Here is a 279,402-nt window from a genome sequence, read left to right on the forward strand (position 1 = left end):
ACTTTTATTCACACAAACACTTAGCGGTAGGTATTGAGAACATAACCATTGGCCTAGAGAGAACCGACTCCATTGGCAGTGGCCATAATATGTGAGGTCAGGCAATTCCACACAATGGCCACCCAACCAGTGTCTCCATGCTGATAGTGTGGGGTGCCATGTGCTGCCTGCCCAGGTATCCAGCTGCTTGCTGCCTCCCATGATTCCTCAGTCCAAGACTCACTAAAAACCTCTTCCCTGGTTTTGTAAATATTGTGGAGTATGCAGGCTGCCACTATGAAAGCCATTATGTTTTCTGGCTCCAAATTGAGCCTGTAGATCAGTGACCTCCACTGTGCTTGAGGCGGCCAAAGGCACATTCAACAGCCATCCTGCATTTGCTCAGATGATAGCTGAAAGCCATCTTTTGCAGGTCAGTATCATGTCCTCCATATGGCTTCATGAGCCAGGGCCAGAGGGGGTAAGCTGCATCCACTATGATAAGCAGAGGGTCAGTAACACCATGAATTGCTCTGTCAGGGACTCCGGGCACATATGTCCTTTCTCCATCAAACCAGACAGCAGCGAGTTTCTAAACTCACCACATCACGTACACTGCATGCCCAGTTTGTGTAAATGTTAGTGAAATGGCCCTGGTCATCCACTACAGCCTGCAGGATCACTGAAGCAAATCTCTTCCTGTTTGTGAATAACCAGCTTGCCTGCGATGGGATAACACAGGGATGTGGGTGCTGTCCAATGCACCCATGCAGTTAGGGAACCCCATGGCCCTGAAGCCTTCAATAACTTTCATTCCAAGGGGTTACTGAGGCATATAAAGTTGTTCACCACAATGTTCTGCAGCAGCTGGCACACCTTGTGAATCTCCAGCCCAGCTGTGCAGAAAGCCACGCTAAACTGGTTTCCCATGTAGTGGAGGCTGGTGGGGGTGCCCAGTTTCATGGATGACAATAGCCACCCTCTTGTCTGGTATGATAGGCTGACACATGACAGTCTCCTGCCTCACACTTTGCAGCCCCAACGTCAAGACTATGTGATCAAATATCTCCCCGGTCATTTGGAACATCTCCAGCCATTGTTGATCATCCCAAATTGACAGTATAATTTGCTCCCACCATGTCAGAGCTGCTTGCGTGGGCCCAGACCCTGCAATCATTGCTTCTTAGGTTGATCAATAGAGCCTTGTCATCTGCCAGTTCTGTGGCTGCCTTTCAGTTCGCCCAGTCCACCGCACAGGATATTACCTGGTATAGCGATCCGTGATTAGGTTCTGCCATGTCTTTGCAACTTCATAGAAGGTTCAACATACCCTGCGTTGCAGTCAGTAGCTGCATCTCTACAGTACTGATTGCATCCAAGGCCATCACCATGGCATCCAACAGCATTTGGTCTGCCTTGCTCACTCTGTCAGGGTTCACTGAAGCCATGTTGTTTTGCAGCACACAGCAGGGTAGCTGTTTAGCACACAGCACCACCGTGGTTCACTAGGGGGGTCGGCTGAATAGCTAGTCATATTGAATAGACTCTATTAGCATTATAACTGCCCTACTATTTACAATTCAATTCTTACACAGCTCAGGAGGTCGTCGGTTGGGCACAGGCTCAGCAGAGCTTTTGGCCTGCAGTGCGGGGGGGCGGGGACAGGCCATGTCCTGCCTATCTGTCAAGAACTTGTGGGGTTTAAGATGATGCCAGAAAACTGTCATATGCCCAGGGGTGCAGATACTGGTGTTTACTGGACTGTTTACTAGGTGATACTTCTAGGCATACCAAGAAGTATCATTCCATCAATGTACTCCCACCCCAGAATAAGCCAAGGTTGAAATGTGGGTGGGTGGGGCCAGCATTATGTTTCAATAGCTCCTATAGTACACCAACACTTATGCCAGGCATCGAGGCATCAGAACCATCAAGTCATTTTGCAGTCACTATGGTCCAAAATCGACCCACACCTGATTTTGGAATAGGGCATCATTAACACCCTTGCCTCATTTCTGTTGATGAACACACCAGGTTCCTGGAACCCAGATTCTTCCCAAAACTTGGGGTTTTGGGGTTTGGGCGATACCCACCCACCATACCTCTTGAAACTTGTCAGTTGCTCATGGGTAAAGAGTGGGCCACTTAGCCAAACACTGAATGGATGAACCCTGGTTTTTCCTTCCCTTCACACCAAATAGACCCCCAGAACAGTTGTGCAATTTATAGGTGGCACAGTGGGAGAAAGGAATGTGTGCCTGAAGGAAGAGCTGCCAGCCAAAGACTCTTGGATGTGATTGGTAGTGAGCCATTATGATCTATCCGTCTGGACAATGAGGGATGATTTGGGCCAGGCGATGCATATCACTGGTGTTTTATTCAGAAAGGTCACTTGAATAGATTCCCCTGACAGCTGGTACTAAGACACAGTTCACACCTTCATAAGTATGCATACGTGGAATTTCAGAAAAGGTTCTTTAAATACACGTCTACATGACTGCTCAAAACCTTTGCCTGAAAGCATCTCGCTGAAGAACAAGTCTGATGCCTAGGAAATGGTATTTAGAGGTTTACTTTTGGGAATAGGCTTATAGGCAATATATATATATATATATATATATATATATATATATGCATTAGAACAATAGTCCAGGGTGGCAGCAAGGGTTAATTGATTTCTGAAGACCTGATCACACAGTCACACAGTTCTCACAACCTTTAAGGCAGACAGGGTGCCTAACACAACAAGGCCAATGGATAGACACATGGCCTGGGAAATAAGGTGGCACCAGCTCACAAGGCCCAAGAAAGTGCGGGCCTACGGTTTTGGGTGAACAGACCAAATTACAAAAAGATTGGAAAAACCCAAACTGGGATGTGTGCATGTGATGGGCTTATGAAACAAAGGAATACGCTGATAGGACAGAACATGGACAGTATGATGACCACAGAGAGACCAATCAGTGATAGCCACAGATGAAAAGTCATCAGAAAGGGAAAAGAATACAAAAGCAGAGACTTTAGAGCAACAAAGGGTCTCCGTCCCCTAGAGGGGTCCCCCCAAGGCACATGGACAGCAGACATACTACCAACCCATCTCATCCACCCCGCTGTCAGGGGAGTGGGCCTCAACCTCCAGCCTTCAGCCTGCTGACATCTGACATTTGTGAGAGAACCTCAGAGTGAAGTTCGCATCCTGGCCAGATGTATCTTAACTCTGATGACAGCCCTTGGATTGATAGATATATAGAATTGCTTGTATTATTATTTTCTGTTATCACTGTGTATAAATAAATTTGCCTATTATTGAATGAAAAGGTTGTGGTTGGTCTAAGAGCTTTGGGTCCCTCTGGAACAAGGGATCTGAGTCCTGAATTCAGTGCCAACAAAGTCAAGTATGCAGGCTATGGAGCAGGAGCCAGATACATCTATAAATCAGGGTGCCAACTGGACCTGGGAAGAACCTAAAAACTTGATCAATATTTGGTCAGAGGAAAAAATTACTGAGCAGCTCAAAGTAGACAAAATAATCCAGTTTATACAATTGCCAAGGAAATGAAGGTGCACAAGCACAACTAAGACTGGACACAGTGCCACAGCAAGATCAAGGCCCTGAAATGTGCTTTTCATTGGGCCAAGGATGAGAACTCTTGTTCTTGGATAGCAGGCACAAGTCATTCTATGACCAGTTGTCTGTCATTCTCGCCAAAGATGCAGATGAGGCTTGTCTCTGTTCATCCAGGACAACAGGTGTTCAGGAGGGCACACCTAGCCAAGAGATCACAGACTGTCCTGACACTCCAACAGGAAACATGCCAGAGGTGTGGGACAACTGCTCACAGGAGCTAGTGGATGGGAACAGCCAAGAAGTTATCCTGACCAGGCAACCAGTCTCCCTGATACCTCGGCTGCTGAGCACAGAGGAGAAGGACAATGCATTGGCTGGAACTGTGCATTCCCCCACAGACTCACGTGACACGGCAGAAGTTCCTGAGACCCAAAGATCTGTTTCTGTTCCAGAGATGCAAAAGGATCTGTGGCTGGGGACTTGTAAGTATTGGGGAATGGGTATTATATCCATTTGTGGTATTATGGCAGCATGCAATGTTTCACTTCCATTGGGGTGGACATGCTGTGAGTTTTCTGCAAGTAGCTTAAGCAGGGATTAACCTTTTGTTTAGCGGTTGGGGACAAGAACTTTGATCGTGAACACTTTGTTTTCTAATTCCTATTACTAATTATTGCACCTGATGGAAGCTGGGGACGTGCACCCGAACCGCAGATGCCAGCTCACACTGGAGCAGAGTGAATGTGTGAATTCTGCTGCAGGCAGCGATACTCCAGAGAGAACATGATGGAGCCTTTAGTGGAGGCCATGTAATCATGAGTTACCACCATGAGTGACTGGCAGGACAGTCTGGGAGATGTTTAGAGAGGCTAAACAGAGGGAGACAGAAAGCATGGCCAGAACTAGGGAATTCTGAAAGGATATCATAGGTAGCACAAAACAATTCCTTGAGCTGGCCTCATAATGCCATGCAGGTCTCAAGGAGACCCGTGCAATGATTAGGGAAGAGATTCTTAAGCTCATGAGCAAGACCCTAATTCATAAGTAGGTCCCCCCTGAGAGCAAGCATGAGAGATTCATTAAACTTGCCTCTATCCGGGAGCTCACCAGCAGCGAGACTGCTGAGCCTGTTCTGCTACTCCATGCAGCAGCAACCTTAAAGACACCCACTTGTCTGTGAACAAGGGGTGCCCCAATTCCAGCAGGGTCAAAAGAGCACAACTATACTTCAGGGAACAAAGAGTCGGTTAGACAGAGGGTGCACAGCTGGGAAAGAAAAGCACATGACAGGAGAGGGGTTCTTAGTTGGTAATGCTGCTGTTTATAGAGGAAATTGGGGAATGGGCATTCAGCGTTATTTCATTGTCAAGAAATTAGCTGCTCTGGCATAGGCAATGCGTAGGGAGAACATGGGGGGGCACATGCCCCCCCTGAGATTGGCCGCCACCAGCTTCTGCTTACCACTTGCCACCCCACCCCCCCGCCACAGACACCACTGCCAATATCTGCTGGCAGTCCCCACTCGCCACTTCTCTCCCCCTTGCCACTGACACTGCTGTCGGTATCTGCAGGTGGTCCCTGCTTGCCACTGCCAGCATCTGCAGGCGGTCCCCACTTGCTGCTTGCCACCCTTCCTCCCTCCCCCCCCCCACCGCTACCAGCATCTGTGAGTGGTCCCTGCTCACTGCTTACTGCCAATGCTGCCACCTACAAATGGTGCTGCCCCAGTCTTGGGAGGCACCAGTTGTTCATGTGCTCTGGTCTAATAAAAATTACTTATCATGCATGTGGATGTGCTTTAATGGGAAGGGTTGATAATGTCTGTTTTTGGGTGTTGGGTGATGTAAGCAAACATTCCCTGGCTTGCTTCCGACACATAGTGGCAATGACAGAGAGTAGAGAGTACTTCTCCGCAAGTGGATGGAAGGGGGGGTTGCGCAGGAATGGGGGTACCTCAGTAAATTGGCGTGTGGTGGAATGGAGTTTGGGGGGGGCAGGGCTGATCTGACACTGGTTGCCTGAATCAGACAACCCCATGCTAGTATAAAAGGCAAATGAAACCACGCTTGGGAGCCGACTCAAACGGGAGCAGTTATTATCTCCATGCCAGTGTCAGATTAACACATGAGCACACAGGGGGCCGGGACTCAGGGTTTCTTTGCTAATCATGATCCACCTGGAGTTGACAAAGAAGCAGCATGGACCTGGTGGACATGCTGGCTGCTCTCATCCATGGCAGACTATGTACACTTCCTTCCCTCCCCTCCCCTCCAACTACACTCTGTGACAGGCAAGACTCTTCTCAGGAGATGTACAGGAGATTCCCCTGGTGCCACAGGGGAATGGTGTTTTGTGCATGGTGTTGTGTGGCCCAAAAAGGATTTGGAGATGTAATACAAGTCAAATAGCCAGTTCCTTACTTGAGCCACTATACAGAGAACATCTGCATTGTACAGAGCACAGCATCCTTTTTTCACTCAGCAGTTTTATGTAAAACATACAAGTGGCTTTCTCTGAGCCTGCTTGAGTGTTAAGTGGGCCTGCTTTATGAACAGTAGGTGATTTCTGTCAGCATTCATTCATCCATACATTCATTCCCTCACCAGGTATGTAAGAAACTGAGAGCAGGGACCAGTGTCTTGACACATGGGTGACTGGTGGGAAGACCTCTGTTGTGCCGTGGCCTGAAAAGGACCCGGTGGGCAACTCTTGTTGGCCTACCCACGGCTCATTGATTTGCTATACCTTCCAAACATTTTGGGTGCCAAAAATTGCAAAAAACCATCCTAAACAAGTATGCCCATAAGAAACAAAGTTGCCAGCATGGCTCCAGCATGTCTGTTGTTCAAACTTTGTGCACCAAAATGAAAGTTGGAGAGGGGTGAACTTTACTTAGCCAGGTCACATGAAGACCTATAAATTGAGGGCACGGGTGCCCACGTACAGGTACTGCTTATTGATCTAAGATGTCTGACGCTGAGGAGAAAAGAAAGGAGACCAAGGAGAGAAGAAAGCAAACCAGGGCATGTAGGACTAAGACAACTTGGTCCTATGCAGAAACTAAGAGCCTGGTGCAGGTCCTGGGGGACCCTGATCTGTTAAACCCAGTTTGGCAACAGCCCACATGCAAACTTGCATATATAGCTCAATGCGTCCAGAAGACATGAACAACTCGTGCTTTCTGAGGCTGGGGGGGCATGGCGACTGCCCGCAGGTGGTGGTGATGGTGTGATCAGTGGGGGCATGCTGGTGGCATGCTGGTGGCAAGTGTGGACCACCCACAGGTGGCCACGGTGATGACAGCAGCAGTGAGGGCAGGCTGAGTGAGGGTGGTGAGGGGGAGGGTGACAAGCAGTGACTGCCCGCAGATGCCGGCGGCAGCATCAACAGTGACCAATTTACAGGAGGGCATGTGACACCCCCCCTCCCCCACATCGCCTATGCCAGGAGACTTGCCGAGCATGGCACAAGACAGTGGCCCCGTGCAGGGGGAAGGCCAAGGCCAAGATTCTGAGGACTGCTTTGTGACATGAAGTTGCAAGAGCTCAGCAGCAGGGCATCCCTGTGCATAATGCGTGGCATTATTATCAGTACCCCCATCCACTAATGGAGGTACTTGAATGTCGTGAAATGAGATGTTCAGGGGTCTCTGGGCCGTCCCCTGCTCCTGAGACCTTGCCAGGTCCACCTTGTGCTGCCTCAAGTGAGGAAGACAGTGGCAGAAAACTAGTACTGGCACTTGAAGATTCCTCCAAAGAGGAGAGACCAGGAACATTGTCCTCCACAGCTGGTATGAGAAGCCCTGGGGAACTGTTAAGTCAACTGTCAACTGAACTGACACCTGCGATTAGGCTGAGCTGTGAAGTGAAGAGGGGGATTGGGTTGGTCTTGGATAGTGCTTTAAAGACTCAGCAAATTAGGCAGTGCAGGGAGGTGCAAGGCAATGCACAGCAGAGAGCGTCTGCTGAGCAATTGTCTGCAGTCACTCAGGGCCTGCAACATACCTGGCAAGCCCTTTTCAGTCATTTTTGCCTGACCACTTATCTGCTCACATGATTTGCTGAGCACTGAGCTCTCAAAAAATGCTCAATTCCCTGCATGTTTTGATTTTCAGCTCCACTTGTTATGCTGCCACTGAAAAAAATGCAGATCAGATAGGAAGCCTGTTAATGATGCCCGAACAGATTAGATCATCAGCACCATCAGTGCCTGTGTGGTGTGGTTGTGCAAAATTGTAAGACAGGTACGTCATGTCTGTGGCTGAGTGTCATCTGGGCAACGTGGCAGGAGGCATTCACGGGAGAGAAAGGCAGTCCATCTCAGAAACAGAAAATAGTATTGTTTATCTGTAGTGAAAGTTGTTGATTATTGATTATCACTTGTTTGTCATTTAAAATATTCAGGGCATGTCCACACATGCAGGCACATGTGCTTGCAGCAGCTCAAATAGCAGCAGCACAAATTTGTGCTGGAGATTTGTGCCTCAGCACATGTACCTGAACATGCATTTTGGTGCTGAGCAAGTTGTGGCACTTGGGGCAAAATGACCCTACTCAGCTCCTTCCGGATTTGCAGTCACCTGTGCTGGCCCCAGCAGTATAAAAAGCTGCCCTGGAGAGCAGCTCAGGGCTACTTGTCTTTGGGAGCTTCTGAGGTCTGGTCACTTGGTATCTGGGAGACAATAGCTAGCCCCTTGTGCCAGCTGGACTGCTGAAGCAGCCGTAACCTAGAGGGGCCCCTGCACCCTCTACCCACTGCAGCAGTCTGGCAGTGGGGACTGCTGCCTGTCTGTGACCTGTTGCTACCTGTGACAGCATTTGCCCCCTTGGACTTGTGTAACAGACCTAGACGGGGACCACATGACCACCTGGGCTCTGGTACAGACACTGCAGCAGAGCCACCTGCACCTCTGGGCCAGCTGCTAGTGAGCCATGTCTGCACAGCTGGCCTTTGTGCAGCATTGCTGTCATGTCTTCTGGTGACCCCGCTCTGCCACCTGGGCAGCTATTGCCCAGAAGATGAGCTTATTGTGGTGGCCCACTTTGAACTGTCAAAGCGTGTCCTCTTGGCTCCAAATGGCCAGGTCAGCCACCTCATCTGCCCTCTAACTGGGTCGCCGGTGCTGGCCCTGGGAAGGCTCCTCTGCCCAGGTCTCACCACTTGCCTCATGAGCAGGAATCCTGGTGTTCTCTGTTTAAAAATTGGAAATTCTCTCATTAAAATACCCCAGATCCTTGTTCTTCCATGATTAAAATGAAACACTACTATATATAGAGACATCAGTTGGGCAGTGTTTTATTGATATATTTACAATTTCAAAGCAATTCGGAAGCCTACCAGTGCCTCTATCATAATAAATGAATTCTAAATATCTATACGCCAGGGGGCAGGGCACCAGAACATCAGTGCTGCTCAGTGCCTGACACCCTGGTGAGCAAAGGGTGGCAGGGGCAGCTCTGATTTTTCTATGACAAAAAAAATACAAAAGCAAATGCCAAAGTATATAGGGCATGAGGTTCTTGTGTGCAGTGCCAGGGGCTGTGGGTAACAGCAAGAGGGGCCTGGTCCCGCCTGAAGGCACATGCCTCCGAGCCAGGATGGCCCAGGCCCACACCATGTGGCACAGGTAGCGCTGGGTCTCAGCAGCTGGGGCCGTGCCATGCTGCAGGAGGGATCTGCCAGTAGTGGGCCCTGAGCGTCCCACATGGCTGCTGTTGCTGCTGCTACGAGGGGAGGAGGGCTGTGCGCTGTGTGGCAGCCAGGCAGGGGGCCCACCTCTCCTGAGCAGTCCCCCCCACCATACAGTCCCCCCACGCCCACACGCATACACCTCCCCACTCCCACAGTCTCCCCACCCCCACATCCCTACTTACCGCGGACAAGAGCCTGGTCACTGCTGCAGCCTTGCCATGCTCCTATTTGCTCCAGCACACTGAGGCAGGTGCCAAGGGCCTAGCTACCAGTTGCTTCAGGGTACGCTCATGGAGTGTGCCCCGCACTGCTTTTTTTTTTTTTTTTGATACTAGGAATTCCCGATAGCAAAATTAAAATCTGCACTGCAAATATGCAGCACGGGGAACATTTTTTTGTTCCCGGTGTGCCTCTTGCGGTGTCTCATACTGCTAAGAGATGCCGCGATAGGGATGTGCTCATCTGGACACGCCCTCAATGCCTATTGTTACTGCTTGTTATTATAAAAGCTGTTTAATAAAAGTTGTTGTTATAAATGTTATTGATTATTGCTTAAATATTGAAGAGTATTGCTTGTTGATTACCGTTACTTTGTAAATACTGTGAGGTTTGGTAATTTATGTAAATGATGCTTAATATATCAGTTATGATTTATTCTGTAAATAATTTTTTCTATTTTCTTTTCTTTCAGTGTGGGCCATTAGCAGGTAATGAAACCAGGCTCCTTGGCTTTGTTCTCATCACTGCCAAATCAACAGCTGTTGACAGAGGCATCAGTAGAGAAGGTCGTAAGACTTGTAAAACTGGAAAACCTGGTAAATTCCTGTTGAGGACCACCCAGTGATGGCAGGTCACCAGTAAGGGGAACTGTTGGGGCTGTGGCAGCTGTGGGTGGGGCATGACAGAGATAATGTCAGTGAGAGGTAGGGGGTCTCTCACTTTGGACCTAGGGAGTCTTATGGACTGAGCCTGTTTAGACCTGGGGAATCCTGTGAGAGGGCAAATGTAAGCACTGCAGGGCGCTCCCTTTAGGTGGGTAAGTGGTTTTTCATTCCTGGATGGAACGAGGGGCAGATTATGGGGTGACGGTGCTGTTGTCAATAAGGGCTGCCTGCTGTCGTTGCAGGAACACCCATGGGTCTGACTGTGGGGTGAGCCCATGCTATTGTGACTGACATGGCAGCACAAGGGGAAAAAATATTATGAAGCATGGAGGCTATGGGTTGTAGTCCTGTAAGTGTGCCATTTGCTCTGAAAGCAAATGAAAGCGCTCCCCCCTTTAGGTGGCCAAGTAGTTCTTCATTCCTGGGTGGAACCAGGGGCAGATTATGGGGTGATGGTGCCCGCTGTCACCCCGGCCAGGGCATTGTGGGGAGGGGGAGCATGGGTGTCCACGCGGGTGAGTAAAACATTGATTCGTGTCGGGCTGGCTGGGCTGCTACACTTGGTGTCTGAAACTACACATTACACACAGCTACCTAAATATTGCAGGTATCCTCTTTTTCTCCTATCTGCAAATCAAAGCGATATCTGGTGGACAAAGGGGCTCATTACATGTCATTCAGTGAATTACCCTGTACACATGACAGATCCATGGATGCATCATATTAATTTGTGTTCATGCAAACAAAAATACATCCAGATGTGGTTTATTTTGAATCCCAAAAAGGTCATTTAAATCACAAAAAACCCATACGTGTAAACTGTGATGTGGTTAAACCACAAAAAAGGACAATTTTCATCATGTGTACAAGCACCAAGGGTGGGCAACTATTTAGGCCTGGGGGCCTCATATGAAGTTTTAATGAGTTGGTGCAGGTTGGGTCAGCATCTCCCTGTCGTGTGCAAAATCTCACCAAAAATCCCTATGTGGGCAGGGAGCGGTATTCAGAGTGGGATTGGTGGGCAGGGCCAGGATCACGGGGTGGGGTTGTAGGGCTGTGACAGAGCCAAGATCTGTTGCTCGTATTTCCCTGCAATGGATGTGGCTTCCACAGGCAGGGGAATGCAGGGAGTGGATCGCAGCTCTGCCCTGGGCTTTGACCCTATGCCGTCACCACCCCAAAATCCTGGCCCGACTCCAGAGGCAGCTCCCACTTGCCTAGCTGTGCGCCCTGCCTACGTGGCTCCCAGCCAGTTTCTATGGAAACCCAAGGATCACAGGGCTGGGGTTGCGGCCAGGGCAGGGCCCTGGTTCTGCAGGCAGACATGTAGGGCCGGGGCCTGGCCAAAGCCAGGATCCACTTCCTACATGCCCCTGCCCTGTGGGGGCGGGCATATGAGGGGCTGCCTGGGTGCTAGGTTCCAGGAGCCGGCCAGGGGTGAGGAGAGGCAGGATGGGGATGCAGGATGTGTGCAGGAGAGCTCACCCAGGCAGCGTGGTCCGTGGCTGCCCCTGCAGCACTGCACATGGGGCCGAGCCCCACCTGGGGCAGCCAGTGCTGCGCTCCTGCCTGTGCCCATTGGCCACAGTGTGCACAGCTTTCTGGCAGGGCTGCTCCCAGTGCAGCTGCAGTCATTGGTCTAATAAAAGATATCACTCCAAAAAATCCTTTCCTCTCACATAATTCCTGGACCAGCATAGCTACAACATCACTGTAGCACTACCTATTTCATTCTTTATTTTTTCTTTAGGAAGTCTGCTATTTTATTGCATCATCCAGTGGGTGGCAGTAATAGACCACCCTGAAAGACTAATACCTCTTGTAGATGAGAATTTGGGAAGGGATATACCCTATATTAGTGAAAAGCCGTTCTTCTCTTCAAAAGACATTTAAATGATAAAATTATACTTGCTTTGCAAATATACTTATTTGCCAATGTGGAACCTCCAGCACTGGCAAATTTTAAATGCACAATAGACTAGCTGGAGTGGTTTAGATGGGGATGATTCTACCATGAGTTGGGGATTCGATAACTAATATCTTGAGGTCAACTTTAGACCAGTTTTTTATGATTTTACACAGCACTTGCTCTGATAGTGTTGGTGTTACCATTTTAAGTATGCCATTGTAACCACTATACTAGTATATGCTTAATTACTCTCAATACAAAATGCCTATATTTCTTGCAAAAGAAATGTAATTTTTCAGGAGTCTCACAACAACACAACAAAATAGCCTCTGTAAGAGCCCTAAAGGAGCATCATACTCTTTGTATTTCATGTATGAGAATGTATATGAATTTTTAATGGTATATAGTTGTAAAAGATACATTGAATGGATAGGAAAAGTCTTTAGCTAGCAATGATTGCACCTTGGCTCCACCTCACATGCTATGATACTGCTATACAGAGCTTCAGATCAAATTACATCATTTGTTCTTATCATTTGATATTAGATTAATTTAACATATCAAAAATGGCTATTTTAAATTGCTGTATTTTAAACATGTGCCTGCATAAATCACTGTTTCTAAAGTGCTGTTTGCCTCTGTCAAGGATCAGAGATATTAGGTTGATTTCTTTATGTAAATCCCATAGGCAAATGGACACATTTCCATTCAACCTCCAAATGCTGCTGTTACATCAGCATATCAGTTCCTCAGGTACTTTTATTGAACCAACAAAGAATCTAAGGTTAATCAGATATGACAGGGAGCAGTATTTCATTTATAATCAAAACCAGATTAATCTATAAAATAGCTCAATTTAAATAGAGTACTCCCTATGTATATAATGAATAAGTAATAAAGATTAAATTGAAAATCTTGCCTGTTAGCACTAACAGAGCAGTCTGCTGCCAATTTAGTATGTGGTTCTGGGGGAGAAGGAGAATCCTGGCATATGGCAGCACAGAGTGAAATTGTTCTCAGTGCTGGAATGACGACACTTCAAACCAAGTGTCAGGCAGGCAGCTGAGCCTAGGGGATAAAAAACAGCTAGCATCACAAATGCTACTGCCTGCTTGTATCTTAACCTTAATTCACCATGGAGAAGTCTGCTCAATTAGACGTGGGTGAATGCATCACCTTTATGGTCTGACTGTGCGGGAAATAACTGTAAGAGTGATAGTGCTGACAGCAGCATGGATAAAAAACACATATGAAACACCACAAGTAAAAAGCCAACTCCCGTTCTCACTGGGCACGTCTACACAAGATGCTATGTCACCGTAGTGAGAACTGTGGCGATGTATCTTATCGCTATGGCAACGTAATGTCGGTGGGCACTAACTGTGACACCACCGCTACTGCACAGTGCTGTTGAAAATGACCTGCCGGGACTGTGCAGTCAGGGGCATGTGTAGATGCACCCACTGAAATCAAAAGGAACAGGATCACGGTCAAGGCAATGAAAACAGACCCACTGCTTCAATGCAGAAAATCCCTCACACACAAGAGAAATGAGCAATTTTTGTAGCACAGATACCAGTACATATGGAAGCTCCCTTTTGAAGACATAAAAGCACAAGAACCTGCAAACAAGTTTTCCTGTGAAGCTTCCAAAGCAAGGCATTTTTGAGACAAGATATGGTCAAAACATGACAACACATGTTGGGAAAAGTTTCCAAACAGGAAACTAAATTCCACATCTCAGAATCAGCTTAACCAAATCATCTCACATTTGGTAAAATAATAAAATGTTCAGTAGTAACACAGACACATTTTGTGTAGAAAAGGACTGTTTCTGAGACTGTGGTCTTCTGTGGTACACAGAATAGCATAAAAGGGAAAGCTAACTCCACTCTGGAGAGATCAAGATTATTTTTTTATTATTAACCCTTGAATAATAGACAGTTCTCAGAGGATCCATATTTATCATAGTCATTTTGAATTATTAATTGACCAGGTCCTAAGTAGTAGCAGTAGTAGAAGCAGCAGTTTGTTTACAATTTTTGCTAAAAAAAATACATGAATAATACAAATCACACACACACACATAATTTATAATTGTTGCTAAAGTTAACAATAAGCTAGCACATTCTACCAGTTTAAACAAAATTAAAACACTGCATTGTATATGATGATACAAAACTGAGATAAAGGGAAGCAGTGGACAATAAAATAAAACAGAGAATTCTGTATGATTTTTGGCCCTTATTTTTGTACGAGTAACACAGATACACCCAAGGAGTATACATCTAGGGACAGGCTGCGAGTCATTACAGAGAAGCCACATTGTTTTTGCTTCATTAGCATGGTATTAAAAAAATTCCACTATTGAAGAGATCCATTTGCCTTATACTCTTTCAAAGAACGAACAAGACCACAAATAATGATTTGAGTCATCTATCTCATTCTTCCTGCAAGAACATATTCTGCCTGAACATGGGTTCCGACACCACCTGCCCATGACAGATCTTACTAGAGTGAATCACAGTCTAGTAATGACCTCTTGTTGTTGGTAGTCATGTACCCACTGATAAGTAGGTTTCTAAGCCAAAAGAGTTCTTTATAAAAAAAGGGAAGTCTGAGAAAGTCAATGGCCTGTATATCTGATTGTACGCTGACTTCTGGAATTCTTAAATTTATATCTTGTTTTAAATATTGGGGAAATATTGGGTTAATGACTCTCAGTATATTTCCCTGGCTATTTGTCTGGAGAAGAATACAGATGTTATTTAACCATCCAAACAAGGATTGATTTTGAAAAAGAGAGGCTAGTAAAATGCACTTCTTAGGGTATCTGATAGGTGTAAATGATCTGATTTTCATACGATAATTTTGAATTCTTAATAGAGTTAAAGTGCTCACATAAATCAGTCCTGTTTCAGAGAGCATGAGCCCCCCACTTACAGAATTAGGTGCAGATAAAAGCTGCCCTAATTAGAGATTTTTTTCTATTTTTGATTGGTCGATGGGGTCAGCACCCCGTAGTTCTGCTCCATCAATAAAATAGATGCTATCTTAGATCTACAGACCTTTAGTGCTGCCACTACAATCCTTATTGTAAAAGAATAACATTCTACCCAAGACTTATTTTGCTCTACTGCTTACATTTTCAATGTGCTTATTTCAGCTCAGATTTTTATTAAAATAGATCCCAAGGTATTTAAGTGAAGACACCACCTCTAATTTCTTTTCCTTTATAAAACAAACTCATTCCCTCCTTTCATTACCAAAAACCAGTACCTTAGATTTAGCACTGTTGGTTTCCAAGCTATTTAAGGTGCGATATTGCTAAAAAGCATCTAATAACCTTTGGAGGCCTATTTGGAATTGTGACATTAATAGTATGTCATCTGCATGAAGGAAGTCAGGGATAGAATCATTCAATCTCATGAGTGCATGAACTTGATTCCACGCTAGTACATGTTTTAAACTATTCAAAAATAGATTAAAAAGTAGTGGAGCAAGCAACCATCCTTGTCATACCTCTGTCTTTGTTGGGAAACTACAGGAAGCCAATACCATAACACACCGAAGATGCTGAATTTTAATACAAGTGATTAACTGTAAGAGAGCTCTATCTACTGATGTTATTGTCAGTTTCTTCCATAATTTTAACCTGTCTACAGAGTCAAAAGCTTCCTTTAGTTCTATGAAGGCTACATATAAATTATTTTGTCTTTTTGCTTATTTAGATGCTAAATAATACAGCATTAAGCATCGGACTATGCAATGATAGCCTTCTCTTCTTCCAAAACATTATTTCAGAAATCCACAGCTGAAGATGAAAAAAATGCATGTTTCCCAAAGGTTTTGGCTGGAACTTACATAAGACTAATAAGACAATATGATGCAGGATTGCATATTACCATTTTTAAAAAATAGGACTATTATATGTTCTTTCCAATACTTTGGAAAAATGGCTTCTAAAATAATAGTGTGTATCTGTGTGTGTGTGTTTCTTTTTTCCAAAACGACACCACCAGTCAAAGAATTTCTTAAAGCTATCTGGGGGTAAGAAAATTAAGGCCAGGGGCCTTTCTGTTACTCAGTAAAGATATGTACTTGAGACTGAGAGGTGAGATAGTGATCTGCTTGTGGCTTAACAGATAAAATTTCCTTAGTGAGAAGCCATCATTTCCATCACCAGCTGCAAGTAACTTGTTAAACGTATTTTTAAAAAAACCCAACCAAACCAAACCAATGTATTGTAAAAAATATACACATTGGGAATTAAGCTAATATTTTGTCCCTATGGTCATAATTTGCCAAAAACTTTTATTATTATTTTTCCCTGCTGCTACTGGATCAGGTCTTTCTGAATTAGGTGCTTTGCCTGGACTATACATACAGTCAAAGAAATTTAAATGAAATACTAAACATAGTTGAGAATGGGGGTAGTTATATCATTTTCAAACAAAATCAGATACGGACTATATATAGTCACTCCAGGTATAATACATCCTGCAATACAACATATAAAGTATTTACTCTTTACCATAACTATAAAAAAAGTCTCAGCAGATATAAAATTAACCTGGCTGAGTTTAGGACTGATCCTCATTCAGGAAGAAGAATTGCTACAAATATTCTGGTAGATTATCACAAAATCAAAAAAGATCAGACACAATTTCATGATGGTTTCAAAGGACAAGACAATCATGCACAAACCAATGTTTTCCTCTTAACATAATTTTTACCAGTGAACAGATCTGAAAAGGGAAGTTCAAAGATACTATATAGTACTATGTAGTTTAATATTAGATGCTAAGGATACTTTGAAACTGAAAGCAAGGTGTGTGCAATATTACAATAAACTGACATCCTTTTATAATTCCAGATGATAATGTTAATAATAAACCACAAATGCAAGCTCTCAGAAAAGCTTTGAGAATGCAGCTGTATGGCTTACATTCCTCTCTCTCTGTTCAAGTTAAAACTACAAACATAGACAGATAAATGAAAATGTTGCTATGGTGATCTGACCAGTCTTGTTAAAGTTATCACATAATTTAAAATGTAAAAAGGATTCCCTTAAGGACCTTGTTAAGCATTTTGTTGCTGTGTGATTTTTCGAACATTCACAGAAAGCTATTTTTGCTTCACTTTCACTAAATATATCTGCCTTATCAGCCACAACCTACATTGCATCCCCAAAGTAAGGCTGAGTATTGAACACTCCATATTGTGATAGATCAGAGGTCAACAACATTTTTGGGCAGACTGGATGGTGGGGGAGCTGCCAAGCAAAATGTCTCCAAATGCCATGTTCTTGCTCTTGTGCTGGGGGTTGCCAGCTCCTGTGATAGATGCTCTCGTAGAAAAGATTTGGTATTAGAAACCTTTAACATAAACATTAAATAGGAGCTAGTTCATAGCCTAATGCAGAAGAAGTTAACCTGAATAAAAGTATGCAGTAGTCTAAAATACTACCCAAGACTACTACAGCAGTTCTTAGTTGAAACATAGCTTGTCTGACCACATAATGTTCTAGTAATAGTCTATTAAAGACCTCTAAAGCAGCTTCTGATACAAAGCAACTTTAAAATGCTACAGAGGTCTTCTGCCTGGGTTACAAAAACTACTGCTTATTTACACTGTCAATATAGGAGGCAAATGTCTGTGCATCTTTGGTCTGGGACTTAAACGTCATGTAATTTCTTTACTGAACAGACTGGCCTGTACAGCTTTCAGAATCTGGGAGCATGACAGATAAATAAGACCTTCATATCTGGACACAGCTTGGTGCTTTGGGAAGTCTGAATTCAAGCATGTAAAACAGGAAAGCTCTCTCTGCCAAACACAGAACATTACCCTACCAATGTCTCATCCATCTCACACTGTTTCCTTAAAGATAAACTGTTCAACACTGAAACATGAAAAAGCATGAAACATTGCTTCATTCAGGGTTACAGTAGGAGCAGTTTGGCTATATTTGTATTGTTCCTTCCTTGTCCACATGTAGTTGGTAGAACAAAAGAGCTGCTGCTTGCTCCCAATTAAGTGCCACAGTAGGCACTTAACTCCAACATGTAGACACCAGCACACTTTTCAAGTCTTCTCCAGCTATTGCTAACCATATTGCTGCATCCCCATGGCATCCAAATTTCTGCAGATGGACTTGCAGAACTAAACAGCTAGAAGCCCTGACTTATGTCTAAGCCCTGCCAGAATTCTCTAAGTAGATACTTCTCTACCCATCTACCCATGGGCCTGACTGCATGACTAGATCAAACTCCACACTGTCTTTCTGGTAGCAGCTGGTGTGTGTATACACAAATGCTCATTAGCCAAAGACCCTCTAGGTACATAGGACATCAAAATCTAACTCCCAACTCTGCCTAGTTTGGAATAAGGATTCAAATCCAGCGCTTTACAACCCAGCAGACAGGCCAGCAAGCTATTGGACATTCTGGGCCAAGTCATAGAATCATAGAAGTAGGGTTGAAAGGGACCTTGTAGATCTTCAAGTCTGACCCTCTGCCTGGGCTCTACCTTTCCCCTAAAGGTAAGCGTGTGTTCTCTTCTAGGTTGGCGGACCTCCTCCGGGGGGCTTTAAATTAGGCTCGTTGGGGGAAGGGGAAGATGAGGACGGAGGAAACATCAGACTGCCAGACCAAACAACACCGACGACTACAGCCCAGCCCAGACCAACAAGCGAAATGAGCTAACAGGTAAGCAATGGAGGCCACGGCAACACTGGGACTAGTGGGGCAGTACACACATCCACAGGAGGCCTCAAATGCCTCTACACAAATGCTCGTAGCATGGGAAACAAGCAGGAGGAACTCACCCTCCTGCTGGCTGACACCAGCCCAGACATAGTGGGGATCACGGAAACGTGGTGGGATTCTATGCATGACTGGGTGGTGAATGTCAAGGGCTATAGGTTGTACAGGAGGGACAGGATAGGAAGGAGAGGTGGGGGCGTGGCACTCTATATCAAGGAGGAATATACAACCTCGTCAATTAGCAAGAAATCAGGGGAGGGTCACTCTGAGGTGCTTTGGGTTAGAGTACAAGGCAGTCGAGGAGAGAGAGACTTAACGGTGGGGGTCTACTACAGACCTCCCAACCAGGGAAAAGAGCTTGACCAGGAATTCTTAGGTCAGCTCACAGAGGTAATGAAGGCTAAAGATGTGGTAGTCATGGGGGATCTGAACTTCCTGGATATCTGCTGGGAGGAGCAGTCAGCCAGGTCTGACCGCTCATGTAGGTTCTTAGACAGAGTGCAGGACCTCCATCTAACCCAGGAGGTGCACAACCCCACCAGGGGGGATGCCTTGTTGGACCTAGTGCTGGCCACGGGTGATGACCTGGTGAGGGAGCTGCGGGTGCTTGACCACCTGGGTGATAGCGATCATCGCGCAAAGTGGCAAAGGCATGCAGTAAGGCAGCAGCTTTACTTTAGAAGGGCAAACTTCAACGAGCTAAGGAGGATAGTTGGGGATGCGCTGAGGTCCCAGAGGGGAGGGGAGCCAGATATCCAAGAAGAGTGGTCACTCCTTAAGGAGGCGATCCTCCAAGCCCAAAGGAAGGTAATCCCAACAAGGATCAAAGGGAGCAGAAGAGCACACAAGCCTCCATGGCTCACCAAAAGCATCCGGGAATGTCTCCTTGCTAAAAAGGAGGTGTATACCCAATGGAAAGAAGGGGTCATCACCAGGGATGACTATTCTGCAGTCGCTCAGGGATGTAGGGGGGCAGTCAGGAAGGCCAAGGCAAAGATGGAATTAGGACTAGCTTCTCAGATTAAGGACAATAAGAAGTCCTTTTTTAAATACATAGGGGGCAGAAAGAAGGTCCCGGGTAACGTGGGGCCCCTGCAGGATGCATTGGGAAATTTGGTCATCACACCAGACCACAAAGCTAACATGTTTAACGATTTCTTTGCCTCTGTCTTCCTAAGTAGGACCAGAACAGCCACCGCCCTGCTGGGCCCCTCTCAGGCCCCGGGGGAGGCACACCTGGGCCAAAAGTTAGTGAGGAACTAGTTAGGGAGCTTTTGGAGGGGCTGGATGTATTCAAGTCAGCCAGTCCGGATGATCTCCACCCTAGAGTCCTAAAGGAATTGGCCAAGGTCATTGCAGGACCCCTGGCATGGCTTTATGAGCACTCGTGTTGCTCTGGTGTGGTCCCAGAGGACTGGAAGAGGGCCAACGTGGTTCCCATCTTCAAAAAGGGGAGGAAGGAGGACCCAGGAAACTATAGGTCAGTTAGTCTTACCTCGATCCTAGGCAAGCTGTTTGAGAAAATTATGCTGGTACACATCCATGAGGGGCCAGCAGGGGACTGCATGCTTAGGGGCAACCAACATGGGTTCATCAGTGCCAGGTCCTGTCAGACCAACCTGGTGGCCTTCTATGATCAGATTACCAGATCATTAGATGCAGGGGTAGCAGTGGACATAGTCTTCCTGGACTTCCGGAAGGCTTTTGACACGGTCTCTCACTCCGTTCTCATTAAGAAACTGGGGGACTGTGGTGTTGACACCCACACAGTCAATTGGGTTGCCAACTGGCTGGAGGGCCGCACCCAGAGAGTGGTAGTGGATGGGTCCTTCTCAACCTGGAAGGACGTGGGCAGTGGGGTTCCGCAGGGCTCGGTCCTCGGGCCCACACTGTTCAACATCTTCACCAGTGATTTGGACACGGGGGTAAAAAGCACCCTGTTCAAATTTGCTGATGACACTAAGATGTGGGGGGAAGTTGGCACACTAGAAGGAAGCATCAGGCTACAATCAGACCTAGACAGGCTACAAGGGTGGGCAGATGTGAATAGGATGGGATTCAACACAGACACGTGCAAGGTGATGCACCTGGGGAGGAACAACCGGCACCACACCTACAGGTTGGGGAACTCCCCTCTTGTCAGCACAGAGGTGGAAAAGGATCTTGGAGTCATCATTGATGCCAAGATGAACATGGGCCGGCAGTGTGGGAAGGCAGTCAGGAAGGCCAACTGTACCACAGATGCATCTCAAGCAGATCCAAAGAGGTGATCCTCCCCCTCTATGCAGCACTGGTCAAGCCGCAGCTGGAGTACTGCGTCCAGTTCTGGGCACCGCACTTCAAGAGGGATGTGGACAGCAGGGAGAGGGTCCAGAGGAGGGCCACTCACATGATCAGGGGGCAGCAGGGCAGGCCCTGTGAGGAGGGGCTACGGGACCTGAACCTGTTCAGCCTCCAAAAGAGAAGGCTGAGGGGGGATCTTGTGGCCTGTTATAAACTAGTCAGGGGGGATCAGCAGGCATTGGGGGAGTCACTGTTTCCCCAAGCACTGCCAGGAGTGACCAGGAATAACGGTCACAAGCTGGCAGAGGGCAGGTTTAGGCTAGATATCAGGAAGTGCTACTTCACAGTCAGGGCGGCTAGGATCTGGAACCAACTTCCAAGAGAAGTGGTCCTGGCTCCTACCCTGGGGGTTTTTAAGAGGAGGTTGAATGAACATCTTGCTGGGGTCGTTTGACCCCAGTATTATTTCCTGCCATGGCAGGGGGTCGGACTAGATGATGTACTCAGGTCCCTTCCAACCCTAGAAACTATGAAACTATGAAAACTGGGCTCAAATGATCCCAGCCAGGTAGGCATCAAGCCTCTTCTTAAAGATCCCCAAGGTAGGAGCCAGCACCACTTCTCTTGGAAGTTGGTTCCAGATCCTAACCGCCCTGACTGTCTCACTCTCCCATTAGAACAATTCCATTTTATACAAATAATGAAAAAAATACTGGGCCCAAGGAAAAAAGTATAGGTCAGACTTTCTAGCTGGGGGTTAGATCAGTCTCTTGGGTGTGACCTGTGCTTGAGTGTCAGACGGAGTTAAAATGTGAAACAAGTCTCCCACCTTGCAAGAGAATATCTCAACCACTTTGTAAAACAGAGTATTTTGAGAAAAGGCATGTATCCGAAAAATGTTAGCTTTCACCAAAAGGTATAGATCTAATTTCTGTTAGGATTTATACAGAGTTTGCAACTTCTTGTTGACAGGGCTCTGTAGTATAATGGAATCATACAGCTTAAGCTGATGACAGGGACCTAAAGAGTATACAAAGTAGAACTCTTACTGAAAGTTAGTTTGTTCAGGGTGGCTACCTCCTGAAGACACACAGGCTAGGGACAGACATTACACACAAACTGGTTTAAGTGATCAGAAACTGGTTTAAACCTGTAACAGAACAGGTGTTAGGTGCACATAAACCAGTTTGAAAATGGCTGAAACTGGTTTGAGATAAACTTGGTTGAATGTAGTATCAGACTTAACTGATTTGGGTCAAACCAGCTTATGCAATGTGTCCTAAACTCCTTCCTGGTTTAAGTTAAATCAGACTCCCCCAGCATCCTGCCATGCTCTCTGGGCTGGGTGGGGCTCTCTGCTCTACAGTAGAGCTGGCCTCTCCCCTCTGCTCCCTGGCTGCAGCTCTAGCAAAGACTGCAGGCATCTGCCTGGCTGCCTCCTGTTCCCCACCCTCCCCTCACCACTCTGTGCTAAGCAGGGACACCTCTCAGCATTAGGTAGCATACCACATGCTGGCTACAGTCTGTGCTGTGGGAGACTGGACAAAGGGAGACAGGACAAGCTTAGGGCTCTTTGGAGCTAATCAACAGGTAACTGGTAATGTCCCTCCTTCCTTGGAGCAAGTTGTTTAAGAAGACCTTGAACTGAGAGATCCTTGTGTTCTGCTGATGGGGTGATAAATATTGTGTAAACCTGTTGGCTCCCTCACTGACCAGCAGGGTGTGTGTGTGTGGGGGGGAACCTCTCCCTAATCAGAGTGTCCTGCTGGGGCCTGGCCACCCTCTCCCCCACTCAGCTTAGCACTGTAGAAGGGAAGGGAGGGCTACTTTAGCACTCCCCAGCTTCTAGCCTGAGCCACTGCAAGTATGTGCCTGTATTTTCTCAGTCCAGTACAAACTGATTCAGCCTAGGCAGATTAGACTAACCCTTCAAAGATTGAATCAATTCAGGCTCAGGCTTTTTGAATGTCTGTCCCTAGCCACATTGAAACTCACAACAGTTTCATAGTTTCATAGTTGGTCGGGTCGGAAGGGACCTGAGCAGATCATCTAGTCCGACCCCCTGCCATGGCAGGAAAGAGTACTGGGGTCAAATGATCCTGGCAAGGTATACATCCAGCCTCCTCTTAAAGACCCCCAGGGTTAGCACTACTTCGCTTGGAAGTTGGTTCCAGATCCTAGCCACCCTGACCATGAAATAGCGCCTCCTGATATCTAGTCTGAATCTACCCTCTGCCAGCTTGTGACCGTTATTTCTAGTCACTCCTGGTAGCACTTGGGGGAACAAGGACTCCCTCAATGCCTGCTGGTCCCCCTGACTAGTTTGTAACGGGCCACTAGATCCCCCCTCAGCCTTCTCTTGTGGAGGTTGAACAGGTTCAGGTCCCGTCGCCTCTTGTTGTAGGGCCTGCCCTGCTGCCCCCGATCATGTGAGTGGCCTCCTCTGGACCCTCTCCCTGCTGTCCACATCCCTCTTGAAGTGCAGTGTTCAGAACTGGACACAGTACTCCAACTACAGCCTGACCAGTGCCGCATACAGGGGGAGGATCACCTCCTTGGACCTGCTTGAGATGCATCTGTGGATGCATGACAAGGTATGGTTGGCCTTCCTGACTGCATCCCCACACTGCCGGCCCATGTTCATCTTGGCATCAATGACAACTCCAAGATCCTTTTCTGCCTCTGCACTGACAAGAAGGGAGTTCCCCGACCTGTAGGTATGGTGCTGGTTCTTCCTCCCCAAGTGCAGCACCTTGCACTTGTCAGTGTTGAATCCCATCCTATTCTTGTCCACCCACCCTTGTAACCTGTCTAGGTCCGACGGTAGCCTATTCCTCCCTTCTAGTGTGCCCACATCCCCCACATCTTAGTGTCATCAGCAAATTTGAACAGGGTGCTTTTTACCCCCTCGTCCAGGTCACTGATGAGGATGTTGAACAGTGCGGGCCTGAGGACTGAGCTCTGGGGACTCTGCTGCCCACATCCCTCCAGGTTGAAAATGACCCATCCACCACAGCTCTCTGGGTGCAGCCCTCCAGCCGGTTGGTGACACATCTGACTGTGTAGGTGTTAACATCACAGTCCCCCAGTTTCTTAATGAGAATAGGGTTAGAGACAGTGTCGAAGGCCTTCCGAAAGTCCAGGAAGACTATATCCACTGCTACCCCTGCATCTAAGGATTTGGTGACCTGGTCATAGGCCACCAGGTTGGTCTGACAGGACCTGCCACTGAGGAACCCGTGTTGGTTGCCCCTAAGCATAATCTCCTCCGCTGGCCCCTCGTGGACATGCACCAGGATAATTCTCTCAAAAAGCTTGCCTAGGATCGAGGTAAGACTGACTGGCCTATAGTTCCCTGGGTCCTCCTTCCTCCCTTTTTTGAAGATAGGAACCACAATGGCCCTCTTCCAGTCCTCTGGCACCACACCAGAGCATCATGAGTGCTCGTAAAGCTGTGCCAGGGGTCCCGCAATGACCTTGGCCAATTCTTTCAGCACTCAGGGGTAGACATCGTCTGGACCAGCTGATTTGAATATATCCAGTCCCTCCAGAAGTTCCCTGACTAGTCCCTCACTAACCCTCGGCCTGGGTGCACCTCCCCTGGGGTCTGCGGGGGGTTTGGAGGGGGTGGCTGTTTTGGTCCCTGCTCAGGAAAATGGAGGCAAAGAAATCATTAAATATGGTAGCTTTGTTGTCTGGTGTCACGACCAAATTTCGACACTAGCCAAAAGGGACATTAGGCTTCCACTGAGCTGAATGAGAGCAGGATTAAGCCTTCCACCTTTAAAAACATGGTAGTGCCTGACCATTTCAGAACTAAACCTGTATGTCTTCTGCCATATTCCTCAATGCACTCAGAGTAACATCTGCTTCTACCATTTTCAGCATACTTTGTGGAATGTGGAGTAGAGTGTGGGATAGAGGTTATGTAGACCGTGTGTTCAAAACCAAGGAACATGACAATATTTGTTTCTGTGTAGAAGCACTGTCTGTCGATGACAAAATATGTTATTTGCACTTGTGGGACTCTGGGGAGTCACCAGCATTGTCAGGGAAGACTTAATCAGTGTTGTTAGGGGGGGTTGGGTGTTACTCATCATGCCAGGCTCCCTCAGTTTAGATGATCTGTGTGCGTGCTGGCAGGATACGATTTGTGATGCTCACTTCTTAGTAAGAAAAGATCAGTCAGGTTTATTAGAAGTTAGATGCTTTCAAGTCTGCAGGGCCAGATGGGATACACGTTAGACTAGAGTACTGAAGGAATTGGCTGAGGTAATTTCAGAGGCACTGGCAATACTCTTTAAGAACTCCTGGAGGTCCAGGGATGTCCTGGGGACTAGAAAAGGACAAATATGCACATTTTAAAGAAAGAGATAAAGGAGGGTGCAGTTCCCTGGGCAGTTAGCAATACCTGGAAAGATCATGGAGCAGGAATCCACTGTGAAGCAGCTAGAGGCAAAGTGATCAGGAACAGCCAGCACAGACAACTTGATTTCCTTCTATGATAAGGTTCTGTGGATGTGGGGAGAGCTATGTGTGGGATACACCTTCACTTGAGAAAGGTGTATCCACACTTTTAGCTTCTTTTCTACCTTGGAGTACTCAGAACAACAGCAGAATCTGCCAATGCTTGAAGAAGGGTGTTTGTGCCTGACAGCTTGCAAAGAACCTTTTTCCCCAACTATTTATTTGGTCTAATGAAAGATATCACATCTACCTAAAGAATCTTGCCTTCACTTTAGGAAGGCTTTTGTCACTGTCTCCCATGACATCCTTGTTAACAAGCTAAGGAGATAGATTAGATAAAGGTACTGTAAATTGGATACAATACTGGTTAGATCATCATGCTCAACGAACAGTCATCAATAGCTCAGTGTCTACTTAGGAGGAGAGCTATCAAGGGAGGTTTCCTAAAGGATCTGTCCTGGATCTGGTATTTGGATGATGGGACTGAGTGTACACTCAGCAAATTTGCAAATGACACCAAGTTGGGTGGAGCTGTAGACATGCTGGAGTATATGGCTAGGATCACCTGGATAAACTTAAGAAATAATTTGAAATCAATCAGATAAAGTGTAATAAGGAAAAGTGCAAAGTTCTGCACTTGGAACAGAGTAATTCCATTCAGAAATATAGATGGGGAAAAGATCGGCTAGACTGCAGTACTTCAGAGAAGAATCTTGGGATTACTGTGGACCACAAGCTGAATATGAGCCAACAGTGTGCACCTGTTGCAAAACAGCAAACAGCATCCTGGGTTGTATTAACAGGAGTGTCACTTGCAAATCAAGGGAAGTGACTCTTGCTCTATTTAGCAATGGTGAGGCCACACCTAGAATAGTGTATCCAGTTTTGGGCCCCATACTTTAAGAAAAATGTGGACAGATTGAAGAGTCCAGCAGAGAGTGACAAAAATTATTAAAGGCCTGGAAAACATGACTTATGGAGAATGGCTAAAAGAACTAGGCCTGTTTAATCTGGGGAAGAGAAGATGAAGGGAGAGATCTGATAACAGTTTCCAATTACCTGAAGAGAGATTACAAAAAGGATGGAGATAATCTTTTCTTTGTGGCTACAGGGGGCAGGACTAAGCAATGGCATCAAACTCCAGCAAAGGAAATTAAGGTTGGCGATTAGGAAGACTTTTCTTTCTAAAATGGTGGTCAAGCACTGGAATAGGATACTGGGAAAAATTCTGGAATCTCCATCCCTGGAAATGTGAAGAGCAGGTTAAACAGACAGTTGGCCACAATGCTTTTGTCAGGGATGATCCTACCTTGAGCAGGAAGCTGGACTAGATGGCCTCTAGGTCCCTTCCAGCTGTACTTTTTTATGATCTGTGGCCAGCTGGTTCACAATGATAGCCAGATAATTTGCAAGCAGGGTATCGTCATCAACATAACCCCTAAGCCAGTGCTTCCCAAACTTTCCCTCAATATGACCCCATGTATATCTCCATTTCCTCAGCGTGACCCCTCACTCCCAGCCCACAGTCCTCCCACCCACTGATGTTGCAATCTCATTTGGGGTCACAGGCAGCAGTTCCCAAACTGTGGGTCTAAGTCAAGGGTATGAACAGACATTTTTAGATAGCACTTTAGAGTCTTTATTATTCACTACACTGATAACCAGGGATCCCGGTTTTCTGTGTTTAAAAATCCTAAATTCCCTGAAAAAAAATCCCAAATTATCTGATCAAAACCCCCCAAATCCATGTTTTTCCATGATTAAAATGAAATGCCACTATATGTATAGTATTAGTTGAACACAGTTTTATTGATATACTTACAGTTTTAAAGCAATTTGGAAGCCTACTTGTGCCTCAATCATTACAATAAAATAAATTCTAAATACCTATATATTTTGGTGTTTGATTTCAGGGTTTTTTATCATAGGAAATCGAAGCTTCCCCTTCCCCCCTTCGCTCACCAGGATGTGGGTCCAGCTGTGGCTGCCTCCTCCCCAACTGCTTTGTGGCTCTGAGCAGCCCCAATATGCCAGTGGCCCTCATCCCCAAGCCACAGACCCCCCAGCCTTGTTGGTGCCCCCCACTCCTGACCCATGGCTCCTGCCTACTCCCCACTCCCTCCCTCCTGCAGAACTGCTCCCCCACACCCCTGCACCAGGACATAGGTCCAACCATGACTGCCCCCCTCCCCCACCATTGCTTTGGGGTGCTAAGCAGCTCTGACATGCTGGTTAGGTCCTAACTCCCAAGCCACAGCCCCCCAAGCATTGCCAGTGCCCCTCACTCCCAACCTGCAGCCCCACTCACCCCCCACTTGCTTCCTCCCAGCACTAGGACATGGGTCCAGCTGCAGCTGTTATCCCTGCCCCCGCCCTGCTTTGTGGCTCTGACCAGTGCCACATCCTGTTGTTCTGCTCCTGCGCTTGTGCCCAGGCTCTCCTGGTGACCATGCCCTTCCTGAAAACCCCTGACTGGGGCTCAGGGACTGGGCTGGGCAAGCCCCTTTCCCTCCAGGGCAGCCTCCCCCTGCACAGGCTGCTCTGCAGGAAGCAGGGGGGCTCCAGGCCCAACTCTGGCTTCTACCTGGGGTGCTCCCCCCGCAATCTCTCTCTCTCTCTCTCTCTCTCTCTCTCTCTCTCTCTCTCTCTCTCTCTCTCACTCTCTCACACACACACACACACACACACACACACACACACACACACACACACACACACACACACACACACACACCCCCCTTCCTGTCACCTCCAGCCTGTTACATACACACACAGACCCTGCTGCCATTTCAATCCCCACTTCTTATCAACCCCCACCTGTTGCCACCTCTACTCTGTCACCTCCCACCCCCAAGTAGTTCCTGTCATGTTTTTTACCTGTCGGTTAGAGTGCCAATGCCAGCAAAGCAAAAGACCATAATAACTTAGTAAGGACGCAGGCCATAAAGACCCCTCAGCATTAGCACCTTTTATTTCTTTGCTAAAGGAAGCACTGCAGTTGGAGTTTGTTAAAAGTTTGTTCTCCACACTTAAGGAGCTTGTTGTCTGCAATGATAAGTATTGCAGGTGCCAATCATAAGGTTGACCTTTTGAACCCGCTGAGGGCAGCCAGATGAATAATGTATCTAGGTCAAATGAATAGGTATCTAGGTCACTGTGTAAGAACATAATTGGCAGTCAGTAAATATTCACAATTGGCATGAAGTGATTGGTCACTGCTGACTATAACTAAGAGCAGATTCCCACCATTAAGCAGAGAACTCTGAGCATATCAAGGAGACATAGTCAGCAGATTGGCCACCTGCAGATACTTTCTCCCCGCCAGACGTTCTTCATTTGGCGTATTTCGTTCACCGGTTCGTCTGATTGTTTCGTTAAAGAGCTCTCGGAAGTTTACTGATCGAAAGTGCATTATAGTTTTTCCCTGTGCATGAGCTGTTGACCAGTTCTAGGACTATTGAGTCAGGCAGCCGCACCTAGCCTCTGGGTTAGAAAGCAAGGGCTCGACTCAGGAACCCCATGAACCAACAGACCCCTTTAGACTGTTCTGTTTTATGCACTGTAACTGAACAAGTCAGCTATCCTGCCTATGCTGTGACCATCGGTAGCGTAAGTACAATAAACCTTTCATACAACCAATACGCTTCAAGCTGCCTGACTCCTACTCGCTGCTACTCCCCACCTGTCCGGTCATCTATCCCTTCTGTGCCAAGTCGGTCGTGCCGACCCAGGCTCGCAGGTCAAGGGTACACCGGTTATGAGGTGCAACAGTTCCCAGGATCAGGAGCCCCCCTCCCCCCCTCCAGGTTGGGATTGCATGTTCTGGCACCGGTGCAAAGCCCGGGTGTAGTACAGTAGCAACCCATGTGGCTGTGGTTCCCACCGGCAGGTCATGTCTTGTCTGGTGATGCAGGAGCTGTGCTCCCCCAGGGCCAGTGAGGCTGGCAGGGCCCCAGGCCAGGTGCAGTGGCGTGCGAGCCAGCCGCGCCACTCCCCACCTCCCTGCCCACCCCCCAGTGCTAACCCCAGCAGAGCCGCCAGCAGCTGCCACAGGCCAGTGGGATCTAGCACAGTGAACAGTTGGCAAAGGCTACCAATGCAGAGCATAGGTGATGTTCACCCTTGTGCCCTGGCTCCACCAGAGCAGCGCCCCCAGCCCTGTCCCAAGGGCACCCAGAGGCTAAGTAAGAGACCCTGCCTGCCCGTTCCTACACACAAGCAGGACTGTGTCCCAGCATGGGGATGCTGCTTGGGTTCCCCCGCACTGTCCTGAGAGTGCCACCACACATGCCTGTCCCGCTCCCTTTCTGTCCTTCTGGTTCTCGCTGCAGGCCCCTCTCCCTAGCCCTGCCAGTGGAGGCCTGCAGCTTTCCTCCACCCTCAAAAGATGTACTTACAGTAAAGGTCACAGGATGGAAAGTGAGTCTGAGCCAGCCCTGGCTGACTCTGATTCTCAGGCCCTACTCCCACCTCTCTGGGCAGGGCTTAGAGTTTCTCTCCCTTTTGCAAGCAGCTCTTGTAGGCTGTAACTCTGCCTGTGGTATCCTGCGTCAAAGGGGGGAATCTGTATTTTTCTCCTTTAAAAGGGAAAATCTGCATCTTTCCATGTTTTTCTGCAGGAAACGAAAAACCTGGATCCTTGCTGATAAGGGTATGGTCTTGCTCTTTACCGACAGAACCTACGGACTAAATGAGCAAGTGTAATATTACTCTCATTTCAAGAGTTTAAATCAAGTTAAAACAGAATACAAAAAAAAATTGTTTTTGTACAAGTTTTATTAGTATAGTTAAGCACTAGGTTTGTGCTTCTTTATTTTGTTCAGTAAAAGAATTCAGAGTTGCTTTATTCCACCAAGTTTGTTTTCTAATCATATTTACTACAGTATTCACTAAATACTCACATTTATCAACACTATTTACTTTATCACACTGATCATTCTAAGCCCTATATCAATAATTAGCACATTTTTAAAGAGTTTTATCATTTTAAAGGTTTTCTTTAGATACAAATGTGTAAAGGTAAATGAAAAAAGAATTAAGTTAAACTTTTAAGAAAATGAGAATTCAAAAACTGCTTTTAAAAAACAGTTCAAGAGTCTCTCTGACTCATTTTGGTCTTAGAAAAAGATGGCTGGCAGAAAGGGTATCTACAATTTGATGAGTGTATTTGGTTCTCATTGAAACCAAAAGAACTTTTGTTAAGATCTGAAATTGTTAAGCTTGTGCATTGGACACTATGATAAAGACTACTCTAAAATTTGCAAGTAATCAACTCATTTATCATAAAAACATACTCTACTTCTAAGAATACCACAACTGTCAGTTTGATTATTGGGAACTCAGGAGAAGCCTAATGCTAAAAGCATGCACCATCAGTACTATATTTTCACAAGGGGCATTTTTAATTCCAAACAGATTCAAAGGATGGTACAAAAGAGTTTCTTCTCCCTAAAGGGATTTTCAGATGCAGGCACTGGCATAATAAGGGGATCTTCTCCAATATGAGCATCACAGTATGCCAATAAATCAGCTGCAGCCTTGGATACCTGGTAGGAGAGAAGAAAGAATCATTGTAACACTTGTGATTCAGAAATGGTCAGCACTGTTTAAATATTTCCATACAGCATAAAATATCAGAAGCCCCCTTGAAGTGGCAGCAAATCTGTGTATCTATTTTAAGGTGCTGAAGACCAAAGAATCTGAATCTGCTCTCAAAGGCCACCTCATCTTTTTTTTTTTTTTAAAACATGTTTATTCCAATATAGGAGCTTAAGAATCAGTCTTGATTAATTGTCCTCAGGGGCAAGGTGGAATGCATGCATATTAACATAGGCAACTGTTTTGCCCTACTTAGAAGGAGATTCGGCATCAAAATACGTAGATCCTTAGAGCCCTTGTGCCTCAGCTCTCATCATCAGCCCCCACAGTTACACCGCTCCAGAATCATATTATCTTGAGCTTCCACAACGGCCATTATATGCTTGGATACAAAACATTTCTTCTAGGCACATGTCCAGCAAGAAAACTACAAGCTTCAAAACACTCGATGTCAGGGTTTTGGTTTTTTTAATTTTCTGTGAAGTCAATAATTATAATTAAAAGCTGTAAGCATTATTACATTAATCTGAATCTTAAGGCAAGTTGACTTAAGAGACCTACCTCTTTTTCAGGTACTTGAAGTAGGGAACAATTTTGTGCCAAACTACCTGGAATATTTGTTTACTTAGCCCTGCTGAATGTTTGTTATGCAGGTGGAGGTATTTTCTTTTAAACTGTTTTTAATAATAGGACAGTTTACAGAACATGGAAAAAGCATTTTTAATGAGAGGAACTAGTATCTTTTGCTTGGATACCACATGCCCTATTCCCCTCAATTATACCCTGAGCTCAGTGGGTTTCCACAACTATACTGAACAGGAGAAACTGAGTCTAATTTCTGATTTATTTTTTTTTTTAGATAAACTTGCATCTTCTTTAACTCACTACAAAGCTTTCATTAGCATAAGTTTATATATCCGTTGGGCTTTGGATTAGCCCCCATATGACTTTTCCAATCCATTTCAAAAAAGAAAAGTTACTCTCTACAATTCTGTACTAATTAAAGCAGGGTTGTCCAGCAGCCTGTGAAGAGTTAACATGTGGTCCCCAGACTCCACCTAGCTGCCACTACTCCCCATTGCTTCAGCTGGAGCAGTAGCAGCTGGAGTCTTGGGACCCCCCTTCACTCCCCCAGCTTCTGCTGAATGCCCCTACCCCAGGGGGCAGGGCAGTGTGGCATAGCCTGTGGTGCCAGGAGAGCCATCACCTTGAAGTGCTCATATGGTATGGTGCCACAGAAGAGCCTGCAGGGAGCAGAAAGTAAGGAGGGACACCACACCATGCAGGGGAACACCAGCTTGCGCAGTGCAGCAAGATGCACAAGCACTCATGCATGCACAGTGCTGTGGTGTGGAGTTGCCCACACATGCATGCAGGTCACCCAGCAGTCTACAGCACCCAGCTGTTTTGAAGATGAGCAGACTTGAATTAAAACATGGTCTGCTAAAAGACTTGTTCCCCCTCCAAAGACATTTGCAGTTGGTTGGAATCCAATTAGACTGCAGCCCCTGGCTGTGGGAGTTAGTATCACAGATAATTATTCTGTAGCAACTGTCCATGTGAGAGGTCACTGGGCACAAGTGTTACAACATTTGGAACAATAAAGAGGAAGCAAGGCCAACACTAAAGTTGAGCAAATTTGGAGGAAGAGAGAGACCTAAAGACAAGTATCAGTGCTTCAGAGGACAAAGTTCCCAAAACACCCAGTTTAAAAGAAAGAAAACCAGAGATGCTAAAAGCATATTTCCCAGTTATTTTTTCAGATTTCCTCCACTACTGGCTTTAGTGGGTTAACCTGCCTACTATAATCAAATTACACAATTAATGCAACTGAACAATATAAAAATGTACATTGGATGAAAGGAAGATGTTTTCTACCATAATGCCTTGAGAAAGATGAACAGAAGTTACAATAATGTAGTTCTACTGTCTTACCATTGTATACTTACATGAATCAACAAGACCACCCAGAACAATGGGAGAAGCTCCATCTTCTAGAGTGCTGGTTTAAGTTCTTTATATACAGGTGTGTCAGAGTACGGACACTCAGACTTTTGGAGGCATTTCAAAAGGTGTGCGCGCGCTTGGGGGTGGGGGGTGACTCTTGCTCTGAGCTGTACAACAGCTAACATCCTAACGTCCATGCATGGTCAAAGAGAAAAATATATATGTAGCAAAACAGTTCTAACTTTAACACCACTCCATCCAGGAATAAAGTTTTGCTCTGTTTGTGTCATTCCCAGCTTGTCCATATGCAACTGTCAGAAGTAACAGCTGCTGTGGGCTTTTTATCAGCAGCTCCCCTTTTGAAATGGCTCCAAACGTACACATGCCTATTCCCTCTAAGCAGGGCTATACAAAGGGTCACAACAGTCAAATGAAAAATTATTTTGAGTCCCTCAATAAGTCAAAGCATCATACAATTCCCCACACCTAACTTATTCCCCAGTGTACTGCTATGCAAATGAAACACTTCCAGAAGCAGAGCTGTCCCCACCCCCTTCAGCACCACAGTATATAATTTATTTAAAGCACTGGAACAACTATTAGTGAGTTATTAGTAAGTTAGTGATTTAATTCAAAGTAAAGGGGGAGGGACTTACTGACCCATGGATGACTGCTTTGCAGGTCCACTAAATCCCATAGTAAAGGGAAGCTAAACTTTAGTAATTGCCTTATTTTTTTCATTCAAAGTAAACTGCCATTTATTGTAGAATAGTACCTTTCCCCTTCCCACCTTTTAACTCAGTATAATGTGTTTGTCTGTCCATACTCTACCTTATAAATAGCAAAGAATAAGTCTGCTATTTCCTCTTACTAAGTGTTGTAAGTCAGGCACTCCATCTCTTATCCTATAGGATGGGGTAGGCAATCTCCAACATGCATGCCAGAGTGCGGTATGCAAAGGCATTTTGCTTGGCATGCATGCTTCAGAGAAGGGGCTGGGGCTGTGCTGTCACAACAAGGATTGAGCTATCATCTGACAACTCACTTCTTACAAGTCAAGATTGTGAGTGTTTTTGGCACATTTGCCCAAAAACGTTGCCTACCCCTGCTATAGGTGAGGGAAATCCTTTTACCCCAAGTTTACAGGGTCAGTAATACTGAATTATGGCTTTTCTGAAGCCTTGAGACTGGCTGATGCCAAGTAGCTGTTGCAAAGAACAGAAGTTGATTATTAAGAAAGAGAAATTAGCTAGTTATAATAGCATTAAAGCCATACCACAGACAGCTTATTTAGGTTAAGGATGCATTTCTGTCGAAACGCAGGAGGTGCGCTACAGCAAGGTATTAATACATATCCTGCTGTGGCTTATTTCTATATGAAGTCACATTTTGATTGTTATCACATTTGGAAAACAGGAGAAATTAGACAAAGGATGTGTTGATGGAACCATAGCATCAAGGCCACAGAGCCCCTGGTGTAAGTTATCATATATAAGCAAGTTCTTCTGTTGCTAGTGCCACACTCTAGAAATAAAGAAACTCTACTGGCAGAAGTGAATCCAGACTAGGAGTTTGGCTGGCAGATTTTCCTTGTCTACATGGTATACCTTTTCACATCCTAGCAACCATAGTTATGTCAAAACTTTGTAACAGACAGAGCTTAAGCTACTTTAAGAGTTGCTTGTTTACCTTTAAAGAATTTAGAACTGATCATTGCTGGGCAATTTCAAATTGTGCAAATCTCTTCATTTTTATTTATGCATAATTACATACCCAAATGCATCTACCAAATGCTCAGCCTTTCATCTTTCCAATAAAATCATGGCTGTAGATTCATGAGCTCATTTATATCAGCTGCAAAAGTGGCTAAAATAATTAGACCAGTTTGACTGGAGAATTCTAACAAAAAAAATGTGTGCTTACTTAATATACCACCTCTCTGTTGCTTAATTTTTAAATATTTGCCCAATCCCTCATTTAAAACATGTTGCTCTCCTACTCCTTAGGATGAGAAGAATATTTAGTTGTCAAAGTTATGAAATAGCTGCGAGGCTGAAAAGAATTAGCAGCTTCAGGAGAACTGTGGAATTTTACCATTACTTTTTAGAGTAACAGAGGTGATTAAAACAGCCAAAGTTAGAACATAATCCTGTTAGCTGCACTAATAATTACAAGCTTCAATGACAGGGAAAAATGCTGCAATTACTATGTCATCTGTCTTGTCATGACTAGACTAATTACTATCCTTGCTATGACACCCACTTTGCTTATCCTTTGCATCCAAAATGAAGAGATCCACATACATTTGTCAGCAACTCCACAGCTTCTCACAACATTATTCAAAGCCAGATAAGAATACTTTCTAGGGCCCTTTGGAAAAAAGGCAGCACAGTAGCCGATACAGTACTGTACTCACGTACTGAGCTTTTTAATTTTTTTTTTTGCTGAATTTTTCTACTAGTGAAGGTGAGATTATTAGAGCTCAGTAACCTCAACGGAGGTTTAAATCAGATATTAGGAAGAGCTTTTTCATTAGAAGGGTGGTGAAACACTGGAATGTTACCTAGAGAGGTAGTGAAATCTCCATCCTGGGAGGTTTTTAAGCCCTGGCATGACAAAGCCTTGGCTGGGATGATCTAGTTGGGAATAGCCCTGCTCTGAGCAGGGGTTTGGACTAGATGACTTCCTGAGGTCCCTTCCAATCTTCATTTTCTATGATTCCATTATTCTAACCACCATCCAGGGAACAATTATGATGCACCCAGCGGCAGCATCAACATTTTCTTATACACCCAACTCTTCCTAACCAGAAAGGTTATCAAAAAGCAGTTTATTTGAGGAAGTATCATAGTTGCTAGGGTTGGAAGGGACCTGAGCAGATCATCGAGTCCGACCCCCTGCCATGGCAGAAAAGAGTACTGGGGGTAAACGACCCCAGCAAGGTGTTTGTCTAGCCTTGTCTTAAAGAACCCCAGGGTAGGAGCCAGCACCACTTCGCTTGGAAGCTGGTTCCAGATCCTAGCCGCCCTGACTGTGAAGTAGCGCCTCCTGATGTCTAATCTGAATTTACCCTCTGCCAACTTGTGACCGTTATTTCTAGTCACTCCTAGTAGTGCTGCGGGGAACACAGACTCCCCCAATGCTGGTGGTCCCCTGACTAGTTTGTAATGGGCCTCTAGATCCCCCTTCAGCCTTCTCTTGTGGAGGCTGAACAGGGTCAGCTCCCTGACCCTCTCCTTGTAGGACCTGCCCTGCTGCCTCCTGATCATGAGAGTGGCCCTCCTCTGGACCCTCTCCATGTTGTCCACATCCCTCCTGCTGAAGTGCAGTGCCCAGAACTGGATGCAGTACTCCAGGTGCGGCCTGACCAGTGTCGCATAGAGGGGGAGGATCACCTCCTTGGACCTGCTTGAGATGCATCTGCTTGCATGACAAGGTGCAGTTGGCCTTCCTGACTGCATCCCCACATTGCCAGCCCATGTTCAATCAATGATGACTCCAAGATCTTTTTCTGCCTCTGTCTAGCAATGGTTCTTGTTTGATACCTATTCTAGGTTGGAACTGGCTTCTCATGTGCAGAAACCATTACTTATGTATATATCCCAATTTCCTGTTGTGGGATTTGCATTCTCTGTAATCAGACAGCACATCCAACTGAGTTTAAGATTTTTCCCTTTTATTTATTGACCCTGTTTGAGATTAACCATCAACAGGTATAGTCCTCCAGCCACTTGTCTACTATTGCTAAACAGTAGTATCTCTAACCTTTTTTTCTAGTGGTAGTGTTTCTCCCACATCTTAACAGTCACATGCTTTGCTACACCCAATGTAGACTCATATACTTGTATTTTTATTCCATTTTATTGAGCAATCCAGGATGGAAAGACAGCTGCTGGATTGGCAGCTCAAACATTACTTGTATACCATGAAGCTCTAAAACGAGCAGCCTAAACTTACCACTCATTATAACATACATCAGAGATAGCAGTAGTCAAGGTGACTTGCAATGGAAGCAGGTACCTATATATATTTATTTATTTTTGGGAGGGGGGAAGGGGGTTAGGATTTATGAAGGCAGTTTGAGTTCTCCCCCTCCACCTCTTCCATTATAAAAATTCAGGCTTTGTCTATAAATAACTAGTAACTATTTGACATCAGTTACCCAAACATTGTTTATTCAAATTATTTTTACAGACTTTTTCCTTATTAATGTGTATTATTAACAGTTCAGGAATACTTGGGAGAAAGGACACAACCTTTTCAGTTAAAGTCTGAACACTCTCAAATTCTGCATCTTCAGACTTCCAGAAGTCTTTCAGTAAAGGTAGGAGAGACTCAGTTTTCTGTATCTATTATTTTCAAGGCGAAAAAAAGAGCGACAAATCTGTGGAAGAAGGACAATAGGATGACCCACACTCATTCATCCTTTTTGAGGCCGTCTTTGAGCAAAGAGCAAAAGATGCCCAAATCTTACTTTCCCCTTTGAAGGTCATCTTTATTCTGTGACCTCAGAAAAGCTGTCATCAAATATTGGAATCACTAGACTTTTGGTACCTTATATGATAAAAATTCCCATTTTACTTGATGTTACATTGGGTACCAAACTATCTTGAGAGGAGCGTGCCCTTGTTGTGAAGAAGGCTAACAGCACACTGGGTTGCTTTAATAGCAGTTGCCAACAGATCAAGGGAAGTGATTCTGTTCCTCCGTTTGGCACGGATGAGGCCACATCTAGAGTACTGTGTCCAGTTTTGGGCCTCCCCACTATACAAAGGATGTGGACAAATTGGAGAGTCCAGTAGAGGGCAACAAAATAGAGGCCTGGGGAATATGACTGATGAAGAGAGGCTGATTTAGTCTGGAGAAGATAAGACTGAGGAAGGCTGCTATTAAATCCCCCAACTACCTGAAGGGTGGTTCCAGAGAGGGTGGAGCTAGACTGTTCATACTGGTGGAAGATAATAGAACAAGGAGCAACTGGCTCAAATTGCAGCAAGGGAAGTTTAACTTAGATATTTGGAGAAACTGTGTGTCACAAGGACAGGAGTATAGGATTGGAACAGGTTACCCAGAGAAGTTGTGGAATCTCCATCTTTAGAGGTTTTTAAGACCTGGGTAGACAAAGCTTTAGCTGGCATGCTATAGTTGGGGATGGTTCTGCTTTGAGCAGTGGTTGGGACTAGATGACCCCCCCTGAAGTCCCTTCCAACTCTAATTTTCTATAATTCTATGATCCTAAGAAATGTCTGGTTTCTAAGCTATTTGGTTCGTAGGCCTGCCTCAACTATAAATATTCAACTGTTTTTGATTCAATTAACTACAGAAAAGCTTATGTCCTTGCTATATATAACTATAGTGCATTGTTTTTACATCTAATATGTTAAATTGATCATATTGCTTTCCATTAAATTAATTGCACATCAAGAACGAGAGCCTCACATCCACTCCAGAGGGCTGCAGCATTGTTGTGAGGCCTAAAACTCCCAAATCTATCCAGGAAGAAAATTCCTCCAACACAGAAACACAAGAAACCAGCTGTAGTGTTCCCATTTAGGGAACTCCTTGTAAGGCCTAATGAAGTACAGTGGGTGTCATGAGAACATAAGAGATACCATACTGGGTCAGACCACAGGGCCTTAAGCCCAATACTCTGTACGTAACAGTGTACAGAGTGGATGGTAAGAGGAAGGAGTGGTATCCAAAATACCCTCATTCCCACTGAGTTACGGTATATGGGTCTCTATGACTAAAGCAAACATTGTGAAGTGATGTAGGGCGTGTTTCTTGCCAAGATTTTTACTGGTGATGTGCTAACTTTATATAGTAAAATATTTTATAAGTAGGACCCAGGCATCAAGTATTTATGTTAGTGTCTTAAAAAATATTTGTGTATGTTACATTGAAAATGCAGGGAAAATGAGCCTTCCATTTTGAGGAAATAATACACTGATCATCTTGCGTAGCATGATCAGAACATAAGTATAGCCTTTTCTCTTTACAACTATTTACTTAGTGGATTATTTTCAATAAAGATGCATTTAAGTTCACGTTACACAAAATAAAAATTAAATCTCATTATTATTGGATCTATTGTGTCTCATTTTCAATAGCATTGTGGACCACCACTACATTGATTTTAAGCTGTGCAAATTTCCTAAATCATAGAACCAGAGAATCATAAAAGGAGGGTTGGAAGAAAACTCAGGGGGTCACTGAGTCCACCCCCCTACTCAAAGCAGGACCAGTACCAACTATATCATCTCAGTCAAGGCTTTGTCTAGCTGTCTTAAAAACTTCCAAGGATGCAGATTCCACAATCCAGCTAGGTAACCTGCTCCAGTACACAAGTTAAACTACTTACACCTAAATGCAGGTGAAAATCTGACTAAATGTTTCAATTCACCTGGATTACATGTGCAAGTTAGGTAACCACAGATACTACAAGTATTTCTATTCTACCTGAAATGATTATTTTGCAGATGCTAGGCGTGCTCATGAAAGAGCAGCTAGTCAACCTGAAAATTCCCCAACTAGAAGTCTGAAGTAAGTAATTTTATAAATACTTGATTCTTTTCATGTGAATAGTCCTTGAACATTATTTTGTAATATGATATGAAATAATCTAGAAGACATTCAGGGTCTCCTCGAGAGTTGCTGGTCTCCCAAGAGATACCATGAGTTTACATATGTTCAGGATGTTTCTCCTAGAGTAAAAATAGCTGCTCCAAAAGAAAAACAACATGGAAGCAATCAAGGTTAAATCACTCCTAGGAGAGTTTCTCTTGGGAGAGAAAATGGTACATGCTACAGCCTCCCTCAGAAGAGAAGTCTCCATCAACACCACTTCGCCCTACACAGGAGATTGTGTGTTGCTTGCTGGACTCTGCTGCTCCAGCAAGGAGCAGAATATGCCCTCTTCACAATCTGCATGTTGTGTTGCAGGGAAACAGAGGCTGACCATAAGCAGACTGGGTCAGTCAATCAGGACTGCCCAATGCAATGCTGCCATCTGTCACCAGGCAGACTAAGGCAGTCTGCAGAGTATCAGAGATATGCGCACATGGCTCCCCCACCTCTAGCTCTTGAATGGTGAAGAGCTCTCCACTCTTTACCATTCAAATGTTTCTAGGAAAGTTTCTCTACCAGGAGAACAAGCCAGGGAGAATTCTTCCAGATTATTTGAATGTGTGTACACAACCTTGGCTTAAGTTGAATGAAGTTCTTTTTTCCCCTGCAGCAGTCACAAAGTAAAGAGCTATTTCAAACTAACAACAGTTAGTCAGCATTACCTTTATCCTGTCCATGTATGCTTCCATTTTTAATTGCTCCACAGCTTTTCTTGCTTGAGATATATTGGTTGTACTGTTAGATACTACCTCCTTCATTCTGTGTTTCCTAGAACAGAGTTAACACATTTGAAAAGTAATTTTCTAAACAGTCATATACAGTTACAGTTAATGATTCTCTCCCAGATTAATTGCATTAGATAAGTTTACTTTAATACAAAAAAAACAAAAAACACTCTTAAAGTTAACAACCATATGTGCTCGGATCCCACCTTGTGCTTAAGGTTTGCAGCGGTAGAATACGCTGTCAAAAAGTAACACAAAACCCTGTTTGATATAGGAGCTACCCATCAAAAAGACAAAACAAAACAAACCTGTGCATCACTTCCATGTATATGCAGTCAGCTGTAGCTACTGATGTATTGTTCCCCATGTGGTTTCTTAACCAACCTTACATCCGCCACAAGAGCTGCATTCCTCCCTCATATTACCTGCTATGCCAAATTTTTACCCATAATCTGAACCACCATAATTCTACTCCACAACATATGCCTCCATTGTGTACTTACTAGCAACTTGTATTTTCACTTATTTTATTCTAATCTTCAAAATATTTACTATTTTTCTTAAAGACCCAGCTTGCAAAGCCCCTTATTAACCTGATTTTATCAGCTTTCTGTAGTTGCAAAGAAAGCTGGGAACGTGCAAGTTGAGTGGACCTTGAGTATTCAAAAAGCAAGAATCAAATAGAACCTGTTTATTCTTACAGATTTTATGTTACAGAAACTTATTACTTCTGTGTAACTGAGCAATATACTTTTTTTAATAAGGCAAAACTACTACACGAAAAATGTGCACCATTTCTGAAGGGTAAACAAGAGAAAAGTCGATCTTGAAAAGGAATTTTATTAAGGGGGGAATATAATTTCCCCCAAATCTTCTTACTATCAACAGCCCCCCCAAATAAACTGGTTGGCACAGATTTAATACGCATTCCTACACAATCCTTTTGTCTATCCCTGCCTCCATAAGGAACTGCTACATGATTAACCAGAAGTATCATAAGTAACTGTTGGAGAAGCCAGGGGTTGAATATGATGTGGCAGAGTTCAAGGCTGTGAAGAATAAGAGAGAGTGTGTTCATGCTAAAAAAACTGCAGTTGAAGGGATCTCCTGAAGCTGCTGCTGCTCCTCCCAGGCTAAGAGAGCAGCACTCTGGGAAGGAGAAGCCCTTGGTTCACAAGGCTTCAGTACATATAGACATCTGGTGTTCTGGAGCGCTGCAACAGCAGTGGCAATGCATGGGCATAGGGACACCCAGTTAAAATATCACTGTATATGGAGCACCAGTATACATGTTCTGCAATGAAACAATCAATTACCAAATCACCCTCTTGATTGAAGGTCTTAAGCATAAGTGTATTGGATACCCTTATTCAAATCCCCCATTTAGACATGTTGACAAGCAATCCAGCATAATTAGTTATACTTTGGGGACCCTACCAAATTTCCACCAATGTTAATAGAAAGACTACAGAGATGCACTACAAGTTTTACGCGGCAAGATTCACCAATATGGTGATGATGGTCTCCATCAGAAAAAATGCCTGCATAAGACAAAAGCTGTACACTTCATAGGTGAAAGTCAAACTAGATCCCTGTCCCATGGAGCTTAGAAATAAAATATACAGCAAGACAGTCACTGGTAAGAAAAGGATGAGCTGGAGTATAACACACACATTTAAGCTTCTATTGTTGCAGCCAAAGGGTTTGGAATCCAAATCCTGAGCCAAGTACCTTGAAAGCACAATAAAACAGTTGAAAATTGCACTTAAGGCTCTGTTATGTGACTGAGAACTGAAATAACTAAAGACTGCACTTCTGAAATTCAAAACAGCAAATTAATTCATTGCCATGCTGAATAGAAGTTAGACATCAGAAATTAAGTATACAGCAGGAAATAACCATTCCGGTAAAAAAAATCCAAATTATGCAAGCCTTGATTGAGCTTTCCTACTTCAGCAACTGCCTATCAGAGTAACTAACATAATACGATGCTGGCTACCATCAACATAAAAAACTCCACAGCCAAAAGCAATTTCTACTGGCTCACTTTGTACCTCAAACTCCTAAGTCCAGCAAAATGAGATGTACATCTGTCACTTTATGCAATACCTGTGGAATTCAGCAAAAGCCAGTTGTAATTAGAGAGATAAAGTCAACTGAATGTGGAAATTCAGATTTCATAAAGTGCAGGTGACCTGGTTTTCAACTTCTTTATCTCATTTACTGCAATGGAACACAGAAATAGCACTGACCATACTACCTTTCCTCTGCAGGACTAACGGATCCGTGATGCAAAATATAATGATAGAATGCAAGTATAGAAGGTGCACTATGCTCACCTTTACGGACAAGAGTAACCTTGCATTTACAGTAAAGACCAGTATCCAAGCAGTATCTTAGACTGTATCATGAGAAGACAAAGATCTTAAACACACACACGCATGCATGTGCACACACATACTACAGTCTAGACAAGTCTTTAAAACATGGTGGCTAGTTGAGGCAAGCACTAGGCTTCCCCTACTGAGCGTATTCTGACCAGCTAAAGTTTTGTTAATGTGGTTCCTTAACATGACAGACACTTTCAGATTTAATTGTCCATTTATATGACAGTACAGCACTGAAGAAGCATGGTAGATCATAATTTAGAAGTCCCTCTTCTCTGGATGTGCTCCTTGGCTAATTCCCTTAATGTCTATGTCTCAAGTGCATCATCTACAAAAATGAAGAGAAGTATACCCTTATTTGTAAAGGTCTTTGAGAAATAAGAATGTAAAGTGTTATTATACAAGTACTGCAAATTGTCATTCCTGCCCTTGTTTTACCATGTTGCGAGTCAGTTCTTTTCTCCATTAGTAGCAAATCATCTGACACAGAGCCAAAGGATCAAAGCAAACTGAAGGGACCATATTACTTAAATCCAGAGGCAAATTAGAAAGCCAGCTTTATTGTATGAGATTCATTTAAACACAGTACAATTAAAAGGTAGGGACACACCAGAAGACAGTGGTTATGACTAGCTTTTCAGGAGTCTACTCACCTACTTTGGGGCAAAGCATCCACGCCAGAAGATAGGTGGGTGATCCAGGCTGACCTGGACAAGCTCAGCAAATGGGCAGATGAGAACCTCATGGTGTTTAACACCGAAAAATGCAAGGTTCTCCACCTTGGGAGGAAAAACCTGCAGCACCCTTATAGGCTTGGCAGTGCTAGGTTGGTTAGCACTACAGAAGAAAAAGACTTGGGGGTCATCATTGACCACAAGATGAACATGAGCCTCCAATGCGATGCTGCGGCTAGTAAAGCGACCAAAATGCTGGCGTGCATCCATAGATGCTGCTCGAGCAAATCCCAGGACATCATTCTCCCCTTGTACTCGGCCTTGGTGAGGCCGCAGCTGGAGTACTGCATCCAGTTTTGGGCTCCACAATTCAAAAAGGATGTGGAGAAGCTTGAGAGAGTCCAGAGGAGAACCACGCGCATGATCAGAGGTCAGGAAAACAGATCTTATGATGACAGGCTGAGAGCCATGGGACTCTTTAGCCTGGAAAAGCGCAGGCTCAGGGGTGATCTGATGGCCACCTATAAGTTTATCAGGAGCGCCCCAAGGGATGACGAGGTCGAACGGTCACAAACTCCTGCAAGACCGTTTCAGGCTGGACATAAGGAAGAATTTTTTTACTGTCCGAGCCCCCAAGGTCTGGAACAGTCTGCCAGCGGAGGTGGTTCAAGCACCTACATTGAACACCTTCAAGAGTAAATTGGATGCTTATCTTGCTGGGATCCTATGACCCCAGCTGACTTCCTGCCCTTTGGGCAGGGGGCTGGACTCGATCTCCCGAGGTCCCTTCCAGCCCTAATGTCTATGAAATAAATCTATGAAATCTACGTAGCACAGCAGTAGGACAGTTATAAGCACTGCATCATACCATCAAACCTCCCACTCATGACCATTAATTGAAAGCATGTCACCATTTCTAGCCCATAGGGTCAGAATTTTAAAAGTATTTATGAATCTAAGTTAGCAGACAGGCACTTTTAATAACTCCTCTGGGCACGTAAATACCATATTTTCTCCTATATAACAAGCCCTCAAATAAAATAGGCATCTTGTTTTTGAAAGGCAGCATGAAAAAACATCTTTCCCCAAGAGCCTTTGGTTGAAAAGGGAAGTGGGCGAACTGTCCACAGTCAGCAGCTTTGAAGCCCTGAGTGCAGCACATGCAGCTTTACTTATGCTCTCCTCTGGCAGATGCTTAAGCAGCAGAAACTCTTGTTACTGCACTTTCAATTATAATGTGCACCCCAGTTTCCAGCAGCTGAATTCTTGGTGGAAAAGTACATGAAGTATGTGAGAAAATACACTGCTTTAAAAATATCTGGCCCTAAGTTATAAGAACAAAAGAATTGCCATTTATTGGATCAGACCATAAGTTGATCTTACACAGTATCTGGTGTCACAGTAGCAAAGAGTGGATACTCTGAGAGTGAACTGGGTATGACCAGGGGGTTCCCCCCCAATATTTGCTCTCTCACTTGCAGCCTCCAGCGTTTAAGGTCTAGGAAGTTCTAATTGAAAGGCTGTATCCCTAACTCCCTTACTCAATAGCTACTGATACCCTTTTGTCCAAGAATTTGTCTAATCCCTATTTGAATCTGGCTAAACAATGAGTTTCCATCTAGTGGCAATGAGTTTTGCACTTAATTACAGGCTGTGTGAAGAATAACTTCCTTCTGTTACTTTTAAACTTATTACCTACTCATTTCATTTTGTGATCCCTAGTTCACGTATTGTGAGAGTAAGTAATAAATCCCTATTTACTTTCTCATCGCAATCTTCTAGTATTTTTTAAACTCTTATCCTGTCCCTGTTCAAATATCTCTTTTCTAAACTGAATAAGCCTAGCCTCTTTAGACTCTCTTCATAGGGATCCCCACCATACCATTAATCATCCTTATTGCCCCTTTTTTGTACTTTCTCTAGTTCTCTAGAAGAGACCCTTGCCATTCGTGGGGGATATGCTCCAAAGATCCCTGCAAATGGCAAAATCTGTGAATATTGATGGGGCTCTCCATCAGGCCCCACAGCTGCCCCCTGCTCCCCTGGGAACCAACCCCCCCCTCCAAGGGCCACCGCAGCTGCTCCCTCCCTGTCCCCTGCCATGGCTGCCTCTGGTGGCAGGGAAGATGCCACCGCTGCCACCTCCCTGTCCCCTGGGTTCCACCACAGCAGCTGGGGACCAACCCGCCCCCCCCCCCCAAGTGGCACCTTGGCTGCCTCTCGGGTAGAAGATGCTGCCACCACCTCCCTCCACGTCCCTGGCGCTTGCTCTCTGCCAGCCTCCCTGGTCTACCCTCCCCTGCAAATATTTGAATCCACGAATCCGGACTTTGTGAATAGCGAAGGTTTCCTGTTTATCCTTTTCTGATGTAGGGAACAGAACTGGACATAGTAATCCTAGTTGTGTGGTCGTACCATGGGTTTATAAAGGGGCATAATGATACTTTCTGTTTTGTTTACAGTTCCCTTCTTAACAATCCCTAACATCTTGTTTGCCTTTTTGACGGCTGCTGAGCATCAAGCCAATGTTTTTAGCAAACTGTCCAAAACGACTCCTAGATCTCTTTTTTGTGTGGTAACAGCCAATGTAGAGCCTAATGTAGCGTAGTTATAGTTTGGGCTATTTTTGCCTAGGTGCATCATTTTGCACTTATCTACACCAAATTTCATCTGCCATACAGTAGCCCATTCACTCAATCATGCCAGATCCTTCTGTAGCTCCTCACTATCTGCCATGGTCTATACCACTTTGTATAATTTTGTGTCATTGGCAAATCTGGCCACTTTGCTACTCACCCCCTTCTCCAGATCATTTATAAATGTTAACATCACTGGTCCCAACAAAGATCCCTAGGGGACCCCATTGTTTACTTCTTTGCATTATGAAAACTGACCAATTATACCCACTCTTTGCTTTCTATCCTGGAGCCAATTTCTAATCCGCAAATGGACAGTCCATGTAATCCTATGGGGTTGCCATGGAGACCAGACACAGCCATGCTGGCAGTGCATGTGATGGGGTAGGGCAAGGGATTGCTCCAGAGCTGCTGTGAACTTGCGATGGGAGCAGCTTGCTCCGGAGCCAGGGAAGAGCCACAATTTGTAGCCTGCACGCTCCAGGCAAGAGAGTACAAGCAGGGGATCGTGACTGCCCTGCTCCAGACCAGGCTGTCACTGCTGCAAGGAGCCAGGGCAGAGCCATAATCCCCTACTTGTGCGACCCTGCCCAGAGCATTCAGGCTACACATGGCGACTCTGCCCTGGCTCTGGAGCAAGCTGCCTCCATTGCAAGTTCCCAGCAGCTCTGAAGCAGCCCCCTGCCCTGCTCTGCTGCCCACCCTGCCAATGAGGCTGCAGCCGGTCTCTATGGCAACCCCAGCCTTGAGCTTTCCCACTCAGCTATGGCTGGGATCTCCATGGAGACTGGCCCCAGCCATGCAGGCAGGGGCTGCTGGGAAATGGAGTCCACCTGCTGGCCAGATCAGCAACTTTGCCCATCTATGTGCTGAACAATTCTTTTTTATTATGTTCCTGGAAAACTGGTAGAAACCATAAGTTAGTCTCACTAGCCTGTAGTTCCGTGTCCCCTCCAGAGCCCTTCTTTCAATATGGGAGCCACCTTGGCAACCCTCAAGTCCTCTGGTACCAAGGCTGTGTTTAGAGATAAATTGCATACTACCGTTAGGAGTTTGGCAATTTACAATCTGAGCTCCTTCCGGACCCTAAGGTGAATGTCATTAGATCCTGGTGATTTGCTACTATTTAGCTTATCAATTCTCTCTACCATCTCATCTACTGAAGCCTCAACTGGGTCAGCTCCACAGACTTGTCCCTGGAGAGGAGATGACCTGGTGATAGAATTTCCCTAACATCTTCCTCAGTGAAGACAGATGCAAAGAATGCATTTAGTCTCTCAGCAATGGTCCTGTCATCCTTTAGTGTCCCTTTTACATCCTGATCATCCAAAGGCCCAAATGACAACCTGGCAGGTCTTTAGCTTCTAACTTTCTTAAAAAAAATTTTTGTTACTTTTTGTATCTCTAGTAAGTTTGTCCTCAAATCCTCTCTTGGCTCGTCTTATTACTGCTCTACATTTGGTTTGTGAAAGTTTATGCTCTTGTTTTCCTCATTAGAATTTGAATTCCACCTTTTGAAAGAACGCTTTTTTCTGCTTATTGCCTCTGCAACTCTGCCATTAGACCACATGGGCTTTCTTTTGGTCCACTTTCCACTTCTTTTTTTTTTGATTTGCGGTAGGCATTTGCTCTATGCCTCCACTATGGTGTCCTTAATAAGTTCCCATGCTGATTTCAAGTTCCTCACCTCCTCAGGGGCCTCTTTAACTTCTAAGTAGCTACCTCATTTTCATATAGTCTCCCTTTTTAAAGTTAAAGGTTGCTGTGGTAGATTTTCTCCTCTTCCCTCCTACATGGATATCAAACCCAACTGCACTGTGGTCACTATGATTGAGAGGCTCGTAACACTTACCTTTTGCACCGAATCCCGTGCATTATTTAGGTCAAGAATGGGCTTTCCTCTTGTAGGTTCCAAGACTAACTGCTCCAGGAAGCAGTCTTCTATGACATCCAAAAATTTGGTCTCTGTATCCCAGCCTGATGTTAGATTGACTCAGTCAACCCAACCCACCCTTGCCCCAAGCACAGATCCGGAGGGGGAGGGGCACATGCCCCCCATGCCCTCCCAGCAGGCATGCAGAGGCCGGAGCTGCCCCTCTTCTCTGTGCCTCCCAAAGATGAGCCGTTGCTCTGTCCCACACCCTGCCCCATCTCAGCCCCAGCCCCACTCCTTCTCTCACTTCAGGGGCCTCAATCTACATATCCCTCCAGATTTTATTTTTTTCAGACTCTCCCTTTTAAAATATTTATTATTGCATTCCTGGATGTCCTTGTTATCCAATTAAGCATCTGATTGCTTTTTGAACTCCAAGAATAAATGCTGTTCTAACCAAGGATCTTTACTGGCAGGTTTTCTACAGTTCCAGATGTCACAGATACTGAGCTGAGCTAACTGCACTTCTTACTTGCTCTGGTCTCAAGTACATCCCTTCTCAACTCTTCAGGCCTGTAGCTATCATCTGTCATACTCTCAGATCAGGCCTTGGGTTTGTAATCACCTGCCACTGTGATTTATTTCAAACAGGTCTATCTTAGGCTCAGACCCTTAAGTTTTGTTCCCCCTGGGCATTAGGAGAGCAGCATGCGATAAACAAACTACACAGCTTTGTTTAGAAGCAAAGCCCAAGAGAGGAAAAAATATATCGGTCTATACTTCTGCCTGTATCTCTCTAAGATTCGCCATTCTCTGGAAGCTGGGGGAGATAACTGCTTTCACATATTTCTTTTATACCCATTGTTCTGTTCCATCTCAGTTCAGGACCTGACAAGTAATCCTTACCTTTCTTTTACTTTAAACAATATTCTTTTGATCACTGAGCTTCTAGCCTGGCAAAGTAAGGATTAAGACAAGATATAGTATTCCCAGAAGCTACACAATTCCTCACTTTCCTGTAATTGGTTTCCAAAACTTTGTTTGGCGTCTCCTTACCGAGATTCACTGTGCTGCTTCCTTGTTTGTTTATCCAACAGCCCACTATTAAGTTAGAGCAATACACCCATACTAAAAATTGTAACCATCCATCTTACGTTTACTGCCTCTCTAATCAGGTCAGTGGCATATCAGTGTTCTTACATTATGCAGCAGCCCCTTATCCAACAAACCACGTTTACGCTATCTCCTGTACGTGGATCCCATTAATCTCGGTCTCTATGGCTCTGTTAATGTGATCAACATGCATTTTTGATATAAGAAGCATTAAACACATGGCCTTTTACAGTCAAAATAATATTTTGTTGGCTTGTGTGCCATGCTGAGCAGCTGTTCCCCAATGCTTTCCTCTTGAAATGCTGGAGGGGGCTCCTGGGAGCTCCATCATAACATTCTGCCATCTAAATGAAGGGGAGTCATGGGATTATTTTTCTGCCTCACATGGAATTTATTCCCATTTTCCAAACTCTGCTAATTCATCCTTGTCAAAAATTACTAATCTCTGGGGCTCATAAAAAGGCTTCTGAAGAGCAAATGTATTCTTTTATTTTGGTTTTAGATGAGTCAGAGTGCATCAAAAGAGCTTCAAGATGTCAAATTCTGCCCTGATGTCAGGGGGAGTTCCTTAGATATCTCTGCAGTTTTGGGGATAAAAAATTATCTCCACAGTTTTTGGGACACCATGTATATTTACAGAACTCTATAAATACCTGTTCAATAAAACGGAGAGAGTACATGATAAGACCGAACAGATAAGGAAACATTCTTTAGCCCTTTACCCCTGCAGGGTCTTTGCCTTCTGAACTGCAGTTTCATTTGCTTTCAGTTAACCTTAAAAAAGGGAAGCAGAGTGCAATATTTTCTTCTACTTCCAAAAAACAATCTTAAGCTTGACAGCAAGAAAGCATCCTGTACAATTAGATCCAAGTCACCTGTTGTGGCAATTAAGATTGGTTACAACAGAGTTACTAACCATCCTTTGAGATAGACTGGAGAGCCTGGGAAGCAAGGACCTTCTTCCGACCCGCAACTTAACTACTCTCCTCTTCAGTATTTCCCAGCCACTGTCTATAGTGCCTTTACTGACAAAGTTCAATATGCTTTTTTGTCCTTCAGCAATTTAAAGAATGTATTTTCCCTTCTTGCCAGTTCATCGGGCCACGCAGCATGCGTAGGACTATGCCCCCATGCAGGGGAAGGCAGCCTCCCTATGTCATCATAGCAACATGCATTAGGATCAGGCTCTGAATTACAGAGGGGCTTGGGGTTGTTGAGCCTCCCCCCCCTTAAGATTTGAAAGCCATAACCTGGGGGAATCACTCAGGTGGGCTTGCTCATCAATGACCTATTTAATTTAGTGTTGAACACCACCCCCCCAAGAATCAACATGCAATTCAAACCCTGGTTAGGATTACTCCCAAGGACCAGGATCATTCCTTTCTTTCATTCCCAGCCCCTTCCCAGGGAGCAGAGCAGGCAGCCCAGCGTTCATTGAAAAGCAAGGGTGGAGGTTGTAGCCCTACTGGTCTAAGGACACAGGCAGGCAAGGTTCATTTCAAGCACTGAAATTGCAGGCGTCCAGGGGGGGGGGGGGGGGGGGGGGGGGGTCACAGAAGAGAGGCCGGCGGCCCGTCCTTCGCTGACCTATTATACCACAGGGTGACAAACGCACAGCCCTCGTCTCCCGCGGCGGGATCCGTCCTGCGAGCCCCCCCCGGGCGCACCGCGGCGCCCAGAAGGGTGGCGCAAAAACAGCAGCCCTTCTCTTGGCCTCAACCCGCAACTGCCCAGTTGGACGCTGCCAAACCCCAAGGTGCCCAGAAGGAGCCGCCGAGGGCTCTGCTGAGCCGGCAGCACAGGGACGGGCATCCTCTCCGGCACCAAGGGGCGGCCCCACCACCCCTGAGACCCCTCCATCCCCATCTCCTCTCAGCAAGGTGCCCGCCCCACCCTCTCAGAGCGATCATTAGCCTCAACGGCCGCCGCGTTCCACGCGCACCCCTCCCCCTCCGCGACCGTTCCTCACCTGGCGGGGCTGGGGGAGGGGCTGCGGGCAGGCGGCGGTAGCGCGGGCGCCCCGGGCTCAGGAGCCAGCGCGAGCAGCCGGGCTGAGGCGGCGGCGGCACATGGCTCGGCGCCGCACGGCCTCCCGCCCCCGGGGTGAGCGGAGCGGGGCGGGGCTCTCCCCCCTCCCCGCAACGGGCTGGGGACTCCGAGGCAACCGCCGCCCTTCAGCCACGGGCGGGGCGGCAGCGCGTGTGCGTAACGGCCCGGCGGAGCCCTTCAACTGGGGCGGGGGGGAGGAACGAGTACCGCCCACGCACCTTGCGCCCGTGGGCCCGGACCTTCCATGTCATGAGGGGGAGGAAGGCGAGGAAGGACAGTGGTGCCAGGCGCGTGATAACGATCGTCTTCGTCCGATCGTTTCAAGCTCCGTGTTGAAGAGGAAAAGTGTTCAAGCTGCATCATCGTTTTGGAAGCGGCTCGTTGACGCGGCACATGCACAAACAACAACAACCCCGCCTCTCGCAAGTGGCTCTCGGGGAGTCTTAACCGACTTTGGGGGCTGCTGTCACCTCTGGCCTCGAAAGGAAGAAATGCGTCCGCTTGGATGACCCAGTTCTCGCTCGCTGGAGTAATGCTGAGCAATAACTAGAGCTCTACTGAGCAATATCAAGTACATAAGAAAAAAGACGGATACGCATAGGTTTTCAGCGTGCCCTTGTTTTTTTAGCGCATACGATCATTTTGAGCTTCCAGTATGAGCATTTGGTAATTAAGCTGAAAGAGGAGGGTGGGGGGGAACTAACTAGACACTACAGCCCTGGTACAGCTGTTCCTTGGTTAAGGTCGTAGTTACATTCTTGAAAAATGTGACTTGAAGCGAAGCGACATTAAGCAAATCCAGTTAGGTCACAGTAGCTACCTACTAGCAGGTAGCGGCCAAACAATGTTACAACCGAATAAAGGAGTATGTTCTCTAATAGACCAGTGTGAGGGAGCAGGGCCTAGGGGCGGCTGTGAACTCCCTAGCGCCCCCTACCATCACGTTAGGGTGAACGTAGCACCCTCAGAATCTCGCCCAACATGACTTTGATGACCAATAAGTAATATGGGAGGCTGCCTGTTTCCCTAGTGGACGGTACTGGTGTTCCTGTCCCTACTCCAGAATGGGGTATCTATATGCGTCCCGCCTTAAGGGCTATGCGTGCCTCCAAACCTCCCCTTCAGCACGCCCCAAGCCTCGCAGCTGTTCTGGGGGACGTTTGTATAGTCCCTCGCCCCTTGGGTGCCCTCGTTCTCTCTCTCGGGCCCCGGGGCCCCTCGCCCACCTGGCGCCCCCTTGGGCCGGGCTCCTATCTCCCTGGCCCGCTCCCTGCGCCCTGGGCCTGTCTCGCTGGCGTTCAGCGAATCGCTGGCGCCCCCTGGGTCCGGCTCGCTAGTGCCGCCTAATACCGGCGCCCCCTGGGCCGGGTTCTCGCCGGCGTCCAGCTAATCGCCAGCTCCCCCTTGGGCCGGCTCGCTCTCGCCGCCCTCTCTGCCGGCGCCCTTGGGCCGGCTCGCTCTCGCCGCTTGTTCTGCCCCGCTCTGGGGCCTTGCCCTCTTAGGGGCCAACGCCTAGCACCTCGCGCTCTACTTCTGCCCCGCTCTGGGGCCTTGCCCTCTCTAGGGCTGACACCGCGCGCCTCGCGCTCTGTCCCTGCCCCGCTCTGGGGCCTTGCCCTCTCTAGGGCTGACACCGCGCGCCTCGCGCTCTGTCCCTGCCCCGCTCTGGGGCCTTGCCCTCTCTAGGGCTGACACCGCGCGCCCGCACTAGGGGCACAGGCGCTCGCCGCCGTGCCTATCCCCTTGACCCTTCTCTGGGTCCGGTTGCCCCGCTGGGCCAAACACCGCCCTTATGGGCTGGGGTTTGCAACCCCACACACCGCACCTCCCTGGCGCAATACGGTGCCTCTCCGGCACAGACAAGAGTGCTCCGCTGGCACTGTGCCCCTATTGGGCACCGGGAACCCCCAAGCTGTTGGGGAGCCCCCGTGAGGCCTCCTCGCTCCCCTACAGCTTCACCCGGTCCTCCGGTTCAAACTGTAACTTAAACTCAAGCCATCTGGCTGCAACAGAAACACAGAGGCTCCGTACGCCTAACCATAACTCCAAGCCCCACCAGGGCTCTCAGTCCTACCTCCCTTCAGGGCGATCTTGTTCCCCGCATCATCGCAGCCGGTTAGCGTGGTAAGGCTGCAACCACTTAACTCAGACCACTCAGCTCGAGCCGCAGAGCTCCTGCTCCTGCTCCTGCTCCTGCTCCTGCTCCTGCTCCTGCTCCTGCTCCTGCTCCTGCTCCTGCTCCTGCTCCTGCTCCTGCTCCTGCTCCTGCTCCTGCTCCTGCGGCAGCCAGAAAGGAACTGTGAGGCAGGCTCCGGCCTAAGCTGTTTATAAAGGCCTGGCCCTGCCCCCTTCTGGCCACGTGACCCACCTGGTCGCCCTGGTAACCAGCACCTGAGCTGCCCGGGTGATTGGCAGCTCTGCCAATCACCCTCACACTCATGGGGCACTTCCGTGACTCCGTGACAACCAGTAGCATAATAAGGGAACAATGTTAACCAGGATGAGGTTAAGTGAGGAGTACCTGTACCTCCCTTGCTTGACCTGTGACGGAGGAAACCACAGCAGCCAGTGTCCTGCCTCCATGAAAAGTTATCAGTATGCTCTCAAGAGGTCAGGCTAGAGGGCCATGCCCCCTTCCACAAAGGAAGATAATCCCCCTAGTTTGTACCCACCTGACCATGGGGTTACTTTCCTGCCTGACCCCAGGTACAGCCTGACCCTAAGGCAGAGGGACAAGACCTTCTATTCAAGAACCTCTGGGTTTCAGTCCAAGCAGAAGCATTGGCACCCCCCAATCACATCTGCAGCCAGCACCCAGCTTAAGAAAACCCTTGATGGGTAGTAGTAGTAACCCCTGACATACATAGCAGAAGGGTGGGGAGGAAGGTAGCTGCCCCTCCTAGCCCCAGGGGGCAGCCAGCAAAGCCCAGAAACATAGGAAATATCCATGGCAGAACAGTCATAACTATGCCCCTGTCATCCACAACCAGCAGCTGTCCAGCCTCTTGAACACCTCCAGTGATGGGGAGTCTACAGCTTCCCTAGGCAGTCTATTCCACTGCTTTGCTGCACTAATATTGAAGAGGGTTTTCCAGATATCCAATCTAAACCTACTTTGCGGCAACATCAACCCATCAGTCCACACCGTCCTCCCAGCTGCAAGAGAGAAAAGGTGTTTTCCCTCTTTCTGGTGGATCCTGGTTTCCTCCCTGCTGCTGAACTAAGGTGCGAACTGGCACCTAGGACATAATAGCATGTGTTCACTCTGGGTTGTATTAACATGAAACTTGAGTAGTCACCTAATAACATTTACTGAGATCGCAAGGCACAGCCCCAGTATACTACACTGGAATCTTGACCCAGCAGTGGTGAGGTGCTTGTCGGCCTCAGTCTCAGGACACTCTCAGGCTGCAGGCTCCCGGCTTTCAGCTTGATCCTGGAGGAACCTGACAAATGAAAGATCCAGGATCCTTCCTTCTCACCTGTGGGCTTGGTACAGCAGAGGGATCCCTGCCTGATGTCATAGCTGGGTAAGGAGTGCAAACTGTTCATATTGCCTGCATGGAACAGTCTCACAGTAGCCAAAGAGGGTAGATTAATACAGTGATTCTCAATGTTTTGGCTCCACAGGCCAGATGAGAGAGTCCTGGGTTGGGTCGGGCACTGCATGCCAAAAGTGGGCTCCAAGCCCCTATGTGCTAAAATAGGGCCCCGTGAGCAGGCAGAGCAAACAAATCTAGCATGCAGGGCCATGGCCTGTAGGGCTCCACACACTAGATGATGTCACTGGGGGCTGGACCTGGTGCATGGGCCAGTGGTTGAGCACTGGTTTATCCAATTTAGAGACATTGCTTGTGCATAAAGTTATTAACTGATAAGATACAAATGGATTTAGCATGTTTTTACTGCTTGAATGCATGAATGCTCATGGTTTATGTACATTTAACATAGTAAATGTAATATGCAACATGGCCCTGAGTTGCATTAGTCTGCTGCAAGACAGCAAGATGGAGTCCATGCCAGCAGCAAGGCAAGCAAGTATTTTCCAGCTGTAAGGCCAGATTTATTCCTGGATCATACTTGGAAAATACACTTAAGAAAATTAGGTGGCACAATCTCAATGGAGAATCAGCAGCCAGACTGGAGAAAGGCTATTTTTCTGCCATTTCAGTTCAGTTTAATAAGTAATGAAAGAAGAGAGTGAGGGAAAGTAAAACAGAGAACATTTCCTTTCCCCTGGCAGCTAGCCCATATGACCTCTATGTAATAATGTTCACCATTTTCCCAGCTATCTACAAACCATCTTCTCTTTAAAATGTTCTATAAGAGCAGAATCACTGCACCCATTAGCAGAAGTTTTTAACAATATATTGAAGGACAGACTCCTAATACCTGGAGAGAAGCATATATTATAGTAATCCCAAAATGAAGTAAAGATCTAGCTATTTGTACCTCATATAGACCTATATCTTTATTAAACCACGACACAAATTTCTGCATCGGTTTTAACAAACATTTAAAAATACTCCTTAAATATATTAATATAGACCAACAACATCCATAATGAATAGGCAGTTAAGTAATAATATCCACAGAGTATTAAATCTGATTTTTCATGCAGAATCGCCTAATGAACTCCACCTATTTTTATTATCAGATGCTGAAAAAGCTTTGACTGAGTTAATTGGCAGCTTTAAACAAAACAAAACAAAACAAAACAAAAAAATGAACAAAAAAACCTTTAGATGCTTTTGGACTAGAGCCAACATTTCCAAACTGGATATCTGCTATATATTCTATATATGCAGCTGTAAGAGTAACTGGACATGTCAAAGAAAAAATGATCTTTTTAAGAGTTGTCAAGGATGACCATTATCATCCCTCCTTTTTGCTCCGGTAATAAAACCATTCGGCTCAGTCAAGTCGGAAGTAATCCAAATATACAGGAACAAACATAGGACAAGAGGAACATAAATTAGCATTATACACTGACAATAGTAAGTTATTCATTACAAAAACCAATTAACACAGCCTGAGCTACAAAAAGAAATAATAGAATATGACAAAGTTTCAGGACTTTAACTTAACTATTAAAAGCCAGAACTCCTAGACATTGGTGTAGGACCAGATACACAGAAAAGAGAAAGGATAGCTATAAATATAAATGGGTAACTGGTTCATTAAAAGTGCGTGGGGATAAACATTTCTGAAAATGGCAGGACTTGTACAGTTCTAATTATGTTCATGTGACTGAAAGAATCAAGAGACTTAGAGAATTGGTTAAAATATGAAATGTCTTTGTTAGGTAAAATTGCAGTAATTAAATGAATATTTTATCTAGAATTAACTTTCTATTCCAAACTGCCTATTATAGTGCTAACAAATCTCTTAGATGCCTAGCAGATTATAATAAATCAATGCATTTGGGGAAATAAGAAACCTAGCTTAAGAAAATTCCATCCTTCAAAGGCTTCAGCTAAAAAAAAAAAAAAAAGGGCAGGGGGACAGGGACTGATGCTTCCAAACTTTAAATATTACTATCATGCCAGCCTTCTTAGAAAGTTGGTGTTTTGGATAACACCAATGCACAGTAAAGCACTGGGTAAAGAGAGAGAAAACATATTGTCCAACAAACTTAATATGTTACTGTGGCTAAAGTCGTCTTTCAGGCCAATAACTGTTTATGAGAACTACAATAAAAACCTGGGATAACACATAAGAATTAAGCTCATGCCCATCACCCTTAGCACTTTTATATTTTAATAATGAATTTAATTCTGATAATTTATTAGGAAGCTTTAGTATCTAGAAACGTATTGATATCATACTTTTTGGACAATTGTTCAAGAAAAATATATTTAGATCTTTTAGAGACATACAGTGTACCGCAGGCGACAGGAAAATCCTATTTTTCCAATATCTGCAATTCAGACTTTTCAGCATGTTCCCAAAGGAAGGTAAATCTCAGTAGAACTTTGGCAGAATTTGAGAAAGTGTTGGTCACAGTTATGAAACACACCTATTATCTGCGTTACATAAAGCCATATGAAAATGGCCATTTAAAACAATTTTAAATAGCCAAATAGAAACCCCCCCCACAAAAACATTGTTGTATGACAAAATGATCTAATAAAATTGGATCAGAAATTAGCGCTAAAGAATGCGACACCCATCTGGAACAACAGTCCTCACACACGCATTTGCACAGTAATATAAGAAAATTATTTCAAAATCCAATGGTACTTCACCATTACATTTATGGGACAGGAACAGGCAAAGGTTGGAGGGACTGCAGTCAGTTAGGAGGATTCTACCACATATAGTGGATGTGCCCCAGAGTTAAACTGTTCTGGGAGAGGGGTGGACACATAGTGAGGGGGGAAAAAAAAGGATGCCAGCTTATCAGATAGCCTGTTACTGTTCTGATTGAACCTTCCTGAGGAATTTGAAATATTTAAGAGTCATAAGGAATTGATCACTCATCATTTAGTACTTAGCCTGGAAAAGAAGTGATGTGCCTAAAATCATTGACTCGTTTAAAAAACTTTGGGAAGTTTTAGTAATGGAAAAATTTGGAGAAGTAAGGGACCTTGAGAAATCATCTAGTCCAACAGGGGCATCTAACCTACAACCTTAGTGTCATCAGCACCTTGCTCTAACCAACTGAACTAAACAAGCACTATTACCCTATCAACTCTGAATTCTACAGAGAAAGCTTACTTGGAAAGGTGGTGGAAATTTTTGGAATGTACTGTATATCATGGTGTATAGAAGTCGAGGTTTGGAGGCAAAATATTTACCTTTACACTTCTACCTTAACTTATACACCATGTCAATAATTTTGACCCCCCACCCCAGCACTGCCCTAGCCTGATCCAACTTTCTTCACCTACTGACTGGAGACCATGGGGCCAGGGGCCGGGCCCAGCCTGAGCACAGCCTGCAGGTTCTGCCCTTACCATGGAGACATGGTTTGGCCAGGCACTAAGCCCAGCCCTATCCCCTGTGAGCAGCACTGCCTGAGCCGTGCCAGCCAAGTGCCAAGCATGGGGCTTGGTGCTTGGCTGGTGCAGCCCAGGTAGTGCTGCTTGCAGGGGACGGGGCCATGCCAGCTGACCCCAGCCCAATCCCCTGTGAGCAGCACTGCAGCATATGCTCACCCCTGGGTGCCCAGCATGCAGTGAGGGTGCACAGGGGCTGGTATAAGTTGACCCCATATTTTTGATCCAAATAGTTGGGTGAACGTATACACTGGATCTACACAACGCCCAACTTTTTGGATCAGAAAAATGGAGTTGACTTGTACACTACATTGACCTGTACACCATGAAATATGGTGCTGAAAAAGTAATTTTCTCCTGCCCCTGGGCAGATTCAGGATTTATTCTAGGGAAATGTGGTAAACCACGCCTCAGATGGGGATAGATGCAAAGTGTGGATAGAACCCCTGTGCTGGACACCAACTGACACCGTTGCCACTGTCCCCAGCTGACCTGGTAGGTGGTCAGAGCCACTCTTGGCCTGCCCCAGCCAGTCACTGTGGGGAGCAGCTGTATGGGAAGCCAGGTTTGGCTGAGGACAGTGACAGCAGCAGTTCCTCCTTCCAGTCCCTGTTCCCTTTTTGTCCTTCCTCCCCTGCTAGGTTTCCCCACTGGCTGGAAGGTAGCACCGGAAGGAGGAACTAGTATGCCACCACTGCTATACCCAGCTGAACCTGGCTCTCTTCACAGTTGCTCCCTACAGTCATCGGCAGGAATGGCTCTGCCCCTCCGGGGACAGTGGTAATGGGGTTCACTGGTGTCCAACCCTGGCACTTCAGACATACCTCACTCCCATTCTCCCATGACATGAGGAATGGTGTGTTCAGAAATGCCTCTGGTTCTCCCAATGCATGCATCAGCTGGGGACAGCAGCAGCAGTTTACAGGTTCTTCCTTACAGTGCCTGCTCCCAGCAAGCATGGGACATGGAGGCTGGGCAGTGAACAGGTGCTGGAAGTAAGAATGTGTGCTGCTGCTACTGAGCTTGGAACCCCACACAGCTGTAGTCCACAGCCAGAAAAGGGCAGGGGCTGCTCTGGCACTCCCCATATGCCCAGATCAGCCAGGGACAGCAGTGACAGAAGGGGGTGGGGTGTAAAAAACATTCACATCACTGAACCTCCCTGGATCTGTCCCTATTCCTGCATCCAAACCAGAAAGTTTGAAAAGTGTTGAATACTGACAGAAAGTGCAAGCTCCACGAGCTAACACTTAAAAATAAAGTTGGAATAAGTTTAAAAGCAGAGAGGAGTTCCAGGGAAAAACAGGGAGTAAATTATATAGAGATAAAGAGACACAAAAGCAGAATACCCACAGAAAAGAAGGAACCATCAGAAACTGAAAGAGAAGAAAACAAGACCCAACAAGTCATTAGCTTGGATTAAGGGAACACTTTTGATAGATGATAGATGTGTCCTTACATATATTTTGGGGGATTGGATGCATCTTTACATGTTAAATTTGATATTTAATAAATTGGATTAATTAATAAAGACATGTTTTACAAATATATTCCTTTTGCAGGTTGCTTCATATATGTACATTCATGGATGGCTATTTAAAAAAAGCAGCCTTTCTGGGTGGAAAATATCAGCTGAATCAGAGGAAAATATCAGCTGCATGGGGGCCTAAGGGCCCCGGCCCACCTTGGGAAGAGGATTGTCACCTGAAATGCACAAACTTTCCACATGTCTATCATTTTAGACCCCTCCCCTGGCAAAAAAAAAAAGTTGGTGCCATGAGCCAAATGACAATGACCATAAGAGAAACATTTGGGCAGTTGTAATGACAAACTCGCAAGAAACTTATGGAACAATGTAAAAGGTGATGGAACAGACCAGAATAACAACCTTAAAATAAAACCTCTTTGAAAAGCTCTTTGCTCATGTAAATCATTGTTTTAAGTTTACTAATCTCCACAAGTGAAACAGGGCATAAGATGCTGGGAAGGCTACCTTTCATGGACTCGAGACATTTCAGTGTTGGTTTAGCCTCAACCAGCTCCTATACCCTTCATCTTTCTTCCCTTCCTGTAGTTTGGAAGTAGTAGTTCTAAAAAGCAGCACAAACCATGACATTTTGAAGTTCTTCTATTAAGCACTACTTAATAATATTTTGGCACTTTCACCATCTTCATAGGAGACTTTTGTAATGCAAATACTCAGGTCACTAACTCGGTTGAGGCCATTAGCTTGAATCAAACAGATTCCTTTAAAGGCACCCTTTGGTTCAAATTCTGCCCCAGGACAAATGATCCAAGCAGTTTAGTATCAATTTCCTCAGCCATTCAATCACCGTGGTAATATGTTTCTTTAACAACTGACCCCCGACCCGCTGAACACACACTTAACAAAGCTTCCTGCGAGCTCTATATTCTGCTAGTTTTTCATCTGTTTTTCCTTCTTTCCACTCTACTTTCTTCAGCTTGAAGCTCATCATTTCATTTCCTGCCCTACTGACAACCTCCCATATAAACCTCTTCATGGAAAAAAAAAAAAAATACACAGCTAATATTTTAACAGTTTTTGAGCAGAGTTGTTAGAGAAAACTTGATGATGAAATGGCCCAACAGTGAAAATCAGCTTTAGGGGGGAGGGGTGGTTTAACATTGACTTGGGACGTAATTTTATCGTTACAAATGAAGAGTAAACCACAAAATGTCAGTGGTGTTTCAGTGCCAATTCAAATTAAGTTGAAAAATGAGAGTACCCTGACAATCTGTATATAATTAGCAGTTCTGTAACAGTGGTCTATTTAATGTTGTCCCTGCAAGGGGCCTGTAATTCAACTTGATCATGGGTACTTGAGGGAAAGAGACAAGAGTAATTAGTTCCATTTTCAAGGATGTTTTTGTTAGAAATATTATTAAAAATGCATTATCAATAGCAGATTTAGAAAAAAAAACACAGCTGCTACCCCTCCTTGTCTCCTTAATGGGAGAGGGAAGGGGGGGGGTTGGAAATTGAAGGGAAAAACCACCAAAGGCCCTTTGTACTAAGGTATCACTCCCTCTCTGTCCTGCAAATTTACTATCTCTTTGTTACACTAAATCACACTTTCTTTCATGACCCCCACATTCCTAGGCTAAGATAAGAGCAAATGCCATTTTTGCCTTCAGGTTGAACCTTGAGTAACCTTGGGTCCCATCTACGCACGCGTGATAACCTAATGCATATTAAGCCTACCCGCCCCGCATACTTAAGTAGTTAATTATAATGCACATGGGACGTATGAAGCGACATGTTTACATATATGTTTGTATGAACCGGAAATGAGTTGTAAAAATTCCTCCTTCTGCACACGTGGTCAGGAGAGAGGGGATAAAAGCCTGCTAATGATTGTGCCCGGGGGCAGAGTGATTGATCTTTTGTCTCTCTCTCTGACCCTATTTGCAAATATATACCTTTTGTGTTGCTAATAAAGTGTGTCTGTAGCTGAAAGTTTTTTTCCACCTCCCGAGAAACGAACCATGATTTTTAATTCAACAATTGGCGCCCAACGTGGGGGTTCTCGAGGACTACCCCGGAATTCAGTGACGCAGCACCTCCGGTACCAGGGATTTGTGCACACCGAGCCGACTTTGGACTCACCCTGGTATTTGAGGTTTAAGTCCAAATATCCGGGAAGTTAAAGGAAGTATCCTATGTAAATTCTGAGTTTCTGGAGAGGCAGACACACTTTGGAATTTGGATCGAGATCTCTGGGGTATCTGAGTGAGTATACGAATTCCCTTTGCCCAATCTGGTGTACGGATCTAAAACAAAGGATGTGTAAGTTTGCTGAGAAATTCTAGGCTTAGCTCTCATTGTAAATCATCTGTTGTTGAGATCTTTTTGGTATTTGGTGTGCCTTGAGCGCATTTTTGTGGGCAAATGGGTACGAATAGCTCTCGTGTAGAAAACAATATTGATACCCCTCTAAAAGTCTTATTACGTCATTTTAATAAATTTGCAAGGCCGGCCGATTATGGAATAAAAATGAAAAAAGGTGATTTAACTAAGTTTTGTCAACTCGGGTGGCCAACATTTGGGGTCCACTGGACCCCGAAAGGATCCTTTGTGCTAAAAGAAGTGATAGCTATCCATGAAATTGTTATGCAAAATGGGTATTGGAATCAGTTTCCTTATATTGATTGTTGGTTGTGGGTGGTTCAAAATCAGCCACCTTGGATTAAGAATTACTTAGCAAAGTCTCATGTGATGCTTGTTAAGAAAAAGGCTCGGGGGGGGCCGCCTGTACTTCCTGAGTCTAATGAGGGGGGGGATTCTGAATTGGCTAAGTACCGGACCCGTGCTCCGGTTGCCCTGTCGGGTAGCGAAGATGAGTCAGACGCCTCCTCGGCATCCAGTCCTTCTGCACCACCGCCCCCTCCCTTAGAGAGACCACCACCGACGTACCAATGCATACCTAATGAGTTAGAGCGTGAGCCTCAGCCAAGTGCCTCATCTGAATCAGGAAATAAGGGTTATTATTTGCGCAAGCCTGTAGAATCACAGCCGGTGTTAAACTGTCCGATGCGAGAGGTTATTGGGGAAGGAGGCACTGCAACTTTTGTCTACACCCCATTTAGCACTTCAGATTTATTTAACTGGAAAAATCAGAGCCCCTCTTTTCGTGAAGACCCTGAAAAGATGAGGGATTTGTTTCGATCTATTGGGCAGACTCATCGACCCACTTGGGCTGATGTCCAGATGATGCTCCAGACCCTCCTAACCCCGGAGGAGAGGAGATTAGTGTTAGGTACAGCAGAGCGTATTGCGGCAGCCAGAGTTGAGTCAGAGGGTGCTGCTGGTCGTACTCTGCGTGATACCTACCCTGTAGAAGAGCCGAGATGGGACAATCATACTGCAGAGGGCAGAGAGCTGAGTGCACGGTATTTGGGAATTATAGTGGAAGCAATGGGAAAGGCAGTGCCTCGGATTACCAATCTGTCTAAATTGTATGAGGTGAGACAGGGAAGAGAAGGAGGATCCCTCAGCTTTCCTTGGGAGGCTGTATGAGGCGTTTCGCAGGTTTTCGGATCTGGATCCAGAAGCCCCAGATAACCAGCGCATGGTAAATCTTATGTTTATTGGTCAATCTGCTGCTGATATCCGTAAGAAGTTACAGAAAACTGAGGGAGGTGCTGGGAAACCGATTTCAGAGCTGGTGGAAATTGCATATAAGGTGTATGGGAATCGTGAGCAAGTGCAGGAGCGCAAGGAGGATAAAAAGGCTCAGCGACAGATGGCAGCACTAGCAGCTGCTATAACTGGAGGGAACCCTGGAAAGGCTGGGATACAGAAGAGGAGGGGAGAAAGAGTGGGAGCAGATGTTTGTGCTTATTGCAAGGAGAAAGGACACTGGAAGAGGGAATGCCCGAAGTTGAAGGAGAAGAGAGAGGGGGAACCGAGAGGTCACCTCATGCGGGCAGAAGACAAGGGTGAGGATTCAGAATGAAGGGGACAGGGATCTAAGACCACTACCCTTCGGGTTGGAGCCCGAGAAGATCCCATGGTAACCATTAGGGTTGGTGGCAAAAACTTTGAAGCCTTGGTGGATACTGGGGCTACATTTTCAATGATTCCAGAAAACCCCCCCTGTGCAGGAACTAGTGAACAGCATGTACTTGTAGAAGGGATTGAGGGAATGCAAACTCGACTCCCTGTTTGTAAACCACTCCTCACCAAGGTGGGAGACCATTTGCTCGAGCACTCCTTTGTGTATTCTCCAAGTTGCCCGGTTGCACTCCTTGGGCGGGACTTACTCACAAAATTGCAAGCTGAGATCTTTTTCAGAGACAATCAGATGGTGGTCCAGCTACCTGTCAAGCAGAGCTCGAACTATCAGATGGCTCTCCTGGAGGACCGACGCCCTGCAGTAAGTCCAGAAGATCACATGACTGGAGTAGACCCCTCAGTATGGGCTGATGGAACCCCTGCGCGAGCTAAGTTCGTCTCCCCGGTAAGGATCGTACTCAAGGATGGGGAGGGGCCCGTTCAGGTAAAGCAGTACCCACTCAGCCGAGCGGCCAGAGCTGGACTCAAGCCGTTAATAGAGAAATACAAGAGGTACGGATGGCTAGTGGAAGGGTCTTCACCCTATAACACCCCCATTCTTGGAGTGCCAAAGGCAGATGGGGTCTCATACAGACTGGTCCAAGACTTACGGGCAGTAAATAAGAAGGTCCTTTCAGACCATCCTGTAGTCCCGAACCCTCACACGATTTTGACACAAGTACCGGGGGAAGCTGAAATATTTTCAGTGCTAGATTTGAAAGATGCTTTCTTCTCTATTCCTCTTCACCGAGAGAGTCAAAAATTGTTTGCTTTTGAATGGGAGGATCCAGATACTTTCCATAAAGCCCAACTCATGTGGACAGTTCTTCCACAAGGATTTATAGCAGCCCCCCATATTTTCGGACTTGCCCTTCAGAAGGACTTGGGGGAATGGAAGGGATCACACCCCGCAGTGACTCTCCTCCAGTATGTGGATGACCTGCTAGTTGCAAGCCCAAACTTGCAGCTCTGCGAGGAAGCCACCAGGTCACTCCTAAACACTCTGGGAAAAAAAGGATATAAAGTCTCTAGAGAAAAAGCCCAAATATGTCAGCCTGAAGTCACATTTTTGGGATATAAGCTCTCAAAAGGAGTCAGAGCCCTGAGTGCAGATCGCATACAGGCGATTCAAGGTCTAACCCCACCTAAGTCACCCAAGGAGCTGCGAGCATTCCTAGGGCTAACTGGGTTCTGTCGACTATGGATACCAGATTACGGTGGGAAGGCTAGACCACTGTATGAATCCCTGACTAAGGAGAGTCTCACTAAATGGAAATGGAATAAAGAAATGCAGCATGCTTTTGATCTGCTGAAGGCAGCATTAACCCAGCCCCCAGCCTTAGCCATCCCAAACAGTAAAAAGCCATATCGACTGTATGTTCATGAGAATCGAGGGGTTGCATCAGGGGTGCTGACACAGCCATCGGGCCCAACCTGGAGACCCGTGGGATATTATTCAAAGGTTCTAGATCCAGTTGCACTCGGGTGGCCAGCCTGTCTTCGGGCTGTGGCAGCCACAGCAGTGGTTGTTGAAGAAGCCCAGAAGATAGTCATGGGTGCGGATATGGAAATACTCACTCCTCATGGAGTTCCCCAGATCCTAGGGACTGAGGGAGGGAAATTTCTTAACCCCTCCAGACAATCACGGTATGAGATATTTTTGCTCTCTAATCCAGGACTTACTTTCAAACATACTACAGCCTTAAACCCTGCAACCTTGCTGCCAGAGCCAGGGCAACCGACGCATGACTGCCTTGAGGTCCTGAATCAGACCACGCAGGTGCGACCTGATCTTGCTAAGGACCCAATTGAAGACCCAGATGTTGAATACTTTGTGGACGGCTCCAGCTCTGTCATCGATGGAAAAAGACGAACAGGATGTGCAGTGGTAACCTTGGATAAGGTAGTATGGAGGGAGTCATTGCCGAGCTCATGGTCGGCACAGGCCGCAGAACTCACTGCGCTCACCCGAGCATTACAGCTGGGGACAGACCAGCGAGTTAATATATACACTGACTCTCGCTATGCTTTTTCTACAGTCCATGCGCACGGACTATTGTGGAAAGAAAGGGATTTCATTACTGCCTCTGGGAATAAGATTGCTAATGGCCCCCAGATTATCAAACTACTAGAGGCACTCCACCAGCCTAAAAAGGTAGCAGTCATTCATGTGCGGGCCCATGGGAAGGCTGCTGAGAAAAAGCATAAGCTTGGAAATGCAAAGGCTGATGCAGCAGCAAAGGAAGCTGCATTTATTGGGGGAGAAGCGGAAGAGGTTTCCAAGCAGGCCATGTCCCATGCCATATGGCCATACGTTCAGGATTTAGTCCCACAGTATTCCCCTGAAGAAGATAAATTTGCACAGAAAGCTTGTGCAGAAAAGAACTCCCAGGGGTGGTGGATAGTACCAGGAGGGAAAGTCATGATACCCAGGCCATTGCTTCGGGAGGTGCTGCAACAGCTCCATGCAAGAACCCATATGGGAGGTTTGGCCATGGGTGATCTAATGATCCGCCAAGCAGTAGCCCCAGGGCTATATGTAGAAGCTCAGCGCATTGCTACCAGGTGCATTACATGCCAGAAAGTAAACCCTCGAAGGAAACCCCCTGTGCCAATGGGAGGTAGACCCTGGGCAGCGTACCCTGGACAGGCATGGCAGATTGATTTTGCCGAGCTCCCACGATCCGGACATCACGGGTTTTTACTTGTCATGGTAGACCAGCTCTCTGGTTGGGTCGAGGCTTGGCCCACCAGGACTGCCACTGCAGCTGCAGTAGTGAAGTATTTGTTACAGGAGATCATTCCCCGGTATTCCCTGCCTGAGTCCATCGAGTCGGATCAAGGACAACACTTTGTGGGAAGAGTGGTTCAAGAAGTCGCACAAGCTCTCAAGGTTACTTGGAAACTACACACACCATGGAGACCACAGAGTTCAGGACAAGTGGAACGCATGAATAGAACTTTAAAGACTTTGCTCACCAAAATCTGTATTGAAACACGCCTTAAGTGGCCTCAAGCATTGCCGCTAGCTCTTACTTGCATTCGAAACACTCCCCGACGGGGCCTCAAATTGACCCCATATGAAATTATGTTTGGCAAGCCGCCTCGAGTCTTACCTCCTGGGATGCGAGAGAATATAACTTTTGAATTAGGTAATAGTGAACTTCATACATATGTTATTGCCTTGCAGTCTGTCTTGTCTTCTCTTCACAGGTATGCAGCCTCCTTTCAGCGTCTGCCTTTAGATGTACCGGTACATGACTTCTCCCCGGGAGACTGGGTCTTGGTGCAGCGGTGGAAAAAGGAGCCTTTGACTGAGAGGTGGAGTGGCCCTTTCCAGGTACTTCTAACAACCCACACCGCTGTAAAGATTACTGGCCACGATCGTTGGATACACCATACCCATGTGAAACGACATCCACAAGCGTCAGAGGACAACATCTCCCAAGACGAACTCACTCCGGAAGCTGAGTCGTCTTCGGAACAAGAAGCCAGCAAGTGGAGCTGTGAACCTACTGGTGATCTCCAAGTGCGCCTGAGACGGCTTAATCAAAGCTCAGAAAATTAGACAAGAAAGTAAAAGGGAAAATATGGTGGGAATCTTAATGTGCCTTGTTGTTATCTGCATAATGAAAGAAGCAGAATTGAGCAGCCTTAACCGCTGGCTCACACCCTCGCTTTCCCAAATTGCTCCCCCAGGGACAAATTTGTATGTTGATATGATGGAAAGAATTGCAGGTACTTTTAATCTTACCAACTGCTGGGCCTGTGGGGGGCTTCGGGAGGCCAGAGGCCAGTGGCCTTGGAGGGCTTTTCCTTTGGCCCCGAAATGGCTAGTAAGTAGTAAGGCAGATGTTAAAAGTACTAGTCAAAAATGGGATGAGAACCACAGTTGGGAACTTTCCCAAGTGGCGTTAGGAGAGTATTGCATCAGTAATAATGGTACAGGAAAAAGGTTGGGACACAGCCGTTGCATATGGACTTTAAAAGTAAGGTGGATGAACCTTACAAGATTAGAACGGCTTTATTATCCTAATAGCCCAGGGTATAATCGGCTAGTGTGGCAGCATCCCAATGGAACAATTGTGTGGTTTAATAAGTATTGGAGTGCCACAAATCAAAGTGATGATCGGACAGATTGTACAGACAAGAACCAGGATGGGCTATGGGAATGTTCCATGAAAGGAGGCCACGCAGTTGCTGGTCCTTTGGGTCCAGAAGGAGGCTTGGGGTTTCCCGAGATGCCCTATGGTTGGGCCCCTCCAAATGCCACCAATAGAGAAAATAGGGCCTTAAGAGGATACTATTGGATTTGCGGACGACGGGCCTATATAATACTACCACAGGGGTGGACAGGAACTTGCTATATGGGAGTAATTGTACCAGCTTTCTTTTTGTTACCGTCTGAGGTTGGAAATAAGCTAGGAGTCTCTTTGTATGATGATTGGAAAAGGGCCAAGAGAAGTATTGATGTAAGTTTGACACAGGGTAGCTCCCAAAAGTGGAAGAAGGATGAGTGGCCTCCTCAGAGGATTATTGAGTATTATGGACCAGCTACATGGGCTAATGATGGGAGTTGGGGATACCGGACACCAATATATATGCTGAATAGAATCATCCGGTTGCAGGCAGTCTTGGAAGTAATTACTAACCAGACCGCCACTGCTCTCGAGTTATTGGCCCGACAAAGTTCTCAGATGAGAGCAGCCATATACCAAAATCGGATGGCCTTAGACTATTTACTTGCAGAGGAAGGCGGAGTCTGCGGAAAGCTCAACCTTTCTAATTGTTGCCTCCAAATAGATGACAACGGGAAAGCAGTCTTAGAGATTGCCAAAGAGATTAGAAAAATAGCCCATGTACCAATACAAACGTGGGAAACCATATGGAATAAGGACTGGTGGTTTCAATTATTTGGAGGACCCTGGTGGAAAAAGGTAGGGTTTGTGCTTTTGTGTGCTCTAACTGGTTTGATTTTTATCCCTTGCCTTATTCCTTGTCTCACTAGATTGATAACCACCACAGTAGAAGGAATGCAGGTCGCAGCAGTCCCTCTAAAAGCACAGACTGCTGCAAAGGTCATGGTCCTCAGAAAAATTCCTCGTAATTATCTTGATATGCCCGAATGAAGTAAAGATCAGAAAGCATCTCGAGGGGGGATATTGTTAGAAATATTATTAAAAATGCATTATCAATAGCAGATTTAGAAAAAAAAAAACACAGCTGCTACCCCTCCTTGTCTCCTTAATGGGAGAGGGAAGGGGGGGGGTTGGAAATTGAAGGGAAAAACCACCAAAGGCCCTTTGTACTAAGGTATCACTCCCTCTCTGTCCTGCAAATTTACTATCTCTTTGTTACACTAAATCACACTTTCTTTCATGACCCCCACATTCCTAGGCTAAGATAAGAGCAAATGCCATTTTTGCCTTCAGGTTGAACCTTGAGTAACCTTGGGTCCCATCTACGCACGCGTGATAACCTAATGCATATTAAGCCTACCCGCCCCGCATACTTAAGTAGTTAATTATAATGCACATGGGACGTATGAAGCGACATGTTTACATATATGTTTGTATGAACCGGAAATGAGTTGTAAAAATTCCTCCTTCTGCACACATGGTCAGGAGAGAGGGGATAAAAGCCTGCTAATGATTGTGCCCGGGGGCAGAGTGATTGATCTTTTGTCTCTCTCTCTGACCCTATTTGCAAATATATACCTTTTGTGTTGCTAATAAAGTGTGTCTGTAGCTGAAAGTTTTTTTCCACCTCCCGAGAAACGAACCATGATTTTTAATGCAACATTTTGACGCTCCAAAGTCTCTCAATTTTAGGATTGATAATTAAACTTTTTGGGATTCATGTTTGGGGAGAAAGGAGAAGGCAGGACACAATTATAAATATTAGGAGTTTTAGCTGTTTGTCAATATCTCCCAGACATACCTTAGCCTTTCTAGTGCTAATGTTTGACTGAAGCAGCAAAATGGAACAACTGGATTACACTTGAAGTTTATTGTAAGATTGTTGATTTAAGTCATGCTTTAAAAGTTCCATCTATAAAGACTAATTATTACAGACATAAGATGATAGAGAATAAGTATTGGTTCAATAGGTAGGGACATCTATATAATTCAAAGAACGTCATGTACTGGGTTTAAAAACTATTTATCTTTGAATACTATAACACTGAACTCCTTTAATAGAAAGTGATCATTCAAATGGCAAAACTTGCTTCTATAGATGTGTTGTGTATTAAGTACACCTTAATTTTTCAACTGGAGGAAAAAATTCCATCATGTGCAACCACAATTCCCTCTCATCAGTTAGCAGTAGGCTTTGAACCCATAGCTGTTTGTGCTGACATAAAAGTAACCTCTTGAGCTAGAAGAGGAAGCATTCTCCACATGAGTAATCATTAGATGATGTGCCAGACATCAAACAGTTAGGGAAATCAATTTTCTTCGATCTTTTCCTAACTCTAAAATGTCATTTTGATCAAGTGGCTTACGATTAAGCCCAATAATTGCAAAAAAGGTATCACACTTCCAACTTGCATCTGTCATAGTAGACCAACCAGGTGTGATTTAACCAGGGGAGGATGATACCTGTCTCCCTAGTGGAGTGCGAGCCCTTCCCCTATACCAGGGATCAGCAACCCCTGGCACACGTGCCGAGCGAGGCACACGAGGCCATTTTGCTTGGCATGCTGCAACCAGCCCTGGCTCTGGGAAGCTGCTGCCAGCAACGCAGCCTGGGCTGCTCCAAGCAGGGCTTGCAGCATCCCAGCTACCTGCTGGGAGCAGCCTGGGACCCCAGCTGGCAGCAGCTCCCCAGAGCCGGGGCAGCTGCAGCTGGGAGGCTCCAAACAGCTGCGCCAGGCTCCACTACCAGCTCTGCACCAGCACATGCAGGCATGCTGCAGAGTGAGCAGTGGGGGCAGGGCCTGAGGCAGTGCAGCCCCGGTCTCTCCCCTGCTCCTGGCACGGAGGTGATGAGCCTGGTGCAGCTGTTTGTAGCCTTCTGGCTGCAACTGGCCTCGGCTCTGGGGAGCTGCTGCCAGCCAGGGTCCCTGACTGCTCCCAGCAGGCAGCTGGGATGCTGCAAGCCCTGCTCACAGCAGCCCGGGCTGCTGATAGCCAGAGAGCCCTGGCTGGGGGGGCAGGGGCTTTGGGTGGGGAGCAATGTACCTCTTGCCCTCATTTTGTTTTTCTGCCATGCTGGCACTCCAGCACCTTCCGATTATGGTGTTTTTCAGCACTTTGGTCAAAAAACGTTGCCCACCCCTACAGGCTGTATACTGAAGAACTGTGGTCACAGAGCTCAAGTGGTCCCAGGTAGAGAGCTACAACCCCCACTACAGAGGATGGCAAAACCACCTTGCAGTCCATATCAATCTAATCATGGGGTAAAATTCCTTCCTGACCCCAAGAATGGCAATTTGCCAGGCCTTGAGGAGGGCAAGACTCTCTAGCCAGGAACCTCCGGATTTGCTCCTCACTGGCACACCCCAGTTGAAGTCCCCAGCTTTGGCTGTACCCAACACCCAATGCCCTGGGAAAGTTTAAAAACACTCTGACTCATAGCAGAAAAGGGCAGAGAAAGAGCAACCAGCGAAGCCCAGAAGCATGGGAAATACTCCTGTTAGAAAACAGGCATAGCTACGCTTAGGTCATCTTCAACCAGTGGCTGTCCAACCTCTTCTTGAACACCTCCAGTGATGAAGTCCACAGCTTCCCCAGGCAGTCTCTGCCATTACCTCACTGTTCTAACATTAAACAAGTTTTTTTCAGGTATCCAATCTAAATTTATTTGGCTGCAATTTCAAGTCATTGGTCTACATCCTCCTCTCTGCAGCAAGAGAGAAAAACGGTGCTTTCCCTCCTTATGGAAGCCCTTCAAGTATTTGAAGGCTGCTATCATGTCCCCTCTTGAGTACCTTTTGGCAAGTGGAACATACCTAGATCCTTCAGCTTCTCCTCATATGACTTGCAGTCCAAGCCCTTGATCATTTGTTGCCTGCTTCTGGGTTCTAACTTCTCCATATTCTTTTTAAAACGTGGAGTCCAGAACTGCACACAGTACTCCAGATGAGGCCTAATCAATGGTTTTTGGGTACCAAGAATCATAGTCAAATAATGATGCATCTCTGGACAGACATTACACATAAACGGGTTTAAGTGATCAGAAATTGGCTTAAACCTGTAACAGAACAGATGTTCAGTGCACATAAAGCAGTTTGAAAATGGCTGAAACCAGTTTGAGATAAACCTGGTTGGATGTAGTATCAGACTTAACTGATTTGGCTCAAACCAGTTTATGCTATCTGTCCAAGACCCCTTGCTGATTCAAGTTAAACCAGACACCCCCAGCATCCCGGCATCTCTCTGGGCTGGATGGGGCTCTCTGCTCTGCTCCACAGCAGGACTGTGACCTCCCCTCTGCTCCCTGGCTGCAGCTTAGCACAGACTGCAGGCGTCCCTGCTCCCCCCTCCCCTCCCCCTCTGCTTTACAGAGATGCCTCTCATCATTAGCTATCAGACCACATGCTGGCTACAGTCTCTGCTGTGGCAGATGGGACAAAAGGATTCCCTGCTGGGCTGGTCAGAAGTGGGGAGGAATCCCTCTCTAATCAAAGCATCCTGCCAGGGCCTGGCTTACGTCCCCCTCAGTTAAGTACTGTAGAAGGGAAGGAAAGGTTGCTTTGGTGCCCCTCAGCTTCTAGCCTGAGCCACTGCAGGCATGTGCCTGCACATCTGGGATGTCTGTGCAGTTACAAAATGATTTAGCCTAGCCAGGTTAGACTAATCTGCAAAGACTGAATCAATTCAGGCTCAGGCTTTTTGAATGTCCCTAGCCTAGAGGAGAACTTAGTTTCCTCTTCCTCTAAATTATCACAGTAGAAGGGAGGAAGGAAAATCTGGGCGCAAATTCTACCGTGGTTTCCATTCAAGTAACTCTAATAATGTTCTGGGTTGCATAGATGCAAAAAGCAAGACTTTAGCTTTGTGACTGCTTCTGCTGTGAACGCAATATAGTCCCTTTAAAAGATCCAAAGTGAACAATTTAAAGTGCAAGACACAGGTATGAATATCAGTGTTCTATTACCACCAACCACCCTTTTGCTCCAGGGAGAGTGCTGATTTCAAATTCAACCAAAAACATTGTTTCAGTTATTTCATAAACAGATATTTGTATCAAATTATTTATTACCCAACAACCTAAGTGGCAGTGTATACAAAGATAAGGTAGCATGTGATTATTTACAAGAATTTTCAATGACATACACATGTACTCTTGTGAGGTGTTTTAACATATTTCTAGAACATGTTGTTATCAAGCTGAATAACTATTCCCCGCTCCAAAAATTCATCTGTGTTTTTACATAAAAATATATTGCACTTTTTACATGACCAACTATTTTGCATATCAGATTTATAACAAATAGAATTCTGCCTTCTAAAAATAAGACTCCATGAGCAGCGCCCCAAAATCAGATTCAAATATGGGAGTACATGAAGTTCCCAAATAAGTTTGTTTTTTTTTTTAAATTAAACACATCACTTCAACATAAACCAAACTTCTTAGTTTGTATTTGTTAAATTAACATCTAGACTAAGAAAAACATGATTAAAGCCATCCCATTCAATGAATCTATATGCAGTTTAAATTCATACAGTATTCAGCCATTTGTTTAACTGGACCAATTATCTACTTTCATTATATGGACCTATGGAAAGACATTTAAATAGCATAGGTGGACAGTTTTTGAAAATCTAGAAAGTCACAAGAATTTCTGTAAATTCCTTTATGTTTGGAATTTTCAAAAGAAATTCACAGATTTGTGACAAAGAAAAATACATAAACACATACAAAGGTCTAGAATTCGTTAAGTTATGGTACAGTATTTGAAACAGACACTAAATCAAATGAAATAGAACAATTAAAAATCTGCATGTTAGAAGTGGACTGTGTAAACAATTTCAAGGCAAAATGATTTTGAGGAAAATGTTTTAAATTACTTCACAGGTTTATGTATGTGACAATCTTGGGTTTTAATATTTTTGTAGTGGAGGAAATAGTTACCCTCAGTCAATACTCAGTCTCAGAATAATTAAGTTATTCACTATGTCAGTTATATGTTTAGGCTACCGCCAAAGAGTTCTTTTCAAAATTAATTTTGCCAGCTTATAAAGAGTTGGCTTTTGATCTGGCCTAATTTGATATTTCTACTTTGTATCAGCAGTACTTTCTTCAAAAAATAGCACCTAGGAATAAATAGTGTATTTGCACTGTATATCTGTGTAAACTTTTCCAAATGATTTGTTGCCAGTTAACATTGATAAGTCAAGCAGTTAAATATGCTATAAGATGTTTAAATCTAACTTTCAATGACAATAAATGGGAGCACATCTGTGCCATTCTTTGTGGGTATTTTTAGCTCTGGGATGCAAATTAAACATTCTGCCACACAGATTCACAATAACTAATGTTACGAATCTTTGCAGTTTACAATTACATAAAAACCTGGTTTAAAGTATTGCTTCATGGTAGCACGAGATGTTTGCCTGTATTAAGGCACAAGCATATTTGTTTGTCTGGTTTTAGACCATCAGAGATGAAGAGAGAGCCAGCAAAAGTTACAGACTATCAAGATTCATAACACAAGTTCAATTTTTAGCATTACTGACACCATAAAATGGTTGGTGCAAAAAGCACCTACTGAGTCACTTGCTTCTTAAAAAAGCAATTTTGAATCTTGGATTTTAAAGTTACCGGGCACTTATCTCAAAGCCAGCTTATATTCAACTAACCAGATATACTCATTGACATTCTTATAGATATTTAAGAATTTAATGCTACTCTTATTTTACAACAGATGAAAGAAGAGTTACCACTCATGAGTCAACACTGGGAATACTTGTTTCCAAGAAGTGATTAAAAAAATACTATTACATTTCACACTGCAGCATTTCAGTTTGTTGGTTGGAGCATTTATGCATCACTTTGCTGGTATCAAAATATAAGACCAGAGCTTCCTTGTGAATTTGATATGCTTAAGTTTTAGGCATGCATATATACATTTTACAATAGCCTTTTTGTAAATCAATTTACTTGTTTGGCAGATAATCAATCTTTTTCAAAATCCAGTTAAACAACAAAGGTTCTAGCATCTAGTTTGATTTTTAAAGTGCTTTAGAGTCACGGTGGTTTAGCAGCATAAAGAGTCTCATCATCCAGCTGCGTAGTTGCTTAGGAATGAATAGAACATGGGCAGCTTCAAGCGTTGCTGGTCCTTGCGACACCAAGCTATAACATTTCCATCACTATTAGCTGTGTACAAGTGATGACCATCACAGGAAAATGTAAGGCTGAAAAACAAAAAAATTATATCACATTTAGCCAATGATACTATTTAGTTTAAAAACTAGGGGAACTAAGTTAGAAAAATAAAGTACATAATAGTTGCAGTCATCCCAACATTGCTTGCTCACTGTCAGAGGAAAAAGTTAAATGAAAAGCAATATTTTTGTTCTGTGGGGGCATACTTCCTTCTGCCCTCTAGCTTGGGTAGAAGGATTTCTCAGTGCAGGGGCCACATGGCTTATGGAAGACTAGAGACAGAAGTTGGCAAATGCCATGGTACAGTACAGACATTAGTCAGACATAGTTTAGTCAGATATTTCCCGATTTACTGCAACAGCTCAGGGATCCTACCAACTGTTTTATTTCAAGAAACTAAAAATCCAGAAAATTGTACAAAAACGTCCATTTTAACCACCAGAAAGATGAGTTAACACAATGTTAAGTTAAATCTGAGACCCCTTCTTAAATCTAAAAATAAATCTCTACACACAGGTAGAGAACAACTCACCATGGGTTGTACAGTTTCTTATAAGCATCTTAAAAAGGATAATGTCAAAACAGTATCACCACCCATTTTCCCTCCTTGTAAACTTTTTTTTAAATCAACTATTGATCTTTTATTCCAATAGAGTTTCTGTTGCTTCAGAGGCATGGTTACAGTATATCACTAATCACTACAGGTAAAGACAGACAAGGACAGCCTTTTACCCTGGGATCCTAAAGATTTACAAGCCCCACTAAGTGCTTGTGAAAGAAGTGTCCATAATAGTTCTTCCTCCATTCTCCCCCTCTCCCACAATCACAGCTAATTTTTGAGTTAGTTGTCAATCATTACAGGGACAAGCTGCGCATGTAAAAGACTACGATGCTCCCAGGTTTTGACTTGGTTGAATCAGAACAGATTGAAATGCAACATGTGTTTTTACCCATTTACCACACTGCAGGAAGTGTTGATTTAATGACAGCCAACAACACTGTTATGGTGTTTCAGCAGTGGCACCAGTATAATTTTTGTAGGTAATGTGTTGTTACTGGTTAACAGCAATGTAAGAATGTGGCTGGGTGTCCACAGTAGCTGCTGCACACAGGAGCAGCAGCAATTCCTGCTTACTGCTGTGAACAAAATTGCAATGTGGCAAATGCCCTTTTTTTGCCTCCCACCCCAAAGCACACAATATTTGTCTCTGTCATTCTGCTCTAGTTATACTACTGCTGGGTTACTACTAAATCTGAAAATTAGGCCTGAAATTCTGCAAGTCCTTCATATAGGGGTAATCATACCACAAGACATGCAGGATTGGGTCTGCATGCCTTGCTTTGGCAAGTGATTAACAGGGCTCTTCCCATGAGTGAAGTCATACAGATGCTTAAGTGATTGTAGTTTCCAGTATTTAATTTTGGTCTCCATGCCACCAGGACAAAATTGCAAGGGCCAAAACATATTGTTTAATTAGTTATTGTATAAATTATTTACTATTCAAACTCATAATTATTTAAAATCTGCCTAACCGAAAATTAGGAACATCTTTTGAATTTAAGAGCTCCTGGAAAAAAGAAGTTTAAGACTAAAAAGAGCAACCATCATTCACACAGGAATCCTGAAAGCTTCAGTCTGTATTTATCTCATCATGCTAGCAACTGAGTAGCTATTACTGTCATTATGCTACTATGTATTTGTGCTCATTTTACTTCTCTGATTAATTAGTAGGATTGTGTGCCTGTTTTCAGATAGTATTGTTACTCATTCCTTTCCCAAATGTCAATGTGTTCAATTGTGGGTGGGTTTTGTTTTGTTTTTATGAACAAACAGAAGTTACATTTACTGCACATTGCAAAAAAGGAGGAGACTTTACCTTACAATAGGTTTATTCGATTTGGAAAATGTTATTTCACGTACAGGTTTCAAGTCCCATGTGCTCCACAGCCTCACAAGAAAAAAAAAATAGTTTAGAGACATAAAAAAACCTTTCCAGAACTATTTTAGGGATAAACATATGCAATTTAGGGAATGCATCACATAGTAATTAGTCGAGTAACCTTGAACACTGCATACATTCTCAAGATAAGAACATTAGTTTGAAACATTTTATAAAAGGACTTCCAGAACAAAGGAAAGGGAGGGAAGTGCAAACTCTTACCTTACAACTCCATTTTCAAGCCCCCCTGCAATAACGTTGACAGAAACTCCTTCAGGCTGGTTGGAGAAAGCAACAGAGCAAATGCTTTCCCTGCAGTGTACATGTCCTACAAGATCACCATTGACTGTCCAAAGTCTCAGGTCACTACCACCCCCAACTGCAACAAAATGTCAAAACATCAAAAATAAAATCCTAGGCTAATTATGACTAGGCAGTTGTAGATATTCAGAGGCGTGTTTAGCTCTAAACAAATCAGAAAGTTTAGGAGTTCTCTATGCCACAGATATTGAAGTACAATTATCTTATACTCACTATAGTTAAAGCAAAGAAAATTCTTGTATACCCAAACCCTCAGTCTTCACAGCAATTTCTACTACCAAGCTCTATAGCTTTCCACTGACAAACACAATATGAACTCACCAAAAAGCTAGTTTTCATCTAACTGATCATTATAAATTAAATAGCTACTATTTTAAGCACACAGTTCTGATTAAGTTATCTCCACATTTTTATGTTCAATTTTAGGAAAAACAGTGGAATTTCATAGAATATTTTAAAAGTAAGAAGATCACGTTTGTCAATTATATACCAACACTTCACCCACATATAGGATTATCTCCGTATCAAGACAGATGTTTTTCTATATATAGAAAAAGTGAATGGTATGATTAGCTGGCTGCTCAAATGATTCCTATTACATGAGGTTCTATTATACTGATACAATGACCGATTCTAAAATTGGTTCATCTTTAAATATGGTGTATAAGTCTTAAATGTCTTTGATACTGTACTCACCTGAATCACAAACTGTTGCAATATCACCAGTTGTTTCACTAGCAGAGACTGCTGTCACTGGACTTTTGTGCCCAGCAAGGCTCTGGACATAGCAAAGTCTTAAGAGAGACAAAGAGCTTTGATAATTTTTAGTTTAGGGTAAAAAAATTAAGATCAATCAAGATGGACATTTCAATCAATATGTATATGATAAATTATATTCACACTTTTCTACTCATTCTTGACTTAAACTAAACTGCAAACAAAAAAAAGACAAATTGTTTCTTTCTTTAGATTAAAATACACAGTTATGAGGCAATTTTACATTTTAGGATTATTAAAAGAGGTGAAATTGCATGCATTTTTGAACTGAGGAAAACATATTTGTACCTGTTCAAGTCCCATATTATGCAGGTTCCATCCTTGCTGACGCTTATCATTATACTGTATGGTTTGCAGACAAATAAGCTGGTTATTTCTGCGGTGTGACCATACAGATGTACCTGAGACTCCACTTCTATTTCAGACGGCTGAAATGTAACATTAAAAACACCACATTTTTATTTATTGTTTTGGAAATGTTTGCCTTTGAGCTTGCCAAATTTTGCTTTTGAATTGGTACTTGAATTTGAATTCCACTGCTTCTATTGGATCAACATTTGCAGATGTAAGGAAGGACGGAACCTCCTTACTTATATACTCAATACATTCAGTGTGGGTATTTTTGTTGGATTTGAGAATAACTTTGAGACATTGACACAGGTATATGGAATACGACATTTCATTTGAAAGGTACTATACTATATCTTCCCTATTCATGCCAAAACCTATAAAACAGTAAGAAGGCTCTTGCGGGGCTGGTTTATTTTTTGACAATTCAACAACATAAATGGACTTGGCAGCTATATCTGCATATGTATCTAGAAAGGAAGTGTTGGGGATAGAGGAAATAAGGTCCCCCCTCGGCTCTCAAATGTTAATTAAATTAAAATCAATGAAAGCAGCCAGCATTTAAAAATCAAACCAATGGTAAAATATTTTAAACTTGCTCGGAATTCACTGAACCACTGCCAAGTCCTTCTGCAGAGTTAAAAAAAAAAAAAATGAAATTCAGTGAGAGTTAAAATACATGAAATTTGAAATTTTAGTTCAATAGAGAATTCACGAAATATATTACATGTAAGAGCTATCATTTATTTAGTGTAGCATTATTTAATTTGAGATTTTTTTAGACTTTCTGAATAAAAAGGGGGTATTAAATCAGAAAATTTATATGTTTCAATTAAGGAAAAGTCAGTGTACAAAAATTAATTCCAATATCTCTGCAAGAAAGGGAAGCCTCTCTGCCATAGTATTTTTCCTCATGCGTTTAGAAGCATGTTAATGAACAGTCTACATATTTGTCTGAGGAACCTGACGCATACATAGATCTAGAAGCTGGAGAGAGTAATCAGTGAAAGATCAGAGAAACTGGCACAGACTTACTTCATGCTTAGCATGCCAACTGAGGATTTCCTATACACTGTTTTCCAGGTTACTCTGATCAGTATTCAGGTGATTAGAGCAAGATTATGTTTTAATACTAATATGATTTAAAAGATGTTTCATTACAACAAAACAAAATTAAAAAACCCTCTATTATGTACTTGCTGGTAAGAACCTCCATTTTCCATACATTGTTGAAGTAACACAGTAGCTTACATTTATAGATGTATGCCTGCCCTTACACATGAAAACATAAAAAAACAGAATTAGAAACAAGTCTTCATGGAAAAGTAGCAAAAAGCAAAGGCTTACAATTTTCTGTTGAACTATTTTTTTTTTTTTTTGCATTTTTGCATCTTGCTGCTCTTCTATATACAGTTGTCTGTTTTGTTCATTGTCTGCATCCTGACACTATACAGTAAGCATTCAAAGCAAATTTTTGTTGTTATTTGATATTTGCTTGGGATTTTTCGTCACTATTAGGACACAGATGGATAAATTAAAAGATTTGGTCCCATTTCCCTTTGAAGACGCTTCTTCCCTCAACTCTCTCAAAACGCATTTCTTTTGAAAAAAATATTCCAGTACTCATGTCCACCATTAATTTTAATTAGTGTTGCAAGTATGAAAAAAGTTAGTCAGAAACTGGTAATATATTTAAAGATGCCAGTTTTTTTTTCTGTGGATTAGGCTGGATGACTGTGCTAGTGGCATCTGAATAGAGAATTCAGATCACAATCAGTGTCATATTCACTACAACAATGCACGTTATTAAAATTCCTCTCCATTAGCAAGGTTAACCTCTGACAGACAGCCAGTAACTAAAGGGCAGCACAAATGACTTCCCAATACCCAGAATCACTTGGTTGACAACTGACGAGGGTAGTAAATTTGAGTGCCGATTTAAGATGTTATGAGAACAATATTTATTAACACAGTGGTTGAGGCTGACAGACACTACAGGCAGTACCTGGAAAGCAGCCGAGTATTGGTCTGAGATTTTCAAAAAAGCGCCCTGGTTTACTGGAGCTGTGAAAGTGGGCCTCCTTGGCTTCACGACCGTCACCATACCCATCTCCTATACCTATCTCTCTGAGAATTAAGCTTTAATTGATACAGTGTACTCCATTTATAAGACTATCAGATAAGTGCATAAAAATTTGTTTGGTTGCCTAATATGATGCCAGTCCCAGTTTGTTGCCTATTGCTTACATCATAGCATGTCTTAGTTATCTGCGTACTGGTAAGTACCTACAACATGTAGGCAGTGAGGCCCAAGAGTTCCTACGCACTTACATTTTAAACTTTTTGCTATCGGAAACCTGGAAGGATGATGTGAACTAGTTGGTTTGAGTTATTTCCACTTGCTTTCAAGGTTTCTAACAATAGCCCCAACAGTAACTAGTAGAAACCTCAGAAGTTGCAGAGGAGTTACTTTGGAGAAGAACATGACCTTTTAAGTTCCAAGTCTATATGGAGCACAATTTACATGAAGATCTGCTCTGGCTGACACTTCACACATAACATTTATAAGAGTCTGCTTCACAATTATCTGAGGGGCTGCAAGTAGAACAGATGCTGGTAAACATGTGTGCATCCCCCATACTGAACAGAAGCTACATAATTGGCAGCAAGATCATATTGTTTGGGTACGCAGAATTGTCAGTGCTGAGGGGTTCGGTAAAGAGGGTCTTGCAGATGACACCTGAGCAGCAAAGCAAAGCACTTATGTTTATTGACCTAAAATTCCTTGCTTCAAATGCATGCATTGCTAGAGTCTCTTTTTAGCAACCTTGAAAAGCAAATGTTCCATACAAAAGTTTGCTTTTCTAATGACCAAAAATTAAACTGCAGTTGCTTGGGGCTTGAAAAATTCTTAATGAGTAATTTTCTCTGGTGACAATGGGGAATTAGCTAAGAATTTCTACAGATTAATTCTAATCTTAGTAAAATGGTGTCTTCTTCACCCAGCAGACAATACTAGTGGCTGCTCATGTTCTTGGCTTTATCAAGTAAAAGCAGCATGAAATTAGCAAGACAAATGAGTTTAATCAATGTTATTCAGAATCCTGTACATGGGGCTGTGTATGTGTACAGGCTGGACTGCCAAGAATGGTTGGCTTACTGCTGCTCAGAAGAGCAGAGGACAATGCTACAGGTACTCAGAGCAGAGGCTACTAATACAGAAGATGAAAATTTTTTTTCAGCACAGGTTATCATCCCACAGCTTTTAACTGGCATCTCTTAGTAATATGTTAGGTGACATGTCTAACTATCACGCTTTCCTTCTCCTTTTCTCAGCTGCACATTGGTTACTTTCCCTACATGGTTTGTTTAGTGTCTGTGTACCTGTGCTAGAGAAGGCAAGGTCAGTGCAGCATAGCTTGAACTTGGAGCATAAGGTGGTGAGGTTTGCAATGGTTCTTGAAGACAAAAAAAGTGCTCTTGAACTTGACTTAGTAGTCTAAGGGAAGTCAGTTTAGGGAGCAGAGGACAGTCTGATGTGTTTGTTGTAAATCTATACTGATGAGGAGATGCATTGCTAAGTTTTACACTAGGTGGAGTTTCCTAAACAACCAAGACTTAATGGCCAGGCATTTACTGTGCTGCCATAGCCTAGGTGTTCTACAACAGCTTAGTGGTCAGCAAGGAATCCAGAAAGTACAGTACTACTAAACTAGACTGAATCAGTCATGTAGAGTCCTTAAACATAAGCACACAAAAATTCAGCATTTCTTTTGACAATAAAATACTGAACACATTCTCAACTTTATGATGGGGCATGTTGATTAGAAGTTCAGTGAACAAGTTGTGCATTAGAAAAAAAGAATTTGCAACTAAATATGCAGTAAACATTTCAACAAATTTCAATTTTATAACTCGATCTTGTTATAAGCACAGATAAAAGTTTTTTTTTTTTTTAGAAAAAGTCAGTACAAGCAGCAAGGATAAGAGGGGGAAAAAAGTCCATTAAAAATGCAACAAGCTGATATCTGTAATACAAGTTTGCTGATATACTTACTGTACTACTGGTGAACTTGTTCACATATGCTGTGATGACCCCAGATTTGCTACCTGTAAAAAGCTGACAGCTGTCTGGCACCCAAGCACAACTTGTTACCTTAGAGTGGAAAAATAAGATGAACAGAAAAATCAGAGAAAATTTAAAGCATCATTTCCAATACTCACTCTATTTTGCATTATACTTCACTATTTTGCCAAATCTGGTTTTATTATCCCCCAAATGTAATAAAATACCTGAGCCAGATACCAGTTCAATATATCTGCACTGGATCATGCATTTGCCATAATTTGAGAGCTGAACCAAAAGTGAAGTTCCGTTATGTCACTAAGAAGCACAGGACAGACCTACCATCTCAGAGGCTTCAGTTGTCAGCTTGCTGGGACTACAATTCTGGTCACAGCACCAGCCAGAATCTCTGCAGTAAAACCCATCCACATCCATAGTATGTTCCCTTCATTACAAACCGCCAAGCATTACTAGAACCTTACAGCTGAATTTTCCAGTACCTTAACCAGGGGATGCCAGGCCCAGGTAGTTATGAGGCTTTAAGTGCTCTTTCACGTAGCTCATGTACTCGCGACTTTAACATATTGTTTTATTATTTCTGTTCAAACAAAAGTAACTTGGGTATAGTGGAAGGCAGAATAAAATTTAAACGGCCCATAAATTTTTCCTAGTCTTGAGCTGAACTTTGTTTGGAAAGCTCTAGAAATTCAGGGCAACCTCCCTGTTAAAAGTACAGAGCAGCAGAATGAGGTGTATTCTAGAGAGGTTTTAAGGGGGAGAGGCATACACTGAAGCAGAGGGATTCAGTAGAGCAATAGTGGAACACTTGGAAGGAGGATCTAAGCATACATCAAGATTTTCAGTGGGATCTTATTAAATAGTGCTTTTAGGTTCATATGTAAAATATAAATGTAGCGCTTTGAGTAGTTCTTCCATGGCAAAACATAACATACACTCATCAGTTCAGTCCCTAAGCACAGCCAGGGTTAGACCTGGATGCAACTTTGTGTTTCTGTTTTCCTCCCACTATATGTATATTTTGAATAACTGGATTTAAAATCATTATAATTTTTTTTTTAAAGTCTTTAAGGACCATCATGGCAACACTGAAATAGAACCTTACACATCAGTGACCTTGGTTTAGGTGAAGTGGTATATCCATTCTAGCTCCCATTGACTATACACATGCTCTGGGAGTGGGGTGGGGGGAAGGGGCTTTAATTAGCGTGGCTCTAGGAGCTTCTCTAATTAAAGCTCCTTGAGCATTATATGCATCAGCATCTCTGTGCTGAAAAATGATGGCAGGGGCACTTTAACTAAAGCTCATTCAATGAGCTTTAGTCATAGTACCCCTGCCACCATTTTTCAGCATGGGGACACTGATACAAGTGATGCTGGAGTCTGCTGGATTGTGGTAATTACCATACTCCAACAGACTTCATTAATTGAGTCTGAGTCAATGCGTTGTAAGTACAGTGCCTTGAAGCAGCCTTGCTACACGTGTATAGGTGCCAGGGGGATGTGGAACGGTAGGGAGTCGAGAGGGGCCAGACCTGAAGTGGGGAGGAAGGGAGGGGCTAGACAAGGGGCTCTATCCCTGCCCACCCCCTGTCATTCTTGACGGTCAATTTGCTAGTTCTGTATTAAACACTGCTAACTGAAACCTCTGCTCTTAATTGCCAGAGCACCTTTTGTAAGCCTGACATAAAAAGCATTTCTGATTTTTAAAAGGTAAAAGAAAGAAAGATTTTTACCTGGTGGAACTGCGAACTCTGTATAAAGTTTACTGGGGGTTCACTTTGCTTGCTTTTTAGTCTTAAAATGTTATCGGCATATCCCCAACTCAGAATGGCTGACCACTGGATATCTGTACTATGCATGCTTCTCACACCTGTGGAAAAGGCAGGGTATATTCTCTCTTAAACAGATGACACAGTTGAACACTATGATAGCTACTCTCACACATCTAGAATGAACAGACAACATGCTTGCTTTAACAGGCCAGGATACTGTCCAAGATTTAAAAATGGATGGCTCCAGTTAAGCTCCTACTTTCATCTTTTGGGCCAAAAAGCAGCCTAATTTTCAGAAGCACTAAGCACCAGAGTTTGTTGAAATAGTGCAGATTTTCAATTTTGACCAGACTCTTCAGTGAAATTCAGAATTTGGAAAGGTGCGGGTTTGGGGGGGGGGGGAAGCTGGCAATATTAGAAGCATTTGTCACCCCACTCTGTGACCAACTCTACCAAGCAGCATCAGTGGCGTCAGTAGGACTTCAGGTGTTCAAAATTTTAGAAATACCAGGCTATCACATTAAGGCACTGAAAGTAAGAGCCTAGTTTAGGGCACTTATTTTAAAAATCCTGACTTATAAAATTGCTTTGGAGGCAGAAGACTAAGAATTATGAAAACTCAATGATATGATCTCAAAAGACAAAGTTAGCCTGAAATCAGAACAAAACTTCCTGCTTCAAAGCTTTACGGCTGTTTCTACTGCTCATGCCCTCACTTCCATGCTCTAACAGCTAGCTGCTCCTCCACTTCTCTTTCCCATGGTGCTGCTGCTCTTTTCACCTACTCATCCACTCAGTACTGCAACACCAAATCTGCTGGCAAGCTGTGGACTTCAGGGGAATGGGAGGTGGCCTATTTGCCCCAGAGATTTAAAGACCCTGGCTACTGTTGCCATAGTGTGATGTCCCCTGACCTTGGCTTATCTTGCCAGAGCACAGCCTGCCCCCACAAGCTATCATTCTGGTTCCCTCTTTTAAGTTGGCACCCTGGGCTAGTGCCTTGTTTGTTCACCCCTAGTTGGGCTATTGATATTACATATACCTGGATTTACCCTTTTATTCTGCCAAGAACTATAAATAAGACTGAAAGTTCATAGAGTTTGCTGGAGGACAAGCGTGGCATGGTCATTGGACCTCATATGCAATTCTGATGCTGGGGCTTACTGACCTTGTTCTTTGCTATATATCATCAGAAGGCAGAATTTTCGGGAGAGACCACAGATAGCTCTAGTTGGCAGAGCTTGCAAAGAGCCAAACCTCTCCCCATGTGGCTGACTAAAACAAACAACAGGATCTGGAGAGCTTGGGGAACCAACATATTCACCCCACTTCAAACCTTTTATCCAAGGCAAAGGACTCTAGAAAAAAAGTAAATAAAATATAAATTAAAAACAGTTCAGCAGAGTGAAGCTATTTAAGGAGGAGAAAATCAAAGTCAAAACTCCTATGAATGATTCAAGTCTTACACTGGTTTGTACATTTAAAGCTATATTTGAAAAACAAATAGGAAAAAAGAAATTTTGACCAGACTCTTCAGTGAAATTCAGAATTTGGAAAGGTGCGGGTTTTGGGGGGGTGGGTGGGGGGGTGCTTTAACTAAAGCCCATTGAACAAGCTTTAGTTAAAGCATCCCTGCCACCATTCTAAAGAGCAAAATGCTAACACATGACCCAGTGGGCAGTTTAATTAAAGCAGCTCCAGAGAGTTGCTCTAATTAAAGCACCCCACCCTCATCCCAGAGCATGTGAAAGACATTCATCCTTTACTTAAAGTTAGGAGTAGCCAGTTAGCTGTGTTAGTCTGTAGTCAGGGAAGAGGCAGGGCAGGCTAGCACTTTAGAGACTAACTGGTTCAGAGCACCACAAGGTTTTGTAGGCAACAGCTGACTTCATATTATGGGAATGGACTCCTGACAAAACAGGGAGTTTTGAAAGCTCATGACTCTGAACCAACTAGACTCCATGGTACCACCCTCCTCTAACTGCTCCTTTACTTAAAGGCTGTTACTATGAAGTGAAAAAAGATCATTTTTCCATAGTTATTTTTGTAAGAGGCAAGGAGGAGACTCTCTCGATGCTTCTAATCTACGGTCACTTTTACTGTGGGTAACACTTCTTACAGAAAGACACGTGAGCATGCACTCTGGTACTCTGTGGTGCAGAACAATATTCTCTTTTTCTGTTGTGCACAGCGTGGGAGAAGAGGCTACACTCCCTTACCACACATACTCTGGCACTAGGATAGGGAAGAATAAAATCAATACAAGGCTCTTCCTCTATAAGCTTGGGGCCCTGCAAATCATCATGCTAGTCCTGTGCTGATGTACATAATCATGAAATGTCTTAATCATGGAGAGAATATTGTGCCAGTGCTTTGCCTTAATACAGTCCAAGTACAGCTGTTCCGCTTAATTATTCAGATGTGAGCATCAGGGTGCAGTAATTATAGTCTATGAATGCTAATTGAGCAATCCTGCGAATCAAAATGACATACTGGATATACTATTTCTTTAGCGTGCTCCCTGGTTTCTCTGAAAGCAAACTGCACTAATAACCCCATTGCAGCAGGAAGTTCTCCTTCCATTATGAGCCTGGACCCCGGTCTGCTGATGTGCGCTGTGTAGAACAACTGACGAGGTGTTTGTCCGTATGTTTTTATCATGGTTTCCAAAGCTCTTCTTTGAACAGGATCTTCAACAGCAGAAACATCCATCCCAAAGTATGTCTACAAAATAGTAAAAAATTTTTCATGATAAGTCATCCTGACTCCTTATACTGCAATAGGGCTCAATTTTTTTTTAATTCTTCAGCTTAACACAAGAAGAGAAGAGAGGCAAGTTTTCCATGTCCCTCTGGTCCCTAGCTGCCAAAACCCCAAATCCATGCATCCTTCCTCTCATTCTGTGTATATGCCTTGGTTTGTGCTTCAAGAAGTGGTCGCTATGGCAAGCTTAAGTTGCTGTGCAGAACTGCAATTTTTTTTATATGCATGTTTTTAAAAAACGAAGGCTATTTTAAATACCATATTTTACTATGAACTCCTCAACAATTATAGAGAATTCAGTTAAACTAGCAGGAGAGCACCTGGCTTGACAAGTGTTATATTACTCTTGCATGAAGCTATTCAAATGCAGTCTGAGCTGAAAAAGTAAGTTTTAGGAATTCTTCTGCAATTAATAAGTCCCTTTGTTCTCTTTTCACCACTGCCCTAAGTGCAGAAACTTTGGAGGGTAACACAAAGCCTTAATAGTGCAGTGAAGCTTAAATGGAGCACCAGGTAGCAGGAGAACATATCTAAGGAACAAAGAATGATTGTACAGGAGGGAATAGGACAAACGTTTTGTTCTATGACACTGAACTTTATTCATGTCTGCTGCAGCTTTTGATAGTCTGCCAAAATGAAAGGCTTCTTTTTGAAGAAACATAAAGCAGAGGCAGACACCATTTCTGGATAGTATTAAACAATGGTTGAGTGCCCAACAAGAATGAAAGACAAAATAAAAAAAACTCAAGCATTGTTGAACTTCATATCAAACACTATAATTTAGCCAATCCATCCTGAACACTGAATGCCCTTGCTGTTTTTTGCTAGTTAACTTTCAAGGGAGCCTGCATAATTCAGATGTTCTCCAAACAATCATGTTGGACACTTTTCCCATCATAAGATTGTATTATGAATAGCCAACTTGACTAAGAAGATACTTACAGCAGGATGGAAAACATTTATAGCCTGAACTGAAGCCTTGCCCTTCTGCTTATATCCAAACACCAAATCTATCCAATGACAGATTGTCTGGGAAACATGGTCAGACTCCAAAGTCTGACGATGAATCAGGATGAAGAGACGAGGATCATTACGTGCCCACGGTGGGAGATTGACATGATTAACTCTTTCACCATTCTGTCGCACTCCAAAATCAAAACCTATAAGCATAAAGTGGGTTTATATTTTCAGTTACTAAAATAGCAAAAGAAATACCCAACCAGCTTGCAAGCACACAGCGATCGGGTACTTCTCATGATGTAAATCATCTCCAGGAACCTTCTCCAGAACTCTGCATTAAATAGCTTTTGTGGCACACCAAAAACGTATATGAAAATTATGAGTTGATGATCCAGAGAAATCTGTACCCTTTTAGTATTATTTCTCTTACTGTAAAGCACTGTGAAACTATAAAGCTTTTCAGTACTTTTGTAAGGAACTTGTTTGAATAGACTTCTTGCTGGAAACACAGTAACCTGCTTCTCATCCTTGTCACAGAAAAGATCCAACCATACTATAGAATTTCATGTGTAATATGACAGCTGTAATATCAATGCAAGAAGCTGCAGAACCATGAGATATTTCTGACATATCCTAGATGCCTTGTGCTGCATACATATATTCAAATAATCTGGGAGGAATTCTCCCAGGTTTGTTCTCCTAGTACGAAAAAACATATCCAGAGTCACATGTAGACACTTGAATGCTGAGGTCCTTAGGACTGGAGAGCCTGCAGTGCTGACACTGTACACACTGTGCAGCCAGGGAGGGAGCCCCTGTGCACACATCTCAGCGAGCTCTGCAGGCTCTCTTAGTCTGCCTGGCAATAGATGGTAACAGTGCACTCAGAAGCCCCAGTTAGCTGATCCAGACTGTCCATGACAGGCCTGTGTTTCCCTGCAGCATAATGTGGGGATTGTGAAGAGAATGTGTTCTGCTACCTGCTGGAGCAGCAGAGTCCAGTAAATGAAAAACTGCCTCTGGGAAAGATGCTGGAAGACTGCTCTGTTTTGAGAACAGCCACAACGTATAGGGTGCAGACAATTTCTGCAAAGTGTTATGAGTCACAGTGTTACCCTAGACCAAACAGAAGTTCACTGTTGGTTCCAGGGGGCAGGGAAATCTAGCTGCAGCTGGGAGCCTGCAGCCAGGTTCCCATAACAATGGGCTCTCTGCCAGTGCTCACTGTTTTCAGAATGTGAGAGGAGAAAGGCAGCAGAAGGAGCTTGTTCGTGGGACTCCCCAGCCAGTGCTGAAAGGTGGGCTGGGTGAACTGGAGCCCCCACCACCTTGGGGTGGGTGTGTATAAAACACCTTTGCTCCCTTTCCCTCCCTCCCATTCTGAAAATAGCATCAGGCTGGGAATGCTGCAGCCCAAGTTACAGAAGCTGCTACATTTTGAAACGCCTTCATCGGACACCTCATGCAATGAGGAGTCAGATTTTCACCTGATCAGCCATTTTGAAAGCTGTCTGCAGCCATACACTTGTATTTGGTCACAGCTTTCTGTGCTTTTTTCTGTGTCACAGTTTAAACTGCTTTTTGTGGCCAGATCGGGTGAAAATTGTCACTTCTTTCTGTGCTCATACAGACATTTGCTCTCCCAGGAGAAAAACTCTCCAAGGATTGATTTAACCCTGGTTATTCCCAGGTTATTTTTCTCCTGGAGTGGCCATTTTTACTGTAGGAGAAAAAGACTGAACATCTGTACACTTGTGGTTTCTCCTGGGGGAGCAGCAACTCTCCCAAGAGAAAATGAATGACTGTACAAGGCTTTAAAATTTTCACTACATCTGATACGATCTCTGTCCAGAGTACTACCAAACTTCCACTATTCTATGCAGTTTCAGCCAGGTTTCAGATATGCATTGTTCACAGACACACACCTACTTGTTTTCTACCTAACACTGAAAGGCCAATTTTCTACAGAAAAAAAAACTCACTAAAAGCCCTTTCTGTATGGGATATTTTATGCTGATTCAACAACCTGCTTCCTCCATCTTCTTACAGCATTGATCCCTTTCACTGAGTTCTTCAGTGAATTTGGCAAGGAAATATGAACAGTAAAAGAGATTCAATCTTTTTAAGTGCTGAACACTACAGTGAGAACCTGAGTACCCTCAACTCCCAATGTTTAACAGAAGTTGCTTGTCTTTATACCTTCTTCCATATTCTAATAAAATAAGATATAAATTCACTCATGTTCAACATAACGAGAGAAAGCTGTATCTGACTGATACTGTCAGAGTACTCTGGGGACCCAAAACCATAAATAGCTGAAAAAAGGAACATAAGTATTTATAGTAGACATTACTTCTAAGAGTAATAGGTAGGGTGTTTTAATTACTATACTTACCACGCATCTTTTCAGTTCTTTCATATTCAAATGGGATTATGACAGTGCAGCTCATGGGCATGATATTTGGATTTGAAGAACTAAAATTGTGACTACAGTGGCCCAGCCAAACTAAGGCTCTGTGGGTTCATAATGTCAATACCTGAGACCAGTCAGGTTTTCCCCTCCAACACCCTGCTTAGTGGACAGTTAAAAATTCAATAGCTTGGGAAAGAACTGATCACACACAGTTCTCAGTTTCAACCTACAGGTAAGTCCTTGGATGTTCAAAAAAGGTAGTGCCCAGTTGATCTTTACTATACCTTCTCTGTTAACTAAAAACTCTGGGAGGTAGAAAAATTCTGGGATTAGCTCCTTTACGTCAGTCATAGATTCGTAGGATGAGAGACGCCAGGTTGTATTGGTGGAGTGAAAGGTTCTGTCTGGGATGTCAAAACTCTGATCTGCAAAGAAAACCCAAACTGAGTTTGTTACACTGACAGGAGGAAATCATAACACTACCTGCACATTTGACATTTCAAAGAGTCACCTTTGCCCCTTTCATTCCATTAATCAAATCTGAGCAGCTAGAGCCTTTGTATCCCAGTTAGAAAGCTGCAGAAGATTTAGACCATTGTGAGGGACATGCATTGTGGGCACAAATATTGTAGGCTTTCCTGAGGAAAGCCTCAAAATGGGTCTGCTCTCAAGGTAGGGCATATTTTAGAGATTACCACACACAACAATTTCACATTACTGTTGATCAAGAAAAAAGGCACACTCTGGAAGCAACTTCCTGGTTCAGAGGCTAGTCTCTTGCCAGAGGCAGAACTGGGTGGGGTAGGGTGATGGTATAGATGCACCTCATTCAATTCAATTCCTCCTCCACAGCCTGGGTCTGGCAGGACCGGGTTCTCAACTTGTCAGGTGCTAATGGCTGCCTACCTAGCCCAATCCTCCTGGAGTCAGGCTGGCTGCCCCCTCTTAAGCCCAGCTGTCAGTCAGATATACCTGCTGCATCCTGCCAGCACCAGAAGCCAAGGGCCTGATCCTGACTGCATTCCTTTCTCTAAAATCTCCACCATACATTTCCTTTCACAAGTTTATCAAGATGGAGTTTAATTACATTTAAACAGAAATGTCTTACCTTGATAGGCTAAAAACATTTTAGTAAAAGGAGGTAGTCTGACAAGGAAGTGAAGTACAGTTCCACTGTTGGAGTAATGAGAGCCATAGTGGTAAGGTTGAACAGGGGGCATTGGGTCATCCTCTCGAGCTCCTTTACGGTATTCCTCTTCCAAGTACTAGAGTAGGAAATACATGTGAAGAAGCCTAGGTGCATTTTCATCTTCTGCCTGCTACTTAATTTTGCCAGAGTTGCTACTAAGGGTTAGAGGGAGATAAAACTTTCACACTTCACTGGTGCTACCTCTTGCAAGAAACTGTTCTGCTTTCCTTCAATATAAAATTAACTTTTCTACAGAGAGAACAACCTACTCTATTTTAAGTGAATATTCCATCTATTAATTACATCTTAGCAAAATATAAGCTATGGTTTTCTGCAAAGGTACTGAAATGGTTTATCTTATTTTCCATTTGTAGTTAAGTCTTGTTTGACATGAGTTTAGCTAACCTGATGCTTGCTATCTTTTGGTCAGAAACAGATGACTTATGGCTTAGATCAGGCTGTCTTTGCAGCTTTAAAAAGAAAAAACCTTGGAAGCATTATGCAGGAACTCGCATCCAAGATGCTTTATCTAGACCTTTATATCCAAAAACCTAATCTTGGGTGTGGAAAGTTTGAAGGGACAGTGCAAGTTTTCAGAAGGAAAGCTACATTTACTCAATTTTCAGATATAACTTACAAGCCTAGGTCATAATTTCAAGAGAAACTGAGGCCCCTGCCAGATGTGCAGGTAAAGGTGCAATGGGATCTGATGTGCGAGCCACTCAATCACATCTTCTGCCATGCACCTCTTGCCATGCACATACGGATATTGTGGGACTGCTTATCAGATCCTACCATGTCTTATTGCTGGTGCAGGGGGAGCCCAGGATCATGATCACAGAAAGTAGCAAGTTTGTGGGTGAGTGCCCCCTCAGCTGATGAAGCTCACAGCCACTGGGAGCTGGCAGATGACAGGACTCCTAGCTGTAGGGGCTCATCATATGCTCCCATAGCTGGGAATCCCAAGAGCTGATCCAAGCTCCCCACTGAGGGGACACACCTGACAACATGTTCAATTAATGGTCCAAGTCCCCAGAAGCACCACAAGGTCAGGTTTTTCCACACATTTTAAAAACAAGCCTTTGCATATATATGCAGATGCAACTGTAAGGCCCACATTTTGATGAATCCAGCCTCAAGACATTCTCTATGGACTTTAAAAGGCACCAGGAACAAAGTTCTATTTATAGGGTCAACAAAACTATTTAACAGCGACAGCAGGCAGTGCTAGTGGGGTAATATAACAGCAGTAGCTTAAATGATTAGTTCTAGTTTTCCAATTGCATTGATCTTCAGTGAAGCAGCACTTACATTTACGGCACACTTAGTCTAAATGACTAAAGATATTTGAAGGCAAACATAGCTGTTGTATATTAGTAACGTAATTTTTACATTATGGAAAGCACCGAAATTTACATATACGTTTCTCTAGCTTTTTCAGTCAGTTTCGTATATTAGAAGTGATAAATAATGAATTCAATAACCATGATATATTAAAAGGGTGCTAAAAAGTGCATTATGATTTGTAAGATTACGCTGATTTTGTGTCGATATTTTTGGGTACACAGAGACAAAAATATATGAGCAGAATCCATCCACATTGTGGAGAACATTCACAGGACCTTAACATTGAAAATGAAAATCCTTCAAAACCCAGATTCTCATCTATGGACACATATTATACAAAGTCTCCCTCTTATTTTGGTTTTAAATATCAGATGCATACATGTAAAAATTTAATATTTTAAAAGTACCTTATAGGTATCCACATAACGATCTTCCTTTTCTTTAGACTGTACAGCGATAGGTTTGACTAAGTTTCTGAAACAGGAAAAAAAAAAAAAAAAAATGAAGAAATGGTAGGATGTCATTAGCAAATTCATTTAGATACAAATTAACCATCATGGAAACTAATACTTTTAGGTTAAAAGCCTAAAAGGACTAAGGCAAATCCTAAGAAAAAAATACAGTAAAAGCTCTGTTATCTGGCATCTCCCAGGCATGGGGGATGCTGGTTAATCAAATATTCCAGTTAATCAAATGTGCACTGTCTGGTGCACTCCCTGGTGTCAGTGTTCCAGGGGACAGGGAAGGGAGCCCTGTGCAGGCTGCTTTGCCCTGGGCCGTGGGCTGAAGAAGTGGCAAGAACTCTGCTCGCGGCAGCAGTAAAACCTGGAAGTGGTACTTTCGGTTTTGCTTTTGCTGTGTCCCTCAGATGCCGGTTAATAGAGTTTTCCAACTAATAAAGTGCTGAGTAACACAGCTTTTGCTGTATTACAAATAGATTAGGGAAATAAGTATTTATGTGAGGTTAGGGGTAATGACAAACTCATTTATACACAGACTATAGAAAATGGTTTTCTGGAATGAGAAGCATGAACTTCATCATGTGTCCATGCCAATGCACCTCACTCCCGACTTGATGCAGCACCTTTTTAGATTAAGGCCTTAGCTGCATGCAGGAAGAGAACCAGTTTTAATGAAAACACATTTTTAAATCAATTTAGTTTTAAGCAATACTCATATAGGCACTCTTAAATCCGCTGTCAAGACATTGCTTGTAGCTGGAGAAAATTGCTCATAGAATTAATTCTGGTTTTGGTTAATCTTCCCTGGAGAATTAACCATAGACATGCCAAAAAATGAAGTCTTTATGACTCTACAGATTGTAAGTTCAGGATAGTAAATATAGAAGCAGACCTAGAGACTACTGCAATATCAAGTAGGCTTTTAAAGTTAAAACAGGTGAGCCATTTACCTATTAAGAGCCACTAATTTACTAGACTGAATATATTTCACATCAACCTTCCTAATCAAGTTTGCACATAATTTATCACAGTGCCGAGAATAGCTTTTTCCAACACAACTAGGTAGCTGAATTACTTGAAAATAAGTAGTTTCACATATCATATTACCTATAAACAGATGGATCATTCAGGTCCAGAGTGTCACTGGTATAGTCAGAAAGGATAAATGGAAACACTGGATATTGCATGAGATCATTAAAGGAACGGCCAGCATGCTTATTTAAATGAGTCAGATATTCAAAATTAGTAATCTGTCCTGTGTACCACAAGTGGGTCAAAGCAGTAATATTTCCGTATTCCAAAAGGTTAGGCAGGTTATTCGTTAAGATGCTGTGGTACACATCATCACGGACCTAAAAAGATAGAAATAGTGTTAATAAAGTGCCATGTTTTATATTTAAAAACAACTAAGTTTCCTTTCTATACAGTAAGTTCCTCATTTAGTAAGGTTGTGAAGGCCTGCTGTGGGCAGCACATTAGAAAACTGACACATGTAAAAGAGACTTATTTGGCTTAGTCTCATTGTTTGAGAATGGGGGGTAACAGATTTGCAGGCTTGCCAAAAAAATTAGCTCCTCCCCCTGAGTGGTACTCCAATCCCCTTCCCCTGCATGATCTGGTGCTCTGCTTTCTGCCTTACCTGCTGCATGTCCCCTCCCCCGTCTGCTACATGCCACACAGAGGCAGCCTTGTGTCACTTTTGGCATGCATGCTTCAGGCTGGCTACTCCTGTTTTAGAATACATCTGTGATACAGTATCTAATTTAGAAGCTTGATGTGACAGACTACAGGGTTATGGTAATTTTTCTGTGTTAACTGTGCTCATCTTGTAATAAAATTGTATGTCTCAGTTTCCCCCTAGCTAACTTATTGGGGGGAGGATGTGGAGAGAGTAGGTTAGAGATGGTGAAGTCAGAGTGCCTAGGTGCCAACTGAGACAAGATGGACCTCTAACATCAGGATTTAAATTGCTTTGCTGTGTTAACAAAGTTGGGATGGCTGGTGACACCCAAAAGGCTCCAGGACAGCTGAATGAGATAGGTATGGCAATGACCAGAGCAGGCAGGAAAAGGAGGCTGAGGCAATCTAAGGAGAGAGATTAGGGAAGCAGCTTTGGGACTTGTGGATGGGCAGGTTGGAAAAGGAATAGCTGAGTAACTTGGGGGTACTCAGAGCTCTGAGGGCTGGATTAGGGACAGATGACTATTTAACCCTTTGGATAGGAAAGGGTCTTTTGGTTCTGTGACATTTGCTCCAATAAATGTCTTTATTGAAAAGGACCTGTCTGTTTTGCTTCTCCCCAGTAAGCAGCAGAACTGGAAGCTAGCTCCTTGAGTCAAGGCCAGGAAGGTTTGGAGTCCAAAAAGCCAGGATCTCAATGGGAAGAAGCCATGGCTCCCCTCCTCAGCTCTAGAAGCCACGCCTGAGCTGGTTTGAGGGTATACACTCAGAGCAAACAGGTTAGAGTGGTTCCAAATAAGCAACCCACCATGGGCGGGGTGGGGTGGGGGGCCTCTGTGCCACCCAGTTAAACCATTAACTCGGTCTGTGGTAGTTCATAAAAAAATTCTCGTAAGCCTACTCATAGCTCTCTTTAAATTGTGAACTCATGAATACGTATTGAAGATTGAACATACACATTGAAGATCTATCAAAACAACACTATATTACTCTGCATTAATAATGATTTACCTTTGTGTTATCAAAAGCTAAAAGCAAAGTTCTACCGTTTGTCAGAAATATTTCCACAGCATTGTCTCTTAACTGCCACCAACGCCTATGAACTTCCTTAATTTCTTCATATGTCCAAGAAAAGGATGCTGGTTCAGTTTCCCCATGAAAACTCTGAAGGGTATAACAGATACAAAGTGATTGCTAAGTAGACTTCAAGCAAACACACAAAACCAAAAAAAATTAACCCTTTAAGTTTTGTCAGGTGTATATTTATACTGTATACTGCAGGTGACCAAACCATGGCTTGTGAGCTGCATATGGATCCTGGGCAGTTTAAAGCAGTTACTGAAATACATAATTTAATGACAAATTGTCCTTTGACCTGGAGCACTGCGTACAGATCAACTCTGGGGCATGCACATTGCAAAAGCTGCAGGTCCTAGAGCTCTCAAGCCATGTCAAGATTTCAGTTTGTAGCAAGGAGGATTAGGAACTTTGGCCACCTTTCCTATGTACTGTAAATTAATTTTCTGAATAAAGTAGTTAAAGATTTTTTGTACTATAAGACAAAGCTTGAAGAATGCTTATGCAATAAATGTTAAAGAACTAATTGGTGTACAAAAGATTTAATTATAAATGAAATTATCTTATTGTTCATCTAGTAGAACTTTTGGTTTTAATTAGTTCCATTTCCATGCAAATAGAAGGTATTGGTAGGGATAAAAGTTAGCTCAAATTTCATTATAAAAAGGTAATGAAAGCTTTGTTTCATTACAAAGTTTCACATTTCAAAAATAGCATACATATATTATTACTAGAATGCCTACATTCTAAGATTCTGACCCATGACTAAGATTCCTAAGCACTATAGCATAAGTTAATAAACCACCACATATATTAGCCAAAAAGCTTTGTCAAAATATCCTCTAACATACTGTGTTTCTGAACTATTATTAACAACCCATGAATTGGAATCTTAATACAATTTGAATTAAATTAGTCTTATGATGATTATAAAGTTCACAAAGGTGTTCAGAGTCGCGTTTTAGAAAATTTAGAAAAAGGTAATCTTACTCACAGAATTTTCAATTGTATCAGAAGCATTGTCTTGAACAAAATACATTCCACATTTTCCTGCAGAGAGGAAATGTTATATAAAAACAGTAACACGGCTGATTTACTGTTAGTAATCTGTAGACAGCACAACCTTTTACTAGAAATGCATTTAAAAATCTTTTGACAAGTATTTAGTAAATCCAAGTAGTGCAGTGTGCAAGCTAGAAAAGGAAGGCCAAACTAAGTTATTTTAGTAAGGTGCAACTCCAGTGAAGTAAATATCAATACAGAGTTGATGACTACTTTATGCTTGGAATGCTTGTGCTAGTGATTTTAGAGACGTACTAGAAGTTTAACTTAAGTATGATAATGGAACAAAAACTAATTACTCAACTTAAACTGTGATATAAATTAGTGCCTATATAGTCACATGGCAAAGTAAAACCATGCAAAACAACAGTTTAAGTACTCTACTATTCATAAATCTTTACTAGGAGTGCTATATCTAAGTCAAACAACTGTGCTGATGTTATCAAATGCATACATATTACATGCCTGGCCAAAAACGGGTTGTATACGCTTTAGAAAATTCAGAAAGTAACAAATAGGAATTTATTTATTTAATATAAAACTTATAACAAATTATAAATAGAATGCATATACAAATTACATGTAACATTTTTTCTAAATACTCTAGAATGCATTAAATCTACTTCAAAAAATAAAACTTATTGCAAAAACACGTAGAGAAGTTTAGTCAACCATTGACACAATTTCACTTACCTAACAACAGTTCACCAGCTGTCTCTCGAGAGGGTGCCACACTAATGCATCTTCGATTAACTCTGAAACAGACATGAACAATAGCACCACTTCAGATTTTTATCATTTCTAATGTATATCCAATGTTAGCTGCTTCAAATACTACAAGTACATTAAGTGGAACAACTGCATAATTCAGACACTTGCTGATGTTTGCTAGAAACACTAACAAGATTCAATACAATAGTTATCGTGGTTATTTCCAAAAAAGGGAAATCACCAAGTCTGTACCACCAGTCACTGCATGTAGGGCCAAAACTGCAAAATGGTAACTACCATTTTCACAGAAAAGTCAGAATTAGAAGTGAAACACTCTGTATACATACTACAATCTTACATTATTCTACTAAATTTTCTGCTTTGAACAAGCAGACACACACAAAGTGATATATGTGCATAAATATTCCTTGTTAAAATATCAGATTGAAGTTTCTCTCATGGCTGCCTGCCATGAACAGACGGGCCAAAAATGTTTCTTTGGGAAAGTCTTTTTGCTTGTTCAAAGCTTACCTTATATTCTCACTTGCTGCTTTGTCTTTGACAGTGGAAGAGTGAGAGGAATGAGTTTTGTCTTCAAATAAGTAAGACAATGGGGGTTTGATTACCTCTATTAAAAAAAGAAAAAAGCAAGTTAAAAATAGTTGCTTGCTTTCATAAAATCAGTCAGACTTAACATTAAGGATAACCTTACCCTCCTGTTTCTGCCTGTCTGGGAGAAGGTATTTATTTGGTATGGTCAAATAGCACCTCTGCAAACGGCGTCTTTCTCTATTTGGGCCTTCTGTTGGATCCAGTTGCCAAGATGTTGGATAGTAGACAGGGTCATACCAAAGTGCTCTGAAAATTTAAATATTTTAGCTTTTAAGATGCCCAGTTAATGTATCTGTTGTACAACTTTTCAATTCAAAATAATTAAAATATAACTGCTAAAAACAAATATTTATTTCAAAGGGTGCTTACAAATGTTCAGGCCCCACTCCAACTCATGGCACTTTACACATAGCATCTTGAGTTAGAGCAAAAGACAAAAAGAGATTGTCCAGTGGAAAAAGCACAGTGGGTGTGTCTACATGTTTATTAATGCGCTTTAGGTAATGGGCATTAATCTAGTATATCCACTGTAAGATACTAAAAAAATGTGGATTAGCCTATTTTAATGGGCATTAGCTGAAGAGCATGGTTTTTTGTGACGCTTTCATGTGCATTAAGATAGGCTAATATGCATTTAAAGTCCACATGTAGGTGTGTCCAGTGAACCCTGTCTAATACAGAATCTGTAAAAGCCAAAACCTGCTCAAGTTGGAAAGTTTGTATAGTCCCAACCTGCTTTATAGGAATTGTGTATATGTGATCTGCATAAATTGAAACCATCTAGCATAGAACAGGAAAGAAAATTTGGGACCCATTTGTAGAATCATCCTGTATATTACAGAAAGTAACTACCTATTTTGTGCAAGGTGTGAGCACAGGGCCAAGAGAGCAGCTGAGCAGCAGAGAGCACTGAGCAGAGGGGCTGGGAAGTTTCCCCTAAGAGGCAAAAACCTGCCCAAGCCAGAACTTTTCACAGTCCCACACGATTTTGTCTTAGACTGGTTTCACTGTGCTATCAAGATGATGCTGTGAAGTTTCATACTACATAAATATTTAATATTGCTGGTTTTTAAATTGATGTTAAATATTTGGTTTGTAATAGCAGCATGCAGTACTTTAGTTGAAGTTCTATATTTCCTTATGTGGTTTAATTCATTTTGCACCACAAATAAAAAGATACAGTTTACGCCAGACATTAATTGTAGGCCTATAGTGTTCTTGTACTTTGCTACTCTGCCTTTCAGACAAAAATGACCATTTCTTCTTCTTCTCTTCCCTGCAGTATGTACATCAAAATACACCCGGCAAATTGTCTAATTATTTAAAAATCTAGAAGTGTCATTTGACTGTCCAATTAAAATATACAGGAAAACAGAATCATTTTACAAATCTTAAAAACAGTTGAAATATTTTGGAAGAACAAATCATATTAACCTACTCCTGCTTTCAGCAGCATCTAGAGGCAATTTTAATTAATTGACAACAACACTCTTGACTCAGCAATGAATATAGAATAGATACTTAAGGTCAGCAATACAAATTTACAAGGAAAGTCACTCACCTATCATGTGTAAGCTGCTGAACAAGTTCCTGCCAGTGTCTACTGGCACTTAAGTCTGCCTTATATATACCCCTAATATGCTGAATCACCTTCTTTCTTTCCATCCCCTGAGAGAGGGAGACTGTTTGGGTGATGTCTGCAGCTATTTTGGAAATATCTTTTGACTTTGCATCCAGCCGTTGAAAGAGACTAAAGGAAAAAAAAGGGTAATATGGACTAGATTATAAAATGCTTAACAAACGCTTTGAAAATTGAAGACAAACATATGAGAAATGGTTTGCGAAGTGAAGTTAGTTCTGCTCTCAGTACCTGGGGTTCCCATTATGGCAGGCTCGCTATATTCATGTCCTCGGGACTACGGACAGACATTCAAAAAGCCTGAGCCTGAACTGATTCACTGTTTGAAGGTCAGTCTAACCTGCAAAGTTTGAACTGATTTCGAGGTGGATAGACATTCCCTTTTTGTTCCAGAAATGCAGGCACATTCCTTCAGTGGCTCAGGCTAGAAACCAGGGAGCACTAGAGCAGCCCTCCCTTTCTTCCTAGGGTACTGAGCTGAGCGGGGTGGGGCACAGGAAGGCCCCAGCAGGACCCTCTGATTAGGGAGGGATTTCTCTCCTCCTGGTCAGCAAGGGAGCCAGCAGGGATTTACAAAGCACTGAGTTACACAGGGAGCACTAATCACCCCATTAACAAAACAAAGGGATCTCTCATTAGTTCCAGCTCTTCTTAAACCACTATTTCCAAGGAAGGAATGGAGGAACATTACCAGCTACCTGTTGATTAGCTCCAAAGAGCTCTAAGCAGACACTGTCCTGTCTGCCTTTGTCCTGTCTCCCACTGCATGTACTGTAGCCAGCATGTGGTATACTAGCTAATGCTGAGAGGCGTCTGTGTAAGGTAGAAGGGAGGGGGGAATCCCTGCTTCAGCAGGGAGTGGGGGTGGGAAGCAGGAGGAAGCCAGGTAGACCCTGCTGTACCTGCAGTCCCTCCCAGAGCTGCAAGCCAGGGAGTAGAGGGGAGGGGCCAGCCCAGCTCTCTGAAGCATATAGCCCTGCCCAGACCAGAGAACATGCAAGGATGCTGGGGGTGTCTGATTTAACTTAAACCAGGAAGGGGTCTGGGGCAGACATTACATAAATTGGTTTGACCCAAATTAGTTAAGTCTGATACTACCATCAACCAGGTTTCTCTCAAACCGGTTTCAGCCATTTTCAAACTAGTTTATGTGCACTGAACATCTGTTCTGTTACAGGTTTAAACCAGTTTCTGATCACTTCAACTGGCTTATGTATGTCTGTCCCTAGCCTAGGAGTACAGTCAGGATTTCTCCCGAGACAAAAGCTGGGACTCTACAGGATACAAACCCATTGTCCTACTTAGTACCTGAGAAGAAAGTATCCAAGATAACACTTCATCCTGGGACAATCAAAGCTAATTTGAGTTAACTACCAGTCATTCCAGGTACAAGCTGCATGTGTAAAGGGCTATGCCATTCCCAGGTTTTGACCTGGTTCAATCAGAACCAACTCAATGCAATGTTTGCTTTTACCTTCAATCATGGCTAACTGGTGCCACCTTAGTTGGGGGGGGGGGCTGTGCCCCCTTCAGCAACCAGTCAGCAACTGGGGGGCCAATCTTGCTGACCAGGAGGAGGGTGGGTAGTCCCCCCATGGCTGATTGCGCCAACCGGGAAGTGGCCACTCCTAGAAGTGGCCATGGCATTTCATCCAGTGCTCCTACTCCCCAGCCAGCACTCGCACAGGGGAGTGTGTGTGTGTGGGGGGGGGGGGCAGCACCAGCACTCTTGCCTGCCCCCCCCCACCCATTGCCTAAGCAGGGAGCATGGCCTATCAGGGGGTGCACCAGCACTCTCAGGGGGTGCATGTGCACCCCCCACGTTGCCACTGCCTTCCATGATTCCTTAGATAGGGTGTGGACAGATGTAACTTTCGAAACTTTTCAACATAATGGGCTTCAAAACATTTAAAAAAGATGCCAGGCACACGCGCAACCCATCAAGCAGCTATTTGCAGTGGCATACTACATGGGGCTGCAAAACCCTGTGGCTCACTCCTGTCTCTCCACCCCTCTCGTCCCCACCCCTGCTGTTACCACCCTCTTCTGCTCTCATCTTTAGACTGTCAATGCTGCTCTGAAGCTGCCATTTTCCCCAAGGCTCTGGTCCACCCCCAAATAAGGTGATAGGAGAAGAGCTGATGTCATTGGGTGCTCTCCTGCACCTCATCCTTCACAGTCCCTAGGCATCGTCCACTGCAAGAACTGGAGATCCTCTTGCCCTCTGCCAGAACTGGAGAGATACCAGGGACGGAGGGGTGGGGTAGAGGGGTGAGGGGGGCTAGAAAGCATTGCAATCCTGGGTATAGCACTGAGAACACCTCCATTAGGGGTGGGAAAGGAAACGGGAAATAGAGTGGCTCCTGCCTACAGCAGGGCTCTAAGCTCCTCAAGTGCTGGAAGCCCCAGTGTATTCTAGGCACCGCTGACACTGCTGTTTCTGGGACATGGGGGTGAGGAACAGGTGCAGCAGTGCCTAGGGTACGGGAACTTGATGCAGCAGTGGTAGCAGCTAGGTGCAGCGACCAGCAGTAGGAGAGAAGGAAGGCTGTTGCCAGCCTGTCAGACAGTCTACCCAGCTCTCCCCGCCTTCCCCTCCCAGGGAAAAGAACTGAGCACAGTGGGATTCTGGAGGACCCTGGGTCTTCTATTCCCATGCAGACGTAACAGGAAGTGAAGTGCTTCAAAGAAAGCAACCCATTTCAAGAGGAAATATTTTGGAGTGCTTCAAAGGGATGTATGTCTAGTCTTCCAAAGAGTATCAAAGGAGTTTAAAATGTTTTAATGTTACATCTGTCCAGATCTTCACTAAGTAAATTGCTCTCCTTATCCTATACAAAGAGTATTGAATATGGCCATTAAAAGGAAAAAAATAAAATCAAACCAGCTATAGGTAAAGAAAAATTCTGAAGAACATACATAAACCAGAACATAACGTGACTGAAGATATTGCTAAAAAATTAAAAACACTCTGAAGTGTGAATTGCAGTCTACTTGAGTGACAACCTAAGTTCTCAAAATCATCCTAAACTGTAATTTTGAAATATTTCTCTGGAATGAGTGTTCCTGACTGCTCTGGTCCTTTAAGCTTGATTAAGAGTCAGGGTGGTAAAATAAATCCCACTTCAGAACACTAGAACTCAGTGAAAGAAGCAGGATTTGTTGGATAGTACCTTATTGAACCAACTTTATTTGGCAGAGATGTTAAAACAAGCTTTCAGGCTTCCTGCATATTCCATAGTAATGGCTACAAATACTACTAACTCAGTGTTTCAGGTCTGCCATAGGTCTGGCTTCCAGGAGAGTGTGGTTAGGATGAACACAGAGCACAGTCTTGTGAGGATTATGGGTATCACTGCCAGTAGGCAACTTGGGCATTGCTATAAAACAAACAGGTGGGAGGATTGAGAGTTTAGAAATGTTTATTAAGCCCTTATCCTCCCCACCCTCTTTCCCCTGCCCCACAAATAACTTAAGAGTAAGTTTGAGTGTAGTGAGAGGAAGTACAGAGGTGTCTTCAAGCCTTTGTTTATTCCTGGATGGCAAGTTATGCACTACATCTAGGAGGAACAGCCCAGAATCGCATTCTGCATGCTTAAAGGTTACAATTTCATTTTTGCAGGCAGCATATATTTCAGCGCTTTCAATACCTATTTTCATGCATCTTATCTGACCAACTGCTCTGGGCTACATTTGGCAATCAGTGAATGAATTCATGAATGCTTGGGACAAGGTTGTACTCCCCTTCTACCAAGAGAGAGTTCCATTAAGATGTACTCGTGGCTCTCCACAAAAAGAAAGAACGCTCAAGCTATAACTGAAATATGGATCATTTGGCTGCAAGACTTTCACGCAGAGAATCTGAAATATTTAATTCTCAAGTTGGTGATCAGTTAAATCAAAAGATCGCAAGTCAACTCACTAAATTTAGGCATAGAATAGATTCATACACCAATATCTTATGATTTGATAGTTGAAGGAAACTTGAGCCCCAGTCACAGAACATGTAGGGCAAGCTCCAAGAATTCAGAAGAATGATCAAAAGCTCTCCTTTTGCATTAACTGGAAAAAAAAAAAAAAAATCACAAAAGAAAAACAAATCTCTCTCAGGTATTTACTTCTGGGCAAAGATCTACATGTAGTATTTTGGAAGTTACTAACTTTTAGCAGTACTACAAGTTCTTTGATATGTAAATTCTCTGAACTACACACTTTACTTACCTACATGCCATATGATTTTTGCATGAAAACATCCTTTTGCTGATTAAGTCTTTGAACACAATGAGTATGTAAAATCTTAAGATTATTTTTAAAAATGTATGCTACTGCATTTTAGCAAAATGCATGATGGGCTGATATTAAACATTCATCCATATAAAAGTTTCTACAGTTTTAATGAAGTTTATGACTTATCCATGCATGGTTTCTTATCTGGGACAGTGGAGGCCAAACGTCTTCGTATGTATGCCACAAATTCTCTCAATTTTTCTGGAGTGCTACTCCAATCTCTCTCTCATCTGCTCTGCTTTTTTCTCCTTGTCCAATTTGTTGCTTTTTTCTTGTCCAATGTGTTGCTTTGCTTTCTATTTCTGCCCTACCTGCTGCTGTCTTACTTGTCTGCTCCCTAATCTGCTGCATGTCACACACCGGGGCTGCCTGTACCACTGTGGCAACTGTGCTGCAGGTTGGCCACTCCTCATCTACAAATTCATTAAACAAATCTTGTCTGACAAGACTGACCTCAAGCTGACTTAAGATTTCACAACTGTATGTAGGAGCTGTCTTGATGATGTGTAACAGGATTTGCAAGGCAGTCTTTTGCCTGGCTAAAGTTTTTACACGAGATAAAAAGCTTTTTAGTTTGGCCAAACATATTTGGGCATGTAAGATATATTCCAGATATGAAAAGGGAAAAACAGCTAAATGATTTTATGACTACTGCAAAGATCCCATTAGTTTATAACAAGAGACTTAAAATTAAGTTATATCAAATCAGCAGGAATCTACAAAGCTTTTAAGAGTTTACAAAATGGTAAGACAAATATAGCAGAATAGTGGGTTAATCAAGTCTGATTACAATGACATGTGCCATACTCTTAATTACAAGGTTCACATGTAGAGAAAAACATTGTGACAAATACAATAGTTAGTTTTTAATTGAAAAGAACAAATTTACTTAGGGTTTTTTTGCTTTTAAAATTGTACTAAATAAACAATGTAATGCTCTGAAATTTAAATAATACTGTTCTAAAATTAGTGAAAGCTATCAGAATGTGTATACCTACAATCAAGCCATTTTAATTACAGTGCAATAAACTTTCCATTTTTGTTAATTTTAAACTCTTCTATAAAGTATATGTGGCATTTTGCAATGAGCTGTGTGGAACAAAGAACTCTTACAAAGATCTTACAGCCCTTTTAATAAAGGCACGTACTTTTGCCGATTGTTAGTCATAGTCTTCTCCCAAGCAGCTTTGTTCACACCTTCTTCTGCCTCGTACTTTTTTTGATCCTGAAAGAAAGAGGGTTATTTTAAAACTAGAAAGGTCTAGATTTTTGCTTGCCTAGTCAGCTTGAGTGTTCTATACCCGATTTATTAAAACATTGCATCTAAAACAAATTAAACAAGCCACTGCTCTCAAAGAAAGGTCTGCCCACTCATGTCTTCTCATCTCACCTATTGAAGTGATTTAAACCACACAGCATTAGTTTTCTGTTTTAGGAACACTCCCCTGCCAAGACAGAAAAGTTTAAGTGGTTCATGTTTTGAAAATCATCATAAACCACTATAAACTGGCTTGCTTTTTTTTTTTTTTAATTTTAATTGAAGGCTATCTAAAACAACATAATGAAGACTGATTTTTTTTTTTTTTTTTTAAGTAATACTTCTTTACCCATACCTCTTTCATAGCTTTAATGATGTCTGGTTTTAGCGGTGCAGTGGAAGGAATGCTTTTATACCCACAAGATTTCAATGCATCTACAAATGTTCTTGCTGATTCTTGTTCTTCTTCCGTCAATTCATCCTTGTGATCATGCATTAAGTCATACAAATAGAGGGCTAATTTAGGTCCATGCTAGAGGAGAATAAGAAAGTAGTTATTCTCAATATTGGACAACAGAACCCTAAGCACTCACTTAAAAAGCTATATGTTTTTACTGAATTATTTTTTCTAGTGCAGGTCTTCTCTGCTAATTTTGGTGATATTTCTGGATTTTCCCACTCTTAATTTGCTGAAATCCCAAGAAATATGGAGAAAACTCATTTTTTGTATTAACAGACAAAAATCATGGGCAGAAAAGCCTCCAGAGTTTAACCCTTAAATAAAGGCAAATTTCCTAAGCATGGTTGAGGCCCTTGGAAAGCTAAATGAGAATTTCTTGTTACATTTGCAGTGTTCAGTTTCGCTTCTTTAGGGCCTTGTGCTTATTTCAGGACATGGGTACCAGAGATCTCATGTTTTATGTACCCAAGATTTTGGCACTTGCACAACTGACCATAGTCAGAATTGAGAGGAAAAAAAAGTGTAAGCGAGTAAACTTTCTGTATTCAGCATGGGGCGCCCAACCTAAGCCATCATTGCTGAATTAGTCTTCTCCCTGCATCCCTAAACTTTACTGGGATCTTATATCCACAATGGAAACTTGCACATGATCAGAAATACATAAAAGTTTGTTGATCCTTGATGACCCTCCTTTACTTTAGAGACTCTCTGTTCTACTATGGCTCAGTACCTGGGATGTAGACATATTTCCTAAAAAACACCATTCTAAATGGATGTCATTTCAGATTCAACCTTCAGCCTGTTAATTATATTCAGTGAAACATCAAATATAGAAACTGTGACAACGCAGCCAAAGGACCTTTGCACTCTCGTCAAACCTGGCAATGTAACGGTATTTCCATCCATAGGGAGTATACCACTAATTCCAAATTCCACTTTAAGAAAATCTTCAGAAGAGAGTTTAGAACCATACTGGTTGAAAACTACTTTAAAAAAAAAAAAGTATAATTTAAATTACAGTTTTAGCATTCAGTTTAAGAATTCCAGTAAATTCAGCTCAAACACCAGCATAAGCTATCTTTATGCGTTTTCTTAGGCCATATTTATCTTGTCCCTTCTTTTTTCAGATTACCGTCAATAAATACCCTTATCCAAATTCTACAATACTGAAATTAATAAACTTGCCTGTCAGTAATATCCTCATTTTCTGCAGAGACATATTCGAATGCGAAACAGCAAAAAATAAAACAATTTTGTAATGTAAAACAGAAGTTTGTGTTCAAGAGTTACAAGGCTTTTTTATGCTCTGCTTACGTGTAAAGTTGGACTCAGACAGTCTCGCAAAATCTCCTGGTGGTTTGTTTCACACACTATGTCCAAAGCTAGTTTTCTTTCCTGCAAGGGTCTTGCTGGGGACAAAACATTCACGAGGAGTCTTCCAAGTTGCGTACGGAACGTATCTTTACATGACCAGAGGACCCTCTTCCACTGGTGCCTGGGAGTGCTCATTCTGCTCGTACTCTAAACCAAGAAGAGATTTTTTTCCTCCCAGTAACAGGATTTTTCCTGATCATTATATACAACAGCATAACATCAAAAGTTCAGTCAGAAGCTTCCAAAAGCAAAAAGAAACAGGAAAGAATACAGAAGATTTGGAAGAAAATCTGATCGAAGGAACAAGTTTCCAATTACTGACTATTCTACAAGTCAAGGGGACCCTTCAAAGGAGAAAGCTGGGATCTGTGCCAGTTATGGCAAAAACAACCTAAAATTGTCTTCCTTCTTTCCAAATATCAGAAATTCAGCTTGAGGATCAGGATGTTTCATCTAGTAAAGCATTAACCACCAAGGACACAAAAGGACTCAGTGAGGAGATTTTCATGCAGACAACTTAAAGTAGTCAACCTTAACCATCAAAAACAAACATTATGAATAATAATGCCTCTGTAAAAAAAAAAAAAAATTTGAAACGCAGATTTTTGTCATGGTGTTAGAAGAAACCAACTTTTCCGAGACCTCTGAAAATGTCCTCTAACAAAGCCTCCAAAGGCCAGATTTGACATTCCCAATGTTTCTAAAGTTAAAAAAAACAAACAACTTTGCTTCTATGCAAATCAAAGCAACAAAGAGAAACCAATGCTATTTTTATTTAATTTGTTGCAAGCCACTTCTGAATGACCTGGTCAGCATGAAAAGCTAGACTGCAGGTAGCTGGAAGGGATACATTAAAAAACAAACAAACAAACAAAAAAACTCAGAGACACATGCATGCCCTAAACACAGCTTTTTGTAGAAGGTGTCTGAAAAACCTACTCTTAAGGGTTGCTAATAGGGGCCAGACAAGGATTCCCTTTGCTCCCATGAATAGTAACTAACTTCTGGGGAATTTTTTCACCTTTTCCTGAAACATTAGGACTAGAATAGATGGATTTATTTTCTGATTGGGGTACACTGATTGGCTTGGCAGTACTTAGAAAACTCAGGGTTCCTGATTGGTGGGTATTGCTCTTCTGTTCAGGGCCATTCCAAATGCCTAGATTTGAGGTTAGGAGGGAATTTTTCTTTTAGGTCATATTGGCACAGACTGTAGGCATTTTTTCCTTCATCTGTAGCATAGAACATACAGTAAGAAGAGACATCTAGTGTCAGGATGCATTCTTTTAAATAACTACTTAGTGACATGGAAATTATATGCACCTTTTGTAATACCTAGGATGCATCTTGAAATGTAGCAACCTCAGTATTTATGAATAGAAACAAATGCATGTCAAAGAACTTTTCATAATGGATGTCCCTTAAGAAATGCAATATAATATAGACATGCTGTCCTGCTACTTACAATAGATACTTTGATCCCCTCAATTAATATTTTGATCATTTCTTTCAGAAAAGGATTTGTATCATTAGGCAGCTCTCGGTGCTCTTCCTCTTCAGATGCTTCCAACTGAGATGCTGAAAGTCTGCTTTGGATTGTGGTCTCTGGTGCACCCAGTACATAAAGGCAATCCTGAGTAGATTCTTAAATTTTAAAAAGCACAAATAGAGCAATTTCATCATAGACCATTCTAACCATGCTGTTCTTGTAATTAAACCTATTCAGCTGTACAATACAGTACATATATGAACATTCACTGGTTTGTGGATAAAGCTAAACAAGTCACTCATCTAGACTCAATATTTAGGGCTAATAAATAAATAAAGCTCAATTCTGTAGGTGTTCCACATGCACAACTCCCATATGTTTGAAGTTTCACCGAGTAGAAAAAGAACACGAGACCCTCATTAATGAATATTCACAAAATTCACAGAAACATAAAAAACAAATGACTAATAGCAGTAGGCCATATGCACTAGACTTCTAATTCTAAGGTTCCTTAATGCACGTTAATGCAATAATGCAGTTCTTCATCTTAAGCAATTCAATGCAACTTGGAAATCAGCACTGCTCAATTTTGCCAGCAGGCCAGACTCTTGCTGGTGGGAGCAGGGATGTCACTTCTGAAGACCCTGCTTTTCCACTGATTGGACCAGAGAACCTTCCAGTCAACCCTGAGGGACAGGGACTGAGAAAGTAGCTGGCCATACGAGGAAGCTGAAATGCAGGTACTCAACCTCTAGCCCCACAATTAAGTGGAGGCACTAGGACCTGAAAGGCCTGAGTAAACTGCTGACTGGGTACACGGAGTGCCTGGATATAGGGACGTGTAAAGAAGGGGTATCAAAATCACTTGCTCTGACAGGCTGGACCTGGATCCACTGCATAGCCTGATTTCAGAACCCAGGGGGATGAATACCACTGATGCTGATCCGTGCTTTTCCCCTGTTGCTTATTTTAGTTGCCAAGAGCAATGAGAGATCCCATATTTGGCTGTAGGCCAGGGGTGGGCAAAATATGGCCCGCGGGCCAGATTTGGCCTGCCAAGCACTTCCCTCCGGCCCACGGAGCCCGTTCAAAACCCAGGTAATGGTGATTGCCTCTCTAAAAGCTTCCAGTGGCACCTCAGGCTGTTTACTTGGGTTCTGGTTGCAAGACAACTAACCCTGACCTCAGCCTACCCCAGCTGACCTTGCCCCACCCTGGTTCAGACCATATTTACAGCTTGAGAGGGGGGGGGGGGGGCTGGCCCAGAACCTGTGACGCCAGTGAGAGGAAAGAGTGTCAGGGCAGCTTCTGCTTTGCTGCATGGGACTGGAAAGGGCCCTGCCCTGCAGGTAAGCCAAGGAAAGTGGCTGCTGGGCAGGCTTTCCCCATACTGTGCCGTGCCACTCAGGCTGTGTGGGGTCAGGTTGGGCTGGCACTGGGGAGGGAAAGCAGCAGCAGCTGGGCCACGACTCCAGGCCAGTCAGCACCAGGGAAAAGAAATAGTGGCGGAGCGGTGTGCCACTTGGGATGGGATGGGACGAGCTGGGCCAGAGCTCAGCTACACTTTCCCCCTACCTGTGCCAATCAGTCCCGAGTGGCACATGGCTTTGCTGCTGCTTCTGCTGGCCAGTGCCAACCGAGCTGGGCTCCTCCTGTCTCCAGCAGCACTTGGGAAGCTGGCTTCAGCTGCACGCTGCTCCAGATGGGATGGATCCATCCGGGTTGGCACCAGCCACGAAAAAACGGCATGCAGCTGAAGCCGGCTTCCTATGTGCTGCTGGGGACGGGAGGACCCCGGCCAGGTCTGCACTGGCTGGCAGAAGCAATGGCGGAGCCGTGTGCCACTCACGCTGGGACGAACACAGCCAGAGTGGTAGGGGCTCAGCTGCATTTTCCCCCTACTTGCACTGGTCAGTCCCAAATGGCACACGGCTCCAATGCTGCTTCTGCTCGCTGTGCCGACCCAGCCGGGCTCCTCCCATCCCCAGCAGGACACGGGAAGCTGACTTCAGCAGCATGCCGCTTTTCCTGGCCAGTGCCGACCCGTTGGGGTCCGTCTCATCTGGAGCAGCAAGTGGCTGAAGCCTGCTTCCCATGTGCTGCTGGGAACAGGGCCCGGCTGGGTTGGCACTGGCCAGCAGAAGTGGCAGTGCAGCGTCCTGCCTTTTGGGACCAGCTGGGCACAGGTAAAGGGAAAATGCAGCAGCATGTGGGGAAGCCACCGCTTGATAGGGGATGGGATGGGTTGGCCGGGCTGCACCGGGGAGGGAAAGCTGTGGCTGAACCCCCTGTGGCTACAGGAGAGGTTCTACAGCACTGGCGAGGGGACCTGGGCTGGGTCAGGACCAGGTCATGCCGGCACCAGTGATGGGTTGTGGGGGGTTGGCCAGCTTTTGATGCCTGGGACCTGATGGGGTGGGCTGGGTCCTTGCTTGTGGGAGGGGTCAGGTTCCAAGGCCACCTTTCCAAAAGGTGTACTTTCCAGGGGCAAGGGGAAGGATGTCCGGTGGCAAAGGTCAGGGGTTATGGGGCGGGACTTCCGGTCCCAAGATGGCGACCAGGGGATGGGGTAACTGAAGGGGTGGAGCTACTCATGCAGCCTTTGACAGCTCGCCAAAACTCATCAAGTGGCCCTCTGCCTGAAATAATTGCCCTCCCCTGCTGTAGGCAAATAGTTTGGGGGGGACAGGGTAGGGAAGGAAGCCATGGGAAAGTAGTAGTGGTGGGGTTCTGGGGCCATATCAATACAGCAGCTCCAGGACCATGCTTGACAAGCCCTGCAGGCCACAGTTTTACCATTCGCAGGTCATTTGCAGCCACAGGCCATCAGTTGAACCCCCAAATGTTGAGGATTGGGGAAGGACTTTATAGGCGATAAGCAGATGCTGCATTTCTCCTCCAAGAAAGCCTTTTGTCTCTGTGCCCTACAGGAGTTCAGATTCTTTGTCCTGCTTCAAGTACCTGTGAAGCATGCCAGATTAAGTGTGCTAACAGTTCCCCCACATCCCAAACCTGGTCCGACTCTGTAAAAGGTTACTCTGGGTCATTCCAGGGACAAGCTTGTCAGGCTGTCTGCTCTCCCTAGCTACCTACTGGAAGAAGGTACCTACTAGAGGAGCAGTAATGCAGCTTGGAAAGGCTACTGTGTATAAGTGACTGTGTTCCTCCTATTGTAACCCAGGACAAATAAACTGGTTTACACCCATATGGTAATATTCTCAGACTTGTTCTATTAAAAAGCCTCATATAGCTAGAGAGTCTTGGTAAATGAAATAGATGGGTACAGACAGAATGAAATTGAATCCAATCCAACTGTCGAGGATTTAATTCATGAAGCAAAAGCCAAACACTGATGATAGCAGGGAAGATTTGGAAAAAACCCCACAAAAAACAGCTAATTAATCCAAATGAATCATAAATCTGGAAAAACTCCTGCTCTCTGTTCCTTCAAACTTACAATGAACCAGTAAGAGAACATGAATCATTTTTTTAAATGCAACAAAATGCTGGCACTGTCAATGCAAATATGAATATAAAAGTAATTTTTTTGTTCCTACCTAGATAAATGAGCCTGTTAACAGCTAGAACAGTTAGTCTCTGTAACCTCTGTACAAACTCAGTTTCAGTAGCTCTGACTGGATTCTCTTGGCTCATTCTCCGCTGTATCATCATATTGAGTTCATCACTTGCTACTGAACGCATTTTCATCAGCAGCGTATCAGACTGAGCAATGTAAAGTTTTCTGGAACCTGAGGCAGAAATATTAATAATCAGTCTAAGGAAAAAGTCACATGTCATTTGTAAGTTAGATTCATCAACAGCTTACATTCAGAAAGCTGCTGTTAGAAAGAAAGATAACTGAAATACATTAGTTTAAAGGGAATTGGAATGCCAGAGTTGTCAGGGTTCTGGGTTTGTTTGTTTGGTTTTTTTAATGTAAATTTTTTCCCATTGAAAATAAGATGCATATGAAATCAAAGAAATAGTAATATGTAATCCAGTAAAGAGTTTGCAACAAAGCTGTACAGACATATTTAAAAAAAAAATCTGTAATTTTGCATTTTAGATTATATAAACTGATGTAATTTAAAAAAAAATGTTCACAGTACAAAATAGTTTCTGGATTATCACTGTTTTTTGCTACCTTGCTCTTACAGCATCAATATATTACTCATCCTATTATTTTTTCTTACTCTAGCATGCTGTTAGGAAAATAGTTTCTAGCCATATGAACTGAGAATTAGCAAGGCATATTAACAGCTCAAACACACTGGGTGCATACTGATCTATCAACACTATTTTGATAGATGCACTTTTACCAAGCTAATCCTGCAGAAACATTTTTTGTGAAATGTTTTTTTAGGATGCATTGGTAGGCATCACTATCACCATTACTGCACCTACTGCTGGAAGGAATGTATATGAAGTGGATCCGGTGGGAAACTGTAGGGGTAGTTCCAGATTTAACAAACTGAAGGAGGGGGATGCCAGAAACTGACCATATGAATAGACATGTTGTCCTGGTAGATGAGGAATAATGGAATCTTTCATTGCAATTGAACCTTGTTTTAAACAATTAACAAAAAAATAACTTGAGACAACTCATCAGCTAAGTCTTATACATATATAAATGACAGCCTTGATTTAGGAAAACATTTTCCAGACAGAAGAATCCCAAAACAACATATAAAATGATCACTGAAACTGATTATGTCCCTCATCCCATGAGAGAAACTTCTGCTAAAATGGTTTGACTATGTTTCTAGGAACAAGATTAATATGGGCAAAATATATATTTTTTATTTTTCTTCATTGATTTGAAGACTGGACCTACAACTTGACAACAGGGATATCACCCACTATCGGGTGTGTGCCTTTTTGTATTCTAATGAAATTTTTCTTCTAAATCAGTTTGCATGTGCTCAATAAAGACAGAATTTGGCAGATAAAATTATCAAGAGTCAGCCTTCAACGAGCATGTGCCACTACTGGCTGCAGGAGCAAAACAGTACTTTTACTGCAATTGTTTCTCTGATCAGCCAGGGGCTGCTGTAGTGTTAGCAGAGGAACTGAGCAATTCTCTCCAGCTCAGTGCTCTCTCTGTTGGTGGGTGAATGAAAGAGAAGGTTACTTAATAAGAAAGCAGAGAACAGAAAAGATGAGTGAGGGAATTGAGTATGATAGAAGCAGAGTAGGCCAGAAACTGAGGATCCAGGCCAGATAGGTTTATAAGCCCTAGGAGCAAACTCTATTAGGATCTGGAAAGTGAACCCTGGGGTCCTTGCTACAATCCTCTGTCAACAAGTAGCTACGAAACTCTGAAAAGGCATAAATCTCATACCCCAGGTGCCTGATCCAGAAGGTAACGCACCCTACCAAATGCTACTTCAAAAGTGAAAAGAGCACTTCCCGTGCAGTGGATTAAAAAAAGTCCAAACACTGTTGGTGAACTACACATTGCAGATAAGCCTAAACCAAAAAAACTTCTGGTGGAGGGGAAAGTGGCCACAGAATCTAGGAAGTTGCACATTCAAGTTCCTGTAGATTAAATACTTTTAAAAAGTATTTTAAAATGTTAGGGTTGCAGAAGTTTCACACACCAAAGGTTAAGAAATGTCAGCGTTATAGACCACCCTTGTGAAAAAGCAGTACAAAACAGTTTTTAAATATATAACCATATGGTCTTGCGAGGAAAAAGTTTTGATCATTTAATTAAGACTAATTGCAATACAATATTGACAGGGGTCTGAATTAATGTTATATTCCAAGCTATTTTGACTTTTCCTATTTTTTCCTGTGTGAGATCCCGAAAACAACATGGGTTCCTCCTGCCTCCCCACACATACTACACTTCATGTAGGGAACAACCTCATGACTTAAGATTCTGTTCAAAGCAGGGCTGAATACAGTTTCTGGAATGATATAATATAAAAGTTATTGGGGTGCAGAAAATGTTATTGCAATCTACTCCCTCTCCAACACACACAAAATGATACTTTTTCTATAAAAATAGTACAAGTTTCCCCACTACCCTGAAGCTTGTATTTGACTTTTAAAATGATTTTTTCATAGGTTTCCAAATAAGATGCACCTTATTTCCAATGCTATTTTTTGCTAAGCTATAAATATCTTCGTTATGAAAGTTTCCCAAGAAAGAGATACATAACCATATAAACAATTGATGTATTACAAAACAGTCACAGAAAGAAAGCTATTGCCTAAATATCAACTTAGATAAATGTCATTAACTCTGTTCCAAGGAAGAGCAGAGTAATTCCTAAAACAAAAATCACAACACACTATAGTACTGCCACTCACCAGCAATGCTTTTACGTTTCTGTAACATTGCATGATGGCAGGTAGCAGGTAAATGTAGAGAGCTGGCCTGTTCCTGAGAATCTTGGTTTGCTGTAGTTTTTATTAATTCAATAGCTGCATGAAGAACTCTGAACTGCAGTGTAATTGCCATATCTATAAAAAGAATAATGAACATGTGAAATTTTCCTGCAGGTAACTACATAAGTAACCCAAATGTTAGCATTTTCTCTATCCATATTTCTATGAAGTATTACAAAGTATCTGACATGCTAGTAACTTTTAATGAATCTTGATGCTGATATTTTAAGGAGTCTTCAAAAAGGAGACATTTTAAAAATATATAGTTATAACGTCCCCTTATATCTGTAATATGAGAGGCTATGCATTCTTGGATACTAAGAATGTGATCTACAAAAATTGGCCCAATATCACGTGTGCCATAGTATTCAAACCAAAGCATTCAAAACCAATTTCAAAACAAAGAGGAAATAAACCAAGATAGAACCCTCAAGACTAAAATCTGGTCGTTTATTTAATTTTTTTTTTGGAGAAAATAGAACCCCTGAGTACTTCATTTTAGTGCATCAAAAATAGTAAAAAGCTGCCCAGGGTGCAAGTAGAATTTCAGTTACTGCTCAGCTGAATTAGCAGTAAGTAACTGCAAACCACAATACAGATCCCTAACTATCCCCCATACAACTATAACTTAAGGTCCATACCAGAAAAACAAAATCAGTTTTGTGACTGGAGTATCCACTTTGAAATTTTACTGTTATCTTACTCCCCTCTCCCCCATCTCCCACAAGAACTGAGAAAAAAGGCAAAAGAGTTCCTGACTTACTTTGTGTCCTCTCATTTTTACTATTCTGAAGATGTCCCAATAATACAATAAGATCTTCAACAACACGAAAGTACTGAGATCCTGAGGAACTGCAGGCGTGGATTGTGACTGCGACTAGTAACTGTTGAATATCACATGCAAGTAGCTTGTAGTCATTCAAGGGAATGCTGTAAATAAAGTCAGTTTTAGTTATTACAACTAGAACCATTTAAGTGATATACAACATGACCACAGAAAGTTATATTTGTATAACTGACTTCCACATTTGTTACAAAATCAAGTACTTTTCATTCATTCCCAAATGCTATTAGACTAGAAAAACCCCTCATATTACAAACAAGTAATTGTACCTAGTTTTATAGTTCCTGAAAAAGTTGAATAGCCAAAGGAAAAAAATAGCCTGAATAACAAAAGCAAAATTTGGAAAATAGTCCAACATAACAACAGTACATGAAGTTGACAAATATCTTGAAGTTTCAGACTATACAATAAACTTCTGACATTTAAGGCTTTTGATCTGTTAAATTCACAGGAATCAGAAGTCTATACAATATGCTGAAGTTCATATTTAAAATTCTTAAAATTTTTTTTGGAACCAGTCTGAAGTTTTATAAACAAAACACTTACTTTTGTTCCAGTCCATTGAGTGCTGCTAATGTATTACACAGGACATACAACAAACCATTATCAAGCAGCATGTCTGCCACTTTAGAGCAGGAATTTATGATTTGCAGCAGAAGACAGAAGGAATTATGCAGCAGTACATTATCATACAGAGAGTTTTCTATAAGTCCCAAAACAGGAATGATGCACCATTTCTGAAAAAGTCCAGCATTTTTCACGTCTTCCAGATCAAATCTATTAGAACAGATGTAAAATAAGACATATACCACACCTTTAAGGATTATCACAAAATCAATATCAAGTAGAGTCTACACAAACAAACATTGACGTCTTGACAAAAGGATAGGAACAATTTCCATGGTCATTTCACATTAATGGCAGTACCACTGTTAAATGTAGTAACAACTACATAAAGTGAAAAAGATTTACAGAGAATGAGACCCCTTAAAAAGGAATTTCAAAACTTGATTTTTAAAATAATTTTTGTTCCATTAAGAAAGTACAGCGTAAATCTAAATTTCAACTTCTATTAAAAACCCACTGGCGCAGCAAGTTATTACTCAACCTGTTTCCAGTAATAAATATTGGAACTGGCAGGGACACTTATGAAATAAAATATGGCTTTGCTTTAATAAAATAATACACTGACCAAGAGGAGGCTTTGATGCACTGGATCCATTATGACTGAAAAAATAAATCTGGGAAAGAAATCTCTTGTTTGACTTGTGGCATTGAAGTGAACAACTTCACTACAGTCCTTGTCTATTGCATAATGGATAAGGAGATTGGATCATTCTTATAAACGTATTATTTGTGGCACATCACCACAAAGATTTGATTAAGCAACACAGCAGAACGCTAACGCGTCTTGCAGCCATGAGAGCTGTCTTTGGATCCTCCTTTCTTTAATTCCTTTTGGAGAGAAGTCCTCTTTCCTTGGGGGAGTTGGGGAGAGGGGAAAGAGATGAGGGGGAGGCTGCTGTATAAAAACTGGTATTTTTAAAAGCTTGTTGTAAGAAAGCAATGCTCTACTGGGTGAAAGGTATACACAGAAGCTAAGTATGGTTTCCATACTTCTATGGAAGGCAACTGAAGTAAGAGAACTTTTTGCCAATTGTGGGCACTTGACTATACCATATAGAGACCCTCTAATTCTGATAAGAGCTTCATAAACATTGTGGAGCCTTAACTGACTAAACAGAGAGAAAGGCTATCCACCCCTTCAGCAGAACAGCCTGCTTGAAAAGTGATTTCCTTTCCTGACTACCAACAGGGTCTCTTCTTCTTTCAGTAGAAAAAAGAATGTACTAAAGGTTGTGAGGCTGGCTCTAAAGAAAACCTGGGCATTTGGACTTAATTACAGGCCAGGGTAGCTGCTAGGACTGAAATCTTTACCAACTAGTTATCACAGCTTTGTAAGTGGGGGCTGGAGTGGTATTTGAGATATTAATTTAGCTCTATGCCTAATATAAGTCCACAAAGAAGTACTGGAGGGGCTAAATTGATTATGGTAAATGCCAAGGACGCTGAAATCTTTGCAAGTGAACATGTATATGGGATATCCAATCCTGAGAAGGAGATGCGAGTGAAACAGGGTTTCAGCTGTTAGGGCTACGTAAAGCTTTGGTTGCTGATTTGATTCAGCAGAGATTTGGTCTGATTCAGTGGCCGAATCTCTGAAACTGAATTGAATTAGGAGACCCTTTAATCTCTGCAAATCGAATCAGAGGCCTCTAAATCTATTTGGAGAGATTCAGAAAGATATGATAATTCAGACATAGACACAGCTTTAAATGTTTTTTCTACATACCTCAAGGTACCAGGTGACTTGTGAATGCTGAGATGCTGGGGCAGATAGAGCATTCCACAGGAGCACAGCGGGGTCCCCAGCATGCTCGGCAGCAGACCCGAAAGTGGACTGGAAGCACTTCCAGGTCCACCGGGAAGAACACTGCGGGGCCCCCCCTTACATTCCCCCAGATTGGCAACTGGTGCCTTCTGGGTCTGGGGGGGCGCCCAGGGTTCCCCCGCAGCCAATTGCTGAGCCAGGAGGGTGCAGGGGGGCCCCCTTAGAGTGCTTGGCGGTGGACACGGAAGTGGAATGGAAGTACTTTTGGTCCACTTCCGAGTTCATCGGCGAGCACACAGGGCCCCCCTCCCCACGCTCCTGTTGGACAGCTCCATCCGCCCCAGTATCAGAGTGTTCACGTGCCACACCTGGTACCTTGAGGTATGTAGAAAAAACATTTAAAGCTGTGTCTATGGCCGAATCACTGATTCTCTGAATCAGCATCAATTCTTTGGATTTGGATTTGGCTGAATTGAATTGGGAATGTGATCTGAATCAACAAATTGAATCACCGTCCCCGATTCGGTCCGAAGCCGAATTGCATATGGCCCATTTTGCACACCCATATCAGCTATACAGTAGCCTACAATTTAAGTAAATACAGTGCAACACTTATACATTTATTTTTTTTAATTAAAATGAAGTTATTGAAACCTTAAAGAAAATAATTCAACTCACAGGCAAATATTTTTATAACATTTTCATAATGTACTGTTTGCAGAGCTGTCTGTTACTGGGGGTTAAGGGGAAGTAGGGGAACTTCCCAAAAGCAATTATGTCCTTACCATACAGACAGCTTAATCTTTTCTTAAAGAAAAAACTGCATATTTATTGACTGTTTTAAGAAAACAGTACTTACTCTTCATCCAGGCCAAGAGAACGGCCAAAGAGCATTTCCAAAAAGCACTCAACAACTTCTTGAGTTCCTTGGTGAAGATACAATTGGTTGGCTAGCAAAGAGAAGCCACGATTCTTTAAGAACTTCTCCTTTTGTTCCCTAGTTGCTCTGTTGAAATATGCATCTAAAAACTAGAGAGAGAAATACATAGTTTTGATTCAAGATTAAATATTTGGGCGATTTATTTTCTTGGAAGTTAAAAAGTTCCTGTACTGCTTGGGAAAGAAAGTTAAACTTCAAAGTCTTTTCAGACTCCAAATTAATGGTCAAATTCTTCTGACTGGACTTGCAATTTCCACTGATTTCATTACATTCAAGAGCAAAAACTTTATTTTAGGAGTTTACACTATAGCATCACCTATTGTAAGGAACACAAAGTAAAAGATTTATCAGGTAAATGAAAAGTTAGCTTTAAAAAAAAAAAAGTCTATTTTAGATTAAAAATTTATATCTACACTGTTATGATTTGATTTTTTTGTAGTGTTGCTACTTTTTAAATCTCCTCTCAAATCTCCCTTCACAAATGTAAAGCAAATACTACCCTAGACTTGCCTTAAGCACAAAGTTCTCCTTCATAATTAGAATAAAACTACTGAAGTTAGCTTGAATCTTGAATTTCATGCTCAGGAAACAGCCTGGTTCACTTTAATGGGAAGTTCAGGTGAAAAAGCAGTTCGTGACTGACAGATTGGCAATGATACCCGAAGAAATATGAGAGTTTGCTAGCAATTTTTATAAATATTTTTATGCACTAAGCAGATTGAAGGATGATCATTTTCCTATAATGCTGATCACATTTTACAAGTTTCTTTTATTTCCATCATGATGGTCTTGTATTTGTTTTGTTATCCCTAACTTTAGTTAAAGTACATAATGTGGATCTAGACTGTCTATTAATGATTGATGTATATAGAAAACATTAATTTCTTCTCCAAAAAGTTTCTTAAAAGTTTAGATGCAAATCAACTCCATTTTATAGTGTATACATTTAAAGGATTAAAGCAAAAATAAGACTTATTTCTAAAAACGTGAATATTAAAGAACAACTTAGTTCAAGCCTATATTTGCACAAATGAGGTAGTTTATAATAGTCTTAGCTTTAGAACTTTAAAATTTTATGTATTCCTACTTTAATGACTCCTTGTTGTATGAGAGGTGATGGATGGTTCACAAGAACTATAAGAGTATCAGGCTGAATAAATTTGTCCATCACATCTTCCAGCATGATATCAGGCAGGATTAAAAGTACTCCACGCAAGAGGTCATATAAACCACAACATATAAGCACAAGAAAATCTTCTGTGGACCTGAAAACAGAGAAGTGTGTGTTACTGCTACAGTTATTGAATTTCCCACTGCTGTAAATACTAGCCTGTTCCTATGACAATACTGGCTGATAACTAACAAAAGGCATTTCCCCACAATCCCCTCACCACTGTTCTCTCATTCTATTTCTTGCAGCACTGCTTTGCCTATATTAATCAGTGGAGGGCAATATGAGCAGACTGCTATGATAATAGTGCCTTAAGGCATCAAATGAGTTCAGGGCCTCATTGTGTTGGGTACCTTGTAAACACAGACAATTCTAGACCTTAAGCCAGTTGTTCTCAACCTCGTAAGACTCAAGACACCCCTCAGAAAAATGCCAGCTCTTAGCTTTCAGCCTGGTTGAGAATTACTGCCTTAAGGATATGCAAGCAATATAAAGAACAATTTGTATTACAAGTACTCTGACAGAACTACTCATAGTTTAAAACATAATATATACGATATCTGCTAGACTCCTTTTCAGACAAACTTAAGACTATAAGAAGCGTCATACTGCATCAGACCAATGGTCCTTCTAGCTTAGTATTCACTCTCTGACAGTGGAAAAAATGTATGCTATAGAAGGAGAGCACTGAACCAGACATCTATAGTGATCTATCAGCTATTCAATATCCATCTGGCATCCACCAAATATTTGGAGAACATCCACTAAAAACATTTAATGCTATTATTGCAGAAGTTACAGTACAATGAATATTTTTTCAATGTTAAGTCTACTCATTTTCTAATATGATATGCTTACCTATCATCAAGGCTTTCAGATTTTTTAAGTGTCTGCTCACTGACTGAAGAAAAGTTAAGACCTTCCCAGTCTTCAGGAGGCACATTCTTGTCAGTCAGGCTTGGCCAGCGAGACATGGTTGATGGCCCACTATGAGCAGAAAATGCTAAACCCAAGCCTGGGAAATTATTTTGACTTTTCTGAAATGAAGGCAGCCCCTTCAGATGGTCAGGACGGCGCAATATTGATTCAGTATCACCACCATCCTCATTAGGTTTCAGATCTGCATTAGCTTCTTTGCTCTCAGGTGCATTGGCAGACAGTTCCTCTTCTTTTGGAATGTCAACAAGTATTTCAGCAGATGTTAACTCTGAATCACAAACTGTTTTCGCAGACTCACAGCTGCTGATAAAAAGTTCCTCCTGCACCCTTTTCAAGGTTTCAGAACTTTCCATTAACGTGATTTTTTCCTGTAGATTAGTCCTTCCTCCTCCAGCTTCCTGCAGGTGATCAATATTCTTGCCCAAACTCCCAGTTAGCCTTTTTGGATGCATTTGCGGTGAAGAAGGAGAAGATGCAGGTAGGCTTTTGCAACGTCGTTCCTGTACCTGAGAGCCCATTAACTGTGGCACACTAACTTTGGAAGCAATACCTCCTAAGAAAGTAAACAAAAAGAAAATTCTTAACATCTATTTTGCATTAGAGATAATGCCTTCCCTAGAAGTACTACAATTCTTTTTCACCATCTGACAGATACGCAAAATGGACTTTTTTTTTTTTTTAAAATCATAAGAGTCTCAATTTTCCTCTTAACCCACACATTAAAAGTCAGCTATAAGACAGAACATATTTCTTTGGCATAAAAATTCACATTTTAATAATAAATCAGAATATTCAGTTTAAATGTAGCTTAAAACAATTTAATTGCTGTATTCATGGTCTTCATTCTCACAGCACAGGATGATTTTTCTTTTGTTTCAAAGATGAGAATTCATCTTAAATAACCATGCAAGTCATGCAATAATCAGAAGCAAATGACAAATTCTCAAAGTTGTGCTCTGTTATGTCTCATCCCTTCAATTATGTCCAATGGAAATAAAACCCCTAATATAACTAGGTTTTAAAAAAACATTGTTAGAGCAAACGCCAGAAGATGGTAGAATGACCACATGAGGGAAAGCATGACATGTTTAGCATTTATATGATACTTAAGAGACTGTAGCATTTCATAATCCTGCAAGTGAAAGGCTTGTTACTGTTTTGACAGTCAACCCTCAGTCTAGCAAATAAATAAATATCTGAAGAGCCAATTTGTAATGCCATTCCTGAGCTAAGCACTAAACACTACATTTAAAAAAAAAGGATTATCCATGTCATGTATATCAATGCATGGCTGTGCAGGTGGTATTGCTAGCAGGGATTCGGCTTCTTTGACCATAGGATGTTGTTTCAAGAAGGCATGCTAGGAAGAGACAAGATCCACCTAATGAAGAGAAGAAAAAGCATCTCTGCAGACAGGCTTGCTAACCTGGTGAGGAGAGCTTTAAACCAGGGTTCGCAGGGGGAAGGAGATGAAAGCCCTGAAGTAAGGGGGGAAGCAGGAGACCTGGAGGAAGCACAAGGAGGAGGCAGCAGCAGCAGAGGAAGTCTTCTCATTCTTACTGAGCAAGTAGGGCAATCAGTAGTTACTTCTGGTGTTAGTACATGACCACATGGAGCCTGAGAAACAGGCAGGATGAAATGGTCCTTACACAGTCAAGGAACTGTCATGTAACTGGAATAACAGATACTTGGTGTGATAGCTCACATGACTGGAGTACTGTCATGGATGGGTGCAAACTGTTCAGGAAGGACAGAGAAGGGGAGAAGAGGAAGAGGAGTTGCACTGTATGTAAAAGTGCCATATGATTGCTCAGAGCTCCAGTATATAATTGGAGTTAGGCCTGCTGAACATCTCTGGGTTAAAGGTAATAGGAGACAGCAACAAGGGTGATGTCGTGGTAGGCATCTGCTATAGGCCACCAGACCAGGAGGATGGAGGTAGATGAGACTTCCTTCAGACAACTAGCAGAAATTCCCAGATCACAGGCCCTGGTTTTCATGGGGGACTTCAATCACCCTGACATGCCTGGAGGGCAATAAAACAGTGCAAAGACAATCTGGGAAGTTTTTGGAGAGCACTGGAGACAACTTGCTGATGCGAGTGTTGGAGACACCAACTAGGGGCTGTGCTCTTCTTGACCTGCTGTTCATAAACACAGAAGAACTAGTGTGGGATGAAGAAGAGGATGTCAACTTGGGCAGCAGTGACCACGAGATGATTGAGTTCAGGATCCTGACAAAAGAAAGAAAGGAGAGTAGCAGAGCATGGAGCCTAGATTCAGAAAAGTAATCTGATTCACTCAGGGAACCAATGGGCAGGATGCCCTGGAAGGCCAGTCTGAGGGGGAAATGGAGTCCAGGAAAGCTCGTTGTACTTTAAAAGAAACCTTACTGAGACAAATAATCCCAGTGTGCAGGAAGAATAGCAGGTATGGCAGGTGACCAACTTGCCTTGGCAGAGAACTCTTTGGTGATCTTAAACACAATAAGGAAGCTTACAAGAAGTGGAAGCTTGGATAGATGACTATGGAGAAATATAAAATACTGCCTGGGCATGAAAACAGGGAAGCCAAAGTACAATTGGAGTTGCATCTAGTGAGGGACCTAAAAGATAATAAAAAGGGTTTCTACAAGTATCTTAGCAACAAGAGAAAGGTCAGGGAAAGTGTAGATTCCTTACTGAATGGGGGAGGCAACCTAGTGACAGATGAGAAAGAAAATGCTGAAGTACTTAATGCCTTCTTTACCTTGTTCTTCGCTGGCCAGGTCAGATCTCAGACTACTGTATTGGGCAGCACCGTTTGGGGAGAAGGTGAAAGAAGGTGAAGCCCTCAGTGAAAGAACAGGTTAGGGACTATTTAGAAAAACTGGACATGTACAGTTGGACACATACCAGTCCATGGGACCAGATGCAATGCATCAGAGGGGCTAAGGGTGTTGGCTAACTGCAGATTGTAGAGCTGCTGGCCATTATTTTTGGAAACTTGTGGCAATCAGGGGAGATCCCAGACAATTGAAAAGGCACATATATAGTGCCTATCTTTAAAAGGGGAAGATGGTGAATGCAGGGAACTACAAACCACCTCACCTCAGTCCCTGGAAAAATCATGGAGCAGATCCTCAAGAAATCTTTTTCTAACCACCTGGAGGAGTAGAAAGCAATCAGGAACAGTCAGCATGGATTCACCAAGGGCAAATCATCACTGACCAACCTGATTGCCTTCTATGATGAGATGACTGCCACTGTGGATGGAGGGAAAGCAGTGAACATGATATACCTTAACTTTAGCAAGGCTTTTGATACAGTCTTCCACAGCATTCTTACAAGAAAGCTAAGGAAGCATGGGTTGGGTGAATGGACTGTAGGGTGGATAGAAAGCTGCCTGGAGCATGGGTTCAATGGGTCAAAGTCTAGTTGGCATCTGGTATTAAGTGGAGTATCCCAGGGTTGGTCCTGGGGCCAGTTATGTTTAATATATTCATTAATGATCTTGAAGATGAGATGAAGTACACCCTCAGCAAGCTCATAGATGACACCAAGCTGGGGGGAGTCGTAGATATGCTGGTGGGTAGGGCTAGTATTCAGAGTGACCTAGACAAATTAGAAGACTGGGCCAAAAGATAGCTCATGAGATTCAGCAAGGACAAGTGCAAAGTCCTGCACTTAGGATGGAAGAATCCAGTGCACTGCTACAGGCTTGGGACCAAGCAGCAGCTCTGTAGAAAAGGACCTGGGAGTTACAGTGGACCATAAGCTGAATACAAGTCAGTGTGCCCTTGTTGCCAAGAAAGCTAACAGCATACAGTTGCATTAGTAGCAGCATTGCCAACAGATTGAGGGAAGTACTTATTCTCCTCTATTCCGCACTGGTGAGACCACATGTAAAAGAGCCATATGATTACTCACAGTACCAGAGTATGGTGTCCAATTTTGGGCCCCCCACTACAGAAAGGATGTGGTCAAGTTGGAGAGAGTCCAGCAGAGGGGAACAAAAATGGTCTGGGAGCTGGGATACATGATGTAGGTGGAGAGGCTGAGGGAACTGGACTTATTTAATCTACAAAAAAAACTGAGGTGGGGATTCGATAGCAGCTTTCAAGTACCCGAAGGGTTGTTCCAAAGAGGAACCGACTGTTCTTAGTGGTGGCAGATGACAAAACAAGGAGCAATGGTCTCAAGTGGCAGCAAGGAAAGTTTAGGTTGGATAATCAGGAAAAAAAAAAAAAAAAACTCACACTAGGGGGGTGATGAAGAACTGGAATGGGTTACCTAGAGAGGTGGTGGAATCTCTATCCTTGGAGGTTTAAGGCCCAGCTTGACAGAACCCTGGCTGAGCAGGGGGTTGGACTAGATGACTTCCTGAGGTTCCTTCTAACCCTAACTTTTTATGATTTAGATTACATATAATTTGAAATTGTTATAAATGAGATGAGGAATGGAAGCAAAGAATGCTTATCTTGTATATACTGACTAAGTTGTTCATATCATACAGTTGTGTTTATTTCATACAGTTGTAGCCAAAGTTTATTCCTCACTACATGAACAGTGACTTCATAGTTAAGGTTGCACTGGTGCTTTTATTGCAAACCTTATTTTGACAAAAAATTACTATTGTGATCCAGGGATGAGACATTAAGAGTAGACATAAAAATGCCATAAGCCTACAGCAGTTTTAAAGTTTACATTTAATTTATTTTGAAGCAGTAATTCAGTATTTTATAAGCCTGGAAAAATTATTAGTTTGCACATCTAACAACATCAAATTGAAGTCATGTTGTTAATTCTAGCTATTTTTTTTTTGGAAGCAGGGAGGTTTGTTAACTGACTACCATCAAAACTCCTCTCCATAATGTTCATCTTTCATAGCAGAAGTATGAAACTGGTTGACATTTCAAAGTTCATACAGAACACTTACAAGTCTGTCTTAAGTAAGGAACTCGTCTTTCACACAATGGGACATAATGGGAATAAGCTGTTTCTATTAGGTTTTCCTAGCTACTTTACCTCAAATACATCAAGCCAACACTCTACCAAGAGTGTAAAAAGAAAAAAAAAAAAATCAGCATCTGGTTATTTCATATTCAAATACAATTGTCAATTTTTTTCTCATAATGTCTAGTTTAACAACGTATCAGTTTTATATTTTGCACTGACAGGACTGACAGTTTCAGCTTACTAATACAATTTAGCAAGCCCTTCCTTCCCTCCCCACATCATACATTGTGCAAGTAGCCCACCCCCACCCTTCCCATGCACATAGCTTGGCTCCCCCCTGTTGTATGCAGGCAGCCCAGCCCCTTTCACAATGCCTTGCCCCAGGGACACGGGTAGAAGGGAAAAACCACGGGAGGGAGGGGATGTCCACAGACCCTGACTACTGCAGCAGCAGGAGCAATGAGGGGAGTGACAGGTGGGTGGGAGCCCACAGCCTATATGTTAACCCCTTGTGGGTTAACTAACCAACTAGCCAGCCCTGATGTACATCAAAGACAAATAGTTGCAGAAAATAGTGGTATGCACCATTAATTTACCTCGTGGTAGTGCAGCTGTAAATTCAGCTGGACTTGTAACTTCAAATGCAGAACTCTCCACTGGTTTCCCACCACTACTGAAATTTCTAAGGTACATGATTGATTGGACCTTCTCCTGAAAAATCTTGCCATCTAGGAACAAAAGGCAAACAATGATCAACAGCTTGGAATTTTTTCCTCTTAGTGAACCTAAGGTAAAGAGTTAAAAGATACAAATGGAATTTTTAGTGAGCCATGCATATTCCTGCAACATTCAAGGAGAGTACTCGAGGCAGTTTAGGGGAAACAATAAATATTTTTTGTGTATATAGGGTAAATAGTGTAGCAACGTGTTCAAAATCCACATAGTGAGAAGTCTGAATGCTCCATAGTTAATTATATTACATTTTTTCTCTTAGCAATATGCATTTTTAAAATGGTATTTCAAATGTGAATGCTAGTGTCAGAGGGCTCCAATTTTAGGATTCTACTATTATACATGACATCACAATGAAACACAAATGCAACAGCTGCATGACCACTGGTAGACACCAGTTGTCTGAAGAAAATATGTACGTGCCAGGAAACAGAATGCCTGGCAAAATTTGGCTTAAAACATCTGAAAATAGTGACTGTAACATTATAGTTAAAGACTAGGTTTCTGTTATACTAGTATCAAATGATACTTTTTACAATATGATATCTTTTTATAAAAGTGACACTGGCAAAAGCCCAAGGAATGCCATCTTTATAGTGGCATGAAATAATTTCCACTTATGGATGTAGAGAAATGCTTTTTTCCATTAACAGTTAACCTCTAGAGAGAAGAGAGTTCTGTTCTGGATTACAGTCTTCCTAACTTCACTCATTCCCAAACACTTTTCCTACTGCATACAATCAGATTACTGTATTTCTTCCCTTGACACTACAAATGGCTGCATGACTATTATATGCAGCAACATGAACCCTGTAATGCCTTTCAAACTAAGGCCTAGTTGCAAAATCTTAGTTGTAACCTGCCTTATTGCATCAAAATGCAGTAAGATTAATTAAATTATTTTAAGAGAAATTTAGGAAGATTCTATTATACATCTTGTTGGAAACAAGTGACTAAATTAAGCAACATGTACATTACCAAGATGTGTGGAATACTGTATGCAGATGTATGCACTCACCACAACATCACTACAAGCACTTTGGGGAGCACATCTATAACATAGCAGGGGCATTCACCACTCAAGCATCAGACTGTATGTGAGCAGTAACTGTACATCCCAATTTGTTCTTTCCATTCATTTAGGAATTTTTTTTAAAGGAAAAAAGCTGGAGAATGAGCAACAACACAGGTGCTCTCAAACTGCCCCTGCCTGCTTCGCCCCACCACTTCAGCTGCCATCAACTGCCAGTGGCAGAGGGAAGCAGCAGCAGCAGCAGCAAGGGGCACAAGAGTGCCCAGCTTTACTATGGCGGAGCATAAACCCACAGGGTTTGAGAGTCACAGCTTTAAGGAAACACAGTATGGTTATCTGTTTATTCTAGTTTAAAAATTGGAATCCCTACAGCAATATTTCAGTCAAACTATACTAATCTTATTGAACCATGAGGTAAAACAGACTTGACAGAATGCTAAAAATATAGTGGTTGAAGAAGAGCAAATACCCAAATCAGAGAAACCATAGTGACAGTGAGGGAGGCCCGAAATCAATTAAGAGGATTTTGGGCAGTGACTGTTTCTGTACCCTCAAGCCTGCTACTGTGAAAAGGTGTACACATGCAACTCATAATTGCCAATACTACCTAGAAGATTACATGATTGCATACAACCCAACAGACTGGATCAGTAAAGGGAGTCTTTACAGGAGGAGTTACCGTTGACACGTTGCCAGTAACAAAGCATTTTATTTAACAGCCTCAGAATTCTATTGTATCGAAAAAATATAATGTACAGTGTTCAGCTGTTCCCTGCAAGGGATTTACTGAGATGGGATGTTACTTTCAGTTAAGTTATCCAAAACATGGCTGCTCAAGATTTTTTTTTCCTGAGGGGAGCATGGGGACAGGGAGGAAGGAGGGGGTTGGCACCCCCTTTTTGTCTGTTTTTGTAGTAACCATACTTTTTGATAAGATGGTATCACTGGCTCTTCACACATTAAGTGAATGATGAAATGCAGACAACAGTGCTCCAGTCATCCAACAACAAGAAGATCAAGAGAGAAGAGAGTCACGAATTAGTCATTTTTATTTTGATAACTGACTACTTTGTTTTTAACAAGCTGCCTGACCTTTGTCTTGGTTCCCCCTTTTGCTGAACTTGACACTGCCACAAGATTTAATTTTTGCAAATTATACAAAATAGTACCTGCATTAGACTATTCTTAGGAGATGTCAGGGACCAGTTTACTTAGTAATTCAATACAGAGAGTGCAAAATGAAGTCCAATAAGATTTTTTTTTTTAAATAAAGCCTGTTGTAGTATAAGAAATGTTGGCTTTATGTCACTACTTCAGAAACTTTTGTACAGATGGAAGTTATATAGCAACATTCAACACAGGCATTCACAGTACAGCTACTTAGTTTAGTTTTATTTTCTAATCAGGGTGAGTGGCATTTTATTTTCTATTTGATATTATTTTGGAAGTAAAAATATTATATCTACCTATGTGCAGGGAAAAGTAGAAGTTGGTGGGATTGTGACAAACATATGTATTAGTAGGAGGGTGAACTGCTAAGAGGAAACTGAAGATCAGTGTCAGTAACTCCAGGTCTGGGGGAGATCCAAGCACTTCTTCAATAATTTTCACAAATGACCTACAAACCTCCCGAGGTAGAGATGCAAGATGCCCTTCTTTGTGCTCCTAGAAGAGAAACAAAGGGGTCAAGCTATAGTATTGCTATGTTGTTAACAATTATACCACAGCCCTGAACAACATTAAACTAGTTCAGCAGAAGGCCTCTTTTGTCAGAGTTGCATCTAGACCAGGCGATTTACTAGAAAAGATCATAGCATTACCTATGCTTCAAGATTTTGTAGCCTTACCAGATATAAATTCCACAAAGCACCCAAGTACTTCTGTAAATCTGGCTCTTATTTTGTAATATGGATTAAGTGGTTACCATTATTTTATAATAGTTCCCTTTTTTTATAAAATGAACATAAGTGTTTCAATTTTCCCCGAAATGCCTTTAATTTTGAAATGAAACTATTTCAAAATTCGAGGCAATGTTAAAAAAAAAAAAAAAACACTCAGGAAATTTACTATTATTCTTCTACTGAAGAAAAATCAAGTAGCATTATAGATCTGCAAAAGCTGAGAATGCAAAGTCAGAGGTTTAAAAGGTATTTAAAAAAGGCTGGGTAGTCCATGGTCAGTGCTGTACAAATGAAACTGGTTCACTTACTAGGAAATTGCACTTTATGAATGTGCGATCCCAATTCACTGCAAGCAGATATGGGGGGGAGGGGAGACCAGGGGGGTGTAGAAGGGAGGGAGATCAAAGGTGTCACTTTACATGTTAAGAGTTCCGGTTCATTTTACTACAACAGACAGAGGCATTTATACAAGTTAAAGATACAGAAAATTATATGATGGACTGCTCAATCTGATGTTTTTGTTGTAAATGTGTATAAATTCTGTTTATTAACTTCTGTTTAGGTCACAACTGTGGCGAATATCGTAATGGATAAAAGTCATTATAAAAGTTCACTTGGAAAAAATAAAGCAACATAAACTAGATCAAGGAACAGTCAGCATTTCCAGGGCAATTTGATAAGGAGCAAGTAAGTTAAAAAGCACAACATGGAAAAAATAGATTAGGAGAAATGAGAAGAGACCCATAATAAGAAAAGGAATAATACTTATAATTAAGAACTCATATAACTATGGTTTACAGAAGTGCATACCTTGGAAGTACTTGCCTTCATATTATGAAATAAAACCAAACTTCATTTTAAAGAAAAGTCATATTTATTCACATGATTAAAAGGTCATACAAAAAGATAACACAATAGGAATACAGAACCTGCTTTTGAAGTGGCATGATTTAATTTGTGCCACTGAACATTTTTAGGAAATCACACAAACAAAAAGCTGAGTGTTGCTAGTATAGAATCATTAATCTCTGAAGACTAATAAAAAAAAAAAAAGTCAGAGGATACAAAAATACTACAAATCTACTTGTGCTTTATATTAATGGCAATATGAGCATAAAGATAAAACAAATGTCTACTGGAAAAGGATAAAAAAAAAAAAAATTACTCCTGCAAATATATACGTTCTAGAACCATCTAAAACAGCCTAAATATCTAGTGGCAATGATTTTGATTGTAGGTGTGAGAGTCTGTCTTTTGCTCTTTCTTGACAGTACTACAACTGAGCATATAGGGAGCTTCCAAACTCCTTTGATCCCTTCTACTACCATTCTCCTCCAATGTCTGAGGAGGCATAGGCAGAGGGTGGGGACACAATGGGAAGAAAACAAATCTAAGGTATCAAGACTACAAGCTGTGAACAACTGTCAAAAATTTCTAGTCTGAACTGAAAAGTTGCCAAGCGGAAGGTAAGCGTTGAAACTGAAAGTACCTGCAGAACTTGACACGTCAGCAGGAATCGGTGTACCACTTGAGCTTTCAATAGTTGTTTGATGTTAAACATCTGTTGGTGATGATCAGCTCTAATAAGGATTTCTAGAGTTACTAATAGGGTTTCCCAAACACCTTGCTGCAAGAAAATAGAAAAGTGTACAGCAAGCAAAACTTCTAAACAGATTTTGTATATTACATCAGGGGTTGGTAACCTAGTCAGCTCAGAGATGTAGCTTCAGCACTGAGCAGCAGGGAGAAGTGGCAGCAGCAAAGTCCTACCTGCCTGCCTCGTACAGGAGCCAGGTCATTCCAGCCCCTCTGCCAGAAGATATTGCTGACCCCTGTACTACACTGAATATTAACAGCATAGCATATGAAGGTACTGAGATGTAATAACCAAATCAGGATGCTTTTTAACTTCATTGATTACATGCAAGTAAGACTAAAGAAAATTAAATCCATTTAATTCTGACATTTAAGCTAACAAAAGTAGCTTGCATGCAATCAGCAGGCTGAATAAGTACCTTATAATTTTACACTTGTAAGACTCCTTTTACAACTATACTAGGTTTGCAAAGCTACTTTAAATTGTCAAATATAACTAAAGTGAAGGATGTACCATTTGTTTTTCCATTTCATCAACTTCCTTAATATCTAAACTATTTACACAAGACAGCAAATACCTGTGCTTTAGACCATATCTTCCAATCAAGCAACAGTTTTTCTAGCAATTTGACATCTTGGATTACTGCATTGGAATCTACATCGAGCATGAATTGTCCATTCTCATTTATATGGAGAATCTCATCACTGTAGCATCCTTCAAGGAGTGTCTTAAAAACAGGAAAAGCAAAGCCTAGTAGTTAAACTTCTTTGGGATAACAGAAGCAATGTAGCTACATATGACTGGACCACAGGTATAGAGGGCTATACCCTGCACAGGAGGGATCGTGTTGACAAAAGGGGCGGGGGTGTAGCTCTCTATGTGAAGGAAAGCTACATGTCCCTGCAAGCTGATGTTGGTGACCGGCATGGACAACTAGAGACCCTCTGGGTAAAAATTCATGGGGAATACAGCACAGGGGACACAATGGTGGGAGTCTACTACAGACCTTCCACCCAAAGTCCTGAGCTTGACCAGGAGTTTGCCCGGGAACTGACTGAGGCCGCTTGCTCCAGGACCTTGGTTGTCATGGGTGACTTCAATTATCCGGACATCTCCTGGGAAGATCACTCAGCAAAATCCGAGCGGTCGCAAAGCTTTCTCTCATGCGTGGATGACCTCTACCTGACTCAAGAAGTCTATGGGCCAACGAGAGGCAAAGCACTGCTCGACCTGGTACTGGCTATGGGGGATGACCTAATCAGCAACCTAGTGATCGATGGGAAGCTGGGTGACAGTGACCACGAGCCGATCACCTTCACCATCCGCCGTAAAGCTGGCAAGTCAGTCAGCAACACAGAAGGCCTTGACTTCAGAAAAGCCGACTCTGACAAGCTCAAGAGGCTTATCGGTCAGGCCCTCAGGGACCGTGACCCCAGGGAGATGGGAGTTCAAGAAGAGTGGTTGCTTCTCAAGGAAGCGATCCTCAATGCACAAGCTAAATCTATTCCAACATGGAGGAAAGGCAGCAAGAAGGCACAGCACCCCCCTGGCTCTCCAGGAACCTAGCGGACCTCCTGCGGCTAAAAAGGAAAGCCTACAAAGGATGGAGGACGGGATTCACCTCCAAGGAGAATTATTCTGCACTGGTCCGGTCCTGCAGGAAGCAAACCAGGAAAGCCAAGGCTGCAACTGAACTCCAACTAGCTTCAGGCATCAAGGACAACAAAAAGTCCTTTTTCAGATATGTGGGGAGCCGGAGGAAAAGCAAGGGCAACGTTGGATCCCTGCTAAACCAGATGGAGCAACTGGCAACTGACGCCCAGGAAAAAGCCAACCTATTAAATAGGTACTTTGCGTCAGTCTTTCATCAGTCCCATGGGACGCCCATGCCTGCTATGGGACGGGAGATCCGGGTGATGGGGATCCCCTACCCTCCATAAATGCTGACCTCGTGAAGGAACACCTTGAGAAGCTGGATACCTTCAAGTCAGCCAGCCCTGACAACCTGCACCCCAGGGTACTCAAGGAGCTGGCAAGCGTCATAGCCCAGCCCCTGGCATGGATCTTTGAAAACTTCTGGTGCTCTGGTGTAGTGCCCGAAGACTGGAAGAAGGCCAATGTGGTGCCGATCTTCAAGAAAGGGAGGAGAGTGGATCCGGCTAACTACAGGCCCATTAGCCTGACTTCTGTCCTGGGGAAGATCTTAGAAAAGTTTATTAAGGAGGCCATCCTTGATGAACTGGGCCAGGCTAACATCCAAAGGGATAGTTTCATAGTTTCTAGGGTCAGAAGGGACCTGAGCAGATCATCTAGTCCGACCCCCTGCCTTGGCAGGAAAGAGTACTGGGATGAAATGACCCCAGCAAGATGTGCATCTAACCTCCTCTTAAACACCCCCAGGGTAGAAGCCTGCACCACTTCTCTTGGAAGCTGGTTCCAGACCCTAGCCTCCCTGGCTGTGAAGTAGCACCTCCTGATATCTAACCTAAACCTACCCTCTGCCAGCTTGTGACCGTTATTCCTGGTCACTCCTGGCAGTGCTCGGGGAAACAGTGACTCCCCCAATGCCTGCTGATCCCCCCTGACTAGTTTATAACAGGCCACAAGATCCCCCCTCAGCCTTCTCTTTTGGAGGCTGAACAGGTTCAGGTCCCGTAGCCACTCCTCATAGGGCCTGCCAGCATGGGTTTGTTGCGGGTAGGTCTTGTTTGACCAATCTCATTTCCTTCTATGACCAGCTGACCTATCACCTGGACGAGGGAGAAGAGATTGATGTCATATATCTTGACTTCAAAAAAGCTTTTGATCTGGTATCCCATGATCACCTCTTGGCCAAACTGCCCAGTTGTGGCCTTGGCTCCACCACGATCCGCTGGCTGGGAAATTGGCTTCGTGGTTGGACCCAGAGGGTTGTTATTGATGGCAGTCACTCATCGTGGTGCCCTGTGACCAGTGGGGTCCCTCAAGGCTCTGTCCTGGGACCCATACTGTTCAACATCTTCATTAACGATGTGGACATTGGAGTCAGGAGTGGACAGGCCAAGTTCGCCGATGACACCAAACTTTGGGGCAAAGCATCCACACCAGAAGATAGGCGGGTGATCCAGGCTGACCTGGACAAGCTCAGCAAATGGGCAGACGAGAACCTGATGGTGTTTAACACTGAAAAATGCAAGGTTCTCCACCTTGGGAGGAAAAACCTGCAGCATCCTTATAGGCTCAGCAGTGCTACGTTGGATAGCACTACAGAAGAGACTTGGGGGTCATCATTGACCACAAGATGAACATGAGCCTGCAATGCGATGCTGCGGCTAGTAAAGCGACCAAAACGCTGGCTTGCATCCATAGATGCTTCTCGAGCAAATCCCGCGACGTCAATCTTCCCTCGTACTCAGCCTTGGTGAGGCTGCAGCTGCAGTACTGTGTCCAGTTTTGGGTTCCACAATTCAAAAAAGGATGTGGAGAAGCTTGAGAGAGTCCAGAGGAGAGCCACGCGCATGATCAGAGGTCAGGAAAACAGATCTTACGATGATAGGCTGAGAGACATGGGACTCTTTAGCCTGGAAAAGCGTAGGCTCAGGGGTGATCTGATGGCCACCTATAAGTTTATCAGGGGTGACCACCAGGATCTGGGGGAACGTTTGTTCACCAGAGCGCCCCAAGGGATGACGAGGTCGAACGGTCAAACTCCTGCAAGACCGTTTCAGGCTGGACATAAGGAAGAATTTCTTTACTGTCCGAGCCCCCAAGGTCCGGAACAGTCTGCCAGCGGAGGTGGTTCAAGCACCTACATTGAACACCTTCAAGAGTAAATTGGATGCTTATCTTGCTGGGATCCTGTAACTCCAGCTGACTTCCTGCCCTTTGGGCAGGGGGCTGGACTCGATCTCCCGAGGTCCCTTCCAGCCCTGATGTCTATGAAATCTATGATATATGCAACTTTCATAAGCAGTAAATGGAATACATGACAGGTAACAGCTTCTGTTTTTACCTTGACAATTTAGCCAATTCTTTCCTTATCAGTTCTCAATATGCCCTTTAGTATACGCTGCGTTGATGTTCAGAGAATGTTAGTCAGCCTACTCTGGAAGACTGTTTCCATTTATGACTTTAGGTTTAAGTTTCAATGATAACACTGTCCCTCAATTTAAACTTAGTGCTAAGCAAGACTAACTATCAAGAATGGTTTTGATAGAAAAAATAAAATTTGCAAATTTTTTCTGCCTTCCCCTTCAAATTGAGATCTGCTTGGAAATACCATATCCTTTTACCCACTCCCATAGCTTCTAGATTAAAACACAAAACTTCCTGCATTAAACTATAATTAGTGATCTTTATCTTCCTAATGTGTGCCAAATTAAAGAAGTCAGACAAAAGTTTTTAACATTTACCTTCAAAACACGAAATCCAACAATACACTTAGGTTTGGTCAGCACCTGATGAATCATGCAATATCCATTGCAGTTTTCCATCTCTTGTATTCTCTGTTGATTGTATTTTGTTAAAGACAGTATAAGTTGAAGTGCTAAAGCTTGTGTCTCTTCAGAATCACTGATCTCAACAACCTAAAAAAAAAGAGAGACAATTAACACAGGTTTAACAGACCTAGTGTAAAGAACAGAGTAATTTTTTTTTTGCAGCAAATCTTAGGTGTGCAACTGCAAGATGAAAACTGCATTCTATACAAACTGATATTCTGCCTAAATAGATGAGTCCCAATTGCACTTACAAAAATCTGCCCAGTTAAGTGGAGGCCCAAAGTAAGGATCTCTTTTAGAATAAAAAAAGAGGTACTCCACACATGCCTCTCCCGCCCCCCCGAACACCAACAAAAAACAACCCCAAAACAAAACCCCACAATCCACAAAAAATGGGCAAGTTGCTTTCAGTCATTTCAGGGACTGAGTAATGCAATACGGGTAGCAACAGCTTTGGCAGAGGCTAGGAGTTCTATCTAAGAGAGAATATTTATGGTTCTTGGAGACTAGGTTTGCCTATAACCATGACCATCTGTCCGAATATAAAGGAGTTCCTGGACACCAGACAGCCAGCCTCCATTAAGGTGTAAACAAGTTTCCCTACATGCCTAAATTGTACAATTACCATTTAGACATACTACTAATCTAACAAGCAATTTCTAGGATTACTTGAATAAGCCTGAAAAACCCCCCAATATTACAGACATAGTAAACTCCGCTCTAGCATACTATCTGCAGGGGACCCACATACAGGGAGACAGAAAAGGTACAAATGGTACCTGCCTTGAACAGATCAGATTTTTACATTTTGGATTTTATATTTTTCTTAGAGAGGGCCATATGAAGTATTTATTTAGCCTGACCACACCTTTTTAAAGCCTAATTTCTATGAAGCTCATCCAAAGAGCAAGGAGACCCTGCACACTGTGTAACATCTCATCTTTTGATAGCCTCCCATTTAGTTTAGCAAGCTGAAAATATTAGAGCCAACTTGCCCTGTTTGCCAGATCTATACTATGCACAGCAGGTGGTTTTGACCTCAATTCTGCACTTTCACTGTAAACAGTCTTTGGCTTAAGGAAGACAACTTTTATAAAAAAAAAAGCTACAAGGTATTTTAATTTCTTATCCATGCAGGACTTTATAAAATGACTGGGGTGGCTTTCAAAAATATATTACAAAAACAGAAATTAGAGACTCAACAAAAATATATGTACATGTAAAAAAAAAAAAAAAAAAAAAAAGTACAACAGATTCCAGAATACAAACACCTTCATAGATTGTGATAAACTGTGGTACTGCCCATCACGTACCTATAATTGTTTCTAATGTACAAATCTTACACAATGTAGTCAAACTGTGAAAACCACTTCCTCTAAGCAGCACAGCAACCACATTATTTTGGCAGTTATGTCACAAATTATTTTCCTTATGACAAAAGGTGCAAGATATCATGCACCAAGACACTAACATGAGAAAGGCAAGTTGTAGCTACAGAGGCTGATGTACTACTCCACACTCAGGGGAGAAGGCATGAGGTGTAGAAAAGTTTTAAAACGTTAAGTCTTACCCTGGCAAAAAGAAAGATAAATGCACCAGTTCCTCCAATCTCATGCAGTATACCCTGAAGAGTTTTGCATTCAATAGGTTGAAGCATTTTCAGGTGATGAGGGTCCAATTCATTGCTTTGAACTTCTTTTGAACTGAAAGGTCTTTGAGCAGGTACACTTTTTGCTTGACTTTTTAATCTAATAACAGGCTCATAGATTGTGTACTGAGCAGGACAACAAGTGGTATAAACAACAGCAAGACTTTCCTGAAAGCACAAAGTTTATAAACAAAATAAAACAAGATAAAAAAAATGAATTCTCACTTTGTCTTCAAACCAGTGTGTGCAACCTCTTGGCTCCACCTTTTGCCCTATGTGTTAGGATTGGGTCCTGGCACTGTCTTCTCTCAGCCCCACACCACCATGCTAGGATCAGGTGATGGATCCGAAGTGCAAGGCCTGGAGCTCCCCATGGGTCTGGGGAGTGGTGCCAGTGATCCCCTGCTGCCAAATTTCTAGATTTTCCCCGTAAATCAGAGGGTAAGCACAAGTAAGCTTGTGTACTAGGATACACTAACAGGAACTTCTTGTTTCTACTCCTCTTTCAATGCATTTGTCTAGGTAAATATTTGAGTGGCTCTGTAATGCAACAAGATTCCCAAACTTCTGGCAGATTTTTGTGAACTATCAAAAGCTCCCCTTTTTTTTTTTTTTTTTTTTTTTACAAAGAGTTGTATGCATTAGTTTGAGGAATTAGTTGTTTACTTTGTAAGAGTTGCATCAAATCACACAAGACCAGACGTGTGTTTCACAGACTATTTTTCTGTTTGTAAACTGGTTTTTCCTTACTGTGAAACAAAGTATGCTTATTCGTTATATCACTGTCTCACTAGGCTTCCCACCTACACTGTTCATAATTTCTCTTTCTCTGAATCCATTGATAGAAAACCTCTATGCCGCACATTTAGCCTGACTGCGGAATTGTTCACTCTTAAGAGTTTGTCATCAAATTCCTCCGCTGGAGACAGCTTATACTGGGATATGCTAATTTTAAGTCAGCTGGGGTGAAAAGAAAATAAAAGTCACCCTGACCAGCACAGCTATGTTGACAAACTGAAGAGCAGCCCAATTTCCAATTACAAATGAAAAATAGTAGTAGTAGCAGCAATTAAACAGACTCAATCGAAGACAATAGGGAAAAGAATTAATGAAGTTAAGAGTCTTCTACTACAAAGATGCTCAATTTCCAAGTCAACAATGGAGTATTTTGCACCGACTTGGATGAGAACTGAATCAGTCCACATCCCTCCACCCCACCTAAATAAAACCAAATAAAATAATTTAAGTGTGGCCACTTAGAAACAAAACATGGCAAATACTAAAGAATCAGACATGCACCGATTTGAAACCCAGAATTTTTTTTTTGACCAATATAGTCTAAGCCCCCACTTAACGCCACTCTGAGAGGAAGAGCAATGATATAACTGGGACTAGAGACTTACAATTAAAGGCCCAATATCCACTTCTTTCTTTGTCATGAAAAGTTCCTTAATTTGTTCACACTGTAGAATTTCTTTACTTATGTATTTGGAATAATCAAATGAGGTTTTGCCATATTTACAAGGCATTACAGAGGTAAAGTCTGGTCCACAGGCATATAGGTAGAATGCTTCCTCTGGACCAATTTTTGCACCTAAACATAAAAAAAAGAAATCAGAACAAAGCAAAAACATTAAGTTTCTTCAGCAGTTGACAAATTTACTATCCAAAGTACTGATAGTACAGTCAAAGATCTTGCTGGGTGAACTCTAATCTAAGGGATGGATAACTAGTGATCAGAAAGTCATAGAGGAAGTAAAAACATATAAACACAGAAGCTGCTGGAAGTGGTTGTTTCCTGCTACTCACTATGAAACACCTACCTCAGAGGTCACTCCAAATGTGGTCATAAAGAAAAGGGCAGCAGAGGAGGTAACAGACTGACTCACACAGCATATCTGGATTATCTGAACAGCAGCTCTCAAAATTACATTGCACGTTTTGCCCGACATCCTCCATTCCCACCCTACTGCTCAAGAAGTTTTCATAAACTAACTGAAAATTTATTCCAAATTGCGATGTGATACCAAAAACAAAGATAGAAAGTAACTCATAGAATGCCTAGAACATGAATGAAACAATAAAAAGACACAAAATAGCAAGGCAGATGCTTTCAAGGGTGCTCTCAAAAAACAGCATGGTCAAAAGGCTGGCCAACTATTTTTTGGAACATCTAATTTAAGAGTTTCAGGAAACAATTCTGAGGATAAGGATAGTTAGGCCATGTCACATGCTACACTTTGGAGTAGTTAACTGCATTTAAAATGTAAGCATCCATGCATTCAAGAAATAAAACATGCAAGTGCATTCATATCATAACAAAGTATGGACTTTTGTGGGAGGAGCATCACCAGATTGTATTAAGTTAAGCTATTGTTGGCCTGCTCCACAGAGATAACATGAGCAATTTGCAGTCCTATCGGCACCCGTGGGATTGAGTAGCAGAAGCGATACCCTGTCCTGAGCTCAGCTCTTCCCTCTGCCCAGAGCAGCAGGAACAGAGACCCAACTTGCCCCAGTGTGCTGGAGCAAGCTGGGCAGCCCCTGGAATGGGCAGCATTGGGCATGCAGTGGGGAGGGCATCGGCTCTGGGAGTTACAAAAGAGGATGCTGAGAAAGGGGAGCTGGTGAGGAGCGGTGCCAAGGCACAAGCAGCAAGTAATGCCTTTGGCATGGGACCAGCACATCTGTGGTCAGGGTGTTCTTCCTTATGCTGCTGCTGCCGCGTGACACCACTGGGTTCTTGAGGCAGGTAAAAAAAGGAGACATTGCTGAGCTCCCTGCAGGGAGCACCTGGGAAAGGAGGGAAAGAGGGGGCACAGACAGCTCCAGCTCTGTCCAGAGCAGGCATAAAACAGCACCGCTGGCTGGTATCACCACAGGGCAGCCAAGTTCTGGGTGTGCCAGGTCGGGCATGAGCTGGAGCAGTAGTTGACAGCAGAGTATAATCGCTGTCGTGTGTAGCAGACCTGGTCTGTGTCGTCTGCTTGCATCACTGTTGGAGCCGATTCCAACCTGACGCTAGCCTGAACCCTTGCCTTGCCAGGATGGCACTAAGCTGAAGTGTTGCCAGTAGCAGGAGCAGCTAGCCCAAAAGGGAGCAGGCAGTGCCTACAGCTGCCAAGGCAGCAGCGTGGACTCTGGCACCTCCCTCCTCAGCCCATTGCCAAAGTCCACTAAGCCTGCATGGAGAGGGGCTTGAGAGGCTAGAAGGGGGAGAAGGGAGCATAGCCAACACCAGCCCTGTCCAGAAAAAAAATACCCCAAAAACAAAAAACCCCAAAACATGCAGAGTTTGTGCTCTGCCGCAAGTAAGCATTACTGTGCAGCCGCTCAGAACACATTCTAAACTCTTAATACTGCATAAGATTCCACGGATAAAACATGTGCTAAGTGTCCTGTATGATGATCCCTTGGGCAGCACCAAACAAATGAAGTGAGAGTCATTTCCACAAACTCGTTATTTAGTCTGTAGAATTCTGCTGCAATGCCCTGCAGTTGTACTCTTTAAATCATTAACCAGAAAAGTCTTCAGACTTGCAAATGGAACTGCTGACTTGGATGGTGACATGACCCAAGGGCAAGGCTACCAGGTACTAAAACACAGAATGCAGCATCATATTATCACCTGGTCCTTTCCCCAACAGCTTCTCTCAGGAAACTGGAGTTAAAAGGAATAAAAAGCTGGAAATACTAATAACTATCTCTAGACCAGAGCTGTTCAAGTGACACCCTATAGGCAAAAACAAAAGAGGTTAAATTGGCAGCAAAAGAAAAGGCAGAGGTGGGGGTGCTAAGTGGTGTTCACCTCTTGGGTTCTGGAGCCATGCCTACATAGCAGTTTTACCAGCTATTCCAAACCACCACCACCACTACTACGGTTGTCTGACCCACAAGAAGCCCTGAGGCCTGGATCCTGTAGTGCCAAAAAGTGAATAGTTCTGCTCTATACTATGCCAAAGCGCTTTTTGGGAATTTGTGGAACAAGGCCTACCCCCAAGAGGATGTTAAAAGGATAGCTCATTAAAATGGCTACCAGCTTGGAAAGAAGTTTTAGATAAATATTTTACACCACGCTTTTGTGAAGACCAATTGCTTGAAGTTCATCCACCCAGAAGACACTGCCACTGTGACTTTCCATAGGATAAACCTGAGATCACAAATGTTGAGCACCTCAAAGAGTCACTCATTTCTAGCAGAGTCCTATTAATATAGAGTGATTTTTACTGGGGGAAAATTTCAACTCTTGTCAAGTGCTTCATGGATCTGATGATACAGTTCTGCAGAGAAGCTGGAATTGCTAACCCAGACATTAATCCAGGTGGAGACAAATATTACATTAAATTTTTGCTAGGAAGAGTGGCAATTGTGGAAGGATGAATTCAAGTAGTCTGTGGGTCAAAACATCATCATTAAATAGTTTTCACATGTGACCAAGTTCTTCTGATAGTTTCCTAAAAAAAGCAAATATATGAAAACAGCTACAGAAATACCAAGCCTCTTCAGCTTTCCTTTCAGAGGGCACCCTGTCAGAAAAGGGGATTCCAGGATTTTGGCATAATGCAACTTACTACCAGATGTGATCAGTCACAATGTTATAGGTATGGCATATAAAGAGTTTTAAGAATAAACTGTCATGCTTAAGTTTGATTGTGCCCAGCGGCTAGGCCTCAAGAAATCTCCTTCTCTAATGAAGAAAGATACTCCTTCCTATAAGAATATGGTCTTACTGTTAGGGTCAGCTCAAGAATCCTTTACTGAAGGAAGATCTTACACACCACTCCATGACACAGAGACCAAACAAGCTCTATTACCAACTGTGAGCTGAAAGCAACTGAAGGATGAAGACGAACTAGAATGGTCACCAGTGTAACAGACCACCTTGGCTGCAATGGAGGAGGGAAGAAAGAGGATTTGAGATCAACCTGTGCAGCAGGAAGGATTTCTACCATCCTCCATTAACTCAGGGTTTGCTTTTACTGCAAGGTTACTTACGTTACAGTTCATGTGCGGTCTTTAAAAGCTTCAGTCCAACCCACAAAACACAAAAACCAAATGTGGTATTATAACTTGTGCATTGGCTGTTAGGCTGACAATATACCCTCTGCAAGACAGATACAGATTTGTTCCACTCAAGTGCAACAAGTCATCTACTGCCTTTTGACCATTTGTATTCACCTGCCTAGTGCTCATTGAAATGACAGACAAATGTTCCCAGCTTATTATGGAATTATTCAGAAATGTGGGTCAGTTTTCTGCACCACTAAGAAGTCTGGATTATGCCCACAAAAGCCTGAGTACCTCAGCAGTAGTATTTTTTTCCCCTCATAGGAACGTTATTTGTAATGACTGACAGAGCAATGGGGAAGTTCTATCCTGAAACAAATCTGCTTGCTCCCTATATTCATGCCACATGCCCAAGAAAAAAATCATTCTTAAGTACATTTTTGTAATAAATCGGGCATGCTTAAAATATATTTTAAATTAAATGGAAATTTAAGAAGTAATGAAAAAGTGGTCTCTTTAAAACAAAACAAAAAAATAAAAACAGAATAAATAAATACCATTAAAAAGAAGCAGGTTTCCCAGATGCCACTTTCCAGCCAATCGGAACATTTCTTCTTGGGATGATGTACAGTGGCCAAGCATACAAAAGGTCTTATTACTGTCAGATGACAAACTTGTTTTCCTTGGTAGTGCATAATCTAAACCAATATCAGGTTTTCTAGTAATAAAAAGCAGAGTGAAAGTATCACAATGTTACTAGAAGTGGCAGCTAAAATAATGCGTATTTCATTTTGAGCATCTCTCACTAGGACTAAGAACAACTGAGTGGTTAATCTGAGACTGTTTTTAATTCAAACACAATATTACATCACTAAATAAATAAATTAATGAAGAAACATTTCCCATATTACTTTATACACTGAACAGACAGTAGAAGAATGTTTACTTTCAGAAAAAGCAAAGAATATTCTTTTTGGTACCTTTAAGCATTGCGCAAGGTTAGAGCTTGATCACTGTCCTAAGGCATATATCAATGTAGAAACTGTACTGCTATCAAGGTATATTGGCACCCATTACATCTGCATGAAGCTGAAGTGATACAAGTATAAGGAAACTGCTCTAACATTGCTTCATTCAGGATCAGTTAAGGAATTTTAGCTTTCTTGTACCAACCACTACACTACCACTGCATATGTAACAGATGTATTGTACTAGTTGCTGGAGTCCTAAGCAGTTTGCCGTTCCCTTTTAAAGTGGCTGAAAAGTACATTCATCCATACCCCTAGTTAATAATTAGAATAAAGATGACTCTATAAAGGTCTTCATGATCCAGATCAGTGGTTTTCAACCTTTTTTCATTTGCAGACCCCTAAACATTTCAAATGGAAGTACAGACCCCTTTGAATTATAAGTGTGTGCGTTCACATACTTTTGATTGATCAGAGTGATCTTTCGCAGACTCCTTAGACATAGTTTGTGGATCCCAGGGGTCTGCAGACCACAGGTTGAAAACCACTTATCTAAACTGTAGGAATAGACATATTCAGATTTTTCTTCCTCCTCTACCCACTGCCTCACAAAATGCCCACTCCCACAATAACCTGCCAGGAACGGTGACATGACAAAAACCCACAAACTATTCCTCTTTCTCCCCCACACATCACGTCTCCTTTATGCTGGTTACCAAGTTTGCCCTTGCGATAATGCTTACTTCTAATTCCATGCACGACCCCTTTCTATACCTAAATGAATTTATGCAAAGATCTGCTTCCTCACTTGGTTTCGGAACAAGGGATGAACTTGAAACAAGAGCCACAGTCTGTGTATGAAGCTGAAGACTGGAGAGACGGCTAAGAATTTAGCCTAGGCATAATTCCCCCCAAAATGGGCATAGGTCTCAACAAACAAAACTTAGGAAGATCAATTTCTACTAGCTAGCTTCTTAGGGATTCAGAGAGTTCTAGCAGTAACTGAATATACTTTACCTCTGACCAGAGACCCATAGTGACAGTTTTCCATGTATATTCTTCTTGCCTTCTGGCTGCTGCAAATATGTTAATGCCAAATGCTGCCACTTGCCTATATGGAAAACATTATCTGGAGATTCAGCCTGTGCCAGCAGGCCAGCTTTCATTTCATCATTTGGATCTATGCACATACTATAACAAAGGAGGAAAAATAGTACAAATCTAAGAATGCCTATTTTCATTTATGATTTCAAAATTACATTCTAGCTTGGCTTATGAGAAGCTTATTTGGGAACAAAAATATATTTGTTTGTTTTTTAAACTTGAATTGATATGAAAGCATTCCAAATGCAGAAAATTGAGTGAGCAGGCCGAGCAAGTACATATGAACCAGGAACTCTTGATGCTAAATAACTGACTACAGATCAAAGTACATTTTCTTCTGCCTCATTTTCCTTATCTAAAAAAATAAGAACAATATAGTTTTACCTAACAGGCATTGTGAGGATTACTTTAAAGAAGTTAACAGACCATTTTGAACACTCTGGTAGAAAAATATTCTCAGTATTGCACATTTTCCCGATATAACAGAAAATACACCATGTTGCGAAGTACTTAGAAAATTACAAACACTATTCACAACATGGTTTTCGCAGTAGCAGAGTAGAAACAATTTAAGCAAAATGAACTGAGACTAATACACCATTCCAACTGTGCATCCTTTTTAAAAGTTTTGCCAGAGGACAACCCTTCAGGCCAGCATTCAGCAACCTGTTCCAGCACCAAGCCAGAATGGCCTGTCTTGGGTCCAAGGTGGGCCAGAGCCAAGACCTGGCCACTGCCACTTTTCTCTGCCACTGTTTTTCCCTACTGCTCAGCTGTGGTGCAGCTCAGAAAAGCTCCCTGCCTCCCAGTCACAGAGTGGCATGATGCAGCATTGTATGAGCAAAGTCCCCCACTGCCAAACAGTGCTGAAGCCCTGGCTCCACAGGCCAAGCCCAATGGCTCAGCAAGCCATAGTTTGCAGACCCCTGCTTTAGGCCCTGCTCTAGGCACTAGACAGCTTACAATGAACTCTCTCAAAGTTGAAATCTTTATTGAATTAATTCTAAAGGATGCAGTGAAACAGAATTAACTGCAATATTTCTGTATTAGGTTACAAAGTTATGGGCTATTTTTTGTAAGTCCTTATTTATCACCAAAGCAACTTAAGTTATGTTGCCTTTGCCACAATACCAGCAGTGAAGCCAAGGCATATGTGAAACTAACAGTAGTGCTGGACCCTTAAACAATTTAAGCAGTAGTCAGGTCACATCTAGCAGCTCTGACATAGGAATTTTTTTATATTTTCAGAGGTGGGGATACATTTATAGTAAATCACTCCTATCTAGAAAAGTCAAGTTAAAATTACAGTCTTTAAAGCTTGAAAGCTTTTTTCCCCCTGTATAGCCACCTTCCGTGCAGGTGGTATAAAGCTCAACTAAGCTATTTCATATGTACTGGAAAAGCCCACAAACTTGAGGCTACATAAAAAAGTCACATATTTGTTTCCTATGAACTTGCCAAGATAGCAAGATTGATGACAGTAGAAATATTCAGAGGTACAAAAACCAAGCCTGCACTTATATTTCCATACTTGTAAACAGGCAGCAGTTTTCTACTCTATTTAAATAAGCCTCCTAACTTACTTCCTCCCTTCATCATACCGCCTGGGAAAGCTTCCCTACTTTTTATGCATCAGGTTGCCTCTTACCTCCTTCAAGCAACCTCTTCAAGTAGTACCTTCATCTCTCAGTTGCTTTTCTATATTTTCCCTTGTTTGAGGCTCTAATTTTGCCATTTGCTATTTACAGATTTCATTAGAGTATGCCTCTCTACAAACTGCAAGGGCAAATTATATTAGCAAAGTTATAAGCAAGGAACATTTTAGTTTTACAAGCCCTCAAATAAAATTTGTGCCATGTCAGTGATCTTGCAGTTATTAGTAAACAAATATTAGTACTGCCGTTATATATAATTAGTTCTGTATGCCATTGGTTGACTCTCTAATGCTACTAGTAAATCAGTTACAGGAAAAGACCATATGCAATATGACATTTATAAATGAATTTCTCCTACTTTTGGGCTCAGATATACAGTACCGAAAAATGAAAGTGCCAGTGTTCAAATCAGCCCAAACTTGTATCATCAGTGCTTTGGAGCCCAATGAAACTATATGAATGCAGCCATCTTCAACAAGTTTGTCTCCCAAGCTTAGGTTCTCAAAGCCTACAGGTTTGCTTTCTTCTAGGAAAAAAGAAACAAAATGTTACATAAAATATAATATTTAATTAAAAAGACAGCATGACAACACTAACGTCCATTTTACAATTCACAAGGTGTGGAGAAAAGTAGCTTAGATACTGCAAGGGGCTTTGAATTGACTAGTATGTACACAATGCTACATCTTTGGAAATGTAAGTCTTTCCTTGGTGTAACTGAAACTGTTAGAAGTACAACATTAACAAGACTAGCATATTTAGTTGCTCCACTTTTACTGAAGAAAAAAAGTTCTGGAGACAAAATTTGCCATTTGCTGAAACAGCAATATCACACCTGCCTGTCTGACTTCTAATTGTCTATGGTAATTTTATTTTTTAGGCTGTGAGCCAGTAGAGCACTTAAGCACAAAAGTAGTTCCACTGAAGTCAATGAAACTACTTATATGCTTGCATTTAATCATATTAAGTGCTTTGTTAGATGGGAGCTTTGGTGTACAATGATTGTCTTAAAATGTTTTCTGCACAGAATGTTCTCTGAACAGAATTTTTCATTTGTTAAGCTTTTTCAGCAAACCAGTAGTCCTCAATTAGGAATACAGCATGCTAAGTTTTAAAACTTGAACATTTTACAGTAGTTTCATGTGAAAACCAAGATTAGATTTTTTTTTAAGAAAACAAGAAAAAGAAGTTTTCCTCCCTCCTAGTCAGGGAGATTCTGCTCAAAATTTGCAAGTATTAAAAAGAGCTCTCATTAGCAGAAAAAGCCAAATATAGAAAAAAATTGTTCAAAATGGTGCATATTTTGAAGTTTAGGAAACATACAAAAAGAGATAACATGGCATAACATGAAAACCCCAGCTCATGGAAGTTGCCTTTTCTTAAGATATAAAGTCCCACTAAATTTGGAAATCTAAATTGTTTGAGTAAGGACTACTAACATTTATATTACAAAACTAGGTCCAATCCATAATAAAATGGCCTTAACAGCCCCCATTTAAAGTTTATATGTCCTTTATATTTGTCATCCAGAAGCCAATGGAAGCTCAAGAGACAAACAGAAGAAAAGGTAGAGGTGTACCTTATAGTTTTGAGACCCACAGCTCACTTATGAGCTTCTGCTTGACTCTAGACTAACACTGCTCAAGAGACAAAATGTGAACGTCTCTAGAAAGTCTGATGAATGTTAGAGTATTTTCATTTTCTTGATGTGGGATGAAATAGTATAGTCCTTTATCATTTCAACTTACCAATTTGATGAGAATACTAAATAGAACCAAAGAATCAGTCAGTCAAAGCAAGGTCAAACCTGATATACTTCTAAGAGCAGCAATACTCTGAAAATATTCTTAGATTTTTATGCAACACAAAGATATTTCCCTTGTATACTTAACTTATTGTTAGCCAATAACATTTTTCACTATTCAAAAGTTAAAGCTGAAAACAATGTTTGCATTTAAGAAGACATCTTGCAGGTCTCCAAATACTAAGGTATCATTCACATTTGGGTGTAGTTCAAGCAGAGCAGAGGTGATAGCCTTGAGCTGAATAGAAAGTTGCAGTTCATTCTATTATGGTGCATATTAAAACTAGAAATGTTAACAATGCCGGAGGTATACAAACAAAAACTACTATGCCTTACCTGTGCTATCAAAGTTGCTATCTCGTAAAATTAGTGGTTTGCTTCTTTTCTTTGTCTTCTTCCCTTTCTCTGTAGGGCTTTCCATTTCTTGAACATGCTCCACATTAAACCACAATGAGATACTGAAGCCCTCAGACATGTGTGGCCAACAGTTTTGTCCAACCAAAGGCAAGTGGATTGGGGCTACATGCCAAGAAGAAAGAAGCTGGTGAGTCAAATTCTCACCATCTGCTTCTTTCTTGCTCTGTGAAAGCTTTCCTCTTTTTAATAAACCAGTGGCCTTGCTGTTCAGAATGCTAGCAGATTTTTGTGAAGAGCTGCTACTTAAATTTAGGATGTGTAGCAAAGGAAAGGTGAGATACTGTAATGGGCTCACATAGATATTAGCTTCCACAATCTTCAGTATACCCTGAAGTAGTATCTCCTAGGAAAGAGAACAGATCAAATATAAGACTGCAAATCAGAAGAGACTGCTACTTTCCACCAGCTAACCTAAAAATGAACAGCTTTGTTCTACCATGGTCAAGTTATACATTCAGTTCTAGTTCACCGTGTTGGGCACTGACTTCAGAGTTGTGGGCATTTTTGACAGCTGAAATAAAAAAATTTAAACTAGGCACCCAAATATCACATAGTATGTCTGGCAGGGTGGGGACTAACTGATTTGGGGAGGCATATGCTTTCCTAGGTGACAGCCTACTTAATCAGATACTATGAAATACATGTCCCAAATGCAAGATGATTTGGCGCATTTAAATTCAAACCTTCAGCTGAGGAAGAAGGGTCCCAATTCAAATTTGGGACAAGGAATTTCAAAATACTTCTGAAATTTGTCTCCTTGCTTACATGGCTATTATTTAAAATATTGATGGTGTAGACATTTTGCTGATAAAGTTATTCTTCTGACAAATAATAAAAAGAACAGATCTTTGAAGTCCCTTATACACACCTGCAGTAATTTTTTTTTTTACCACTATATCCAGCATCATCATCAAATCAAGTATTAAATACAAGATGTTTTTAAAGTGCCTCCTGGTCACAAAGCAATGAAAAGGGGATGCTTTTGCCAGTTTTAAACACTCTTAAAACTTACAAGGATATTTTAGAAACTAATGGGATAATGGCTGCCTGTATTGTATGCCTGTGAAAGTAGAAAGTGACAAAGCTGCGGGGAACAGTGATAACAGAATTGAAAGAACACACGCATTGTTTTGTGCTGGACAGAAATGTGATACTAGTGAGCACAAAAACAATATTGCTAAACAGTTATCAGTGCATACCAAAAGAAGAATCGAGTTACCTCATTTGTTTTTTTGTGGGCCAAAAGGTATGCCACCTACTGAAATTCACCATAGGATTGTGGCACAATATGATGAAAACTGTGTGGCTCAATGGAAAGTCTATGAGTGGGTGAAGAAACTAAAAACTGGAGAAGGAGGTTCTTTGTGGGCACAGATTCACCAATGATGCAGAGGTACAACTCACAGTATAGAACTGGCTGTCATAGCAACCAAAAAAAAAAAAAAAAAAAAAGCTTCTTTAAGGACAGTATCAAGAAACTCCCTGAAATACCTGTGTGGAAGCTATGCAGAGATGATATTGTCTAATGAGTGACCACTGCACACAAAATGGTTTCATTTTAAAATGTTAGATTATGAAACACCCTCGTAGTTCCAAAGACCCAAACCTGCGTCTCAAAAGCTTAATTTTCTTTGTCCTAGAATGTAAGCTCAAGACATTCTTTCCTCATTTAAAGTTTTAAATAAAAATGTTCCACTTCTTGCCTTTCCCCCAGTTCCCCACTTTCTGTAGGAACAAGTAAAACAATTAGGAAAGTAAGTAGGGTTTAGTTATATTATGGGTTACATTGAGATATGACCTCCTTCTGCTCAAAAATCCTTATTCTCTGAATACAGTGATGGGCATCCATAGTTTCTTTAGCTCCATTTGCTGCATCAAGCAACTTTCTGAAGTTCTATTGCATACATACTGTACAGGGTGTTTTTTCCAAAAAGATCCTCAAGAGAAGGGTTAACTCTTCTGAGGATGTCTTTGAGCTCATCAAAGAATCCAGCAGATCCACCAGCACTACCTGGCATTCTGGAAAGATAAAAATGGGGAATAATGTGTCTAAATAACAGTAGTTTTAAATGTATCAGTTATATTTTTATACAGTCAGACCAGCACATTCCGTGTTCCATTTTGTCAGAAAGTGCCAAATCAAACCTTATGTTTTCCATAATAATGCCTCAGGTTCAATTAACTGATTTATTGACAGGGTTTTCCAAATCCAAGCTTACAGGGTCTGCAGCTCTATGACAGGGCTTTCAGATGCTTTGCCACAGGGCTGCAATTCTAAAAGCCTTGGGAAACCATGTTTGGCTCCCTTCTGCTGATTTAGGATATATTTACAGCCCGAGGCGTAACTGGCCACTTTGGGCCCTCGGCATGGAAGCGCATGATGCAGGAGCAGTGACTGGAGGTTCAGTTCTGCAGAGAAGTGTCACCTCTTTTTTTCCCCCCACCCTCTTGTTGTATTTTGTTTGTGCAGCTAACACGTCTTGAGTAGCCATTTAAACGCTTATTAATACGAGCATATATCCATCCCATCTCTCCAGGACTGCAGAACCCAAGTACAGTATTGGTGGGCACATCTTTCAGAGGTCCATTTGGTGCCACTCTGATGTAAAGCTAACACAAAATAAGGAGGAAGCAGTGCTAGAGACCAGCCTCTACTAAGACTCTGCATCACAAGATGCCTGAACACTTAGAAGTCTCAGGTCTGGACTCTTAATGCATTCTTACATTTGACTCCCTTTTTCCCCCAAGGTTAGCAGTTTGGAACTGAACTCTCATATCCAGGTTTATCTTAAACCTGTTTCAGCCATTTTGAAAGCAGTTTATGTGCACTGAAGTTCCAATGTGTTAGAGATCTGAACCAGTTTCCAATCATTTATACCAGTTTGTGCGTAACTTCAGCCCCTAGCCTAGAAGTCATGCAGAGATAGTTTAAAAGCCCTGAAAAAAAGTCAACCCTGATTCAAACCAACAATCAAAGACTCCCAAATTCACTAGCAGAGATATAGGACTCCAGCACCCCTGGAATGAACCTCCAAAGGAGTTCACTGTTTAAACTGCCTCCCTAGGACCTCAGGTTGGATGGCATAGGAAGCCAGTTAATTCCTCAAGACGGCAGGAAAAGAGAGACATGAGCCATGGAAAATCTTGGTGCTGCTGACAAATAAGAAAAAAAAAAAAAAAGGCATTTTCAGTCAGCAACTGTAGATCTATTGGGGAGTATGGTTCATTTTGCAAACAGAAGGCAGGATAGATACGCACCTTTATAAACTAAGTAAATTTACAGTGTGTGGGTGGGAAGTGTGGATGTATGCACACGTGCATACACACACGTCCTCCCACCCACCACAGGAGGTATTTTCTTAAATATTTTTTGGACTCCTAGACTAGATTTGGTCATCTAAAAATCGACAAAATACCATTTATACACAGAATAGTAATCTATTTCTCAGTAGATGCATCTACACATGCACTTTATTACAGAGTTGACTAATTAGTAACTTACTTTGCCAAAACACATGTAGATGGTGACAGGGGCTGGCTGGGGCACAAAGTGTGGGGACTGCTTGCTGCCTACCCCTACACTTTAGCATTCATGCCCCAGCAAGCCCCTCTGCTGCTTGATGCCACCACCCAGAGCTGACACCCTCCCCCCCAGCCTAGTTGGGGCTGCTCCACTCTGGCTCAGACTGCTGTGTTACCAGGCTCACATGCAGATGCTGTGCCCAGGAGAAGCTGGCTCCAGCGTGAACTATGCCAGAGTGTATTGCTCTGCATTAATAGCATGTGTAGAGGTACCCAGTGTGTTGATAACCATCACGTGTATACAGCTACACATGCAGGAAGTGAAGCCCACTCTACATTTAAGTGACATTTTTGGGACTTAGATGAACATGTAGATGACCAAATCTGGTTCTGTAAGCGTTTGGAAAAGAACTGAATGGTTTCCAAATGAGAATTTTGAACAGTCCATTTCATGGGAAATTTTGGAAAAAAAGATTTGATTCTGAATCACATAATTGTGTTCTGAAACCTTTCCCACACTGGAGGTCCCAAGTTCGGGCCAACTCGTGAGGTTGTTGAGGTTTGTTAACAGTTTAAAAACTTAAAACTGGAAGAGTCATATCCTATCTCCATGACACAATGAAATTTAATAAAAATAATCCAAATAACTTAATTTAATAAAAGAAGAACAGGCATTTCTGGCAAGATAATAGTTGTGGGCTAAAAAAATAACAACAACCCTAAAACCCAAATCTCTCCTGCAATAAAATAAATAATAGAGAAGTGTGGAGGCTTGTTAGTTCTAGGCTACTGCTGTGGCTCTAAGCAAGAATGATAACAAGAAATCATTACCACAAGGCATTTATTCACCAGGTTCTCCCCCTTAGGCTAGTTCCCCTAACCTAAATGACTTAGCATGAAGAAGCTTACATTGCCATGGCTTTCTCTTTTGCATTAGGTTTTCTTCCACTGATAAAGCTGAAATTCTGTGCCAAGAGTGAATTGAAGTTTTAAAATATAAGAAGTTTTAAACATGCTAGGAACAAAGGTAGTTCTTTCCAGAGAAAGTTACATCATATGCAAAACAGAACTATTAAGGGAACATTAACATTTCAGATCCAGGTTCAGCTGGCTTTTGAAGTCAAGCATGCCTGTTTCTATTAGGCAGCCTTCCCTCACCTTAACAACACCCTGCTTCAGTTGTATGAGTATTGAATGTCAATGTACACTTGACTTGCATACACAAATGGGGAAATACATATGTACCAAAGAGATGTGTTTGCCGAGTCTGCAGTTCCATAAATAGTTTTGACCTGGAAGTTTGAATTTAAATGCAATAAAAGTACAGCAAAATCTTTTTTTAAATGAAACTCACCATACAAATTGGAGTCTGACTGTGTCAATATGTTTAGGAATCCTCCCAAAAGATTTTTTACAACTCCCTGAAAGAGAAAAACTTTATGGTTCAGTGTCTGAACAAGTCATAAAAAATTGGAGAAGAAACCACACACAATTAGTTTTATGAATTAGTCCAGAGCATCCAAGTCTGATTTTCAGTAATTTTTATCATAACTGTTAATATTTGTGACTGAATGTGTTTTCATGATTCAGACTAATACAGTCACTTCTGGTTTGTGACCTGGATACGAGATTGTGTCTTGTGAAAAGACAAAAGCAGCAATTGTTAATCCACTATCAGTCTGGATACATCTTAAAAAACAATTTTTCTTAGACTGAATTCCAGGAAGTTTCTGTATCACTGAACTGAAAAAGTGCTAGATTTCCAATGACACTGAACAGTCAAAGAATAAGCATCTGCAAACCTAAACTCAAACCTTTTATACGTAAAGTACAATCACAAGATGTATTAAAAGGACGGACAGACAGACAGACAGACAGACAGACAGACAGACAGACAGACAGACAGACAGACAGACAGACAGACAGACAGACAGACAGACAGACAGACAGACAGACAGACAGACAGACAGACAGACAGACAGACAGACAGACAGACAGACAGACAGACAGACAAGGGCTGGAAGGGACCGCAGAAGATCAGAGTCCAGCCCTTCGCCCGAGGGGCAGGAAGCCAGCTGGCGTCATAGGATCCCAGCAAGATAAACATCCAATTTACTCTTGAAGGTGTGGTAACTCCTAAAATCTACATGGCATTGTTTAAGACTTATAAAAACATTAATTTCATGCTGAATATCCTATTTTGTTGAAGTGAATATTACGGTAAATATCAAAATAATGGGGATAGTTTGTCAAATTCTGAAGTATTTTTGTGGTTTACATTAGTAATATTTAAAAATTTCCCATTAACAAGTTTAAGATACAAAAGACAAGCATAACATTTTTGTAAATTATATTATTCTACCTGGTGCATGAGTAAAGTGGCATTTTTTTCCTTTTGTCTGATGATTTTCAAGAAACTCTCAAAAACGTGGGCAAGCACATCTAGACTTGGGTTACCAGCCAAAAGCAAATTTAATTCTAGCATGCAGATTTCAGGATATATTAATTCTCCTTGATTGAGGCTTTCAGTTAGGTCACTGGAACAACTTGAAGGACCACTGCATCCTGCTTCTAATTTAGTGTCTGCTCCTGAAAGAAAACAATTCAGGATAGTGAAACTCACCCAACTAAAAACCCTTTGATGCGGAAAGTCAGAAGATATGTTATGTATATTCTTTAGAAGAGGTATTATTTTGCTATCAGAAAATAAAAGCTTAAGGAGATTTATAGTTATAAAGCAAATGATTTCAGAAACTCCAGCTACCTTCTTCCCTGATATGTTTACTTAAAATTTGTGACCAAAGAAATCAGAATAAGAAAAAATAAAAATAAAAAAACCTGAATAATTGCTTTATTTGGAAATCAATGCTAGCACAGATCCCCATATCAGTGACAGCCTAAAAATACTTCAGCCTATTAAGACAAGTTAGGCTTTTCACTTTTTTAAAAAGTGATTATTGCTTAAAGCAAAATTCATTCACTATAGGCAAATCTACCACTTACAAGATGTGCTTAATGGGCAGTTGCAAGTGCTTCAGGTAAACCCTAAAAGCATGAATTCCTCTTCAAAGTAGATAAAAATTTGAAGTAAACTATAGTTACACACACTTCGCCAAATATTAAGACCCTGGGTGACAATTAAAACGGTAAGTTTGTTCACTTTAAAAGGGGATGAAAAGCTCTGCTTAAGAGGATGCCTCAATTGTTAGTGTAACTTATATTTGCATGCTCCTGGAACCAGGTTAGTAAACAGCCAAAATATTAACTCTCAGTAATAAAACAGGATTAACTCTGCAATGCCTTTTCTAGGCTTGTAGTGATACAGAAGCATGTAGATAACAATTACTGCATAACCACTTACAGTGTACCATTTGATACCAATACATTTTGTAAAAATTGGTCTATAGCATATGCTTACAAAAACAGATTTTCAATACAAAAAGGGATGAAAATGGAAATTTCAACTTAGCTGTATATTAATGCATTTGATACTATTATAAAAACGTAAATGTTTAAATTTAGTGAAAGAACAGACATTAGGCAAATTAATTTTTTTAAGAATTGTTTTTAACAAGCATGTATCTGAATAATAGATGTGCACACTAGTGGTCAATTAATATAAAAATCCTTGCAAATGAACTAGGAGATTTTTTACAAAATTGTTATGATATTAACTAATAAAGTTAAACATGGATGTATAAAGACAAAAAACAATAGTTCTTCATCACCTTCCCTCTCTACAGAGAGAATACTTTTAGATCATAATCAATACCACCCTTCAGCAAGGATAGCTCAACAGGACTTCAGAGCCGGTTTGACAAAAGCCACAAAACGTTACACAAAGCATTAGACCTAAGAACTTTTATGCAACATTGATTTGAACTGTCCATAGCAAAACTGTTTTGAGCCATTAAAAAAACGCTAAACTGAAAAAAAAAAAAAAATTAAAAGACTCTCTAATCCATTCTTCCTAGTGCATTCCACTTGCATGTCAGAAAAAGTCTAGTACTCTACCCTCCATTGTGCTCCAAATATCAAGTTCATAAAATAGTCAAAGATATTTTACCTGATGCTTACAAGAACTAGTATTTACCTTCATCTTTGGTTTCACTGTCATCAGGGTTACTTTCACTATCTGCTTCATAGCCTTCTTCTTCAACAAAGAGTTTCAAACTACAGCACTGTGACTCCTCAGTTTCCTCTGAAAGATCCCCTGACTGTGGCACAGACTCCTTTTCAGTTTGTTGGTCCTGTTAAATACATATGTCAAACTTATATGCAGTCCTTTCATTTGTATAATCCCTTCATTAAGCAAAGGAAGTGCTCTGGGATCTTCCCAATCAGTATGCCCCCACTGACGTGCTTCTAAAACCAGTAGAAATTAACTGGCCTACAATTCCTACTGGGAAGTATCATCTATAAACAAGAGTCACAAAAGAAATGTGGGTGGAACTACTTTGTTTCTATTTTTACTTCTTAAAAACAAAAGTGTACTTACATTTTTGTTTTTAAAAAATTAAAAATTTAAAATTATTCCAAAGATAATTCTTGTTGTAAACTACTCAACTAACTTTTGGTAGGGGTTCACCAGGACTTATATTAACTCAGACCTACTGACTAAGAGTAGTCAGAAGAGTTGGTTTCCAATCTAAAAAAAAAATACACACATGTACCTGAGCAAGTAGCACTATTTGTTTCTCCATTTCACCATGAACAACACTATGGGAATACTGATACAATTTATAATAGGTCTTGCAACCATTAGGGTCAATCAGCATCCCATACCAATTTTCTTCCCTTGGAAATTCCTAAGTTGGCAAATAAAACATCTCTGCTGTAGAGCAGGGGCATCAAATTTGCTTGGCTTCACAGACCAGATCTGGACCTGCCTCTGCCAGTGGAACAAGCATTAGGAGCATTAATTGCAGCAGCATTAACCGCATCAGCTCAGGCAGCCATGGGGATTAATGTAGCAGCTGCGGATGCATTTTTGGCAGCAGAGGAACAAGCAACAGGGCTCCATATCCTGGAATCTGGCAACGGGCCTCGCCCACACTTGTCCCATCCCCAACCCCTTCGGGAGCTGCCTCACAGGTCAGATGCTGCTGCTCTGTGGCCTATATCTTTGATACCCATTCTGTAAAGTGAAACAAAAATTGTGTTTCAAGTCATTTTAGGTATATTACCCTGAATCCATACTATATCTTGCTTTTCCTCCTCTCTCAACCTCCTTTAGAAATGAGCCCTTTGACTTATTTCTGATATAGACAACGAAGGCAATAGGTGTTCTCAGAGTCTATTTAAACAAGGCAACCATTAAGTTTGAGAGCTTAGATACATCCATAAAACATTAACTATTAACCACCCTGCACACGCTCTCTAGAGAAGGAGCAGCACTATACGCCTGTTTATTTATAGAGAACTGAATATAGATGCAAACCCTCACACAGGATTATTCTCCTTTAATCAGTATTAATACATTAGTGTCACACCTTCTCAGCTTTTTCTTCAGAATTACCCAGATCAGCAGAAAAATTGCCCAGTGCAACTTGAAGCAGTGAATCAAAGAGTGGTTTTGCCAAGTCAGTTTCAACGACTTTTGCCTGAGTGAGCTGGTCCCGTATTTCAAGTAATATATCTGCCACACACACGTTCTTCATGAGGAAGAAGAAAATAATGTTATAACTGATACTTGGTTGTGACATGGCTCAAAAACTATGATCACCATGCATTTTAAAATTCTCCTGTCCACCTGCCATCTCTTATATAAATGGACTGAATCTTTTACCATGTAGGCGTCCAGGCCCTGCTCCTTATTTGTATAAAGAAGTCTGCACCACCACACATCTGGTAGGTCAAACATTTGCAGGCTGTGGAAATGTAGATATTTTACTTATCAATCATTAGCACAGTAAGGCTGTGCTAATTAGCTCAAGTGCAGTGCCATGCTAACTGTTACACTAACTCTGGACTGGGAGCAGACAGCAGCTCACCATTTCAGCCCTGCACCACTTGGCAGGTAAGTTATTAGTACAGACAGGTCCTACAGAGCACTGTACCTGCACCACTCACTACCCCATTTTGCAAATGTGGAACATGCAAAGAGGTTAAGAGCCTACCCAAGTCCAGAAAGCAAACTGATGCAGAGACAGAACTAGGTGCTAGTCCACTAACTTCTAATTTTATGCCTCCATCTAGAACATACTGCTTTTACAATGTGTATTCTCAGATTAAACACACAGAAATACTGGATAACCTAAACATCTTAAGTGCTGTACATACTATTACCATTACTATTTCAGTCCTAACTACCCACCAGGTAGTATAATTTTTTAATTCTCTTCTTGGAATATACGGGTTTAACTGTGTTCTCCCATACCCTTTATCAGTATTTATGGTCTGCGCAGTACTCCCTTAAATCAATTTTAATTCCCTCTGTATCTTTAAAACAGCCTGGTTGTGTGTCAAAGTTCCCTTTCCTTCAAATCATCTCCATTTCAGAGCCTTCCACTGACTGATCAGTTTGTTTTAATCACAAGCATCTTTCACTATTTTACTAGATCCAACCTATGAAGACAATGCTTTAGTGGGGGCCAGACTTTTGGCAGGCATGCCACAAATTCAGTCTCTGTCCTGCCTGAGTACCATTCTGACCCCCTTCCCTATCTGCTGCTCTGCTTTTTCCTCTTTGCCCTGTGCTCCATGACCAATCTGTACTGTGCTGCTTGCCCCTTCCCCAGTCTGCCACATAGGCTGCCAGTGCCATTTGTGGCATGCATGCAGCAAGGTGACCACCCATGTCTTCCAGGATATACCCATCCAAATAAAGATTTAAGAGACATTTATGAGAGCTTTAAGGGAATGAAGAATACTATTTTCCCACCTCTAAAATGACTGTTGATTGATTGATTAGCAAGACAATAATGGCAATAGTTATTCTGCATTTCTCCATTTAAAATTAACTTTAAAAAAAAAAAAAAAAGCATTTACTACCTGGTGAGGCATCTCCATTTCCAACTTCTGTTGCATATTATTTACACCATGTAGACAAATAGTCAGGAGAGCTTCCAAAAGTCTTATACTCTGAAATGCCCACTCATTCTCTTGTCTTTCAGCAGCTTCTAGTTCAGGATGAACAGGAGTACCTGAAATTTGTTCCACACTAAAAGAGTGGTCGTTGGAAATATGTTCAGACACTTGTCTTGTAGCCTCAGAATTTTCAACCAGACTATGAACCTCTGTTGATGCCAACTTATTTTTCTTAGTCACATGAGACAAGGCTTCTTTGAAAACAGGCTCAATTCGAGGACTCTCATTCACATTTTTACTGTTTTCAGTAAAAAGTCCCTCCTTTTTTTCTTGCTGCTTTTCTTTATTTTTGGAAAGTTTCTGGATAATCATAATCAACAACTTATGGCATACTTCAAAGCCACCCAATCTATGGAACTGCCTCTGGAAAACTGAACTGTACAAATAGATCCAACGACACATAGCCCAAATGTCTGCTGCTCTGTGGATATGCTCTGGGGAAGGTAAAACAAGGCTTTCTAGTGACAGACATGGTAGCTTGTGACTCAAAGGTTCACTAGCTGTACTATCATAGCCTGAAGTATCTTCAGAATCATTAGCTGAATCCCTATCACAATCTGCTTCTTTACTCACACACAAAAAGGCCACACAGAGGAACAAATTTATTGTGTTGACATGAATGTCTTGGCTGATGGACTTTTTCTTCTTTGGATAAGCTTCTTTAAGGCCAGCATAAAACTTGCTCAGGCTCTGAGGAACATCTGAATTCCTCTGCTGGCTACACAAGGAAGCAGGTAGATCCAAAGTAGACTCCTTTTGTTCACTATTCAAACCTTCTAACTCTGGCATTGCTTGGTCTTTCTGCTGGTCTCCAAGGGAGAATATAAGAGTTTCAAAAACTTTCAGAGAATGAACTCTTACCGAATCCAAGTAATTTAGTTCTGTCATTTGGTTAACTCCATTACAACTTAAAAACAAGTCTCTTATTACCCTGTAGGGAAAAAAAAAAAAGCACAGAAAAATTATAAAGCTTGGCATGAACTCAGGGGGGCAGAGAAAATGAAAGTATACATACAGGCAACTGAAAGAACGTGCACGTGCGCATGCATATACACATACCCCCCGCCCCCCACTTCAGCAGCTTTCAGAAAATGTGGGTTTATAACAACTGGGCCCAGGGGCAGATCCTGACAAAAGTGGCACCCCCCTCCCAACCCCAACTTTGTGTGTTGCATGCACTCACTAGCACATCAGCTTAGCATGTAGAAGTTCTGCATGTGCAGCAAGCTCTGAGCTCACCAGCTGGTCAGTACAGGAACTGGTTGGACCCCCTGCTTTCACATGGGTCCTGAGCCTAGGGGTAACCACTACTGCCGTTTGCCCTTTCTTATCCTTCCTGCCACACCCACCCGCACCCCAGTCACTAAATTAGCTGAACTCATTGACCAGAGGGACTGGGGGGAGGGGGGGGGGTCAAATGATGGTGAAGCTCCAGAGTTGCATGGAAGTAGGGGCTCAATGCCACCACTGCTCATTCCCTCTTCCCCTGCTGCTGAATATGGGAATGTGGGGGTGGGAGGGTTAAACAACAGCAGCACTCATCCCCTGGGTTCCAGAGCTGAGAGAGAGCAGGGCCTCCGGACAGACCCCATGCTGACCAGCCGGTGAACTCAAAGCCTGCAGTACACAGAGCTGGAGCTGCACTCATGTACCAGCTAGCTCAGTGCTCATTGGCATCCAGGCCCATATCAAAACTGGTACTGCCATGCCCCCTTCAGCTGTGTGGCTCTTGAGTAGTGAGCTCTCTATCTTGCTGCAATCCTGGATACACTCATGTTTATGTATTCTAGTCACAGGGTTATAAGTGAGGTCCAATGCAAATTTTTCCCTCATTTACCACCACATAAAGGATTTATCTTACAGTTCTACAAAGTCAGTTTTTGCATTATTCTGGAGTCCCAAGTCAATCATCTATTGATTGCATGTTCTCGCTCCACTATCTTATTTTGTACAAGGAATTTATGTTGATGGACCACCACAATGCACCTCATGCAGACCAGAAGAACAAGCTGTTTAGGACATTTTTAGCTGTTTTGGCTTTTGTTTTGCATTTAAGTTCATCCCAGAACATTTAGCACTTTGTTTTAATTTGATATTCACTTCTTGCACTTCCTTAATTTCCCAAAGTCTCTTACACCATAAATTTAAAATTCCATGAAATGACAGAATGAATGGCTTTTGCCCATAAACTGTTTTCTCAAGAACTCAAATGTCTGATCAAGATGTAAACGAGAGCCAATAATAATTACAAACTGTCCCCTGACAACTGTGAAGTCTGTTAGAACCCTAGGTAACTAATGACATTCTTAAAGCTCCAGATGGATCAGAGGACATCACCTGCTAGGAATGAAGGATATATCCTTACATGTGCTCTATTTTGTGCACACAGACTTAATCACAATGCTGCTTCATGCTAAAATAAAAGCCAAAACAATGAAGTGGCAATTAATTTCTTCCTTATTTTGGAATTATGAACAATGTCAATTTAAGCATCTTTGATAAAAGATGTAATAGGACATTTAGAACAACATAAGCATTGATATTTCTCTGAAAGCTGTTCAAATACAGTAAATAGATTGCCAAGAATTAACAAGCCAAACCCTTCATACAGTGGTATGTAAACGTATTCAACAAGCACACAACAGATTTAAATTGCATTCTATAGGAATATTTTAAACCCATACATATGATCATCATTCCAGATCAACAGTCTTGATATTTATGAATCTACTGGCAAAGCTATAATTAAACATGTAGCATTCATTTGGTCGCCATCACTTCATGACCAAAGTGCAAGATGCACCTGATTACATTATATTCAAGTTAATGACTGAACATTTATCATTTGTCATAGAAAAACTCTATCTATTAATAGATACAATATTAACCAACCTGGATTTAAATAATGCAGGCAGTGTCTGTAAATAAATCTGAAGTACTTCCTGAGGCAAATATTGGCTATGACTGCATGCTGTAGTTACCCCTAGTTGCTGGGTGTGATGGGCTAACTCAACTCCTCTCTGCAGCACTGGGTTATATATATAGTTATATAGCTTCCACTGAACCACAGCATTGCCCTTTTGGATTAAGTGACAAATGTGGGTCGCTATCTGCACACTGCATAATTTGTCTTCTTCAAAAACAAGATCCTGGTAAGCCTCCAAAGCATCCCATTTCAACAACATATCTTCAGATCCATTAGTAGGTAAGATCCCTTGAAACCTGTAAGAGGAACCTGAAAAACTGGATGCAGGGCCTGCATCGGGAGAGTTGCCTTGCATAGTCTCTTCTAATTCGGCAAGTTGGTCACAGTCAATTGTGCAAATATTGCAGGCTGCCTGTACAATTTTTTGAGATACTTCAGCTCCACCCAATTGATCCAATATAAACTTGTTAAGGATGCTCAAAACATATTGTTGAAAGTTTTTTAATACTGGTAATTTGGAAGCATGGAGTAATGGTGTAATCACAGATTTTGGGTCCATACAACAGCATATTCCTACGTTATTCATACCTGACAGTATTTGAACACAGGTACTGCTTAAAGAAACTTGTTGCAGCAAATGCAAGCACTGGTGAGCACAAACAGCAATGCAACAGCACCGTTCAGGATAACAGACTTCTCCATCCATGGTCTCCTCAAAGGGGTTTTTTGAAAACTGGTTTTTAAAAGCAGAAACTGGAAGCCCCGAAAGATCTCTGTGGTGATGCATGAAGTGAGAATACTCACATCGCCTATGCCTCTTTCGCGTACACATTGACTGATGAAGCTGTTCGGATTTCACTTTTTTGACGGTGCTGATTATTTTCATAATGCTATTAATTAGTTCTTTTAGATGCTCTGACGCTTCGTTAGTTATCCCCTCCTCCTTTGTGACCAACCATTCCATTTGAAGGACTACCATTTCAAAGAGTTTAAATCCTTGGTGTTGTACGAACTCATGAAACAGATCCATAGCTTGACTAAAGTAGAATGGGTTAGAGGCTGCGCTCTGAAGGCAACAGATCAGAATATGCAAAACCCCTTCTAGCAGCTCAGGTAAAATAAGGGCTCTGTGACAATACTTGAAGAATACATAGTCATCCTCAACCCCCTGTAGTGTTTTCTTTTGCTTTGGAGCAGAAGGATCAGACTTCTTTTCCAAAGCAATTCTGATGTTTAAAGCTGCCCTAAGCAAATCTGTTAGATTTTTTCTCAAGTTGTCAGGCATTGACTCAGAACAGCTAATATCTAAGGACATAAGATGCAGCACTGTTCTAAAGAGCATTCTTTGAACTAATGCCACAGGTTCTTCTGTCCAGCCTACAGAAACCACTTCACTTTCTGCAGAACTATTTATATTGCAACAGTCTCCAAAACCTGATAAGAATTCTGTTAATGTAGGTACTACACTTGCTGAAAGGGCAGAACTGTGATTCAAGGTAATATCAAATTTATATACTTTTTCTAACAGTGACAACAAGACATGGCACAAGTCAAATGGAGAATTGTCCATGCTGCCAATAACAGTAGCTGCAGCTGGCTCACTTAAAATCTCAGGATTTAGTTCGTGTGCTGGAATGTTTTGTCTAGACTTCTCTGAATTCATAGCATCAAGATTAGAATTTGGTACTGCTTCTGCTGATGGCTGATCACACAGACTTGCAAGGAAGTTGTCCCTGGGTGGATACATTACAAAAGGCTGCAAGAATTGGGACCGCCTGTGTTTTATCATTATGGTAGTCTTGTCATCTGAATTGCCTTCAGAATCTGAAGTAGATAACTGAGATTTTCTTGCATCTCTCACTGAATAACGGTGGGTAGTCCTGCGCTGGCGCCTACTTTTTCGAGAGAAGGGATATATTTTTCCAGAAGGCTGAAGAGATGGAGGAGAGTTTCCTTCTAAACTTATTTTTTCCTGAGTGGATTTCAGAGAACCTGAATTTGTCTCTTTGGTTAGGCATACATCAACTGTGAAGGGTAGTCTGAAACCTGCTGAAAGACAGGGAAAGGGAAGGGGAAGTGGGGGGAGAACAATAAATAAATAAATAAATAAAATCAGTGCATAAACAAACCTAGAATTAAACGTGCCCTTAGTGCTTTGTGCTGTAATCTGAATACAAATATTTTGGAGATACATATTGTTTAGTCTCTCTCAAGGGTCATGATCATGGAGTGATCTACGATTTTGGAAAGAGATGTGTAGATAGTCCATGTCATGTTATACGCGATAATGTGCCACATATTTCTCCACTTAAACAGAAACTAGAAGCTTTACTAATATGCTATATTACTCAATTTAAGATTGAATAAAAATATGTAAATTTATTGCAACAACCACCAATTTGATATATTATACACTCAGTTTTAAAAACCCCAACAAACAAGGTAAAAATAGTCGAAAGACAGTGTTTCATTAGTCCTGTGGTCATTATAACTAAAATATGCATTTCATTCAGATTAATAACATAAAACCTAGGCTTCTTGAACATCTTTATAATGTCTCCAATACTTCACTGTCAGTCATTTCTATACCTAAATTAATATAACCACACCTGAGTTAAAGTTTCTAATTAGAGCTAAAACAGTCTTCAAGTCTTTGAAATACAAGAGACATTACCAGCAATGGCTAGCAAAAAGCAAAATTGCAAAAGAAAGGAAAGTTTGAATAGTGGAACATCAAGACCATTTGAAAAAGAGAGGGACATTAACACCAGTGACGTGAAGAAAGATTAGTAGCATTCTGGTAGAGTATAAATGAGCCAGAGTCAGCTGACTCCCTCACTCTTACCTGGACAGAAATACCACTGCCACTGCCAGGCAGCTGGTTTAAAATTTTTGGTGGAGCAAGAATTAAAGGGAGTTGCAACTGTACCACTGCACCTTCCCTGCATATGCTTTACTTTACTTTTATTCGTTCTTTCAGTAAACTTCATGACAAGTCATCACAAAATGGTTATTAGCAATGCAGATTTAGGAATCCTATTAACCCATTCACACCAATATGGACAAGCAAGGATAATGTGTCTGCGATGATAAAACAGTCAAAATCTAAACTTTCACTTTTCTCTTGAATGGAAGCACCTCATGTCTTTTTTTCCTTGAAGAATCAAAATATCCTACATCTCAAGTAGAAGAGGTATCTTTCTCCCTTCAAAATCTGATTCAGAAAACCCCCTCACTTTTAGGCTATGGACAGAAGTTGCACATAAACCAGTTTAAGTCATCAGAGTAACAGAACAGAAGCTCAATGAAAATACACCAGTGTCAAAATGGCTGAATCTGGTTTAAGATAAACCTAGATAAATCAGTTACATATCAGACTTAACTGATTTAAGTCAAACTTGTTTATGAAGGTTCTGTCCCAGACCCCTTCCGGGTTCAAGTTAAAATCACAGTCCCCTAGCATCCCAGCATGTTTTCCAACCCTGGGCTGGGCTGTGCTGTGCTGTGCTGTTTGCTTCAACAGAGAAGGTGGAGAGAAGGGAAAGGCAGAGACTGCAAATCCCAGAGACTTCAAGGGTAGCAGGAAGAGGAAGTGAACACACAGTCAAAGCTGGCTATGTGGCAGAGGGTTGTGCTCTAGCACCCCCAGCTTCTGGACTGAGCTACTGCAGGTATGTGACTACATTTCCTGAATCAGAAGTGAACATCTGTCCAGTTGTTTCTCAGTTTAATCTCTGTAGCTTGGACTAACCTGCAAAGACTGAACTGGTTCAGCCTCGGGCTTTTTGACTGTCTGTACTTAGCCTTAAAAGGACAAAAACCAAAGTCAGGTTCCTGACAATCCACTCAAGACTTATCTGACCAACAGAACCAAAATATTACTTTAGGGGCCCTATACACGTTCAAATTAAAGCTGGATAAAAACCAGCTGTAGAATTGTAACACATTTTCAAGCACTACTTTATAGCCAGTTGTATCTTTTTATAGCTTGACAGCCATTTTTATTGTGTGATAAGCTACGTTTGCACACGTAGCTTGTCTAAAATTATGCATGATGAACCAGTTAATTAAATTGCATAATACATGTGATCTGTAGCAGGGCCTATGGATCAGATATTCTGAACTCTTCTCTTGTACTGCTCCATCAAGCAGAACAGTCTTTTTACAAGAAAGTGTCTGAACAAAAGCCCATTGAGGGCATGTATACATGTGAAGGACCTCTGTCCAACACATGCTAATTAGCACGTCAGAGCACACAATTATGCTAATTAGTGTGCTCCAGCAGCCTCCATGTCATGCGTCATCAGTGTTCCTGTGCTTCAAAATGGTGGTAGGGGTGCTGTAACTAAAGCTCATTGGACAAGCTTTAGTTACAGCACCCCCACCGCCATTTTGAAGTGTGGGACACTGAATACACATGACATTGTGGGTCTTTTCTATTATAGTGGCTCTCAGAGCTGTTCTAATTAAAGAACCCTCTCTTCTACCCCAGAGCACATGTATAGACCCCCTAAGTGCTTAGTTCAAGTGCTTGTTCAGAACTCTAGAAAAACACTGTCTAATCTTAACTGATCTGGGATACCTGGATAAAAATGGCAGTTGGGATGCCCAGCTGATATTGGTGAGGGTTTACTTTTGTAGGGATTTAGGCAGGGAAGTGGTACTTGAGGGTATGGGGGAATGGAGTTCAAGTTTTGGCATTTTGTTTGGGGAATCTACTATTTTCTGCATGTAGGTTGTTTATCCTAACCTAACATACTTTATTAAAAAGGGCATGCAGAACTACCTGAACACAACAGCCATTTACCAGAAAGATCTCTCTGCATCTAGCCATGAAGCCTATTGCAAATACCTTCATTCCTTAATACAACTGTTCTTAACCTTTTGACTCAAGGCACTGCTCGGAAAATGCCAGCTCTTAGCTTTTAGTTGTTTCCTGACAATGGAAAAACAATGGAGCCGTGCTTGTGTTGCAAAGAATTCAGCAAGACCACAACATACAATCATGTGTAGCTGTTTACATATCCACTATTGCATGGTACCCTTAAAAAGGATCTCAAATCATGCTGGGGTGCTGAACCACTCTGGTTGAGAATCACTGCCCTAAAGAAATGAGTTAGTCTGTAAGGTGGTCCTCCTTTTCACTACATTCACTACATGTTAGCTAGGTATTCAGATGGGAAAGTTTTATAGACTGTACATGAAGGTAAGGTTTCATACTTAAATAAGTGCAACTTTATTTTGAACTAATCCTTGCAAAATTATTATCCTATTATAGGACCACAAGAAAGCACATTTCATACCAAGTTACATTAGAAGTGCACACAGAGAAAGGAATGTAATTATGCAGAGTCAGCCAACAGAAGTAGTAAAGTTGCATACAATAATCATCAGATTTTGTCTTTAAATCTTGTAAATCTATGTACGGTAACGAGACATGAGACACAAAGACGTTTTATTAAAAAAGGAACGAAACGGCAAGCAAGTTGTCTCCCTCACTGATCTAAATCTTTAGCTTTTCAAATCTATTCTGTCCTATATTAAAAGTACCCGAAAGGTAACCAGTCTGACATGTAAAACTGCCTGCCTGAAAATCCTGCATAACATGTGATTTTAAGTTCAGGCCTAGGGGTGCAGAAAGATGATTGACACCCATAACTATTCCCAACTCTATTCATCTTAAATCTTAGGAATGTAATATTTTGCTTTCTAAACTTGAAAAAAAAAAATGCAATCTTTACCCATTCACATCCATCCAGAATGCAGTTATGAAAATAATCCTGTCTCACTGTTCTAACCATGTCACCTTTTTTCCAGTCACTTCACTGGCTCCTCCTTTTCACAGACATAGGGCATTTGCTTATCTCACTTTCAAAGCCATTGTCTGCCGAACACTCTCCACCTATCATTGTTAATTCACTATCAAGACAAGAACTGTTGCTGAGACTGATGCTTGCTTCCAATCAGACCACGATGCTAACAACTACCGTCCACTCATTCAATTGTCAGAAGTACCTTCACGCTTTCCTTCCTTCCACATCCCTCTTTGCAGTTGAAGACCCCTGTAGATATCTTCAAATTTCCTTCAAATACCTCCTTTCCCTGATACTTACAAAAAAAGTGGAACGTGAGCAAACCAATTACCAAGACCATTGCCTTTTCTGCAGGCCAATATTAAATGATCTCCTTATACACACTTGTACACTTCTGGGGAGGGACCATCTTAGCATCATAACCTCTGGGAAGGAACCCTCCTTGTTCTGTTTGTACACACCTAGCCCAATGACTATCACTCCTAAGTGCTAAGGAATACAAATACCATAGGTCAAGCATTAGCAACATTTTAGGAGGAAGATGTACACTTTTATAGACAAAGCAAGAAAGATATAGAGAGAGAGCACTCGTGCCGACTGATTTTAGACTAAGATGGCTAACGTTTTAGCAGCAATGGACCAAATTAATGCAGCCAAAAGGCACGCTGCGTTTGCAACCCAGCTTCCACTGTCCCCTCTCCACCTCTGCTTCCCCACACCGCTGAATGTCTCCAGTTACTTGCAACATTCCAGATTCATGGGCTGAACGAAACTGCTTGGTGGACAGGATCCAGCTCATAGGCCACAGGTTACAAACTCTGACATAGATTAATTTTGTCATGTGCAATTCCATAACAGCATTAAAGCATACCTATTGCTTTTTCTTCTTGGACAGGTATTTTCCATACCAGTGGCAGAAGTGAGAGAAGGAGAGTTAGGAGTTCTTCTCGACATGTCAGCTCCTGTATTTGGAAACAAAGGTTCTTAGTTGGACACTTTCATCTAACAGACTCAAAATTTTAAAAATGTTGTTAAAAAAAAGTTTTAGAACACCTAGTCAAATCCTTTTATCATCCTCCTTTCTACATCTCTAAAAGCCACACGAGGAAAAAAAAAAAGATGCCAACACTTCTTGTAGAGTACTATAATCTTAGACTGTAGCCAATCAAAAAGCATTGCAAGTATTTAGCATAACTTTGCAACTACTTCTATAAATATCAAAGTACTCCAAGCCTTTCATACTGAAGGAATTCCTCACCCAAGGGTGAACAAAACTATTAGATTAAAAATTGAAAGCAAATAGCTTCTGCTGATTTGAAGGGAGAAGGCATGAAACCCAAGGAAAAATTCCCCCTGGTTCCAAAACACAGTACTTTATTGGAATATTCTTTTATCCTTGCCACCTTTCCTAAAACGATGGAGTTGGGTTTTTTTAAATAAGTTTGAATTTATTTATTTCAATTTAATTCATGAACTGAAAAAGTTAAATCAGTAATAGTTTGTCATGATGCATTAGCCATCTATCAGTAAAGCCAGTTAAAAAAAAAATCCTCTGGAGAGAACTAGAATGTGCAATGCAAATGAAAACCTAAACAATATACAGCTTTAATGAAAGTATTTCCATAATTTTCAAAGCCCTATGCAAGTGTATGCTGTCTTCGCCAGAGTTTTACAAGTGTCAGTTAAGCACCTGTATTAAGTTGAACTAGCAAAATTTTTCTTTTGAAATTCTGAAGTTAAACTGTGGATTGGGGTGGGCAGAATACAGCCTGCAGGCAGCATCCGACATGCAAGGCCATTCTATCCGGCCCACGGGGCCCTTAAAAAAAACAAAACAAAAAACAAACAAACAAAAAAACCCATTAGAAACTTAAAATTTATCTGTCCTTGGTTCCTGTCAAAGATGACAGGAACCAAGGGTAGAAGGACCCAAGGGAAGCACTGGAGAGCTCCTGCATGACCAGGGCCCGCTTGGCCCTGCCCCCCCACAGCCAGAAGCCCCAGCACAGGCTTCTGGCCTGGGACCAGGTGGCTGCCCCCGGCATGGGAAGCTCAGGTAAGGGTGTGGGGGGGAAGGGCACAGGAGTAGCTGGTACTGAGCATGGGGAAAAGCAGCCCTTTGCCCACCCCATAGCCAGCACTCCCTGCTACAGCCTCTTGGAGCCTGCGTGGGGCTGTCCTGAGCAGACAAAGGCAGCCCCATGTGGGCTGCAAGCAGCTACAGCACAGGGCACTGGCCATAGGGCAGGGCTGCTTTTCCCCTGCACTCAGCACCAGCTTGTAACCCGCTGCCAGCCTGGGCCCCACAACTCCGGGCTCACCCCCTGGGGCTGCCCCACGGTGGCAGCAGCTGTGGCCCCCCCTCTTGCCACACCAGGCAGTGTTTGCTGCTGCTGCCCAGTGTGCAAGCTCCAGGCAGGCAGCAACAGCAAACGCTGCCCAGCAGAGCAAGTCGGGGGGGGGGGGGGCCGCAGCCTCTGTGGTTGGCCCCTTACTCTGGTGCTAAAGCAGTGCACTTCAGCAGCAGGGCTCTAGTGCCAGTAAGTAAGGGGTCGGGGGGGGGGGGGGCGGGGGCTGGAGGAGGGAAGGGACTATGGGGGCCCTGCCAGCCCTGCCTACTCCCCCAGCCCCCCGATCCCAGCAGTGCCTGGCCTCACCCCCCCCCCCCCGCCTGCCACCCACGAGGCCCCTGATCCCTGTGATGCCTGTCCCAGCCCCCCCCCAACCCTCCCAGTGCCCGGTCCCATCCCCCCACCCCACCAAGGCCCGCACACCCTGCCCTCCTCCACCCCAACATGCTCACATTAAAAACAAACAAACAAAAAAAAAACAGCAGTACTTACTGGCAGCTTCAACTGCCATCAGGATCACTGGAACTCTCCGGGCTACTTCAGCAGTCCAGCTGGCACAAGGGGTAGCGTCCCCAGGTACCATTTGGCAGGGCTCCAGAAGCTCCCGAGAGCAAGTAAACCTGAGCTATTTGCCAGGGCAGCTTTTTGTACTGCTAGGGCTAAGAGAGGGCAGATTTTTATATTGCTGGGGATAGCACAGGTGCTGGCCCTGGGCTCTAGCTCCCCCTGGCAGCAAATCCAGGAGGAGCCAGGCAGGGTTATTTTGCCTCAAGTGGCACAATTTGTTCCTCAACAAAAGTGCATGTACAAGCATGTGCACTAGGGCAAAAAAAACCCTGGCTCAAATTTGCACTGCTTCTATTTGAGTTGCTGCAAGCGCATGTGTTTGTATGTGTGGATGCACTCAGTGAGTGCAAGGGGGTTTTTTTTGTTTGTTTTTTTGAAGTGCCAGGAGGCTGGGCCACGTGAGGAATGGGGCCAGGCAGGGCAGCAACGGGGGCTTCTCCTGCAGGAGAGCCTGCAGCTGTCCGGCTGTGTCTGCCTCTCCCCAGCCAATCTGAATCTTTTTCCGAATCAATGTGGAGGCCTTGGATTTGATTTGGACCTTTTAATGCATCTCTCAATTCGATTCAGTGGCTGAAGATCCAAACCTGAAAAATCGGGCCGAATCTCCTCCAAATATCGAATTGGTGACCAAAGCTTCACACAGCCCTAATGCTTAGGAACCCTGAAGGCAACTCAGCCAAAACCACATGAGCTTTCAGTGTGTCACTGCAACCTAGGGCTGATCTTTGATCCCATTTGTAACCTCAAAACGCAATTCTTGAGAAAGTAATTTATCTTGCCTATAAGATTTATCCTTCTAAAAAGTGAAAAAATTGCTATTCTATGAAGGACAAAGTACTGAAATATTGGTAAGATTTGTGTAATCTTTCCAACTCCAAATCACACGTGTCTTCCACACAAGACAAGAAAGCCCTAACAGGATATAAATCTCAAGGGGGGGTGGAAATGCAAAAAAATCCTCTTAAAAGGCAGCATCCACATTCCCAGATGTTCAGTGCTTGCAAATGCAGTTTTCTACAATAGACAAACAGCATACTAGTCAAACTAGAACGGCATATAGGATACTGCAACTATGGTAACTATTACCTGATCAATACTTGAGTTGAGCATGGTAAGCAAATTAAATCCACGGCCATGAACAAGGTATTGTCCAAGAGCTGCCATGTGAGTTTCCTCCTCTTCTTCTTCCCTGGCCTCTGCCCTCTGGACCACTGCACTGCAGAGACGGTTGACATCTGTCAAAAATTCACGTGCCAGGGAATTACTGGCACTGCTCATGTCTGAGCCGCTAATGCAAAGGAGAAACGTACAAGTTAGTGTATTGGAAGTAACATGTCCTTAAAGTTAAGGAATTCTCAGGACTTCCAACTTCATGGGAATTCTATAGGATTGATAAAATTAGTCTAACAAGTCTAAAAAACAAAAACCCCCTTCTTATTCAGAACTTTCAGCTGAGCAAGGTCATCCCATAAACTGTACCAGAACTGATGAAATCTAAATACATTTCAAGGCCTTCCTGCATCTTCAAGAGTTTTTCATACGTTATCAACACACTTATGATTTTTAGGACTGTTCCCTTTAACTTGGAATCGTTATGTCCAAACACCCAAAATTTACTTTAAAACTAACAAAAGTACAAAATGCCATAATTTCAGTATTTATTAACTTGAGAAACTTACAGAGCGGAAGGGCAGGAGCTTCCTTTATCCACCTCCTACTATTACAGTGAAGTTACTTTATAACACCTACTACATTCCTCTTGCAAACATTTCTTAGACTGTAACAGTCTTGGGGCAGGCACTATCTTTGTTCTATATTTCAGAAAACTTAGCACAATGAAGTCTGAATTCATGATGAAGGCTCTTACACTAAGTAATAGAAATAATCGTTAGGTAAAGTTTCTTTGTTGGAGAGCATCAGATACTGACTGTTCCAAATGAGCAGAAAGGAAGGGAAAAGAAATATGTAAGAAGACCAATAAATATATTTTCTATTGAGGAACTATATTAAGAGCAATGCATATTTACACTGGTGACAAGAGAAACATAGAAAGCAGCATAATACACAGAAATGAAGAGCATAAACAAGTCATGGTGCAACTTATAAAATTGACAAATATGTTGAAAATATGAGATCTTTAAGGAAGTAGAAGGGACTCCTTACAGGGAAACCAACTTTCTATTTAAACTCCTGTTTAAAACAGATTCAGCAACATGAATATAACACTCCCTTAGTCATGTATGTCAAAAAACCTATGCTACAGAACAATTATTAAAAAAAAGCATCAAATGAATGATGCACCACTTTCATGCGACAACTACGATCATTGTTTATCACACTGAAATATATTTGTTAGTACTTTTTCATTACAGCAATAAAAATATACCATTATAGAAAGTGTAGGCATTCATAACCCCAGGAATGCAAATTTTATGCATTTGGCCAGAGGACTACTCAACTCTGGCAAGGATGCAAACAGAATGAAGGGCTGGTTTGACAACTGGCAGACATATTAAAGAGCTTTTTGGCCCTGAACTGCCAATTGATCATCACTATCTTTTATGCCATCTGGAGCTGAAGTAACATGCTCAGACCTGCAGGATGGGTTGGGAAAGGGGAAGAAAGTTTTAGAAGGGGGGGGGGGGAAGGGAAATCAAACTCACCCTGATGTACATTCTCCAGAAGGAAAATAAGAGGAAATATTAAAAATGGCTCAAGAAAGGGAGTGGTGAAAGAAAAAAAAAACCTGAAATAAGGTTAAAATGTGGGAGAGAGAGCGCCATGCATAATATCCTGGATCGGCAGCTGCTATTTTAGTAACCTAGCAGACCACTTGATTACATGCTTAATTTCAAGCACAAGTATTTCCATTACCCAAAGTCAATCATGGAGCCCCTTTGACAGCATGCATAGGCTCAGAGTTAGGAACATAATGAAGTGCTTTGATGGATGATGTCCTATTTGAGGTTTTCTGCCAACCACCCTACAGCTGATGGTTTAGCGCAATTTCCAATCTCAGCAGTGAGGTTTCCTTTATAAGAGTTTTCAATCTTTTATTTGAAAAAAACTGGTTAAAGCCATTCCTATACAACCTCACGCATCCACAAACTTAGAAGTATCACTTTAAATGTTAGTTTTTGTTTGGTTTAAAAACCAAATGACTCACATAAGTGCCTCAAACTGCTACACATCAAGGAGACAGTAAGAAATGTACATTCTTTTATATACTGTTGGAATGAAGCTGGAAGTTATTTACCAGAATTCTTTTTTTGCCCCAGTCTTTAGTACATTTATCTTCTCTTTGGAAGACTACTTTTTCTGGGAATATTGTCTTAAGGTTTCACCTGTAAACACAAAGAAATAAGTATTTAAATCACAATTTGTACCAAGATATTAAAAAAAATTAGCTGCTGTCTCAAAGTGGTGCATCTTTAACTTATGAAATTGGCAAATTATGAAATGTTCTAATATACTAGAGAGACATCAAATTAATAAGAACTTAGAAATATTATATATTTATGCTGTAAGTGTAGTCTTCTCTACAGTAAGATGCACCAAATCCATCATAAAGGGTCTACTTAGTTGTAAATTTGTGTTTTAATTGTTGTTTCAACCAAGGATAATGCACTACTTTGAAAAAAGAAACAGAACTGAAATACAACTTGAAAACCCTGATTAAAACCAATTTTAAAATCAGAGGCGTTACACTTAATAATTTAGACTGTTCCACTCTGAATCTACCCCTAGCACTGCATGTCTGTTGAAAAAAAAGAAAGTACAGCATGACCACTATCTACATACATGCACATACTACTTATGAGCATTAGCACCAAGACTAGTGCTGAATAGGTATTAGCAGCCACTGAGTGTGCAGAAAGGTATTAATGCTCAAGAAGTATATACATTAAAAAAAAAAAATTAGTTTTGTGAACGTAAGTGACAGCTGTGTGGCTATGGGGGAATTATGTATGGGATACAATGGGGGAACATGCATGTGATATAAATGGAATTAAAGGCTTCTGACACCACTGCCCACACCATCTTCATAAGAAGAGGCCACAATTTTGTGGAAACGGGGTAATGTCTGCAAAATCCACAAAAAAACCCCCCAAAACACCTTAAAAATGCTGGCTCCCCAGTGAAAGCCAGCCGTTCTCATGGCTGCACAGCCCACTTGGGCAGGGCTGGGGGGGGGGGGGGGGGGCGGGGCAAAGGGGCAGGCAGAAAGGGAAGATGCTGGCACAAAGTGAAGCAGCCAAGATGGCTGCCACCCCTGCCCCTTGCCACTGAGAGCTGCCTGTTGTGCAGCCCTGCCCCTCTCCACCAATCCAGCACCAAGGGGTGGGTCTGCATGATGGACAGCCTTCTCAGCCAATCCGCAGAAGGGTGGAGCCATTGAGCTCCTGCCCCCTCCCCCCTCCAGAGGGATAGTGAATGGGGCCCACCACAATAAGCCCATAAATTTGGCAGCCTGCCTTGTTGATTTGGGTAAGTCCCTACTCATAAGAAAAACCTGTCTGGGAGTTTATTGGATATTTTAAAGCAGTGGCAGGCAAACTCTGGCCCACCAGGACATTTTATCTGGCCCATGGGGCCCCTAAAAAAGTTTAGAAGATTCATGTTTATCTGCTCCTGCCTGCCTGTCAACAATGACAGGAGCCACAGGCAGTAGGACTCAGGGGAAGCCAGTGACAGGACCCAGCAGCAAGGCCTGCCCATTCCTGCTCCCCTTCCCCCAACTAGAAGCCAGAGACTTCTGGCCTGGGAAACCTGGAGCTGTTCCATCTCCCTCTGCCCAAGAGGGAAACTTAGATAACAGTTGGGGGGAGGCAGGGGAGGACTGTGGGCGATTGCCCCAGTGCTTGGGCCTGGGCTGGGCTGGCTCCTGTTGAGTCCTGCTGTTGTAACCATGCAGCCAAGAACCATGTGGTGCTGGATCATGGTGGCAGCAGGCAGGAAAGTGGGGAAAGTGTTGAAAGGCAGAAGAGTGGCAGTGAGCAGGCGTGTGCAGCAACAGTTGAGCAGGAGTACAGGGCCTGTACTGGTGTCCTGGGACCTATGCCAGTAGGGGTCCAGGGCAGGGTGGCAGGAGCATAGGGCCCAAGCTGGCAGGGGCTCTGGAGCTGGGCCAGGCTGCGTCAGCATGGAGAGAGAGGAGCTAGCCCAGCTCCAGAGCCCCTGCCAGCCTGGGCCCTACACTCCTGCTGCCCCGCTCTAGGCCCTGCTGGTGCTGGCCCCGCACTCCCACCCAGCTGTCACTGCACACCTGCTCACTGCCACTTCCTTGCTTTCCAACCCTGCTCTAGCACCACATGACTCCCAGCTGCACTGCCAGAATGTGGGAGCACAGGGCCCATGCTGGTACCCTGGGGCCAGGAGCTGGGGGGATGAGGGTGGGAAAAAGTGCATGCATCTGTGCAATAAAGGGAAGGGGAGAGAGACTGAGAGAACAATGAGGGAAGGAGAGCGTGTGTGCATACACACGCGCGGAGAGGGAAAGGTTGTAGGGCGAGTCCCACACAAACACCACACCATACATATGCACCCACATCCCACCCTGCACTGCCATACATACAGACCCCCATACCTCCGCTACCCTCCCCACCACACACAGCTCACCACAAACCCAATACCCACCCAACACCCCACATATCCACATGCACACACACACGCTCCCTCACCCTACACCTATCCTCCCTCAGACCTCACATACCCACACAAACGTGTATACCCATCCCCATGCCCCACAATATACAGAGTAAGACTTCATTTTAAGCTATTGTGCAATCGCCTCTATGTATACTACAGAAATGCATGTAAAATCAAGATAAAAATATTTTTTGAAATCAAACTAATGTTGTAGATGTTCAATTTTTAGAATATAATTTGGTATTTTTCTGGTTCCGAGATGGCAAAACTCATTGCTGAAAGAAGTACTTTCAGGGGGCAAAGGGGAAGACTTGTACCAGGGAACCATGTGGCCATGGTTGTTGGTTGGCAAAGGTCAGAGTGTAGGAGGCGGGACTTCCAGTCACAAAATGGCAACCAGGGGGTGAGGGTACCCTTGCAGCCCTCAACAGTTCACCAAAACTCTGTAAGCAGCCCTCCAGCCAAAATAATTGCCTGCCCCTGTTTTAGAGGATGAGATTAGGATTCAAAAAGGCCTTGATAAATTGATAAAAATGGTATGACAAAAAGAAATTCAATAATGCCAATACAAAATTCTACATGAAATGGAAAAACAATTGGCTGGACTGTAGTATTGCAGAAAAAGACCTCGACCTGATCACAAGCTGAACAGCTGTGAAATAAAACAAACAAGCACTGTTTACCAAGATGTATCAGCTAGTGTCATACGCAAGTCATGAGATGATATGGACCCATAGTAATAGAGTTAAAATGTGACAAGGAAGATTTAAGTTGGATATTTAAAAAAAACCAAAAAACAACTTTCTAGTTATATGGATGGTTAAGCATTAGAATACAGTATGTCTGTTCCATAGGTTGGAAACTTGAGCGAAAGTTAGAAAAATGTTGCTTGGCATGGTTGAGATGGTGATAACCCTGCCTGGAACAGGGAGCTGAACTAGCTGGCCTTGCAACAGTGAGGGTCCCACCTGCCCTGCCCTATAATTCTATGTCTAAGGGGCCCAAATCCAGAAAAGGAATTCAAGAATTTAAGAGAGGACATTCAAAATCAAATCACTGCCTTGCTTAAAAGCATACTAATTCATAGACAAGCATAAAGTAGAAGTATAAAAATACAGCCTTTTCTCTGTGAAGACAGCACAAACGTGGCTGGGGAAAGGGATCAAACTTGCTCACAGAGCAACTAAGACAGTTGTAAGAAAAAACTTGCAAAAAGAGCCCAAGGACCCTGCTGAAGCACAAGCTCTGCACTCCCAGATGTCACTCGCATCTGGCAATCCTGTCAAGTCTTCTTGTTGCAGGTCATCACTGCTCCCTGGCTGGTTGCACTCAGACTTTGAACACTATTGTAACCTTAATCAATGAGCTCCCTCACTGCACCCAGTGGTGAATTTGAATGAGACACGAGAAAATAAAGATAACCGTGGTATTGACTAATGGGAAAAGTACAAACATGATAATGGCCCCAGATCCCAAATCTACTTAAAAATAAAAAAAATAAATCAAACTTCCAGTTGTGCTAAAATATCTCCACAAAGGCTTCACACTCAACATACTTCTGATATGCCCCATGCCTGCTATGCTTGGGCAACTCCCTTTGCAACCCCTATTAGTACTTGAAATAGTAACTCACTTTGAGGAACATCACACAGGAACAATGAACAATGCAAGTCTTGAACATTATGAGCATCGTTTGTTGGGTTATAGTGTAGCACCACATACCACTAGTTACAAATTTTAAAGAATGTCAACTAAGTCAAAACATTTAACCAATTTTGTATCTCCCTTAAACAAAAATATTCTGGAGTAAAAGAAGGAGAAAAAAAAAAAAGAAGGAGAAAGAAAAAAAACAGGCAGTTCCAAAGGTCTTAAACTAAGTACTCCTCTCTGGAATCAGGATTTGGTCTTAAAAAAAGACTAAAAATTCACAACCATTCTTTCATGCCAACTGAACAGGATGGGCAACTTGGGTTTTATTTATAGTGTAGTAGTGGTCTGTCACAGAAAGCAACAAAATGCACAAACCCTTCCTTGAAAACTTCAAATCTTCAAGTTTCCTGTATTTCATCGCATTGTCAAATGTTGTCAATTCCTTAAAACACAGATGATATGCATTATAAAGTTCTTTGCAGCCTCTAGCACTGTAGTCATAGCAATGCAAAGCTATTGGTACAAAGCCATCTGTCACTATACTTTGACACTGCCAATTCAAACTGCATAATCCTGTGCAAGTCTTACTTCCTCACAAATTTATGTGGAGGCAGATGTTTAGGGAGGATCCATTTTAAAGTGTTTATTTAGTCTTCACATTTTTTCCTTAGGTGTTCCTCACGTTTACAAGTTTCTATGCTGTTAGATGTATTTAGACAAGTGCTTACTTCCTCCTCACTAGTTTTACCTTTTTCCTGGAACACATTAGACTCACATACACTACAATATAACATTTAAAATAAAAACTAAGCTGCAAGGGAAAACCCCATCTTAAACAACAGTGAGAACAGAGAAATAGTAGCCAAGTAGTCTTCTGTAAAAACTCTTTCCTCTTTTTTTCTTAGCTTGGCAGTTTAGGTTGGAGTGGTGCTGTAGCCATGACAGTCCAGGCAATGTATGAGAGAACAGTTTATTCAAAAACTTGTCAGACTTCTCTTGCAACTATCTTTTATTGGACCAACTGCGTATCACAAAAAAACCCTTGAAAGAGAGAATCAAAGTATTTAAGACAAATAGTTACCAGTTTATCCCAGTAGTTTACCCCAGTGACACTGTAGTGTTAGCATACATCATATAAGATTAAAATTTGCTAACCCAAATATACTTCATGTTGTAGATCGCTTGTCTCTTTCTTCCTGTTGCAGATTGTGGCACAATGATATTATCTCCTTCACAGATATGAAACTTCCTCTTAAACTGAGGAAAGCAAACTACCGTATTTACCTGAATCCCAGACAACTTTGAATTTAAGATGACCACCCAATAATTAGATATTATACACAGAAAATTTAGAAATGTTATCATTTTCCATATAGAGACTCTAATTATTGGAGGGCTGTCTTAAATTGCCTGGTCCCCACCACACTGCAGCAGGCAAAGCAGTTGCATTCAGGAAAGCAAGCAGCCCAGGGGAATAGGCAGCCTGACCCCTACCCTTGCTGACCCCGCCCCCCCACCAACTTGTTCGTCCTACCACTGCACCTCCCCCAGTGCCTGTGCTCCTTGCACCTACCCCTCTTCCACCTGCTCCTCCACTTGTCCCTGCCCCCCACACTGACTGCTTCCTGCTTTTTTCCCCACCCTGCTGCCTACACTCCACCTTCACTGCCATGTAACCTCCAACATGGTGCCAGCTCCAGCTCCAGCCCAGGACACAGAGTACATTCTGGTGCCAGACTACACCCAGCTGGGAGCAGTGGCAGTTCCAACCGCAGGACTGGGCTGGAGCCAGAGCCAACGCTGGGGCTGCTATCATGGCCACTGCTGCTTCTGGGCTAGTCAGGGACTAGAGGCCCAAGTGAAGGTAAGAGGTAATATCAGGAGGAGTGCAGAGGTAGATGGTGAGCAAGAAGTGGTGCAGAGCAGAAGCAGTGGCAGGAGGGGGATGGGACCCCACATGTGGCATAGGCAGCAGGGATCAAGTAGCAGTTGCAGCTTTGACCCCAGGCCTGGGTCAGGACCAGAGCTGGAACCAGCACTTGTTCCCTGTTTTGTAGTCAATTCCATGAGGCAAGGGTACTGGGCCAAGAAGGGGTGCCTGCCAGACTGGAAGTGACTGGCATACTGTGGATGGGCAACCAACCCTTTTTCATACCGATGATAAAAAAAGGGTTGGCTGTCTGCCTGCAGTATGCCAGTCACTGCTGGGGTCCATGGCCACTTTTGGTGTGCAACATAAAAAGGTTGGGAACCCCTGCCATATGGGGCTTCCCCTTCCCCTCACACTGAAAGGGGTGATGAGGACATCTCATCTTGCATTTAAGTAAATATGGTCCTATGATTAAGAAAAAATATGACCTGTATCACAGCATATTTTGCTTTGTTTAAAAGAGTTTTGTAAGGCACCATAATGTTTAAGATACACAGATGACATGGAAATTAACGCTCCATAAAGCATTTGTTTTACATGTCAAAATTTGGTTTTAGAGTCTGTTTACCACATAGCATGGTTATTATTTTAGGCAGGAAGCACCTACATGTTATTAAATAAAGTCACAAAAGCAGAGAATGGAGCATACTGGAATTATAGCTCCTCATGCCCCAATGGCATGTATTATTAAGGCATTAGGTCAATTAAAGGTTTTGGAAAGTATAGGTTTTTTGGGGGGAGGGTCATTTGTTAAACTGTTGGCATTTGGGGGTTTTACATTTAAAAAATCTGGCTTCTGAATATACCCAAGAGATAAAATCTTCACCTTTGAAAATCTCTGTTTGCTTCCTTCAAATGAACAGCCTGGGGGTGGGGAATCTAATTTAAAGTTGCACAGCCAAGTCAATTCCCTTTACCTAATAGGTTTTCCCTCCCATCTCCTATCACTTCGTAAGAGCTCAAAACTTTTTTTTTTTAAATAAATTTCAAAGAAGTTTATGTCATTTGGATGAAAAAGTTACAAAATGATGACTCTGAAACTAGGAAGAGAATTTAACTTTTTACATGCTTTAAGAAGCAGAAAGTTTTTGCAAGAGGCAACAACTGTACTCATATATGGAACATGAAAGCTATCTGTACACCATATCTTGTTCTACTGCTTGCAGCCATTCTCCTTTATCTAGTTTTTGCTGTCCAGCTGATGCAGTTAAGAAAAACCTGCTGCACCCATTCTTGCATTACATTTTTACAGCACATACTTCACTAATGTCAGAACTTAGCCTTCCATCACTCAAAACTTCCATAGCACATAAAGGAAACATGGACAAGATGGATTGTGTTGGACAAGAGGGTTGTGCAAAGATTTATACTAGTAATGAAATACCTCTCCAGCGATGATAATTTTTCTGTGTTTTGATAAACCAATTTTTTGTACCTTTAGATGTCACATCTTCCAAAAAGTAGTGAAATTAGATTTGATAGTGTAATCGTATAATGTTTAAAGGCATGAGAATAGCAATCATGTTTAACTCAGATATTTTTTAGCTCTTCATATTCTTGGTACAAAACCAAGTGAAGCCACCTTTATTCAGAATGGTCTTTGAAGGTAACCAGACTCAGCTCAACTAGAAAAGATCCATTATTTTGGAACTGAAACTTGTCATCTAGGGCCAGAGGATTATAGAAGTCAAGAATTCTCATCTGGCGATAAGGAACTGCCAGGAACAGGGGGACTCTGGCATAAAATCCCTAGATTAAAAAGGGAGACAGAGCTACAGGGAGTAGATGGGTCCTGGTAGGAGACCCTGGAGCAGGAAAGAACTCTTACACATAAGCGTCCAGTGAAACAGAAATATTTAGTAATTGTCAAAACACCTGCAATTGAGAAGACGGCACTAGGAAAATGAAGGTGAAGCCTGGAGAATAGGGCCCAAACTAGATGCTAGGAACAAGGGACAACCAATTAGGCTACAGACCATAATGTCACTTTGCAGGGAGACATAGACAATGCAACTCACTTTTGAAAAGGAGCTTTTAGTTTTTCAATGTTGACTTATTCTATCAAAAAGATTTCTGTGCCCAGGTGCTTACCCCACTATTATCCACACATGCACCTTCTAAATAACCAACATTAATAACTTGATTGGGCTTTGCTTAAGTTGCAATAAATAATGGTTCTATAACGCAAGGTATTTTAAATAAAAATACCAGAGTTTAAACTGACACTTCCATCATTTTATGGTGTCTTGTGTTACTCACAAACACGCGTAATGTTACTGACAAAGATCAAAATACTTCACTAGACACCTGTAGATTGAGCACCTGAGTAAAATATAATCATGCTCTCAGTTCACAAGGCTCAGCACCAAAAGCACCAAAATCCAAAAGCATGCAGGGGCCCGGTCAGCTTCTTCACTGGCAGTAAAATCCTTGTATTCTCTCAAGCCCACTTACTGCAGGTTTAGTGAGCTGCCACTCTTAACATCTCTCATGTAAAAGGGAGAGGGAAGATCATAATACTTCAATAAAGTGCAATTATTATATAATTGGGCATCAAGACTCAACACCTACTGAAATATATGGTGTAGGGCCCAGTTCTTATGAAACTAATTGTTTTCAGACATCACCATGCCAGTTAATCTCAAATATCTAGAGATTATATCTATAAAACCTAGAGATTCTTTAAATAAAACCTTAGATCCTGAAAAACAAGAGAGCAACTTGAAGTGCTAATACTCCATGTGTTCCTGAGCAGTGTTGCGCCTAACCTAAACTAACTGCAAACTGCAGTGAAATCTGCAGGAAAGAAAAACAGCTACGTTTGCTTCAATATCCTAAATATTAAAATTAATAAACAAAAACAGCATTTTAAAATATCTAGTAATTGATAAAATACAGAACCAGAGTAAAATGAACAAATTAAATCAATATTAAAAGCAACAAAAGACATCAAGTTCTTAGCTAATTTTAGGGCAAGTTTATAATGCGATGATTTACACAGAAAGACTTCAGGCCAAAGATGTCCTCCTTATTACAGATTAAAGAAATTGAGAACCACTGCATTAAAGTAGAGGCACCTCTTGAAAGACTCAAGGCACTGCTGGGAAAATGGCAGCTCTAAGTTTTCTATTGTTTTTTGACTAAAGAGATACAATAGAGTAATTCTTCTGTTGCAAAGTACTCAGAAGACAACAAGTCAAAAATGGTGTTGGCAGCTTACAGACGTGAAAAAACCCCACAAAAACGAAAACAGTGCTTTACCAGAAGAGGAAATGCCTCTGTCTGACCCAGCTCGCCCAGCATCTGTGCAGATTGGGTGTTTCAGCAGGGCTTTTATCTAACACAGAATTAAATTGATATAGGTATCTAATAGATTCAATCAGCTCTTAGATAAAAGCACCAAAAAGCCCTGCTGAAGTGCACGATCTATACAGATGTTGGGCAAGCCAGGGCGCTGGCGTTTTTTTTTTCACAACTATAAGCAGTCTTTGGTGTTAAGGATTCCTCTTTGAAATCTCTGTATTTACCTTGTGAATCATATTTGTACAACTAACAGTGCTTACACTGTATGACACCCCACAACATCCTTGAAAGGAGCTCAAGGAAAAGGCCTGTCATCAGAATCTGGACTACAACAATCCTGAGATGCATTAAAAACTCCATCTACCTTTGCTCTCTAAGGACTGAGAGAGACAAGAATAAATCTAAGCAAGCACTGAGTTGTAAAAGTACTGTATCGTCTGAAGGTCTGGTACCATCCGTGTTGATACTGTATAGCCATATTTTGACTTTGGGGAAAAACCTATGCTAAAAAACAAAACCCCTCCTAACCAGAGTAAACAGATGATAACATGAAGACCTACATAGACTAGAATACACTGCGCTCTGCTGACACAGGAACTCACACAACAAGCATTTTACGTCCCATACACCAAAACATTTATTCTGCAATTCAAGATGCATATTAGTACCGAAATGCACACAGGGATGTGTGCTATTTTGTACAGCACATGGATCCTTCTTAAAAAGACTCACCCCTCCAATTATATAAGATTTTTTTCAGTACATGCATAAGAACAAGTGTAGATGTGCAAGTGCTTAAAATCTGCACATATCAAGGTAAAAGTTTCACTGAACTACTAAGATCACCAAAGTCCAAAATAGTTAAGTAACATTTAGGCAGGCGTAATAGTTACTTCAAAAGAATAATAATTAAAAAAAAAAAAATCAAATTCAACTGCCTAGCCATTTGTAAATTTTTTTCATGCTAGCAACAGATATTTTAAAATTATTTAGATTGCTTGTTAGAAAGCAAGAATAATTTTATAGGCAAGGACTAGGACTCATGACCTCTGTAAAAATCTTGGCTCGGGCACCAATATCTAAAAATCAAACTGGACAAGTTGCTTGCTTTGTGCTTCGTTCTTTATCTATAAAACATATGAATATGTCCATCTTACTTAATATAGTTCAGAATCAACAGTCTAAGTACAGGGCCTAAAAAGATGGAATGCGAATCTCAGACAGGACTTCTAGATACCATCCATGTAGAGCCACCATAAATTAAAGAGAACTAAAGCTGCCCCTCTTTGAAACAGCAGACAAAAAACAGAAACAAAACTCTCTCTGACAATCATACTATATCATGTTACAGAAGCCTATTGCCAAAAGGGTTCATTCTAATACAATAATCAAATTTAAACTTCAGTGCTTGCTGCAAAACAACTGTTAGTAAGATATGGTATAAAATTTTAACTTGGAAAGAGTGAACTATAGCAAACAACACAAGTTTACCATACTTTGTTTGGTGTGAAAGATACCAGAACTAGATAAAAGACTCTGGCCTGACAAAACTGTGTGTGTTAATAAGCTGCCTAAAATAAGCAAGCAGCCCTGTGGTCAGGCTTATACAGTGCATGAAAATTAGTTTCCTACAGCTCATTATGTACTTACTTTCATTAAGAGTGACCAGCTGTTTTCTTAAGGAGAATCATTGTACTAAAACACAAAACAACCCCCCCCCCAAAAATAAACAAACAAAAAAACAAACCAACTGTCCAGGCGTCTTATTGCACCAGACTGATTACAAATCCAGCTCTGAAGAGACAGCAGAATGAGCACAACAGGAACTGAATTTATAGGTCAGTCTAGACAGCCCAGGCAAACGTATGTCTATGAATAGCTCCCACTTTTTGTAGTTTTAATAAACATACAAGTTACTCTCAAGTTCAAAGATGTCATACAGTTTTCTATAGTACAAACATTCACAAATCAACCAGCAGTTCTTAAAGCATAAAAAGAAAAACTTTTCAACTTAGATCCAAAGTTCTGTGTAGATCAGTCCTTGTAACAAACAGGAAAACAACCAAATACCATACAGTGGATGCGCATACAGTCAGAGGAGAAGGATACTGCAGTTGCAACAGGCATCCAAGATCATTTAAATTAACATTATGAAAAATAATCTGGTACAGTACTGTGCAACTATACCTGGACTCAAATTTCAAAATAAAAGCAGTAACGATTAAAGAGGAAAAATATGAATGCACATGAAAATGAGTCATCGCTGGCTGGTAAAACCTAGTTTTCTTGAATGCTGTATGAGGAAAAGAACTGGTTTAGCACACCCAGGAACCCCAGACTGGAAATTTCACCATTACAAAATGATACTACTTCACATTCAGCAAAGCTAAACCACAGCAAGAATACTGTCACTTCTAAAGGTGCAGCTTGTGGCAGGAAGCCACCTTTGTTTCTCCCCAAAATCTCTGCTCAGGGACAATTTGATTAGGATGGGCCCAGCAGAGGAGGCACACCTTTACCCCATCTCTTTAGGTAACCTAAGATGGACACATTCCTGAGGGAGGGGGGGAAACCTGCTCCCTCTGCCTATGTGACTGGTATCAGCTACCTGGGTGAGGGGCTTTTACCTGGTGGGCTAGAGTCTGCCCGGCAACTAGTTTTGTATTTCAAATTGGTTGGCCGACAGCCAACAGGTGCTGGCCTCCATTGGACCAGGTAAATGAGGTCACAGGGGCTATATAAGTTAAGACTGCCCAGGAGGATGGGGCAGCAGCCATGCGGGGGACTCAGACTTAGGGAGGAGCTTGACCTTCTGAAACTGGCTCTCTCCCCCGTAACTCATGAGCTAGGAACGGCCTGCCTCCAGAGGGAATCTCCAACAGCCTCTGGATGATTCTTGTGAGTAAGCTACTTGAGATCTGGTTAGATCCATAGCTGGCAGCAACTCAGATGCGTGATCAAAAGGCTACCTCAGCCAGACTGTTTTGCTCTATGGGATTTCTATGATATTGCTCTGTCTTGTACCCTATTTTCACCCTACCCCTGTAATCAATAAAGTTCTCCTTTGTGACCGGTGTAGGAGAGTTATTGAGGGGTGGGTCTAAATTATGCCTAAGAGGCCCCTTAGGTCTGCAGACTAAGGGAGACTTTCCTTTTTGGCCCGATTTGGGAAAGTGCCCCAAATGCCTGTACTGGGTTGAGTACCCATAGGACTATTAGGCCTGTGTTTCCCTGAGGACACAGGGCCGAGAGAGTCCCTTCTCAGGGTGGTGGAAGCTTATGTTACCCCCAGGCTAGCAAGTTCGCTCCAGGAAGGTGGTTAGCCAGACACGGGGCACCCAGAGCCTGGAAGCTGGTTAGGCGCAGCGAGGTGGGTGGCTTAATGCAGGAGTGCCCCCTACTGGCCCACCACACGCTTACAAGGTATACTTGTTATAATGTCTGAGTGGAGATTGAGGCAGCTTCATTGGCCTTTAAAAAATAAAAGCCAAAAAGTGTTCCTCCTTTGTACTACTCTTTTGCTATATGTAGAGATTCAAGCTAGGGGTAAGAGCCTTTTGATATTTTTCAAAATGGATTAGTCCGTGGCAATCAGCAATCCGACGAAAACTATGCATCTCCATCCAATTTGATGCCTCATCTTATGATTACAAGTTAATCAGTCAATGATATAGTTTTTAAGAAGTTATAATTCATACCTGCCAACAGCTGAATAGTGCCTTGGATTTGAAAAAATAGGCTCAGACCTTCAGTTTCAGGGAATGTTCACTGACAGGAAGCTTAAGGCTGCAACAACGTGGCTCCAACAGAATATGGAAAAGGTTCCTTTAGCACGGCTACAATCCTCTTTGACAGACCTGAGTTGTATCTAGAGATGCTGCTATGCGCTATACAAAAATTCAAGTCATACGCCATATAGCACAACAGATCTGAAGTTTCTCTATCTTCTCTCTCGAAAATGGAAGGCATCAGAAGAAAACATTTTTTTTTTTTTTAAAATCTCATCACACATTATAGGAAGTTTGTGTAAAAGGTTATCTTTTCACAAACTGTCTGCTCCTTGGACTATGCAGTATCTATACTTGTAAAGAGGACAAATAGTAACTTGTGCATAACACTTCTAATTTTCTAAATGTAGTTTCTCTGCATACTTCTACATCTGTGCTTAACCAAATGGACATAAAACTTTCTCCAGAATGTCTAGTTAACAAATTTTGAAAGACAGAATCCATCTTATTCTGAACTACAAAATAGATTTTCATATGTTCTTCCCATGAAAAACAACCATTTACAAAGTTTCCTCAAAATGCTCAAACAGGTAAATGCAACTATGATTCAAAGACATACTGTTCTTTAACTGACCTGCAACTCAAACAAACACAGAGACTGAATAAAACATTGTTTCAGATAGTTTACAAGAACATCATGTGCACATAATGTGAATAAACCCACATGACTGTACTGTTGCGATACATGCTCATGCTTCCTTGTGTTAGATGATCAGCCACGTTGAAAGCTCAGTCACACCAGTGGCAACTGGTCGTGTTCACTTTCTAATGTCTTCCCCTTCAGTCATGTGACATTTGAAAGCTAGATTGTAAACTCTACTGGGTACAGTCCTTAGCTTTTTATGTCTTCTTTGAAATGCCCAGCTACTTCTGGACACAAACATAACTATTATAAATACTACTGCAAAAATATAATTTAAGGGAATGCTATAATGATATCACTTCAATTAGTTGCTATGCTGCTTCAGAATAGTTAACTTAGTGGCCAACCATAACAAGAAGCCTTCTGTCCTGTTCAGAGAAGAGGAAAGCATGTGTTCTCAGACCTATTGATCATGAAAGTGGTAATTACTACTGAGCAGTCTTAATGATGTACTAAATAAGATTTAGAGGTCAAACAACAATATGTATAGCTCAGTTAATATGAAGATTAACTATTTTATTCCAGGCCATAGAAGGAGAACCAGAACCTCTTAACAAATGCAAAATGAGAAGAAAATTACCTTTAGTACCACATTAAAACCGGAGCGCTCACAGAGATCCGAGTATTTCTTTGCTTAACTTCTAGCCACAGGATATCACAGTGAGAGGATGACTGCGTTAACTCACAGGTATAGTGATTCATGTTAGTAATATGAAAATCTACCTCGTCTTCCACTTATGTGAACATAGCCAATGAGGGCAAATGGCAAGATATGACTTTAAAAGTATCAGAGGACAACTTCAGTGGGGGACAGTTGGTACAAAAGCTTGCAACTACTGGCAAATGTTCCAGAGAAAAGGGGTGTGCAAGTTTGGTCAGAACAAGTGTTTTCTAAACAGGATATATACACAAGTGGCTGACAAAAAAAAAGGTACCTTTAAAAAGAAAACTGAGCGACAAAGAGATACTTGTGGTAGAAAAGGTTTAGAAATGGGAAGGCGTAAGTTCTTGTTATTTCCCACATGGGCCCAAATTAGAACAGAAAAAAAGTAAAGTGCCTTACACAACTGAAAAAGATTGAAGACTTTTATCCTAATGCACAGAAGCATACGCTTGGAAGAGGATGTGAAAGTGTTTAACAGCGACTTGTTAAACTGGAGAGGACCAAAAGACAAACTAATTTTGCCACACCCTCAGATAAGCATTCAATTTCATCTTAATTTGTTCTGCGCTAAAACAGAAGACCCTGACCACATCAATATTCACTGAAAAGAAAAGTCATGTTATAACAACCTGTATTGTCTCTGACTAGTCCCATCCATGCAGAAAAACCCTTACCTGGAGCATTAGCAGGATATCTATTCTGTCTCAGATCTAGTTTTTTGGTTAGATTGTCTGGTAACATTTGCTTTTATTTCACATGCTACTTTTCAGAAGTTTTTTGTAACTGGAAGTCCAGTTACAAAAATAACAATTAAGAAGTGCTATTTCTCCTTTGTGCTTCAATTTGATTTTTTTTTTTTATTGATATCCAGGCATTTTTCCTAGTTAATAAAACTATGTGCAACTTTTTTACCCCATGATCTGTATTCTAGCTTCACTGAAACAAAATATCGTGTTAGGGATTTTTAGTACGCAAGTTATAACTGTATTTACTCAATTCAAAGATGAGGTCTCAGCTCCCACATTTAACATGGGAAACCCCTCCCCCCATAAAAACTAAAAAAAACCCCCACCCCACAGATGTTGTAGCCTACCCCTTCTCCACTGCTGCCTCTGCACTCCCTGCCTCTCCTTCCTGCAGCCTCAGCACCAGCCCCCCCATCTCCATCCCAATCTGCAGCCTCTGCCCCTGTCCCTCTCCCCTGACCCTTATTCCAACAATGGCAGGCTCTGTCCTTACTCCAGCCTGGGGCCTGAAGCACAGCCCCAGCCTGACCCTGTATAAAGCACTGCCAACTCCAGGCACAAGGGAGGCAAGTAGGGAGGGGTCAACCTGCCTGCACCCCTTACCACCTACTTGCTTCCATGTGCACCCCTACTGCTTGTCTCCCACTGGTCCCCATAACACCTACCCTACTGCCTGCCCCCCTACCATTGCTCTCCCTCCCTGCTACAGTCATGGTAGAGATTAATTTAAGATAATCCTCCAATTCTGAGATTTAAGTTTATAAATTTTCCATGTATAGAATCTAATGATTGGGGAGTTGTCTTAAAGCCAGGGTCATTTTGCATTTGGGAAAAATATGGTAAGTAATTAATATAGGTACAATGTTTTGAAATAATTATTTTTCCTACCAGAAACCCAGCTATTCCAGGCTAGAGGGTCTTGCTCTTCTAATCAGGGTCCTATAAAATCACCAAATTTGGGGCCAGGAAGAAATTTTTCCCCTTACAAGATGCAATGTTATTCTATCATATAGAAGAGGCAAAAAAACCCCAAAACAATCAAAGTCCTTTTCCTGGAAATTTTGGGTATATATTCACTGCTTCCTTGCCACTGCAGTGGCAGGACGTTGGCAATATCCAAGCCTCTTCTGCTTTTACGTGTGGTATGCCATAAGGTAGTGGAGCTCAAACTTTTTGCGTAGAGGACCAGGTGCTTGTGACTTAAGTGCACCGTGGGACTCCCCTCCAGTGGGGGAAGAGAGAGGTGGTGGCTGCCAATGTGAGAGAGAGAGGAGCCTGGGCACTGAATTCTATTTTGTTTGGATCACCTGCCTATTGGCAAGTGCCCAACTTTTGTTGTTGTCACTGCTGCTGCAGAAGTCAAGATTGCTCCCCACCCTGAATCTTATTAAGAACCAGAACACATTCATCCCCTTATTGCCACCCTGAAACATAAGTCAGATGTCAACAAAATTATGTTAAGATTTATTCCCTTCTAGACAAAAGTAACATAGTAGACATGCACCAAATTAAATGCAAATTTAAAAAAAGAGGAAATGTGTTATCCAGTAGTCTCTGAGGTAGAGAAGACATAATGTAATGTTTATGCTTCCATATTTCCTTTTAATTATTTAGAAATTGTTTTAAGACAGATATGTCTTGCTCCCACTCTATGCGGTGCTGGTCAGGCCACAGCTGGAGTACTGCGTCCAGTTCTGGGTGCCGCACTTCAAGAAGGTCGTGGAGAACCTGGAGAGGGTCCAGGGGAGGGCCACTCGTATGGTTCAGGGCCTCCATGGCCAGCCCTATGAGGAGAGGCTGAGGGACCTGAATCTCTTCAGTCTCCGCAAGAGGAGACTGCGGGGGGATCTTGTGGCTGTCTACAACTTTATCAAGGGCCACCAGCAGGGACTCGGGAAAAGTCTGTTCACCAGGGCCCCCCTTGGAGTCACCAGAAACAATGGCCACAAGCTGAGGGAGGATAGGTTTAGGTTAGATATTAGGAAGATCTACTTCACGGTAAGGGTGGCCAGAGCCTGGAATAGGCTTCCCAGAGAGGTGGTGTTCTCACCTTCCCTGGAGATCAAGAGGAGACTGGATAGGCACCCGGCTGGGGTCTTATGACCCCTGCCACCCCCAGTGCTCCTTCCTGCCCATGGCAGGGGGTCAGACTAGATGATCTGTCTAGGTCCCTTCCAACTCATTGATTCTATGTCCCTACTCAAAGATGGGCTAACTAAACTTTACTTAGCGCGGGCTGCCAAAAACCCCAACCCTTGTTCTTAGCTGTTTACCCATCCTAGATTTTCCTAGCATGCTCATTCTAGCTGTGACAACAAGTCCCTTGGAAACAAAGTACTTTTGAACTTAAAAACAAACCAACAAACCAACCCATCTAAATAAAATCCTATTCTGGATCTAGACACTTAATTGAGAGATAGAGACTTTTGAATTTTTAAACCTTCCATATAAAAATATTAAAAATAATATAAAAGGTGAAAGTGCGACAGTGTGTGGCCCTTCCAGGGGTTGAGCATAAAACACTTGTCAGTAATAAAATTACTAATATCACCAGAAACAGAACTCCCTTCCCTGCAATGCCCTCCATGGGGTTATACATTTAGGACTGGCTATCCATTTGCTACCTTACAAAGCATCCCCTCGATGGCTCCGCACAACACAAACTGGTCCATATTTTGTTGCAATGTGAAGTGACCAAGCTCAAATGAGATACACTCCTGGACCAAGAAATGGAAGAGGAGAAAGATACAGCCAAAAGCTAAGTCTCTACTGTATTTGCCAGTAATCTACTTAAACCAAAAGAAGGTGGTAGGGGTGGGAAAAATTCAATGGTGAAAGTTATTTGCAGAGCATGTTGCAAAGTTCATAAAAATCAAGCTACTTTGGACCAAAGAAAGAAGAAAATTCTAAAGCTCTCTAATATTTGTTTGTCAGCAGCTTTCCATTATATACCAAGGAAGCATGAGCTTCAGGGCCTTTGCCGATCTTATTACCATGGTAAAGAACTAGAGGCAGTCTGACAAGGAGGTAAGGCTCTGAGCATATGGGACACAACTATACAGCCTTGTTGCAGAGCCTATGCCCACTGCCAGAAAGCAGACATGGCTTTGCTGTTTTGTAGGTCATTAGCAGCAAGCTAAACTCTACACAGAAAAGCCACTGAATGCCACTGCAGACCACAGAACACATCATGAGGGCACATGAGGAAATACATTCCCTATTCATTTTGGGCACCAAACCCCTTTTCTTCAATTTAACATTTATTCTCAAGTACAGCACAATGCAGTGGACCAAGCACAAATCAGCAGAAGCAAGAACCATGCCTGCATCCTCCTAGACTGACACACAAAAAATCCCCTATCATAGTTCATACTAAACCTGAGCCAAATATAAACACAAATCTAGTCAAATTCTCAGCTCATAAACCACAGTACCAAATGCCTGAAAAATGCTCTCAGCAAGATGATGTGTCCTGCAAAATCTTTTGGCTGTAAGCCCCGTCAACAGGATTATTTTAATCAAGTGGAATCTCTGCCAGCATGCTCTTTTCATGCACCAGTCTCAACCAGAGATTTGAAAAGGAGCTGCACTATACAACTCAGGGGAAAAGTAAAATTGAGTGCCCTTAACATATTAAAAGGCACTAGATCTTATGCTCAATGGCTAACATTTCTCATGTCCTGACACAGAAGTCAACGTGGCACCTTGGAGAGCTCTATTTAGCAGCTCTTTTGAGGTAAAACAGAAATTGCCCAGCACTATCCTAAGATTACACTGAGCAATGGCAGAACAGCACTCAACATCCAGCAGCAATTCAACAACATCTTTGATCAGAAGTACCAGACAGGTCTCTCAATGGTGAAAGTCACTCCAAATACCTGATCTTATCTGAAGATCTTCCAATCCTTATCCACCACTAGACTGTCTAAGCAACTGTCACACTGTACCATCCACTGGTCAGAAAGGCTGACAGAAGCCCAGGAAACTCAAGGCTTCCAGTTGTGGGGGAGAGTCTTTATCCCACCCCCTCACTCCCCCAATAATATTAACCAGAAAAACTGCAAGAGAGGACAACAGTTAACCAAGTTGTCAATATCAAGTGATACCTTCTTAAGCAAGCGCTATAAAAATATTTCAAACAAAGAAAACCCCTAAAAAAACCCAGAAGCCCTTCCCTCCATTAGCACAGCACCTAGAATTACCAGTTTTCTTTAACCAGGAAAAGATTTGAAGTAAAGGTGTGGTACGAAGGTCTGTCAAGTGAACAGTCTTAATTTATTCCCAAAGACCAAAAAAACTATCCCCAATAGATCACATAAACATCTTAGCAGCTTCAGAAAGCAGGCATTTACTTTTGCACTCTAAAATTTCACTACATGCCATGTCACCTTATTTGACAACAACAAAATGATTAGAACACAAGACATCCAAAACACTGCACAGAGAACTACTGATGCAACTATTTCACTGCTTGTTGAAACATGATACTCAAACATACTACGCTAACATATCTTTGTTTGCATTTCATATTTACTTACATTATTCTAGAGCAAACATAGATTTATAACAACAGTACAAATGTGGAACTGTGTGTATTTAAATAGTATACTGAATTCTTAGGAAAAGAATTGACACTAAAAATAAAATCATTGGTTGATTTTTAGTTTTTCATTTCCACAGTTGACATATCTATCATTGAATTCTTAACATGCCCTGTGTTAAATGTATAGATTACTGAGAAGAGGGAAGAGAGAGAGAGAGAAGATAAAAAGCAGTATTGTTAATTTAAGACGATTTGTTAAACCGAAATACTTCAAACTGAAAATCCACACACTGACTACAATTTCTTTCAACAGCAAACCTTTCCAGATTTTAAATAAAAGATTGTTCCTTAGACTTATATGAATCAGGATACAACTCCTGAGGTTTAATAGGTTTTAACATCAGTTTTGTTATTACAGCCTCAGTAGACATTTGTATTGGATATGCAAAGATCTACATCCAAGATTTTACACAAAAAGGAAAATGGGAGGAGAAAGAGTTACACTATCACAAAAGATGCCAACTTCCAAAGTGATACTCAGAAGAAATATTCACTAAGCTGGGACAAGTAAAAGCAACACATTTTCCCTTGCGCTATTTATGACACTTGCGGTTGAAGAGTAAATGAATCTGAATTAAAATCCTCATTAGATTTGTGTTCACATTCTGCATGAAAATCTTACATCTACACTCTACTTTATCTCTGGATAATGTCCTCTGTGAATGCGTGTTCAAACACCACTTCTATGCCAATGATTTAGAGGTGCCTCTCAAGTCAAGGTTCGTCTACTTCTGTCAAAACTAAAATCTTTACCTGTCTGTCTCACTATTTCTACCATCAACTTGAGCTCAACAGGGCTAAAACCAAGCTCTTACCATCACACCAAACCTGTCACTACCTATTTTCTTGAGGACTGTGGACTACTCTGCCATTATGTTGGACACTGAAACCTAGCACCCAGGTGTCAATTTCAGTTATGATTTCTCTCAAGGTCTCATCCAGATTATTCCTACCAAGGATTTAAGAAACAGCCTCTGGAATCTGCACAGCTAAATTTCTTGACCAAGCTCTCATCACCACATCTTGATTACTATAGATAACCTTCTCTCTGACCCCAATCTGGTTCAGCTGAAATCCATTCAGTATGCTGTTGCAAAGATCACTATCTTAGCTCATCATCACTCTTGACCTTACCTGCCCTTCTTCTGGATTCTTCCCATTGCTTCCTTTCACTTTGAAGGCCACTCATCTTACACCCCCTCCTATCATTCTCTCTCAATTGCTATGGAGAAGTCATCACCTTGCAGCATCAATTCATGAAGCTCATTAGCCACTTCAATTTCCAGAAAAAGTCCTTGAGGAAAACACAAAGGTATATTCACCCTTGAGAGAAATTCCTCATACACATACATAAAACCATGCTACCCTTCTCCAAATTGCTCTTTAAAACTTTTTTCCTGATTCCTTAAATAAATAAATAAATAAATAAATAATGCTGTGTTTGGCTTGTTCTGATCAGCCCTCACAAAGAATGTCTTTCATTCAAAAGCTTACCTAATTCCACCTCAACTATACAGTTGGTTTGATAAAAGACATCAACCTAAAAAGTCATTGGGCTTGAAGGGATGGGACTTCCAGAGGCATCGAGTCCAACCTCTGCCTCAGGTAGGATCAGGCCTATCCAAACCATCTTATACAATCCATCATCTAAACTCTACACAAGCCTACCATCAACCCCGACAACACAGGCCTCACACCCACACCTGCCACAGGTAACAAAGGGGAATTTGCCCCTCAGTAAATTCTGAACCATTCATAGAATCACAGGAAATTAAGGTTGGTCTATTTGCCACTTCAGGGGTTCGTGGGAAAAAGGCTAAAAAATGAGGGTTGGAAGGGACTTCAGGGGGGTCACCTAGTCCAACCCCCTGCTCCAAACAGGACAATCCCCAACCATCTCATCCCAGCCAGGCTTTGTCCAGCCGAGACTTAAAAGCCTCCAAAGATGCAGATTCCACCACCTCTCTAGGTAACCCATTGCAGTGCTCCCCCACCCTCCCAGAAAGAAAGTTGTCCTAATTACAGCCTAAACTTCCTTTGCTGCAACCGGAGCCCATTGCTTCTTGTCCTGCTCTACCACAGCACTCTTACGCTACCCAAAAGCCAGCCAGACCCCTGCCTGAAGCAGCACCAACCATGCCCTAAACTCTGCACGAGCCACAAAACACCTGCAGACACTCGCTAAGCCTGACGAAGGCCGTTTGTGCCGGAAACCTTGCAAAGAAGTGTTTCCAATGATTTCGGTTGGTCTATTACATAAAAGATATCACAATTAACCCAAAGACCCTTGTCTGCCTACATCCTCTACCTGGGCACCACACAGACCTGACACCCTCCGGCTCCTTCTGCTTCTGCCACAGAGAAGCTCCAGTCCCCCTGCCCCGCGCCCCAAGCTGATGGACACACGCACACCACCCCCGCAGTGCTGGGCCCTCACCCGGCGCCGCCGCGGGTCCCGCCGCTCCGCTCCGCCTCCCTCTGACAGCGCCTGGCGCCGGCCCGCCACCCGCGCCCCTCCGAGCCCCGGTCACCCGGGAAACGCGGAGCCCGCCCCCCGCGCAGGCCGGTGCCCGGCGCCCAGCCGCTGACATCAGCAGCTACGACAACTCCGCGCGCCAATGGGCGCTTGCCTGTTGCCCTGGGGAGGAGGAGGGATTTCTGAAGGGGCGGGGCTTCGTAGGCCTCGCCCCCTCCGTGCCTTCAGTCAGCCAGCCAGTGTCTCGGCCCCCCTCCGCCCCCAGCCCAGGAAGGGCGGCGTTGCCTTGGCAACGGGTGCGCGCGCTCAGGGCAGGGCTGCCTGTCACACTGCAAGTCCCCGCGGGCAGAGGCAGGGGCAGGGCTGCCATGGCCAAGAGGCGTCTTGAGCAGCCTGGCACACACAGCTGCAACGGACGCCTTTTGGCCATAGCAGCCCTGCCCTGCCAGGGCAGAGTCCACGGCAGCCCTTCCCTGGCACTTGGAGAGTTTGGGCTGCTGTGAGGAGGCGGGTGCCTCAGCTGCTAAGCACACGCAAGCTGCGTGCCCTGGAATAAAAGTCTTTCCAAGGGCAGTGACCCTTCAAATTAACCTCTCGGGCCAGGGCAGCTGCCAGAAGTGCTTTGCTTCCTGAAGCAATACCCAACCTGCTGCCTCTGAGGTCCGCAACATTGTGTCAAACCGGAGGTTGCTTACAGCCCTGCTGTAGAGGCAGCCAACTCGGGCTGATGATGGCCTACCTCAGCTGGACGGATGAGCTAGGAGCTCTGGTTTCCAGCAGTGGCACAGCACACATGAGACAACTGAATCATGTGGGCTACACAGGAGCCCTGGTACAGGTCACAAATTAAGGATGCATGTGCCACACAGAACAGCCCCACTGGAGTTTGACTCTTGGTATCCACCCTGGCCTTCTGTAGAGTTTAGATGATAGCAGGGTGCCAAATCATTATACATAGGATGGTTTGGATAGGGGTGAACCTGCCTGAGGCAGGAGGTTGGACTAGATGCCTTCTGGAGGTCCCTTCCAGTCCAACCTCTCTATGAAATATATTATTTGCTTCCTTTTTGGGGACAGGTGGAAAACAGGATTGATACTTGACAATTATTATCTTGTAATGCTGTTTTCATCTCAGTGCACTGAAAACCTGCATGTAGCACCCATGACTGGACTGGAAAGACCATGCTGCAGAGGAAGGGGAAGAAAAGGCTGCTCCAGGACAAGGGAAAAGCATCACAAGAAACTGAATGTCTTAGCAAACAAAGCAGCACCACAGCTTTTAAAGTGTTGTTTAGAAGACAAACACATGAACCTGGCTGGAACTGGAATTAATTACCTCCAGAGAGCAGATATCTGTAGTGTTTACAACAGAAATTGAGAATGTGGGTTCTATACCTGACTGTCCTACTGGGTTTTATACCCAAGTTGAGGTCTATACTTGATTGCACTACTGATGGCAAGTAATTTGCTACCTCTGTTTCCATTTCTGTAAAACAAGGCTAGTGATACTTAACTGTGTAAAATGCACCTTTATAAAATGCCTTTGAGATTCTTGGATGAAAGCAAGGCTTGAGAGGGACGGGATCATCTAGCATTGCAAAATCAGCCAAAAAAGGAGTAAGCCCTTGAATAGTTAGTTGGCTGTCCAATAATAAGGATGTGATAATAAGGACATGGCTAAAGAAGCACTCCCTCAACTGGCAAGGAAGAAGCACACTATCAGTGATCCCCACTATCAAAGAAAATTTTGCTAAAAGTTGCCTCACTTTTAGGGGTTTGGTAGTTGCTTTATTTTGGGGACATAGGAAACTATTAATGATGAAAAGAAAGGTAATGGAAGGCTACACCAGAAACAGCTGTCTTTCAGGCTGCAACCTTATTAACTCTCAACAAAAGTAAGAAGTGTACCACTCTGAACCTCCATGCTGCTGTGCAGTGACTGCACCAATTTGATGCTAGACAATTATACTGCTGCCTCAAGTTTCTACCAGCAACAACGAAACTGAGGAGAGTCTTGCTACTTTTACCACCTGGCTTCAAGGCAAAGCCTGAGCAGCAGCAAAGGGACTGGAGTTTTCTGTAGACTAAGGAACACACTATCAGTTTATATTTGGTTCATAAAATGTAGAACGTTATCTTTGCAACCGTAGAGATTGAAGCAATTTTGGACTGACAATTCTAATTCTTCAGAAATTGATATCTTAGGGCATCATGCTCTTTAGTGAATGCTTTCCAGACACCAATGGCAAATGGTTGATTGACTTTTTAAAGTTAGCTGGTACTAAGAATTATATTTAAAAAGGAAAGTCTACTTTTAACTTAAATTGAAACGCATCTAAACAGATAATGAAGGGATGATGACATGAAGTTAAATGCTTTAATTTCTTTTCAAAACCCAAAGGAGTAGTGTTGTGTTCTTGTCTGTCTGAATTAAAACTACACTCCAAAGATCAGATAACTAGAAACGTATTGTCAGCTGTGAGCCCCTACTCACACTGGTGGTTACTCACCCATACAGCCTCAGTGGGACTTTTGACCTGAGTTAGTGTTCTCCAGTTCAAGGGCTCCCAGGCCTGCCCTATATCCAGATTGCAGTCATTTGAGGAAGTCTTCTTAGAGATTGACTTTAGGTATCCAATTCTAAGGACAGCTGTTTCCTCATTTCCAGTTTGCTTGATTGATTTCTTCCTTTCCAACCCTCCAGATTTGGTTGATAATACATTGAGCCAATTCATTTCTTCTTTATACTTCTGTAACCCCATTGACTTGAAGAGGACACATGGAACTGGGAGTAACATTTCCAAAATCAACAGGATCTTAAGTCCCTTAAAACAGTGACTTAAACAATCTGGGCCAGATTTTTAAGGCATTTAAACACTGGAAGTTGAAGAGAGATATTTTGTGAAATATTTCAGAACTACCTAGGTTCTTAACTTCTGTTGCCACTTTTAGGTCCTCCAAACATAGGTTCAGCTGCCTCTAAACCCCAGAGGGCCTGGGGCTCCAAAAATCAGTAGGCACCTAAGTTTCTGACATTAAAATTCCCCTAGACACTTAGGCCGCGTCCAGACATGCATGGATGCTTGGTTCCTTGGGGACAACTAGTGGCTGCGCACCTTGTGCAGCCACTAGTTGTCCCTGAGTAATGCCTATAGCATGCCCGCTCTGGTGCACAGCAAGCTACCCCAGGTGGGTTAGGGGAGGCTGGAGCCACCACTGGTCTAGCCCCGGCAGCTTCACCTGGGGTTTTGGGGCCTGCATCTGCATCACTTCTGCTGTGTGGAGTCTGGGGAGCAGTGGAGTGCAGCTTTGGTTGACCAGCCTCTGGCTTTAGGTGGCACACACTGCTGCCACGTGTGCCACTCCACTTTTTTTTCCTGTGGGTTTTTTGACCTCTGGATATCAAGGGGTCAAAAAAAACTCAGCACTGCTTACAGTGCAGAGAAAAACTGAGCATGCAGTATGTGGTGCCACAGATGTGTCTGTGGTGCCATATACCACACATCTGCACTTGTCTGGGCAAGGCCCTAGCCATGCCCCAAAACACCTCAGTCTTGACAATGCCAGGTAACTGGACTCCCCTCACATGTACACCCTGACATGCTGAAACTTCTTTCATCTATCTTGCCTGATAGGGCCAATCATGGAGATGCTGTGAATATTCCTAATGAGCTGTACTGAGTACAAAACACCCAGTGGTGATAGTCATAATTCCCACCCCCCAACCCTGACTTATTGTGATTAGGTCACTGACCCACAATATGGGAGACCTGGCTTTAATTCCCCTCTGTGTCTGATGGGATCAGAACCCACACCTCTTACCTTCCAGGAAAGCCTACTACCCACCAATCTATAGGCTATTAGGGGTGGAGAAGAATTTCTCAGTACCATCTATTGAAGTTCTCCACTTTGTATGGCCTGATTAAACAATCAGTGAGTCAGAAAGATAGAGTGAGAAAAAAAGTGGCTCCACAGCCTAATTATTACACATCCAGGAGGAGGAGACCTGGCTTCCAGTCTACGTATCGCTAAATACATAATATCCAGAGTGTATCTAGCAGTGGGTGATTAGGGCACCACCTCCAGTGCCAACCAAGAGGAGGAGCCCACAAATCCCCTCTGCCTGCTGCCACCTATCAGTCCCTTGAGTTCAGAGGCATAGCTAGTAAGATTGGCACCATGGCAGAGTCCCCTTCTCTTCCTGACACACCAACCCTTCTTGCCTACCACTTCTCTTGCTGCCAAATTTGCTTCCTTGGGTAACCAGTAGCAACAGGAATGCCTTTTTTCCACATGATCCATGTATTCCTCTGCCCCTGAACTACTGCTGCCCCAGCCCTTATTGTTCTCTTTCTCTTGCTCCCTTACTGCAGCCAATGCCTCACTCACTGCTGAGTCTGCCCACTGTGGCAGGCAGTGGTGGGAATCAGCAATGACAGTAAGGGGCAACAGTGGCTGGAGGGTGGAGTGGAAGGGAGTGAAAGCAAAAGAGCAGAGCACAGAGCAGGGAGGACTGTGATGGTAGCAGGCAGCTTGGGTACTACAGAGAAACAGTGCAAAGAAAGAAGAATGTCCCAAAAAGGGGGGACACTAGCCTAGGGTGCAAACCTTACTAATTACACCTCTGGATAATATTGAAATATTCAGGAATACAAGAACTTGACTTCCTTCTTCCAGACCAGAGTCACACTTACTTGCTCTCTTTCTCTCTCCAGGGCCCAGTGCACAGTGCTGAGATGCCATCTTGAGATGCCCTTTTCTGAATCTTGTCCTCAGTGCCTAAGCCATTTTTGAAAATGAGCCTTAGGTTTGTAAGTGCTTTGGGATATTTGACCCCTAGTTCCATGATATAACAAAAACAATAGTAAATAGTGTTGGTTATATGCACATAAATGTGGAGGTAGTGGCAGAGCAGATGAAGTGTCTTGCTAAGATCTAGGGTAGGGGTTTTCAACATTTTTGACAAGTGCACCCCTTCTTTCTCGAAGTTTCAGCTCACGTACCCCTTTATATTAAAATTATTTGTGGGGGCTGAATGTGTGCACGCGTGCAGTGGTGTGGGCTCCCACCACTGCACACACCCCAGCATAGGCCTCAGGGGCACATGCCCCCTCAATCTGTGTGTGGAGCAGAGACAGCTGCTGCTGTGTGCTGGCCTTAACGCACCACTGCAGCTGCCTTAGGAGCAGTGCTATTCCATGTGCATCCCACTGCCGTGTGGGCAGGGTGCACAGTGCAGTCTGGCGGTGGCAGGCATGTGGCACTCCACAACTCCCAGGGCAGCTGCAGCAGTATGCAAAGCCCAGTGTGCATTGGTAGCCACCTCCTCCCTGTGCACAGATTGGGGGGGGGGGGGGGCACATGTTCTCTGGGCCTCTGCCTGGGTGCATGCAGCAGTGGAAGCTCCTCTGTAGCCCCTACAACCTTTTTAAGTACCCCTAGGGGTACGTGTGCCCCCAGTTGACAACCACTGCTCTAGGGGCATGAGTTCTGAGTCTTGTCTCAGACTTGTACCAAAAGCCATTCTTAGTCAACCCAGTTAAGGGTAACCGCGCATGTGAACAGCAAAGAAGTCTAAAGCACCTGGATGTGATGCTAGCCTTGTGTGCATTCAGCTACAGAAGCTGGTGTACTTTGCCAGTATGAGATCCATGGGCCAACAGAACTGGAAGGACCTTTGATCTTGATATGTATAAATGAGAGCAGAAAAAGGATGATTCAGGTAATTCAGGATCTTAGCATTGCAACTTTTTGTTGAGCTTGAAGTAGCAGCCATTCTAAAAGAATAGAATAAAGCTTTGCTTGTAATAAGGAATGATTAATTCTGTTCTGTTCTCTCCCCCTCTCCCCTCACAGTAACAAAATGTGAGAGTGAGAGAAATACTAAAATAGTTTTGTACATGGGGAATGAATGAATTATCTGATTAAGAGAACAAATGTGTTTGCTTAGATGATGATAATGATAAAATGAATGCATCAGAAGGATAAACAGTCTGTGACTACATACACATATAGACTTATGTGGGTGTAGCTGTGTTATTGAACAGATTCAGGGACAAACAAAACAGGACTGGCAGTATTTCAAATATTGGTCCACATGTTGTCACTTGTTGACTATATCAGCCTAAAAAGAACAGAGAGCGGAAAAAGGAGAAAATGTTACAGTTGTCTGAATTCTGAAGTGAATTTAAATGAATTGAAGTGGTATGAAATGGTATTTAAAGATGCAAATTCAGAGAGGTGCCAAGGTCCATGTGGTGTCCTGTGAGGATTTTGCCCTTAGAGTAATTTACCACCTTATTGCTTGCTCAGACACAGTATGGTTTGATTCTCAATTTCATTGAATTCTTAGTGACTCTATTTATGACCTGCATGGAGCACAAGGCTACAGCTTACTTTCTTAATCCTGAACTAGTCCAAGGTCCTGTATATTTGAGAAAGGCTAAACTGACTTAACTAAATTGAGTTTAAAATCAAATAGCCTAGTTACACCAGTGTAACTTGATCCCTCCTCAAATAAATGAACATTTCTTTCAATACTCACTTAAAAGCAGATTAGCTGAATTTGGTACACTGAAGCAAGGAGTAAATTATCTTCCACGTGTCTACACGGAGAACTTGAATGATTGAAGTAGCCTGGTTTAAAGCATTTTTTAAAGCTAGTATACTTTTTCTTCTATAGGAAAGGATTAACCTAGTAGCTGTCACATACCAAAGGACCTGAAGAGATGAGTACAGCTAGAAAAACAAGCAACATGTTGGTGCAAGAGTGTATATATTACATCCCCTCCTTTAACTGACATTTTATGGCTTTTAATTTCACAGCCTGGTACCATTGCTTACATATTGTCATGTGGCTGTAAGTAGAATTAAGGCTTTGTCCTTGTTACTAAAAAGGTAAGAGAAAGGTCATTAGCTATGTAAGTCTAAAGTTACGCAGAAGACACCCCCTTTACCTCTCAGCAGTGGCCACTCCTTTCCCTAACCTTTTAATTTAAATGACTTAATTCCTTTCTACTTAGTACCCTGCTCTCTGCAAGTCCATTCATAACATTTGACAAAGTAGGCTGTAACTTATGAAAGCACATGCCTCTTTGAATAAGTTAGTCTATAAGGTGCCACTCTGCCCTATCTTCTGACCAAAAGGTTGTTTCATTAATCTGAATTCACTGAGTTAGTCTTATTGAAAACAAGGTAGGTTGTAGTGTTCACATGAGTAGGTCAGAGTAAAGATTAGTTTCTCCTATAATCTTCAGTTCAGCCTATTAATCTGTGAAACTACAAACCACCTTGTCATCACTATGGGTTTCATCTTGAATTAGCTAACCTGGTGCTCATGGGGCAGTTTAACTACAGTGATTATCTTTTGGGAGAGTAACACAGCAGTACACAACCAGCCCAATTTTTTTTAATGTGTTGAGGATAACCTTTTGGTACAGTGGGTGAAGTAAATCAAAGCAGTCTTGATCTGCTGCTCATGTATAGGGAGGAACAAATGAGACTATGAAGGTGAAATGCAACTTGGGTGACAATGACCATAAAATGCAAGAGTATAAAATCCTAAAGGAGTGAAGGAAATTAGGCAGGAGAGCAGTAGAATTAATATACCAGACTTCAAGAAAAGCAAACTTTAACAAACTTATGGTCAGCAGGATCTCATGGGACACAAGGCTAAAAGGAAAAGGAGACCAAGACAGCTGGTTTTACCTTAAAGGGACTGTATTAATGGTGCACAAGTAGGCTATCCTGATGCAGAGGACAGAGAGTGCAGGGTGAGACCCAAACTAAACAGTAAATCTTCAATGAGCTGAAACTCAAAAAAGGCTTACAAAAAGTAGAAACATGACCATATTACTAGGGATTAGTGTAAGAGTATAGCACAGGAATGTAGGGAGAAAAATGAGGAAGATCAAGGCACCAGTTGAAACACAGCTGCAGACTACAGCCAAAAAAACATTGTACAAGTACATTAGAAGTAAGAGGAAGCCCAAGGAAAGTGTAGGTCACTTCATGAATGCAGAAGGAAATCTAATAAAGAATGATGCAGAAAAGGTTGAAGCTTGAAATGTTTTTTTTTACTTTGGCTTTCAAGAATAAGGTCAGCTATCAGAGAACACAGACAGTTGGCAGCAAGGATAAGGGAGGAGATAATCAGCCTAGAGCAGGGAAACAACAGATTTGAAATTACTTGGCGAAGTGGATGTTTTAACATCTGCAGGACTGGTTAAGACTCATCCTAGAGTACCCGAGGAGTTGTCTGAGGCAATTGCAGAGCCACTGGATATTCACTGTCTTTAAGAATTTATGGAAGTCAGACAAGGTGCTGGAAGACTGGAAAAGGGGAAATATAATGCCCATCTTTAAGAAAGGAAAAAAGGAGGATCTGGGGAATTACAGACTGATCAGTCTGATCTCAATTCTTGGAAAAATTATGAAGCAACTCATCAAGGAATCTGTTTCTAAGCACCAAGAGTTTAACAATTCATAGATTCATAGACATTCGGCCTGGAAGGGACACCGGAGGATCCTCGAGTCCAGGCCTGCCCCAAGGGCAGGAAGTCAGCTGGGGTCATAGGATCCCAGCAAGATAAGCATCCAAATGTGTCTTGAAGGCGTTTAAAGGGGGTGCTTGAACCACTTCCAGTGGCAGTCTATTTCAAACCTTGGGGTCTCGGACAGTAAAGAAGTTCTTCCTTATGTTCCGCCTGAATCAGTCATGGCAAGAGTTTGTGATGGTTCAGTCTTGTCATCCCTTGGGGCGCTCTGGTGAACAGACGTTCCCCCAGATCCTGGTGAACACCCCTGATAAATTTATAGGTGGCCACCAGATCACCCCTGAGCCTGTGCTTTTCCAGGCTGAAGAGTCCAGTGGCTCTCAGCCTCTCATCATAAGGTCTGTTTTCCTGACCTCTGATCATGTGTGTGGCTCTCCTCTGCACTCTCTCAAGCTTCTCCAAATCCTTTTTGAATTGTGGAGCCCAAAACTGGATGTAGTACTTGAGCTGCGACCTCACCAAGGCCGAGTACAGTGGGAGAATGATGTCCCGGGATTTGCTTGAGAAGCATCTATGGATGCAAGCCAGCATTTTGCTCACTTGACTAGCTGCAGCATCACATTGAAGGCTCATGTTCATCTTGTGGTCAGCCATGTCCCCAAGTCCCTTTCATTTGTAGTGCTAACCAGCGTAGCACTGCCGAGCCTATAAGCATGGTTTTTCCTCCCAACCAGTAGTGGAGAACCTTGCATTTTTCGGTGTTAAACACCATCAGGTTCTCATCTGCCCACATCATGAGCCTATCAAGATCTGCCTGGATCACCCTCCTGTCCTCAGGTGTAGATGCTTTACCCCAGAGTTTGGTGTCATCGACAAACTTGGTGAGCCCACTCCTGACACCAATGTCCACATCATTGATGAAGACTTTAAAAAGTATAGGCCCTAGGACAGAGCCTTGAGAGACCCACTGGTCACCACACACCACAACGATTGGCTACTATCAATCACCACCCTCTGGGTCCTACCGCAGAGCCAATTCACCAGCCAGCGGATCGTGGTGAGGTCAAGGCCACAGTCAGCCAGTTTTGCCAAGAGGTGATCATGGGATACCAGATCAAAGGCTTTTCTGAAGTCAAGATATATGACATCGATCTCTTCCCCCCTGTCCAGGTGATAGGGTACCTGGTTGTAAAAGGGAATGAGATTGGTCAAGCAAGACCTACCCGCAACAAACCTGTGCTGGGTATCCCTCAGGATATTGCTTTCAGCTAGTCTGTTAAGGATGGCCTCTTTGATAATCTTTTCCAAGACCTTTCCCAGGATAGAGGTCAGGCTGATGGGCTTGTATCTGCCAGATCTACTTTCCTCCATTTCTTGAAGATAGGCATGACATTGGCCTTCTTCCAATCTTCAGGCACTTCACCAGAGCACCAGGAGTTCTCAAAGATCCATGCCAAGGGCTGAGCTGTGATGCTTGCCACCTCCTTGAGTACCCTTGGGTGTAAACCGTCAGGGCTGGCTGACTTGAAGGTATCCAGCCTGTCAAGGTGTTCCTTCACAAGGTCAGCTTTGATGGAGGGCAAGGAATCTCCCTCACCCAGGCCTCCCTGACCCACAGTGGGCAGGGACTGGTGAAAAACTGACGCAAAGTACCCATTTAGCAAGTTTGCTTTTTCATGGGCATTGGTTGCCCCATCTGGTTTAGCAGGGGTCCAATGTTGCCCTTGCTTTTCCTCCAGCTCCCCACATATCTAAAAAAGGACTTGAAAATGTGATCAGGATCAGCCAACATGGATTTTTAAAGAGCAGGTCATGCTAAACTAACTTGATTTCCTTTTACAAAAGTGATATGCTTTGTGAATGGGAAAAGAGCAGTGGATATGATATACCTCCACTTTAGCAAGGTTTTTCATGACCTTCTCATTAGTAAGTTAAGGAAATGCAGTCTAGACAAAAGAACTATAAAATAGATGTACAACTAGTTGGATCATCATGCTTGAACAGCAATAGTTCCATGTCTAACTGGGAGAAGTTATCAAATGGCTCCCACAGGTCTGTTTTGAGTCCAGTACTGTTTAATGTCATGATTAATGATTTAGACAAATGGATTGAATACAGTGCTGGCTAATTTGCAGATGACACCCAGCTGAGTGGAGATGCAGGCACTGTGGAAGACATGATCAGGATTCAGAATGATTTCACTAACTGGAAAAATGATTCATAATTAATAAAATTCAATAAGGACAAGTACAAAGGCCTGCAGTTAGGACAGAACAAACAACTGCACAAATACAGACTGGGACATGACTAGCTAGGCTGTAAACTACAGAAAAGGACCTGGGGTGGATCATAAGCAGAATAGGAGCCAACAGTATACTCTTGTTGTGAAAAAAAATCTCCTAGTACACTGGACTGTATTTATAAAAACACTTCTTGGAAGTCACAGATATTGATTCTTGCACTCTATTCAGCCCTCACCTGGAACACCACGCATCAAGAAGGACAAGGACAAATTTGAAAGAACCCATTAGAGAGCAACAAAAATGATAATAGGGCTAGGAAACATGATTTAAGAGAAAAGAATGAATGAACTGGGATTATTTAGCCTGAAGAAGAGAAGACTGAGGAGGTGATAACAGTCTTCAAATACTTAAAGGGTTATTAAACAGATGATGATGATAGATTATTTTTTATGGCTGCAGACCAGAGGTCTTAAATTGCAACACAGGAAAATTTAGGTTGGCTATTAGGAAGAACCTTCTAATTATGAGGGTAGCTAAGTATTGTAACAGATTTCCAAGACAGGTTGTACAATCCTTTACAATTTTTAAGAGCAGGTAACACAAACACTTGTCTGGAACGGTTTAGAGAGGGGTGATCATACCTTGGGCAGAGGGTTGGTTTAGATGACCTCCTAAGGTCCCTTCTAGCTCTTTTTTTTCTATGACTCTAACCTGTGGATAGGGTAGGGAGGTGTGGGAAGGTATGGGTATGGTGGGGCTGGGGGTGAGGTGTGCAGGAGGGTAGAGGTGTGTATGTGTGTTTGGAGGGGTCCTCAGAATCATAGAAAATTAGGGTTGGAAGGGACCTCATGAGGTCATCTAGTCCAGCCCCCTGTTCAAAACAGAAGCATCCCCAACTAGATCATCCCAGCCAAGGCTTTGTCCAGCTGGGTCTTAAAAACCTGCAGGGATGGAGCTTCTACCACCTCTCTGGGTAACCAGTTCCAGTGTTTTACTACTCTCCTACTGAGCAAATTCTTCCTAATATCTAACCTAAACTTCCCTTGCTTCAACTTGAGACCACTGCTCCTTGTTCTGTCATTTGCCACCACTGAGAACAGTTTAGCTCCATCCTTTTTTGAACCCCCCCTTAAGGTAGTTGAAGGCTGCTGTTAAATCCCCCCTCAGTCCTCTCTTCTCTAAACTAACTAAGCCCAGTTCCCTCAGCCTCTCAGAAGTCATGTCCCCCATCCCCCACACCATTTCCGTTGCCCATTGCTGGACTGTCTACAATTTGTCCTCATCCTTTCTATAGTGGCGGGGGGACGCAAAACACGTTACTCCAGATGTGGCCTCACCAGTGCCTAATAGAGGGGTATAATTACTTCCCTTCCCCTGCTGGCAACACTCCTACTAATGCAGCCCAGGATGTTGTTAGCTTTCTTGGCAATCAGGGCAAACTGCTGACTCATATTCAGCTTATTGTCCACAGTAACTCCCTGGTCCTTTTCTGCAGAGCTACTGCCCAGCCAGTCGGCCCCCATCCTGTACCAGTGTATGGGACTGTTCTGTCCTAAGTGCAGGACTTTGCACTTGTCCTTGTTGAACCTCATGAGATTCCTTTTGACCCAATCCTCCAATTTGTCTAAGTCACTCTGAATCCTAGCCCTGCCTTCCAGTGTATCCACTACTCCCCCCAGCTTGGTGTCACTTACAAACATGTGGAGGGTGCACTCTATGCCATCTTCCAGGTCATGGATGAACATATGGAACAAAACCAGCCCCAGGACTGTCCTAGGAGGCACTCCACTTGATACCAGCATCTGCAAAGTATGCATGGCCATGGCCACACATAGTGGCAGAGAGCAGGGCCACACATAGTGGCAGAGAGCAGGGCCACCCTGCCTGGCCCCATTGCATGCAGCTCCCTGCACTCCCACCCTAGTCCCCAGCCGCAGGTGGTGGCAGTGTGCGTGGCCAGCCCCACCCAGCCCCATAGCGTGCAGCTCCTGCACTTCTGCAACATGGAGGGCCAGCCCAGCCTGGCCCCATAGCGCATGACTCCCCACACCCCCCAGGTCCTTTCCCCAAGCAGGAGTCCCTGGTCCAGGCCCAGTGGGGCCTTTACCTGAATTCCCACGCTCGCAGGGAGGCTGGGAATAACCATGGGGTGGCCAAGCAAAAGCTCTAGTAGGCAGAGGCTTCTTGCCTCCAGCATCCCTTGGCTTAGGGCTGGGGGGAGGTCAGGCCAGGCTGGGGTGGGGGTGGGCTGCTGCACCTCCTGCATGGAGGCACCAGCTTGCAGAGGGGCAGTGAGGGCCAGGGCTTGTGGAGAGGCCCCGTGGGCCAGATTTGATCCACGGGCTGTATTTTGCCCACCCCTTTCTGAATTTGGTCTTCTGCCTTCTGCAATGGCAAAACTAAACACCCTGAAGAGGTGCAGAAAATGCTGAGTTTGGGAGGGCATTATATAAAATGATCTGGGGCCAGGATTAGGTAATTCATCAGTGGACAAAGTTTCCCTTCAGATAAGAGGGAAACAGCCTCCATTTTTTCTGCCACCGGTCATTGTTTATCTTCCAATATTTGTTATGGCTGCAATATGTCCAAAGAGAGTATAATATTGAAGTGTTAGGCCTAGGAAGCCTTTCTGACTCTATCATGTTTGCTGGCACAGTAATGTTTGTCTGAGCACAGTTGAATCAAGCAGTCATTTTCCTCCCTTTATCAGAACTTGTCTTCTCCTATAATCCTTCTCCAAGTGTTAATTTTCCTCTTCCATTAGGGATGCGCAAAGCAGGCCCTATTCGATTTGGATTTGGCCCGAATCAGGGACAGTGATTTGATTTGTTGATTCGGATCACTGTCCCTGATTTGATTCGGCAAATCCGAATCTGAAGATTCAATGCTGATTCAGAGAATCAGCGATTTGGCCAGAGACGCAGCTTTAAAAGTTTTTTCTACATACCTCAAGGTAGCAGGCACGGCTTGGGAACGCTGCAACGCTGGGGAGCCTGGAGCATCCCACAGGAGTGCGGGGAGGCTCTCCATGTGCTCAGTGGCAAACCCGGAAGTGGACTGGTCTGCCGGGGAGCATGCTGGGGCCCCCCCACCCCGTGCCTCCCTAGCTCAGCAATTGGCCATCGAGGAATCCCCCAGACCCAGAAAGCACCAGTCACTGAGCCGGGGGCGGGGAGCTCTGTGCACTCCTCGCTGGACCCAGACGTGGACCAGAAATGCTTCTGGTCCACTTCCAGTTCTGCTGCCAAGTGCACTGGGGAGCTCCCCGCACTCCTATGTGACTCTCTACGCGCTCCACCATCACAGCATTCATGAGCCCCTGCTACCTAGAGGTATGTAGAAAAAGCATTTAAAGCTGTGTCTATGTCTGAATCTCCAAATCTTTCCGAATCTCTCAGAACTGATTCAGAGGGTTCTGATTTGATTCAGAGAGATTAAAGGGTCTCCTGCCTGATTCAGTTTGGATTCAGAGATTTGGCCACTGAATCAGGCTGAATCGAATCAGGGACCGAAGCTTTGTACGGCCCTGTTGTCCATCTAATCTTGACACAGTATTCTCAGTATTATTTAAATAATCTGAGAATGTCTATTATCCCCATGACATTTAGCAAGCCTTGTTTGTTTTTTTGTGTGCGGATATTTACTTGGCTCTTTCACAGATTTCAGTTTCCTTCTGGCATTGTGTACCTAATTATCCACTTGGAAATTGCAGATGTTTTTTTCTGAGATGTGTCTGTTCTAATTCTGTTCTATAGCAGAACATGGTGAGTAGTAATGTTGGTGAGCATTTGTGTAATGCTCCTCAAAAATTATCTTCCACAAAAATTGACATTGCTTTACACTTCCCAACAGACACACACACACATTTTTAAAAGAAAATTGGATATGCATTTTACACTGTCAGTGGGCCAAATACCTAAGTGAACACAATAATAATATTATTCAGAGTATTATGAATAAATTATCAGGTGGATATATTCTCTCTTTCTCTGGAAAATTGTTCTTAATTTTTATAAATGTATTCACTATGTGTAAGCATGAACAAAATAGTTAGGGTGATCATATTTCTGCTGCTGCCTAGTACTTTGACTATTTTCCATTATGATGTGTAACTGGTCACATAAGCCATGTGGCATTGTTTCTTATTCCTGACTGGATATCTAAAACATTTTAAGCAGAAGAATACTGAATGATGAATAGGAATGATGAGTGATCTAGATCCATGGATTTCAGGGTTAATCATCTTCCATTCTAAACCTTTATAAATGTTCATGATTTATGAATATATTCACAACTAGAACTGCAGTTGTGTGAATGTTCATAAATAAGAGAGAATTTGCCTCCAGAAACAGCAGCAGAATTAATTCACTATATTTATTCCAAGAAATATCATTATCACTTTCTGCATGCTTCAACCAGTATTAACAATAGTACTTTGCATCTCTTTCTTTAGGGTGCTCCTAACTGTTGGTGTAAACTATATAACAGATGTTGGCTTGTGAGAAAAACAGGGGTAAGTGCTTTAACTTAAACACAGAAGGAAGAGTTCAGGAGTAGTGCGTGGTCTCTGTCACACAGTAGAAAACAGCTATAAAACTGCTCCGAAAGCTCTTATCTCCAGTGTAAAGGACCATGCTGGCACTTGACTCCATGCCTCCTACCAGTGCAAGAGTCATTGCTATAGCATTTCTAGGGAGGAAGGACGGTGGGGAGGGAAAGCAGGGGTTAGGATATCCCTATATCCTTGTTGTTATTCTCTGACTGTTACAGAATATACAGTAAGGGTAAATGTCAGGGTTTTACTCAGGGCTGTTCTAATCCATGTCATGGACAAACTACCCCCTTCCAGCAGATGCAGGGCAGACAGACTTTGGTTCCCCCTTTGGTCCCAATAACCAATTCAAAACTAGCACTGGGGAACAACTGGGAATGGCAGAGAAGACTGGAGGGTTTAAAGATAAAAGGCTCCATTTATCCTCCATGGGGAGAGCTCCATTTGCTTGGGTTTAGGATGCATAAGGTTTCAACTGTTTACCCTGATGCAAACATCACACACATACGAAGCAGCCATCACAACAGCACCCAAACTCTGTGTATTCCAGTCTCTGTTTTGAAGTTTCTCTAAAAGAGACTATCATTCCTGCAGCTGATACTAGCACTGTGCTAGGTTCTGAAGACATCATAGCACAAGGCACCCACTGCATTTCAAATACTCTCATCTCAGGAGCATTCCCACAAACAGCAGCTGACTAGCTTTTAATTCAAACCCTTCTGACAGCTTTATAGAATTTCCCTTTAAGGCTTGTTGTATTGTGTTCTCCTATTTTTTCCCAAATGCCTTGAGCTTTGGTGAGAGTTGCTGATTCAAGGTTGTAATGCAGTCTTACAAAAGAGAATACAATGTTGGCTCCAGGCAGAGAAGAAAAAAGCAAATTTTCCAGCTTTATGAAATAAAGGCACCGTGCTTATTGATTGCATTAAATAATTCAGTTGAATGGCTGTTTTAAATGCAATTGTTTCCTTGTTTGTTTTGTATGAAAAACAATTCACCTTTTGAATACTGCAGACAAACATCCCACAGAATTGTTCTGTAAAAGCACATACACTTACACAGCCATATGCCTAGCTCCTTACATTCCTCCAGGCCCCCTGCCAAATCTTTTCATTTTCAGGACAGAAAATTCTGTACTGCGTTCCACTAGCAAACACCTGCTTGTTTCAATAATGTCCCTTTTGGAGCTACCTTTGTGTAACTGAGATTATAATAATCTCTTGTAATGCCCCTAACATACCTCATGCCTTCCTAACCCTTCTGCACCGCCTCCAGCAAACATCTAATCACATCTTCCACTTAGTTAACCCTCCTGCCAAGATGGCAAACAAATACCCATGTGTGCCACACAGCAGATCTGCCACCCCATACAAATACCGCAACATGCATACCAACCTCTTAACAAATGGACCAGCTAGCAGACTGTCCAGTCATCATGACTTTCCAGCCAAAACTCAACCTACCTTTCAATTGTCTAACTTTCCCATTACTACCTCTAAGATATCCTCCCACCCCACAGTCTAGCACAATAAACCCTGTTTTCCAAATCAAGTGTGCCAGCCACTTCAGCTTCTTCCACTAGCATTCTGACTACCTTCTACTCCACCATCTGCCTAATACTTCTTGGGGCCTGCCTCTTTATTGTCAAACCCTTCCCTTTCTAGAAAGCCTACTAATTTGGAAAATAGGGGATAAAATAATTAAAAAAAACAAGGAGCCTACCTGATTACCTACCTCATAGTACTGGAACTCCAAAGTAGATGAACACAGCTCCACAATTATATGGACATCTTTCTTCCAGGTATCCCTCTGATAGTATTTGATACAGACCCATTAACAATGCTGCTGCATCGGCACAACTTGCTGCAGTGAAGCTTCAGAGTTTCTATTATACCGTTTCTATGATACTGTCACAGGTTCCTGGCTGGTACATTCTGGCTCTGTTTCAGCTTCATACTGCCAGTATTATCCTGCAGAGATTTGAGGGTTGTTGTTTTTTTTTTTAAATAATTGTTGTCACGCTGCCTGCAGCACTGCTGAAAAGAAAAATAAAATCCCTCAGTCACCCATTATCTATGATGCCACAGGATAAGCAGACAATGCAGAGAGCTAGAAAGATTGGACAATTCAGTGCAAGAAACTAAAAAGCCAACATGCCATACAAGCGAGTCAGTTGAACTGTTCTATGTATATAGAATGACAGGAAGGAACAAATCAGAACTGTATGGACTTTCCTCAGGCAATCATAAGCTGTGGGGGTTTTGTTATGAATTCAAAACTCTGGCCAAGTTTGCCCGAAGCTTCAATGAGCATGTCTGGGCTGCATTTTTAGTGAAGCTCTTACGATTTTAACTTGAAACAGATTGAATATGCCATGTATGTGCCTAAAGTGACAAAGTTAAACAGTTTGGCAATCTCAGCTATGCAGCTAGAAATATATGGTGATGAACATGCAGTTTTAAAGGCTGTTTTAAAGACTGTACAAGAGGACAAATGTACATGGTTGAAGTGATGGACCTGGTCCTGCATTCCTTGTCCTCCCATTAGGATTCATGGATTTTTTGGGTGTGCAAGCTGGATTGGGCCCAATATTATAAGGAATAAAAAACCAGGTGCTGGCCCCTCTGTGCCTCTGTCAACAAGATCTACATGGAGAAGCCAGGCAAGAAGGGAGGAGACAGTGAAGTTTGAGGTTTGATGGGGGCTGTTCAGTTAGAGCACTGCAACAACACATGTATAGATGGTGACTGGGGCTAGCTGGGGCATGGGGGTGCTACAGTGTGGAGGCTGCCTGACAGCTAGCGCCTCTGTAGCACGTCGAGCCAGGATGGAGCAGCTCCAGGCTGGCAGGCTGATGTCCTAGGCCCCCTGCCAGCCAGGCCTGTGCTGCCCCAGTTCAATGTGTTGCACTCTCAGACACACACAAACACTGTATTTGGGAGCAATAAACTCCATCACAAACTGCACTGCAATTTATTGCTATGAGCTAACTGCACTTTGTAGATGCACCCGCTGATTCCTGACACATTCCACTGACTACTGAACCAAGAAAATGTTACCATCATATTTTAAATTCTTCTGGAGAATTACTCTCTTAAAGTGCTTCCTTGTGCTCCCCTGCCACTTATCAATATGCCGATTTCTCCAGTTCTCTCATTATACCAAATTGCCTCCTGGTAGACAGACTTTCAACATGACCTGGTAAACATTTGCAGGAACAATTTATTTTGCAGTTTATATATATTCAGGCCTAAATTGGAAGCTGAGCCCCATTTTGATTGAACCCACTGATTAAAACAAATGACAGAAGTTGTTGTGTCAGGCTTGATTCTGATTTTATCTACACCAACTTTGTGCCATTATAAATCCTTGTAACTTCAGTGGAAATATTCCAAATTTACACTGTTACAAGAACGTTTAGGCAAGGCATTCACATCTACAGGAGCGGTATGTGTAGAAGTAAGATTTGTAAGAGCAAACATTTCAGGACACCTCTGTGCTATTTTGAACACAAACTGATTTTATCACCTACTAACATTCTTAGCACTCTTCCTCGAAGGCGTACATGTACTTCTTGCAAAAAGAGCAAGTTGCTCCTTAATTTTAGGGAGGTGAAAACTGACACAAGAAGCTGTGTCCTCATAAAGTACTGCTGCATAATTTTTTGTTCAACACACAAATTTGAAACACATTCAGTAAACTGGGCACCCTGCAAGACTTCTATTTTCACAAAACAGTATTAAGAGCATATGTACTGTGTTGCCCAGGTGTTTGTGAACAGTTTTTCCTGAATATTTATTGACACATTTATGCAAATTGCAGGGTCTGCACAATTACTTGGCTAGATGGGCTCCTATCTAGCTACAGATTCAATCCAAACCCAGACTTTTGTAAATGTATAATAAGCACAAGTACGGAATGCGTACATATGCCTCTTCCATCCATATGTTCTTAGGATTACACTGAGAAGAATGAGGCACTCACAGAAGTATTAGATATTTAAACTTTTTCAAAAAAAAGCTATTTTAAAAGATGCTTAATAATAATAATAATAATAATAATAATAATGTACTTCATTTACTCCAGATTTTCAAAACATGATTTAGTATAAGTCTTATTCACAACTAGAATTCTGAAAGCATGGGAACTCTCTTGCTAGCTCTCTCACTTCCGGAATTACAAATGGATCAAATCAACCTTAGGCATATTCAGGTTATTAACATTCCACAATAGAAAAACCTAGGTTCAAGAGTTGGAAGTAGGACTGTGATCTTACAGCTCTAAAAAACTCCTTGTCCACCAAGCTAACAGAAAGATAGTTCCCAGTCTTCCCATGTTTTAAAATGAATGTATAACTTTGACATCAAAAGGAATACTCCTATGCATAAAAATTATATAACATAAATCATTATTTACCAAGGTCAATAGTCAACTGTTTGATTTAGATAGATTGTGAAAAATTTCAGTTAGAGTTAACTGTGTCGAAAGTAGAGCTGAACTAACAAGTTTTGAGAGGAGGAGGGAAATCACAAAATATGAAAGCTTTTCCCTTGTTTTGAAAAAAAATTAATAGAATCTAAATGTTTCAATCAGCTCCATAAAGTATTAATAATGTGACTTGGATAGGTTTTGAAAAAATTAAGGATATGCATCCTTTTGTGACTAATCCCCTAATCATAGTTTATTTAATTATGAGTAAAACCCCTTTCTTCTCCACAGAGCCAGTAAGGACAACAAAGCAGATGATTCACTAGGAAACTAAATTACATAAGCACAATTTCTGATCTTGTTTGCCTTGTATTTACTCTGAGATCAGAATTTGCTTCATACTGCATTGTTTGTAAATGAACCTCTTCCATTAACTGCAGTCATTTTCTGTTCCATGCAGCTACTGCTATAACAATGGTGAAATGTTAGCCAGTTATTAAAGCAGTTATCCTTCCTGTTATTTTTGACACACTCCAAAACCACAGAGTAACCTTGAGCGATTAGACCAGTAGGAGCTGTAGGCAGCATGAAGAGACGAAGCATTAATAACACTGCATGAAAAAAGTCCTGTACAAAGGAAACTGAATATATAGCACCAATACAAATTCAACAAAGCAGCCCTAATAATTGCATCTAAGAGAGTATAATTTCTCCTGAATGTGGCTGTTATTGGAAGGGAGGGATTTTGGAGATAGAGGGATTTTGAATTTGATAATGGTTGAGAGAGGAGATGGGTCATTGTAAATAGAGACTTAAAAGAAAATCTGTGTAATGATTTGAGGAGCCTGCCTATTTGTAATTTATTAATTCTATTTGATGTATAGAACTATTGTTCTGTGTCAAACAGCAAGCTCTACTTTGAATACAGGGACTTGTCTGCCTTTTTTGTTGTCTTTTTACCTCCAAGTTGAACTGAAACTCCAAAGGGCTGGTAAGAGGTGGCTAGTTACACCTTGATAATCCTCTATTCATATGGAAGATTCCAGGATGGAGATAGTTACTACACAGGAGAAACCTAGGTGGCCTGGTAACTAAATGGTGAAGTGCTTGATAAGGGTTTTGATCACGTAATAAGGCTGATCAGGAACCTATCTGTGTAAGGGGGCTGGAAGACATAAAACCCATTTTAAAGAGAGAAGGAGGAAAGAGTTACCAGTAAAAACCTGGTGAGAGTGAAAGGAGGCTCCATGTTCTGGAGGATAAAACATGTGCAAAGCAGAAGGGGCAGAGGATGGATCTTAGATCCTGAACCCAATGGCTAGGGACAGACATTATGCACAAACCAGCTTAAGTGATCAGAAACTGGTTTAAACCTGTAACAGAACAGATGTCCAGTGCACATAATCCAGTTTGAAAATGGCTGAAACCAGTTTGAGATAAACCTGGTTGAATGTCGTATCAGACTTAACTGATTTGGGTCAAACTGGTTTATGTAATGTTTGTCCCAGACGCCTTGCTGGTTTAAGTTAAATTAGAGTCCCCCTGCATCCCGGCATGCTCTTGGGGCTGAGCGGGGCTCTCTGGTCCAGTCCAGCAGGGATAGCCCCTCCCCTCTGCTCCCTGGCTGCAGGTCCGGCAGAGACTGCAGGTACAGCGGGGTTTGCCTGGCTTCCTCCTGCTCCTACTTACCCCTTACCACTCCCTGCTGAAGTAGGGATTCCCCCCTCCCCTCTGCCCTTACACAGACACCTCTCAACATCAGCTAGCATACCACATGCTGGCTATAGTACATGCAGTGGCAGACAGGACAGTATTGGCTTAGGGCTTTTTGGAGCTAATCAACAGGTAGCTGGTAATGTCCCTCTGTTTCTTCTTTGGAACAAGTTGTTTAAGAAGAGCTTGAACTGATGACAGATCCTTTTGTTTTGCTGATGGACTGATAAATGCTCTCCGTTACGTAACTAAATGCTGTGTAAATCCCTGGCTCCCTCGCTGACTAAAGGGGCGGGGGAGGCGGGCTCCCTAATCAGAGCATCCTGCCAGGTCCTCGCCATGCCCGCCCTCAGCTCAGCATAGTGGAAGGGAAGAGAGGGCTGCTCTAGTACCCCCCTCCCCCAGCCCAGCTTCTAGCCTGAGCCACTGCAGGCATGTGCCTGCATTTTCTCAGTTCAGAGGGGATGTCTGTATGGTTACAAACTGTTTCAGCCTAAGCAGATTAAACTAACCTGCAAAGATTGAATCAAATCAGGCTTGTTTAAGTCTATCCCTACCTAATGGCTTTTATAAGAACAGCAAGGAAATGAGACAGGGGAAGATGTACAGGTGTGTTATTCTCTGTAACAATCTCTATATCTCTTGTGCCATGTAAAGTATATTGTAATAGGGCCTGTCAAGCCTGTATATTATGTTATTGAATTATTACATGTCTGCAGAGAGGTAAAAGATAGACAAGAATGCCCACAAAATTGGGGCTGTGGGATAGGGTGTATCTAAGCTATTGGATGTTGGTTTGAAGGACTTGGCACTAGTCACCAGTCCTAAGCAGTTGAACAAGTGGATCTTTAGCTCTCAGAGTTCTAGACCAGTGGCACTCAACCTTTTTTTAGTCCTGTGGCCCAGATGAATGATGCGGGGCCAGTCAGTGGGCCAGATCGAACCCCAGGCACCAGGATCTGGCCTGTATGCCCAGACTGGGCCCTGTATGGTTTCAGGTGGCCCTGCACTGCCCCTACATGATAGTATCAGGCTCCAGGACCCATACTGCCTCCGCCCAGCCCTGTGGCCCAGAATCAGTCCCTGTGCCACCCTGCATGACCAATTTAGCTTACGGAGCCATGGCCCATGGAGCTCTCCCATAGGGAACACCATGGACTCAATGACACGGCCCTGGGGGCCAGATCTAGCGCACAGGCTGGGGTTGAGTACCCCTGTTTTCTGCACATTAAGTGGGTATCTAGAGACACAAAACCGAAGACTGTGCCTAAACTGCTCTCAGTCTCACAAAACTCAAAAACACATGGGTCTAACATGTTGGGACCTAAACACAGCAGCCTAGTAAGTGTCCAGCAAGGACAGCTTGCTTAAAACTACAATACAGATGACACTACAGTACAGGCTACAATAATCTAGTGAGCAGAGTGGCAAACTGTCACATGTGTGTGCCTGTTTTGTTATGTAGCTAAAATGATAACCTGTATTTTGTCACAGTTCTAAGCAGAGAGCCTGTTGAGCCCTGGTGGCAAAGATCTGTAATTTTGGAACAGAAGAGCCCAAGTTTTGTTTCCACTTAGCACTAATAAGTCATAGACACTCTCAGTGTAAGGTGGAGCTAAGAACCAATAGCATAGCTGAGGGGAAAGTGGGGCATCAGCCCTGCTGGACATTGACTTGGAGGAGCTGCCAGTGTGCTCCTTTAACAGGGAGCCAGAGCCTCCTGTTACTTTTAGGGGAAAGTGCAGTAGGTCAATTTTTCTGTGCAGGACAGAAAGCCAGCCAGCCTGAGGGTAAAGGCTGCAAGCAGCTGGGTTAGGCTAGAGCAGGAAAGGGTAGGCTGGCCATCACTCCTGACCCGTAGTCCCCTGCCTCCCCTAGCCATGCAGTCTACACGGTTCATGCACACACTCTGTCTCTGTGTCTTTCTCTTTTACCTGCAAGCAGCTGCAGACACCCATGCACAGAGCATGTGATGCCCTGACAGTCAATCATTTTCCCTGCTGCCCTCAGCCCCGTACAGCCAAGCTGCAAGTGCTAGGGAAAAGCCAGAGGGAAAGCAACAACCTGGACATTTGCTTGCATTTAAAAACCCCACCCAGACAGAAGGCCTGGGGACAAAAAAAGAGAACATGTCTGGGAAAACCCGGATGTATAGTAATCCTGACTAGAAGGGGCATGGCATTGGGGCATGTAAACCCAATGACCGGAGCAAGGGAGGCAGTCTGGCCCTGTCTGCAGTAGGGAGAGAATCTTCTGGGTTCAATAGCCTGGCACACACCCAAACCACCCAAAGAGAGATGGGATGAAAGAGCTCAGTGGGAAGCATGGCTTGTAGGGTGACATTGACCCACAGTGGGCAAGATTTTTAGCTTGTGAAGCAGCTGCTTGTGTTTATGTTGTGCTTAAGCTCAATATTGGAGGACCAGATTGTGGCTGTAGGGGAGGAAGGAGGCCATGGAGGTGTGCCTGGTAGGGCAATTTGTGATAGGCAGCCTAGCCTGGGATCAGGGACCCAGAAGGCTGAGGACTGGCCTGGAGCATGAGGCAAAGCCAGAGCCCCAGAGCACATGCATGTGAGACAGGGCTGGGGTCCAGGAGACAAGGTCTGGGTCTGTGGACCTAGGCTGAGGGGCACAGCTAAAATAAAAGGGCCAAGGCCAAGAAGGCAGAGGCCCAGATAAAGGTTCAAGGCCTGAGGGTCAAAAGCTGTGTTGGGACCAAAGGACCTCCTTGAATGAATATGGAGTAACAGCTGCAAGGCATGGGCATTGCTGCAGGGGAGGATGGAGGCCATAAATATAGCCCATAAGGCAACTAGTGCTCAGAGGCACTGACAAGGCCAGGAGAATCACAATGTAGTGCCTGAGGGGCAATACTGGGGCCAGTGGGGTATGGGAAGTACCAGCTGGATGAACCAAGGCTCACTCTGGCACAGCTTCTCTAAACACTATAACAGTTTCATCAAGGTGTGGCAGGAAAGGTAAGAAAGAAGGCAGCCCAGAAGAGCTGGGATGGGGCAGGAATTGCTTGACCACCACGGGGGTGTCATGGCTGCCCCTGGGAACGGATCCTGCTGCAACGCCCCAACCCAGGAGTCTTTCCCAAGGCAGGAGCAACCCGGTCATAGGTGTGAGCTGGGCACAGCCCCTTGGCCCATAGTGAATCTGTGGGGTAGGGACATGAACTAGGCACAGTGGAATGAACCCCCTCTCCCTTTCCCCCAGGAGGCTTTCCCTGTGCCCAGAAGTGTATCTGGGCATAGGTGGAGGAAGAGAAGCAAACAGGGTACCAGAAGCAATCCACTGGAGTTCATGCCAGCTGGGCTGTTATACTAGTGTGCAGCAAGCCTGTTCCTCAGCTACAGCAGCCTAAGCTCCCACTGCCACAGCAGGAGCCACAGCAGGTGCTGCTTGAGCAGAGAGTAGGGGCAGGCAAGATTGCACTCCTCCCCCCGCCACACTGTTCAGTGGTCATCGTAATTCCTTCCTGCACACCCCACCCCGCTGGCCTCTGCAACTGGCACTGAAATATCTCGCAATGCCTCTGCTGAAAACCAGGAAGTCTATGAAATTACAATAGCTTCTCTCAAGCAGAGCAATTGTTTTGTTAATCCTTCCCAGGACTACTGTCTATATCCGTTCTTGGAAAAGATGTTTATTTGATGCTAAATGTATATCATGAGATGGCTTTATCGATTAGCACTTAGGCAGTAGCTGCATCACTTAATATAATGATAGCTGCTCTTACTGCTTTTGTTATTCTTCATGTATAGAGGACCTCTCTCAATTCTATTTTTGGTACATCATATTATATTTGTTCTTCTTGACTCAGATATATCTGCCACCTAGAATAAATCATATTTGTCCTTGTAGGCCTGACTCTGAAGTGCCTTATTCTGGCAACACATTTAAATGAGTTTTTGTGCAGAGTTCATTTCAAATCACTTTGGTGCAATACAGTAAAGTATCTGGCTTAGCTAACTTTGCTGCATTAGTACTATTTTCACTGAACCTTTTTAGTACTGAAATGCTTTGCTACCAGAATATAATATTATGTAATAAACTATGGATTTATCTGAGTTTAAAAAAAAATATTTTTTAATGAAAGTGGTGGACCTATCATGGTTGCTCCCTTGCTGCTCCAGGGGTGGGGGCACAGCATAGTGGGGGCAGTAAGGGGGGTTATTTCCAGGGGAGGAGTGACACATTCCCCCAACCCCTTGGATCTAACGCACTGAGGCCCTGGATGAGCTGCTGGGCTCTGATTGCCCCATGACCTGGTCCAGTCATGGCCCCATTCATGGTGAATGGAACCCTAGCCAGGCTGGGTCATAGGACAAGCAGAGCCTGGTGGCTCCTGCAGAGTCACAGTGCCACAGAGCCAAGCAAGGCCCAGAGCAGACAGAGCCCAGTTCGCCTTGCAGCTGCAGCCTGCCCTTGCTCTGTGCAAAGATCCCGAAGTAGGGGGGCAGACATCATGTGCCCCCCTTTGGCTCCCTGGCGCTGCGACTATGGAGGAGGCATCGAGGACGACTTAGGCGGGGCGAGGCAGGGGTCCTGGGGGTTCCATCTCCTCCAGCCCAGTGGCGCAGCCATGGCTGGCCCCATTCCAGCTCCGGGCCCCCCGGGCCATGCAGGGCTGGGGCCAGACTGGGGCCAGACCGGGGAGGCAGCCAGGGCCAGTGCAGGGCTGGGGGGACATTGGATGCCGGCACCAGGCAATGACCCCTGGCACGGGGGAAGGGGCAGCCACACAGGTGCAGCACACCCTGGCCCTGATGCCAGCCCCAACCTTGCTCCAGCCTCGCTCCCTCCCCACCATAGCCCTTTCCTGTCCCCCTGCCCCTTCTTCCACAGACTTCTTTCTCCCACACAATTTTTTTTCTTCTGTCTGGCTCCAGCCCCCCAGGCAGTGACCAGCCACTGGGGGACCTCCCCCCCAGTCAGTGATTGGCCACTGGTGCCCCCCCAGTATTAGGAGGCACCAGTCGCCCATGGTGAGGGGGCAGGGAGGAGGGTTATTCCCCCCCTCTCTCTGGCGCCTGGTGGAGGGGGCTTAACTCACTGCTTGCCCCACACACAGAGTGAGCGGTGGCATCATAGGGGCAGACCCCAGCTGCAGTCCCCCAGTGTTGGGGGGGAATAACCCCCCTTCCTGGTCCCCTGTCTCAGGGGCATGCTGGCCATGCCCTGGCCCCACTGCTGCAGCAGTGAGGGGGAGTGCCCAGGGAACCCCAGCCCAGGTCCATCCTGGTGGGACAGGGAGGGGGGAGTTGTGCTGAATTTGTGCTACTTTTCAGCGTAACAAGACATATGTGATTGAATATTTAAGTACAACGTATATCATTATACAGACTGTATAAAAACTTGTAACATTTCCTGTGTGTATAATTGAATCTGTGTGTCTCCTGATATGCAATACCACCCAAAAAGACATTTCGGAGAAAAAGCTGAAATCACCATCACTCAGTAAAAGTCCCGTCCTTCCCCACTCTTAACGAGATTTTGGAAAACGGTCATATTATGCACTTTGCCTAGCCTTCTACATGCATGCCTTTGTCCCTGTCAATGTGTTCCATTAAAATGTGCATCAGTATGATCTTGTACACTTTTCTGTCAATGCACTTTGCAGTTTGTTGCAGAAAGTGGAGCGAGCCACAGTAGAGGAGCTCATCCATTCTATCAATGACTTCTCCAGGCTTTGGGAACCTTGGCTTTTTCTCTTTCTTTACAATGCAATTTCTGGCATTTCAGCCGTTTCTGTACTACCCTTGAAAAACATCAAAAAGGATCCATTTCTTCCTAGCTGCAAACTGATGCCCCAACATCTGGTAACAATTTGACATTGGAACCTTCCATGAAGTCATCTCTTTTCCATGCTGAATAAAAGCCTTATTTTGTTATGTGGTCCTGCAATAAGAAGACTAACATGCTACTGAGTGACATAAAATGTCTTTTCCCATTCTGAAATTCTGCACTTTCTGCTCATCTGCTTATCCCAGGACTTAAGGACGATTTAGTTTCATCAGTTTGCTGTGCTGACTTCAACTCAACAGCCATCTGCCACCTGCTGAATATAACCTGTAAGGATAGCATGCAGCCATTCAGACAGAGGATTGCAGAAGGTGCCCAGCCATTGCATGGTAAGATTCTTGCTGTAGTCTCTGGTTCTGTGCAGCAACTTCTTGGACAACTACTTCCTCTCTGCAGCCACATCAAATCTCAGGACTGTTTTTCAAAAGCACACCTAGCTCAGGAAGAGCTGAACTATCACCTTTGTCTCCTCCCAGTTTGAGAAAAGGCACCCAGAAAGTTAAAGGGGTAAGAGTGGATGATGGCAGGTTAGCTTCTTTCTCTGTGGTTTGGCAAGACTCTTGTTAGTCTCTCAAAAGACATCTTGAAATCTCATAGAAGAGGTTTGCTCCATCATGCTCTCGGTACCAGTCCCAGTTCTGTTTCTGTACGTGGGATAGTACAGCAATGATATGGACACAGAGCAAAAACTGCAAGAGACCTGCACCTGCAGGAACATGTGCAATGAGGATACACAGCACAGCTGATGCTTATACCAGTGCTGACCCACCAGTTCTGTCTTGAATATATAATTGCTGCAGGCAATTCTGAATGCAGAGACTTTCCTCTGTAAGAACTGCATTAACACATTCGACTTGTGTTGAATGCACCAAGAAAATACTGCCTCCAGTGCTTCTGATGTCATAGAAACCTCAGTACTCCCTACACTGTTTTGAACAGTGTGATAAATGAGAAACACCAGCCATTTTGTTTTGTTTTTTTAAATATTCTTGTTTTAGCACATAATATCCAAAGGAGGGACACAGAAGACTGCAGAATCAACTGAGCTATCTGGCACCTTACAAGCCAACATGCTCTGTTAACTGGCATGCCAGCTTGCAAGGGAAAAGGGAAACTGTTTGTGCCCACCGTGGCACTTCCGTTTCACTGAGTCCCCATGGCCCGAGGCAAAACAGCCTGCGCTGCCAAGCCCCCATGGCCTGGGGCATAGCAGCTTGCATGGGGCCCCCCTCCCTTTTCCTTGGGGCCCGCAGGGCCTGCAGGAACAATGGTGGTGCAGAGGGAGGGGCGGTGGGAAGGGCGGTGATGCCCCAGATGCAGTGACGCCCTGGATGCGGCGGAAGAGGCAGCAGTCTGAACAGGTCTGTTCTGGCTGCTCAGTTAACCAGCATATTTTGTTATCCGGCACCCTCCATTCCCCATGGGTGCCAGACAACAAAGCTTTTACTGTATTTTCCTATGATTTCCACATATTGCTAAAGGGGAAAAGTCAAGATTACAACTTCTGTCTAAATCTTCTTGTGTGGCTTTGGTCAAGTCCTTTAGTCTAGAGACAGACATTGCTCCTAAACTGGTTTAAGTGATCAGAAACTGGTTTAAACCTGTAGCAGAACAGAAATTCAGCACACATAAACCAGTTTGAAAAGGGCTGAAACCAGTTTGAGATAAACCTGGCTGAAGGTAGTATCATACTTAACTGATTTGGATCAAACTGGTTTATGCAATGTTTGTCCCAGAGCCCTTTCTGGTTTAAGTTAAATCAGACCCCTCCAGCATCCCAGCATACTCTCTGGGCTTGGCAGGTCTCTATGCTTCACAGCAGAGCTGGCCCCTTCCCTCTGCTCCCTGGCTGGAGCTTGGCAAAGACTGCAAGCATCTGCCTGGCTTCCCACTCCTTCCCACCTCCCTTCCCCGTCCCCTCTGCCTTACACAGACACCTCTCAGCATAGCTAGCAGACCACATGCCGGCTGCGGTCCATGCTGTGGCAGATGGGACAAAGGCAGAATCAACAGGTAGCTGGTAATATGCCTCTGTTGTTTTCTTAATGAGGTGATAAACACTGAGTTAGGGGTGATAAACACTGTATTAAAAATTCCCTCCTGGTCTGATCAGAAGTGGGGAAACCTCTCCCTAATCAGAGCATTCTGCCATGGCCTGGCTTTGCCCCCCTCAGCTCAGCATTCTGAAAGAGAAGGGAGGGCTCTTCTACTGCCCTGTGGCTTCCAGCCCGAGTCACTGCAGACATATGCCTGCATGTCTGGGGTGGCTGCACAGTTAAAAACTGATTAGCCTAGCCAAGTTAGACTAACCTGCAAAGATTGAATCAATTCAGGTTCAGACTTCTTGAATGTCTGTCCCTAGCCTGAGTGCCTCTAAGCCTCAGATTCCCCCTTGGTAAAGGGCAGATAACACTACTGACCTGCCTCCTTGGGGTTTGCAAACTGAATATGTAAAACATGCCTTAAAGATCTCAAGTCCTTTTTGTGGTATTCTCTATGATACTTTGCTAATTTCAGTTATACCAGTTTGGCCCAGGAAAAAAAAGAGAATGTGTAACTTCACAGAAATATAAGACAATAAGACCCATCTAGGTTAGTGATGCAAATATTGTTCTACTGCTCTGGAATAAATGTTCTGGGACAGTTAATTTATGAAAATACTGTCCATGTGATCCTTGGCAGAAGATGTCAATAAAGAGCCATGTTCTGGTCAAAGCGAGGGAAACAGCCTAAACAAATAGCTTTATTTTGGGCCCCCTTTGAAGTCAGTGACAGTTTTTGAGCTATGATGTGGCATAGTTATATACACTCTTGGGAGATAAGGATACTCATGAGTGAAATCTTTTATTGGACTAACTGTATGACATAGGCAAGCTTTTGGGTATCACAGTACCGTACCTCAGGCCTCTCCTAGACGATTGCAGCAACATCCCCTCAACACTGCCATATGTGTGTGGGTCAGAGGAATAGTGGCAAGGCTAAGGCACTGTTGTTTGCACTGTGTAACTGAACAAATGCATAGAAATCATGCCAAACCCCCATCTGTGGGCACCTTATTATGCCTCTTTCTCCCATTGCTGTCAGTCATGGAAGACCAGAAGGCAGAATTCAAATAGCTAATTTTGCCATTTGCTTCCTGTTACTGCCCATAGGTTTTCTAGCATGCATTTCTGCCCATAGTCTGGCCATTAGACTTGTAAAGGAATGTATTCTTTCAGCAGGATTCTCCCCTTTTTGCTGCCAACCGCTATCCAGTGTCCTGTTACATAGTCTGAACCTATTCATCTCTAATAAGTATCAGTTTCACATAAGACACATGTATACATCTGGCTGCACATGTCACTGCAGTTTATAGGAAACTCTGTCTTACATCAAACATAGTCTTTTAAAAATGGAGGCTTGAAAATGTATTTCCTTTTTAATATCCATAATGTTTATACCAGGAGCCAAACGATGATATTAGATACACCAGCAAAAGATAGTCTTTTCAGTGATCTCTGAGTTGACAATCACTGGGGCTCTATGCAAGCACATGGCTAACCCATGAGTAGTTCACTTCAGGGTTTCCTCTACAGACACTAAACACATAAATACCACTTCACAAGTATATTAAGGGCAGAATCCTTGGCATGGTCACATGTTGTCAATGGATATTCTGTAATTTTTAGGGCAAGACTAAGCATTTCCTGCTCATGTGATCTTTACAAGTATCTCCTGCCTCCATTAACATTCATACTGTGGTAGAGCCTGGAGGCTTTGAGGCACCATTGTGCTAGGTATTGTGCAATAAAATACAATGTTATATATATAGATATAGATATCTATATCTATCTATACACATACATATATACATATATATATACATACATACATATATAACTCCCTGCCCCAGCACAGTTTACAATTGAAAGTGTGTGCGCGTGCATGCGTGCATGTGTGTGTATGTGTGTGTGTGTATGGTATGAATTCTGAACTCATTTGATGCCATTCATTCCTCAGTGGGAGATCTCATTGTCAGAGTCTATAACAAGAAAAATAAGCAAAGGAGTCCAAATAAGACAAGGGAAGCAGAAATAGCAGTAGCTTACAAAAGTCCTGGTAGGCAGAAAGGGAAAAAGCTGGGAAGTCATCAAGGCTGCCTTCTGCTCTTGGAAACTTCTGCGGGGGCAGGCTGAGGCAGGAAATAAAAAAAAGCACATTGAATAAATCACTTAATGCTCTGATTAAGAGGCATGAGACTGTATCATGTGATAGTTAAAGCCTTAAGCTCTAGCCTTGAAGATATGATTTGGTACACAAGCAATTTGAGTGAGCAGATAGTATTCATGATCTAGATTATTATTTCTAGCAAAATAGGACAAAATAAATCACTTACAAATGGCATTACAATAAAGAGATTGATTGTTTTATATTTTTATATTTGGCATTTTTAAAATAAATATTTAAAAAAACTCAACTATCTTTGAATTGCATTGGTGGTCACCATGCCGGTGGGAGAGAGGGGAGAGGGGAGGTTTAATCCCCCTCCATCCCTCCCCTTTGCTCTTCACTTGAAGCCACTGCCCAGGCAGGCTCTGGCCATACCCCCTGCCACTAAAGGGGTGAGCTAGGCAGATCTGAGCTGGGGTCCCATGTGGGTGGGAGAGGAGAGACAGGGGGTTTTCATTTCCCTTCCTCCCCCTGAGCCTGCTGGCTCACACCCCCTGCTTCCTCCACTTTAGTGGGGAAAAGCCTGGCAAGGGCTGCTCTTCCCCCATCAGACAGACTGGGCTGTGCCAGCTGGGTTTCCCATCCCCACCCCTTTGCTAGCCAGACCTAGGAAGCACAGGGGTGGGGCCAACCCTGCTCTGCTGGAGAAGACAGCACAGCTGAGCCCAGGGCTGCAAAGCATGCTGAGGGACTCTGATTTAACTTGAAGCAGGAATGGGTCTGGGACAGAAGTTCCATAAACTGGTTCAACCTAAATCAGTTAGGTCTGATAGTACATTCAACCAGACTTATCTTAAAACAGTTTTGGCCATTTTGAAACTGATTTATGTCACTGAACTTCTGTTTTGTTACAGGTTTAAACCAGTTTCTGATCACTTAAACCAGTTTATGTGTAACTTCTGTCCCTAAACTCTATTAATTGTTCCGTGGATAGCTGCAGCTGTGACAGGTATCAGACTTTAGAGGCAAGCCTGAGCGCTAGAGAAATCCCATATAAGCCAATGTCATGGACCAAAAGGACACGTTAGGCACGTCAGTATTAAGAGAGGCCAAAAAAAATGAGCCACAAAATAAGCCTTGGCCCACAGAGGAGCCCACCCTCCCAACCAGCCCAGAACTGCCACCTTTCACTAATTTCCTATCGCCAAAAAGGAGTCCATTAGCCCAGTCATCATCCCAGTGGCAATACTGTCCTTGATTTCAATATTAATGTTATTTATTTGTATTCCACTGGGGCTAAAACCATTGTGCTAGGGACTATGCAAACACAGAGTAAAAGAGGGAAGAACATAAAAGCTAAGTGCACACTGAATAGGGAGAACATATAGGGAGAATGGAAAGAGAAAAAAGGACAACAGGAAAGTTAAAGTAAAGAAGACTTGAAACTGAAGAAAGGGAGACAAGGATGGAAAGGAGCATCGAGAGCAAGTGGATGGAAGATGAACTGAAGGGACTGAGGGGGAAGGCTGGGAGTCACCGAGGAGAGAATATTCCATAATATAAGCTATTTTCCCCATCCCTGCTTAATGGAGCTTCCTCCATCAGCCAACTCCCTTTCTTTTGCTAGAGAGAGATTTCTGGGAGGCTGATCAGCATGGCCCTGAAGAAAGTCAGATTGCATCAGATCAATATCATACCAATTTGTGTACCAGACAATTCAGAACAAACAACTAAGCATCCTGACAGCAACTTCCTCTACAGCTTAGGTAACAGGCAAGGTGTTAACTCATTTTGTGGTGACATTTTTAATTGGGTACTCCCTTCCTAACACTTCTATCTCCTTCTTTGTGAAATTACTGCTTTTGAAAAGCATCAAACTGAGCCTTGTCGAGGCTAAGTTTTTGCTGCATAACCACAAAACATGCACAAAACAAGTAGTGGTTTTATATACTTCTGTGCCTGAATGGTATAGACCATTAAACGCATAGATATATTGGAGGTACGACGGGCTTAGTTTTCATGCATATGCATGTTTTGTTCTCTCTGCTGAGCCTTTCAGTAAGTGTGGCAATTCCTGCTAGATGCTGTGGTGATTCTGTAATACAGAAGCCTATTAACTGGCCAGAGACTGCTACTTCTTAGTCTTTCTTACAGGATGTTTACTAATTTTTTCGTGTCTCTTATATCTCCATATTTTCTTTTCAGAGGCCAGAGAAGTACAGTATACAACATGTTCCATATGGAAATCTCAGGAAACTCTCTCCAAGAGGTGAATTTTTTGACAGTTCGAAATATTGCCTTTGGTTTTTTTGAGTGTTTTTGTTTTACAGACTGCTAAACATCTAAATCCTCCAACTGGAACATTTAAAGAGGATTTAACTGGTGCATCAGCTTTGCACAGGGCTTTGGCATCAAGTTGAATTTCACCCTTTGACTTTGAACTCTTCTATTCATAATTCATTATTTGTGGCATCTGACTAGTTATTTAAATCACCTGTATTATTTCTGCATTTCAATTGGATGAAATGTTCACTTCCCTGTTATCCAGAATACCAAGTGCAACAAAAAAAATAGCTGCTCCCACACATATGAGTAAACAAGGGACCACTTTTATGAAGGTTGGTGAAAAAAAAATCAAGTAAATGGGAAATGAAGTCAGTTGGATCCAAAAGCAATTCTGAATGATTTATGTTTATTCATTCTGCTCTAGTCAAGCTGTACCAGTCCACTAGAAAGACTAAACAGAGCACATATGAAGGCTATGTCTGATACAGAAACAGTAACTTCACTTGAGTCACATCATGCAGTCAGTTCATTGATACAGTACAAGTGTTTCTGAGGTGTAATTTGAACCATGGATCAGGTATATGTAACAAAGACAATACAGCGTTCCTCAGACTTCACTAGGCTCAGTTGCCTGGATTCAGTTTCCAGACTTTCCAGTTTGTTGTCCGCATCATATGTCAAAAGCCTTACATCTGTTCTTTCAAAAAGCATTTGACGGCTTAAAGGGTGCAAAATGCTAGTGACTCATAGATGGGGAGCCTTTTGTCATGTGCCTCCCTTCAATACGCTATACTTCTATTTCTATGTATAAGCCAGCCTTTTCTGAGAAAATCTTGATCATTACCATTTGGCTACCAGATTTCCCATAAAAGGTGCAGCACAGGCGTACCACTGCACTCTCAGAATTATGAAGAAATGAAAACAAACTAAACCTCAGCAACAAGGAAAGAGGAATCTCATTTACACTAAGGCCCTTTTTCTACTCTGTTGACTTTAATACCCAAGTGATTTAAATGGGGCTCAGCATCAAGGATGAACTGGCACAAAATGAGAATAAGGCAATTTAAAGAATAAATAAATGACAATCCATTAGGCAAAGGTGCAAGTAACCCCTAAAAAGTGCTTAGCACTTTCCATTTCAATTGACTTCAATTGAAACTGAGAATACACATCATTCCTAGTGGTTGTTCATCATGTTATGATACTGAGCTATTTGAGAGAACTAAAGAGAAAGCATGAAGCCATCAGGAACAGATTGCTTACCAGGCTGAGCTTTGGCTCTGTAATATCTAAATACTTTGCAAAATACGGGCTTAAATCTTAGAAGCAATGTAGCCCATTGTTCTTCCAAGATACGTAAAGTGAGTACCCATGCAGCGTAAGAAATACCTCCAGAACATTGCTTATGAAATCCAAAGCTCTGTCTGTAAGGATTTAAATTCTTATAACATTTAAGAGTACCATGGCAAAAATGACAGTCTGCAATTTAGCCTTGACTTGGCAAATCAGGTAGAAGTTGATATCAAAACAAAAAAAGTCACACAGTTTAATTAGCATTTTCCCTACTCAAAAAGAAAGGACAATGTGTTGACGGTCTCTCCTTTTAGCATCAGCAGTACCTTGTGGTAGTTGTCAGTTGGTCAAACTCAGAGAAGTGACTATTTTAGTGGTAGTGTATTCACTGTCAATTAATGACTTTGGAATCTATTGTCAGGGCATCTGGACATGTGACAGACTAAATGCAACTGGACAATAAGCCAAAACAAACTTCAGTACATAATGTTCTCTTCCCTGTACTGCTCCACCTAGAAAGTACTCACTAATTGTCCACAAAGTGATTCTACACAAGCATTAAACACATTTTAATGTATTAAGAAATAGAGCAGCATTTTTCTAAGTTTCTTTCCATTACATTACTACATTCATGTTTATCTAAAAGTCAAGGCTGTGATCCTACAAACTATTCTATGCCCATGAACTCCTGTGTCCAACTACAGCATCAGAACCCCACAACTGAGGTCAGATGCGGATGGCTAGGCCTCTGATGATGAAGTTTTCCTTCATAACTGTGCCACCCTATAATTTAACTTGGACTTTGTGTTACACCTCTGATTGAGGCTCTTGTAATTTCTATTCATGTTCATGTAGAAAAAGATGCTCAATGGCACAACACAAACAGGAGAAACAGGTCCCGAAACGTAAGAAGGAATGTGGCACCAGAGAGACAGATGCAATAGTGCCCAGTGGAGACTTCTAATTAAAGTGAAGCAAGCCTAATAAAGAGAAGGGCTGCTAATCATCAATGGGAGTTAATTAGTGGGTAGTGGCAAGAAGCCAAGTAGCACTGTTGAGCCTTCTTAACAAATGAGAAAGCTGCATAAATAGATTCATGTTATAATATGAAAGGGAGGAGAGTCAGATGCTTTTTAGAACGATGAATTGTGTTTTATTAGTAGTTTGTTTTGTTTCCATGAATTTCAGTCAATATCACCTAGTGCATAAGTGGTGGCCTTAGCAATTTCCACTAAAAAATTTAATTTAGAAGCCAAATCACTCCTTTTTGAACTAAAAAAAATATGCTAAAATTACTTAAGAAACTGGAAAAGTGCAAAGTACTCCCCCTCACCTTAATCGGATCTGCATGATTACAATATGAGCAGCCATGAATGTGAGTGGTTTCAAGCCCTTTCATTTCTGGCTCCTGGAGACCTAACACACACAGGAATGAGCTGGTTACTATGGTTACAGGCGGACGTGAATGCTCTTCCTTAATAGATATTATAAGCTGCTGTTATTGGGTAAAGCTGGTAGACAGTACAACATGAAAGGCTATGAGAAGTGAGTCCCAAGTCACAGAAGCAAATGTACATAACAACCAGGAAGAGAACTGCAGTATTTCTCTGTAGTCAAATCCCAATCAACAGAACCTTCCTTAGCACAGGCCTGCCTGGGATTTGATTATATAGAAATACTGCAATAGATATAGCACAAAGAGCACATATGCATCACTAGCGGCTCCTCCATGGTGTTCATATAAGTCTTGGATGGAAATACTGTATACAGTCAGATGTGAATATGTGGTAACATCTGGGAAGCAAAATTTAAAGTAAAAAATATGGAAATTGTTATCACAATTGATCTACTCTACGGAGAAGTGTGTCTGTCCCCATCCTCGTGGACACATGTCTGATCATCATGCAGCATCCATCCAAGTGCAAACAGACTCCTCTACAAGCCTGTTGTAAGTAGGGTAGCATTTTGACATACTTCACGTATAACAAAAGAGCATTAATAACTTGCAGAAACCCAGATTCAAGGACTACACTCTACCTAGCACAAGTATCAGCTGTGGTCCCAAGTGTGGAGAAGCAAAAGATGAAGGTTACAACTTGCTACAAATAGCCTTAATTTTTTTCCCTATTGGTCTTGGGAAGCATGATGTTGTGTAAGCAATTTAGTGCCAGCCCACACCTTTATCTCTGCAGCTCATATGATAAGCCAGCAAGCCCTGTGCACTGCTGTATATCACCATCCCCCCCTTGCCTATGAGAGATTCTTATAGCATTTTTTAATGTAATGCCTATACTGAGATGACTGGGTATAACTTGCATCATGTTGCATACCACTCATCTAACTGCCCGATGGTGAGATGCAATGTTAGTCATTTTCTTGATTGTTTATGGCCCTAGTTAATCATTTGTTGGGGCAGTCCTTTACAGACTTCTTTCCAAGACCATAAAAACACATTTAAACATGAGACAACATTCTTTCTTTCAATAAACCAGGCTGGACTCTCCAGGTCTGTGCATGATCTGCTGCAGCCCACAAAATAGCTGTTTCGTTTGCACACATGGACTAGCAATATTTAACCCACTGCTTTGTACAGAGTTGCAAGATACCTTAGACCAGCATTTCTCAACCTGTGGGTGGTAACCCAAAAGTGGGTCATGAACAAACTTTAAAAATGGATTTTCCTTTAAAGGAGAAAAATTTGGGAAACTATGGCTTTCCCCTTGCAGGCTGGCAGAGCTCCAGCCTGTGATGGGCTGCTTGGCCCCTCACCCCTCTGCCCTACACACCCATCCCTTGCCCCACACATGGCAGGGCTGGGGGGCAGTGGGTCAGGAGCGAGGGGCACTGGATCTGGACTGGCCAGTGATGTTTACAAATGGGTCCTGGTACAAGAAAGGTTGAGAACCACTGCCTTAGACAATCGTTTGTACCCCTGCAGAAGATGTGTACATTGCAATAATTCTCTGTGGGGAATGTGAGTAGTTTTGCAATAGTCTTATGGACTACTATATTTACTCATATGCAACACACACCTTTTCCCAAAAAAATTAGGGATGCGTGTTTTAAGGGGGAAGCTGGAAAAAGAACACTTCTGGAGGCAATGTGGATGCCATGCACCTGCTAAGATGGCTGCTGCTTGCATCCTCTGAGCAAACTGAAGGATCAGGTCCTGTGTTAGCCCTTTCACAGCTGTACCTATTGCCTGAGCACTGTGGCTTGTGCCCAAAACAGCAGGTGAGCTGCTGGTAGTATCTTGATGAAGCTTGTGATGTGGAAATAACACTTTATTTATAGGAACGTATATAAAGAACGGCTTGCTACTGCCCTTTGCTAGGGTCTGTGGCTTAACCTTATGTGACAGAGTATGTCCTCCTGAAACAAACTGTTACTGTAACCTAAAGGCCCACTCTTGGAGTTGAAGGAGTCATGGGATTGCCTTTCACAAAAAAGTTACCCTGAGTCCGTCTTCCAGGGGTACTTAAAGAGACTTTCAGGCTGAAGCTCTGGGCAAGAATCTCAAGGTAAATCCTTGAGACTCCTCCTTACCAAACGTCATAATCTTACAGTCATAGTTCCTTAGTCTTTAAAAAAAAGTGTTTCTTTGCCACTGTTGTGTGAAAGATCTACATGAGTACAGGCTAAATGATTATCGATCTTTTGAGGCTGTGGGGGCAGGAGGGGAAGGACTGAAATTTAGGTTATACCCACCAAGTGCTGCTAAAGCACAAAGGGAGGAAAAGGAGGTTGCCGTTTTTCTTTTTCTCACTGGTTTCACTTACGGCAATCTCCGAATATGAAGCGTTCAGAAAGTCATCTGATTGTTAAGCTGATGGCTTTCATTTTTTAAGAGGTGGGAAATCATCAGTGAATGACAAATGATCTAAAAAGTTAAATATATCCATTTAGGAGAATGCAGACTGTAAATAAATGTTCCATAATTAAAGTACCTTTGGTACTTCTGTCCAATTCTGATTTGACACAGTTTGAGCAGAAACACAACTCCCTTGATTCAGTGGAGTTAATCCTGATTTACACTGCTGGATATGAGAGTAGAATCAGCCTGCAGAAGCTTATTGAACAATGACATAGCTTTGTGCACAGTATTTTTTCCTGACCACAACTGCAGGACCTGCTACATGTAGACAGAAGCTTGAAGAGAGACAGATGCTGAAACAAACAGAGGGAAAAAAACCCAAATACACACAACAAGAAGGTGCAGGCAGTACACTGATGAGTCACTCTTAACAAGTTTATCTATTTGGTGAATAACGCATTTAGTTACACAATAAATTCACCAATGTCTCTCTCCAAAGGAACTCACTGCATATCATTTGCTACATAATAGTTAGAAACAGGATACTGACACAAAAAAGCAGGGCCTATTATGGGCAAAGAAACAATCAGAATTAATGAATTTTTGTGCCAAAGTCTACATGGTTTACATAAAGACGTGTGAACAAACATACCTGACTGCTTTTGGATGACAGTAAAACCTTCTGTATCAGCAGCTCTGCTAAACATGAATCCAGATCATATCTACCCTTCTAGTCTGTTTAATTTAAATATCAACGTACAAGCCATAATTCTAGCAACAACAGAAAACAAACTTGACCAGTCAGGATTTCCAAGACAAAGTCAAATTGAAATGAGAGATGGGAACAACTTATCTAACAGTAATGCCCAAGGTTATTTACTGAGTTTTTGGATGGTGAGGTTCAATGACAGTTGTGACAGCAACAGATAAGGCATCATTCCCAAATGAAGTGGAAGTCAGAAATCCACAGCTTTTAGGGTGCAGTGGGGGGCAGGAATGAAAGAAGCAGACTTGCATGTCAGTGTGTGTAGAATGCTCTAGTTCAAATCTTAGAAATCTTAACTTTTCTTGATACAAATAATCATCCCATAATTTTAAAATAGTGTAGTGGTTCTCAACCTTTTTAGACTTAAGGCACCTCTCCAAAATTTCTGTAAATTGAGCAGCATCCTGTTTCAAAAACTTACTTATTACAGTGCTTACCTTCTTGCAGAGGGGCTGAGCAGTGGTGGTAGGGGAATGGCCAGGCAGGGACTGAGCCTGAACCTGCTCTTACTTGCTTATTTCCTTACAACTTGGGACACTTTCAAAGGATCTCACAGCACCCTGGAGTGCCCTGGCACCCTGGTTGAGAATCAGTGAAATAGCCCATTTTTTAAAAACGGACCTGCAGGTCACTTCTAAGTGACAGTTTGAGAGATGTATAAGCATCCAACAATCTTTATCTAAAGACCAAAACAAAAAGTTAAAGGCAGAGATAGGTGGATAAAGATGATCAGACAGATCAATTTTAAATAAATATGCTGAGCCCTGACTACACACACACACACACACACACACACACACACACACACGAGTTACATTTCATAATAGCAATAAGTAGAGGAATGCTATTAGTTTAGAACCAGCTTGGAAGAGGAACACAGAACAGCTGAATGTTGGACATAAGAACTTGAATGTCAGGAGACAGCATCAGGTCTGGAATTGGTCCCTGGGTCCCATTCCTTTGCTCAGTTCATTAGAGCATGATGTTTCTCTAGCATCAATAACTCCCTTGATATGATTATGAGTCATAGCGTTTGGTGTCTTACACAAGAGTTTCATTTAAAATAAGTGTCAGTTTCTGTCTCTCTTGGCTGTGGAGGGAAGCATGAGAAATGTGAATTCTAAAATACCAAAAATCAGAAGGCAAAGAAAAAGAAAGTGGTATTGCTATTATGAAAAGGCCTGTGATTTTTTTAAAGCAATCTCACTGTTTCTTGGGATGGGGTGATCTTTGCATGCTTTTAATGGGTGATACTGTTCTTCTGAAACAGACAGCTTTACGAAGACAGCTTTTGTGCGCTAGCCGTGGGCTATTGCCACCTTTCGAAGCTTGGTGACTGCTTCTTCCATCAGCTGTGAACTTGAGCTGGAATATTCACTTAAATCAACAGACCAATAACTATAGCATACAGAACTAGCAGGATTTCTCCTTTAGGAAAATTACTGACTAAATTGTCCATTTTTTAAATGACAATTTGCACAATTTTTTTTCCTCACAAAGTTGCTGTTACTGACAAAAATGTTTTCTGCTTTACATTCCTCATTTAATGCTTTTGGCTTTTGTTTCTATTTTTTTCCTTTTTAGCTTCCAATGTCTTGTTTTGAGATTTTGTCCTCTCCCTTTGCTCTTGCTAATTGGTTTGCTTAGTTGCATGAGAACTTTTAAAATTGTTTGGAGAATAATAGTTTCCGGTTTTGAAATTTAAGAGTGTCGTTTTAGAAAACTGCAATGTGTTAAAATTAATTTTGACAAAAAATGTCTTGAATGTTTAAAATTCGCTTGGTTCCAAAAGCAGTACAAAGACACTGTCTTTGTTGTATTCTGTTTTTTTTTAAGTTGTAATTTTCAACCAATTGTAAAGATTTTTTTTAGATCCTAATGCCTGCCCTGGACTAACTTAAAACATGGCATACATAAATTATGATCTTCAGCAAAAAAACCCAGCAACCAGCTTTGCACTCCAGTGATCAAATTACGTTTTAAAGATCTTCTTTAAAGGCAAATAGGATAGGAAACATGTTTTTAAAATAAAAATATAATTTTATCATTTCCTTAGCCCCCAAACATGGTAAGTCTGTAGCTATATGGCAGGGGAGACCTCAAAGGCCTGCTCTGGATAAGAATACTCAACCTTGAAGATACTCCCAACTTCTAGGTAACAGCACAACTGGATATATGCCTTCTCAGAGACAAGATACATTTGCTTAAGGGAAGGGAGAGGATTAATTAAATGAAGCTCTGGTTCTGTCAATAGGACTTCTGTCCTATTTGCATGCAATTTTTTGGCTGCCAAATTGTACTGCAATTTACCCACTTCTATAAAACAATGTTGTCCCTCATTAAAAATTTATCAACACTGTAACCTACACTGAAACCATGAGAGTGGAGAGAAAATAGAAACAGGAATAGTACATTTTACAACCTTTAAAATAATCAGCTTGATTGCAGATTGGTAGTAGTCATTATCTTCTCTAAGGTCTTCCGGGATCAAATGGAGGAACAAATGCACAGTGGAATTTATTAAGCGAGAAATTAGGCTTCTTGTGATAAAAATGGAGTCAGGGAAGTCAAAGGAGGAAAGATCTATTAGAACATTACGTACACAACGTGTCCTGTCGGCAGTTTCACTTAGCTTTGATGAAGAGTAACTAGAACATTGAGAACATCTCCTACTATTGGATGGATTCGTTCCCTGACAAAGAAACCTTAAGCGCTTTCTTGAATCACAGCCACAGGAGGTTTTACTGTATGTATACAGCAATTCTGTTTTATTTATTTTTAATAAGGTGGGAATTTGTGAAGGACTGAGCACTGACTCTGGTCCTGTTGGAGTCAGTGACAGAACTCCTACTGACTTTGAAGGGCACAAAAATAATCCAAGGAGGATAATTTTTTAAACCCCCACCTACAAAGCTATGGGCAGAGGAGAGATCCTGGGCTTTGCATGACTTTGCTAAAAATACTTAAGAAAAGATGAAGTCTGTAGGTTTTCCTTATCACCCCAGTCAAAACACCCCTATACTGAATAAACAAATGTAATAAAATGCTACTCTTTTCCCAGAAACCAGCCCTTACACTTGTCCTACCTCCTAAAAGGCCTGTATAGCTACATGGAGCTTGCAGCATTTTCTGGAGGTCAAACATGGTAGCTCTTTTGGATCAGGTAGGTTCTAAACTCAGGTCTGCTGACAGACAAAGCACCATCTGTCCTTTTTTTTATCAGAGAGCTCAAGCTTAAATGCCCCTGTTGACTACAGCTGAGGAAATATTACTCATGAAGCAAGATGGTTTTCCAGATAAGGTGTCTTATATAAATAACAATATCTATAACTCCAATCAAAAACCAATAGCGGCTAGTGCAGATCATGAAGCGCTGATGTGCCATGCACTTACTAAGAAACACCATTAAAAAAAACAGGCTGCTGTACTTTGCCCCAGCTTGAGTCTGACAACGCCAAGTGTAACTTCACACACAACACCACCAGCCAAATGTAACAATAGCATTGCTATTGTGGCACTATTGCCACACAGCTAAATAGTCTTTATTCCAAGCACCTCTAACAAACAGAATATAATAATCTAACCAGTATATTATTTTAGCAGATATCCTCCAGTACTACCTGCCTAATCACCCATTGAAATTCTTTGATAAATTTGATAATCAGTGATGAGTCTCTCTCAATGCCCAGGGAACATAGAAAGGCTTCCTAACTTTTAGCAAGAATAACTTAGAATCCCAAATATTAAGATTTCCTAATTTAATGTGCTAAAGTCTTTATTTTCCAAATACTGAAAGGCTGTTAAACAATACAGCTCCTCAGCCTTTTTTTTAAACTCTTGGATGTTAGTTAACCATTTCTATTGAATGAAAAGTGTTGAACTTTAGGGCTAGGGACAGACATTACACATTAACTGGTTTAAGTGATCAGTACGTGGTTTAAACCTATTACAGAACAGATGTTCAGTGCACATAAACCAGTTTGAAATGGCTGAAACTGGTTTGAGATAAACCTGGTTGAATGTCATATCAGACTTAACTGATTTAAGTCAAACCAGTTTATGCAATGTCTGTCCCAGACCCCTTCCTGGTTTAACTTGAAACAGAGTCACCCAGCATCCCAGATGCTTTGTAGCCCTGGGCAGGGCTCTCTGCTCCATAGTAGGCCCAGCCCCTCTGCTCCCTGGATGGAGTTTGGGCAGAGCTGGCAGGCACAGCAGGGTCTGCCTGGCTTCCACCTGCCCCACCCACCCCCAAGCAGGGATTCCCCTCTGCCCCTCTCCCACAGCACAGAGGTAGCAAGCATGTGGTATGCTAGCTAATGCTGAGAGGCATCTGTGTAAGGCAGACAAGGCAAAGGTAGACAGGACAGTGTCTGCTCAGGGCTTTTTTGGAGCTAAAAGAAGAGCTTGAACTAATGAGAGAGACTTTTGTTTTCTTAATGGGCTGATAAACACTGTTACTCCTTGTGTAACTCCCTGCTGTGTAAGTAAATGTTATGTAACTAAATGCTGGCTCCGTTACTGGTCAGGAGCTGTGATGGTGGTGAGAACGCCTTCCTAATCAGTGTCCTGCTGTGACTTGGCCATGCCCCTCCTCAGCTCAGCATCATGGAAGGGAAGGGAGGGCTGCTCCAGCACCCCCTCATCCTCTTCCAGCTTCTAGCCTGAGCCACTACACTGCTGGCATTTCTTCAGTCCAGAGGGGATGTCTGTGCAGTTATAAACTGGTTCAGCCTAGCCAGGTTAAACTAATTTGCAAAGATGGAATCAATTTTTGAACGTCTGTCCCTAGCCTAGTAGTTTCTGTTTAAAAAGGTCACTAATTATTGTTGGAATATAAACTACTTCATTTTCACTTTAAGTTATAAATACTTCATTCCTTTTCTTTCCAAAATCAGAACAGAAATATTTGTGTTTTCTGTATTTTCTGTGTTACTGACAATTTTACCAGTCCTGGTTAATAATAAGCCTAAGTCATTGCTAGGATTTCATATGTTTCTGATTGTTCTTTAAAAATGCTGTCTTTTTCTCTTTACCCTTACATCACTATATAAGTTTCTAGGACTGTGCAAAACCTGAAAGCGTTATTTTTGCAAAACAAAAACCAGTAGGTTAGTGTAACAGGCTTTTTATGCCTTTCAGGTTTTCTTGGCATCATAAACTCATATACACCAAAAAACTTTAACTGAACCTCAAGTGACCACCTGGAAACCCTGCTAATTTATTGTGAACTCCTACTTTTCTTCTGCTGCAGCAAGTTCCCAATTGTTCTACTTTTGGTAATTTCCAGAATGTCCCAGAAACTCACCAGCTTTCCTCTGGCAGCCATGATCTTTTAGGGTGAGAGCAATTTTTCTTTCTCATCTTGGCATGGTTGGGGGATGGATGGCTAATCCAAATTCGTATTATTGTCCTTCTGCTGTAGTGAATAGATAAAGTGGTCTACACCTCATACCCCAACCCCTAAGCTTTTCTATTCTAACTGGAATTGGTTAGTTTAAACGATTCCAGGAAACTTGCTATAGTCCCATGTTGTAAAGTACTCAGAAATATTACAGCTATATCACTTGTATCATTACAGTTGTTTGTGTTAATGCCACATTTCTGTTATAACACCTCACTCCCCCACAGATTTAAAGGTTTATATTATTATTCATTTGATTCTAGTTGAAAGCTTTGAGAAGTTCTTTAAATGAGTCATTGTAAAAAGAAAAAGATGTTGTTCTTAAGTTACAGGGCAGGGAAAACATAACAAAACCAAAAACAGACAATAAAAGTTAAAGAATTTGTTAGTTTAAACATGAAATTTTTCTTTAAAATGAGTATTTTGCAACCATCATATTAATCCATAATATGAACAGAAAATTCCTTAATCTAGTTCAGAGAGTGACTGGCTGAATTGCCGGTTTTCTTAACAAGTAACTGTGTGCAGTCACTTTTCTTTATCAGAGATGTGCAGATTGTTAGAGTGCATGTGTAAAGGCCCATGCTGTGACAGGATGTGCTGTACCTTAAGGGCTTAGACTGAACTCTTACTGTCTGTCAAATCAGCAATCCACAAACTAAAATGGATTGATATCAATCCTGGCTCCTTCAGTCACCATGACCAATCAAGTTACAGGCTTCTTTTGTCTAGTCAGCTAGTTTTACCATCTTAATTTAAAGAACAAAACCAGGTGGAATAAAATAACAGGTGTGAAGATACTACACGATGACTTACGAGGAAGTGACCTGGAGTAATCGCTGGCTTGCATCTTTTTGGGGTACAATTGGATTCAGAAAGCAGGCCTGGGAACAGAAGGCCTCATCAGATACTGAGAGATCCACAGTGCAAAAAAAAGGCAGAAAGCCATACTAAAAATCCTGCAACAGCAAAGGGAACATTCAACTGGTTACTTAAATCAGCTTCAAGTCTGCTTCATGTCAGAGCATTATAAAACTGACTTAATACACTAAGAAGGGCTTTCAGCATCCACAGCTGTATAATATCCATTATGTTTGTTAAACCTTCTCTTTGTTTCTCATTCCCAAACAAGCACCCTGCAGGAGACGGGATGGATTACTGTTCTCTGGAAGCAGAGGAACAAATCAGTGGAAGCCATGAGGCCCAATTCCACATTTGGAGCTGGTGTCATCGGGAAGGCTTTGGCTTCCATGACCACAGCCCGCTCTTTGGTGAGAGAGGCAGTGAGCTGCTGGGAAGAGATGGCCTCCACCTCTCTCCCCTGGGGAGGAGGCTCTTCTCAGCCAGGCTGACTGACCGGCTCCACCGGGCTTTAAACTAAGCCCGCTGGGGGATGGGGGGACTACTGCCACTGCTGGCCCGCTGAGCAACCCTTGCAAAGCCAGCAGACCAAGTCACTTAAGGGAGCCCACCCCTGCCCCAGCCCTGGCACAATCTGTGGGCAAGGCAAGAGCCCCCAAGGGAACACTTGCCTGCCTGTACACAAATGCCAGGAGCCTGGGCAACAAGCAGGAGGAGCTCATCCTCCTGCTCAGTGTCCCATCCCACTCAGTGGGGTGAAGGGAGAGGTACTTTTGCAATCCTCTGTGCGGCGTGGTTAGGCAACACTCTCAAAGTAAACAATTCACTGTTTTATTTTGGTTAACTCAATAACAACATTAAAACCCTTGGTCAAAACTCATTACTAGAAACATTCACATGAGGCAAGGAGAAGGAAGGAGAACTTGAGAGAAAAAGAGAAAAAAAGAGAGAGAGAGAGAGAGAGAGAGAGAGAGATATCACCACCCCTGGATCCTGCGTTGTCGGCGCGTGTCTCTGTCGCGGGTGCGTCTTTTTTGATCCGTGGGTGATGGGTCGACGAGCATGCGTTTTCCTGTCCGCCTTTTATCTTCTTCCCTCATGATGGCTCTGCCTCTGGCTGTCACTCACTCGGACTTGTGCAATTTAGAGTTCTAGAAACTTCCCCATTTGAGTCAGTGGGCTCATTGGGGGTTTCTAGTGATAGCTGAGTTGACCGAAATGTGACCGTTGTTTTGCACGTGCTCAGGTTAGCAAATAACCAACTTTACACAAGCTGCAGCTTAAGGAAGCTGTTACAGTGCACTGACCTGCATTGCTTCCCACTTTCCCCAGCACTTGTTACCATAGAGTCAGCATTTGCGGTAATGTGCTTGCTTACAATGTTTGAGACAAACCTTTTAACTTCAGGCTGTCCCCAGGTTATTTCAAATGTTTAGGCAACTTTTAAAACAATTCAACTCCGGGTTATCACACTCAGTGCAAAGAATTATGATGTCATTGGGATAACGGAGACCTGGTGGGACTCCACCCATGACTGGACCACGGGTATAGAGGGCTATACCCTGTACAGGAGGGATTGTGTTGACAAAAGGGGCAGGGGTGTAGCTCTCTATGTGAAGGAAAGCTACATGTCCCTGCAAGCTGATGTTGGTGACCGGCATGATCAGCTAGAGACCCTCCGGGTAAAAATTCGTGGGGAATACGGCACAGGGGACACAACGGTGGGAGTCTACTACAGACCTCCCACTCAAAGTCCCGAGCTTGACCAGGAGTTCGCCCGGGAACTGACTGAGGCCGCTTGCTCCAGGACCTTGGTTGTCATGGGGGACTTCAATTACCCGGACATCTCGTGGGAAGATCACTCAGCAAAATCCGAGTGGTCGCAAAGCTTTCTCTCATGCGTGGATGACCTCTACCTGACTCAAGAAGTCTATGGGCCAACGAAGGCAAAGCGCTGCTTGACCTGGTACTGGCTACGGGGGATGACCTAATCGGTGACCTAGTGATCAATGGGAAGCTGGGTGACAGCGACCACGAGCTGATCACCTTCACCATCTGCCGCAAAGCTGGCAAGTCAGTCAGCAACACAGAAGTCCTTGACTTCAGAAAAGCCAACTTTGACAAGCTCAAGAGGCTTGTCGGTCAAGCCCCCAAGGTCTGGAACAGTCTGCCATCGGAGGTGGTTCAAGCACCTACATTGAACACCTTCAAGAATAAATCGGATGCTTATCTTGCTGGGATCCTATGACTCCAGCTGACTTCCTGCCCTTTGGGCAGGGGGCTGGACTCGATGATCTCCCAAGGTCCCTTCCAGCCCTGATGTCTATGAAATCTATGAAATTTTTGGAAACTATTCTCCATATTGCTCACAGTCCAAGTCAAGTGCTAATGGGACTGGTCTCCGCCATACCTGCTCTTGGACTACAGATGTGCATGCTTGTGTGTGTATATGTAAGTGTCCTTTTAAACAGAAATAAAGCAGGCAGCAACTCTTACCTAGACTATTCCAGCTGGCCCTTAGAGTTGCCTCCTGTCACAAGGGCAAGTAAGCCTCACCAAAGAACAAAACTTGTAATAAATGTTCACAAACCAAAATGGCCTTTCTCTAACTGACCCACTGAGGTAGGGTTTTCGCAATGCTTTTCTGCAGTCTGGAGGCAGAATCCATCTTGGGTTTCATCACACTTCCCCAGGAAAGGCACTTCCTACTCACATCTCTCCTCTTAGAGCAATCAGGTTTAGTACCACCTTCCTTTCCAAAAATGGCCCCAGACCAAAGCCAGAACCCAAATAGAGCCCATAAAAAGCCTGGGTATCATAAAAAGTACGGATAGGAATATCTCAACCTACAGAACAGTCAGACTTGGAGACTGCACTTAATCACAACTCTTTTATTTGTGTACATATTTTAAGAAATAGCTTCCTATTCTGCAAATAGTTCACAAATATATCTCCAGCTCGGTTTATTTGCATTCTGTATACCAGTATTCCTTACCAGTGTGTCAGCACTTGCCAGAATCTTTTAAAACAGCAAAAGTTAGGTGGATAGGGTATACTGGGTAGAAAGGGGCTTCCATGTGAGGAGAGACTAAATAAGTGATGACTCCTCAGCTTAGAAAAGAGATGATCAAGAGGGCACATGAGAGAGGTTTACAAAATAATACATGGTGCAGAGAAAGTAAATAGAGTTTTATTATTTACTATTTCAATACTAGACCAGGGGAGATTAAGATGAAGTTATTAGGTAGTTGGTTTACAAGTAACAAAAGGAAGTTCTTTTCCACACAGGGTGCAATTAACTTGTGGAACTCATTGCCACAAGATGTTGTGAAGTTCTGACGGTGTAACCCAGTTTAAAAGAGGATCAGACAAATTCATGGAGGAAAGGTCTGTCCCTGATCACTGTTCTCTGTACTTTTTCTAGTTCTGCTGTGCATCCAGTCTTTTATTGTTTGAATGGTATTTGAGAAAACCAAACAATCTCTATTCTCAATTAGGTTTGTAGTGCCTTCCTTAACACACGGTACAATTACCGCTGGGCATGAGATGACATAAAGGTCTGGTCCTTGGATATAGAGTCATTCACTGGTTCAAATGTGGTTCATACCAGTAGCAGCGCTTGAGAGCTCTCATCCTTCAAGTACAGCCTTAAAACCTAATGAAACACGTCCCCAAGTTGCCATAGAGCTTTTTGATCCCACTTTGGCCTTGTCAGCTGTCTTTGGATCCACAGATAAGGCAATCATGAAAAACAGTCATCCTAGACTGTGAGGGATTGCCGATGATACATTTCTCCTTAGAACATTTGGGCTGAAATAACAGGGCAATGTCGGGAGCTTGACATTGCCTCCGCTGAACCCACTGTGTGAATGAACAGAAGAGATCATTATGTGGGGAAGTCCTTCTGGCACCTCCCACCAGTGCTTAATTTAGTTTGTTTTAAAAAACAACCTGAACACTTATCATGAAGTAAAATTATAATTCAGAGCTAAAATACATACCTTCAAGATGGAGAAGTTGTCCTTATGGTCTAGGTTGCCTCCCTGGAGGCCCTGATCTGATTCAGTTTGCCTGTCTCCCCAAATTAACAGGGAAAGGACAGTCCTTTGCATATGTCTGACATGCCCTGTGGCAAAGCCTAGAGCAGCACTGATTGCCTGGGAAGAGGATCTTTTTCTGTCCTTCTCTGCCAGGCAGGGTCACCTCAGGGCCTTGAAAAATGCAGATTAGAGGACGATTTCTACTAAAACTCCAACACAAAGCTTTAAAACCCAGAAACTGTAAAACTACCATGAGAATTGGAGTATCACACAAAGAGGTATTTGTTAAAACAAAAATACCAGAGCTTTTTTTGCACCACGGCTTTGTTCTTTCTTTTGTGGGGCGGGTGGAGAAGATTTACTTTCACAAAAAGCACAGTTTTTTCTTTTCATTAAACCTTTAGTGCTTGCATTATTATTTTATAAACAGAGTTTTTAGCCAATGAAGCAGTTCCTAACACATCCAGTGCTACCACGTTTCATAAGGTGCAATTCTGCCCTGGGGGTTGCTATATTAAACTGTAACAAATGCATGGAAAAAGAAGATATTTTTTATCAGTGACTGGGATTTTCTGGGGAACAGGAATAGTGTATGATACTTTTTAACCTGTAATTTGCCTGCTGAAAACCAGCTTGGGTCAACAGAAACAAAGAGCCAAACTCTGCTTTTATTTACACCAATATCAATTGGGAGGTAGTCACTACTTCACTAAGCTTGATTTAGAAGTGTAGCAGAGAGGAGGATGTGACCTCAATTTGAAGTCACTGCATTGATCTACTGCTCATAGCTCTGAAAGGAAAATCTCTTGCAGGTCCAAAAGCTAGTTATGCTGGCTAAGGAACAGCAAATGGACCTACCTGTATGGACAAAGCGAAAGTAGGGACATAGAAAGAGAGCACAGCCACTGATGTTGTCCTGCAAGCCCCTGCCATCCAGGACACTCAAGTGTTCAGTTATTGTCTCTGCTATAGTGCACATATTTTGTGGGCAGCTATCATCTCCAGGCTTGTCTTCCTTCAGTGTTAGCTTGAAGCATAACTAGAGTATTGCCCCAACAGGCTCCCGTCCCTACCCAGAAGTCTTTAATTAAATGGTGCTTCATATAGGATTTTGTTGACCCTCAGGGGATATGAGTTTAAGCTTGAGAATTGTTAACGATTGGGTTGGGGGAAGGCAGGGGTGTGTGGAGACTCTCTGACTTTGTATCGTTTGTGCTGCATGATTGTTTGTGAGAGCTAAACTAATTCAACAGCAGTTGTGTGTAAATAACTTGAGTTTCCACTACAGAGAAAATAAGCCCTCCAGGATTATCAGTGAATCATCTTCAAGTGCTAAATTCCCACAAAAGAGAACATGATATTTAATTCAAAGTTTAATGCCACTTCTTAACCTCCCACATCAATTTTACACATAGGCACAGGACGCTATTTTTAGTCATAGGGGTTACTAATATACTAACCAAACTTTTTGTATAATCAAATGTTACACCTACCACATTAGCCATCATAGCTTTGCTGTTTCTGACACCGACATATGCCTGGTTTCATTAAAGGTCAAAGCTCTCAGAAAAACAGAACCAGCCATCTCCTTGTGGTAGTTAACACATTGAAGCCGTAAGACATTAAAAAAATCAGTCACTGACTGAATTTTATAATGCACTATGCAAGAAGTAGAATACTTAGGAAAGTACCTTCCAGCCTGATTCTTTGGTAAAAAACTATTGGTCATTTTCCATATCCTTATATAGTGGCTTAAATTTTATGTCTTTGCTGTATAAAAGAACCTGTGAAAGTCATACTGGAATACAAAATATTCCACATATTGAGTTATGCTGCATTCACAACAATGCTGTGATTTTTAAGAATGACAGTATATTGACAAGCTTCTACATAATTTTGCAAAACTGAGAGTCCTGAGATGTATAGTCTACAACACTGAGTACAGCTTGTTATGTACTAGGACATCATTTGCATCTAAATGAAGAGATTATTTGAACATAGGGTATTTCAGGCTCTCTGTCTGTGGCCAGGGTTATTTCTGTTTTAACTCATGGCTGTCTAACATCTAATGCATAAATAGACCAGGGAGGAGGAAAAAAGGTGTGTGATCTCTGGCTCAGAGATGTGGGTACTGCCCTGAAAAGAATGGGACCCTGAGTTCTGGTCCTTGATCCCAGTGGATTTTATCCAATTCAAAATGCGCAAATAACATTGGGAGCAGAGAACAGGGCTTCCTCGCTCCCAGGTTAATGCTTCTTTACTAGGCCACGGACTGACACTTCCTCTTGCTTGCTCTCTGTTTGACTGTATGGGTACCTTTACGTGTGCTCCGATGTGTTCTGATTAGAAAGTGTCAGAGCAGCCTCAATTAATCAAGTCTTCTGGAGCGTTTTAATCTAATCAATGTGTTAGATCTCAGGCTGCTCGCCTGCTTGCCCCCAAACTCCCATGCAAAAACACACATTTTACCAGAAGCAGCAGCACCTTACTTCAACCCAGCTCTGCAGAATCTGTAAAGATTGGGTGCTTCAGTGGGGCTTTTTGGCACTTTTAGTTAAACCGATTCAAGCAGCTATTAGACAAAAGCACCTCAAAAACCCCATTAAAGTGCCTGATCTTTAGAGATGCTGAAGAGCTGGGTTGAAGTAATGCACTGCCTCTCCTGGGTGTCCGTGGGGTTCAGCATGGGAACATGTGAAGTTTATAGTGTTTTTTTTGTTTTTTGTTTTTAATTTGTGAGCACCCACCAGCAAAAACCCAAGTCAGCCCCTATTTTGAAATGTGGGATGCTGAATACACGAGATGCTGGGGATATTTTAAGTAGAGCAGCTCCCAAGAGCCACTGTAATTATAATGCCCCTTTCCCCCCCATTGGATCACATGTCTAAGCACCCTATTATTCTTACATGGCTAGCTGCCTAGTGTTCCAGGTTCAATAAAATGGATGGAGATTACATTCAGCCCTGCCTAGCCTGTGGCTTTGTTGTTAGGGCATTTGTCTGGAAAGTAGGAAATGTGGGTTCCGCACCCCATCTGGCCAAAGAAGGCATAGAACAGCAATTATTTTGGGTGGAGAGCTGCCTAATGAGTTTTGGTGAGCTGTCAAAGGCCGCATGGGTAGTCCCATCCTTTGACAGTTGCCCCCTCTCCCTTGTTGCCATCTTGGGACTAGAAGTCCCACCCCCTGCCCTCTGCCCTTTGCCACTGGAAGTCCCTCCCCTACCCCCCCCACCCTGAAATACTCCTTTTGGGAGGGGAGGGTTGCCATCTTAGAACCAGAAAAAAATAAATCATACCTGAACAGTTAAACACCTACTATAACGTATTTTCATTTAATTATGAAAAATAATTTGGCATGATTTATGTTTGTGTAGTGTATATTGAGGTGATTGCATAATAACTCAAAAATAAATTCTTAGTCTTGTATATTGTGGGGGGTGGGGGGGGTGGGGGGGGTGTGCGGGGAGTGGGTGAGCATATGTGTATGCTAGGATGTGTGTGAGGGGTTGCTAGGGGCTGTGGCTGTGCGGGGGGGCAAAGGGTATGTTGGGGGTTGTGTAAATGTAGCGGGTTGTAGAGGCCAGGTATGGGTGTGTGGGGTGTGAGGAAGGGTGGGGTTGTAGAAACCCCTGCACTCCCTCCATAGTGCAGCAGCAGCAAGCGGGGAGCTCAAGGTGCAGGTGCCCTGTGCATTGCAATGAGAAATGCAGCCTTCCCCAGGCTGTCTGTATCACCATGCTCCCTGCCACTGGAGCCAGCTACCTCCCCATGTGCTGGAGCCGGCTGCCTTCCCTGCCAGGGCTGCGCTGCAGGGGAGGGAAGCCCTAGGTGCCTTCCCCCGGAGTGTGGGGAAGGCAACCAGCTCCAGCGCCTGAGGCCTCTTTCTGGTGCTTCACAGCCCTGGTGGGGAAAGCAGCCAGCTCCAGCACGTGGGGCTTCCCTCCCATGCCCAGCGAGTGCAGGGGCTGCCTGTGAGTGGCAGGGAGTGACAGCAATATAGACTGCCCATGGAGGCTGTCCCACTGCTGTCACCCCCTGGACATAGTCTCTGCACTGTCACCAGCACCAGCCCCATGCTCTGCTCTCTCACCTAGGTGCAGCCCTACCCCGCTACTTCCCTCCCTCCTGCCTAGAGCCAGCAGAGGACTGGGGGAGCAGAGTAGGTCCTGGGGTGGCCGCACAGTGGAAGCTGTGCTGGCTGTGCTGGGGCCTTCTGCCCACAAGGGTGGGAGGAAGGCAATAGGGCATGTTTGGGGCTGTACGTATACATGGGCACCTTGCTTCCACCCTTGTGTGTGGAAGGGTTGGGCGGGGTGCACTGCAGGCTGCATGAAAGTGCTTGGTGGGCCAGATCCAGCCCATGGGCCATATTTTGGCCACCCCGGCTTAGAATCTGGATGATCCACTTCACAAGTAAGTGCTCTAACCACTTGGCCCTCTTCGTCTTGAACTAATCATGTATTTGTGTACAAATTCCTCTTCACCATTTTGGAAGATATAACACATGGATTCATGAACAGTAATAATTTCTCTCTTCATTCATGTCCATTACTATGCATATGATCACTGAAATATTCTGCAACTTGACTTGCATTTAGAGAATTATTTTTAATTTAGGTTTAAGATGAACATTGTAGAAAAAAATCACAGTGAAGAGGAACATCACTAAGGTAGATGTTATTTACTTAGATTTTAAAAAGGCTTTTGATACAGTGTCGCACCCAATTCTTGTAAATAAACTAAACAGTTGCAATGTAGATTATTACACAGTTCAGTGGGTGGAAAATTGGCTTATGGGATTCACCCAGAGAGTGGTTGTGGATGGGTTGGTTTCTACCTGGAGAAATGTAGGCAGTGGAGTCCCCCAAGGTTCTGTCCTAGGACTGGTACTGTTCAATATCTTCATTAGTGACTTGGACAAGGGAGTTGAAAGCACCCTGTCCAAGTTTGCAAATTACACCAAATTATGCGGGGAGGTAAACAAACTAGAAGGCAGGAAGCGAATCCAGGTGGATTTGGATAGGCTGGGGAAGTGGGCAGAACAGAATAGGATGCAGTTTAACAAGGATAAGTGTCATGTGTTGCACATAGGGAGGAAGAATCATCAACACTCCTATAGCCTGGAAGGTACTACTCTTAAGTAGCACAACTGCAGAAAGTGATCTCAGACTTGTAGTCGATTCCAAAATGAACATGAGTCACCAATGTGATAAAGTAATAAGTGAAGCTAACTGAACTCTTTCTTGCATCAGTAGGTGCATCACAAACAGGTCTAGGGAGGTGATACTTCCCCTTTATGTGACATTGGTCAGGCTGCAGCTGGAGTTCTGCTTCCAGTTTTGGCCGCCATAATTCAAGAGGGAAGTAGATAACCTGGAAAAGGTTCAGAGGAGGGTCACCCATCTGGTTAAAAGCCTACAGAAAAAACCCTATGAGGACCAATTGAGGGACCTGAACCTCTTCAGCCTCCACAAGAGAAGGCTGAGAGGTGATCTTGTGATTGTCTACAAACTCATCAGGGCAGGGGACAGCAGGAAATAGGGGATATGATGTTTACCAAGGTGCCCTTCGGAGTAACTAGAAACAATGGCCACAAAGTGAAGGAGAGCAAATTTAGATTGGACGTCAGGAAAAAGTTCTTTACGATGAGGGTTGCCAAAATATGGAATACCCTTCCAAGGGAGGTGGTGCTGTCCCCTTCCTTGTAGGTATTTAAGAGGCGATTGGACAAACAGCTAGCTGGGGTCATTTGACCCCAGCGCTCTTTCCTGCCCAGGGCAGGGGGTTGGACTCGATGATCTAATAGGTCCCTTCCGACCCTAACATCTATGAAATCTATGAAATCACAAGTAAAAGATGAGAAACCATTTTTAGTCATCAAGTCCAGTAACCTGCACTGAGCCAGTGCCAAAAGCTATTGCCATTGAAAAAAGTAGTTCTCTCATAATGTAGAGAGCCAAATTTGTAATGATATATAATTAAAAGGGGAAGGGAAACATCTGCATCTCAGACACTCAAAGGAAAATAAACTCTCTTGGTTCATATTCTTTGTTTTGCAGAAAATCTTTTTCCTTGATCATTGTTACTTGTAAATGCTATTCAAAATTAGATTTACTTTAGTAGCAATAAGTCAAAGGTAGTAAAACCCACTACGGGTGCGTATACACATGCAAGCACGTGTGCTTGCAGCAGCTCAAATAGAAGTGGTGCAAATTTGAGCCAGGGCTTTTTGCCTCAGCCCACATGCTCGAACATGCACTTTGTTGTGGAGCAAATTGTGCCACTTGGGGCAAAATAACCCTGCCTGTCTCCTCCCGGATCTGCAGTCAGGGGAAGCTAGAGCCCGGGGCCAGCACCTGTGCTGTCCCCAGCAGTATAAAAAGCTGCCCTGTCCTGGCCCCATATATACAAAAAGCTCCACTGGCAAGCAGCTCAGGGCTACTTGCTCTCAGGAGCTTCTGGGGGAGGAGCCTCTGGGAGGAAGTTGGCCATGCCCCTTCCTGTCCCAGGCTGCTGCTGCAAGCTTCGTCTCAGGAGCTTCTGGGGAGAAGATGGCCAGGCCCTTTTCTGCCTCTGGCTACTATTAGCTGCTGGCTTGGTGTCAGAGCTTTTGGAGTAAGTTGGCTGCACCCTTTCCTGCCTTGCACGGCTGCTGCTGTTTGCTGCTCCTCCCCAAAGGGGAGGGACCCACTGCACTGCACCACACCCCAGCACCACACCCCAGCTTCTGCACCCCTATTCTGGCCTGCTCCCCAGCCCACCGCCAAGCCATGGTCGGGGGACAGCCTGGGGAGGGAGCCTGTGCTGTCTTTGGGCCCCTCCCCCACCATCACTGCTGGAGCCTAAAGGAACCTTGACTGCCCTAGATGCCTTGGCAGGCCACCCCTACCTTCACCTCCACTTTCACCGAAGCACACCCTGAGTGGCTGAACTGGATGGCTCCTACCATTGCTGCTGCTGCCATTGTGTCTGATGCTGCCCCCTCTCAGGAGGGAGTAGCAGATGGGCCCCAGGGCTGGCAGGACCTGGCTGGGTGTGGCCTGCAGTCCCTGTACCAGGTCCTGCATCTGCCCCATTGTGCCTGTGGCCGGGGAGGGAAGGGGTGGCATGTGGCGGGACCTGGGCCAGTCCCATGTGGCTCGCTAGTCCAGCTTTGCACCAGAGCAGGTCACACAGCTCTGGGAGGCACGGGTCTGGTGCAAAGTTGAACTAGCAAGCCGCATGGGGCTGGGCTGAGTCCATACCTCCTGCAGCCCCAGGGACATCCCCCCTGCCACTCCCCAACCCCTGCCACATCCCCTTGCCACCCCTCACCCACCCACCCATACCCATGAACCCACCCCCCACACACTTACCTTGGACAGTGCCAGGGGCTGGAGTCAGCAGCAGGACAAAAGAGATGCTCTGGCTGACACCAGAACATCTCTTTTGGGGAACTGACTCCACCTTGCTCTGATCTTCTTGATATCCAGGGGTCTAATTTTCTCCCCACGCTGCAAGTTTGCAGCTCAGGGAACCTTTTTTTATTCCTGTATGTGCCTCTTGCCCCACCTCAAAGGGGTTTGAGACAGGGCAAGAGGCACATGCGTGCTTGTCTGGACATGCCCTACATTTAATTTCTTGCAAAATAGTAAATCAAACCTATTCATAACTTTGCAGGGCAGATGGCAAAAGTTACACAACCTTGAATGAAGACTATAAGTAGACCAGGGTCTCTGGAGACAACCAATTATCCTTCTACATATGATTATTGTGAAGAGGGCCCGGGGGATGAGAAGGGAGTAGAAGGACCAGTGATGGGCTAGATAAAATCACTTGGCAGGCTAGATCTGGCCCACAGGTGTATTTTTCCCACCCCTATTACAGACTAACCAAAGTAGATATAAATATGTCCTTCATGGGGAAGGGCACACATACTTATAGCACAAGCTTTTGTAAGCTGAAGCTCACTTTATCAGATGAAGGAAGGAAAAGACAGCTACAGCTTATCAGGCAATAGGGTACTAGGTGCTTTACAGTGTGAGAAGAGGAAGCTATTTGGCGGTAGCTACCATTGCTTGATTACAGGAAGGAAACCAGTAGGTGGGAGGTTTAGCGTCAGAAATTCTCTTTTGATTTTTGGATTGTGTTTATACTGTAGAAGAGAAGGTTTTCATTTGGGTGGCTCTAGGATTTTGAAAAGGTGGATACAGACAGTGTGGTGCATCATCACATATAATACAATGCAGATTTTTATCAAGTTAAAGAGAAACTAAAAGTTTTACTAATACCCTAATGGCCTACAGCTGCATTATTCAGTTTAAAATCAGAGCAAAAATAAGCATACATTTATTGTAATGTGCATTAATTTGCTATATAATATATTATGCATCAAAGCATAGCAAGCCAGGCAAAAATAATCAAAAGATGTTATTTTATTAGTCCTGCAGTCATTAGCATTAAATAGACATGTCCTTTTTAGATTAATAAAACAAAATCTAGTGCTAAGCATCTTGACAGTGTATCCAATGCTTCTCTGACAGTTATTTCCATGTCAGTTAATGTTTTTAGCTAGAGTTAAAAACAGCCTACAGGGCTGCGAAATAGGTGCTGCATTACCAGGAGCAGCTAACAGACAACAGAATTGCAGAAGAAAGGCTAGCTTGATTAATTGAACATCAAGACCATTAAAAAGGAGGGAGATTTGTTAACATCTGTGGAATGAAGAGTTTGGAAGGAATCAGGTAGATTATAATGAGCCGTAAGGTCAACTGACTCCATAAATGCTGCCTGAGTACAAATGCTGCATGCATTGGCAGGCAGTTGGCTTTTAATGTTGAGTGGACCAGGAATTAAAGGGGGGGCGGGGAGAGGGTGCAACTGCACCACTGAACCCCACTGAATCTGCCCCTGAGTACATAAAATTTAATTAATGCACTTGTCCACAACTAATAACTTTACTGAACAGAAAATTAATAGAAGCCTCAGGTTCCCCCAAGCTATTTTTATTTGAGTGCCTAAATACAGATTTGAAAAGTAACTTTAGACACTTAGACTTGAAAATGTAGTTCTTTATCCCTATGCTTAATCTAATCACTACCAGCTAATGGGGCTGCAGACATTTCTTAGAGAAGTGTCTGAGATTTGCCTTTTCTACAAGCTTGATAAAATGCTTCTATCATTACACTTTACCGGATTTTAATAAATAAATGCAAAAACTCTTGGGATCCTGCCACAGGGTAGAAATGGAAGAAGCACAACGTTTTTATTTCTGGTAATTTTATTTGCCAGCAAGTGAAACTGGAAAGGCCTTGAGCAAGAAAGAATAAAAAAGTAAGAAGACAATTACAATAACAGCTGTACCCAACCACGGAGACAATGAAGTGTTTAGATGTATGATCCTTTCCTGAATTTTCCCAGAAGAGCATAAGATACAGAAAGACAGGCAAGTGACAGCTCTGTCTCTAGTCTCTTCACAGTTTAATGTCTGCGCACGGGTGACTCATCTCTTCTGACTACTGAGATAGTAAGCTGACAGCTGCACAATTGTTTTGTGGAAGAGTTTTGGCTGAGACCTTAAACACTGAGTCTTCCACTTCCATATCTGCTCTATGCAGGTATTAAAAATCAAATGACACTTTCATAAGGATAGAGGTTCCCAATGCTCATGGTTCACAATGGAAACTGTGTATGGCCAATCCAAACCAAATTATAATTTCAATAATGTCATATATAAGTGGGATTGGATATCGCTCCCACTGAAGCCAAGGCCACACTCTCAATTTACTTTGATGGGAGTGGTGGACAGGCTAATTGCTAATGCAGTACTTTGAGATCTTCCGTTAACTTATAAAGGTTAATGCTAAAAAATGGAGTATGAAAACTAGAAACCCCTCAGGCTTTGGGGATTAAGTCATCTCACATATTGGTAATTTGGTAAGACCTTCACGGGGGAAGCCTAGCTGCTTCCCAAGGCAGTTTTGTGCACCCAGAGCCGGTCACTATTAAAGACATGATACAGGATTAAATGGACAAAGGGACTAGATTCAGTCTGACAACTATGAAAAGCTCTGCATAAATGTGAGGTAGTGTTTCATTCAATCCAGCATAGATCAGTGTCAATGGAATCACACCAGTTTAAGTGAGATCAACTGGGCCATCTGCTAGGGCTATATGAAGCTTTGGTAGCCGATTTGATTCAGAGGAGATTCGGTCCAATTCGGTGGCTGAATCTGCAAATCTGAATTGAATTGGGAGACCCATTAAAAGGTTCAAATCAAATCGGAAGCTTTCAAATGGATTCAGAGAGATTTGGAGATGCAGAAGGCTTGCAGCAAACAGAAACTCAAAAGAGGAAGTGGGGGACTGGGTGATCTTCCATATATGGAAAAGGCTGGGCAGGCGGGGGGAGCCTGCTCTGATATTGACATCTGTAGCTGGCCAGTGACCGTGACCTTTCTCTGAGTTCCCTTCCAATCACAGTGCTCTGAGGGAGGGACATAGAAAAGTTATAGGTATTTTAGTGATTCCCCATTATAGTCTATGGCCAAATCTCCGAATCGGCGCTGAATCTTCAAATCCAAATTGGCTGAATCTAATCAGGACAGTGATTTGAATCACTGACTTGAATCACTGTCCCTCCAAATTGGCTGAATCCGAAGTGAATATTTGCTTCTTCGCACAGGCCTACCACCTGCTTGCCTGTCATCCACCTATTTTAATCAGCGAGACATGCACGTTACAGGCCTGAGCCAAATCCAGAGAAGTCAATGTGTTGATTCCCATTGCCTTGCAGTGGGTTGGATGAGACCTAATACAGCCCCTGGAATGCGACTGATAATGTTATCTATGTGTTTAAAAGGATGAAATAAAACAGTATTTTCAAGAGATAGGTGTGCTTTTTTAGAATCTCAGTTATATTAACAGCTAGAAAACCATATCACATCTGCTTCACAATCCAGTTATGATGTGTTTCAATTGCTGGCTGCTCTGTGGTCCTGTTTCCAGATTCTCCCCTGCCCCTTGCTCCTGTCCGCCCACAGAACTTTTCACAAAGAACATGTAGTTTCTAGGCCCACTAAAATATTAGTCATCAATTGTTAGAGAGCTAAATACACCATGACACTAGCTAAAGGTGACTCATCTACTGCTCATAATGAACAGTATCGCAGCATATCAAGTCTCTGGATTGAAGCCTGCAAATTTGATTGCTGAGGCTGAAGCAAGACAGAAGCCAGTGACCCCATTCTCCTTTCACACCTGTATAGATCAGGATTCAACTCCATAGAAACCAATTCAGCTTCACTAAGGTAAAAATTTTTATGGACTGGCCATTAAGGAAAAGGAGAAAAAGGGGGTTGTTTAGAGCCAGAAAGGTCCATTCTGGCTTCACATACACCACCGTGATTTAGATGTAACCCCTCAAATCAATGGAAAGGCAAGAGGAGGCATGAGTAGTCAGGGCCATTCTGTCCCAGAAAGGAAAGCAGCGTGGGGTAAAGGGGCACTGATGGGGAATTAAGACTTCTTCATGAAATTCCATGGGAGAGAACTAAAGTGGAGAATGACTTGTAAAAATAGCCAGCAAGAGACAAAGGTTGAAGGATCATTCCTTAAGGAAAGAACCTGCAGCGATTTGTTCTACAATAATAGAAAAGGGCCCAGTTCTGTAAAGCCTTCCCTGCATGAAACTCCTACTCAAGGCAGCATGACTCACTCATGTAGACTGCTTAGAGGAGAAGCCCCCTAGAGAGCTAATTATTATACAGGTTATACTGGGTTTTCCAAAGAGGTTTTTAGAAACACCTGTCACTGTTTCATTATCTCCAGTTCAGGAACAAGAGCTGCTGTCTGTCCCAGTAGGGGTGGCTATCTAAATGATACAGTATGGTATTTTCCAGTGGACCCTTAAGGAGCAAAATCAGGGCCTATTAGAAACTTGACAAAATTTACAGATCCTAAGTTGTTCTAATGCAAATTCAATATTGGAAACATTCTCTGCTAAATCAAGATCTGATTCTCTTTTAGTAGATAGCGCCTTTAGAATCTCTTATGTCACCCAATGGGTTTGCTTCAACTTCCCTGTCTACATTACTACAGCAGGAATGAAAATTAAAGGTCATACTCAGCACTCACTTAGCACTTGCATAAATCAGCAGTAACACCAGCATTGTGGATCAGGGAACTGAAATCAGACACAAGGAGTCTGAGACATAAGATTTTATTGCAGAGTTGCCTGTTTAGCTCTACAGTAAAGCATCACTGTGTACAAGTGCGGTGCTATTAGGATGAAGTAAACTAATTAATTCCACTGTTGGATAGTACTGCCAGATACAAGTACTATCCTATTGTGGAGTTATTTACTCCACAGCACCATACGTGTAAATGCTGATGGGGTTGGCTGGGGCATGAAGGTACTTCAGTGTGAGGGCTTCCTGCCAGCTAGCCCCACACTTTGACTGGAGCACCCTCGTGCCCCAGCCAGCCCCTCCGCAGGACATAGAGCGGGGTCGGAGCGGCCCTGGGCTGGCAGCCTGACCCTCTGTGGCCCCTGCCAAATGGGACTGCTTTGACCTGGGTCAGTGTGCTGCAGTCCCAGGCACACATGCAAATGGCACGATTGGGAGCAATAAACTCTGGCATGAACTGAGCCGGAGTTTATTCATTCACATTCATTGCATGTGTAGCTGTGCCCAGAGAGTTAGTTGAACCATGGTTACACAGAAACAATACTTTATTAATGAAACAGCAGGACAGTTTTTTGTGCAGATTATTTATGGGTAAAATATCTACTAAGTTAGACCTGACAAACAGCAGCCAGGATTTTTAAATATGGTTCAGAGCATAACTTAATTTCCTTGTTTAGATATAGTCTTTGAGAGAACAAGGCTAGAGCAAGACAGTTGTATTAACCAAGTACTGAACCCTGCCCCCCCACAAAGCAGCTGTCAGTATCCTTATCTCTAATAACTTCAGCTTAGGACACTAACTTTCTTCTTGCTGTTTTCCACTGCTGCTGCTTATGAGTGCAGGACACAGAGCAGGCAGCTTGTGGTTATTTCTTATTCTTTGGGGTAAGATGGTGAGGTTGGTAGCAGAGGGAAGAAGGCACTCTAGGGACAAGCTCAGGGAAGGGGATTCTCAAGCAGAATCCTTTAACCCCAATCAAAACGGATCTCCATGGCACCGGTAAACAACTTAGGATCTCTTGTTCAGTGATTATATTATTTGCTTTAGAGGCAGGCGATGCCTTTCCTTAAGGGCAATTCCTTAGGTGGAGAAGTGGGAAAGCATCCTGCATAACACTATTCCCATAACTCATTGTGTAACACACTGTCTTAATCCCTTCAGAGGCATAGCCCACTGAATGTAGTGTTCTTAATGAATGCTTACATTCATCTTCCTTATCCTGGAGGCAGGCCATATGGAGAAATCATGTAAATATTAAACAAGAAAAAGTTGATGGGGAACCTGGCAGGCTGACAACATTTTTCATAACCTCCCCCAACATCTCAGTGCTGTCCTCTGTACATATACATTTATAGGACAAAATAATGAAAGAGAACAGACTACACAAACAAATGTTCCTCACGGCTTTCCTTTAAGCAGTAGAGACTCACACTGAGTGACACATGAGAAGACGGTGCTCATTCAGCAAAGCAAGGCAATAGAACAGATGGACTGGCGCAATATCCATTAAAAAATCATGCTGCTTTATTTAGCTCTCATGAGCTTCAGCATCTGGACAGTTTTATTTTTTTTAACACTTCATTGACTCTTATATAGTAACAAAACAACAATACAAGAAGGGAGGGTAGGAAAAATGGGGATTCAGTACACAAATCAGAACTGGCAGTGCACACAGCTAAGATACAGGATTACACACAAATACAGCCAAGATCGCCCTTGACTGGCTGTATTCGCATGTGCCATATTTCTGCGATAAAGCATTCAGCGTGTTGCAGGTGTGCAGTTTGGGTCTGACTACCTTTGCAGCAGGTCCTTTATCCAGACATCCTGATATTGCATCAGCAGGACTAAGGAGTGATTCTGCTGAGCTCCATGGAAATTAACTGGCGTGAGATCATAAACCAGTACAAGAAGCAGTAGTGGTATAGGATAGTCCCCCAGAGGTTTCCTCTTGACATCTGTGATTCCTGCATAACAAGTGTCCCTCATACGTTTCCAAACTATTGTCTAGTGATTAGAGTGTTTCCATAGCCTGTTTCTGTTTAATTCAACAAGCTTAGATGCTCCTGCCACTATTTTGAAATGCAGGATGTTGAATACACGAGATGCTGCAGCACACTGGAGCATTCGAATTAGAACTGGATTAATTGAGTCGTCTCTGGTGCATTCTAATCAGAAAGCATTGGAGTACGTGTATGGGTGCCCGAGGTTATACTTGCATTTGATTACACTAGGAACTTTCTGAAGGCACTCAGACATTTTCTATTTATAGAGTAAGAATACTGTAATCTGCAGTCATGGGGAAAATAGCCACTGGATGGGCTTAACCAGTCCACAAATTATAGTCTGCATTCAGGCTGCCTGGAGTGTTGGCCTGATGTGGCCTGTCTACAAGCTGATGCTGGCAGCTGAATTTTTCATGTAGCGCAGTCCTCACATTTTTCCCCTCAACTGTTTCCTCAGCGGAGGGGATGGGACGATGCATGAGGCTGAGCTGGACCTGTCAGAGAGGCATGATGGTGGTGTCATCTGCCTACCTTCATTCAGTGCAAAAGTCCCATGGGAAGCTCTGTGCACTGAAGAGGGGTTTGGGCGCTCCCTTGAATCATTTTCATCCAAAATCTACAGTCTTTGTGAAGAATAAAGAAGACTCTTCATGCTGACAAGACTCATAGAAAGACTGTGCATGGGAAGCTCTATGATTTTAGCCTCCCCTTATGATAGGAGGCAAAAATAGGCTGACTTGTTTAGTCTAGCAAAACAAAGGCTGAGAGAAGAAGTTTGCTCTAATGCAAACAAACTTGATGGAGGGAAGCAGAAACACTGGTGCAAAAACACATGGGAACAGACTGGCTATGAATAAATTTATCTTGAAACTCATAAGTTATGTCCCAGACCAACTGTCCAATAAAGCAAAGGTTGGGGGGGGAACGACAACAGACAGACAAGACAGTTTAATTAGTTTTCAGATTGATACATTTAGGAGAGAGATTATATGACGTGGTTGTCTACATTGGCAGGGACCTAGATTCAACACTCAGGAGGTCCCTATGTCCCCATGTAATGACCTCTCTTTTTTTTTCTGTTGTAGATACTTGTCCGCTAAGTGCTGCATAAATCACTTGGCATTCATTTCACATAACAGCATAGAACCCAGGAAGCAGATGATAACTGCTTTCAAATTACTTTTGACCTGTGCTGTGTTTGAGCTGGTAATTCAGAAGACAAAGAATCCTGATCCCATCAATTTTAAAAATGAAAACTATTATTAAAATAATTATGAAAAATAGCTTTATGTAAACGGTTTACCTGAAAAATGCTAGAAGTATATCATAAGCATTCCAGTGAAGTGGTTGGCCACAGCTTAGAAATGTGCCATTATTTTTGGTCTGGTCCCTGTTAGAAAATGTAGCTAATTAAAATGCCCAATATAACAGACTCTGTGGTATAGCAGAAGAAAATTGAAAAGCCTATCAGTAGAGAGATACTACCAGTACAAAAGTAATCTATCTTTCTGGTACACCATTGTAGGTTTATCATAATCTGTTCTGACAAATTACTATCTTGAGTGCTATTAGCTATACTTAGTTATTTTGTGGATTTAATACAAATCATTTGTAGAACTGCATCTGCAGAAAATTCAAGTTGCAGCAAGGGAGGTTTAAGTTGGATATCAGGAAAAACTTTCTCACAAGGAGGTAGGAGGGTGGTGAAGCAATGGAACAAGTTACCTAGAGAGATGGTGGGATGTCCATCCTTGGAGGTTTTTAAAGCCCAGCTTGACAGAGCCCTGGTTGGGATGATTTAGTTGTGGATGGTCCTGCTTTGAGGAGGGGGTTGGACTAGATGACCTCCTGAAGGCCCTTCTTCCAGCCATAATTTTCTGTGATTCTAAAATAAGCATTTCCGCTTAAGGATCCATTCATTCATAATAGAATTAAAAAACCTAAAATATGTTGAAAGCATTACAAATCAGTTATTAAAGCATCAGCAGGAATCTGACATCACAATCAAAATCTCAAATCCTTTCCCTCTATCACAGAAATATAGAACTGCAGAAATGGTGCCGACCTAAGAGATCATCTCCTCCACCCCTCTGACTACCGTGGCTTGTTCATGAGGGTATTGTCCTGCAGTTGGGATGCCTGTGTTTAAAATGACTTCCAGGGAAAGCTGCTCATTAGGTTTAAGAACCCACTTTATTAGAATGATTTTTCCTGATTTTTCTAAAAATATTCCCTTTCCCGACAATCTTTGTTTTCTGATAATCTTAATCTTGTCTGCTTTGGACATTGACTCTGCAGTCAAGGCTGCTCTTTGTTATGTCTCTGGCATGACATGCATCCCTGGCAGTCCTGTTTCATACATGCACACTTGGAGCCTGCTTGCAACATCCAGCTGGACTGGGTCTGTCATGGTTCTTAGCCACAAGAAGTGTCAGTATGGCACTTATCCTGCAAATCTCTTTATCTCCCCACTTCCAATGTCCCCCTGCTGCGAGGAAGAGGCAGCAGTGACAACAGTAGCAGCTAGTGGTTGATTAGCCTGCTGGCAGGCATGCAAAGACACTTAATACCATTCTCAGGCTCCTTCCACCAGACTGTGCCCACCAGACTTCAGCTATTTTCCCAGTCAGTAAAACTCTGTCCTTTAGTGACATCCTGGAGGAGGCATGGGGAGAAGAAAATCATATGTGCCTTTAAAATTCAATGTTAGTTCATTTGGAACGAGGCACATACCCAGTACTCTAATCCTATGCATATTGTTCAGAGCTGAGCAAACTGGAGTTCCTGTCCAATGGAAAATCTACACTTCCATATGAGATGTAGTGCTTTAAACAGAAACAAAAGACTTGAGGAACACACCTCTTCACAGAACAAATATTTTAGAAACGTTCTGTTTTGGAAGAATTGAACCAGATTCTTTGTAGACATTCTGCATGCCCAGAAAGTGTCCTGCCTCCACTATAGCCCCGCCAACCAGCAGCTGGGAGCATGTACTCATGCTCCTCACCTCTTCCACAGTCCGTTTGACCAAGGCTGTGGGGGAGGTGGGTAGGATTGGCTCTTGGCAGCTGACTGGGTGGCTGCAGAAGAGCTGACCAGGGGGCTGCAGAGAGTCTGTCTGCTAAACAGATGCACTGGAAGGAAACCAGGTAAGGAGGCAATCTAGCCTGCCTGCTTTCCATGCAAACTTTTTCTGGATTCAACAAATTCCTGCAGGATAGTTAACATTTTGTTGAATCAGCATTTTTCAGTGTAAAACGAATCTATTGGAAAATTTTCAGCTCTCTCTAGAATTACTAAATGAAGGCGACATAGGACAAGACTAACAGTTATTTGGGTGATGTAGCTTCATTTTTATACTGTAATATGGTAGGGTGATTTAAAGTTCAATACTAACTCTTACGTATCTGAATTAATATGCTTTCTGGGGAGAATTATAATAATTTTCTAATGTACTTTACCCAACATGACTGGTGCATGCTCGCAAACATAAATCGATTGTCATATCTTTTTTTTGTAGGGAACACGATATGCAGCATTTTGCCATTTGGGAACACGTTGGAGACATATGCACTGAAGTTTATACAGAACATCTAAATAGCGCTGGACTCAGACATCATTTATTTTCTATTGTGGTAACACCTAAAAGTCTGATCAGAGAACAAGATCAGTTGCACTGGACACCAAATACTGAACAAAAACCTGCCCTGTGTCTGCCCTTACAATGGGTTGTCCCTTCCTATTTGTCCATAACTTGCTTTGTTTGCATTTGTTCTGCTATTTTATTTTAATGCACTAGCATTCCAGCTCCAGTTCTGCCAGAAATTGGCAACAAGATTGACACATGCTATGAAGATCTGCAATGCTACTACACTGCCACCTAGTGGTAAGTAGCTCTCCCATCCATATTTTTACTCTTGACTTAATTGGCCAGGTCTTTTGGGCTCTAAACCTTCACTCAGTTTTATGGCAAGGAGTCAGGGGTAGGAGTGCGTCACTCAGGCTTTTATGATATAGTGATTCAACATTTCCTACTGACACTTTGCCTTGCAGTGAGACTGACTGGTATCAGTTATCATGGTGGTTTTTGACAAAATGGAAACAAAGCCATCAGCTCAACATAAGCTGGTAGCAGTAGATCTGGTCCTGCAATAGCTAGGAAATGTTAGCATTCATCTTAAGCAAAGACAGATAAAAAACAAATGCTCTGGGTGCAGGATGCCACAGTCCTGTACCTGTGGTCAGACCTTTTCATTAGATCCATGTGCTCCTAAACTGCACTAGTTCTGGATAAGGTCCAGGCATACTCTCTGGGCCAACTGGTACCTTTTCTAAGGTACCGTGTGATCCAGCTGGCCTCAAGGACCAGTGCTGATCCCATGAGCCATCCTAGACACTCAGGCCATTCTCCCCAGAGCTTCACCATCATGGACAAGCTGCTTTATAGTTAACCCATTAGAGACAACTAGCAGTTGGAGCAAGTCAGAGAGACTTTCCAGAGGGAATGTTGCACTTGGGTAGAAGTTAGGTACTGAAGCCCTGCCTAAATCTTCTTTTGAGTCTGCCCATAAATGTCTAACTGGAGACCCTAAGGTCTGATTTTCAAAAGAACCAAAGCCCGTTTCCAGCTTTGCTTAATTTGTGATGGCGAAGAAGGAACAGGGGAGAGGATTTGCCACACCCCTGGTTCCTGACATCCTACTCTCAGCATTGACGGGTAACGTACTCCATGCTTCAAAATAAGTGCAATCATTAGCCTGTCAAACCAGTATAGAACAGTATAGACCAGTATCAGACACTGCACCTGTGCCTACACTAGATTTGTTAACCTAAAGTTAATTAAATTTTACCTATAGTTAATAGATAGTTTGGAGTTAGCCTTTTGGTGGTAGCTACAGGGATTCATGATATTAATGCATCTATCTCATATACCTACACTGGAATTCATGTGCATTAATCCCATGAGTCACAGTAGCTACCACAAAAAGGTCAAGTGCAGAGTAAGTAATGCTTTTTTTTATGACAGCGGTTGAGCAAATTGTTGCTTAGGCTTTTCTGCATGAGCATAGAAGCAGAGGCAATGTGAAAGATGCAGCAGGCAGAAAATGTGCCTCTTGTTCACTGTCACAGCTGAGCATTATTACCATTGGGAGTCACAGGGAAATTTACCAGTAAGCATGCTAGTAGTTATACAAAGTTACACCTTGTCTTCCCACAAAAACACAGTGGGTTTTCCCCCCCCGTTTAGTTTATGCTTTTCTCCAGGTGTTCACACAGACTATTATATCAATATTATAGATTTTATGCATACAGGTTTTCCTCGCTTTATGGGGGTTATATATGTGCAAATGCACTCTTATGTGATGACCCTTTTTATACCAAAAATTTGGAATATGCGAGGTATAACAGCTTAATAGTTAAAATTTGAATGGGCAAAACACATAAACACACATAAGTTTCTCTCTGGAAAAATGCTGCGTGAAAATATCTGATATTCCTTCCAAAGTGCTTGGGCAAGTAGGGGCTCTGTGCATGTAGGGAGCAAAAAGTGCTTGCTATTCCATTTCAGTTAATTTTGCAACCTGATGATGTTTCTTGCCCTGACTCCCGTACAAAACCTTGTATTTGGCCCTCACACAATAACCTTACAGCCTTCCTTTTTTACTGCCATGTGGACATGTTTCTGCCTCCAAGGTCCATTTTGTACAGGGAAATCCTTTTCATATCCTTGTGATCAAGTTGTAGCAGGGACAGGGAGCAGGAGCACTGCCTCACATTACAAATTTCTTGTTGAACTTTCATTACTATGCTGTCAAGGTAGAAATTTACTATATCACTTTAAAATGTATTCTCTCCTGTGGTTGTTTGTATTTTGGATTACTTCAGGTAAAATCTCTATCATTCTAGACATCTTTTCATTACTTCCCCTGGACTGATTATCTTCTGATGCTTTTGTCTGTCTGTCAGATGAGCCTTAATCTTTCTTTGACGACAGGTATATGTCTGTGGTACAGGAATGTAAAGGTACTATTACCATCCAGATAACTCAGTAGTGCTTATCTGTCTCTATTACAATAGAGGTTTGTTGGGACTTTACTCAAAAGACAAAGGTTTCTTTAAGGATAATCTCAGCCTGGCAATTAGTCATTTCCTAAGGGACATTAAACCATCAACTAAAATTTAACCAGGGAAAAACAGAGTACTGAAAATTTCCTCTGAAGCTTTTCCCTTTTTCTGTCCTAGGTCTTTGAATAAGCCTTCTTCTTTAACTCTCCTACACAGGCCAAGTTCAAATTTTGCCACTTCTTCCTGTACAGTGTCTCTGACCTTTCCTCTCTGATGATGTTGCCAACAGCTTTGTCCAAGTCCTAATCATTTCACACCTTAGCAACTAATCTTTCTGCCCTCAATTCCTTCATGTTTGCCCTCTTCAAGTCCATTTACAATGTTAAGGCAAGCTTCCTGGCTCTTCCCTGGAGCCCCTTCATCTTAAGTCCCTCTCAACGTTAACTCCTACCAATTACTTGTCCTTACTTTCAAAACTCTTCATGATCCAGTTTTGTCCTGACTCTTCTCTTCACTCTGTCATCCTCAATAACCCAATCCCCCACTTCTCTGACAAGAACTTTCAGATTTTTTTCATGAAAACTGTGGGAAGATTCCAGTCACAATCCCTAAAGCCACCGCCTCTTCTTCTTTCCAGTGCGTTGTCAGAACTTGCCTTTTCCATATTAATATATCCTGGAACACAGATACATGGTGATCTGTGATTACTGTACTTCATAGGATGTATATAGTTTAACCTGCTTAGTTTTGTTATCCTCTTCTCCCAACACAACTGGCTTGCTGACTTTTCTATCTGTCTTGTGTTTTTCAGTCCTCTTGGGTGGAGTTTTCACAAGTGTTTGCCATATTAACCATACTACCAAAGCCAACTTGAGTTTTTGCCCTGTTGACATTCATGGAGCATGTTAGGCTACCAGTGAATGTTTTGGGAATATCCAACTCTTGATGGGATTGTGGATGCTTTGCTAAAACAGAAACAAAATGTTTTACTTTTTCCTCCTGTTAGACTAGGGTGACTCCCTTCTTCATATATCTCAATCTGAGAGCCTATTCAGGCACGTCATTGCATTGTAAAGGCTGTTTGTAGTAGCTTAGCAGTTAGATAGCATTTTATTTTCATATTGAAAATATGTTAATCTTCACGCCATTGTTCAAGATCATCAACAGTTTAAGTTTAGGGAAACGGAGAAACAGAAAGATTAAGTTGACTGACTTAAAGCCACGGGAGGTAAGCACAGCATAGCCCCGAGTAGAACACATGGTGTTCTGATTCCCTCTTCCATGTTACAGCTGCACAATGACTAAGTTCATTGTTTTAAATAATATCTGATCATTTATATTCAGCCCAATAATTACTTTGGCAAGCTGTGTTTGCCACTCTGCTTACAGGGGATTATAAACAGAGTGATCAACAAAAGAAAAGCTTGAAACAGAAAAGTGCAGTCAGAAGGGGGCCCACTTCACTAATTTTTAGAAAATTTTAGAAACATTGAAAGAGAATTTTCTGCAAAATCAAGCCAAATCATAGATTAAACTTTTTTTGCTTTTGCCCAAAGGGGAAAAGAAAGTAAGGTGTATGCAGTGATTTCTGGTGGCTTTGTTACATAGATATATAAATTCTAAATATGTACTTAAAAAGTGTAAATTGGTTAACGTTTTAAGGTTAAAGCCACCACTGAATTTATTGAAATTTCGCATAACTAAGGATTGCTTTATGAGCTAGTTCCTTTCTTCTTCGATATGAAGACATTTCTCTGGTTTCAATCAGCACATCTTGACTACCAAGGTAAGTTTAGGGAGGACATCTTGGGAAAACACCAAGCCAAATCAAATGGGGATTTCTTGGTACAACTGTATTGGATTAAACTCTATTTCTGTATAAATGGTACACATTTATACAGGAAAAGTTAAACAAATGCGGTTGCATTCAAGTTAGAAAATTAACATGAAGTTTACAAGTTATTGTGATGCCTGAAGAAGCCCGGCAGAAAATAACATCAGACAATTCAGAAATGGAGGAATCCATAATGTTTGACCTTTCATAAAAGTTACTGTACTTTCTTGCATGCTACCCCACTCCAAATAAAAAATACACCTGGATTCATACTTGACTGTGGCAGAGTATGCAGGAAGTGTAGCATCTCAGGAGACAGTCTGGGTGAGGTGGCAGGAGCTCCTTGGTGTGATACTACATCAACAAGGCTAGGCCCCCCAGACCCTTGAAAGGACAGTAGTAAGACTGTTACTTCTTTACTCTAAATTCTTCTTTATATATTTTTCTGTAAACAATAAAGCACTGTTTCTATACCACAAGCCTCATCAAGATACTACAGACTGCATGCTACAGCTCATTCACCTTCAGCCAGCACAGTGACTTTTTAGCCAAAAGCTACTGCCTCATCAGTGGCTATGAGAAGGTTAACACCAGACCGAAGAGGTGACAGACGTCTTAGCAGCCATGGGTCACAGTGCCTGCTTATGCTATTCCACCCCGCGTCTCTTCCAGAAAAGAAAAAACAGCTTCTCTACTTAAGTTGTGTGCCCCAATTTTGGAGGTATGATTTTGGGAGAAAATACATATGGTATGTCAGCAAATATGGTAGTTATGACAAAATTCAATTAGTCATACTATTAGATACTATTCTACCCAGGAGCCAGCAGAAGCAAGGACAGCTCACAGAGCTGTACAAAACATGGCAGCAACAGCTAAAGTAATTGGGGTAGGATGCCTGGGAGAAGCTGGTAAGTAATGGAGAGGGGAGCAAGGTGAGTGCTAGGTATCTGAGAAAGGTGGAAACCCATTGTTGCGGAGGGGCATGGTTTGTTAGTCACTAGTGGCTGCTGGGTGCCTGTTTTCTGGTTGGTGAGAGAGCACTGGAGCTGGTAGAAGGGGCTGGCAGGTGGGTTGTGGGTGGCTGGTATTAAAGGGATGCTGAAGTTTGTCCTCTGGTGAATGCTTCTGCCTTCGGGGTTGATGATGGGCTTTGTGGTGGCTTGCTGAAGCTTGCTGTGGAGGAAGGTAAGGGAGTCAGTACCAATACTGGGCCCCACACCACATGTGGTACCCTACCATTTGCCCATGCTCCTTTCTAGCTTGGATTCAGCAAGAAGCTTTCATGTTAGGCCAGCAAAAACCAGGGCAGCCTCTATCAATTAGAAACTGCAACCACAGCTCAGTCAGATGTGCTAGACCCAGGCTGAGCCATGTCTGATCATGACAGAGCTAACAAATATGAGCGTTACAGGAGGAACAGAACATTTTGACTGCCCAACTGACTGGCTAATGTTCAGTGCAGGAAACACATACACCAGACTGAGAACCAGATGATAAGTGGCTGGACTGCTACCCTTCTTTTCAGAAATAATGACTTAAGAGAACCAGCCAAACTGTGCCACTACTGTTTAGGCAACTTATTTAAAAAACAGTCACCTAAGCATGACTCCAAATACTTCTTCACTGATTTCTTCAAGTTCAAGTCATATGCTTTGATCTCCACAGACAAAGAGCAGAACTCTGTGGAGGTACCAGCACTGACACACAATTACAAATAACCACATTATAACTGCATGCTAATGGCCAGTAGATGGTGTGTAGTTACCAGAGTTGTACCACTGCCTCCATTAACCACGTTCAGAATTTCTGGATTCTTCTTTTTTTGGAGCTTGGAGTTATGTCTGGTAGATTCTTCTGGGGAGACTTGGTGCCTGAAGCCTTGTGTTTGATCTATATGATCTTTCATATATGAACATAGGTGCCTTTAATGTGGGATCTTACATGGGAGAATCGGAGGCACTATCATGTACGTCATATTACAAACAAAGGGTATTTTTTTGACCAAGGGTAAAAATGATACAAATTTCCCTTCCAAGAGGAAAATTAGTAAGGAAAGTTTTAGGAGTGAACGAGCAAAGTGTACAGCGGGCAACACTGTGAGCTGAATAAATAATGAGGGTTAAGAAAACAAAGGAGTGTAAAATGAAGCTATGGTCTGCATGGGAGGGGAGGCTCTGTTGTGAACGTCCACCCTTCCTTCCATGCTGAGAAGGAAAAGCTGCAGGTTTCAGTGTGAGGGGAGGAGCTGTTGTGCATGGACATACCACAAAACACCCACTTTGATACCATTACTAAAAATGCCAAATTCTTATTTCCAAGGGGTCAGAGATCAAGACCCACAGTTTAATTAGCTGCTGTAAGAAGAAGCCTTTCCCAGCTGAACTTCTTCCTCTCTCTCCCCAGCCAAATTGAACACTAGTGGGGGCTTGAAAATGAGTAGCAATGTTTCATTTCCTTCTGGTCTTCCAAAATTCAACACACCAGCAGACACCACAGGTTCTATGTAACTCATTGTGACCAACTCCACTGATAATGAATCATTGTGATGGTCTGCTATTTAAAGTCATTCATGTTGTTTGAAGTGGAATTTCAAATCAAAGCCAGAGGCCACAACTTCTGGGGATTTTTAATTGTAGGGTACTCCAGCAAGATTTCCTTAAAATGCTAGTCTGCACATGCAGACGCAATTCAAAGCCGTGATCTTGCAACTGATAATGCAAGCTGCTGCCCCCACAAAGAGTCCTTTTGATATTACTGAACCTCCATTAGCTGCAGCTGCTCACCCACCGGCTTGAAGCATGCCAATCCTGGCATGAGTCTAGGGAGGTCAGTGGCATGTGGATATTATGACCAATAGGTCTGTGTGAATTTTCACCAGCCGTTTCATTCTGACACTGTTTTGACCAATTTTGAGGTCGAAACAGCAAAATTAGAACGAAACAAAGGCCCTCGAAATAGCCTTGAAACAAAACGAGGCTGGTCAAAACATTTTGAAAGTCAAAATGTTTCAACCGTAGGCTGGGGAGAGAAAGTCAGTCTAGCTGGGTGACTTCCCATCCCCATCACAAGATCCAGCAGGGGGTGGCAAGGCAGCCCAGTGGGGCTGCTTCCCTGTCCCCCATACTACATTACGCTGGGAGTGGGAAGCAGCCCAGCTGGGATGCTTACTCATCCTCCACGCTACAGTGATGTAGCTTGGGGCAGAGAGAAGCAGCCCACCTGGGCTGCCTTTCACCCCCGGTATGAGCTAGCGCTGGGGATGGGAAGTCACCCCAGCTGGGCTGAATCCCCATCCCCGGTGAAACTCAGAACAGCCTTTCTGTTTCAGAAGAATGGCACAGGACAGCTGTTTTGACTCAAAATGAAATTTGATATGAAACACTGTTCCGTTGAACCGTCGAAACTCAAGGCAAACTGGAACAGTGCCATTTTGCACAGCCCTAATGACCAACTACAGGGCCTGGCAACCTTTAAAAGTTGCAGGCCAGACAGACCCAATTCAGGGCATAGGTGGGCTGGTAGGTAGGTACTACTGCCCCCTCTGCTTCTTTTCCCTGCACCTACATAAGGAAAGCACCTGCCACTGCTGCATTTCCCTGTGCCCACCAGGGAAAAGTGGCAGCAGGTGCAGGGTAAAGCAGTGGCAGCAGGCACTTTCCCTGTGCAGATGGTGGGCACTTTTCCTGTGCTGGTACAGGGAAAAGCAGCAGTGGTGAGTGTTTCCCCTGTGCCCATTGTGGCTGCCTTTCCCTGTGCCAGCTACTGCTGCTGAAATCCCATGTCTGAGGGCTGGATTAAAAGACTCCGTGGGCCAATTCTGTAACAAGTATCTGAGTTATTCACATATTAGTTCTATGAATCAAAGTATCACAGAGAACCTGGGCTGGAAGGGCCCTCCAGAAGGCATTTAGTCCAACCCCCTATCTGAGGCAGGGTCATCCCTAATCAAATCATCTTATACAAATCCATTATTTAACCTTTTAGCAAAACTACACAGTCAATCCTGACACAAAACCCAAGACCTAGCATCTTAACCTGCCACAGGTGATGCAAGGGACCATACAGTTAACATCCTACTGTTGGAAAGGTAGTTAAACCTCAGCTTGGAGATTCATAGTCAATGGGTGTATCTACACATTCATTAAGGCGCTGTAATTATGACACATTAAGTTTAGTACCTGTAATTACAGGTACTACCTTAATGTGCTCTAATCAGCGCTACTATGCATTAGCTGCAGTACATGTTTGTTTTGGTGACGCTAATGTGCAGTAGACTAATTCTCCTGCACTTTAGTTTATTAGCACAGGTTTTGTCTGCCATGCTAATGTGCAATAGAATTAGTACACTGTGCTCAAAGTGTCTTGTGTAGATGCACCCATCGTGACTTACTGAAACTCTAAATCAGATTATGTTAATGCTGTCACCAGAGCGAACATACAGTTAAGTTTGTAAACATCTTGCAAATCGTTAGACTATACCAGTGACTAATTGGAGGATAATTAAATATACATTTAGCAAATAGATAAATAGCTCATTTGAATAGAACACTCAGATCTGGAAATGTAATTTGAGTTCTGCTGCTTGAGGGTATGCATAGATTCCTGCATTTCTAATTGAATTCTGTAAACTTCATGAAGATACACTGCATCTTGCATTTCTGAATGTTTTGATGACATATACTTGAACTGACAGTCTGTTTTAGACACTAAAACTCACTGGCACCAGTAGGAATGAAGAATGGATCAAATGCAGATTGGATGAGAAAATAAAATTTAATTTGACTCTTCCTTCCTCCTGAACTCCCATTACTTTTCCATAAATGCATTACTGTAATTTTAAATAGTGATTTTCTATATACTGTATATTAATAGTACTTGAAGTTTATATTTAATAGTACTTGAATTTTAAAAATCACATTTTAAAAAATATTTCAGTTTTTGAGAGAACCCTTTAAACAGCATGCCTTGAACTTATTTTAAAACCATAAAAAAAACCCAGGCTTTTTCCTGCTGCCTTACTATTTATAAAGATTTTTTCAGCAAGGCAGGAAATGGTGTGAGCCTTAATCCTGTAGAGACATGCTTAAATTTATGCATGACGAATTGCTTCCCTGATTCAAGAAAACTATATCTGTGAGATAAGCAGTGGGCTTAAAGTGCAGGCAGGCAGATTGAGATCAAGCCTCAGGGACAAAAAACCCCCATAAATACCTAAGCAGCTAGATATTGGAAAACACTTCCAAAATAAACAGTGGAATCTGCCTCACTGGAGACTTCAAGACTAGGCTGGATAGGCAGCAGTCAAAGATGGGTTAAGTACAGCAAAACTTGTTTAATGGATGGGAGGGGGTGAACTAAATGATTCTTGAAATCCCCTCAGTCCTTATGACCCTCAATATCCTCCAGGTAGGCTTCATTAGGAGGGATTCAGAGACACTTAATTCATCTGAGTCTCAGAATTGTCTGGTGGTTAGGGTTTGTGTGCTTTCTTCGGTTACAGGAAAGTAGGGCTGGAAGGGACCTCACAAGGTCATGTAGTCCACCTGTCCCTCCTCAAGACAGGAGCATCCCTGACTAAACCATCCCAGCCAAGTGTGTCCAACCTGCTTTTGATAGGTTCCAAGCATGCAGAATTCACAACTTCTCTGGGTAGCCTGTTCCAATTCTTGACCACCCTTATAGTCAGAAAGCTCCTCTTAATTTCCAACCTAAATTTTCCCTGCTGCAGCTTGAAGCCATTGTTCCTGGTCCTGTCCCCTATGGCCACAGAGTAAAGTGCATTTCAATCTTCTCTATAACCACCCTTCAGGTATTTGAAGACTGCTATCAAATCCCCATGCGTCTTCTCTTCACCAGACTAAATAACCCTAGTTCTTTCAGCCTTTCCTTATACGTCTCATCTCTCAGGCCCCTGATCATTTCTGTGGCTTAGTGCTGGACCCTATCCAAATTATCCACACCCTTCTTGAAGTGTGGGGCCCAAAACTGGGCACAGTACTCCAACTGAGGCCTCACCAGAGCATGACATTCAGGTTCAAATATCTGGGAGGAGGAAGGATATCCTGGACATGTGCACTAGCCACTGAGCTATTTCATCAGCTAGTTCACAAGATAAACCCAGAAATATCAAAGAGGAATCCATGATATCCAAACCATTCTGACCTTTTGTGGTCTCTCTTGAGTTTTTTGCAACAAAATAATTGTTCTATTATTTTTCTGTAGTCAAAAAGCAAGTGAAAGCTAGGAGCTGGTGTTTTCTGAGGGGTGTCTTGAGCCTAAAAAGGTTGAGAACCAGTGCTCTATGCCTTTCTTGAGGTCTAGACACACAACGTGTTGTGTGAGTCATCTGTGTGGGGCCTGGGAATGCTCAGGAAATGACATGATTCAGCCCAGTAACACCTACCAGTTTTCAGTGTTACTATACTTATAGTTTGGCCTGTGTGCATCACGTAGTCCTAACCAAAGCAGAATTTCCATGTAAGTCAATGGACAATTTGTTTGAGCGCAAGGTCAAATCCCATGATTACTTCCATTAAGTACAGTTTATTATCCTGTAGGAGTTTGTTCATACTGTTGTTATTTGATTTGGCATAGCACCTAAAACCCCTCATCATGGACTAGGACACAGTGCCCTTCCTCCTTAGAAGGTCTTTTAGATGGTAGTAAATAATAGTTGGAGTTTTACAATGCCTTTCACACAAGCATCTCCTAGTACTTCATAAATAGGCCTCACAATACCCTTAGCAGCTTGAGAAGAGCCACCTGGCCCCTTTTACAAGCGAGTAAACTAAGCATAGGGATAGCTGAGCCAAAACTTTTAAGAGTGGGGCCTAATTATGGGTGCCCAATTTCTGACTTCAAAGACCTGATTTTCCAAGGCATTCAGAGTCCAGAATTTCAGCAGACATAGTGGGAAATGTTAGTGCTCAGTATCATGGGGTCAGGCTCTACATCTGAGGTGGGAACTCAGGAATGGTGCATTTTGGAAGAATTGGTCTTGAGTGACTGGTTTGGTGTCCCCTATTGAACTACCAGGACAGCCAGATAGAGGTGTGAATCCCAGTCACCGCGTTCTAGTCACTGTACACCATGCCCTCCTATAGGATAGGTCTAGGTTCCCACTCAGAAAGAAGACAGTCAACCACACTGAGTCCAGTATGCAGCTCCCCTAGTGAGTTTCAACTCCAGAATAGAAAAATGGTTCAAATATAAAGGAACTACAGCCCACACCAGCCCAGCCCTAAGGAGCCTGATCTCAACTTCAGCAGCGCACAGCCAACTTCTTAGAGCAAAACTGCTTCCTCCCAACCTCTCCCACTTCTCAGACACTTCTTGGGAGTCCTCTGAAACCTCCAAGCTGTGCTCCAGCCTCATCAGCATGTACCTGCTGGCTGTTCCTTGTTTCACTTTTAAAGGCGCCAACCAGTCTGTTACACCTCCCCAAAATACACTTACCTACCACCACCACTGCTAGTTTACTAGCTAAGAATATGATAGTGAGTGTGTCTTGTTCATGAAAGACTATTTTTTAAAAGAATGGGTTTTGATCAGCAATGCAGCCATTTTCCTTGGGTATTTCTGCATTCAAACCCAGCTCAAGCTGAGGGGGAAAAAATGGAAACCACGTAACTGGCTACAGCGCTGGTTGAAACATGTGAAACTAGCTTCCTTGCAGCTGAATAAATAAGGGATCAGATTAAGTGCATGAGAAACAATTTAGAACATCTCATTGCATCTTAAAAGCTATCTCAACAGAGAAATGAAATAGATATATATAATGGCAACTTCTATGTGGATGGTTCTAGGCAAGATTTCATCTATGGAATATTAATCTCCCCAGAAGCATCTGTCCCAAAGGAAACTTGTTTCTGTTGTTTCAGTATATTAATTTATGGCTAGTATTAAAAATATCCTTATTAGCAAACTCCTGACTCCCAAATTAATTAATTTACCTGTTCAGTTGATCACCTGAGAAGAGCCTAAATCAGTGGCCACATGGAATCTAATGGAGGGCAACCTGAAGATTGTAGCTGGCATGTAGGTTTCAGCCATTGCAAAAGTTGATCCTTCTGGGACAGGACATAATATGTGTCTACGTATAAACACATATTGTGGTAAACGAACCCGCCATTCTCTTTGCTTGTTTTCTAGACAGACAATCGGGGAAACAACGCTATGGCACTGAGATAACAAGCACAGAACCAACAGTGACCTGAACAAACCATTTGCAAAGAAGACAGGTTGAAATACTTTCACAAAGGGTCAGATAAGGCTCCCACTTACTTCAATGGCCAATAGAATGGTAAGTACAATTGTAAACAGATAATTTTCAAACAAAAAGTGGCCGAACCCACCGAATACATTTTTTCCTGTGAAGGATATGTTCTGTTTTTACTCTTGAGCACAAAAGATAACTGAGGATGGAGAAAGTCCATATATAATTATGGCCAAGGGAATGATTTCTAACACATAATTTGTTCAACCAAATCTGTTTTTCTCTGCCCACAAAGCAGCTGGTCTTTGATCACGGTTTCCTGTTCATTTATTGTACACAATTATGCAATCATCTCATTCTGTCACATTTAACTGTTTTGACTGTATTTGATATTCCAGGTGCACTCACTGCCTGGGCATGGTGCAATGGCTATTCTATAAGATGCCCAATGGAAATGTTGTAGTAGATGACGGTCCCTGTGTGATGCTGGTATGTTATTGTAGCAGGATGCTGGAATTAGAAAACGGGAACGTTCTCAGTTATTTTGTTGATCAACCCTTTCTGTGCGCGCCACGAGCAGCTGAGCCACTCGGTGCTTAATCAAACTTCCTGAGAGTTTTAATTTGTATGGTGAGAGGAAACAGCTCTCACTTCCATCTTTCTGACCTGCTGACCTATGTGCACAAATAAAGCCATTGGCAGAAATCAAGCAGAGCAGAACTTAAAACAAGGGAGACAATTTCAGTGATTATTGTGTGAAATGCTGCCAAATCCCCAGACATATGCATTGGATCTTGGACGTAACATTTCGTTCTTATAAACAGGACAGTTGTACAGTCTATTTCCTCCAGTGTTTCACAACCTGGCTTATAGCAAGAACTTTATTTTAAAGCAGGTTCTTGTGCTGTTTCAAACCTTTCTTCACAGCAGAACGCCACGCATTGAGACAGACCATATTTAACCCTACGTTAAACTGATGCAGTGTGACACTGTCACTGAAGAGCCATTTACCCTCTTATCCTCTAATAAATCACCTGTCATTCTTCATTATAAGCCCACGAATTAAAATCTAATGTGTTGTGACAAAACAGTGTATTTGGAGAACTGCAGAGCAAGAAGTCTGCCAACTTGGAAAGGTACTTAGGAGGATGCTGCAATTCTGTGAGCTACTCAGAACTGTCAGCTGTACTAGGAGGGAATGTTATGGGGATAACAAGCAAAGGAAGAACAACAGATTTTTCTAAATGCTTCTCAGTTATAGAAGGGAATGCCAGATCCCTTATTTCACTAAAATGTAAATGTTTCAGCTCCTCCCCACTGGGGGGAAATCTGGGACACACTTCCTGGCAACATATATAATAAGTTTTCAAATTAATTATTTTATAAGTGCTTGCTTATATTCTATTGTGTAGAGTAAAGTGACTCAGCAAGCAAACTGAATGGTCAAGATTTTCAAGTAGTTTAGGGGATTAAAACCCCCTCAGCAGCCGCCGAGCCCCCTGCCGACCCCCAGCACAGCTGGAGGTAAGTGGGCTCGTGGTGGGAAGGGGTTAACTCCTCGCTCCCTGGGAGGAGGCCACTGCCTGGTGCCGGGCCGGGTCAAGCCCCCGCCCAGGACCCTACTTGGCCCAGCCCCCCAGGGAGCCACGCGACCGGAGCCGCGCGAACAGGCTGCGTAAACAGGCGCTCGAGTTAGCGCGGAGTTTGCGTAGGGGAGGGCGCGGGAGGGCACAAGACCTGCAACCCCCGCAGAGTAGTCAGCCCCAGCTGTAGCCAGCCTACCAGAGGCATGACAGGGATGGCACGCGCCGCACCCCGAGGGTCCCCTCGGGCTCGGCGGCCCCTCCACTGGGCACCTCAGAGACAGCCACCCAGAAGGGGCCCATGGTTCTGGGCTCCACACAGACGGAGCCCCTGGCTCTTGGCTGCGGGGGCTGCCTGTCTCTTTTTCAGGCTCTGGGGTCCGGGGGCATGGCCACCTCCCCTTGCGGGGTCTGCTTCCTACTGGGGTCTCTGGCGCGCCAGCTGGAGGAGCTCCAGGCCACAGCCCAGAGACTGCGTGCCATCAGGGACTGCGAGCAGGAGATAGACTCCTACTGCCAGGCCCTTCTCCCCCAGGAGCTGCAGGGTAGAGCACCGTCTCCCTCCGGGACTAAGGAGGACTCTGGGACCTCCCGCTCTGCCCAGTCAGGGGCATGGACCAAGGTGGTCAAGGGCCCGAAGGCCCGCCGCACCAAGGCCCCTCCTTCGCTGGAGCTTAGCAACAGGTTCGCACCTCTTGCAGCCCCAGCAGAGCCTGCTCAGTTGCCAGCTCCCGCAGGCAACCCAGGCTCAACCGCAGCTACTGTCGCTGCTCTCCCCAAGTCAAAGCAAAAGGTGTTTGTTGTGGGAGACTCCATCCTGCGGGGCACTGAGGGGGCAATCTGCTGCCCCGACCCCTTAGCCTGGGAAGTCTGC

At 42.8% G+C, this 279,402-nt stretch overlaps 2 protein-coding genes across 6 annotated transcripts; both read right to left on the bottom strand.

Moving 5' to 3' along the window:
• Positions 1-30,312: 30,312 nt before the first annotated feature.
• GNG4 (G protein subunit gamma 4) lies at positions 30,313-53,371 on the bottom strand. Of its 3 annotated transcripts, none has more exons than XM_090044560.1 (3): positions 53,252-53,371; positions 40,383-40,488; positions 30,313-31,094 (listed from the first exon to the last, which is right to left on the bottom strand). In XM_090044560.1, exons 2-3 carry the CDS (start codon positions 40,476-40,478, stop codon positions 30,966-30,968), a joined length of 225 nt encoding a protein of 74 aa, XP_089900686.1. In that variant the 5' UTR covers positions 40,479-40,488; positions 53,252-53,371; the 3' UTR covers positions 30,313-30,965. The 3 variants fall into 3 exon arrangements, with proteins under 3 accessions (XP_089900686.1, XP_089900678.1, XP_089900668.1); XM_090044552.1 differs by lacking the exon at positions 53,252-53,371 and adding an exon at positions 51,396-51,557; XM_090044542.1 differs by lacking the exon at positions 53,252-53,371 and adding an exon at positions 51,098-51,350.
• Positions 53,372-72,732: 19,361 nt separating this feature from the next.
• LYST (lysosomal trafficking regulator) lies at positions 72,733-196,882 on the bottom strand. 3 transcript variants are annotated; one of them, XM_090044584.1, is made up of 53 exons: positions 196,761-196,882; positions 174,604-174,691; positions 172,434-172,635; positions 169,301-169,391; positions 162,583-164,662; positions 159,595-160,621; positions 158,094-158,255; positions 156,695-156,851; positions 154,964-155,190; positions 153,956-154,022; positions 150,989-151,098; positions 148,999-149,422; positions 147,240-147,384; positions 145,117-145,290; positions 143,689-143,849; positions 139,528-139,718; positions 138,047-138,292; positions 136,390-136,563; positions 132,576-132,725; positions 131,891-132,028; positions 129,967-130,165; positions 127,332-127,463; positions 121,719-122,352; positions 120,777-120,954; positions 119,609-119,778; positions 116,904-117,134; positions 116,277-116,443; positions 115,436-115,588; positions 112,675-112,866; positions 109,094-109,272; positions 107,569-107,775; positions 106,150-106,326; positions 105,685-105,761; positions 100,172-100,360; positions 98,711-98,856; positions 98,530-98,626; positions 97,981-98,042; positions 97,220-97,275; positions 96,160-96,312; positions 94,576-94,820; positions 93,415-93,481; positions 91,580-91,736; positions 90,756-90,896; positions 88,041-88,258; positions 86,829-87,059; positions 85,504-85,693; positions 84,297-84,433; positions 82,534-82,632; positions 78,417-78,556; positions 78,048-78,145; positions 77,253-77,409; positions 76,968-77,039; positions 72,733-75,119 (listed from the first exon to the last, which is right to left on the bottom strand). In XM_090044584.1, exons 3-53 carry the CDS (start codon positions 172,623-172,625, stop codon positions 74,981-74,983), a joined length of 11,406 nt encoding a protein of 3,801 aa, XP_089900710.1. In that variant the 5' UTR covers positions 172,626-172,635; positions 174,604-174,691; positions 196,761-196,882; the 3' UTR covers positions 72,733-74,980. The 3 variants fall into 3 exon arrangements, with proteins under 3 accessions (XP_089900710.1, XP_089900720.1, XP_089900700.1); XM_090044594.1 differs by having other exon boundaries at positions 147,240-147,381; positions 162,583-164,665; XM_090044574.1 differs by having other exon boundaries at positions 162,583-164,665.
• Between the last annotated feature and the right edge of the window lie 82,520 nt (positions 196,883-279,402).

The sequence above is a fragment of the Crocodylus siamensis genome, chromosome 1 (assembly GCF_052110815.1).
Source record: "Crocodylus siamensis isolate JL-2025a chromosome 1, ASM5211081v1, whole genome shotgun sequence".
NCBI lineage: Eukaryota > Metazoa > Chordata > Crocodylia > Crocodylidae > Crocodylus > Crocodylus siamensis.

What these genes read in the sequence shown, in the direction of transcription:
- GNG4 (XM_090044560.1), bottom strand. Translation starts at nt 40,478, where the DNA reads ATGAAGGAGGTAGTATCTAACAGTACAACCAATATATCTCAAGCAAGA. An exon ending in CATACATGGACAGGATAAAG is followed by an intron (nt 31,095 to 40,382) that starts GTAATGCTGACT and finishes CTCTCCTACCAG; the next exon opens with GTATCCAAGGCTGCAGCTGA.
- LYST (XM_090044574.1), bottom strand. Translation starts at nt 172,625, where the DNA reads ATGAGCAGTGCCAGTAATTCCCTGGCACGTGAATTTTTGACAGATGTC. An exon ending in TCAACTCAAGTATTGATCAG is followed by an intron (nt 169,392 to 172,433) that starts GTAATAGTTACC and finishes TTCCAAATACAG; the next exon opens with GAGCTGACATGTCGAGAAGA. An exon ending in CAGCAGCTTACACATGATAG is followed by an intron (nt 98,857 to 100,171) that starts GTGAGTGACTTT and finishes TTAAATTTTCAG; the next exon opens with AGCACTTTGGTATGACCCTG.